The sequence below is a fragment of the Ictidomys tridecemlineatus genome, unplaced genomic scaffold (genome assembly GCF_052094955.1).
Source record: "Ictidomys tridecemlineatus isolate mIctTri1 unplaced genomic scaffold, mIctTri1.hap1 Scaffold_77, whole genome shotgun sequence".
Classification (NCBI taxonomy): domain Eukaryota; kingdom Metazoa; phylum Chordata; class Mammalia; order Rodentia; family Sciuridae; genus Ictidomys; species Ictidomys tridecemlineatus.
This window is the reverse complement of record NW_027525652.1, coordinates 877,112-1,165,469: the sequence shown is the minus strand read 5'-3', so window position 1 is coordinate 1,165,469 and position 288,358 is coordinate 877,112. Positions and strand designations below refer to the sequence as shown.

Below are 288,358 nucleotides of genomic sequence, written 5' to 3'. Positions count from 1 at the left end.
TACTTTCTGCAGAAAGAGAAGCTTCCAACTCCTCAGGCAGATCCAGGCTACCTGAAGTCCTTCAGGTACTGAATCCAGTAACTGAGAAGTCCAATTGTCAGAAGACTGGGTTCTGAGAACCTTGGCTGCCATGGCAACAGCGGAACACAGGAGAATCACAAATGTGGAAGGACAAATGGGTATAGAAAACCAAGACCCAGCTGGGCAGAGAGGTCCCCTGAGTCCACCTACAGTGACCATCCCCTTTGCTTTAGTCATTTTATCTGTCAGTGTGACCAAAGTATATGACAAGAACAACTTAGAGAAGGGAAAGTATTTGGGGTCCTTACATTTTCAGAAGTCATAGGTAACTGCCTCCCTTGCTCTGGGTCCTCACAGCAGCCTATCATGGGGGGAGGGCCCAGTGGGGGAAATGTATCAACAGATGGGGGTCAGAAAACTGAGACAGGAAAGGGCCACCGGAAGAACACCTCCAGGACCAACTCACTATGGCTCACCTCCTCCAAACATTGCTTACTATTATTATCCAGTCAGTTCATTCAAACTAGGGTGAATTTATTAGGTTTCAGCTCTCACAATCTACTCCTCTGACCTCTGAATATTCTGGCATTAACAGGAGCTTATGATGGACACCTCACATCCAAAATATAATATTCTGCCCCTGTCTCTAAATAGCTCCTATCCTTCTCACAGAGCAAGATGCAGGGCGTTTGTCTCTAAGAGTCTCATAGTGTCCACAGCTCTGGTACTTCCCAAAAGTTCAGGCCAAGTCCAAGTCTCCTCTGAGACCTCAGACCAACTCTGGGTTGTGATGCCTTGGAAAAGTCAAAGAGAAGTTTCCTATATCCTAAATACAGCTGCACACAATAATCATTCCCATTTCAAAATGAGGGACTAGGACACAGCAGAAGGACTGAGGCCAAAATAAGACCAAGACCCAGCTGGGCAGAGAGGTCCCCTGAGTCCACCTACAGTGACCAGGACACTTGATGGTGAGCTGTTACTTCCCAGAGCTTGGTTGCATTATTCATGGGTTGTCTTTTAGCCTGGAAGTCTCTGAAGCCACCAGCTTGGCTGTCTGGCATTTCATAATTCCTGGGGTCTCCACCACAGCTTCACTTTACTTTTACTTTTACTACATCAAAGTTTGGTCTCTCAGGGGCACCTACGGGGACTCTGCCCAGCAACACTTTATCTGGCTCCAGGTCTTCCTTTGAAATCTTGGTGAAGGGTTCATGACCCCTTAAGTATTTTTCAACAAAGAGACATGAGTTTAAGCACTCCTAAATAAATAAATAAATAACAATATCAACAACAACAAAAAAACAGTGTGTATGTGCGTACACACACTCACACACACATATACACACGCTTTATATAATAGTAGAACAAAGCCAATAAATAGCTATCTGACCTAAAAGAACCTCAGGTCATTGGGATCTGTCAGTTTCATAAGATGTTTCCCAAATATTTGCCTCTATTTCCATTCAGTAAGATAGTATTTACAGTGTGCCAGAACCATCTTCCATTTTTCACTATTGACTGGACTCAAATACCTACTTTCTCTTCTTGAAGTTTGTAGAAGTTCTCTCTTCTAGAGTTTTGATGGCGTGATGCAATGAATAGGCAGCGCTGGGGTTGGCAAGAAACAACTACTATTCAATAGATGCAGCCTGGCAAATGCCCCAGGCTGCCACAGCTATGAGTGACCATGGTCTCCCTGAGTATATGCAGGGTCTTGTGCTCATGTCCACATGCCCCCTTTCTGGGTGTTAGCTCCTTTTAGGCTCAAAGAAGCCTATGAGCTAAGTCTCATGGGTTGCCTGCTTCACAGAGGAACATGTAACATGCATAGTCAGGCAGGGCTCACATTCCCAAGTCATAACCCCAGGCACCTGGATTCAGAGGCAATCTGCCTTCAGAGTCCCCACCCCTAATCTCCACTCACCCTCATCTCCAGGGACCTGAGCCCCCACGTTCTTCTGGAAGACTGTGGGGGAGCTGACCCTGTCCACAGGCAAACCCATAGGCTGTTCCTTGGAAGAATCTCCCTTGTGGGGAACTTCATGCTCCATGGGACAAACAGGAGGAGTAGATGGTCCATAGGGGTGGCCCTGAACAATGGGGTCCACATTAGGAGCTGGGAGAAAGAAAGATTTAAAATAAGTTTTAAACTTCCTCCTTAGCATCATGACATCTGAAATCCTCTTCTCTGGCTTCTCATGAAAGCATTGAACCTTCCCTCCAGAACAGTGTGGCCTTGCAGGGAATTCACCAGTTTCTCCCCTTCTGTGCAGTTGGAGTGGGCTGTACATTGTACTGTCACCATAAATGGATCACTTTGACCAGCATATATACACTCGAGGAGGAAAGAAGGATTTCCAGCCTAGACCACTGAAGTTCAGAGTGATCCTGAGGCCAAGGGAGCTTCAAAAGGAGACAACCAAGGGAAGTGAGAGGAAATGGGAATTGGAAAGTGGGTAGAATCAATGAGACTTAACTTTCCTATGCTTATATAAGAATACACCACCAGGCCCCTGTCCCTGATGCTGCTCGTTCAGACACAGATGCCCTTCCTGGACATCTCTTCTCTGGACATGGCCTCAGTTACCTGAGGCACAAATTCCTTCTCCCGTGGTTGCTACCACTAAGCCACAAATCTAGCTTCCCAAATGCCATATTTTTGAAAAGTCAAAAAAAAAAAACCAAATGAAATTGATGTTAACATATTTTATTTAACTTAATATATCCAGATGATAATTTTAACATGCAATCAATATATGTTAGCGGTTACAGTTTTATGTTGTTTTTTTGCGTGCCAAATCTACAAATTCCAATGTCTATTTTTTGTTTAAAGTATACTTCAATTTGACCTACCCACATTTCAAGTGCTTAATAAGCCACATATGGCTAGCGACCACTGTATTAGTCCAGTTTTATAGTTTTCAGTGTACAGAAGATTATGGATATTTGATAACTAGGCCCTAAGGTGTGTATGTTTTTAAAAAATATTATGACAATATCACTTTTTTAAAGTTCATATTTCACTTATTTTGTTGAGGATATATACATATGTAGTTTTCCCATAGTATCTGTGGGGGATTAACTCCAGGAGTATCTGCAGATACCAAATTCCTTGGATGTTCATGTCTCCTACATAAAATGTCATATAGGCAAGACCATTCTAGATTTCTAGATCCTAGAGTAAATCATTGTTATATTGTATTCTTAAGTAATAATGATAAGAGAAATGTCTGTGCATGTTTACTATAGAGGCAAAAATTTTAAGGGTTTTTAAAATTCTCCGTTGTCTGAATATTTTTATGGGGAAGTAATGATATAGAAGGCCAACTGTATATTGTATATTGGTCTTGTATCTGGTAGTTTTGCTAAACTTATTACTTCTAATAACTTGTAGATTATCTATTCTAAACATGACAATGTATCTCTTTCTTTTTATTTAAATGTATTTCCAGTTTATAAGACATTAGACCAAAGATGCCCTTTCTCAGTGGAATGAGTAGTTATTAACTAAAGGATTCTGTGAAAAATGATCCAGAAATTTTTCTCAAAAACTCATGACATCTCTTGATATCTCTTGTTATCTCTGTTAACTCTGTATCTGTAATTGAAACTATGGATTTCATTTACTTTTCTATATGAAATACCTTTTCCCATGATTTTAACCTCATTTTAAAATTTGAAGGCAAAATTTCAATGCACATTTTTCAGGAATACTATTAATGGGAAATTAATAGGCTGACCTTTAGAACCACGGGCTCACAATCATTTACCAAGACACAGGCTTTTTTTAGTAGTTTGCAACTATTAAAAAGTGTTGAAGTGAACTAAGAAACCCCAAGTCTTTTTTTTAGATTCTTTATACTTAATGCTAAAAATTGCCACCTCATTTATTCAGAAAGGTGTTGTGCATAAGTCAGCCTTTCAGATAATTATGCTTTAGTCCTTGAACCAAAATTTTAAAAAAATGATTCTCTCATATTTTAAATGCATTGCATTTTTTAGAACCCCTGTGGACAGACCATATTAACCTTCCTTTGACCTTTTAGTGATGATTGGTGTCATTCTTATGAATTATAATAATTGCTCTGTGTTGTAAATCTGGTTTTCTCTCAGGGGAAATGGAATACTTAAACCTGTTTCATCTTTTTTGTTAAATAAATTAATACAGACTGCTGTTATTTTTAAAATCTAATTTCCAGACTGTTTCTTAAAATGTCTTTTTCTTCCTTGTTTTAGGACTGTTAAAGCCATACTTTCTAACTTCTGTCAGATGTCTGTTCTGTGGCTTCTATAAGATTTTTTGAGTCAAGAAACAATATGAAGGTGAAAACTAAATGAATGATAAAGATTATCTAGAAAAGTAGGAATGGCACAGTACTAATATATGACTTCCTTTTTTATTTTTATTTTTTTGATCTGAAAAGTGGAATTAAGGTAAAAGGTATGTAAATGAAGAAAAAAAATAGAGTATGGCAAGATAAAAACATAAGCTTTTATTCTAGAATGTTGTGACAGCTATTTTGGAGTCACAGCTATTTTGCAATCTCTTAATGTTGAGGCTGCTGGACACCCCATCATCTAAATAGTGACTTATCACTCTCTTTCCAAGATTGACAGCCACATTGTAGAATTCTTAGAACATGATTGATAGGCAAAAATATATGGGTACAATTCCATTTCCACCAATTGTTTGGATAAGTCATTTCACTTCTGTATTGTATATACCATGTTTATAAGTTCGTCAGGATAATATTTTCAAAGATTTGGAGACATTTGCCCCAGAACTTTTATCTTCTGGTCTTTACCACTTCCTAGTAGACATATCATTATGTGTGTATCCTCAAAGAAGAACAGGGGAGAAGCATGTCAACATATAGGAGATTCCTCATAATGCTAGGACTTCAAAACATGCTTGTCCTTAAAGGAATAGAAAGGAATTTTGATCAAGATAAGATATTTAAGAGAAGAAAAAAATTATATTATTCCCAATTTTTTTTCTTTGAAATTATAAAATGATGTTTTTGGCTAGAGGACAGGACAAGGCATGGAGGAAAATTATTGGGAGCCTCCAGTCATGAGGATAATTGAGAGGCTTCAGTGAGAGTGGCTGAAGGACATGGTAGGAACCAAAGTATCAGATAGGTTTGTAGGCATATGCATCCCAGAGAATGACCTCTTGGTGTTCCTAAGACAGCCTTAAAGCAAAAGGCTAAGACCCAACAGGGTTCTGCCACCCCAGCACGAGGCCTGTGTAGCCGAATGACTCTTACGTCTAAATGGTACTGTGATACCGAAGAGATCCACCAGAGGTGAAGTGACAGAAACAGGGGCATCTCCAGATAGGCTATGACGGAAAACAGACAGGGAGCTGCTCATCTAAGGAAATACTATGTACCAAGATTGTATATTGACTCCTTGAATGCTCATTAAAAACACATAAAACAGGCCTTGTGGTAGTTATTATCTCTGTTTTACCAAGAAGGAAATTACAGCTGAGAGAAATTAAATAATTTAGCAAATGTTACACAGCAATGGAGAAAATATTGAAATCCAAATCATCCTCGAGTCAGAGACAGTACTCTGAAACATCAGACAGCACGTGGGCTTTTGATTTTAAACCCACTATATAAGTATAAATTATTGCATCCTTTAGCTTCCTTGGTCTAGGTAGCAAAAATACTAATCTTGGCACAATCTAAGATACCAATGTTAAGTGTCTTTCTTGAAGGAAAATAAAACCCACTTATATAATACCTTTAGAATGCTATTAGGTAAAACTAAATAAGAGCCTTGGCTTTATGCATTCTTGATTATTAGTGCCTCTGCTAATTAATTTCTTCTCTGTCCAATCATAAGTGGAGTCTTTTAGTCCACTTAAACTGTAAACATCTAACAAAAAAAATCTTTCAAATACATATCACACTAAACACCTTCTTCTACTCTAAATGGGAGTACAGTGTTATTTATGATTGGAGATGGAAAGAATGTGTAAATTCAACAAAACCATGGTTTGAACAAGACAGAAAGTTTTAATCTTTTCCCATGAGAACCCAGAGGTGGCATGGTAGCTCTCTCTGCTTCCAAGGCACTCAGAGAGCCAGGCTGCCTGTCCTTCACTGCTCCAGGATTCCTGGGTCATGGCCTCACGTTCCAAACAATGTCTAAGAAACAGTAGGATGGGGGGAAATGGACAAAAGGACTTAGCAGTTTTCTCCTAAAGAAGGACCTCAGAAACCACCACCTGACATTTTTTTCCCATTGGTCAGAATTTGGCCACAGTGACATACCTCGTACCAAGCTAATCTGAGAAACGTAATGTATTTTGGAAGCCATTTATTTTATTAGAAAGTCTACTTCTCTGAAAAAAGAGAATGAAACAAATTTTGGAAGAAAGCTAACAGATCCTGTCATAACTCATATGTGCAATCACTTACTTGATAAAAAAATATATTAGAAAGAAAGAAAGAAACCTGGCTTCCTAAGTCTGCTTCCCAAATGAATTAGAGATTCATGATTGAAATCTTCAAAACAAAACCTGTAAGACCTGCTCAGTCCATAGCTGATCTCAGTGTCAATCTCAATCTTAGTGCCTAATCAATAGTATATCAGGGAACAAGATGTAAGGACTAGTCTAGTTGTTGAGGAATGAACATTATATTATGTATGTACACACACATATACATGAGTATATATGCACATAATACCTATTTACCCACCATAAAGTGCCACCTTCCATAGGTCTGAAAGCATTGAAGCCAACAGGTGATGAACTGAAACCGTGAGCCACAATCAATCTTTACTCCTTCAAACTTTTCTCAGGTGTTTTGTCGTAGCAACAGAAAGTTGCCTAATTCAGTTTTTTATTTCTTTGTTGGCTTTGTTTCTTTGTGGTTCTGGGGATCGAGTCCAGGGCCTCACTCATGGCATTCAAACACTCAACCACTAAGCAGCACACCTGGCTCCAAGAATGACATGTTTTGAGAGAGAAGACTTGAGTTCCAATGCCTTTTGCTACCTCTAAACAGCTGTGTGATTTGAGCCAACCATTGAATTTCTCACGTAGGCACTTGGAGATTTAAATTTTGTATTTTAAATACATATAGAAAATCTCCAATGGAATGATACTTAAGATTTTGTTTCTAGCTTTTAAGGTGTGTTTTCTGCATGTATATAGATAATTGAATACTTAGAAAAAAAAATTTGATCCCCCAATGCTCTTCCTGGCAAAAACCTAACTAGATAAAATAACAAAAAAAGCTGCATCACCATCAGAAATTAGGTTTAGCCCATTTAGAAATGAAGTAATAAACCTCATTTAGGAATGTCCATCTTCAGTAATAAATTTTTTTCATGCTTACTGCTCAAGAAAGAGATTGTCCAACTTCTAAGTTTGTTTTTGAATCCCCTACCTTAATTAAATCCCTCATGACAAAGCTCCATTAAAGTGCCCAGGCATGAAAGATATCTGGTTTGTTGCACTAGATAATTAAATTGTGTCAAGAGCAAGATTGGGTCAATAAAATAGTGGGGTGTATGTGTGTATTTGTGTGTGTGTGTATGTGTGTGTGTGTGTGTGTGTGTGTGTGTTATCTCTGACTCTAGAAAACTAACTTTAATTGTTGTCTTTCCAGAACAATTTGGAATTTTCAAAAAAAAATTCTTCATAGAAGATTAGAATTTAAAAAACAGGAGCTGGAATGTTACAATGTTAATTTTGGGTTGATATTTCTTATAAGATCAATAAGGAAGGGAGATAGGGAGGAAAAAATTTCAGAATATAAGAATTAGGGAGAATTGGTAGAAATTTAGGCAAAGAAAGAGAGAGGAAAATTGAAAGAAGATCCATCAGAGAAAATGAGAGAGAAGTCAAAGGAGGTTTCATTTAGTTAGAACTGAATTCATTAATGTTAACTAACACCATCTCAGGGCTTATCTCTGGACTATGGATAGCAGACAAAATGGCTCCCTTTATCATTGTCCTGTGAATTGTTAATTAGTGGTCATTCTCTGAGAAGTTTGTTTAAACCTCATCATTTACTATGGAGTCACCCCGTGGTTAGCTTTAACTTGTACAAATCCAATTACACATACAAATAAAAAGGAGAAAGAAGAAAAGAAACTACAGTGTTGGTAGTGGAGGTGATTACATCCACAATCCATCCCAAGAACAGTATCTTGGAGAAAATGTAAGGAGAGAGAGAGATGCATCTGCAATTTCCTTCTTTGTGATCATCTCACCACTGTACAGGTGAACATAATGTGCAAAGGAGGGAAATGTTATGCACTGTGACTCCTTTCACAGATGACATGCTACTGAAGAAAGGATAATCCATTTCAGTTCAGTAGGAAAAAAATAACTGTCTTGAGATTTTCAGAGCTAAATGTTGGTCATCATCATGGTAACATTCTATAGAAAGTTCAGGGAAATTTGTGTGGTCTACTGTGTCAGTCAGCTTTCCATTACTGCAACAATATATCTGAGATAATCCACTTATAAAGAGGAAAGGTTTATTTTGTTTTACATTTATGGAGGTTCCAGTCCATGTGTTGTTGGACCATTGGTTTTGGTCCCATAGCAGGTCAGTTCATCAAGGTAGGAGCCCATGGTAGATAAAGTTTTCACCTCCTAGCTGGAAACAAAAGAAAGAGACCATGGTCTCATAATGCCATTTGAGGACACACCCTCAGTAACATAAAGATCTCCCAGGAGTCCTCACTTCTGAAAGTTTCCACCATCTCCCAACAGTACCCCAATGGATTCAATAACACCAAGCCTTTAATGTGGGCCTTTGAGGGATATCCCAGGTCCAATCTTGAGCATATATGTACTTTAGATCCTAACTTCTGCTTAAGGTGGGATATCCTTGTTTTATTGAAATGAAAAGTTTATAGTCTTTTTAATTTTGAAACTTTATGAGTAAAGGTCCATCCTGGAATGATATACTATAATAATATAAGATGTGGATGTAATATGATATAATATAAAATTATATGATAATAATTGGAATGATTTGTATGAGTCAACTAATTCCACATCCGCTCATTGAGCAATATACTCTATAACTGCTTCACTAGTTAGCATGTACTCTCTTCATTGTGGTGATGCTTTGGGTACTTGAGTTTTATTGCCTTAAATTTTTATTTTTTATTGATGTTTTAAAAAATACATGACAATGGAATTAATTACAATTCTTATTACACACATGCAGCCCAATTTTTCATATCTCTGTACATAAATAATGTTGACACCAATTCATGTCTTCATACATGCACTTTGGATAATGATGTCCATCACATTCCACCATCCTTGCTCATCCCCTGCACCCTCCCTTTCCCTCCCACCCCTCTGCCCAACTAGAAATCATCTATTCCTCCCATGTTCCCCCACCCTCATCCCACTATGAGTCATCCTCCTTATATCAGAGAAAACATTAGGCATTTGGTTTTGGGGGATTGGCTAACTTCATTTAGCATTGTTTTCTCCATTGCCATCCATTTACCTGCAAATGCCATGATTTTATTCTCTTTTATTGCTGAGTAAAATTCCATTGTGTAAATATGCCACATTTTTTTAATATTTAAACCAATTAGGCCATTTGTGAATGGGTAAACAATAATGAACAACAAAGAATGAAGAATGAAGGCCATTGTTCACGGATCCCTTCTTTTATCAGGTTCTTTGGGCTTACCGAAGACCCTCTTGAAGTGTGGTAAAATCAATTAAAAAATGGTTCACATAAAACGTGAACAATGGAGGTTGACATGGTGCTACCATTTCCTGTTTCCTATGATTAAGGGAAATTATGTTTGTATATGAATTTATCCTCCAAAAGCTCATGTGTGAGACAAGGCAAGAAAGTCTGAAAATGAATTGACTGGGTTATGAAAGCCTGGACCAAGTCAGCACATTAATTCATTGACATTAACTAACATGGTGGTCACTGGAGACAAGGCAGGCATGGCTGGTAGAGGTGGGTCACTGGGGTCATGCCTGGAGAGTGGAGTGCTCTCTCTACTTCCTGATTGCCACGTCCTGATCTGCTTTCCACTCCATGCCCTTCTCCCATCATCTTCTGCCTCACCTCCAGCCCAGAGCAATGTCTATGAACGGAGGCCTCTGAAACCATGAGCATCAAATAAACCATTTTCTTCTCTAAAATTGTTTTTGTCCCATCTTTTGGTCAGAGTAGTGAGACGTTGACTATGACATTAACTTTTTTTTCCCTGTCCTCTAACTCTGGCAACCATTGATCTGACTGCTCACGTAGATTCACCTTTTTCAGAGTATCATGTAAATGGAATCATTAAGTATTTAGTGTGTTGAGTTCAGGTTTTTTCACTTAGCATAATGAATTTGAGAGTTTTTCATGATATTGATTGTGTCTTCTATTTTATTTTTTTTTACTGTCGAGTAATAGTCCATTGTATGGATGTACCATGTTTTATTTATCTATTCATCAAACTGATAGACATTTGGGTTGTTTCTAGTTGGAAACAATCAACAAAGAGTTTTGTACAAGTGTTTGGGTAAACAAAAGTTTTTATTGATCTTAGGTAAATTGCCAAGAGTAGAATATCGAGATCCTAAGGTAGGTAGGTAGGTATGTTCAAAGATACAAGAAGCTTCTGAACTACTTTCTGAGTGGAATTTTACATTCTCACTAGCCCATGGTCTCTTTTTAGTTTGCCTCCTTCTGTCCACAAACCTGGCAGAAATTTAATTCAACAACCATTTGTCGAAAGTGTTTCTGGTATTAACCTCTGTACTCCCCTTTCGGGGTTTCTCTTAGGAGCAGCAAAAAAAAAAAAAAAAAAAAAAACTTTGTTCTGAGCTTTAATATAAAGAACATAAAGTAGAGTTTGGGAAAAGAAAATAGTTTGTCTCTGGTCCTTCAGGTTTTAAAATGAAAATCAAGATAGTTTTACATGTTAAGCCATCTTGTGTGGGACATTTCATCTTTTCCACTTCCCTTATCCTTGAAGAGAAGCAGGAGTGACTGTGGTCAAGGTCAAGGGCCCGATGGCACCATGGTGCCAGGAAGTGTGGCTCTCAATTTGATGAAACAGAGTCCTAAAGAGACTATCATCCTGTGTCTTTTTTGCTTTACTCCTGAAGTTAGATTTTCTTTTGTTATCCTTTTCCTGCATTGATTTTCACTGTGTGGGTCCTTTACAATGCTCCAGTGTGGGGGTTTTCATCTTTGGAAAGTCTGCCAGGCTATTGTTGTAAGATAGGCGTCTGCAACATTCCCCTCCAGAGATATTCTTTTCCTTAGAATAAGAAAAAAATCAACCACGATATTATTAACAAAAGTGCTTCCCATTTATCAAGCCTCCTGCTAAAAACCTTACATGCATTTATTTAGCACTCACAGTAATCTCTTAAAACAAATATTTGGTTCACATTTTGCAGAAATATGAAGGGAGAATTAAGAGCTAATTTCTCCAGTGGTTGAGTTTACATTTGGCAAAATTAGAATTCACATGCACCTCTTTCTGATAACAAGGCATATTCTAATGATAACTTTAAAAAAAAGCCCTATTCTTTTTATCTCTATACTATTCTATTTTCCAAATCTGAAAGAAGCCAAAGAAGGTTTCTTTGGCTGGACACCTGAAATTACTCAGCCCATGAAAGCCCAAAATATTTCTGAGCTTGACAAAGAAGCTTCAAATGGTATATTAGTGAACTTCTTCTGTGTAAAATGTAACCACAAAATTTCATAAGATTTGGGACTAATAATCTGTGACCTAGGCACTTTGTTAATTATGAATGGGCTTCCTTCTCCGTCTGAGGATTGTCTACCTGGAGATCTGATCTAGGATGGTCTTTGCTAAGCAAACAGGTGACTTGACTTTGCTTCAAGCGTCTCTCCTTCCAGCAAGCTACCTTGGCCATGGCCTCATGATGATAGTAGAGGCACCAAGAGAATAAAGCCCCGGGCACAAGCCCATTTTAGAAGTCTGCTTATATCCTTCTGCTCACATCTATTGGCCCAAACAAGCCATATGGCAAGGATCCGTGGCAAGAGACACGACCAGACACCCCAGCCCCTAACCCACATTACCATAAAGGTGGTAGGCCATGGTCAAAATGTTCTGATACTTTCAAGAGGATAAATATATAGATCAATGTAATAGGATGGAAAGCCTAGAAACAAATCCACACATCTGTGCTCCACTGATTTTCAACAAGGGTGTCAGGGTCATTTGATGGGGGAAAAAATAGTCTCTGCAAAAATATAGCAGGGATAACTGCTTGTTTGCATGCAAAGAATACAGCTGGACTCCTATCTCACATCACCCATAAAATGCAAGTCAAAATGGTTCAGTCTTAAATGTAAGAGCTGCATTTCTGAAACACTTAGAAAAATACATCAAGATAAACCCTTATAATCTTGACAATGGATTCTTAGCTATGACACTAAAAGCATGAACAACAAAGGAAAAAAATAGATAGACTAGACTTCATAAATATTAAAAAATTTTGTGCATCAAAGTCCATTTTGATGTGTAAAGACAACCAATAAGAGAAAACACTTATAAATCATACATCAGATAAAGGTCTAGTATTCCAAATATATGAAGAATTCCTACAACTCAATATCTAAAAGCCAAAAAAAAAGATAATTAAAAACTGGTCAAAGGACTGAATCATTTTTCCAAAGAAGATATAAAAATGACTAATATCATATGAAATAATGTCAAACATTTAGGTCATTAGGGAAATGCAAATAAAAGCTACAATGAGAAACTATTTCATGCTCACTAAGATGACTATTTATAAAAGCTTGAAATAATAAATCTTGAGAGAGAACAAGAAGAAATTAAAATTTTGGTTCATTACCAATGAGAATATATAACTGTGTAGCCATTTTGGAAAACAATTTGGCAATTTCTCAAAAAGTTAAACACAGGCTTACCATATGACTCAGCAATTGATCCCTAGATAAGTTCCCCCAAAGAATTGAAAAAGTATGCAAATAAATACCTGTACATGCATCCAGTTCATTACTAACAAAAAGGAGAAAAATCAAATTCCTGCCAATAAATGAATATACAATGGAATATTATATACATATGTTTGTATATAAATTACATTTATAAAAATGTCTAAATAGGCAAATCAATAGAGTCAACAAGTTAGTGATTGCCAAAGACTGTGCAATATGTATGGTTTATTCTTTGGGTATGATGGAAATGTTTTTGAACTTGAGACAAATGATGGTTGCACAACACTGTGAATGGACTAAATGCTACTGAGTTGGGCACTTAAAATGGTCCAAACCAACAACTCTCCAGTGATGAAATCATGAATCACCAATGGTTTCCAAAGTCCTGGCACATTAAGAGAGGATATAAATACAGATGTGTCAATCTCCACTTTAGAGAAAAGCAAGCCTTTCTCTAATCTGAAATCTGGAGAAACATTATGTTGACAGTTTCCTAGGATAGCATTGTTAATCACCCCACCCCTAGTACAGCATTTCAAAAGATACTGAGTGATTTTGCATTAACTGTCTTTTCTTTTTCTCAAGATAATACTTTATGAGGACAGTATTGTGCTTGTGCTAGTCTCACCCAGAGAGAGCTAAGCTGGCATTCGTAAGGTAAGTGGATTTCATAAAGTTTTACAAACAGCAAGCAACAGAGTACACAGAACTGTAGACATTCAGCCTTTCCCTGTGCTGTGTTCTCTTGCCACACTCACTATTGTGCCTCTTCCCACCTTGATATGCATCTGTGCCCCTCCCCCCACACCACCACCACCTACAGGATACGCAGAGCATGGCCTCATCATTTCTGACTCGATAGCACAAAATCCATCCTCAGAGTACAAAAAAAAATGATTTTTAATGATTATTTTAAATTTATATATATTAATTTTATATATTCATGGTACAGCATGGCATTTTAGTATACATGTTAATTTGTAGTGATCAGATCAGAGTATTATCTCCTCCAACATGTATTGTTTCTTTGCATTAGGTACAGTCCAATTCCTCTGTCCCGGTTATTTTTATTTATTTATTTATTTATTTATTTCTTACATACATGACAATAGTGGAATGCATTACATTCATTATTATCCATTTACAGCACAATTTTTTTTGTAACTGTGTATATAAAGTATGTTCATGCCAAATTATGCCATTATACATGTACTCTCTCTTTTTTTTGCATTACAATTCTTAATACACATTTATACCACAATTTATCATATCTCTGTTTGTATATAAGGTATGTTGACACCAAATTCACATCTTCATACATACATGTATTGTGTATAATGATGACCATCACCTACCACCATCCTCACTATTCCCCTTCTCTCTCTCCCTTCCCCTCCCACCCCTCTTCCCTATCTAGAGGTAATCTTTCACCTATGCTCTTCCTCCCTACCCCACTTTGGGTTACCCCCTTATATCAGAGAAAACATTCAGCATTTGCTTTTTTGAGATTGGCTAACTTCACTTAGCATAATCTCCTCTAATGCCATCCATTTACCTGCAAATGCCATGATCTTGTTTTTTTTTAGTGCTGAGTAGAATTTCATTGTGTATAATGCCACATTTTGAAATGCATTGTTGTTCCACATACAAAATTTCTTAGCCACAGTTACCCTATGGTGCCACAGAACACTGGAAACCATTCCTCCCATGCAGCAGCACCCATGTACCCATAAACTGTCCTCTCCCCTTCCCTTTCTCAGCCTCCCTTTCCCAGAACTATTCTGTTCTCTGATTCTAGAAGATCAGCTTCTTTGGCTTCTGCATGTGATGAGAACATGCGGTGTGGTATTGGTCTTTCTAATGCCTGACTTGCTTAATGTCCTCGGGGCTCATCTGTATTCCTGCAACTGACAATATTCCATTCGCTTATGACTGATTTTGAATCCCTGAATTAGAACTACATGCTGCTTTCAGATTCTAGAACTTTCCATAAGCACTTCCTTCTTTTCCCCTTGCCATGACACATTCATGCCTGTTTAGCCTTCAGGTCAAATATTACTGTATGAGAAACCTCCCAGCACCCATAGGATGAGTCAGTCACTGCCTTCTGTGAATTCTTGTTCAACATATTGCCCTCTAATAACTTAACATTTTATTAGAACTGTAGATGATGAACTCAAAATGTCTAGAGCCAAGATCTTTCACGCCTTATTGCCTATCCCCGTCTCTGGAATAAGGAACATTCCAGAGGCTAATTGTATTCAATAAGTATTCAACGAATATTTGTTGAGTGAATACGTGCATGATTCAAGGTGCACTTTACAAAAAGTTTGCTTCTTTCACTCCCTGCTAGTTGCTTGTTACTGTTAGCCCAGTACTCATCCTTTCTAGAAGCAATCTATGTATGTCATAAGGTATGTGACCTCACATTCTCTCTGTGGGTGCTTTGCAGTGGTTAATAAGGAGTAGAAGGGAGTCTAAGCAAGGACTTTATTAGGATAACACAATTCCACCTGATTTCTTCCCCTGAGCCAGGGGAAGGAGTCACATTGTATCTACCTTGAGGTCTTTCAGGCTAGAAACCTGTAAAACAGCTGCAGTCCACAGCTTCCTCAGATAAACTGAACTGGCATTGACCCAAAGCAACTCAAACCCCAGGGGTTTAGGAAGAAACAATCTGGGATGGGAATGTAATATTCCAAATGGTTTTCAGTTAGTTCTGGTTTCCATTTATCTTTCTTTCTTGGCAGGGAGGGCAAGGGTGAGGGGAAAATGGGAGAGGTGGAGAGTGGAATTTGATTAAATTACCTGCCAGGACTTCAGAAACCTGCATGAAAGAAATTCACAACTCAACTAGGCATCTTTTTAAGAACCATTCCTTGAGGCTATGGATGGGGATGCTTGGGCTTTGGAAAGCATCAGGCCGTGCTGATAATCCACAGAGTCTCATTAGGTGAAGAAAAAACCTGTTGCAATCAAGAAGCAGATCAAAGACTTTCTGCAACCCACTCACTGCATTTTGGCATTATTTACATTCTCGTCACCCATGTCACTGAAGGACCCTGCCAAGGTTTTCTGTCCAGGAAGGATTGGATGCCACAGTTTTCATGAAGTATTTATTTCTCTCCTTCTTTTTACCATTGAACTTCTTATCTTGACTCTGAGAATTTGTTACCATCTCTCCTACAGCATTTCATATATTTATGAGCATATCAGGGACTACATCAGACTATTCTCTCTACTGAGAAAAATATATAGATATCATTTACACAAAGCATTTCATAATTACTTCATCCTGATTACAGCTTCAAAATAGGTCAGCCTATTTGTTTGATCTTCAGGAATATTGCAGTATTTAGTACCAACACGTACCTGACACATTATTCAACAGTGCAACTGTCACCCATTAATTCATGTATATGTATTGAGAAACTGTGCCAGGAGTGGTTCTGAAATTGCCATCCAGGTCTCAATTATTTGAAATCAATCTCATGTATTTTATAATGGTATACAAAGGTATTACACAGGACTACGCATTCAGCCATCTTTCTAGAGTATGAGATTTTAAAATTAAAGAATGGGCTGAATCAGCTTTTGAATCACTATATATATTTCAGTGCTAGAAACATAGTAGAAATTTTTTCTAAGATACTTAATCCTAACTTTCCCCAGTATTTTCACTTTTGTAACAAAGATGGCATCCTCTTATTCTAGTGATCAATCCAACTAACTGTGCTGATTCTTGGACCTGTCTTCAGAATCAACACCTCCAGGCCTCTGTAATGTGAAGTCTGCCACGTTTTTCTAAGAAACTATGGAAGAACCACATAGAATCTGAAAAAAGTTCTGTATTCACTGTTCTAAGGGGCCCTGTCATCTTTATAAAAAAATGTTAGTAAGATATATCATCTATTATCTGATATTTCCTTACCCTCCTTGCATGGTTTTTACCAGGTACCACAGATACTTCCTCTACCCAACTTGCCCACCAAATGTCAGTGCTATACTATAGCCCTTGAGGTGCCCAGGCTGTGTGTGATCTCTGCAGGTTCTGTTTGAGAGATCAGAGAGTACTGCCTCCTACTCATTTAGGGAAGTCACTCCGTTTCAGTTGATCACAGCCTGTACACCTGGAGCCCAGAACAAGTTTGGTATGATATCCACTATATTATTCTCAGAAATATCATTTCTATCTGATGATTACACTTTGCTATTTTGCCCATCCGTTTTCTAAACCTTGCCCACGCATGTCTGAACACATAAACAGACAAAGCTTCAGACTCAGATTTTGATCTGTTATGTTTTTTTCCTTATCATAAAAACAAATGCATGCTTGCTGTAGAAGAGAAGAAGCGAAGACAATAAAAATCACTTATAATCCCACCAGCTGAACGGAACATTCTGCCATTCATTGGAAATAAACTGTAAGAAATGGTATGGATCAAAATTTTTCTTGTGTTCATTGAGAGATCTGCTTTCAGAATGAGACCTCTTTGGGATGCTTTGAAGCAAAAGTTGAGTCTCCAGAATTGCTCTCAACAATAATGGAAGCAGAAAAAGAGCTCCTTAGAGGTAACACTGGGAAGAAAAGTTACAGGAGGTGGGGCTGAAACTATACTGGCACGGCAGAGAAGGAATGAGGCCAACTGAAAGGTTGGATGGGGATATTTAAATACAGGATGTGCATAGTAGGCCACAATTTTCATTAGCATGACCTTAGAGGAACCCAAAGACAACACAAAGGTAAAAGTACAATAGATTGACACTGATGTGTGTGTGTGTGTGTGTGTGTGTGTGTGTGTATGAGGTTGGTAAAGGTCAGGGAGTTAATATATATATATATATATATATATTTCATCAATATGTTGAAATGCATATATATACATTTGGAATATATATATATATATATATATATATATATATATATATATATATTCCAACTGTGTATGTCATGCTAGAACCTTTTGGGAGATATATGTATCTTCAGAGTCAGCACTTTTATGTAACTGATATATACATATATCAGTTATATCCAAGCCAGACAAAAAGAGTGTAAAATATACAAAATAAGAACATGAAACAAATCAGTTGAACCATTTGGTTAAGTGATAAAAATCAATGCAGATTGTTGAAGGATGGCAGAAGGGGTTGACGAGGAAGGTGGTGAGGAGGAGACACAGTAAAATCAGAAGAAAGAAATAGGTAATATGAATCTTGGGCCCAAGGACATGGGTAAAGAGACCTCTGTCACTGGAAAAACTTTCTGAAAAGGCTCAACCCTGGTGTCTTGAAAACTATCAGATTTCACACCCTGGCTTAACTCCCTGACCTGTACCAACCTTCACTCATTGAGATGATGACCTCAGTAATCTTTTTCTTAGTAAAAGTGTGTGATATATTTAAATATATCAATTGAATTTATTTATTCAACAAATTTTAGTGAGTGGGTCCTCAATAAATATTTCAAGTACTGGGGACAGGACTAAGTCAAGGCATGTATATTCTCATAGGATCAGTAGCCTGGAAACTGAGAGGGAAGCAATAAAACAGCTCCTTGATAAGAATTTGATAAAATTTAGGAATAATCCATGCATACACTATTTGAAAAATATTTATAATGATTAAGAGAGATTGACATGTGAACACATCTTACAGATTTTTCCTGTGATCTTAGTTTAAATTACATAACTGAGTAACTGATTTGACTCATGTTGGTTGAAAGGTAAGAATTTCACTTAGTTTGTATACATAATTGGAATATTTAAGAAAAGTTGTGTTTTCTAACTTATGCTGAAAATATTAGATATACTATACAAAATAAACTTCACTTAATATAAGCATATATTTAGTTAGAAAATTGAACATATTTTTTTATAAATGCATTTCAACATATTGATGAAATTTAATAACAGCATGGAATGAATAGTAATCAAAGACCCCTTTTAATGCCTTATTAAAATTTGCCAAATTTTATGAATGGAATAATAGATTTGTTCATTGTATTTAAATGTTCAAGAAAAAAGCTGATATTTAAATATATCTCTGTAATTTATGTATTCAACAAATTTTAGTGAGTGGGTCCTCAATAAATATTTCAAGTACTGGGGACAGGACAGTGACCTGACTATATTCTCATAGGATCACAGCTTTAAGTAAATGAAAGTTAAATCATGTAGCCCAGCAGAAAGCTCAATGGAAAAAAATTAAGGTGGGGTCTTTTTATATGAAGGTGTCAAAGACAAGCTTGCAGATTGGGTGTCATTTGAGGAGGAAACTCTAGTTAGAGAGAAAGATTTGGAAAAGCTTTTCCAGGAGAAGAACCCCACAGAGACACGGGTAACTATGCAAACACACTGACTACATCCTTAGACCACACCACCACCAGAAAGCCAGTGCCAGACTGGATCCCCATCCACTCCAGTAACTAGTCTGCTCCTGGCTCCCATATACACAGTTCCCTAAAGACCTCAGGCTTCAATACCTTCCAACTCCCTCTAGAGGCTTTTTCTGAAGAAACTAGCTCATCCTTTGTCCTTCAAAAAAGCAGTTCTACAATATCACCCTTTTATTATTCTTACCTTTGTAACCTGATCTTCCTGAGAAGGAAGAAGCTGCTTGCAAAAAGATCATGTCTTTAGTTGCTACACATAGAGGAATTTGGATAGAATTGAAAACTCAGGCACATTTGCAAGAGGGTAAGAGCTGATACTACTGAAGGGTGCTGTGGTATCACAGACTTGAGATTTGCTCTATTATAAGACAATTAGCAAGTCCATGTGTTGTTTTATTCAGAGAGCACGACCAATAATAGTTGGTATAAAATATGCATTAACTCTAGACTTTGAATATTAGTTTGTCAACGGCAATATTAAAGGTCACTTTGTTATTTAAAATAATGCTACACAGAGTTTTTCTCTTTTTAAAATAATGTGTTCTCGATGGACAAAAATTATATAGGTTCATAATGTTCCATGTGGTGTTTTAAAATATGTGTACATTGTGGAATGACTGACTCAAGATAATTAATATATATATATATATATATATATATATATATATATATATATATATATATTACCCTACATACTCATTTTTTTATATGATGAGTAAACTTAAAATATACTCTGAGTGATTTTCAAGAACACATCCCATTGTTATTAACTATAGTAATCATGCCATACAACAGACATCTTGAGCTTATTCCTTCTAAGTGGAATTTTGAATCCTTTGACCAATACCTCCCAACCCCTCCCCACCTCACAGCATCTGATGACCAACACTCTACTCTCTGCTTTTAATATTTCAATTTTTATAGATTCTATGTTTTAGTGAGACCATACAGTGATCACATAATGTTCTACAGCTCCTTCCATATTGTCACAAATGACATGATTTCATTCTTTACGGAGACTGAGTTAGCATTCCATTGTGAATTTGTGCCACATTTTCTGTATTGATGGACACCTGGGTTGATTCCGTAACTTGGCTATTGTTCACGATGCCTCCAGGAACCCAGAAGTACACATAGGTCTTTCACATTGGTTTCATATCTTCTGTATGTGCCCTGCTAATAGTGGAATTGCTGAACATTTGAGTTTTATTTTTAAACAAAGCCTTTCTTCTTGAATGTTGCTTAGGACACATTCCCTAACATTTTTCTTTCTCAGCTTTATTTTTTTGTTTAGTTTTTTCAGTGCTGGGGATTGAACCCAGGGCCTCACTCATGCTAGGTGAGCGCCCTGCCTCTGAACTACTTCCCCAGACCTCTTTCTCAACACTGATGTTGTCCGTCTTTCTGACAATTAGCAGCAACTGTCTTTCCCCCATGAAAGTGTTCAAGCAAAAGATGACAAGTTCATCTCCCACTTTAAGCAGTCATGCCAGGACAAATCTAAAACTTTTGTGCTACTGGTAAATGTAATTTCCTGAACAATAACAGCAAAGCTCCATCTTTTTAGTTCTGCACCCAGGGTAGTTTAACATCCTGAGCAGTATGATCAGTGACTTGGGCAGGCTCCATTTTTACGTTTTCCTCTCAATCTCCATAAACTCTCACCCAGGATAGATCTCGCTAAAATGGCCCAGACTCCATTTTTTTCCCTTTTAATTAGAGCTTCCACAGAGTGAAATAAACCGTTTTCCAAAGAGGATGACAGGAGAAGCAGAAAAGGAAGGAAGATGTGTTGCCGAATTGCTCTTACCAGCATTGACATTTTACCAAATAAACCATAAAATCCCCTAACAGCAGTGAGTTCAGAATGAACTTTTCACCATGTGTCACTCACAAGGATGGTTACAGCAGATGCCATCCCCATTGAGGGATATTATGGTTACATTCTATGTGGGTTAAATGTTGCTTTCTAAGACCAAGCTTAAAGGTACAGGAGAAAGTGGCTTCTCTGGAGGTAATTAGGTGACGTCTGATGATACACCATTGCCTATCAGTTGATTAGCAGATGCTTTCCAAATAACTGAAATCAGAAAATGTACTCTAGATGAAAAATATGTCAAAAAAATAACCTCGTGTCTTCACTTTGGCCAGTTTTCTCTTGTTGAATTCAATATAAAGTTTTGCCCATTGAGTTACCTGTGGTCATTTTTGGTTTAATGGATCAGAGTACCAAACTGTGACTCATTTGATCTAAATGTGTTTTATCATGCTAGAACATTTTGGGAGATGTGTATCTTCTGCAGAATCAGCATTTTTAGATATTATTTGTAATGTTAATTTAATATCACTATTTTAAATGGGAAGAGCGGTGAGATTCTACAAAGTAGAATATCTTATTCACCTAATTATATGATTTTTTCCCCTTTTCTCAATTGCAGTACGTGACTTTTTTTGAGTATACTGTTGCTGGACAGGGGCGGGGGTCTCTGGAGATATATACAGAGTGAAGGGCTCTGTCCGTCCACTCATGTGTTGGGATGGGCTTGCTGTACATGGATAAAGGGGAAAAGGGATCCTATTGGTTACCATATTTGCACAAAAGGTTGTAGATGTCACTAAGTTACGGATCTTGAGATGACATCATGCTGAATTACCCAGGTGGGCCCTGAATCAAACAAACAAGAAGACACAAAGAGAAGATATGGACACACAGAGGAGAAGATGGTGTGAGGATGGAGGTAGAGATTAAGTGATGTGGCCACAAGCCAAGGAAACCAAAGAACTTTAATGACTGGCATCAGTATCTGAAAGATACAAAAAGAAGCCTCTCCTAAAATCCAGAGGCTGTGTGATCTTGCAACCCCTTGATTTTAGATACCTGGTCTTTAGAACTGTGAGAGAATAACTTTCTGCTTTAATGAAGCCATGCAGCTTGTGGGAATTTGTTGTGGCAGACCTTGGAAATTTGTGTGTGTGTGTGTGTGTGTGTGTGTGTGTGTGTGTATCTTCCTAAGTAAAGAGATGTAAAAGACAGCTGTGGCCACAAAGCAGATGCAAAGAACTTAAAGGTCAAGCAGTTGAGTTCCTCCTCTAAATTGTGACCTCTGCCACCAAGGAACCCTGGGCTCAGATAGGGGAATCCTGGGACCCCTCCCCCCATATGAGTCCTGCAGCTTACCACCTGGTACATCATCAGCCAAATGGAGAAGAGACCATGCCATCTACCACTCCCTCATCCCCCAAACTCTACCTCAAAATAATAGGGGAACTCTGCCCTAATCTGACACTGTGACAAATAAAGTAGTATATTGTTATTTTCGTTTGGGTTTCCTGGAAACATAATGAGATTGAGTGTTGCAATGCAGAAGTTTTGCTGGAGAGAGTACTTGGGAAACGTATCTATAAGGAAGGGAGGAAGAGAAGAAAGGACACAGGAAAAATCTGATATCAATGTGGTTTCAAAAAAGCAAACACCATAGAATCCTGAAGCTGGGATGATCCTTCAGAGTTGTCCCAAATTGAAGAAGGAGGAGCACATCTTCTTTACACCAGAGAGTCATTGTCTTTGGGTTTCCCATGACTTTGATCAAGACAATTTCTTGTTGCTGCATTTAACTCCCAGGGATGGGTACTGCTGGAAGTTGGCAGCATGAGATGCCTGTAATGTCCCTACAGAGAAGATCTGTATGAGGAACTGCGGCATCCACTGAAACAGACAAAGGGAAATAACAGCTCAGGTGAGGAGTTTCAGCCTTAGAGTGGAGGAACAAGCAGAGCAACCAACACGGGGCACTGGGATTGAACAAGGCTAACTGGCAGACCGCTGGAGACTTAGCGATGAACAAATAACCAAGGCATATAAAGAACATCAAATACAGAACTAAAGGAAAACAAAAGACCCTTGCAGGACCTTAACCAGTTTACAAATTTAAAATCTCATAGATGAATAAGAAGAAAGCATGTGACTCAAAAAAACAACTGGAAGAAATGGCTCAAACATTAAGCAAATAGGAAAGAAAAAGAATACAAAGACAAATCTACTTAGGGAAGATAGCAAAGACTTGTAGGGTAGATCTGGGAGGCCTAAACAGAACACTAAATACCTTTGAAAAAAGACTCGGAGAAGGCAGTCACTGAACAAAAAAGAAAAGAAAGACATGACCAGTGAATGAAAAGGGCACATGAAGCCCTAAGCAGAATTAGTTTTAATTAAAAAATAAACCCATAAATCCAAGATATACTCTTATGATATTTTTGAATACCAAAAATGAATCTTCACACTTCTAGATGCAAAGCAAAAGATTCAGGAGGCAATTTAGAACAAAGTCCTTGAGATAAGAAAGATGATAAGGAAATGAAAACCTACAATTGTGTAAAGTCATATCCAAAAGAGATAGTAAGAGAATGGAAGGGAACTTTCAGTATGGGGTAAGCAGGGCTCCTGAAGCAGACTCACCAGGTCTCAAGATAGTCTGGAACTGAAAACACTAAGTCATGTCTTCCAAACATAGACATTATGGGGCAGTATTAAGGTAAGGAGATGGAAATAAACCTATTATTCTAAAGTTTCATAGTTTGCACAAGACAGACAGTAAACAATTGGGGATGCGATTGCCCAGGAGGAGTGAGTAGTTATTGTGTTTTTTTTTATATGGTACAAAGGTATATGGTAAGTGTGTTGAATATGGGAAGGTGATGAACCATGGAAAGGAAACAGAAAAAAGATTTCCAGGGAACCAGGAGAAGACAAAAATGGACATGAATACCAACTTGAACTAAGAGCCAAAGTAAGGACAAAACTGAAGGTGACGAATGAAAATAACCAACCCAATGTAAACCAAAATGGAAAGAGTAAGATGGGGTATATCAGTGGTTAAATTAAAGGTAAAGGATCTATTTTCTCCTATTACAAAAAAAAAAATAAAGACAGTGATTGTTGGAATGAGTTACATTCATGCACCTGCCCCCTCCACACACATGGCAGTTCATGAGGAATATACCATGATTTCTTCCATTTGCCTTTTGGGATTCATGTTATCCCTTTTTACACAACTAGCAATCTGCTCTGTGGGTCCAACCTGTAGGAATTCCATGGATGGGGCTCCCTTTCCTTCTAGTTTCCACCAGTGAGAGAGTGATCAGAAGTGGGGCAAGAATGGGATCCTTCCTTATGAGACCATCATGGACTGGCTATGTCTCTTGACAAAAATTCCTTTATTCTCCCATAATAACTGACTCCACTCAATTCTCTCCCCTTCCAAATTTCAGTCACCTCTCTGCCCCCCGCTGTCCCTTTGGCCACAGGAGTGTTAATCCTTTAGTCTCTCCTTGTGAATCCCTTACACTCACACTTCATAATGAGTTCGCCATCTGTTTCCCTAACTGGAATTATCCTTTTTTTTTTTGACTGTGCCATCTGTTTTCTGTTGGGACTTGGCTAATAATCTACTCCAGAAATGGCCCCTATTTCTTGTGGCACAAACAAGAACATATTCCATTTGGCTAGACATTAGGCTCGTTCTTAAGTCTCACAGACGGTAAATAGAGAAAAAGAAAGTCAATGCGATGGTCACAGCATGGAGGACTATGCATGGGAAACCAGAATTCTCTACAGAAGCACTAAAGCATTTAAGGTTCAATCCTTAATGTGAGTTCAAGGGTGATAGAGGATCAGCTCAAAGTAACTGCTCCACACCACCCAATCTCTTAGGTGACACTAAGAAAACTAGAACCCTGAGACCTAGGAAGAAAGACACGGACAAAACTAAGAACTGGGACATCATTCCTTTGAACCTCCAAGGTAAGAGCAGTCGCTATTCTCTCCTCCTAATATAAAGGAACTAACTCTTACAGGTCTAGAACTCTTTCAGTAAGAGCACCTGGGGTAGTTGCTTCACAAGATGATGCCCATTCTCTTAGGTCCCACATCTATGGTGATCAACTTGTCTGAATTTGCCTAGAATTCCCATGGTTTGAACACTGACAACCCATGATAGAGGAACTACCTCCATTGTTGACAAACTGGAACTATTAGTCGCCCTACCCATATCCAACACCTCTCAATGCTTCCAGATCCCTAAAGTCAGTTGGAGCCCTACATAGCCCTGATGTAGAGATGAAAGGCTTACTCCAGGAAAAGGTAGTTTAAAATTCAAGTGAGTGAGACATCCTCGCTAATGTGTATCCTCAGAAGGCTGGGGAATATGTGTGGGAGTGAATCCCAAAGGTGTCAAGATGATAGAGGAAATTTGAATTTGGATCTGGCAAAATTCCCTGACAGATGTTCTCACCCACATTTTGGAACTATGCTATCTGCGCATGAATAGTCTGTGAGGTTGCCCAACCAACCCTTGAACTAAATGAAGAATTGGAAATGCCACTGCATTCTTGGCGTAGAGAAGAAGGAATCTTGAGTCTTAGCAAAAATAGGTCATGCTGCAAAAATCTGCTATGTGCTACTTGCTCAGCCACAAGCCTCCTACCATACTCCTAGGATCGTTCTTGTCATTATACAAGTGTGGAAAATAATTTTTTAGGACACTTGGTGGGTTGTTAATATTGATTCCCTGGAATGGGATGGATTGAAAAAAAAGTATGATATGATCTTATTATGTTCATAAAAGTATGTATATACGTATGTTTACATACACAAAAGAAATGTTAATGTTATGGTTTAGATATAAGGTGTCCCCCAAAAGCTCTCATATAAGATAATGCAAGAAATTTTAGAGGTGAAATGATTGAGTATGAGAGCCTTAAACCAATCAGTGCATTAATCCACTGACAGGGATTAACTGGGTGGTAACTCTGGCAGGTAGGGTGTGCCTATAGGTGGTGGATCACTGGAGATGTGTCCCTGGGTTACATATTTTGTCTCTGGTGAGGGAAGTTGCTCTCTCTGTTTCCTGGTGGCCATGTTCTGAGTTGTTTTCCTCCTCCACACTCTTCCGCCATGATGTTCTGCCTCATCTCAGGCACAGAGCTATGGAGCTGGCCATCTATGGACTGTGACCTCTGAAAATATAGCTCCCCCAAAACTTGTCCTCTTCTAAAATTGTTCCTGACAGGTCTTTTGATCACATCCAGGAAGAAGCTGACTAAACAGTTATTTAATTTCCTTCTTCTAATTTGTATTATTTAAATATTTCAAGAGAACATGTTTACAATCTGGGAAAAAAAATGTTTCACTGTGTTAATTTTTTAACAGAATAGATAGAACTGAAGAAGAGTGGAAGAGCACAGCCAAACATCTGGAACATTATGAGGTGACTTCGAAGAAGATATGGGTTTTTTGTAAGTGAAAATTTAGGGATTTCCCAGGAGGATGTGCCAGGGAAATTCATAAAGATAATTCTCTAGGGAGAGTTGGAGGATGAGACAGCCTGGGAAGATGTTGGACTGACTCATCCAGATGCAAACTATTCAATTCTAGGGGAAGGGGGGTTGTTTGTACAATGATGCCTTGGTCAGCCTAGGAACTCGCCAAGGTTCTTTTACTATTTAGGGATTAAGGCAGGAGGACATGAGAGAAAAATATAGAATCCTATGAAAGAAGAACAATTATCTGGACCAAATAAGAAAAGAAAAGAAAAAAGAGGAGACCCTCAGAATAAGTCAACCATGTTATTCCTTCATGTGTTTGAGAAGAGAAGGGACAAATTTAAGAAGCCAGAAGAATGACCACAAACTCTGTTGGATCTCTGAAAATGAAACACTAGTCATTGTCCCAAGTTGAAGAATATCCGGGATGACCTTTCTGAGTCTAAAAGATTCAAAGACTGAGAGATGCTAAGTTTCGTGGGATTTGTAGCAGAAGCCACATTGGTCTGCCTGGAGACACAAACTCAAATGGATTATCATTACTAGTTCCAGTTCAAAAACTTATTGGGAAAGACAGTCCTGCTGGAGCAACTCTAAGGTTGAGGGCCAAATGCCAGTCAAAAGTTGTTTTCACAAACTTAAAATATTCTGAAGCAAAGACCAAAGCCTTCAGGCAAAAGTCAAGTAAGCTTCCTTGTTGGGAGCCGGCGACCGCACCCTGAAAATGGTGCTGGCCTCCTGCTTCTGATGACTTAGCGGTTAGAGTTGTTAGAAGTAAACAACTCCTTGTAAGGCTGTGGGGCTGGGCTCTGGCCTGCTTCTGCTGCGCTGTACCTATTAGACTTTTCCACGTGGTGCTAGTTCATTGGCGAGGCTGGGTACTTAAGCTAGGGCAGACAGACCGACCGCTCGTGCTCTTTCCTTGTTTGTTCCTGTTTTCTCATTATGATTCAAAGGTCCTGAGTAAACTGCTGAAAGAAGAATCCTGCATCGTGTTTCCTTTGCCGGCGAGGGGTCATGACACTTCCTGACAATGTGGGATCTTGCTGAGGATGCAATAAGTGAGGAAATCAGAAGAGCAAAATCAGTAAAAATGATGGATGCTTTAATTTCCTTACCACAAGAAGAAATGGGAATTTTGTCACACACACACACACATACACACACACAAAGTCACCATTCCATTCAATAGAGAAATGTTTGGAAGACTACTCAAAGGGAGACAGAAACTACAAGTTTACAATGAACACCTTGGGGCCTACAGGAGAGATGAGAGATGGTGACTCAGATTGGCAGCAAGACTGAATTTGCAAGACAGACATGTCTCTATTGTCACCTTCTAAAATGCTATGTAAAGGGGCCAGAATTACTTGATGGGAGATTCCCCAGAAACTAGGTTATGTTCTCAGGCTTTGGACTATGTACCACCAGCATAAGAATGGGACTGGCATCCTGGAGACAGAGATCTAAACATTTTTCATTCTTTTCTCTCACATTTTTCTCTGTCTTATACTCCTTTTCCAATAGGTTATTAAGGTTCTACTTAGAACTGTGTACCAAATTCTGGAAATAAAATTGGTGGTGCCTGCTGGAGGGCAAGGGTGATTCTTGTTTATTTTCCTAGTATTTTATGGTGGTTCAGATGCTGCGATGACTTATAAGTCCTACTGACCCTCACACATTTTAAACATGAAGGATGTATCAGAGTCTTTGATTTATTTTGCTGTTCATTACAGTCAGTCCTTTGTATCTGCAAATTCTGAATCTACAGATTTAACCAACCATAGATGGCAAATATCTTTTTTTTTAGTTCCAGAAAGTGGTGATATTGGGAAATGGTGGAACCTGTGTAAAGTGGGGCATAGTAGGAGAAACTTAGGTCATTGGAGGTGTACTCTTGAAGGGGATATTGGGATTTGTGACTCTCTCTCCTTCCTGGCATCCATGAGGTTAAAGTCCCTTTCTACCATATGCTCCTGCCATGATGTACTCTGCTGCCACAGGCCCAAAGCAACAAGGCCAGGTGCCCATGGATTGCAATCTCTGAGCCAAAATAAACCTTCCCTTCTTTTGAATTATCTCAGATATTTTTCATCATAGTGACAGGAAGATGACTAGCACATCATCATATCCACTTTACACCATTAGAACTACTGTGTATGTTGAAGTCTAAAATCTTATACTGGTAGTTCAAATTCTCCCTTTCCTTTTAGGAATACCTATATTCAGACCATGTAAAGGGAAAGGAGGCAAGAGCTGAATTGTTTAATTAAGACTTTCTAATTGGAAACTTTTTGTAAATGAAAATCTGAATCTCCTGGTTAATTTCACTTATAAAACTTTACCAATTAAAACCTAATAGAATAGAACTAAGGAAAAAAAATTAAAGCTTTGAAAAATTCCCTAACACAACAATGGAAAACTGTTAGGTAGGGTTTTATTTTTTCAGAAAGTTTACTGCTAGGAAAATCTCATAACTTGTTTAATCCCCTGCAGCTGGGAAAAGCAGTCTAAGGTAGATGGATGAGGTTGTGAGAATTTTTTTGCAAAGAGCAATGGAAAAGAATTCTATTTTGTTGTAAAACACAACCATCTATAGCTTAAGGAAGGTCCAAAGCTTTGATTACAGATACGGTGAAATGTTGATTAGGACTTTAGTTCCTGCCTGAAATTGTAAGGAAGAGTAGGTTTTATTTCTTTTACAAGAATCTAAAGAATAATAGAAGCATAGAAGCTTTCAAAAAATCATGTCTGATGGTAAAAGAAATAGTTAAGTAGGAGCAAGATGAATGAATTTATTACTAGATCTTTCCTGATTGCAAGCTAAGACAGAAACAGACATATAATGTTATTAAGTTAATCATATTTATAGAGCAGAAATCAGTTCCTGATGATACTTTGGACTTTTGGTCAACACAATTAGAATGCAAACTCACAGCAAGAAAGTTGCATTAAATGGCTTTTTAATTATTTAAAAGATAAAGCAGTTCTCTGAATATTTTATTTAAAAGATTTTTTTTTACTTAGCTTGCTTTTAAAAGAATGAGAATGTTTACCATGAACTCTGTGGTTTTTGTACGCCCATAATTCCCTGTCCATTTTTTTTTCCAAAAACATTCTTTTTCTTTCTCTGGGGACCCTACCTCCCACTTCTAGGGGATCTGGCAGTCACAGAAGACAGTTGTCAGGGTAATAAGCATAGTCTTATCTATGTCAATTAAAATAACTCACAAGATTGAACACCATGAAGAGTCCGAAACATGAACAAGAGTCCTCGGGCTTAGGATATGCTGGGTATAGTGAAGCCAGTTGCTCACTCAGGACACAGCTGCCTGCTCTGTCTATTTTGCCAGGTGGAAAAGAAATTTACAGAGGAAGAGAAAAATGACCCCAGTATACTGATGAGTAGAGGTGAGAAAGATGGTTTGAGGAACTGATTACTCAAGAGTGAGAAGAAAAGCAAAAGTGAAATACCACATTCTTTTAGCCTTTGGATCCAATCAGTTGGGAGGCCCCTCTCCTAGACCCTCGCTATTTATGTAACCCACCAAAACTCTTTATATGTTTTTTTAGTGTGAGTTAAGTTTCTATCTTTGAAGCCAAGGGTCCCGACTAAACACAAGTTAATTCTCTTGTAACATACATGACTCAGGTTTTATATAAGAAATAAAATTTACATATACATATATGTGAATATGAAGCACAGTTTTTTTCTTTTTCCCCCCAAAAAGAGGTCAGTTAGAAAAGATGGTGTGTTGTTTTCAAATCCTTACAAATTCTCTGACATTGCGTTTGTTTTTTCAATCACGTTCAATTGAACAACATATGATTTGGGAAAGACACATTAGCCTACAACAGCTTACTTTGGATCTTAATAATGGATACCTGACAAAATCTATTTAAAAAGAAAAGAGGCAAAGAAATTTAAACAGATCCAATAATTATTCCTGGTGGTATGAGATTTTTTTTAAAAAAATTTTTAAACAGCATTTAAATATTATTTTAAAAATCAAACAGTAGGTATGTTGCAAAGGTCACACATCATCAACCTCCCCAAAGATAAATGAAAAAAAAAAAGAAAGAAAAAACTGCACTTATGTTATAAAAATGGGAGCTAGTGGTTTGGGACAAAAACCTTGGTATCATCATTATTTGCAGCTCCCAAGAGGACTTTATCTCAAAACGGAAGCAGAGATGCTGTTTTCTGGGAAACTGTGTTTGATGACTCAAGGAAAGTGGTTTGATGATGGGGAAGACATTGACACAAGGGAAATGTTTGTATAGCATTCCTCATTTGTTGTGAAGGTGAAAGACCAATACTTCTAAAAACCAAAGGATTGCTTTACATAGCATGCACTTTCAAATATCATATTACCTAATTAGTTCACTAGTGGGCATACAGATTTTATTTTTTTTTACCATGATCATTAACAGTTTAATGGACCAACATTTTATTTTCTCTGATAGTCTCACTGGAAAACTAGACAACCAATCTCCTTCTACTCAAGCACACCGGCCCTATTTATTACATGTTTTGGGTATGTATTTGGGGGGAAGAAGGAGACTTCAAGGGATCAGAAACACAATGCCACCTTGACCATGAGTTTTGGTGAAAAGGTCATTAGATAATCCAAAATGTTTGGGCTTGAACAACACCTGAAATGGTTATTTGGGGGTGAGGTTTCTCTGGTTTCACATAAAGTAAATTGAAAGGTAACTCCTGAGCGGTCAGGCCAATAAAAATATTATAAAGAAAGCACTCTGCACATATTATGTGAAATTCTGCCCAAATTCCCCGCCACCCAATCTCCATTTGCCTGCGGGGAAAGCAAAAAGCTGGGGGCTCACCCCTCCCCATGCATTCAAGTGAATGAAGCCTGGCAGGTAAGTCCAAAGCCTATGATTCCTGTGTAATAAATGATGGGGAAAAAAGGAGGTGCCATAAAGAGTGGGAGGAGACGTTCCTGGTCAGATGCTGGAAATACCGTTCCACCACCAGCAAACAGTGTGTCTGTTTCCAGCTGACGGTTCACTTGACTGTTTTTGCAGCTGAATCCTATTTTCCCAGCTGTGTCTGCCACCACCACTACCATTGGCCACATCACCCTCAACACGGACCCATCAAATCCACTGGGTTTAAGAGCTTTCTCTGCACCCATCATTGTCCCACCCTCTCCAGGTTCTTCACATTGTTTATTAGGCACTATTCAGTGGCTCTTGTTGTGTTAAATTTTAGAATCACAATATTACAAAAGAAAAATATTCCTTCCAGAAAGAGAATACAGTAAAGAAGGGAATGCTCCCCATTGATGAGCTAACACTGAAGATGCATCTAGGTTATGTTTATTGAGAACTAATAACACAAACCCTAAAGGCAATTGTTTTATGTTCCATGAATGTATTGTTCTTATCCATGTTATCTAATGCAGTGTATCTGACATCATTTGACAGTGTTATGAAATGGGTACCAAAGAACACCAAAAATATCCAAACAATTCAATGGCAGAAGTTTTCTTTAAATACAAACCTTTGAGTATGATTGACAATGACCCCCCCCCCTTCCAGTACTCGAAGGAAAAACAAAAGTTTTAAATTAAATCTCACAGAACACAATGAATGGAAATTTTCGTCCTCTGGATTTTCATAGTCTGTTCTTTCTCAGGCTGTTGCCTTTGGAGGATGAGTATGTCATCTTAAGTTCCTCTTTCGCAAAACTGAGTTAAAAATTCAAGTGCTGTCATTTCTCCATACTTGAGAGGGATTGGATCCGGGACCTACCAAAGACACCAATTCAAGGATACCCAATTCTCTCTTATAAAATAGTGTAGTATTTGCATATAACTTTCACACATCTTCCCGCAGACTTAATCCATTTCTAGGTGACTTATAAAACGCCATTAATACCTCACACACTGCAAACGCAATGTAAACACTTGTTCAACTGCATTGTTTAGGGAACGAAGGCAAGAAAAAGTCTGTACAGGTTGAGTGCAGACAGATACTTCTGATCTAAGGTTGGTTGAATTTAAGGATGCCAAACACACAAAGCCATCCAACTGAGGTACCTCACAGCTTTGCTGGCTGCTGCCCTCCTTCTCCTGACCTTCAATCAGGGCTCTAACTTGGGTCTGGTATTGAGGAGCAGGGTCTGAAGTGGAGGAGATTAGCCCAATTCAACTATGGGTACAAGCACTCTCATTAGAGGGCAGGACGGATCATCCAATGAGGAAGGTCTCTGATGGTGGATTCCAGCAAACAAGACACCAGATCCAAGCAGGTTGGACAACAAAGCCAGGTGAGCCACTCAGCAGGTAGTGAGTAGAGAGGGTGGGCACTGTGAGTGAAGGTCATAGACTGAACAAGTTCACTAGGACTTAGGCTAGCCTGCTGTGACAGATCTTACAAAGCTCTAGGCAAATATTTAGATGCTACCTTTTCAAGTCTGTCTGCCTTAGCAAATGAAAATTCCTTTCATTGCCTTCCATTCATACATAGAGCCCTTGACCATTTCTTTCTTTCAAAGTTTCAACTCAAGCTTTTATTTTAATTAATTTCTGTGGTTTATGAAACCAGATTTGGACCAGCTTCCTAATGATTTTTGCAGTGCCTGTCATTTTTTTATAGATGCTTAACAGGGTCTACCTGTAGAAATATTATATTTTCCTCTCCACATTTATCCTACTTAGCTAACAATGGCAATAATATTTTTATATAATATATTGTTTCTTGGCATATTTTGCTTTTTTGGCTGATATTATCATAAATATATAACAGACCAAAAATTGTTTTTATTAATTAGTAATTTGAATTTTATGTATGTATTATAAGTCTTAATAGTTGAAGAAAAAAAGGAAATGCTCAATAAATATTTCTTAAATAAATAAAATGAAAGAAATGAAATAATCCGGCAATTAGGCACTTAGCCTTAAATTGGTTATGATTTGGGTGGGTGGTTGGTCAGAGCCTATTATTTGTCTCTTGATATGTTATAAATATTCAGAAAATGTTTTCAAAATATTAAGTTGTGAATAGAATGGTAGTTTTTGCAGAAATGGGAAGATCACTTCTTTATCTGTACTAAAAGATGCAACAACCACATATTTCTTCTCTTTACTACTTAGGAGTTCACCATTCAATCTACATACCAACCACAGTGACAATATTGGTGTGAGATTTTTGTAGGATGCCAAGTGACACAGACCCAAGGTTCCTGAAGTTCAAGGGGGAAATGGTTGTTCAGGCAACAGAAATGCAACTGGGTTTAACAAAGCGTTCTCATGTCGTGTGTTTCAAAATAGTGAGGAGATATTTGAATATTTTTATCACAAAGAAATGACAAATATTTAAGTCCACAGATATAATTTGATCAGGCCACCAAGTTCCTGCACATCAATCCTGCAAAGCATCTCATTTTATGCCAGAAATCTATACAGTTGTTATGCATTGACCATTAAAAGAAAAAAAAAAAAACCTTTTCTTCTGACACCCAAACTCTCATTTCTCCTATTTCTGTTCCCTTCACAAGATCGCTGCTTGCTCCTCTGGATTAAGATGAGATTCATGCCCAAAGAGCAATCTGTGGTAGACAGCGTTCCGCCCCTTCTCTGTGAACAGCAAACTGGAAAGAAACTAACCTGAGCTCACCCTGTGCATGCCAGGCTGCACATACCAGCTCTGTGCTTCCTTTATGGCAAGGTATGATGGAAGGCTGAGAAACTTTTCCAGGCCGTGTTCAGTCACTCAACCCTGCACACACAATTTGCTGCTGCATGACATGCACCTGGCTCTCCAGGCCAACCTCAGCATCTTAGTGAGATCCTGTCTCAAAGTAAAAAAGTAAAAGAAATGGGTGGGGTAAAGCATTTCTGGGTTCAATCCCAAGTAAATGCCCCCCCCAAAGAGATTCAGTTAAATTAAATATTCTTTTTTCAATCATTTTAGATTCTATTTTCAATTTTCAGCAATGATCCAAAACTTTGTTCTGTAGCATGACCATGATTTTTAAAAGATTGCTAATGGCAGGAGAGAGCCTTTTGGAAGGGTAGCTTTAAAGAGAGGCAAAATAGAAGCCATCCTGTGGGGGCGGGGAGGCTATAGATTATGAGGAAAAGCAGAAGAGTTGAATCTCCTTTCCTTCCTGGGTCAGTTAGCTATTGCCACATAACAAATCATCAGAACCCCAGTGACTTTGCTCCTACTCTGCGAGTCAGCTGTATGGACCTGCTGCTGATTTGTGCCAGGCTCAGTTTTAGGTCACCGGGAACAATGGTAAGGGGACCTCACTCACATGTCTGTAGTTGGTTGACTGTTCCAGGGCAGAAGGTTGATGGGGCCACGTGTCTCTCAACACCAAGCAAGTTCGCCTAGGCTTACAAACAAAGCGCATCAGGTTTCCAAGCACACAAAGTACTTGGAGGTCTATACTGCAATGGGTTCAGGGTGTGCCCCCCCAAAATATGCCACCTTGGCCTTTGAGAATGCAGCAGAAGCAGGAAAGTCACCCTCACCTTTCGGTCACCACTTCTCTCTCACAGTAAGCCACCAGACTCAACTTACATTGATGCAGATGCTAAATTCCTTATTCCAGAGACACCCTCCTTATATCTAAAAGAAAAGAACATCAACCTCAAAGACACCAAAAAGAGTCTGAACAGACAGACCTCGCTAAAATCTCCCAGTTTATTACCACCAGATCACACACCCTTGGTGCGATCCTATTTCATCAGCTTAGTCCCCTCCTCATCAAACCTAAGCATAAAAAATAGGCAGATTTTGCTGCTTTCTTGGGTCTTCATTTCTGAAGGCTCTTCTGTCATGTCAAACTTATCTGAAATGCATTTTTGTTCTTCTTTCTTGTTAATCTGTCTTCTGTGAGCGATAACTCAGCCATAGATCCAGTGAGGGGTGAGAACAGCAATCCTTTCCAGCCCTAGAGCTGAGACCTGGCACGCCATCATTTCTGCTGCATGCTTTTGGCAAAAGTGAGTCATAGGCCAGGCCAGACTGGAGGGTGGGTCTATAAATTCCATGTCCTCATGGGAGGAGCTATGAAGTCACATTACAAGGGACACGGACTTGGGGAGGAGGTGATGGATTGTTTCCCTGGCCGCAGTCAAGGCACTATACTGGGCCTTCATAAGACTTACCAAAGCTCTCACGTGAAATTTGAATGTTATTTGTGGCTGGTGTTGTTGTGTTGTAGTGGGCCCAAAAGTTGAATGAGCGGGTTCCTTTGGAGTCCCAAATGGCATGTGAAGCCAGTTGTGGCAAAGACCTCTGGAAAATCCTGCAAAAAAATCACAAAACGTGTCTGGTGACATCTTCTCTCCTTTCTGATTAAGCCTACTGCTCAAAGGTTAGGCGGTTAAGTATTTATTGGGCATCTCCCCAAATGTGTCTGCCACAGGGTGCCATGACAAACCACATGAACGTGGTTTCTGACTTCAGTGGACAGAAAACACAAAGTTAAGTGATTGTGTGTGTGCTAAATAAAACAAAGAGCCTGCTATTTATTCAGCACTAATGCTCAGCAATTGCCTTCTCAAATACAGGTGAGTTCTGCATTTTTCCACCTACACCCCCACATTCTCCCTCTGTGCCTTTTTCGTGGGCTCCAGTGTGTTCTTCAGGTGCAGGAGTCTCTTGTCTCATCTTCACAACTACCCCCCACCAATAGCTCCCACTCGCCCAGTCTTGCTTGCCCTGCGTGTGAGTCCACTGTGACACTGGGCACTGTATCCCCCAGTCTCTCTGACATCACAGGGGATCCTGCTACCTGGCCAGTCCCTGTTATATCATGTTTTTCACAGGAAGCTCTTGAATGAGTTCAAAATGTGCCGGTGAGACGGGCACAGTGGCACACGCCTGTATCCAGCGGCTCAGGAGGCCGAAGCAGGAGGATTGCGAGTTCAAAGCCAGCCTCAGCAAAGGCGCACGAAGCAACTCAGTGAGACCCTGTCTCTAAATAAAATGCAAAATGGGATTGGGGATGTGGCTCAGTGGTCGAGTTCCCCTGAGTTCAATCCCCAGTACCACTCTCCCCTCCCCCCAAAAATGTGCCACTGTGGTGTAAGACTTATTTTGAGCTGAAGATATCTGAAAATCAATAGCTGCAGGAAGGAACTTCTATGGAACCCCTTTATATTCCTAAACTAAGCTTCTGCAAAGAATTTTAATTGTCATATATCTCCTCTGCAGGCATCACTCCACTGGTGAAGACTGACTCTTATCACTGAAAACAAGATGAGTCAGTGCAGATCACAAATACCTAAAGAGACGTTTTAATAAAACTACCAGATCTGCCATGTATTAATCCTAAGGACAAGTCATTTGTTCTTCTGATGGGGCCCTCTGTCCTTCCCTTCCCATTATTTAGATGGCATATAAGCCGCCAACTGTGGACACCTACCTAAATTCCATTTGTGTGCATGCATAATTAAATTTGTTTCTTCAGATTTAGTTTTCTTTTTCTTTTCTGATGATCTGTCTGTTTAATTTGCAGACCCCCAAATAGGAATCTAAGAGGGTCTAGAACAAGTTTTTTTATTCCCTAATTGAAAACTGCTTTAAGGAAGAGTTTTTTCTTCTTACAGCCATATTTCCTAGACCTATCATGGGGTCTAGATGACAGTAAGGGCTTCATAAATATCACTGAATACCTGGATTACAATAGCAACTGGATGGGTCCTTTTAAAAAAAAAAAAGTTCTTAGCCTCTACAGAAGAAGGAAAGTGAGTGAAGGAAGAGTTATTTCTACTGATTTTCTCCAAATGCTTTAGAATACCACAGCTTCTAAGCGAACTACAGAGCTGCAGGCCAGATCTGGGCCAATGCCTCTTTTTTAAAAATATTTTTTTAGTTGTAGTTGGACATAATATCTTTATTTATCTTTATGTGATGCTGAGGATCAAACCCAGTGCCTCACACATGCGAGGCAGGTGCTCTATCCCTGAGCTACAGCCCCAGCCTGCCAATGCCTCTTTTTGTAAATAAAGTCTTATTGGAATACAGCAATGCCCTATTGTTCATGTATATTCCAGGGCTCCTTTTATGCTACAATAGCAAAATTTAGTTGCTTAAGAGGCCTTCTGCTTACCTTCCCTATCCATATATTCTCTTGAAGGAGATGTTTACAGATCCCTAATCTAAGCAGGGTCAGGAATCTTCATTCAGCCAACATTTCCTAAGTTACAATTCTCTTTCTTCCATGGTTCTGCACTGAGGATACTAGGAAAAGTGCGATTCCTTTGCTTCAGTAATCGAGGGGCACATGATAATATTTGAGGACCTAGCACACTTCCAGATTTTGAAAAGTCCCTTCATAACATTTGCAGACAGATTACACACTGGTAATTCCCCACCAGAGAGCTGGGACAAGGTGAAAAGTCAAGAGACACAAATCAAAGGATTTTTATGCTTGAAACTGTAGGGAGAAAACAATGAAAGACACGGCAGAGGTCATTCTAGGTTTTAGGGTTTATTTAAAGGGTACAAGGGGAAACAGCAAAATGAAAGGAAAGAAGATGAAGAAAAAATGATTCAGAGAAACCAGTTGTAGGAGAAGTGTGGAGGGGAAGGTCCTGAGGCGGGGGAAGAGCTCAGAAGCCTGTAACTGCAGGCAGGGCACCTGAGTGTGTTAGGCGGATGGTACAGACAGTCCGTTGTCCCCTTGGCTGGGGTCAGCTTTCTACTGTCTATGAAGACGCAGGTGTAGAGAAATATCTGTCTACCCCAGAGAAAAAAATAAGCTCGACGGTAATGATGGTGACCAATGCAGCCTCTGAGCAGGAGGCCCTGGGAGCTCAGGAAGAACGGGGGCATGTTCCTTCCAAAGAGCCCACAGATCACTTTGAGTGGACAGTGGGGGCCAGTTTGGTCACACCTTCTCATTTTCTAAGAGAATTCAGAAATCTCTCCCTTTTTTGTAATAGAGTTTCTTCTTAAAAGCTGGCTTGAGCTTTGAAAGAATCATAATTCAGGGAAAACAGGTCAAAACTCTGGGCCACACAGAAGGCATCAGAAGCGCCAGTTTGAAAATCTTAACTATGAAGATATTAGTGGATTGTATCTTGCAATCTTTTTTTTTTTTTTTTTTTTTTTTTGGTGCTGGGGATTGAATCCAGGCCCTCATGCTTGAGAGGTAAGCACTTACCAACTGAGCTAAACCCCTATATCTCCCCAGGCACAAAACTCAACTCAAAGTGGTTCAAGGACCTAGGAATTAAACCAGAGACTCTGTGTCTAATAGAAGAAAAAGTAGGCTCTAATCTTCATCATGTGGGATTAGGCACTTAATAAGACTCCTATAGTGCAAAATTAAAATCAAGAATCAATAAATGGTATGGAATCAAACTAAAAAGTTTCTTCTCAGAAAAAGAAACAATCTGTGAGGTGAACAGGGAGCCTACATCCTGGGAGCAAATCTTTACCCCTCACACATCAGATAGAACAATAATCTCTAGGGTATATAAAGAACTCAAAAAGCTAAGCATCAAAAAAACAAATAACCCAATCAAACAAATGGGCCAAAGACCTGAACAGACACTTCTCAGAAGAGGATTTACAATCAATCAACATATATGAAAAAAATGTTCATCATCTCTAGCAATCAAAGAAATGCAAATCAAAAGTACTCTAAGATTTCATCTAACTCCATTCAGAATGGCAGCTATTAGAAGACAAACAATAATAAGTGTTAGTAAGGATGTGGGGGAAAAGGTACACTCATACATTGCTGATGGGACTGCAAATTGGTGCAGCCAATATGGAAAGCAGTATGGAGATTCCTTGGAAAACTGGGAATGTAACCACCAATTGGTCCAGCTATTCCTCTCCTTGGTCTATACCCAAAGGACTTAAAAACAGCATATTACAGGAACACAGCCACATTAGTGTTTATAGCAGCACAATTTACAATAGCTAAACTGTGGAGCCAACCTAAATGTCCTTCAGGGATAAATGGATAAAAAAAATGTGGCATATGTACACAATGGAATTTTACTCATCAATAAAAGAGAATAAAATCATGTTATTTACAGGTAAATGAATGGTGTTGGAGAAGATAAGTGAAGTTAACCAATCCCCAAAAAACAAATGCCAAATATTTTCTCTGCTATAAGGAGGCTGACTCATAGTGGGGTAGGGAGGGTGAGCATGGGAGGAATAGATGAATTCTAGATAGGACAGAGGGGTGAGAGGGAAAGGGAAGAGGGAGGGGATTATCAAGGATGGTGGAATGTGATGGACATCATTATCCAAAGTACATGTATAAACACAGGAATTGGGTGTCAACATACTTTATATACAACCAGAGATATGAAAAAATTGTGCTGTATATGTGTAATAAGAATTATAATGCATCCTGCTATCATTTATTTTTAAAAAATCAATTAAAAAAATAAACTAGTAGAAAATATATTATTATGTAGAGCTCTCCTATACTGTTGGTGAGACCATATCCTGGGACAGCCACTGTGCAAAACAACATGAGAATACTCAGAGTATTAGAAATGGAGCTTCCATATCATCCAACAATCCCACTACTGGATGTGTATTCAAGAAAATAGAGTTAGTATGTTGAAGAGACTTCTGCATTTCCATGTTTATTGCAACACTGTTCAAATATCTAAGAAAAGAGCCCAATGTCAGTGTCCATCAATGAATGAATGCATAAAGAAAATGTGGTATATTCTGTATATACAATGGAATACTACTCAGTCACAAAAATGTTGAAATACTGTATTTGCAAAAACTGTGATGAACCTGGAGGGTATTGTGGTAAACAAAGCCAGGCATTATGCATTATTTTTGAATAAGCCAGGCACAGAAAGATGAATGCCACATGATCTCACTTACACGTGGAATAGAAAGCATTTGATTTCACAGAAGTTGAGAGTAGAATTGTGTCTAAGAGAGGCTGGGGAGGGGCGTAGGGATGGTGAGATAGAGGAGATTGATCAACAGGTGCAATATCACAGTTAACATAAATAGGTTCCCGTCTTCTATTGCTCTATAGGATAACTATAACTAACAACAATGTTTTATGTATTTAAAATAGGCAGAAGAGGATTTCCAATGTTCTTACCACAAAGAAATGATAAATGCTGAATGGTGACAGATAAGCTAATTACCATGATTTGATGATTATGTAATATATACATGGATCAAAAATCACAGTGTAAGGTGTAAAACCATTGTACCAATAAAAAATAGAAAAAGATATAATTACAATCTATAGAAGATATATTTCTTAGAATTGTTCTTAGCAATTCATAGTGTTCCACAGCAGTGGTCATTTCTTGGGGTTGGCAGTGTCTGGTGTTTGTGGACATAGAGGATGTGATTTATTTTAAGGTAAGGACTCTCTGGCTTGATTTTTCAAGGATGCAGGGACTGACAAAGTTATCCTTTTTGCTCTACTCTAAATTCTCCTCCATTCCAACAGGCCCCTCTTCTGAATCTTCTTTTTGGTCCCAGCTGGATATCAGCTAATCAAATTCAAAGACATTAGATGATAATGGCTTCACGCCTTCATTTTACAAGAGATAGCTAAATTTTAAATGAAGACTCTAGGGTAGAAATTTTGTCTTGCTTATCTATCCTCTCTTCCCAAGAACAAGAGCATTATTACATGACAAATCATGAAACAAAGGAATTGAAGAGATAACCAATGACACAGCACATTCTTAGATTCCAAGTAGCATCAATTAATTAATTTAATAACAATGTAGCTTTGCTGTAGCTCTGGGGTGATGAGGAATCCCTATTGCTACTCTTCATGATCTCCTGGCATTCTTAAGGAAATAAATCTAATTAATGAGAATTAATGTAAAATTTCAAGAGAAAAAGATTGTTTTCTTCTTATAGGAGGAGCATTAAATCCGATTACTGCAAAGATTCTGTTTTAAATGTTGGACACTCACACAGCTGAACTTGATTATGAAGAGAGAAATTGTTTGGTTCATTAGGCTTTAATTATAGAGATGAATTATTATGGATGAAAAGAGGGAGCCACAGAATTATGGAGATTGAATTCCAGTTCAATAAACAACTTCAAATATCTTTACTGGAGACACAAGCTGGTCATGTTCTTTTTTTTTCTTCCAATTTAATTTGATGCCTGTTGACAAATGATGTTAGAATATCCCTGGTAAAAAAAAATCTTAATATCTTCAGTGCGTGAGTGGCGATCATTTAAATGATACTTTTCTCCTTAATTATATTTTCTGATGGTGGTATGAAGATAGATGGGTTTTACTTTCACTTCAATTCATTTTGTATAATGACAAAATGTTACATTCTTGTTTTGCCACTACCCATGAAGCCAAATTGCTTTTATAATAGTTCAAGGGCCTTAGGATGCAAAGATAAACTGAAAACTCTTGAGCTTCATACCGAAGACCTTTCAGAATCAGACACAACTGAAATATCTCATGTTGTCATTCATTATTTTGTTGTAAAGGTACCAAACTTCTGCTGTCATGATTATGTTATTCACCAATTCATGTCTCTAATACATATTTGTATCTGAGGTTTGAGGCACATCTCTTCCTATTCCAAATTTTTCTATTTCAAATTCTGCTTGTTTGAGTCCTAATTTTCAAGTCCCAGGTAAAATTTTACTTTCCTCTACTTTTTCTTTTTCCTAAGCATAAGACTGGGTATCGACCCTACTCTCTGATTTTGTAAAATATCTATCAGCTAGAACACTATTCTTAGTAGTCTTTTATTTTGAAGTCATTCAGCCAGATTGGAATTTACAGATGCACAATGTCTTACATTTCTTATGACTTTAAAATAGTAGTTCTGAAATATGATGAAAAATAATGCCTGTGTGACAGTTGAAAATTACATATTCGGTAATACCAAAGAAATATAGTGAATATTTAAGTGTGATAGTAGTATGACGGTTATGTGGCTATGAGGGACACATAACCGTCATATAACTCATATTCTTTTACATAAACACAATTGTTATAAATGAAATAATTTAATGTCTAGGATTTGCTTTAAATTTGTCCAGGAGAGGGGAAATTGGGTTTGGATATAGATGAAATGGAGGGAAGGAAAAATATTGTTCCTTCTTTCCATCCTAAGTTCTATGTCCCTAGAACAACGGGCAGACTAACACAAAAAAGGCAAAGATATCCTAGTTTTATTGGCATGAGAGGAACTAAAGTGAATATAGTGAATATAGTCATCCTTTTCTCAACACCCTGGGATCTAGGACTTGTTCCAGAACCCTTTGAAGATACCACAGTCCATGGCTGTTCCTGCCCCTCATATAATAAGGTGCAGTATTTTTGTATAACTTTTGCATAGCCTCCTGTACACTTTAAATCATCTCGAGATTGCTTACAAAGCCTGATACAGTGTAAGTAGTAGGGAAATAGCTGTACTGTATTATTTAGGGAATAATGAGACAGAAAAAGTCGGTACATGTCCCATACAGGTACAAGTTTTTCCTTACTGTGTTCAAGCCCAGTTGGTGAACCCATTTGCAGAAACTCTAGACATGTGGACTGACTGAACTCTTATGCCACAGCTGATAAAGAATGGAGAGTTATGGAGAAAAAGAGCTCTCCAAACAGGATAGGGTCTGATGGTAATAAACTGCCCAGGCTTAATGCTCGTATTCTTCAATGTACTAGTATCTACAGTGGCAAGGATGTTTCTTTTCCCCAGGAACACACAGGGCACGTCTTAGATGAGGGTTCTTGGGGAAGGTCAAAAATTTCTTTTCTGCATCAGCCACTTTTTCAAAGTAGTCTAAGATTCCATATAGTGAGATTTTATGATCTGAACTTCTTTAGAAATAAGAGTAACTATGATCTCCAGGCCGACCCACATGGATCAGCAAGGTTAACTGAGACTGACCAACTATTATTGTTAGTTATTAAATTGAAATATTGAGCATTTGTTTCCCATGCTATTTTATCTACCCTTATGTTTGAAATTTTTCTCTTTGTAAAAAATGATTTTTAAATTGAAATAATAAAATAAAAGCTATTGGGGACAGCAGAAGGACATGGGGTGGGGGTCTTCTGCCACCAGAAAAAATCATCACTTGGACTTGGATAGATCACTTGGCCTTTTTGAAACTTCCGTGTCACTTTTTCAAGATTTTCTCCTGAATGCCTACCCTCAGCCACTTCCAGCTCTGGAGCCATATAAATATAGGTGTTTAGGGATCCAAAGTTGGCTTTTAGACAATGGAAGGATATATATATATATATATATATATATATATATATATAAACTCTCTGGAGTGATCACATTAACACAAAAGAAGTGTGGCCCCTCTTGGGAGGGTAATAAATCACAGCTGGAGATGGATTGATAGGAGCTTGTTTTGAGAGCAGAGATTTGACAAGAAAATGTCCCCTCTCTTAAGATTGGAATCTCAGCCTCAGAATCTCAGCCCTTCATTCAGGTCCATGGGTTTACAAAGTCACTCTGGACACTGGGTCAATTTGAAATGTTAAATGGTGGAGTATGAAGAGACCAAGCAAAACAGGTGAGACCGGTAAGAACTAATCCAACCAGAACAGGTTGTGTTTCATGGTAGGAGAGAGCCAGTTCTGTACTTTCCATAGATGATTCCATGCATTTTCACTCTGTGACCTGGGAGTGTTCTTTAGGTGCAAATGGACACTTTCCATTCTTTCTTCATAGATCTATGTCTCATTGCCATGTTCTCTGTGGATACAGAGATAACAGTCTACCAGCTTTGTGATTACCCAAACCCCTTAAAATAGTTGAACCAATATAATGAATCATTTTAAGCCTTGCCATGGTTAACTTGTTTCATCAAGAAAGACTTATTCACACAGATAAAATGTAGAAGAAACATCGGGGGACACAGCACTTGAATTTCCCTGAATGTTCCGAAGGGAGTTACTGGCATCTTACAAGCGTCAGACATCTGAAGGCAATGACATTCACTATACTTGTTATTGCAATGGCGTTTTATCAGTCACCAGCTTTGCTTACTGTAGGGTGTTCCTTTGACACGTCAAATATACTCTTAAGTGCTGCTGAAGCCTAGAATGCTAGCTATATGCACTAAGATTAATGGAACACAAAGCAAAATAAAATCCACTCTTCTCACTTTGACCTTGACAGCAGCTAATAGTCCAAAAGATAACTATTAATTGATGAAGCTCTTCCAATTGTGCCAGAGGTCTTTAAAAATTGTTGGTACTATACTCATCTCAATTGAAATGTATTTCCCTCATAACAGGTGAGGGGATATCAATAGACATTTGGAATTTCAAAAAGTGACCCCTGGCCTTTCTACTATCAATGGCTCCTCATTAGAATCACCTGGAGTTTGGCCAAACTCTGACATGTGAACTCAATTTACCTTGGATGAGGTCTCAGTTCTTTCATTCCAGAGCTGCTCAACACAAATGGAAGGATTCACCAGCCAGCAAGAAGTGGCTCTGTCTTCTCCTGGGTCTATACAATGGGGAGATGAGAAGGAAATATCACCAAGGTGAAGAAGTCACTTCATGGAGAAGCATAGAAGCCACCGGCTGGGCTTCCAATTCTTCCTCAGCATGTGAGAGCCTTCTCAACTCTTAATGCCTCTTTGAACAATGGCTATCACACAAGGTTGTGTTGGGAGTGTAAGTGACTCAAGTATTTAGAAACGCTATCAACTCAGTCACATTATATGTGACTGCTATTACCAACGCTATAATTGGGATCGTAAATGTCCCCCAAAGGTCCCCAAAGCAGTCCAGGGATTGGTCCCTGAAGTGGCACTATTGGGAGGTGACAGAACCCTGAAGAGGTGGTGCCTATAGAGAGGTCTTTAGGTCTTTAGGGGTGTGCCTCCAAAGGAGATTGGGGGACCTCAGCGCTCGTGAGCAGTTTTGTTGCCCCAAGTGCTTCCTCCATGAAGTGTTGCCTCCTCTCTACCCCAGAGCAATAGAACCATCCAATCAGGGACTAGAACCTCCCCAAAATGTAAGCCACAATAAACTTTTCTCCTTATAAATCGGTTGTCTCAGGCATTTTCATTATAGTGACAGAAAGCTGTCTAACACAATCAATGTGCAGCTCATCTCACCATGAACTGTATAGAGCCCAGCCTAAGACAATTTCTTCACTTAAATCTGCAAGGGGAGCATTTTGTTCCTGATATGCTGGTGACTTTCTGGGTTTAATGTCTTACCTCATGCTTCTCTGATCCTCACTGTGTATATTTTGAACCACTGTCTTCACCCTAAACTTTGGCTCCAACAAGTTTGAGAGTTCATTACTCTCCTCTCTCTTATTTTCATCTGTTTAAAGTTTTTTTCATACCAAAAAAAAACTTTAAAAAAATATTTTTACATGAAATAAAATAAAATAATGTAATAATCCTGGAACTGTCTCTCCTTTCTAATGCATGTATCATCTGGTTTTAGAATGTTTTTTCAATGATTTGGATCTCCTATTTATTGTTATTACAAGTCATTATTCAATAAATCTATTATGATACTTTATTGTAATGCTTCTTCACTTGGATTTGCCGTTTAATCATTCAGTATTTATTTACTTGAGAATAACATGTCTAGAGAATTTGTTGGCCTTAGTAATGATATTAATACACTATCTTTAGTGTACGTCCCAAGAATGCAGACTGATAAATCTAGACATGTGTATTTGTTATAGATCACCCTTCCTGTTTCAGATAGTGATGTCATATGCATTTTGGGGGGGGGGGCTGAGGGTCTCTATCCACAAGGCCCCCATTGTTTATTGTGCTGCTGTGTCAAAGAGTATTTTCAGACTCCCTTCTCTTTTTCTTGTGCTTCTGTAACATGTGGAGCAGTAATGAACATTTAGGGTTCAGAATAATAGCATGGACAACTGATAGGACCATATCATATTAACTCTAAAGCATCCCTTAGAGATTTTCTAGGCCAGTTCCTCATTTTGGTGATAATGGAAACTGAGGCTCAGAAAGTGACTGGACTTGTCCCAAGTCCCATCAGCTATCAAACCACTCAGACTATCTCTTCCTACTCACAGGCTCCCTTCATAGTGAGCAGCAGTGATCAAAGAGAGTGTGACAAAGATGGGCGTCAAGTACCATGGGGGTCAAGTGAGCATGGAAGAACAGATTTCAGAAAGTACAAATCGCAACTGGCCTGACTTGAGGCAATTTCTTAGCCAGTGGTTCTCACCACAGTGTGCACCACCAACCTGCTTGGAGAAGCTGTTAAATCACACATGGTTGGGACATGTACGCAGTTTCTAAGTCAGGGATTGGGGGAGCCTGAGAATTTGCATTCCTCACAATGGGACCATTCTTTGAAAACCAGAATAGGTCACATACAACAAAAATCTTGTCTCTTATTCCCTATAATTATCATTGTTGTTGTTGTTATTGTTGTTGTTGTTGTTATTATTATTATTATTATTATTATGGTACTAAGGATTGAAATCAGGGGTACTCGACCACTGAGGCACATCCTCAGCCCTATTTTGAATTTTATTTAGAGACAGGGTCTCTCTGAGTTGTTTAGCACCTCGCTTTATCTGAGGCTGGCTCTGAACTCACAATCCTCCTGCCTCAGCCTCCCAAGCCACTGGGATTACAGGCAGAGGCCCCCATGCCTGGCTCTCAATTATTATTATTGCTGTTGTTAGTAATTGTTATTATTCTGAAGACTAATGTCTTTCTCAATACTTCTCCTTGCCTACTAGAAACTTGGTGGTTCATATTGGCACCTACTCACTAGGGTTGTCTCCCTCTTGGTCCTCCTTTTCACTGTTACCCTTCTTCATCTCATTACTTATAAACAGAGTCCTGTTGGAATAGCCCAGAGGAGCCACCATGCCAGGGTGGTCACTTTGCATCCTCATGCACAGTTGATAATTAGGATCTCATAGGGGGTCGGTGGTGAAGAGGTGGGAGAGGTATAGGATTTCTAATTCTTGGTTATGAAGGGTCATAGGATGACTTCCTACTCTTGATAAAAGATTCTGTTGAAGAAATCCTCTAGTTGTGACTCAGTGTCAAAGGACATTCAAAGAGCAATGCGACCTAGAGACATAGCTTACTCAAGTTGTTAGGACACTGATGGAGAACCCAATACATAGTGAGCATCCCTAATCTAAAACTCCCCAATCCAAAATACTCCAAAATCTGAACTGTTTTGAGCATCAACTGATATGACCTTACAAGACTGAAATGTCACATCTGACCTCCTGTGACGAACCAGTCAAAATGCAGGTTTATTAAAAAGATTACCTTTGGATTATGTATATAAGGTATATAAATTTAGTGAATAGTGTTGGAGTTCTATCCCCAACTAAACTCATTGTATACATATAAAATTCCAGAATCTGGAAAAATCTGAAATCTGAAACACTTTTAATTCTAAGTACTTTGGGTAAGGGCTCTTCCACCTATGTTAAGACTTGTTTCCTTGGTGATAACTTCCAGTCCTCTTTTCCTTATAATAATGATCCATGTAGATATGTTTCCCCTACCTAAAAAAGACCAAGAAAGCCCAGACTGAACATAAGAGGCATGTTGCCATCTATGTTATGTATAAAGTAATGCATAAAGGACTTAATAATGTATTTCAATCTAAGCAAGCACTTTATGACATCTATTCATAGGAAATACAATGGAGATACTCCGAAGTTGTGAAAGGATCTTTCTTTGTCCCATTGCTAAAAAAATCATTGAAAAAAAACATTCAGAATCAAACAGATAGAAACAAATTCAATCTCCTGGGGAGAAAACATAACTGCATTCAAAGGCACTGATAAGAAAAATGTTTCAAAAACTATAACTACTTAAGGCTCATAATACCTGGGTAATCTGATTCCTCTACAGCTCCGTGACTTCTAAATGTTCCTTATTGATTAATGATGTGTGTGTGTGTGTGTGTGTCCCTCACTTATACAGTTTTGCCAACTCTGTTTTCATCTAATCCAGTGAATTTACCAAGGCTTCACAGTTGTAGAGTGCATAAGAAAACGAGGACACAGTAAGTTCTGTCCCACTGAGGGGGTCTGAAACAGAGGATACCCAGTGACAGACAGCCCGAGGGGTGACTCAACACAGCTCGGCTCCTTCCCCCTTTCTCCCTAGCCAATGCTACTACCTTGTGTCACATCATATCAGTCTGTCCTTTCCAGTCTCTAATTCTTTCCAGCTGGGAACCAATCAAATCGTTGACACCCCTTCATGTGTCTTACAGCACTATCTAGGGATTCATTATTTAAGAAGCCAGTTGACCTGTGTGTGAGCATGCGCGCACGCGCACACACACCCAGAGAATAAAGTTCCTCTTGTGCTATTGGTATGATGTCAGAGGCCGTTTCTCACTCCCTTCTACAAAGCTTTTCTTCTTCTGATTCAGCAATTAGTCGACTATTAATAAAAAGACATTAGGTTATGCTTATTTATTTTTAAAGAATGACATCATTCCCCGGCCTTAATGTCTAGCAATGGAGCAATTCACAGGTCTTTTCCATTTGTGACGTCATGGCAGCTTATTGAACTTGGCAATTACCTTGCTGTTTTCACAACAGTGTGACCAAGGTGCTGAAAGGGGGTTAGTTTCAAGGGGCTGAATAAACATGGTTGGCGATGTGTCCTCTTATTTTGTTAAGTGAGTTTGTAACCAGTGAAAAATACCTACAGACACCTCAGTTCAGAGTAAGGGTAGCCTCATTTTCTTCTAGACCAAAGCTATGACTCTCAGTCTCAAAGGTTAGAATACATTTACATCAATCGCCAAGCCATCAGAGTTGGTGGTCATCAGAGACCATCAGAAAACTAAAAATCTGCTAACTTAAAAATTATCTACAAACCTCCAGGGTCTAAGTTGAACTATTATAGCCACTGCCAGCTTCAACAACCTCCCAGATGCATCGAATTTTGAGAAGAAAAAGGACTTTGAGTTTCAAACGTAGACACAGGGGAATTGAACCCTAAAGTACTGAGGAAGCTTGATTAATTCTGCACAGTTAGCAAGTGGCAGACGGGTCTTATTTCCACTATGTGATAATGTCCCCCTCTTAAACAGGCTGCCTCTCTGGACTAATCCAGACACTCCTTTCACAAGGAGAACTTGTGATTTTTACCTGAATTAATCTGGCATTTTGTATTTACTTAAAAAAAAAGAATAACTGTCTCATTACTGGACCAAATAAGTCATAAGGATACTTTTCATGTTGAATAACTCTACACTGTAATCCAAGGGTCAATGGCAAAACCTCTGTGGGCAGCAAACCTATGGAAAGGAGAGCATGTCACCTCCCCCCTTCCTAAAAGATTCCACATCTTAAGGACACAGATTAGTCTTCACTAAAAGAATCATTTCCACCCCCTGGTTTTCATTACGGTTGAGTGCAGAGCAGTGGCTTTTCAATAAAGGATAGGATTATATCCGTCATTACGCAGGTAATCAGATCTATTGTGCTCCCTGATGAAACTGCCAAAGGTCTAACTAATTGAGTATAAGGACATGGCCTTTGACCAAAGCCAGTAAAGGGAGACTTCTTTCTTCACACTCCCGGCTTCTGCTTAAAATAAAAGGCCTTGCTGTGACAGATAAGGCCCAGATCCAGGAACCGTTCAGCACATATGAGTCCTCAGAACCAAATCTCAGATGTAAAATGTGGACAGAGCTGTATACCTAAGGCTTAATGTTCTAGGAGTACACTTAAAAGAGATGGTCATCCATCTCAGTAACCTACGTGTTTCAAAGATTTGCAGTTTGGACTACTTTTACATGTCTGGGAGACAGAATATCATTATGGACTGTTAGGCAATCCAAAAATATCACTGTTTCCATGTGAGGATACTTATTTATTTTTAGACTTAATAGTGAGTGCACCATCTACATGAATTGGACTCACAAAATGAATCGTATTACCCCCAAATCCAGATAGTCGGTTCGCATGAAACCAAGTTTCATCAGTTGGGTATGGTGCTTGGTACAGGACACAAATGCTACACAAACACACCAGCACCACCCCTCCAGGGCTGAGAGGTGTGACCTCTTCACTCTGAGCTCCTCAAGCAAGACAAGCTAACAAGAGAAATGCATAACAAATAGGTTTGTCTAAAGTTGCTCATGTTCCATGACACAGCAGACTTCAGAAATGAAGACCCATGGGCCTAGAGAAAACTGACGTCTTTATTTGTAGATTCAAGGAAGATGAACAGCTAGGTAGAAATGTGATTTGACAGAAAGAAATGAGTTCATGGTATTAGACTAGGGAACCCAGAAAGGCCCGTGAGTTCAGATTTGTCTTCTTGGCCTCTCTGTGTAGCATTTCTTCCTCCAGGTATAGGGCAGGGCTCCTCTGGAATGATACCCTGGGGGGCAGAAAGGAGAAAATGATTTTTCTAGGTTTTATGGATGGCATTGGGAGAGAGGGGTTCTAGTTTCCATGATCTGCCCTGGGAAAGAGGAATCCTGATTTCTATGATTCTCTTTGGAGGAAAAAGAGGAGCAAGACACAGGAGGACTGGAAAAAATCAGGACTTGCCTCTGAGATCTTCCAATCCTCTTCTGTTCAAAGTGCCCAGCATGCCAGGGTGTTATACTTTGGGGTACCATGTTCTGAGCCCCAGCACCAGAGACTTTAACACAAGATCCTGTTTCTATACCATATACAAGGCCAATGCCATCATGGATGGGTCTATTGTGGTCCCACTAGAATTTTATGACTCAAAGAAAAGACTGAGGACCTGGAGCCACAATGTCAGTGGGAACTCGCAGAGGAAACAGAATCTTGAGCCTCAACTAGGACCTACTGCATCTGAATCTATATTTTAACAAGATCCCTAGGTGATTCCTATGCAAGTTAAAGTTTGATAAATCCTGTTTTTTAGAAAAGTAGTTATCAAATTTGTACACATGTTGGAATAATGGAGGGTTTTAGAAATGATTCCTGCCTGACTGAGCCTGACACATTTTTTTCTGATCTAATTGGTAGGAGAATGCAACCTGGTACAACTTGGGCCTTCAGGGTTTCATGTGCACCAGAGTTTGCAAACCTCTGCTATAGAGAGCAGTCAGTGTCTTTTAACAGGTTTTTATTTGTTCATTTTAGTTATATATAATTTGAGATTTCTTTTGGATGTAATTATACAAAGTATGGAATAAAATTTACTCCAATTCAGTTCCCAGTATTTCTCTGTACCCTCTCCTCCTCCCTCCCTATTTCCTTTTCTCTACTTTACTGATCTTATTTCAATTACTATATAATTTACTTCTATGTATTTAAAGGTTTTTAATAAATTAGTGCATGCATACATACAGGTGAGATTCACTGTGCATATATGTACATAGGAAAGCCTTGTCAGATTCATTTCATCTTTCCTCCCTTTTTCTAATTCTCCTCCCTTTCCCTCAATCCCTTAACCTTATTCCACTAATGATTTTTTTTTCTGTATTCATGGAACCCATACCCCTCCCCCATACACACACACATTTTTCTTCCTCTTCTTTCTTTCTCTCTCTCTCTCTCTCTCTCTCTCTCTCTCTCTCTCTCTCTCTCTCTTTCTTTCTTTCTCTTCTCCCTTATTTTGGTCTAGCTTCTGCATAACAGAGGAAACATTTGACCCTTGACTTTCTGAGTCTGGCTATCTCACTTGGCATGATGTTCTTCAGTTCCATCCATTCATCAGCAGATACTATAATTTCATTCTTCTTTATGGCCGAGTAAAATTCCATTGGGTTCTTTATCCATTCATCTGTTGATGGGCACCTAAGCTAGTTCCATCGCTTAGCTATTGTGAATTGTGCTGCTATAAACATTGATATGGCTATGTCCCTATTGTATGCTGATTTTAAATCTTTTGGTTATAGAGCAAGGAGAGGGGGACTTAGTTATATTCTGGTTTCATTCCTAGTTTTTTTTTTTAAGAATCCTCATACATTTGACTAGAGTAGTTGTACTAATTTGCAGTGTTTTCCAAGCTTTGCTGATAAAAAAGCACCTTGAGGTATTTGTTGGTTGTTCAAATTCTCAGGATTCCTCCTGGACTTGCAATTTCAATATCTCCAGGAGCCAGGATTGAAAGGCTACAAATTGGCTAGTTCCTTATGTAATTCTTAACATCAGAAAACAAAATATTGCTTTAGAATACTTTGGATACAGAGAGCTCAAGAAATAAGAATCTCTCTCAAAAGTATGCATTTCTCAGTCCTTCTTCTCTGGGGCATCTTTAGATATGTCATCTTCATCCATGAGGAACCATTATAAATTTATTGTGCTTCGTTCACTAAGGAATTACTTTATTAGCAACTACTATATTTTAGGGCAGGATCTTTAAATTCATCATTTGTTCATTCAACAAATATTAACGAAAGATGATAATGATTAGATAATGTTGTCAAATTCCTAAGGACACAATGTTGAACAAAGGCGCCCTCCTTAATCCTATGACATTTTCATTCTAACCAGGGAATAGAGAGTGAAAAATTATAATAAACAGGATAATTTATAAGTGCTGTGAAGGAATAAACACCACTGAATAGTAGAAACTGGCTTAGGGTGAAGGTAATCTGCTTCAGATAAGGGTGTATTAGAGTTCTCCAGAGAGACTTTACCAATAGGATGCATATATAAATATATGAGAGGGGATTTATTAGGGGAACTGCCTCAAGCAATTATGGTGGCTAAGTTCCACAACACATCTTCTGCAGGCCAGAGACTCTGGGATGCCAGAAGTGTGGCTTGGTCCAAACCCAAAGACCTCACAACTGGAGGACCATTGTTCCAACTCTCAGTTTGAGGCCAAATTCTGAAAATCCATGGCTAGGGTTGGGAGAGTAGTGTAAGTCCTGGAATTCAATGTTTGAGGAGCCAGAAGTTCTGGTGTTGATGCCAACTTTCAAAAAAGAGACCAGCTTGCTATCTATATTGGTTCTCTACTGTCCCCAGTCCATTGGATGGAGCCCATGCATATTGAAGGTGGATCTCTCCTAATTAGTCCACTTAGACTCATGGAGTAATCACCGACACACCAAAAATAACACTAGGTCTTCCTTCTTTAATCCAGTTAAGCTAGCACCTAAAACTGCCATCACAAAAGGTTAATGAGGACATCTTGTGTGAGGTAAGGTTTAATCTGAGATTTACAAGATGAGAATTTCTGGGGGGGGGGTCAGAAAACAAGTGATTCAAAAAGAGGAAGTAGCCAGTACAAAAGGTATAGCTGGAATGACCTCAGTGTGTTCTGAGAACAGCAGGTCACATGGTGGTTCCACGGTGAGTAGAAGAAAGGTCCCAGATGAGGTTGTAGGAACAGAATCAGATCTTACAAGGGCTTGTTGGATTTGGAAAAGGGGTTAGGTTTTATTCCAAGAACAGTGGAAAGTCATTTGAAGATTTTAACAGGGAGGTGACATGGCGGGGTGGACATTTGGAGAGTGGACTCTGTTACAAAAAGCAGGAGCCAGAAGACCAATTGGGCATCTGTCATAATGAAGATGAAGAAGATGAAGACGAAGATAACTTGGGCTGGAAAAATAGACACAGAAAAGAAAAAAAAATGTTTCCACTGTCCAATGTATGATACACCGAAATATGTCTATGAGTTGGCTTTTATTTCCTTTGTTAAAAAAAAGAATTTGTTCCTGTAGTGTTTATTTGTCTTGTACAGGCCTGTTTTGTCTTTGCATAACTATCCAGAGTGAGTAAATTCTCAACACCTTGGGTGTGAGACCAAGGGAAGACTGTCCACTCATTCCTAATGACCCTTTCACTCTGGTTTAGGTAAAGATTGTCATTCATAAATCTCTCAAGTATTTGCTTTTCCTGATATTTCCCCCCACCCACCTCATTTTGGTTTCAAACCCACTTAATGCTTTTTGTGAATAGTGCAATGCTTTCCGTGTGAGTGGAAGGAGAATTCATACCGTTTTGAGCAGTTAAGTGCTTTTAAATATTTTAAAGTGCTGGGAAGATATTTAACTTTTTGGCAGGGAGATTTGGAGAACATGTTATTTCCAGCTGTGGAATAGATCCATGTTTGGAAGGAAGAAATTCGTAGCATCCAGAATATTACAGGCTACATCCAGGTGTTTTGAAGAGTCGAGGACTTTCCATTGTTTCTTCAAAATGCCACTCTTCTTCCTCCGTGAAAATGGATCCCCTGAATTGAGCCTCAGAAAGGGCTCTTGGAATCCTTCCAATCGTCTAGGAGGAAAAAGGGGCTTCTGAGAACATTAAAAGCAGGAAACCAGGAGCAAGAGAGTTTGGGCACTTGCAAAGGTGTTAAAGATGAACAAGACTTAGCTTTGTAAAGAAAGTGGTCTGGGGTAAGGTGGCAGAAAATTCCATTCTGGAAGAGCTAGAGGTAGAAAGAATGGGAATTAGGAGGGGGATTCCAGAAGTTATAAACCATCACATTTATGATGTTGGGTTAAGAAGAGGAGGGGGTAATAAAAGAAAAGAAACAAGACTAAGTCTTAATGGCTGAAGTAAAATAGTAGCTGTTGGGACCCCAATGAATAGTCAGCTCTCAGAAATTTACACTTAATACTATTCTGGAATATTGTACTCAATACTATTCTGGGAAGTTATACTCATGACTATTCTAGGATGCTGGTGTATATGCCTGCATTTTAAAGTTTTAAGGCCAGAAAGACAATTGGACAACATATTCCTTTAAGTTGCTTTCAGAGACAGGACCCTGGGATGATTGAACCTTGGACCATTTCAGACTGAAGATTGAATTTAATCTGCTGGTCTGTGATCCAATTAATAGCAAAGCAATTCAATGTAATTGACCCCCAAACAGTTGACTTGGTGACACAGGGATAGGACTTTGACAGCTTAGCAAGTGAGATCAGGAAAGGAAATTAATATGTGATTTGAGTTAATTTGGGCACCTGGTAGTTTAATAGACACTTTCATCCTTTGTTATTGGATTGAATCTGGCCCAATTGGGAGTTATTGAAAAATTTATTGCCGTAACCTGGCATCTGTGATGGGCCACTTCACAGCTCAAAGCTTCTTTCTGGATCACCTAGGGTAAATGATGCAACCAGGGCCCTGGCACACGTACACACACGCATTGAACTCACACAGAACCACCTTGTGTTTCTTCCTAGGAGGGTGGTGTAAAATGTGATAAATGGTAAGACATTTTGGAACCAAAAGCAAGACTCACCAATTCCCAGAAAGACCTGGGCTGGATATAGTACAAGCAACACACTTTTAATTAAAGAAAAAAAATGGTCTTACACATCTGGTTTCTTGCAGACTGGGGTCTTGCTTCTGATTTCATGTTTTCACGGCTGCTCTAGGAATGTGTGCTCTTTAATTCACTCTATTTTGAAAGATCTGCTTATTGTTTGGGATTTTAGACTGTGTCTCGCTAAGCCTCATCTTCCTCGATCTAAGCACATGTGATGAGTTGTGCTTATTGAGACATAATCTATGGGAAGACAGCAGGTTTAAATCTTTCATTCACTTGCTACTGCAGGATACGAGATTATAAAATTTCAAACAATATGGAAGGAGTTGAAGCAAAAGGCAAAAAACATTTTTCATTGAAACATGCATCGTCCGATTGCCTTCTAAAAAACTTTGTACCAATTTTTGCCCCCACAAACAATATGAGAAACTCCTTTCCTTTTCATAATTTTGGGTAGATTTTATATAATAGTTTAATGTATCTCTATCTAAACTTTGTGGCGGGGGGGCTCATTTGAGTATGGAGTTTTGGGTTTATTTGCTTTTTGTTGTTACCTAAATGGTAGTGCTCATTATTTTCCAAACCCGCTTTTCTCCTGAACTTGCTGAACAGCAAGCCCTCAGCTAGTTGGAGGTCTATATCCTTCTTCCTTCCCTGGCCCAGAAGTCTGCTCTAATTCTTAGATGGTGTCATCTCATCTTTCAAACCTTAGCTCCAATGAAACCTCTGGAAGAAATTCCCCCTGTAGATTTTTTTTAAGGAGAAATTCCAATTCACTCTAAAGAACTATCTGCTAGGGTTAGAATATGGTTTGTCCCCTCTGAAACTCACCTTTGAAAGTTGATTGCTGTTGTGGCATTGTTGGATCAGGTCATTAAGAGGGATAAGTCTCCTTCTCTTGGGATTTGACATCTTCTCACAGGACTGGATTAGTTATAATGTGAGTCTTCCCCCTGTGTTTTTTCTCTTTTAGGCACACAGATACACTTCCATTCTTCTATCATATTATGTCACAGTATGAAAGTCCTCTACAGATGTTTCTGCCATGCCCTTGAACTTCTCAGCCTCTGACACTGTGAACTTAATAAACTTCTTTCCTTCATAAATCAACCAGTTGCCAATATTTAGAGCAATGAAAAACATACTAAGACATGGTGTATCACATTTTCCCACTATTTTCCCTTAAAGAATTACCAGAAATCCCTCTGATCATTTTCTCTGTTTGTTTGTTTCATGCCTTTCTCCATCAGTACCTTTTCTTTGGAGACTTGTATGTCTTTTACAACATTGTTTTCCCAGTCTGGCACAGTGACCAACCGAATAATTATGAATTTTGTTGAATTGACGGATGAACAGCTCTTTCATCTTATTCTTGAAGGCTCTAAGTGGAGAGGAGAGAAGCAGGTGAAGAAGATGTCATTGACTCCTCTGACATTATAGCTTCAAACCCACCAGGTTTCTGATGGTATTAACATGAGGTTCCCTGTGAAATCATTAGGATTTGAGGAAATGAGTTTCTCTTCATATTCTCCTTTCCTGATGAAATTGAGGAGGATTCTGCCACATTTTGAGACTAATTATTTTTTCCTATTTAGTTCAATGCAACTCCCAAATTATAACTTGGGCCACAGATAACTAAGATAATTTCCTTTTTTATTTTATTTTATTTTATTTTGCAGGGAGTGGGGGTGTAGAGGAGGGAAAGGATTTATTCATTTGCCTTGTTTGTGAAATTTCCCTGTTTCTAAGAAAAATCAAGAGAATGCAATGTGATATGACAGATGTTTTTCTCATTGATGGCTTGATTTTTTTTCCTGGTCAAATACTCACTGTAGACCATTTAGACAGTCCTGAAGAATATAAAGAAGGAAATGTAATCCTTACATTACCTTTTATTGTCAAAATAAACATTTTGTCTTAAGCTCGATTCCTCCAAAAGCAGATGCTGAGAGGACTGGAATGTAAGTTGTTTATTTTGGAAATAATCCCAGGAATTGCATGCAGGAGAGTGGGGGAGTAAGAGGAGGAAGGAAAGGAAATCAATTCAGGGTGTGTTAAAGAGCAGGTCACCCTCGTGAGCAACTGGGCTTAATCCTGCTGGGGAGAGCACATAATGCCCACCTCTGAGCTGCCTCATGTGACGGACAAGAAGTTAGTGTATTCATTTCCCATTTCCAGTTCATGATTGGTGGAGGGCTGCTGCTAGGGACATTTACTCTCTCAGCCCCATTCCCATCCTTTGGGTCCTGCTCCCAGCACAGACTGAACAAGTTACCATGGTCACAGAGAAGCCCTCAGGCAGAGAGTTGTGAGAACTTACAGCAAGAAACCAGCATGCCCCAGAGCCCTGTGTGCTGCAGAGACTCAGACAGGGTGTGGACAGCATCTGCTAGACGATCATTAGAGGAAGTCTGGGACAGACCCAATCCGGTGTCAAGTTCTCCCCTGCCTACACACAGGCCATGCTCAACAAATACAGAAGCATAGACACAAGTTTAGGAAACTCAAATTCAAGATTGAGCACACAAACAAAAATCAACATTGGCAGGCATAGGAGCGAAAGGCGTCCAATGTGCTTTAAGCAATAGACTTGGTCTTTTGTATCCTTGTGATGGGAGAAGGTGCCCCCAGGTGGTTGGTCCAAGAAGAACGTGAAGTGGGGCACACCTAAATACAACCTGAATCTGGGAGCCTTTGCTAACTGTCACCTGAAACAGCGCTCTAGTCTGCAGAAGCGTGGGTAAGAACAATCCATGTCTATCACAGTAAGTTACAAAGTTTCTGGGTTATTTGTTATGCAGCACGATTTCAACTAATATCTGAGTGGTACATTCAAGAGAGCAGATTTAATAGAGCAATGAGAACAATAGTTTAAAAATACCCTTGTAATCCTCACATATGAGGAATGAATAGGATCGATTTCCTTCTCCTTTTTTAAAAAAGGAATTAATAACTCGGGCCAACAACTTGATCTGACATTGAACACCAAGAAAGATAGAAAAAAGATAAAATTGTGAAAAAAAAATTGAAATATCATGAGTAGAGCCAAGGAGGGGAGCAGGGAAATATGGAAAGCAGTGGTGGGGGAAAAAAATCCCAGAATGAAGAATTCAACAAATATTTGAGCAGAACAGAATTTAAAAGTGCCGTCATCTAGATACATCTTGGCAAAATTTTATTAAAATAAGAACTTGAAAGAGAAAGAGACAGAGGGAAAGAAAAGAATACACTAAGAAAGTAAAGTAATTTAACTTTAAAGTTCTCATCAACAACATGGGATCTGAACAATTAAGGGGAAAAGAAAGACCTTTGAAAAGTCAAGAACAAAGGAAAATCTCATCAGTTCACTAAAGGATATTCCCATAAACCAGTAGTGAACATCATAATTACGAGTGAAAGAACTAAATTATTCCTTCTCTAGTTTGTTAATTTTTTTAAATTTTCAATGTGCATCACACATATCTTTCCAATATAAGTTGATATAGATTGATGTAGACATTTTGAATGGTTGCAAATTATTTCATTCTATGCACCAATGTATTCTAACATGTTTACTCAGCTCCTTTTTAACTGATATTGATTATTTCTAACCGGTCATTTATAAGGTAGGTGTCATTATTGTAATTTCCTATATACTCTATCTCTTGATATTACTAATATTTTTTATTTTGATTAAAATAATTTAAAGATAAATCCTAGAAGGTTTAAAAATACTCTTTAAACAATACTACTGCAGCTAATAATAATCTCATGTTTATCCATTCAGCAAATCATGCCAACTCTGAGCCACATCTCACCATGCACTTGGCACACGTCACTGAATAAGACCCATTTACTGTCTCATGAATTCTATGTATTTGTTCTTTTGTGAATTATCCATTAAACTATTCAACTAGTTAATTTGTTTCTTTTGATTTTTAAAAACTAAGCATGCATTGGGATAGTAACATTTTGTCATATGCATTACAAAAATGTTTACCTTGTTGTTTATATTTTAATTCTTCATCGTTCTTTCTTTGCAACTCAGTGAACTTTTGATTTTATGTAAACACATCTTTCAATATTTACCTATGTTTTTCTACTCACTTATCACCAGAATATGAAAAGTCACATACATTTTTCTTCTAATATGTTTATAATTACTTATATTTTAACTTTTAAATTTACCAAATAATACTCAAAATAGATTCATCTACTGCCTGGACATGACATCAGAATCATACAGAAGATGAATCCTATTGGATACCTTATTTGGTACTGGAAGTGCATTAACATATTAAGGGGGGTGTGTTTTCTCCTTGCTTCAAATTCTCCCTGTGTTAAAGCATGGTGATATCCACAGAACTTCACAGAACCACTGACCAAATGCTTTTCTTGGGAGCAGAGTTATTGCCTTTGAAATAAAGATCTTAGCACAGCCCACATCATCCTTCACAACAGACCTCCGAGAACGGCTTGACTTCCCCTTCCTGGTCTGCACCCCCTCTGACTTTGGGCCCCTGAAAGTGAAATGTCCTTTCCGCTGAAGTCCTTAGAAAACATGGTTTTTCTCCTGCCTGATTTGACCTGCTTCTTCACCTTCACTTGGCTAACTCCTACTTTTCCTTCAGTTTATGCTTCAGTGTTGCCTGCTTGGTAGAAAGCAGGCAGTGGATTCCTTTAATATTGATTGGGCCACTACTCAAAAGTTAACCTTTGGTGAACATCTTCTCCACACCTTCTAAATAAGGCTGCTGAAACACCAGTCCTGAGCACAACCAACCAGGCATCCCATCAAATTACAGAAGCCAAAAACTGCGGGTTGAGCATCCTTCATCTTAACATCCAAACTCTGAAATGATCTAGAATCCCAAACTTTTCAAATGCCGTAAGTGGAAAATTTCATCTCTGACCACATCAGATAACAGGTCTTAGCCAAAACTCAGGTGCAAGGGGAAACTGAGGTTGTCTATATCAGGATGTACAATTAGATAAAGGAGTTGGAGGTGAGGAGAGAGTTCCAGGATTCCCTTGAATTGTTTCAACGCAATTCAAGTGTAAAGATCAACATATACGATGTTTGCCTCCTAAAAGTCATTATAATGGGTATTAGAAGAAGAGGGAGAAATCCAGGTACAGACAGCAGGTCTGAGTAGACCAAATGACATGCTTGGGGACTCTTGGTTCTAAAGATATGAAATGAGGAAGTCAAAGTTTTCAAACCCCTGCACGCTTCAACAAGAAAAATCTATATTTGTCTTCTGTTCTTCATTCATGATGTAAGTCAGGTAAATACCTCTTCTTTACTTCATTTTGGTTCTCTCTCTCTCTCTCTCTCTCTCTCTCTCTCTCTCTCTCTCTCTCTCTCTCTCTTTATTAATTTTAGTTACAAACAGCACCAGGAAACACCCTGACATAATCAAAAGCGTGGAAACAACTGGCTCCAATTCAGTCTCCAGTTGTACCCCCATCCCAATTTCCTCCCTTTACTCCTCCAGATCCCTCTTCAATTCAGTTACTTAGTTACTTACTTTATTTATTTATTATTTTTTAAATTAATATCCTGCAGATACACCTGAAGCTGGGACCCAGGTGCCACCACCACTCATGCACATGTGAAAGTTTGGTCAGATCCATTCCACTCTTCTTCCCTCTTCCTGCCCTCCCTTCCTCCTCCTCAATCCTCCTTGTCTACTCTACTGGTCTTTCCTCTATTTTGATAAAATTCCCTTTCCTTCCTTCCTTCCTTCCTTCCTTCCTTCCTTCCTTCCTTCCTTCCTTCCTTCCTTCCTTCTTTCCTTCCTTCCTTCCTTCCTTCCTTCCTTCCTTCCTTCCTTCCTTCCTTCCTATCCCCCTATCCTTATTTTGGATCAGTTTCGGCATATTGAAGAGAACATTTGGCCTTTGATTTGGGGGGATTGGCTTATTTCACTTTGCACAATATTCTCCAGTTTCATCCATTTACTGGCAAATGCCATAATTACATTTTTCTTTATGGCCAAGTCATATTCTATTGGGTATATATACACCACATTTTTTTTATCCATTCATCTGTTGAAGGGCACCTAGGTGGGCTCCATAGCTAAGCTTTTGTGAATTGTGTTGCTATTGTGAATTGGGCCACATCATGTGGCTGCATCACAGTAAGTGTGTTGATTTTAAATCTTTTATATATACTTTTATATATATATCTCCAAGAGTGGGATAGCTGGGTCATAGGGTGGTTCCATTCCTAGTTTTTTGAGGAATCTTCATACTGTTCTGCAGGATGGCCTTATTAATTTGCAGTTCCAACTACAATGTATGAGTGTTCCTTCCCCCCCCCAGACACATCCTCAACAACATTTATTATTATTATTTGTATTGTTAATATTTTCCATGCTGACTGGAGTGAGAGAAAATCTTAATGTAGTTTTGATTTACATAACCCTAATGGCTAGCCACGTTGAACATTTTTTTTTCATGTATTTGTGGACCATTTGTATTTCTTCTTTTGAGAAGTATCTGTTCAGTTCTTTTGCTCATTTATTGATGAAGTCTTTGGAGTTTCTTGGGTGTTAAGGTTTTTTTTTTTGAGTTTTTTTGCATATTCTGGATATTAATACCCAACCTGAGGAGAAGGTGGCAAAAATCTTCTCTCTTTCTGTAAGCTCTCTCTTCATGCTCTTATTTCCTTTGCTTTGTAGAAGTTTTTTAATCTGACATCATCCCACTTATTGTTTATTTTATTTCTTGCACCTTAGGTGTCTTGCTAAGGAAGCTGGCTCCTCTGCCGGCATGTTGGAATGTTGGGCATACATTTTCTTCTTCATGCAGTGAGTTATTCAGATTTGCAATAACTTGAACACTGTTTATTCTTTTTCAAGTATATGCCTTCAGCAGAACAAATATTTTTCCTATATATTCCTTGCCTTAATTGATAAGCATTAATAAACATAAATTTAAAAAATAAAACACAGATGCACTAAAAAACATCATATAAAATTATCTTCAGGCTATGTGCACAAGGTATATATGAAACATTAATAAATGTTATGCTTGGACTTGGGTACCATCCCCAGGATATCTTTTTCTGCCTATGCAAATGTTTCAAAATCTGAAATCCGAGACACTTCTTGTACTGAGTAGTAAGTGTCTTGAGGGGAAGTCCTGGTTTTTTTCATTAATGTGTCCTCAGCAATTTAGAAGACAAAGTGAATATGGACAAAATAGTAAACCAACAACTACCAGGGGAAAAGTTTGAGACAATATCTTTTCCTGGAGAGTGAACTACACAAAAGAAAATGTGCTCATTATTCAAAGCCTTGGTGCCTTGGAAAGAAGGCACTGGCTGTGAGAACTTGTTTCAACTTGGGACAGCAGCCAGTGCTAACTCTATGACCTTGGACTTACAAACTGTCTCAGATCTGGTTTCCTTCTCTGTGAATTGCCATAATGCCTACACTCGCCCAAATCTCAAGATTATATTTCTTGAGCTCTTAACTGTGTGCCACACATTACAATTATTTTATTAAATATATTACCTAGTTCACTCTGCATGCCCAAAGGAGATATTATTATTCTGCTCACTGAAAAAGTAAGAGAATCTAAGGTCACGGGGCCCATATGAGGGTCCCTTACAGTAACAAGAGCACTGAGAAGCTATTTAGTATAGTCTGAAGCTTGGAGAGGTTAGACCAGTGAACCAAGTTCACAGGCTTGAAAATGGGGATCCTAACCTAGGACAGCCCAGCTGCATGCACAAGGTCCTCTACACTGGTTTCTCGCTCTGGACAGAACCAGAGAGCTGCAAGTGGCCAGGCTTTGTAAACTGTAAGGCATCCAACAGCTGCTGGTGATGAGGAGCCCACTTGTTACAGGACAAAGAAGGGAGTGAGCAGCAGCATCTGGATCTACGTTTGCCTTCAGGGAGGAATGAATGCCTGGGATTTCAGATCTGATCCAAGTTCAATGTCTCTGGCCTGAGGTTGTTTTTGATTCAAGGCCACTGCGCCCTGGTTTCCATCAACACTGAAATAAATACCACTTTGCAATCTGCACCTTTTATTAATGGTGTGACTGACTTAATGAGGGCTCTGCTGACTCACATCAATCTTCTCTTTAGGAGAGGCCCATCAAGGAATCCTTGACAGCTGCCAGGCTGGATCTACTCTGTGTCAGCATTTGGCAAGTCCAGCCACCCTTGTAAGCAACTTCTCCTTCCAGAAGAGGGAATGGGAGAAACCCCAAGACTCGAGATCAGCACACACACAAAAAAAACATGCACACGAGTTTAAGGGCTATTTTATTGGGTTTCTCTGGACTCTGTTGTTATTTTTTAAGTTTCAGGCAGACACACGGTCATGAATAGATTCCTCTTAAAACTTGATCGTAAAATATTCTCCAAATGGGCAGAGAGAGGCACTAATCAAAACTGACAGGAAAGGTCTGCACAGAGAAACAGATTTCAATGAGACACCGAGGATTTTTTTTTCATTGCAAAGTTTTGCTTCCCAGGCTGACTCACAGAGGAAAAGAATATTTGCCCCTGATGACAAGATGTGATTTAGTGCATTCACATCACAGAATGGCCATCGCTTACAGATGGCAGCATGGTCTCCCCAGAGGTTGGAGCAGAATCTGTGGTTCTGTCTACACACAATTTCACGCTGGCTCTATTTTCCTGGGAAATTGATTTTTGTTTGTGAACAAAAGTCCTTGCCCAATCCACTCATTTTTAGGTCTGTTTTTTGTCACTGTTCACACAAAGTTCTTCAAAATCATTTCAGGCCAAACATAATTCTTTTCACAATAAACTACATTGCTGATTACACATAAGGTTGCTGGGTGCTCCCATCCCGCCTCTTGGGTGACCCGATCAGGTTGGAAACTTGTAGCTAAAAATGCCACCTTGGGGACTGGCATGCTCTCTCTTCCACTACTGTAGTCGTGATAGGACTGGAGGAGGAAAGGTAAAAAATGGGAAAGACATTTTATAAGCATCAGAGTAAAGGGGAAGGTGTTATTTAAATGTGAGACTACAAACTACACATACAGTAGTCTTTCTGAAAGAACGATCAAAGCTTGCCTTCGGAGAAAAATGCCTGTTTATTGAGAAACAGCTCTGCATATTTATAGAGACAGGGGTGGTTTGACAGTTGGCATGGGGTGCTTTCTGATTGGTGGATAAGGATCAGGAGAGCCAATAGGGCTACTCTGATTGGTGGGTAAGGATCATGTGAGCCAGCAGGGCTCACCATTGGATGGCTCTTCTTGGGGGATGGGGAAATTAGTCTTTTGGAGCAGGGGTGACTCCCAACAATTTCCCCCATCCATGATTTTGCTAAGGTTTACCCACAGTCCACCATATTTTGAAGATATTAAAAGGGAAAAATTCCAGAAATGCACAGTTGATAAAGTTTTAAATCCTATGTCCCTGTGAGTAGGGTGAAGAAACCGCAAGTCATTCTGTCCAATCCTACCTGGAATGCGAATAACCCCTGCGTTCTGTGTAGCCATGTTTTATATATATATATATGTAGATAGGTACAGACACACACACACACACACACACACACACACACACACACACACACGTCCATGAGAGATTGCATTGGCTGTGAGATCAGTCATGTGAAATTCACAACTGGACTTGCTGGAACCCCTGGCCTTGGGATTAAAAGTCAGCAAAGTCAAGGGAGATAGGATAGAAAACTGTCCCCAAAACCTGATTCTTTATTGCACCAGGCAATGGCCACTGCATCATGTGTGGCACTTGACTAGATACAGAGAAGAAAAGGCGCAGAGAGGAATGTACTTGGCCAAGAGAGTCAATGTCTGAAACATCACCCACCTCCATTTGGCTATCTGGCTTCTGAACTGGTAACCAACTGTATTAGTCAACTTCAGCCTGAGATAATCAACTTATGAGGAGGTCTATTTCCTCCTGGCTTTAGTGGCTTCGGCCTGGGATCACCAGGCCCTGCTGCTTTGGATCTGGGATGGTGCATCATGGTGGGAACAAAGACATTCCACTCATAGTTAGAAGCAAAAGAAAGAAAGGCAGAGAAGGACCTGGGTTCCCTTAATTCCCCTCCATGGGCACACCCCCAGTTACCTCAAGACTCCCACTAGTCCTCACCTCTTAAAATTATCATCTTTCAGCAGCACCTCACTGGAGACCAAGCCTTTACACATGGACCTTGGGCAAAACTTGAAGGATTTAAATATCCAAACATTATTTAAACATCCAAACAAAATACAACTCAGGGGAAAAGAATATTGCATTATCCAAGTAGAGGAGGAATTAAGGGAAATGATGAAAGTCAGATGAGTAGCATGTGTTGGCTGGCCCTTCTGACCAGTGTCCTATAAGAAAGAGAAGACTTTCCCCTAACAACCAGCCAAGCTGCAAAACAGATGGAAAGGAACACAGCTCTTTGCAGGTTAAATATTTTCCACCGGAAGTATATAATCTGAGTCGATTGAGTTTGGCAAGAGGGAGCCTTCCAGGGTTGCAAAAGATAAAGCCAATTTTTCTTAAACTTTAACCTGAAGCAGTTTTAACTAGTAACTGGAAGCCCTGGAGTCAGCAAGAGAGAAAACTCAACCCTAAGTCCGTTCAAACATCCTCCATTCAGGGTTCCTTACCAGATGACTTCCCAGGTTCGTGGGAATGGTCACATTTCTCAGGATTATGAGCAAAGCCTGTTGTTTCAAATGACTTTAAAGTTGGGAGAGTGGTTGGACAAAGCCGAGAGGCCAGTAAATAAAAGAGTTATTTGAACAACTCAATGGAAACAAGATATTGGGTTGTAGATATCTGCACATGAAGCCGATGGGAAGCAAATACATAGGAAACCTACTAAAATATTGAGAGAACTGTATTCAAAGGAATTACAAGCTTAGACTCAAAAGCCAATATAGGACCCAGGCCTTCAAACCTAGACCAGTAGGAAGGGAGATGATCAGTTGCACCACCTACCAAAAGAACAATCTCATATGTGACCACAAAGTACTATGAGCAAGGGATAGAGGCTAAGGATGCAATATTGGATGACCAAACAATCCACTGCACTGACTGGTAGCAGGGTCTCTGCTATTCTTCCTCTGGCTTGGCTTGTTACAGATCCAATTGTGGGAAGGGACGGCATTAGAAACACACGGTAACCACTGATGAGTAACTATTGTGTGCTTGTGATTTTTTTTTCTCCAAAAATAAGCTTCTGGTATTATTCTTATTGGCAGATAAAATTGTATTTTCACATACAAATGTAATGTTTTTAAGTATATGTCTGGCCATTGTGTTTTCCCTTCACTGATATATACATTCAATATAGGGGGGACAGAAAATGTGTGTTTTAGGCTAGAAATCAGTGGCCCATGAGGAGCCATCCCAGGCCTGATGGAGAATGTTATACAATACCTAGAAATCAAAGAGTTTGGGTAGGACTTAGTACTGCCTCCCTATGGGAAAAGAGTATGTCATGTCATTAGTGAAATAACCCAACAAGGATATTCATATGGCCACAAGGGCAGACTCACAGAGATAACAAGTTGACACCAATGTCTCTTCTGGCTCAGAAACAAATAGGTAGCTGAGCACAGGGCTATTCAGAATGAAGATCCCATTTTACACTGCCCCGCACATTGACCAGTTAATTGTATTCTGATGTAAGCCAATGTAGTGTATGCAACTTCCTGGGAGTTTCCTCAAGGGAAGAAGTCAGATTCTTGGAATTCTCTTCTTTGTGCTGGATGAAATTCAGATGCATTGGATGGTGCTGGGGCAGCCATTTTTTCCTGGGAATGGAAATAATAAAAGTGATCTGGGATCCTAATGGCTGTGGCCCTAAACTTTTATATCAGCTCCCAATGGCTTATGTCTAGACATGAAAGAAAGAAGTAAAACTGCAGTTTGTGAAAGATACTGGGTTTGTTTTTTTCTTGGTCCTTACAAACTTAATATAACTACCATACATGTATATAACCTAAAATTGTTTCAAGAGATAGTCTAATCAACTAGCAGATGAATCAAAATAAACAGGTCATGAAAAGAAATCCATGATACGAAAGAACTGATGGTAAGTGCCAAAACAATTTGCTAGGATTTGAATATGAGGAGTCCTTCAAAAGCTCCTGTGTTGGTTCAGGAATATTCACAGGTGAAATGGTTGGAGTGTGAGGGCTGTAACCTGACCAGTCCATCCTAGTTTAAATGGACTAACTGGGTGGTAACTGTAGGCAGGTGGGATGTGGCTGGAAGAGATGGGTCACTGGGGGTATCCATCTTTCCTGTGGCCCCTCCCACCCTCTCTCTGTGTTTCCTAGCAGCAGTACACAGAGCAGTGCTCTGTCAACACACCCTTCCACCACGATGTTCTACCTTCTGTTAGGCCCAGAGCAATGCCTTTGGTTGACCATGGGCTAAATCTCTGAAACTGTGAGTCCAAAATAAGTTTTTCTTCCTCTATGTTAGTCTTGTCAGGTATTTTGGTCATTGTGACATAGAGCTGAATGGCACAGTGTTCAAATAGAAAATAAAGTGTAAAAATTTCCAAAAATAATACAATAAGTCTGATTACTGACTGAAGTTCCATGTGATAGTAATTAAAAAAAACATCTTAACATTATATGAGATTCTATTTATGACTATGATGTTCGTACTCACTTATCAGTGCCAGGAACTGCACTATTTTGTTTTATTTTGGGTTTTGTGGGTAGATGTGTATGCTGAGATCAAACCCAGCATACACCTATGCTGGGCAAGTACTGAGCCACACACCCCCAGCCACAGGCAGTGTTCTGTTCTAAATGCTTCCTACAGATTATCTCATTTTATGTGCAGAATGACACTCTGATCATTTTATTGTACCCATTTTAGAAATGGGATTATTTAGTCATAGAAAGGTTTTTTTTTATTACTTCTATACTTTAGCTGTCAACCCAAACATGGCAGTTAGCAGTGCAAAATATGAAATCCAACAAGAGGGCTAATTCCATCATTTTACATAGAGAGCACTCAGAAATGCTATGCGCCGCCTACCACTGTCAATTAAGTTATTAAAGAAAAAAGAAACAAAAGATAAAAACCCTTCTAAATTACTGAAGGAAAAAATATTTAGGAGAAAGAATAACAGCCAAAGGATAACAACAAAAAAATTAAAAGTAAAGAGAAAATAAGAGAGCTTTTAAAATACAGTGGAAATAAGATAACACTCATTATATTAAAGGCAAATGCTTAAACTCCTCTATCAAAAATGTCCTATAAGCTGAAGAAAAATATAAAACATAACAATTAAATCAATTGATCACAAACTAAGAACCAGAAGCCATTCTGAATATCAGCACTAAAGTGACCAAAAGGTAATTATAAATCAATAGATTGATGATATAATTCACCAGATGGTAGCTTATCACTGCAACAAGTATTACTCTGCACCAAAAAGAAGTCCAAATCAATTGTAGGTGAAAAGATTTTAAAAGCAACTTTAAAAAAAGTCAGAAAAGTACCATCATCTAATTTAGAACTAGGATTGTAAAATATCTCCATATAATTTAGAACAGGGATTGTAGTAAAGAATAAGATACATGATACAATGAGACCACCTATAAACTATGTCACAAAACACCAAAAGCAAATCAAGAGAAAAGAAGTTGGGAAAAATTGCAATACTTACAGTTGGAAACACTATGGAATACAGGACATAGAAAGAGCTCAAAAAATGTTAGCTAATTTCTAAAATAAAGAAAGAAGAGAACATGATACTAAAATTTACAAAAGAAAAAAAATCATGGGACAAATAGCTATGTTTTAAAGTACGGTACTACTCTAAATCTAGAAGCAATTTTGATCCATAATCTTTTTTTTTTTTAAAGCACTTTCCTGTGTTGACAAGGACATGGGAAAACATTTATCTAGATACTGTTTCTTGGGACATAAATTGGTTTAAATTTAGAAAGTATTTTGACATTACGTCAAACATATGCCAAAACTTTAAGACTGTTTACCCATTTAATGCAACTAACAATTGATATAATTCAGTTAATTATTCAGCTAAGGATTTGGTTCTAAGGATGTACATTAACATAGAAAAACTCAGGGGAAAAAAATAACCCCAAAATTTAAAAGGAATAGTAAGTAGTCACTAATAACTATCATGGTATTGGAAAATGTTTTAAAATAATTAGAAAAATGTGTATCATAATTATATATATATTGCACATAGCATATGTTTAACCACTGAACGTCTTTAACCACTATTCCTAGTTGGACCATACCTCTGTGCTATACTTTGGATAGGCTCATGTGTGGAAGGTTTGTTCCACTGGGAGTTGATAGAACCTTAAATGAGTGGAGTAGTGGAAGGAAGTTAGATAACTGCCCTTCAAGGGGCTATTGGGGCCCTGGCCCCTGCACTTTATTCTCTTTGCTTTCCAGCCACCACAAGCTGAGCAGATTGCTCCTCCAGGCACGCACAGCCATGATGCACTGTCTTGCCACAGGCCCGGAAAAAAACAGGACCAACTGACCCACAGACCGAAACTCTGAAAAATGACCCAAAATAAACCATGCCTTTTGGAAAGTTCATTATCTCCATTATTTTTTTGTAGGAATAGAAGCTCACACATTGTATAAAAGGAAACGCACACACATAAAACCACTAATTTGTGAGGAATGTTTATATCAGAGTGGTGGTATTATGGACAATATATTGAAATTTATTTTCCTTTATTCTTTTCTGTTCATTTCCATTTTTCTGCATGTGCTCTAATTACAATCAGAATATTTATTGCCTTAAGATATTAAATCAATAAGGATTTAAAATGATTTTTAAAATTCCAACTCTTAAAATAAAAATGAAGGTCTTCGGTGTGTCCCCAAATTAATCAATTATTTTAATCACTGGAACCTGATCCCTCTATGACATTTCCTGTTGTAGCACTGATAAGCCACAAGGCATGGGAATTGTCCTCACACCCACCTCTGCCTGTTGCCCTCAGGACCCCCTAGGATGAATGCACATCCGATTGATTGATTGATTACCTTGCCCCCTTACTAAATTTTATCAAAAGAGGAAACTGAAGTCAGAGATGGGCAGTGACTGCTCAAGGTCAGAGCAAGGTCGACACCTAAGCATGGTCTACAGCCTGGTCTCTCAGAATCCATGCCATTTAAAATTTCAACAAATATCCTCAGAGAATGCCATGCATTCTCTCCTGCCCGCTTGCAGCTCTAACAACAAAGAGGTTTATAGCATGAAAACGCTGGTAGGATTGGGGGTACAAACTCTGGCTTGTAGCTGAACTTGCTAAGCGGCTGCTGCCGAGCCATAAAGCAACTTGGTCCTGGCTGCCCTCTTCTTTAGACTCAAATCTGTAAAGTCGAGTCATAAAGTATAACAGAAGCTTCCTTTGATTTAAGGCTGAGGAGGGGAGAGCCTTGAGTAAGGAACAGAGATCTGAGCTGTTTACTTAAATAAGCGAATGGAACTTCAACAGAACAGCTAATAAATAAATCCTCCACGAGGTCATGCCAGGCTCCCTGGGGCCTGAGGTGTTGGGTCTGAAATCCAGCCAAAGAGACCAACGCGTCCATTTGGCCTCCCAGAAGTCTCCAGTGGGTCTCCAGGGTCCCCACAAGGCCTGAGGTTTGAAATTCCTTCTGACAAGCCAGGCCTGGGGGAGCTTGATTTCACCCACTCTGGAAGGAGAGACGGCAGGGGGTAATCTGCCAACTGGGGAAGTTGGTGCTCCGTGGCACTGAGGTATGTCTAAGCTGCTTTTCTCAGACCACAGATCTATTCTCCCTCACTGCTGTTTCCTCCTTGAAATCCAGCAGAGGAATAAGAAGACCTCAGAGGCAGACCAAGTGACATTCAAATTTTAATTGAATTGGTTTCCATATTTACGTTCAGTGGGCAAGCTGACCTTGGAAAGACTCCTGGCCCCCCTCAGGGAGTTTTCTTCCTGAACCCTCCATCCTTGCTGACCCTTCTTTGTGGACTTATCTTTCTTCCTCCCTTATCACCCATATTCCAATATCCTTTTGAGAAGCCACCCTTCACTTAACAACTGGTCTGATTTGAGCTGACCCTTAAAAGTCCATGTGCTGGAAACTGCATGCCAAAATTCAAAGGTGAATGGTCTTTGAAGGCAGAAACTTGGAGAGGCAATTAGGATGAGAGTAGGCCATGAGGGTGGGGGGACCCTGTGATGGCAATAGTGGCTTTAAAAGAAGAGGAAGGGAGGAGGCCCAAGCTGGCCTGTTTGTGTTCTAGGTGCATGTGACGCCCTCAGCCATGCAGCAAGAAGGTGCTCTCTAGTCACAGGTGCCATGCTTTGGCACTGCCCAGCCTCCAGAACTATGAGCTAAAAAAAAAAATCTTTATTCTTAAAAATTATCCATTCTGTGATATTCAGTTATAGCAACAGTAAACAGCCTAAGACAACAACTGAGACCAAAGTAAAACTTGTATCTTTCACTTCCTTAAAAGATTTGTGTGAACCTACAGATCTCCACAGCTATTGTCATATAGCGTCTAATAGCATCTAGGTATGAACGCAATTTTCATTTCCCTGGATGCTTTTCCTTCCATGAGTATCCAGTAAAGAGTTCTCAAAAAAAAAAAAGAGAACTTCAGCAAGGTAAGTGGAGAGCTGGTCTCACCCATGAGCTGAGAGCCAAGGGAGGCCTAGATCTCTGACCACTTCCTGGAGAAAGTATGGCCCACCCACACTCCCAGAACAAGAGTGAGATGCTGTTTGTCTTTGGTTGCAGCAAGATAGGTGCACCTCAGTGCTTTCTTCCAGTTCCTGTGTCTTTTAAAGCAAGGTGGGGAGCTCTGATGTAGCAATTACTTATGACTCTCCATTGCAGTATATTTACTAAAACAGTCTTACTAATGGGCTGTTTACAGTCATTTCCCTTTCACAGATTGGCCCCAAAGTGAAATGAAAACAAACAAACAAAAAAATGATACCCAAGGGTTTATCAATTTTTCTTCCTTATAAACTGCTAGTGCCTCTCAGCAGGAGATGTTCACAATCCCGGAATTTATAACTGCTTCCAGCAGGATTTGACTGCCTACATTGACTCAGTTTATGGAAAAACCCCAGATCCCTCCGGCTGAGTCTGGTACCCCTTTGCTGAGGTTGACAAAGTCACTGTTGGGTCTGTGAAATCACTGGGGGGGCTGCAGCTCATGGGGCACTGGAGTCTTGCAGGGAAAAATGAGGACACAGTCTTCAACTAGCTTTATGGAAATTCTAAACAAGCAGAGGAGGGGCTTTGTTCCCTGCAGAGATTTCCTTAAGTTTCTTTTTTTTTTTTAATTTTTGAGGAAAGAAAACCTATCTTTTATTACATCTAGTACACAGGAAGTAGGAAACAGTCTGCCAGCAGAACCTGAAATCCAAAGCCAGAGTAAGAGAGTGAAGGGGCAGAGTCCAAGATCAGCTGGAGAGGAAAATGTTGGACAGAAAGCACAGATAAGACATCAAAAGGAAAGAAGGTCACACATAGCCAAATACCATCAGAATGGCATCTGAGAGGAACCACCCAGCTAAGCCATTACCTCTAGGTTTAGGAGTGAGTTTGTACAAAGGGCCATTTTATCCTTTACGTGTGCACTTTGTAAAACAATCAAGCCCATAGTTGTGATTAGCTTTAATGATGCTTGCTTTTTTTCAGTTTTTTTAATTATGCAAAAAGGAATATCCACTAAAATCTGGGTAAACAATAAAACAATCTCTGTTTCCATGCACCTTCAGTCTAGTGGTAGACATGGAAAAATTAGGTAAAGATGAAGCTTTGGCAATCAGAGAAATACAAATCAAAACTACTCTAAGATTTCATCTCACTCCATTCAGAATGGCAGCTATTAAGGATAAAAACAACAATTAATATTGGCTAGGATGTGGGGGGAAAGGCACACTCATACATTGCTGGTGGGACTGTAAATTGGTGCCGTCAATATGGAAAGCAGTATGGAGATTCCTTGGAAAACTGGGAATGGGACCACTACTTGACCCAGCCATCCCTCTTCTTGGTCTATATCCAAAGGACTTAAAAGAGCATATTACAGGGACACAGCCACATCAATGTTTATAGCAGCACAATTCACAATAGCTAAACTGTGGAACCAATCTAGATGACCTTCAGAAGGTGAATGGATAAATAAAATGTTGTAAATATACACAATGGAATATTACTGAGCATTAAAAGACAATAAAATCATGGCATTTGCAGGTAAATGGATGGAGTTAGAGAAGATAAATGCTAAGTTAGCCAATCCCCCTAAACCAAATGCCAAATGTTTTCTCTGATATAAGGAGACTGATTCATAGTGGGATTGGGAAGGGGAGTATGAGAATATTAGATGAACTCTAGATAGGACAGAGGGGTGGGAGAGGAAAGGAGGGAGCATGGGGTTAGAAATGAGGGTGGAATGAGATGGCCATCATTACCCTAAGTACATGAATGAAGACACAAATGGTGTGAATATACACTGTACACAACCAGAGATATGAAAAAAATGTGCTTTATATGTGTAATATGAATTGTAATGCATTCTCCTGTCATATATAACAAATTAGAATAAAAAAATTTAAGGAAAAAAAGATGAAGCTTTGGAGTTCACTTGGTAGAGATCATTCAATGCCCTGTAGTTCCCATTGGGAAATAACAACTGCTAAGGGAGGTAGGAAGCTATCAAAACGTATCAAATATATTAGTTTGAAACTTTCAAAGGATGATATATTAGTTAGGGCTTTTCAGAGAAACAGAACTGAAAGTATATATGTAATTATTAGAGGGGATTTATTACATTGACTGATGGGGTGAGTAGTTGACTAGTCCCACAATGGCCATCTGCAGGCTGGCTGAAGAGCTGGGGACACCAGTAGCTGCTCAGTCCAAGAAGCTGGAAACCTCAGAACCAGAGAGAGAGGCCCATGAAGCAGTTTCAGTCTAAGACTGAAGGCTTGAAAACCCCTGAAGAGAAACATGGGTGCAAGTCCATGTTCAAAAGCTAAAAATAAAAGTCTGATGTCTACAGGCAACAACACCAAAATATATACCTGATTCAAAAGAGTGGATGCTTCTGCTTCTTTGTTCTCTCTGCATCCCTGGCCTATTGAATGGGGCCACCCATCTTCAGGGTGAGTCTTCCCCACTCTGTTCTCCAACCCATATGCCAACTTCTCTGGAAACAAGGTCACAGACACATCCAGACATATGCTTTCCTAATTTCTAGGCATCCATCAATCCAGTCAAGTCGATGACCAAAATGAACCATCATGAATGGCAAGACATGGTCAAATACACATATAATGGTGATCAATTTTCAAAGGCTAGCCTGAGCTAAGGTGATGGCAATAGAGAAAATTCAAGATGTATTTTAGAAATAAGCATCAACGCAGCTCGCCAATGAATGATATATGAGCAGGCTTCTGCCATGATGAGGATTTTCACTTTTTCCAAGCAGTACCTTACTTCCTGCGTCCCCAGACTTAGGTGGAGCTGAGGGGGAGTTTAATGAGCTTCTGTCTCTCCAGTTTCACCATCAGATGGTGCACAACCTCTCTATCTCCCACCTATATCCTAGGCCTCGCCACTTATCAGTTGGGTATCCTGGGCAAGATATTTAGTCCCCATGAGCTTCAGGGTCCTCCTCCGTAAAATGTGAGAATGTAAATGACAGTCTGTCTATGGAGCTCCTGAAATACAGAAGGCACTCAAAAAATGCATGCCCATTGGTCCCTGCCTTCCCTCCTCAGCCCTGTCCTTATATCTTGAATTAGGTACATTCCTTATCTAAATATAACCTTATGTTTGTAGCCTTCTCTTATTCCTCATCCCATATAAATTTGCTCTTCTCCCTTCTTTGGATAAATGTTCTTCTTTCCTCCATACATCTAGCTAATTTCATTTTTTACACTTGTTCCCTGCAGTTTCCATACACATTTCTGACATTGTGTTTGCTTATGATCTGCATTGACAATGACCTCTCTGTACCCTGGTGGGAGAAGCAGTCAAGTTCTTGAACTGGGGGACAAGAGGTGGTATGTGTGGGTCACACACAAATGCACAAGCATTTCAAAGTTCAAAGCCGGGGCAGACAGGGACGATGCTGGTGCCGAAGCCAATTCAGAAGCTAAAATACAGAATCAGGAAAGCTGTTAGGTGAGAGGAGGCAGACACAACCTGCCAAAGATAAGGAATCTTGAAATAAAAGCAAAGCCTGTCGCAGACAGGAAACCACTCAATCCCTTCTCTGTCACTGTTGTGGCTGGGCTTGGTGACCACCTTCCTCCCCAGCCTTGCTAACTGTATTCCTGGGGTCCTGGGCTGCTGTCTGCAGCCACTGTAGCCATCAGAGAAGACCAGACAGCAGGTTGGATGCAGTCTGGCTTCCCATAGAGATATCCCACCTGCACTAGCATGCTCTGAGAGCTTTCACGTCCCATTTCTTCCCTACCTTTAAAAACATGTCTGAATTAAGCCAGAAGTTGAAACAACTTCATCTCCGAGAGTCCTTCCAATTCTCAAGTTTGGGGGTTATTACACTTGAAATGTATTTACTGAATAGGTAAGGGTCACATGCCAGCTGGGTGTGCAGTGGCCCAGGCCTGCAGTCCTGTGAATAGGGAATTGGAGGCAGGAGGACTGCAAATTGGCAACATAGAGAAATTATGTCTCAAAATAAAAATATTGTAGGGGCATGGAATGTAGATCAGTAGTTAAGTGTACCTGAGTTCAATCCCCAATACAGAAAGAGGTGGGGTGGGTGAAGGAGGAAGGAAGGAAGGAAGGAAGGAAGGAAGGAAGGAAGGAAGGAAGGAAGGAAGGAAGGAAAGTAATAGAAACCACATACATGGTAAGATACACCGAAACACCATAAACGACCAAAGACCTTCATTTCCCCTTGTTTAGGAAGTCACTGTGAGAAATTGGGTATGTGTGTATGTACATGTGTGTGGGTGTGAATTGTGAATGTTTCCAGAATTATTCTATCCATTTACAAGCTGGGCACCTTTTCTTTTCACTGGTTATTTTTTTAAATTTATATATTTATTTTAACTAGGTATATATGACAGCAGAATGCATTTTGATTCACTGTACATAATTGCAGCACAACTTTTCATTTCTCAGATTGTACACGATGCAGCATCACAACATATGTGCAGGCATACATGTACCTAGAGTAATAATGCCCTAATTTTATTATCTTTTAATGCTGAGTAATATTCCATTGTATATATGTACCACGGTTTCTTTATCCATTCATCTATTGAAGAGCATCTAAGTTGCTTCCACAGTTTAGCTATAGTGAATTGAGCTGCTATAAACATTGGTGTGGCTGTGTTGCTATATATGCTGATTTTAGGTCCTTTGGGTATAGACCAAAGAGTGGGATAGCTGGGTCAAATCGTGGTTCCATTCACTTACTTACTTTTAATCATAAAATCAAATTGCTATTTACTGAATGTTTGTGTCCCTCCAGAATTCATGTGTTAAAATTGTCACCCCAAGCTGATAGAATCAGGAGGCGGGCCTTTCAGGAGGTAATAAAGTCATGAGGGCAGAGTCCTCATGCATGGGAGTAGTGCCCTATGAAACAGGCCCCAGAGAGGATCCTCATCCCCTCTACCATGTGAGGTTACAGTGAGATCTATCTAGGGGGCACAGACTGTTACCAGACACCGAAGCTGCTGGTAACTTGATCTTGACTAACTAACTTCCAGAACTACAGAAATAAGTTTCTGTTATTTATGGGCTACCCATTTGATAGAATTTGTTATAGTAGCCCAAACAGATCAAGGCACCCAGCCTTACCCCACCCACTTTATAGAATTAATCTCTTCCTCTATTGTATCTTCATTATACTTAGATTGATTTCACTATGCTGATAATGTTTTTCTGCTTATGTCTATTTCACCTCTGATATATTTTTTATTTGTTTTAATTAGTTATACATGACAGTAGAATACACCTATATACTTTGATATATCATACATAGATGGGATATAATTTCTCATTTCCCTGAGTATACATTTTATAGAATCACTTTGGTCATACAGTCACATACATATATACAGTAATAATGTCTGTTTCATTCTACTATCTTTCTTATTCTCACACTCCCTTTCCTCCCCTCCTTTCATTTACCTCTACCTAATCTAAGGTAATGCTATTCTTGATATATATATACCATAATTTTTGTGTCTCTGTTTGTATATAAAGTATGTTGATACCCAATTCAAGTCTTCATACATGTACTTTGGATAATGATGTCCATCATATTCCACCATCCTTGCTAATGCCCTGCCCCCTCTCTTTCCTTCCCACCCCTCTGCCCTATCTAGAATTCATCTATTCCTCCCATGCTCTCCCTCCCTACTCAACTATGAGTCAACCTCCTTATATCAGAGAAAACATTCTGTATTTGTTTTTTGGGGGATTGGCTGACTTCACTTAGCATTATCTTCTTCAACACCATCCATTTTCCTGTAAATCACATCTAATATTTTGTAAATAAACAAAAAGTTAAAGGAGAAAATGTTAAAGGCAGCATCAGGAATTGATGATAAACAGGGAATAAAATTTCTCATTGATACATAAAGCTAAAGTCCATTCTTTGTAAAGATTAATGAACTAAATGAATCTTTGGCAGGTCTGATTAAAAGAATAAAAAGAAGTAAGCCATTCTGATAGCAAAAAAGGTGATACAATGATAGCTATAAGGAGTTTTATGAATCATGAAAATATTTGGTACCACTTTAGGCCAAAAAAATTAAAACACTAGATAAAATAAATGGTTTCCTAAGAAAATAGAAAACACTCAAGAAGAGGTATAAAGCTTGAATATACTAATAACCATATAACAAACTATAAAGATAATCAAAGATTTACCACTGAATTCTCTAGGATGAGTTTTATAGATAAATCCCAGCAAGCCTTCAAGAAACATAAAATTCTATGACATTTAACATATTCTGTAGCATAGCAAAAGTCAGGAAATGGGTCAACATAATTTTTATGGATAGTACATTACAAAGGAGACTAGTTTCACATGTACATATATAAAAGTCTTAAAAAATAAATTAGCATATTAAGTCCAACCATTTAATAACTGAAGAGCAAAATAAGTGACTAACTCACCACTGTATAATTCACCACGTTGGTTGATTATATGTGATCAGCTCAAAAAGATGCCAAAGAGTACATCTGATAAAATTCAGCACTCTGCCTCATTCAAAATTCTTCACTAACAGTATTTTATTAGAATGAAACATGCTTGTCATCTAAAAGGATATTTACCAAATCCTACAGGAAATAGCCCACTTAATGGTGTCATATTGGAAGCAGCGTTAACTATCAAAACAAGGTAAGGATCTCCATTACCACTGTCATTTCAAGGGAAGGCATCAAGTGACTAATTTTTATAATTATCTACAAAGAAAATCTAAAAAAATTGTTATAGGTCAATAAAATGCAAAAAAAATAGCATTTGGAAAAATATAGCAAAACCATTTATTTTCTTAGAAAAAGAAAAGTAAAATTATATTTTCATATAATAGTGATGAAGCAAATATTTACATTTTCTTACTACATAAAAAGTGTAGCTCTAAGTATTGTTTACAATTTAGCCCATTTTATCTTCACAACAACCCTGAATGTTATACACCATGACCGTCACCACTTCACAGAGGGCAGGAACTAAGCCTTAGAAGGTAAGGAAAGCGTTTTTCCAACATCATAGAACAATTAAGTAGCAGTACCAAGCTGTAAACCTGGGGAATATGGTTGCAGGCTCCATGCTCTGGAAATTAAATTCAAAGTGAAGATCTTCATTATACAATTTTCTGAAGTATACAACGAGAGTTTCTGTTAGATTAGCAAAAAAAAAAAAAAAAAAAAGATAAAATGGAGCAGAGATGGTCATTGAAGGATTCAGTCCTACCTATACTGTTACTTGAACTATAAATATAAATAAGTGAAGCCCTTTTAAGGCAATTTCTTGTATCTACCCCAGCTGAAAATAAACTAGAAATTTATACTAAATTAAGTTGGTCCTCCTTATGTTTGGGATTTCACATCTGCAGATTTAACCAACTATCAATCAAAGACATTCAGAAAATAAAGTGTCCATGCTTGAATATATAGACTTTTTTCCTGTCATTATTCCCTAAATAATACAGTCTAACAACTATTCGCATACATTTATATTATCTTCACTATTATAACTAATCTACAAGTGGTTTTAAGTATATGGGAGAATGTGTGTAGTTTATATGCAAATATTACATCATTTTCTCTATTGAGCATCTGTGGATTTAGTATTCCCATGAGTTTATAGAATTAAATTCCCAAAGATACTGAGGAACAACTGTACATTTTTTGTACATACTTAATTCATAATTGTTAGAAATAGAATAAGATGGATAATAAATGTCTATCCATAAAGTAATTTTGAAATAAGGTATGCTGTATCTTTACTGTAAATAGATGCAATCGTTAAAAAGAATATGGTATAGAAAAATCACCAAGCCATTTTTTCAGACAAACAAGTCAAATCATAGAACATTATGCACAGTTTGATTCCAAACTATTTTTTAAAAGCTTGACACATATATAGGTACTAAAGCACAGAGAAGGGGCTAGGAGAATGTGGTCCCATGTTGGCAGCAAGAACTTCTGGGAAAAAGGCTGGGGAGGGCAGAGGTGAAGGAAGACTTTTTAGGGTTTTTGAGTAAGTGACTTTATACTATTTGAATCTCATCCAAAAGACTATGTCTATAAATTTAAAGAAGAGTTATTAGAAGGAAAGCAATTGTAGGCAGAAAATAAAATATTACTTTCAATATCAGAACAGGGGAAAGGAAACATTCATTTGTCCAAAGAATGTATTTAAGCAAACATACAAGTAGTTGTGTCTTTTTTTTAAAGAGTAAGAGACTGGGGGTGGGGCTTGGACATGTCCATTCTCTGACCACTTCCACCAAATCCTTCATAAATTGTGAGGGGAGCAAATTCTACTGTACCTTATTGTCACACAGAAGAATGTAAGAAGCCTGGGAAAAGCAGACTTTTCCATATCCTTTAAGAATGCTGAGTGGTACATGCTTCCTCTTGGTAGCAAGATTAACAAGAATTGTTTAATGAGAGTTGCATTTGAGAAAGCAAATGAATGGAAAACCCTCTAGCCCATTTCTGGAGAAGTGACTCACATCTTTCTCAGAAGACAGTGGGATGCTTCAAGTGTACTTCTCTAAGGACGTGTTGGGGAAAGATCAGCATTCAAGGAGATGAATCCTTGTGAATACAGCATCATCCATACCTTTAAGAAGAGCTGGGGAAACACTCCCTCTACTCCCATACTTCAGTAACCCCAGTGTCATATCACCTTGGGAGACAATAATCAGTGCTCAGGACCACAATGGCAGTTAGAATGTAGAAGACCAAAAAAAAAAAAATGAGCACTATTGCCTGATGCTTAGTGGTATAAAGACTCTGGAAACATTTTTTCCTGATAGGAATCCTGGCTCCACAACTCCAAAGCTCTGTCAACTGTGTGATTTTTCTGATCCGTGGTTTCCTTGCCTTGAAAATGAGGATCAAACAATATATCCACTTTTTCCCAGGTTTGTTGCAATGAACCAAAGAATCTTATTAAGCACTCAGCATGGGATCCAGAGAACCGAGTGGGTTTTCCATATATATTATTCTATATTATTTATGGTGATATTATAACCACTTTAGGAACAAGGAGAATAAAGCACACCACAGTGAGCTTTTGGTCTCCAACCTTGTGGTTGGTTTTGCTCATTTGCAGAGCATAACCCTGTGTTCATGGGAAGCATGTTGTTATTGGGTATGTCCTGGGAGGCGCTTCTCAGCTACAGGACAGGCAAAAGCTGTATGGCCTAGCATGAAAAGCACTGGAGCAAGGCGATTGTAGATAAGCTCTCACTTAAGTGAGAGCTGCTGTTAGCATGAAATATGCTCCGAAACTGAAAGGCTTCATGTGACAAAAGAATGTAAAATATTCCAATAATCTTTATATTGATTATATGTTGAGAATTTAGTCTGTTAGATACATTGGATTCAATGTGTTATTAAAATGACTTTCGTCTGCTTCATTGCACTTTCTTTAGGCAGATACTAGAAAGTGTAAAATCGCATTTCCATCGGACCGCCCTGGGCTGTGATCTGTATGTCCTGTCCACGACATCTTTAACATTTTCAAACTCCTTCATGAACATTTCTTTAAGTTTCTGGAAAGACAGGTAAGAAGAAATTATTTTCTCTTTTACGAAAATGGACTGAGTGTTGAAGTGATTCACCCAAAGACTTTCTCTATGTAACATATCCCCACATGGAGGGAAAATATTAAGTAAAATAGAAGTCCTCATTAAAAAAAAATTAAAAAACAGTTTTCTACTATAAATTCTATCCCACTACTCATAGGAAAATACTGTTTATATAGTGGGTACACACCACATACACACATGCACACACACACACACACACACACACACACACACACACACAAGTTTTTCTTATTGATGTTATTAGTTCCCTCAGTGTTACCTGTGTAATCCGTATTAATACTGATTATTTTCCAAGGTTCTCTTATGGTGTGACATCTGCCTTCACCAGTTCATGAAGGAGGTGGAAACCCTTAGATTGACTCAATTATTGAGCCTAGTCCTGGGTTGTGTCAAAAATTGAAGGTTGTTTTAAGAAAAAAAAAAAAGGAAGAAGGATATATTTCTAGAAAGTAAGGTGGGTTTGATTTTAGCCATCTTTTCCCACAGTGGTCTTGTTTGTGAACATAAAGGCTACCCCTGGTTTGCAGCACAGCATAATCAAAGCATGAATGGTTCTCCTGCTATCAGGATTCTCCCAACTTCTTAACCATAGATTCTTCTCAGAAATGGTGTGTTGACTTCCCAAAGTCCAAAATCAATATAGCAAAGATAAGGAGAGTTGAAGTTGATCACATAGATTCTTTAACAGTAACTACAAAAAAAAAAAAAAAGAACTTGGCATTTGACAATTTTTTTTTTTCTATAAGGGGCTAGATAGCAAGTATTTTTGTCCTTGTGAGCCAAACAAGTTCCTGTGGTCATTACTTGTCTCAGCTGTTGCAACAAAAAGCAGCCATGGACAATACCTACATGAATGGACATGCTCATGTTCCAATAAAACTTTACAAAAACAGGCAAAGGGCCCATTTTAACCAATTCTGATATTTGCCAACTCTTAAATTAAGGTTTCCAGCTGAAATCACATCCCAGTGGCAAAGAGCCTACGAAATTTGCTCAAAAAAAGGAAATACATGTTAACAGAGGGTGCATTCTCTGTATACTCCACTAGCACAGGATTATTGGGGAAGAATCAACTCAAGATTGGGAGAAGATTCAGACATTTTTATGAAGCAATGCTAACAGTGTGATGGCGGCACTGTTGAGGTTCATCATTTTAGGGTTGCCTTGAGATGTTGGGTGGAGAAAGGGTAGAAAAGGTAGCCAGAGGTGGCCATCTGCTGTTGGTTTTTCCCCTGCACAATGGAAAAGACCTATAAATCTTTAAGAGTTTAAAGTGGTTGTTACAGAGGAATGATTAAACCATTGGGAAACTAGATGGCAGGTCAAGCCAGCATCAAGAGGCAGAAATGTTTGGGTAAAGAACAGCATTTCTTATTTTAAAAGAGGAAGAAGAAGTGAGTTGCTCCTGATCCTTTGCTTACAATTCATTTCTCTGAGTTCCTTGATTTTCCTTCCAAATAACCTTCCGCCTCATATCAACCCTGTTTATCTACATATTGGCCTTTCATTATTGAGAGAAAAGAACCATGCCAGGCATCTTCTTATGTTTGCCCTTGGCGCCCTCCAAAGAGAAGGTGTTCAATATTATTTTCACTTGAATTTCAGACCAGAGACAAGGAAGCATGCATGTCCTGAACACAATTTCAAAACCACAAGGCTGTTTTTTCCCCCCAAGGGTTGGACTTTAGGTTGAATTGAAAGCCATCTCAATTTAAGAGATCACCTAGAAAAATGCTGACCCACCACGTGAATGGATGAGCATGAAATATAGTAGGCAAGCAGATATCTTTTCTGAGAGTCTGCAATCAAAGGATAAATGGAGATGACTGATTCTCCTGAACAGAGCTGGCTTGTATTCAAGATAAATGGCCAGCAAGGTAAGGTTTGGTGATGAATGAACTGGGATTAGCATTGCAAGCATGATGGAGAAAGGCTTTCTATTCTTGACACTTAAAATCATTACTCTTGGTTAACATCTGCCACAATAAATCACTCTATCCCTGTGTTTTCTCAGAGAACATTGTTTGGATCTCAATTTTAGCATCGGTTTTAGTCTATCTTCTATTATCTAGAGATGTATAAGTTTCCACTAGACCAGGATTACCTTCAGAATGGGGATTGTTTCAACGGATTTTAGTATCATACTGAAAACTCCAAAATTTCTTCAGAGCATGATTTGGGGAGTGGCAGTCTAAGGCCAAAGAGTGTGAGGAAAGAGTCTGTTTTCTGGGTGTGTGTTGCAGACTCATTTTCACATAGATTTTATATTTATTTTTTTTTTAGTTTTAGGTGGTAGAGATTATGTAAAATCAGTAAATCTTTGATAAACCACTCTTAGCACCAATAGAGTCCTTAAAGTGTCTTGTACATCATTTTTTGAATTGGATATATTTATATTTTACTTGAATTCCTTTAAAATACAAAAATGATGGAGGACATATTTTTTATAACCTTTCTCTTGCGAAGAGTTGCTATGCTTCTTGGAAGACATATTTTGATGAATCGTATTGACTGTGTCTTTCTAAGAATGGTGGAATCTATGTATAAGAGTCTGTCTTTGGTGTTTCTGGGAGTGGGTATGTAGTAGTAACCCAGGGACTCAGACATAGCAGAGACACTCAGCATAACAGAGGCAAGAAGCACAAAGGGCCATGCTGTGGACTGAACAATGTCACCACCACCCCGATTCATTTTGAAGCTCTGCTCCCTACTGTGACTATATTTGGAGCCATATGGTATTATATGAGAGGTGAATAAGTTTACATGAATCCATATGGGTGGGGGCCCAATCTGATAAGATCAGTGCCCTTATGAGAAGAAAAAGCATGGATGAGCCAAAAAGAGAATTCCCGTGTTCCCTACAGCACACACACACACACACACACACACACACACACACACACACACATCCTGTGGTGACAGTTGAAAAATAGACACAAGAGCAGAAATATCTTAAGGTCATTTCAATTTATTTTCCCGTGGGATGTCCAATGTAATTTTTCTGCTGAAAACACAGTGACCTGAACCATAGAGATTTGTGCTCCCATGAGAAGGACTAAGTTGAAGCAGAGAAGTGACAACACAGCCAGGGATGACATTTTCCAGCTTCCTTGCACCTAGTTGGGCTCATGTGGCTAGTTCTTGCCAAGAGATCAGGGTTGAAGTAAGGTGTGCCCTTTTGGGAAGAAGGGGTTAAATATTGGATGCTCAGTCCTCTCACTCACAGGTTGCATTTTGGTAAAAAGAAGATGGTAAATATTTGTAGGCACCCCAGTCTCTACAGTCTCAACTGCAATTACAGGAGTCTTTCTTCGTTTTCATTTGTTTTTCATAAGAGGCACAATAGAAAATACACAAACAGAGGAGCCTAGCCGTGTCCCAATAAAACTTTACTTACAGACATTGAAATTTCATACAATTCTCACATGCTGCAAACAATACTATTGAAATGTTTTTCAGCCACTGAAAAAATGTGGAAACCATCATTAGCCTGGAAATCCTACAAAATCTGGCAGTGGGCTGATTCCGGCCCATGATCCTTCATTTGCAGGCTTGCTCTTGGTGATTTCTTCACACTACATCACATGACCTGGACACAGCTCACTGGGGGACACCGAGGTCCCACGCAACAGTGGACGGATAAGAAGAGAGGAAGAACAGCTAGGTGAGCTGCTTAGGACAAATGCCCAAGAAAGAAAATCTCAGAGCAAGCCAGAAATAAACCACTGTTTCATGAATCCAGAGATTTGGGAGAGTCACAGGAGTCGTTAATCAAGATGTGCTTACTCTAATAACAACCTTCCTCCATTTCTAGTCCCAATAAGAGTCAATCAATTCTACTTTGTTCCCTAAATGTTGCAGTCTTGAAAATGTCAATAAGGGGATAGCAGATATCTAGGCTATGTAATGGTTTGTGTGAGTTAATGTCTACATCAATGCATTCTTAAGATAATTGAGTCTTTGGAAATGAGAAAATCATACCAAAGCTTGCCCAGACTATGTCCAAAGGCTTTTCCCTTCTATTTTAAAGTAACCTCTGAGGAATCTACGCTAACACTTCATTTAGCCACACTATTTCCCCTATTTCCTTGACAACCTGCTGCATTTCTTGCAGTAGCTGATGGGAACTTATTCTACTTTTTCTCAATGTGTCAATCCTATTCCCATTTCTCCTTTCATAAACTGGCAGACTATATCATTTACCATGAATCCAGGTTTGTATATCCCGATTAGTTCCTCCCTTCCATAGGCAGTAGTTTCCTCATTTCCATAAAACCTCTTTGCCTAAATACCAGTTCTTCTCTTTCCTTCCTTTCTTTTTTCTTCTCCTAAAACCAGGGGTCCCCTCTCTGACAGACAAGTGAATTTTATCTTTTCTTCCTTTACCTTCCTTTCCCAATGCACTTTTAACTCCTCTACTTCTAGTTGATTCTTTCCTTCTGCCTTCAGTAACACTATAATCTTTCCTAGTCTTCCTTACAAGGTAGGAAATAAAAGTGTTTTTGAAATTCTCTGCTCAAATTATGACTTCTCTTTCTCTAACACATTGAGTCAGTGTTAGATAGGCAGCTTCCCTTTCTCATGCACATTGCCATTCTTTGCAATCAGTTATCATTTTTAAACCAGTGCAACAGTGGCTGAGGTCACCAATAACCTCTCTGCTGACAAATCAGTGGGCTTTCCTAAGTCTTTCTCCATCAAAACATCTGCAATCTTTGGCAATCTTATAACATCATGTGTCCCAAGTCTAAAATGGTCCAACTTATTGCATATAACCTTGGATCCTGGATGAAATAATTCAACAGCCATTAGTTCTGTGTATGCCTCAGTAGAAGAGTGGTAGTTTAGAAATGAATCTGAGTGTTAATTCAGGCAGTAACAAAAGTTTGCACAAATTGCTAGAGCTGTCTTCCAGTGTGCATATGTGTGCTCTTTTGAATTAAAGTGATCAAGACATGTAGTCACCTCTGACAAAGCCAAAGTCCTTCAGGAAGTAGAGGGAAACGAGTGAGAACAGAAAAAAAAATGTCAGAAATGTAAGGAAAAGAAGAAAGCACCGTATTAATATACCTCTATGGTAGCACTTACTAGAACCAGATTAAATCAAATAAAATCACGATATTTGACTTTTTTTTTTGACCCACAAAAATGGAAGTGTCATCTGTTGATCTATTATGTGAAGTGGCTTTTCCTTCTAACTGCCAATCTTGAAGATCTGGAACTTGTTTATGTTTTACCTCTAGAGCTTATATGAGTGGAATGAATGCATGTTGAGCTGATTCAGAATTCAGTTCAGAGTAATGACTATACATTGGGTAATCTGGATTCAAGTTGGCTGTGCCACAACAATATGTGTCAACTTACCTAATTCACCTTTGATTTGAGTCAGCATTCCTTGTCTGCAAAATGGGGATGGCCCCTGCACTGTCTCCTTCACAGTGTTCTTACAAGGATCAAATAGTATTGCACATATGACAGCATTTGGTCATCAACAAAAAGCTCTGAATCTTTATATAATTTATGAGCCAGTGTTCACACATTATAGATCCTATTCAGGTGAACTAACATTGACATGAGACAAAACTACCAGTGTAACCTGCTACCGTTTTCTATTTCACAAATAAATTAAAGAGGACTTAGAAGGGACCTACCTAAGGTCACATACCTATGATGTGTATATGCTCCTAGGAATTTCCTAGGCTATTAACCTATTAACTCCAAACACCACTTTTAAGGAAAGCATTTAAAAATTTGTATTGTTTTCATACTTAACTAAAAACTTTGGCCCCAAGAAGCATACTAGTAAGTTTTTTTTTAACATTGAAATATTCCATCATCTGCTCCTTAAAACTTAAAACTTAAAGCTTTGCTCCTGTTTTCCACCCACCAGTGCCTCCAGGTTGCAAGAGATCTCCTGGACCCCTCCTGCTACCTAGTCAAATGTTTTTGACTCAATTCCAAGGAATTCACCTCTGTTTTATTAAAATCATTTTATCATATTACAACCTTTCAAGAAAGACATGAACTCTCACAGGGAAATAAATAGAACCAATCTATTTTATATCTTCAAAGTCCTTAAATGATGAAGATATGAAATACCAATTTCTTTTTTTTCTTCCTGTTCATCATTGTGCAGAAGGATTATTGAGGCTAATTGAAGCCTGTTTCATTTTTTTTCCTGCTATTGATGTGGCTTTTAGCTGAAGTGGAATGAAACATATCGTATAGGAAGGGAGATTACTTTTACAAATTAAACCAATGTATCTTACTGAGTTCTATTTCCAGAAATGTGACCTAATTAAACTTCATAATTAAAAATGAGAGCAATAAAGACATGCTAGCCCATATGCTTTCTCATAATGCCTGCTGGATTTGAATTAAAGTTTGGGTCTTGACCATTAAAACATCACAAGGTACCCTGTGAGGAACTGTGATGGAAATCTCCCCATTGCATCAGCATTCTTGGGCCACTCAAGACAAGGTGTCAGCCCTGTGTGCTCTTAGTAAATAAAAGGCTCTTGAAGATTCTTACCGGTGCTATAAAAGAAGAAAACAGGATTCTCAATATGATTGCCTGCAAGATGGGAAAGAAGAAAGAGAAGGGAGAAGAGACTAAGGAGAGGAAGACAGGCAGGCTTGTAATCCTGGTTCATTTCAAAGAAGAAGAATGGGTGAGAAAACAGGGGAAAAGAGATTCAGGACATGGGTGCAGGCCAGCTGTACCCTTGCATGGAAGGGCTGGCTGGCAGAAGGAGCCACAGAAGAGTCGGAATATCATGGATGATCTGAGCAAAGGAGGGAGACGTTGTGCTATGAAATTCTTAGCAAAGAAATCAAACGTTTTTTACAACATCCAAAAAGATGATGAGATTTAGCAGGGCAGATTTGACTATATAAAGAACAGGAGTGAAATGTAAGTAATCGTAATAAAAATGTTGTTCAGATTTGCCAGTAAAGCAGAGCAGTGCTAAACTCTTAACTCTATTTTCTCCTGGAATTAGAAAATAGAGTTAAGATGATGAAATCCTGGGGATTATAATACAATAATTTTATTAAAAAATAGGGTGCCTTTAAGGCAACACATCTAAAACTATTAGTCTGCATCCCTCGTGGTCAGAGAAGAATTTAGAAAAAGGAACTTAGCAACTTATCTGTAATCCCAAATCAAACTGGAGGTCCATTGGTCACATCTCTGGATTTTATCTCCATCCAATCATCAGCCGGCAGCTGGAAGTTTGCTGGCAGCTGGATCATCAGCCGGCAGCTGGAAGTTTGCTGGGGCCCCTTTGGCTGTGGCTCTCAACATCTCCCCCTCTCTGTTTAAACAACAAGCATGTGGCTTAGGGACCGTGCCTGCCTTATATGCTGGAGCTAGTTAGGTAGCTTGGCCAATGGGTTCCAGCTGCCGGCTTACCTCCCCTTTCTGTTTTATAGGAACAGCATCATACAGCAGAGTTTTCAACTTTATCATAATGAAATTTTGAGCTGAATTAATCCTTGTTGTTTTTTGTCCTGTGCATTGAAGAACTTTATCAGTATGCAAAAATCTTTCCTACTGGATGCCTATAGCATTAGCCTAGTGTGGCAATCAAAAATGTTTCCAAATATGTCCCTTGACACAGGAAGAATGGGGTAGCAAAATCACTCCCAATTGAGAATCACTGTTCTAGAAGAAGAGAAAAATGCTTTCATTCAGTGGAAAAGGAAGATGCTGTGTTGAGCTTCTGTCAAGTCTCAATAGGAAATCACAATATGGACTCCCAAGGTGCTATAAAGAGCAAGACCAGACCACACCATTTATAATGTAATACTGTGGACCAATATGAAAGCCGATCCCCAGCACAGTATTTAGTCACAATAGAGATTAAACACCAGACCATGAAAGGTCCAGTGATTATTCAGTCAGAGTTGGCTATGATCTTTAAAAAAAGTTTGCATAAGCAGCAACCCATCAGATATTGGAAAGGGCATTTGAGATGAGAGTCTCTGCAGATCCAGAAGGTCTGTGCTTCATTAATGACTCACCCACACTTGTCCCTTCAACACTTCCTTCATTTGCACCAACATCTCTCCTTCATGCTTTGTGAGGAGTTCCCTAGGAATAGTTGATAGATTGATAAGGGAAACCCTGGAGTCATAATGGATTTATAGCCTTTGTGTTCCATAGGTTCATGAGATCTAATTACAGACTGTTTCCAGATTCTTGGATTGGCACTGAAGATAGTGAAGAGGATAATTCCTCTCACTGGGCTGAACTCTGGGTGGTCTGGCTGGTCATCATTTCTGTGTAGAGAGAAAGGTTATCTGTGGAATGGACCTAGCTGGACTCCTGGGCAGGAGAGAATAAAAGGAAACTTTTGGAACTAATGAAGGAATTTGTATATCCACATGCATGTGTGTATACAACATATACATAATAGACACATGATCAGTTAACTTTCCTGAATGATACCACTGAAGAAAAAGTTGGAAAATATATAGAAAATATACAGAATTTTCCTTTCCTGATTGCAAAAAAATTAAAAATAAAATTAACAAAATATGTTTGTATCAATATGAAAAGATTGTTAGACAAAGAAAATTTTATATGTATAATAAAATTACATATTTCTGTAAGTAAAGATTTAATGTAAGTATGTAAAAATATAGAAATATTTTTAAAATTAGAGATATAATACTTTCAATCAAATTGCTATTTCTCTTTTGACCCTGAAAATATTAGAACTTTCATATGAAAAATATTTTGTGTGTATGGTATTGCAGTTGGACTCAGGGCCTTATACATGCTAGGCAAGTGCTCTAACACAGCTGTAATCCCAGCCCATGAAAGAATGATTACATTAAATTAAAATGAAATTGAAAAATAAAAAAATAAGGGATAAGAGATATTATTTTCTCCAAAGTTTGGCATTGTCATAGAAAATATATATTCTTAATGGAAGAGAATATATTTATTCATAGCTTTAGAAAGAGTGAAAGTAGAATCCCAGTTTCTGGAAAATAACATGTTGTTTGATTATTGTTTGAAAAATTGGGAAAGAGACAGATCCCCACCTGACACTATATACTATTATGGATGGACTGGAGACTTGAATCAAATGCTTCATAATGCCCCAAGAGATGAATGAATATCTTCTTAGTCTTGAAATAAATATCAAAATCTATACAAGAAGATAATTATAAAGCCTGAAAATTTCAGAAAAGAGAAAATTCTCTGCATGATAAATTATAAACATAGAAGACTGGAAAAAATTAAATGCACACATAAATATATAATATATGAATAGATCCATACTTCATAAATCAATTAGAAAATAGTTGAACAAAAGGTAGAGGCACAGGAAAATCACTCACACGGAAGCTAAATCAAAACTGCTACACAATAGCACAAACAGAACAAAACAAAACAGTAGAGTAACCAAAGTCCACAACAACTTATTATCTATTTCAAAATAATTAGGAGTGAAGATTTTGAAGATTCCAACACAGAAAAATGGTAAATGTTTGAGAAGACAAATGCTAATTACCCTGATTTGACCAATATGCATTGTATTCATGTGTCAAGTTATCATATTCTAACCTCTGAATGAATAAAAATTCTGTCAATTGAAAAATTTTAAAAACAAAATAAAGCAAAACAAAATATCAGCCTTTGTTATAAACTGGAATCTCAGTATTATGCCCTTTATTTAATTCCTGCAAGGATATGCAGATATAATGTTTGCCAGAGACAATTTTTATATTAGTTGGTCATGAACGGATGAATTCCAAGGGTGGTAGAGGAAATGTTCTAATTTACTCCATTTAGTTGGCTTTCACTTAATAGAGAATTCTGAGAGTCCAGCAGACCACTGTGGAAGCCAAGGCCCAGCCCAGGCCCAGCCCAGGCCCAGCCCAGATCTGCCTACACCGACATGGAGTGGTAATATAGGCTTCACCTTTCTTCCGTCTGTTGATCTGCCATTTGCTTTATATATTTAGATTCTCTGATGTTGGGTGCATATATATTTATAACTGTTTTATATTTTTGGTGAATTTATCCTTTGTCATTATAATGATACAGATTTTTAGTTAAAGTATATTTTTGTTTGACTTATGTATAGATAACACTGCTGTCTTTGGTTCCTATTTGTGTGGAATGCCTTTTTCCATCTGTTCAATTATAAGCAAAATGGAACTAATGAAGGAATTGGTCTCTTGTAGCCTATGGTTGAGTTTTTTGTTTGTTTGTTTTGTTTTGTTTTTATTTTTTCCATATTTTTTACTGGTTCATTATGGTTGCATATAACGGTGGGATTTGTTGTTATATATTCATACATGCATACAATATAACAATATAATTTGGCCAATATCATTTTGCAGTATTTCCTCTTTCCCTCTCCTCCTCTCTCCTCCTGGTCTCTTTTCTCTACTCTGTCTACTCTGTGATCTGCCTTTGGTTTTCATGAGATACCCATCACCATCACCATGTTTCTTTACCTTTTTTCTTCTCTAGCTTACACATGTGAGAGAAAACATATGACCCTTGACCTTTGGAGTTTGGCTTATTTTACTTAAAATAATGATTTCAAGTTTCATTCATTTTTCCTAAAAATGACATAATTTCATTTTTCTTTATGGCAAAATAAAACTCCACTGTGTATGTATACTACATTCTCTTTATCCATCTACTTGTAGATGGACAACTAGGCTAGTTCCACAGTTTTGCTATTGTGAATTGTGCTTCTATAAACATGGAACTGCTTGTATAACTGTGTTATGATGACTTTAATTCTTTAGAATTAAAGAGTGGTATAGCTGATTCATATGATAGTTCCATTCCTAGTCTTTTGAGGAAGATCCATATTGATTTCCATAGTGGTTTTTAGTATTTTACAATCCCACCAACAATGTAAAAGTTCCTTTTTCTCCACATTCTTTCCAGAATTTATTGTTTGTATTCTTGATGACTGCTATTTTGACTGGTGTGAGATGAAAACTCAGTGTAATTTTGATTTGCATTTCCTTAATTGCTAATAATGTTGAACATTTGTTCATATATACATTGGCCATTTGTACTTCTTTTTTGAGAGTGTCTGTTTAATTCCTTTGTGTATTTATTAATTGGGTTATTGTAGGTTTTTGCCATTAAATTTTTGAGTTCTTTATATATTCTTGATATTAATCCTCTGTAGCTTTCATCACATTCTGTGGGTTCTCTCTTCATATTCTCAATTGTTTTCTTTATATGCAGTAGCTTTTTAATTTGATACCATCTCATTTATTAACTCTTTTTTTAGTATTTATTCTTTATTTTTAGATTGGCACATTTTTTTTTTATTTTTATGTGGTGCTGAGGATGGAACCCAGTGCTTCATGCATGCTAGGTGAACACTCTACTACTGAACTACCACCCTAGCCCCTAATTTATTAACACTTAAAATTATTTCTTAAACTTTAGATGTTCATTTGAGAACAACATCACCTGGACCTATATTCTGCAGTGTTGAACACACATTTTCTTCTAGGAGTTGGATAGTTTCTGGTCTTAATTCCTAAGTCTTTGATCCATTTTGAGTTGATTTCTGTACAGGGTGAGAGATTAGGGTCTAGTTTCATTCTTGTACATATGGGTAACCAGTTTTCCCCACAGTATTTGTTTAAAAGGCTATCTTGTCTCCAATTTATGTTTTTGGCACATTTATCAAGGGTTACATGATGATAGATATGTGGGTTTGTCTCTTTTATTCTGTACAATTGGTTTATGATTCTCTTTTTATGACAGTGCCATATAGTTATTGTTACTATAGCTCAATAGTTTAATTTGAAATCAGGTATTATGAAGACTCCAGCGTTGCTCATTTGTTTTCAAATATGTTCAATCACTCAGTTTCTCTTTATTAGAGATTTTAATTCATTTATATTCTAAAATACTATTGCTAGATAATGCTTACTATTGTATTTTCTGGTTAGTTTGTTGATTCTTTTTAAAAAAATTATAATAAATTTATTTATAGATCTAATTAATTTTATTCTGAACTCGTGAATTGGGGAAGTTTGTTGATTCTTTGTTCTTTTATTCCTCTCTTTCTGTATTATTTTGTAATTTGATGATTTCTATCATAGTGTGCTTTCAATTTTTAAATTTTTTTTGTGTTTCTAGTAAATATTCATACTCTGTGGGTACCATGAAGTTTATATAAAACACTTTACACTAATGATATTAATAATAGGACATGTTACTCTGATAACATCTGTGTTTTGATCACTTGCACAAACTTTGCACTTTTACTCCTCCAATTTGCTTTTGTAGCTTATATTTCTTGAAAATAATTTGGAACTTTAAAAAAATGTTTTTAAATTTTTATATTTGAGATGTAATTTCCATACCAACATTTCAGTAGAGTGTTGTGGGGTTGACTATATAATTACTATTACTAGTGAGTTTTATATTGTCATGTATTTTCATATTGCTGCTTATTGGTCATTCCCTTCAGCATGAAGGATTTCTTTTAGCTTTTCTTATAAGGTAGATTTGATGGTAAAAAAAAAAAAAATCCTTTACTTTTTGTTTATCTGAGAAAGTTTTGATGTCCTCTTGATTTTATTTTAAAACAGGATACATGTTCTTGGTTAGCAAGTTTGTTCTTTATTCCTTCCTTCCTTTCTTTCTCTCCCCCTTCCTCTTCCTCCTCCTCCTCCCCCTCCTCTCCTCCTTCTCCTCCTTCTTTCTTTCTCCTCCTTCCCCACATCCCCTCCTCTCAAATATCAAACTCAGGACCTTGTGTATGGTACTCTAATGCCCTACCACAGAGCCACACCCCCTCCTTTAAATTTTAAAAGATGCTATCCTATTTCCTTCTAGTCTCTGGATCCTGTTGACAATTTTGTTAATATTATTGTGCATGTTTTCTTATATGTAACAAGTCACTTTTCCCTTGCAGCTTTCAAAATTCTCTCTTTTCCTTTAATTAGATCTTTACTTTTATTTTTTTCTTTCATTATTTATTTGAATATGTTTCCAATTTCTTTCTCTCTTTTTATATGTTCATGGATAATGCATACAGTATACTGCTGATGGCATTCCATAAGCTCCTTTGGCTGTCTTTATTGTCTTTTTTTTTCTTTTTGTTTCTTTGATTGGATGATTTCCAGAGATTTATCTTCAAGTTCACTAATCCTTTTGTCTGCTTGAGTTTGTCTGTTGTTGTGCCCTTCTGTTAAATTTTTGAGCTCAGATATTATAGTCTTCAGTGTGATGATTTATGTATGGTACATTTTAATATTTTCTATCTCTTTTCTGAAGTTCTCAGACTGCATTTCTCTCCTTCTCTTGATGGGCAATGTTTTGAATGTTCTTTAGCTAAATTACATATCTACACTTTATTATGGTTGGGGCTATGGCATGGATTTGCAGACTCCTGAGGGACTAAGTGGTTAGGTTTTAGCCCCCAGTGTGGTGATGTAGGAGTTCATGGAATCATTAAGATGTGAGACACAGTGGAAGATCCTTAGGTCACTTTTCTTCATTTTCTTCAATGCCTGGAGTAAATTCTTTTGAGAGAAAGTTGTAAAATTTGGATTCTGACGTTTGGATTTTTTTCTGCTTTTTACATCACCATAAAATCACTGGACCTGCATTCTTATAATAGAGTTGTACGGTAAGGTGATGCAGCTGGAACTGGGAAAGACCCTTACCAGAGCCTGTACAATGCTGTCTGAATTTTCAGTGTCCCAAACAATAAGCAAATTAAACATCTTTTTCTTTATAAGTACCTGCCTCAAGCAGTTTGTCATAATAATGAAAAGCTGAGTAGATTACTTGATTTCTGGAAATTGATCTTGTTCCTTTATTTGGAACATATTTCCTGGTTTTTTTTTTTTTTCATTTTGACTATCTGTGCTAGCTTCTGAGCATCAGATAAAGAGATCTTTTCTCCAATTCTTAGTACACTGATATTCCCAATAAGCCTGACCAGATATTCTAGGTACCTCTAATAGACTATTTGTGTTTGACATCTTTTTTAAAATAAAATTCACCCAGACTCAGGTATGCTGCAAATGTAATGCAGAACAAACTAATATAGGCACTGTATCTTACCACATCAGAAGGAAGCTAGGAGTTGGAGTATTCTTTCTGAGTGTAAGGCATGACAATCATGGTGGGGTTAGTCAAGCCAGATTTAAAGTTAGGTTGTCAGTGTAGTTAAGTCGGGTCTAATATCGAGTGAAATCTAAAATGGAGACCATGCTTGAAATGACTCAGGGAAAACACAGGACAATTCATAGAATGTTAATGAAGTCCCAAAAAGGCCCTAGGCCAAAGTTCACCTCAAAGAAGTGTTAACCAATAGCCCCAACAGATTTGGAGATAGCCCATCCCAGAGAAGTGATAATCCCATTCCAAATGGTGATAATTAGGTCCACCTGTGTCCTAACCCTTCCCCCTTGCATTCCATCACCAAAACTATAAAAAGGGGAAACAACTGCACTTCCATGGATTTCACCTCTTGGGTCCCCTTCTTCCTCCGGGAGAAGTCTTTTCTGCTGTCCTTTAATAAACTTCTAATTTCTACTCTGACCTTGCTTTGGCGTGTGCTTTTCTGGTGTTATTCTTCTACCACCCTTTCACATGGTCATACCAGGACCCATCAACCACTGGGAGAGACAGGAACACTGTTAGTTCTCAGTATTGGGCTAAGACCACGGCATGAGATGATTTAGACACTTTGAAAGAGGTGTCTGTTTTTTTATTAAACTTAGTAAAGGAGAAGGAATTTCCTACTTTTGAAATCAGTCCATCTTTATAGTAGGAAGCAGCGATGCACTTACTGTACGTGATGTTGCCCACATACATTTATGTATAGGGATTCATTTTAAATCATTTAGGTGATGAAAGGCTTCACCTATTCCTGATAAAGAGTACTTAGTTTCAGATTCAATTGCCCTCTCAGGCAGTTAAGTCTTAGGGTCTTCTAGTTGCTTGTGCCTTCCAGCTGCCTGGTGGAATCTGCAAATGCATTCTCAGTAAGGGATTTCACTGCTGCAGAAAGAGAGGGCCCTTGAGAACTTCCATTTTCACTTAAGGTAAATAAGGAATAAATATTCTTTTCACCAATTTTTAAAGAATTGGATGGATTCCGGAGCTAGCCTGTATCATATTTAAATTTCATGCCACTGATGTTTTTGTGCATCACGGCATTATGGGTTTGATTCTAGGCATTCATTTCAAACACAATAGTAATCTCAACAGTGTTTACTATGTTGTAAGCATTGCATGAAGTGGACAAAGACTTGATTGAAAGATGATTGAAAATATTGTTCAAAAGAGAAAATTCCAAAGACTAAGTAAGCAGGTACATGAAATGTTCTCTTCTGAATCATTATGAGCAGAGATATGTGTTTGCAGTTAATCAAAACCCTGGTATGTATCATGCTGACTGATGCACATGTAAATCAGGGGAGTCCAGAAGCATAAGGCTAATAGGAGAATCAACAGGAGTGTGTGTGTGTGTGTGTGTGTGTGTGTGTGTGTGTGTGTGTTTCTCACTACCAGGGTAATTGGTTCCTGCAATTGTGTGGCCTGTAAGTTGACATGTAAATCAGTCTGGAAATTCAGACAGGATTTGATTTAGTCTTTTTTTTTAATTTTTTTTTTTAGTTGTAGATGAACAGAATACCTTTACTATATTTATTTTTATGTGGTGCTGAGGATCGAGCCCCGTGCCTCGCATGTGCTAGGCAAGTGCTCTACCATGGAGGGGAATTTTCTAAGCAGATGATATTTATGCAAAGACCTGAAAAGCGAGTAGGGATTAGCTATGTCAAGATGGGAGAGGATGCTTGAGTGTCATGAAAAGCATGTGGGAAGATCCTAGGTATGAGGAAGAATTGTGTGTCAAAGGACCTGCAGGATTTTCAGGTTGATTGCTGTGAGAACTGGGGGTTTCGTTGGAGGTTGGTTAGAGATTGGATTGGAGCTGAAGCAAGGCCCAGATGACTAAAGGCATAACAAATCATAGAAAAAAACTTGAACTTCATCTCCAGCCAACCTGTGGATGTGTTTAAAGCAGGTCTCTAAGTTTCTGACGATTTTTAAAGCAAGTCTTAGATTTTCATTTTAGGAAGAGTATGAGCTATGAACATTAGGAGGCTTTGGTGCCCAAATCTAGGGTTTGACTTCTTGACCCAGGAACAAGTTGACTTGGGAATGAAGTAGCCTGGCTGAGGCCACTGTTCAAGGAAGTCCTGTTCAAGGCACAACATGTGGCTTTGGTATCTGATGGAGAAGAGGGTTTGTAAGTGTTCAGACAAGAAGCAGCTAGGCAAATTGGGAGACAAAAGAGAACAGTGACCTGACTTGGGTATTGGACAAAGTGATGTTGTATAATGGGAAAATTAGAAAGATACTAAAGAATTAATCAAACTTTACTGGAGATTACATATGGAGGCAAGGGAAGTAAAAATGATACAAGTTTTTAATTTAGCCTACTGTGTGGATTTCGGAGACCTGGAAGCCTTGCTGGGAAGCAGATCTTGCACTTTGCTTTCAAGGGCAGAGGAAACATCCTCCAGTACGTTGGCAGAGCAAAGCAACTGACTTTCATTTTTAAACTTGTTTACCTCTATTCCGGGTCCTCCCTCCAATTTGTAGCAATACAGACTCTACTTTGAAACATGTGGCCAAGGAGTTATCATGCAATAAACTCAGAGGAAATAGAATATTAGAAGCCATGGATGTCTGTAGTTTTCAAACATGTGAAATACTTGATTTCAAGAAAAATAGCACATTATTTTGAAAGACATCTTCACTTATGTCATTTATATCACCAAGTTAGATAAAGTTTGAAAATCTCTTTCTTTACCTTGCAGTTCTGTTTCCAGATAGATGGTGGCAATAAATGCGAAGGAAGGTGAGTTTTTAGCATTTGTGGTGAGGGCATTTGAATAGCTATTTTCAAATCTGGAAAAGCAATGAATATTCTCCATTTATTCTTGCCATTCTTGGAAGATCCTTTAATTTATGTTTGTATATTATTCTAATGAGTTATTTCATTTTATTTTATTTTTTCACTTAGAGACAACAACTGTATATTCACAAGGACATGTGAAATATCCCTTCCTGGCATTCTGCTAAGGATTTCTTGTTTCATCTCATTCACTGAACTTCTACACTTTCAGGAAAGTTCTTTAGCTTGCTTGATTAGTTCTGTGAATGTCCATCATAATCCATTCTCCTCTTCTCTCTTTTTCTTCAGAAATCATCCATATACTTTTACAGTAGCTCAATGCTAATTTTCGAGTTTTTCACTGATTTGAGCACAAAAAGTAGAAAGAGAAGGAGAAGGGTATTTGCCAGCAGCTACCTGGGAAGGAGACAGACAAGAAATAGAAAGGATAACTGGTTGAAAAACTAAAGTTCATCAGCTGAGAACATTAGAGGCTCTGGTGTCCAAATTCAGGGTTTGACTTCTTGACCCAGCAACAAGTTGACCTGGGAACAAAATAGGCTGGCCCAGGCTGCTGTGGAAGTCCTGTTTAAGGCACAGCATGTGATCTTGCTACCTTATAGTCAAAGCTTTTTCAGCCTCACTGCATGTTACTCATCATGCTTCTCTTTATGAGGGTATTTTACTTCAAGGGAGGGGTGTCTTTCCAGAGAAGCAGCTCGCCTGCATTTTGCCACGTCACCATCATTTTGAATCATGTCTAAAATTTCTTGCATCCAGGTTGTACCTCAAAAACATCAGAAATATTCTCTGATTTTTAGGTAACTGGCTTTTCATCTGAAATAAATGTAGATTTTGGAGAAAGGCAATAACATGAGAATACTTTGAAATTAGATTAATGTTGCAAGGACAGAAAGGAAGCTTTCCTCCCTTCCCTGAGATAGGAGATGGTCACAGAATCCCCTGTGGTATAATCTAGAGCACTTATTCCAAACTTTTTATGAAAAATTTTAAACATACAGAAAATTTGGTAAAATAATATAAAAAAAACATACAAATACTTCAAGTTTTAAAAACATTTTGCTCTGTTGGCTTTGTCTATCTCCATCTATCATCTTTATAATCTGTCTCAAATCAATCAATCACTTACCTATCTAATCTAATCTAATCTATCATCCATCATCAGACAAACTGATCTGCTTCAGAGTAAGCCTCCGATAATGCTTCATGTCTAAGGACATAGCATGAATCTCTCAAAATGACATCCTTCTACCATGTTTCCTACATGTTTCTCATCACTCAAAAAAGAAAAATTAGAAGCTATTAAAGATAAACATAACACAGAGTTACCAGTATCTATGTTGGTGCTTTTAAAAAGTAAATGAGCACAGACTAGTGATGGACAACTGTAGTTCCAGTGACTAAGGAGGATAAGAAAAATGGATCATAAATTCTAAGACAATATTATATATAATATTGTCTTATATATGTTGTATTGAGCAACTTAGTGAGGCACTTAGCAACTCAGCAATACTTTGTCTCTAAATAAAATATTAAAAAAGGACTGAGGATGTGGCTTTATTGTTAAGCACTCCTGGGTTCAATCTTCAATACATTTTTTTATTGGTTGTTAAAAACATTACAAATCTCATGACATATCATCTTCCATACATTTGATTGAAGTGGATTATGAACTCCCATTTTTTACCCCAAATACAAGTTGCAGAATCACATCGGTTACACATCCACATTTTTACATAATACCACACTAATGACTGTTGTATTCCGCTACCTTTCCTATACCCTATTATCCCCCCTCCCCTTCCCTCTCATTTTCCCTCTCTACACCATCTGCTGTTGTTTAATTCTCTCCCTTGTTTTTTTTCCCCTTTCCTCTCACAAACTCTCATATGTAATTTTGTCTAACAATGAGGGTCTCCTTCCATTTCCATACAGTTTCCCTTCTCTCTCCCTTTCTCCCACCCCACTCGTCTCTGTTTAATGTTAATCTTTTTCTCATGCTCTTCTTCCCTTTTCTGATCTTAGTTGCTCTCTTTATATCAAAGAAGACATTTGGCATTTTTTTTTAAAAAATGGCTAGCTTCACTTAGCATTATCTTCTCTAATGCCATCCATTTCCCTGCAAAATCCATGATTTTGTCATTTTTTAGTGCTGTGTAATACTCCATTGTGTATAAATGCCACAGTTTTTTAATCCATTCATCTATTGAAGGGCATCTAGGTTGATTCCAAAGTCTAGCTATTGTGAATTGTGCTGCTATGATCATTGATGTGGCAGTATCCCTATAGTATGCTCTTTTTAGGTCCTCAGGGAATAGACTGAGAAGGGCGATAGCTTGGTCAAATGGTGGTTCCATTCCCAGCTTTCCTAGGAATCTTCATACTGCTTTTCATATTGGCCGCACCAATTTGCAGTCCCACCAGCAATGTACAAGTGTACCCTTTTCCCCACATCCTCGCCAGCACTTATTGTTACTTAACTTCATAATGGCTGCCAATCTTACTGGAGTGAGATGGTATCTTAGAGTGGTTTTGATTTGCATTTCTCTGACTGCTAGAGATGGTGAGCATTTTTTTATATACTTATTGATTGATTGTATGTCCTCCTCTGAGAAGTGTCTGTTCAGGTCCTTGTCCCATTTGTTGATAGGGTTGTTTGTTATCTTATTGTTTAATTTTTTGAGTTCTTTGTATATTCTGGATATTAGGGCTCTATCTGAAGTGTGAGGAGTAAAAATTTGTTCCCAGGATGTAGGTTCCCTGTTTACCTCTCTTATTGTTTCGCTTGCTTAGAAAAAACTTTTTAGTTTAAGTAAGTCCCATTTGTTTATTCTTGTATATAACTCTTGGGCTATGGGCATCCTATTAAGGAATTTGGAGCCCGACCCCACAATATGTAGATCGGAGTCAACTTTTTCTTCTATCAGGTGCAGAGTCTCTGATTTGATATCTAGCTCCTTGATCCATTTTGAATTAACTTTTGTGCATGGCGAGAGAAAGGGGTTCAGCTTCATTTTGTTGCATATGGATTTCCATTTTTCCCAGCACCATTTGTTGAAGATGCTATCTTTTCTTCATTGCATGCTTTTAGCACCTTTATCAAATATAAGAAAGTTATAATTTTGTGGATTGGTCTCTGTGTTCTCTATTCTGTACCATTGGTCCACCTGCCTGTTTTGGTACCAGTACAATGCTGTTTTTGTTACTATTGATCTGTAATATAGTTTGAAATTTGGTATGGCTATACCGCCTGATTCACACTTCCTGCTTAGAATTGCTTTTGTTATTCTGGGTCTTTTGTTTTTCCATATGAATTTCATGATAGCTTTATCTATTTCTACAAGAAATGCCGTTGGGATTTTGATTGGCATTGCGTTGAACCTGTAGAGAACTTTAGGTAATATTGCCATTTTGATGATGTTGATTCTGCCTATCCATGAACAGGGTACATTTTTCCATCTTCTAAGATCTTCTTCTATCTCTCTCTTTAGGGTTAAAGCAGATACAATTAAAAAAGCACTAGCAAATTTGAAAATTCAAGAAATAAAAAAATATATCAATTATATAGTATGTAATTGCAAATATAGGCATATATAATGATTTCTCGCTTTATGGAAATACACTCTGGAACATTTATCCTAAAAATCTTCTGCAATTTTCCAATTCTCTGAGTGCAATGACAGAATCTAGATGGTATAGACTAGTACATGGCTAAGATATTTGCTAGATCCATGGTTGTACATAAAGTCAACTGCTGACCAAAATACCATGATGCCACATGATTGATTTTATGAAGTAAAATCAATCAGGGTAAATCTCATAATAATATAGATGGTGGAACTACAGAAAACACCATCAACAAAACTCTTAAAACATGCTAGGATATTGGGAAAAGAGTGTGATAATAAAATGCTATTTTATCCCTTCACTCATAAAACATAACAACATATTTTGACATATTAAATGCAGAATATAAGTTATTAATAAATAATACTGAAATATATAAGAAAGAACAAAGCCCAAAAGTTTATATACAAACGATAGGGTGCACACCTGAAATATCTACTATTCTGGAGTCTAAGGCATGAAGTTCAAAATTTAAGGCCAACTGAAGTAATTGAGCAAACCCCATCTGGAAATAAAATTTAAAACAGAGCTGAGAATATGCTCAGCATTAAGACACTTTGGTTGAATTCCTAATATCATAAAAGAAAAAAATAGTTTTTTTTCAAAATTATATAATATAATAGACTTAAAATTATGAATTACAAAATATTAATAAAAAATGTATTCATCAAAATGATTACATTAAAAGCTGCAAAACTGACAAGGGAAAAAAACCCTAATTTCCTTACATATAATCAAATGCTTATAAGAAGAACAAATAAAACAGATTGCAAAAGAAAAACAAGAAATTATTGAAGAGTCACATTAAAAAGTATATATGTAAGTGTTCAATAATCATAAAAACTAAAAATCTTTAGAAATTAGATAACATTGAATAAAATCACATCATATAGATGAATTAAATAGTATTGATGAATATGTAGAATAAATGCATTCACAAAAAAGGAAAATAATAATTTAAGCTTTTATTATCCATTTGCAGAAAATATTTTGTAAATCATATGTATATGACACACCCACACAGTAATCAAAGACTAAAATTACAGCAACTGTACATGAGAATACAGCCACATTCTTCCAGAGTTGAAACCAAGGGGCATGGCTAAAGAGGAAGAAATAATTACTAAATTTTTTAAAATGTAAATTCTAGGAGCTAGAATATTTGTTGATATATTATATCCAGTTTGACAAATACAATAAAATACCATGTATATTTTATGCTGATGTCACATGAATGTTGCATTTCATATGCAAGTATGTTTACAAAAGAATATGCAGTATTTGAGAAAATAAAAATACAGAAAAGAACATAAAAGACTCAAATATTCAACATATTTACAAAGGATAAAACTATTATACAAATGATCACTTTTCTCAAGGTACCCTTTAATAAAAACTGGTCATAATTTTACCATTCTTTACTTTTTGTTAAAGAATAAATCAAAGCAACAACTTCTAAAATTTTCCTGGAAAGTTGACTGTATATAAAATTAGACAAGAACTCTCTCATATATAAGAGCAAATGTACTAGTGATCATTACCTGACAATAATGCATGTTAAAATATTACAACAGTGTAGTAATTTTAAGATAAAGAAATCACAATACAGAAAACTACTTAGGGCAATTTATATGTATGCAAATATCTTTTTACTGATAATTATTATAAGTGTATAAATCAAAACATATCAATAAAATATTTAATGTAAGTGAATGCTACAATCCAACCTCAAGGTAGATGTTAGAATAAAAGGCATAGATTACAAAAGCGACTTGTATGCAGAATGTGTGTGACACTGGAATTATAAAGAAGCATCCACCAAACATCAGATATAAAGAGAGATAATTTTAAATAATAAAATAAAAATAAATAAAAGCATAATATAAGCCTCCCTCCATTTATGGATACACCAAATAAATACATACTCCTGTTTTGAGTTCATCTAAAACCCATAAAGGATTTAGAGGCACACAAATTGGAAAATTGAAAATAAAAATATCGAGCAAGACATAAGTAGAGGGGCTGTGGATGTGGCTCAAGCAGTAGCGCGCTAGCCTGGCATGCGTGCAGCCCGGGTTCAATCCTCAGCACCACATACAAACAAAGATGTTGTGTCTGCCAAAAACTAAAAAAATAAATATTAAAAACTCTCTCTCCTCTCTCACTCTTTTAAAAAAAACCTCTCTCTCTCTTTCTCTCTCTCTTTAAAAAAAAGACATAAGTAGAATGCACTTGAAGATTTTTCTAATTTGAGCAATATGCAAAATTACTGAAACAAAATGCCCAAATCCAGGGTTAATATAAATAAAGGAAGATTGATTTGGGTTTGAAATATATTATTTAACTCTAAATTGCCTGTAGTTTAAATGCTAATTTATCTGTACACACAGAGGAAGAAATAAGATATACATGAGTATTTGCTCCAGGAAGGAAAAAAAAATAAGTGGTTTTCTATGGCCATGCAAGATCCAGTGGCTTTATTCCATTAGATCAGAGTGAAAGAGGTGTTAAATCTTAAGGGAACCCCTTAATCCCTTAGAGGAATTTACCAACATTTTCTAAAAATGCAAATAGCTGTTGCTGACAGTTGAACTTTTATCTAGACATTACCAAAATATTAAAAGAGGAATACAGATCACAACTGAAAGCCAAAGTGGCAGTTTAGCACTTCTTGAGCGCTCTCACCCAGCTCACTTTACTAATAACATCAGACCTAACCCATTCTTTCTGTAAGCAATTTCTCCCGATATTAGCTTTTTCCACTCAATGGACTACACCTGAAACCTCAAAGCATTGAAAGCACTGGTAACTGTGCAGGTGCAAATCTCCCTAGCACAAAAAGAAGTGTTTTCACATTGGTGTGCAAACATTGTAATGGGCTAAAATCTTGATTATTAGTGAAGAAAAATGGTTACAATCACAGATGCCTCTTTATTTCTAAAATAGGTGTATATCAATTTTTTTTTTCCAGTGAGCATAAGGCACCCTGGAATCTAAAAAGCTTGCATCAGAATTTTAGTTCACCATCCAACTATAAGATCTTCTGCATGAGCACAGCTGTTAGAATGGCTACTCTCAAAAAGTGGAAAAGTAAGTAGTACTCCAATTATATGAATATGGAAGAAAGAAACACTGTACTAGACTATAAAATTAGTGAAGACATTTTTAATAAAATGGAAGATGAGAGTTCTATAAGTTATTTCTTGAGAAACTAAGCTCTCTACATTTATACTGCTCTTGAACAAGAAAAGCCCCAAGTACTGGTCTGGACTTATGAGAGACATTAGATATTCCAGCTGTGGCATCCTCATATTACATAGTTCTGAAACACAGTTCCAGGAAAATACCAGAGTATGGAATGAGAATGCTCTCATACACATTTCACAAATGAGCATAAAGACATTCTGACAGGTTGTCTGCCTTTGGAGACACAAAGGAAGAATAGAAACACATGATTTTTCCAAGATCAAGTGATTCTTCTTTACTTTTCAATTATGTAAAATGCTTATAAACAACAAAAAAAAATTATTTTTCTACAATACTGGGGATTTGAAAGAGCAGCATGTTAATTCTGGGCTACATACCCAGCCATGTTTTAAAATTATGAGACAGGTTTTTCTAATTGTCTAATTAGTCTACCTAAGTTCCTGATGTTTACCTTGAAATTGCAATCTTAATGACTTAGCCCACTTGAGTCTCTGGAATTAATATGCATGTATAATTGCACCCAGAGAGATAAAAATACTTTAAAGTCTCATCCAGTTTTTGGTCTAACAATTGAAAATACCATGTTCATTTCAAATATAATATGGGTAAAATAACTGATAATACTGCAAAAATGTAACTGATAATACTGGAAAAGGGGGAAGTTGTCATTGAACAGAAAGCTAAAATTTTATCTATACAAGCAACTCACAATACAGAGGCATAAATTTAAAATCACACTCTGCAACTGTCTGAAGATAAAAAAAAATTTAAAAGTACCAGGTATGTAGCAAAGTGGTACAGTACCTCTGGCTAAATCCACAATACCACAATCTCCAAAAAGAAGGAGAATGAATTAAGGAGAAAAAAAAATGAGATACCTATATAGTGTCTCACCCTGCTCCTGGAGGAAAAAACATATGGATTTGTGATTATGATGATCTCCTCACTCCAGAATCCACAACACAATCTGAGAAGATTTGGAAATATTGCCACAAATGTTCTCACATAGAATTTAAGATAGGGGCTGAAGATATTCTATAGGATACTATAGGACTTCCACTGTCTACTGTTAATATATGATCCAGTTGACTGGCCAGTGGAAATTCATGGCTGACCTTTCTCAGAAAAAGACACAGAAATGCAGAAACCAAAGATTACACCAGGGATTCTAGCAAACCATTGCCAGTTCACACCATATTCAGTGAAGCCAGTTTCAACCTGACTCACCATCCAGTCTCAGGATTTCACTGCACACTCAACATTTACTCTATTTTTAAAAACCACATGTACTCTCTATAAATCACAAAGTACCTATACAAGAGAAAAAAAATCATGTTCACTGAACACAAGTGATGAAGCCTAGAAGTGGATACCCACTCTGCCAGACTTGACACCAGATGGTCAAAACTTGCTTCTCTTTACTGAATATGTGTAGATTGGGCAATGCTTATATAAGGGGTCCTGATTCGACACAACTTATGTCTTCATATGCTCAATCTGAACCTAGTAAGTTTTTTGAGAATCAGGAGATAACCTCAAATTCAGAAATAAATGATGTCACAATTGTAAGGTCTTGTCTGTATATTTATTTATGTATGTATGTATGTATGTATTTATTTATTTATTTTGAGGATCTGGGAATTGAAATCCAGATCCTCAGGCTGCATCGAATATATGGCAAGGTATCCTTGGAGAAGTAAAATCCAGCCAACCCAGAAAAGCATTTGCATTTAAACTTGCATATTAGGCCTTTTGAGTGTGTAGATTATATATGAAAATATATTATTTATGGATGGAAATAATACAGTGACAATCTTGTAAAATTTCAGTTAACTTCTCTTGTATGGAAACAGATTGAACATTAAAATTATATGAGGTGGAAAGATAATTATTTTTTTAGAATTCATATAAAAATAGTAAAATTGAATTTTATAGTATAACCCATAATTTCCACTATGTGAAAATTACCATTATGTATTCAAAGTATTACTAATAAAGTATATGTATTTTTGGAACAGCACCCTCAAAACTATGTCAAGACTCCAGAAAATCTCAGTTCACAGAACGATATTTGAGAGTTATGCTTATCCTGAGTTCAGGAAGATGAAGGACATAATCACTTCTTTTTATTCTACAGGTGAATGATACATTTATTTTTTTACCAAGATTTCTCCTGAGATATAAAAAACTAGAGATAAACTGCCCTGAGTCAGGGCAAGGAGATTTCACCAGAAAGTGTATGGTGTGTGTGTGTGTGTGTGTGTGTGTGTGTGTGTGTGTGTGTGTATGTTTGTAATATATATATATTTCCCCAGATCCAAAGATTTTAGTCTATTATTTAAATTGACTAATAGAATATTCTTATTTTTATTACATGGCCTTAGACCCAATGGCCTGTCTATAATATTTTCTTTTTCTTTCTAGGATGAAATCCCCTCAAGAAAGTGAGCTTGAAATGAAGATGAATTGTGTTGCTATCAAGATGTCATACACCTGTAATCCCAGGTAGGGGATTTGAAATTTTGCTTCTTTAAGAATACTACTAAAGCACAAGAAATAGAAACAAGAGTCACTAGGTGGGATGAATTCAAACTGAAAATATTCTTCTCAGCAAAAAAAAAAAAAAAAGGTGAGGCGAAAAGTGATAGCAGAGATAGCAGCAAATTTTTATCACATGCACATCAAGTAGAAACCTAATTTCCAGGATATATAAAGAATTTAAAAAACTTAATACTAAAAAAACAAATTTGCTAATCATTAAATGAAATGGACTAAGGAACTGAAGAGACACAATTTTTAGAAGATAAACAATCAATAAATCATTAAAAAAATGTTCAACATCTCTAGCAATTAAAGAATTGCAAATCAAAACTACTCCAAAATTTAATCTTACTCCAATCAGAATGGCAGTTATTAAAAATACAAGCAAAAATATATGTTGGTGAGGATGTGAGGAAAAAGCCCCATTGTAACAATGTTGGTAGGACCCTAAATTTGTGACACCAATCTGGAAAAGAATAAGGAGATTCCTAAGAAAACTTGGAAAGAAACCAAAATTTACCCAGCTACCCAACTCCTCAGTTTAGACCAACCAGAGCTAAAAACCGCATAATACAGAGGCATATCCACATCAATGTTCATAGCAAAACAATTCACAATAGGTAAACTACAGAACCAATCTATATGTTCTTCAATAGATGAATGGATAAAGAAAGTATGGTCTATTTACACAGTGGAATAATACTGAGCATTAATAGAGAATAAAATTATGGAATTGGAAAGTAAATGGATGGAGTTGGAGAATATCATGTTAAGGCAAGTAAGCCAATCCTCCTAAACCAAAGACCTAAGGTTTTCTCTGCTAAGTGGATGGTGATCCACAACCACAACGAGGGAAGTGGGAGGTAGCATGGAAGAAATGAAGAAAGTTTGAATAAGACAAAGGGGAGTGAGGTGATGGGAGATGGTATAGATGGCGGAATGAGATGAAAATCTTGTTGTACACAAAGTAGAGTTACATGGGTTTTGTAACTATACTTTCTGTACAACAAGAGAAATAAAAGTTTGTGCTCCATTTGTGTACTATGAAGTGAAATGTATTCTGCTCTATTAGCAAGTTAGAACAAATTAATAAAATTAATTGATTTTTAAAAATTCAGGAAAGAGACTTGCATTTCCCTAGATCTATATATAAACATACATGAGGAGATTATATATATCATGAACATATTTAGTGTATATAATTTATAAACAAATTTTTTCATATTTATATCAATTTTTTAAAGAAATGACAACAGAAGCATTACAATTCTTATTTCTTGTATAGAACACAATTTTTCATATCTCTGGTTGTATATAAAGTATGGTGATACAACTTTGTGTCTTTGTACATGTACTTTTGATTATGGTTTGTATCACCTTCCACCATTCTTGCAAATCCCGTATCCCTTTTCTTTTCCTCCCATCCCTCTTCTTTATTGAGAATCCATCTATTTCTCTCATGCTCCCCCTCCCTACCCCATTATGAGTCAGCCTCCTCATATTTGGCATTTTTCTTTGAATTGGCTAACATCACTTAGCATTATCTTCTCCAATGCTATCCATTTACCTGCAAATGCCAGACATGATTATATACCTAGAAGACTCAAATATCTCCACCAGAAAACTTCTAGATCTCATAAATAAATTTTGCAAAGTAGCAGGATATAAAATCATCATTCATAAATCAAAGGCATTTCTGTATATCAGTGAAAAATCTTCTGAGAAAGAAATGAAGAAAACTACCCCATTTACAATAACTTCAAAAAAAAGAGTCTTGGGAATCAAGTTAATGAAAGAGGTGAAGGGTCTATACAAGAAAAACTACAGAAACCTAAAGAAGAAAAATCAAAAAAGACCTTAAAAGATGGAAAGATCTACTTTGCTCATCAATAGGCACAATTAATATTATCAAAATGACAGTACTACCAAAGCACTATACATATTTACTGCAATTCTGATCAAAATCCTAATGGCATTCCTCATAGAAATAGAAAAAGCAACAATGAAATTTATCTGGAAAAATAAAAGAGATCAAGAATAGCTAAAGTAACCCTTAGCAGAAAGAGTGAAGCAGGTGGCATCAGTATACCAGACCTTAAACCATACTACAGAGCAGTGGTAACAAAAACAGCCTTGCATTTGAAAAAAAAATACTGCAGATGAATGGTACAGAATACAGGTCACAGAGACTAACCCACAAAATTATAATTATTATATATTAGACAAAGGTGTCAAAACATGCACTGGAGAAAAGATAGCCTCTTCAACAAACCACCATCTCTCACGATGCACAAAACTCAACTCCAAGTGTATCAAGAACCTAGGAATTAACCCAGATACTCTGTGTCTAATGGAATAAAATACAGGCTCTAATCTTCATCATGTGGGATTAGGCCCCAATTTCTTTAATAAGACACTGATAGAACAAGAATTAAGACAAATAATCAATAAATGGGATAGAATCATACTAAAAAGTTTACTCTCAGCAAAAGAAACAATCTGTGAGGTGAAGACAAAGCCTATATTTTAGGAGGAATATTTTACCCCTCACATATCAGACAGAGCACTAATCTCTAGGGTACATAAAGAACTCAAAAGACTAAGCAAATAATACTAATAGTAATGATGATGATGATGATGATGATGATGATGATGATGATGATGATGATAAACCAATCAAGAAATGGGCCAAGGATCTGAACAGAGTTTTTAGAAGAGAATATACAATTAATCAACATTTTTTTAAATATATATGATTGGTTATGGCCCTCCCTTTTCAGTACCAAGAACACTTCTGGTTCAGTTTCTAAGGAGGGGAAACACGAGCAAGTATTATTCTCAACTCTCCTTTATAAATTGTAAAATACAATTATCTATGTCATTTTCTAAACATAGCTGGACATCGGAAATATAGGTTTAGAGCAGAGAACATTTTTATTAGAAATGCAGTGTAAAAGAAAGAAAAAAAACATAATTATTTGTACCACATTGAACCACAAGAGAAATGGAACCTGGAATTAAGAAAAGAAAGATTCAAACTTTTATACTTTGGAATGTGGATTACATGGATGCCTAAAGTGAAAAGGTTATTACAAGCTTTTGAAAGAAAATTTATGTGAGTGGCAGATAACGGTTAACCAAATAAAATCTGCAGTGTATTCCAGGGGCTTTGTCAGCTGTGCACTACAGAATATACAGGTATTTATAGCCTCATGAAGAGCATTATTCATCTGTGCCCTCTATAATTATTCCCATAGTACAGATGAAAAAACATGGGTATCTGGATACTAAATGGCAATTCAGCAGCCCAAAGAAAACTACCCAGAGACAGAACTGTATGGAATTTCTTCAAAGACCATCAATGTATTGTCAGCTCCTGACACAGGGATGTCAGTCTGGGGAAATATTATTTTCTCTGCATTTTGAAGAGAGTGCATTGAGAATATATTTCAGGGACAACATAAATACTTTTTTCTCTTTCATATTAAGAAACTCTTCAGAAACAGAGCTCACAAGACAGATTTCTTAGAAGGGTAAATGACTCGAGATAAAAAAAAAAAAAAAAAAAAAAAAACCTCAGTGGCCCTGAGTGATTCAGTAAGGAAATAAATCTAAAAGGCTTATAAAAACTAAAAAGCAAAAAAGTAACTATTTCTAAAATTAAACATGTTCATTAGTTGCTATCTCCACAACATTTCATAAGGTAAACAACAAATTATGTATGAATATTTCTAGGATTGGCCAAATTTGTTCTATATGATTTTATATTAAATTCCAAAGTCTGCATAATAGAATTCATAATTCACTGCCAAAAATATTACAGAAAAAATTTTTTAAGGCGTGTATGTTTAGTAAATATCATTTAACAATTTTATTATCATATGATATTAAAGAAATTTATTTATTTTCCTGCAGCCATAGTGTAGAGAAATTTCTTATTTATTTTTCCTGTAGTAATTAACAAAGATAAGCCCTAGAATCCACTTTAAATAATCTACCCTTACAATTATACAAGAAACCTATAATAAATGATGAGTAAAAAAAAAGTCAATTTTAAAAAATAATTTAAAAGTTTTTATTTATTTGAAATCAATCTCTAGCTGCATTTTTGAATCCTTTTCTCATATTTTAAGCCAAAATTATATAAAAGACAGAAGTTTGAACTTCAAATTTATAAATCAGATGTTTCTTAACTATAAAAATTCAAAATCTTCAGAAATTTAAGAAACAAAAAATAAAAACCCATCATGAGAAAAATTAAGTAATATTGATGAACATTTAAAAAAATTAATAATCATTAACTCAAAAGGAGTTTAAATTAGTATCTATTTGTGGAAACTATTTTGCTATTGAATATACATGATACTCCCCATCACAGAGACTTACTGAAATTAGAGCATATGTGATCATGATAACATGTAAGTATGCAATGGTACTCATCCAAACACTTGAAGCCCAAGGGCATGGCTCAATACAATATACATCTTGGAAGATATAAATAATAATCTGTAGGAAAAATGGTCCCTTGGGATAGTCACATGTCATAATATATCCAGTTTAAAAAAGAGCATAAAACACTGTGTATAAATTTTACATAGGTGCCTTATGCAAGTGGTATTTCACATGTGTACATTTTTAGAAACAAAATATGTAGAACTTATGAGAAAATAAAACTCACAAAAAGCACATAAAAGACTGAATTATACATCCCATGTAAATAATAAAACTCATCATTACAAAGGTTATGATTTTCCCCCAAATTAACCGACAATATATCTCACCAAAACTTCTAGGTACAAATATGAATATATCACAGTGAAGTCTACTTTTATGTGTATTCTATAAAGCATTAATTCAAAAAACTATATATAAATATATGATAGAAGAAAATAGGAGAATAGGGAAAGGGGAACTACTGGATACTGAAGAGGAGCAAATTATATTTCATGTTTTATGGTTATGTCAAAATAAACCTTACTATTAAATACAAGAATAATGCAATAATAAAAAAATCATCAAGCTTTAAATAAAGTAAGAAACCAAAGCATAAATTTTTAAAATTTATCTACAAAGTTATATGTAACTTTAGCCAAAAACCTTTTCAATTATAAGAGCAAAAAAAAGAACTTATCATGGTCTACTATTCATATATGGTGTGAAATTATAATATTGCAATAATAAAAAAATTACAATATAAATAAGATCCCCATATGAATACATATGTATGTAAAAACAGTGTGCTTTATTGCAATAGCAAATACTAGATAAATCAAACCATAACAAAAATAATCTCAGCAACTTAGCTAGGGCCTTTCTCAAAATAAATGTAAACCTGCTAGGGCTGTTTACTGATGAAGAGTCCTTGCTTCCCCAATGCTGAAGTATAACACCAGAGTAGTGCACCAGGTACATTTAGAGTGGAAAGTAAAAGCTTTATTAAAGGACAGTAGAAAGAACTTCTTCCCAGAAGAAAAAGGGGACCAAAGAGGTAAAATCCATGAAAGGGATTTTTTTAAAACTACGGTCTTTTTAGCTTTTTTATACCTAAAGTCTTCCTTCAGCTATCCCACATTCCTGTCACATTTCTGTCCTTTGTTCTGTTATCTTGCAGTGTTGGAATGTAGGTGGGAAGACCCAAAGTGTGGAGGACAGGTGGGCTGAAGGAGTAATCTGGGCTGGAAAGGCTTTTGGATTAGCATCACCATGATAGCTGTGAGCTGCTTCATTAAAATTTCCTAGGGATGGGCTCAGGGCCTTGGGGACATTTTCAATTCCTGTTATCCTGGACTCCCTTCTCAATATGGTGTTCATTCTTGATTTTACTGGATATTAGACCGAATTTGCCTAACTGCACTAACTACCTATCTATAAATCTGGCTTCAATACCAAGGATATGGCTAAGTAGTACAGTATCTCTGAGTTCACCTAACTTTAACAAAATAATAATAATGAACAAATTAAAAATAAAAGAATCTCAAAATAAAAATTAGCTAGCTCAAAAGGAAATTAGGTACCTCAAACTGACAGTTCTTCTCCTGCAGGAAAATGGACCTTGGAGATTTGATTTTGATAATTATTCCACCTTTCAATCTCCAGCATCTGGTAAGACACTGGGATGCAGAAACACACCTGCTACATAGTATTTTATGCAGATTTTGAGAATTCCCTTTGAGTATAAGGAAGGCAGCAAAGAGTCTCTGCCACTGACATGTTCCCCATCTGGTTGGAGGAGTTAAGCCTGCAGACTCCAGAGACTGCCCAGAGTCCCAATCTGCTAGCTCCTGTTTTCAACACAGCCAGTCTTGTGGTTTCAATAGTCTTTCTTCACCAGCCTCCCTTGCTAGGCCAATGCACACTCACCATTTCCTGGTTCTCAGAAGTAGGGCTACTTGGGATCCTCAGTTTCTGCAAAGCAGAACAACATGTGACTCTGAAGAGTGAGACTACAGATGGCAATAATGGAGGACTCAGGAGATAAGAAGTGAAAAGCCCATCCTCCCTGATGACACACGATTGGACAATTCCCACAAAATGCTCTTGATTGGAAAAGGCTTCAGATCATGAACATTGAATCTGAGAGAAGTGAACAATTTTTTGAGTGACAGGGAATATTATCCAATCCAGGCATGAATAAAGGCTAGAATCTCAGGTCTTTGAGTGCTGTTTTTTTTTGATCTGAGAAATGTACCCCAGAGTCTCAGGCTGCTGTGATTTTAAGGCAAGGTTATTTCCCATAAGTGGGAACTAACCCAACCAACAGAAAATTTTCATTTAAACTTACATATAAAGTAATTTGAGTTTATGGGTTATATATGCTTGCATATTATTCAGGATTTAATATAAAATAATGACAATAATTATCAAATTTTATATATTTATTTTTTGATCTCTGTTTTTTTTAGGTGACAGGTTGAACTTTGAACTGAGAGGAAAACCCCTAAAGAAAAAGTGCCCAATAAAAACAACACAAAAGTAGATGGGATTGTGGCTGAGCAGCAGAGTGCTCACCTCCCATGTGTAAGATCCTGGGTTCGATCCTCAGTACTACATAAAAATAGATAAATAAAATAAAGGTATTGTGTCCAGCTACAGCTAAAAAGAACATAAAAAACATAAGGTAAAAGTGAAAACCAGCCTCTACCTCAGAGCAAAGACTGTCCAAAGAAGGGGGCATGACTCTTATCCTTGGAAAGACACACCCGAGCACTCCTAGGCTCATACCCACCCTGCTGAGTTGTTTATCTACAAATAACAGGAAAGATCTGCTGTGCCTGGTGTCCCTGACTCAGTCAGGCTAGGTGGGGATTCATAGCAACCCCCTAGCATCCACCAATCAGCATGAGACAGGGAAAATTCCTGGGATTCCAAATGACACTTCCAGTAGTAGTTTATGGTGGTTGATAACATTTTGGGAAACCATATAGTGCAGAATATACCCCCCTCATGGCCAAAGCCAATCTGTTCAAATGAATCCCCATCTTGTACTAACCAATCATCCTTACCCAACTTGTTCCCACCAGTGAATGTGCTAATCATATTATAGAGTTGTCTATGATTTTCCCAAGGTATGTGATGATTTGCTAAGAGATGCTATAATGTATGTGGGGTACCTGCCTTCCCCAAAGAGTTATAAAACTTCTGAAAACTCTGGGCTCAGGTCCTCTAAGCCACCAGTTGCTATGTGTGTGGAGGACTGACCTAGCTTGCAATAAAAACCTTTTTGGTTCTAACATTGATCTTGGTCTCTGGTGGTCTTTGGGGGTCCTTCATTTGAGCATAACAATCTCTCCTGAAATCCATGGGAAAAGAAATCAGCACTCCAGTTCTCTAGGACTGTAGGTTTATAGCACAAAACTCAGTCAGGCTAGGTGGGGATCAATAGCAACCCCCTAGCCTCCACCAATCAGCATGAGACAGGGAAAATTCCTGGGATTCCAAATGACACTTCCAGTAGTAGTTTATGGTGGTTGATAAAATTTTGGGAAACCATATAGTGCAGAATATCCTCCCCTCATGGCCTAAGCCAATCTGTTCAAATGAATCCCCATCTTGTACTAACCAATCATCCTTACCAAACTTGTTCCCACCAGTGAATTTGCTAATCATGTTTTAGAGTTTTTTATGATTTTCCCAAGGTGTGTGATGATTTTCTAAGAGATGCTATAATGTATGTGGGGTACCTACCTTCCCAAAAGAATTATAAAACTGCTGAAAACCCTCGGCTCAGGTCCTCTAAGCCACCAGTTGCTATGTGTGTGGAGGACTGACCTAGCTTGCAATAAAAACCTCTTTGGTCCTTACATTGATCTTGGTCTCTGGTGGTCTTTTGGGGGTCCTCCATTTGAGCATAACAATCTCTCCTGAAACCCATGAAAAAAGAATTCAGCACTCCAGTTCCCTATGACTGTAGGTTTATAGCACAAAATGTTACAAAAGGGGGGTGACTTGAGAACTTACACGAACAACAGGATTTTCACAAGCATAATACAAAGACATGTAGTAGGTTAATGGTCAAAATGGTTTAGCACTTAGGGAGCAAATTTAGATCACAACATCAGAATGTATGATGCACCACTAAAGTTTCAGAGTGAGTTGTTATTTGGTCAGGGAAAGCCAGAATTTATGAGTCATCACTAAAGATTCAGGGAGAGTTGTTATCTCATCAGGGAAAACCAGACATGGGTGAGTTCAAGGCACTGCTAGGGATTTCAAGCAAGTTTACAAATCACAGTAATTTATAATGAAGCAGAAATCAACTTTTCATGCCTTTATGATGAGATGACTCCAAGTCCTAAAAGGAAATTAGGCTGGATTTTTTACTTGCTATGGCCATAGCTTTTAAAATATGTGTTGCATACTTTAACAAGTATGATAATTAAATTGTTAATATTAATTACTACTAATTTTTTAAAAGAATGAATAAAATAGGAAATTAGATATTTGTTATTAAATGCATAAAAATTTTGATTAATATATTGATAATATAAACATGGAAAATATTGAAAATGATAAAAAGACATTTAATATAAGGGATTCAATATTATAAGTCCTTCATGTTCAGTGTGTCAGTGCTTCAATAATTTTTTTCATTTTTTTAGGTCACTTGAATTACACTTCTGCAAATGTTTGTTAGGTATACAAATTTAAGATTTTCTATTTTGTAAAGTAGAAAAATGGCAGATTTGAGCTCCTGTCAGGATTTTAAAACTTGTAAGCCATGTGGGGCATCTTAGCACTTTTTTTTTCATATTTGCACATAGTCCAATTCTAGAGAAGAATGAGTTGGAGACATAGTCTACTCTTCTGAGCAAAATAGAAATTGCCTTAGAATATTTCTAAAGCTTTTAACTTTTCTAACATTTCAGAATTTTTGGTGATTTAAAAAAAATATTTATTTTAAGAAATGAATTGTTTGAAATTAATTATTTATCTTTCCTGCATTATTTTTCACTTTCATCGATTTTTTTAGGAGAACTAACAGAACAGAATTCCAAAAGTTTTCCATGTAAATTTAAAAGTATGTTTCTAATAATCAAGATAGAAAGCAGAAGCAAAACATTATCTAGTTTGGTGGTTCTGCCTCAAAATAGATAGTTACTTATTTATTTCTGCTATTATTCACTAGGTTCCTAAGGTTGCAGAAATCACCAACCAACACAGAGAAAAGTCTTTTTAGTTTTTTTTCTCACAACCAATTCAAGCTAAAATATATTAGTATCACAGTAGTTTCATACCACAATGTGTTTCTAAATAATAAAATATGTATACATAAACATATAAATAAATATAAAATAAAATATAATATTAGATAGATTATTTTTTCCTGAATAATCATTTTGTACATATTTCCCTTTAGACACAGTTCTGGAACAAAGTGTCACAAATAAGACATAAATCCTACATTGCTACACAGAGTAATTAAAGAACATACTAAGAGCTTGGTATAAAACTTGCCATAGAGACATAAATAACTAGAGAACATTTTAGATAATTATACCTAAGTGCTAAGCAGCAAATTCATAGTCTTTAAGTATATGAAGAGACAAGTTATCATAGCAAATTTTATAACTCAGTTGCTGCTAATATAGAGAGATAGAGAGATTTATTAAGAGATGGTTTTATGCAGATTTTTGGTTTAAAAAGGGAAAGATCAGATAATGTAGGTGATTTAAACATGAGCAATAATATTTTTCTGCATTCAGTACCTTTTTTGCAGATATATGAATTATAATTAATTCTAATTATAATTAATTCTAACCAGTAAAATGCAGAAATAGTGTAAAGATTATTCACTAGGAGTAAAATTACTTAAAAAGAGAACCAAAACTTCCATTCCTGTCCAAATGTTTATTCCTGACAAAAAGACTGCTTTTTTGAACCATTTTGTAGATAAGATTTTTTGTAATAAATATTTTGGTGATGTTTTCACATATCATTTAATATATTTATGCTTCACATTTTCTCTTTTGTCCTATTTTACTACCTATATACTGAAAGTAAAAATTTCTAAATCCTAAACTTCCTTGATATTTGAGATATCTTTTAATTTTTAAGCTTACATCATTTCTATAATGAATACTGTGCTTTCAGTAAAAGAATGACTATTTGTATGCACCTGGGTCATTTACAGGAGTTTTACTCATCCCCAAAAATGGGGATGACTAAATAGCTCAGCTTGTAGAGTGCTTGCCTTCTAAGCATGAGGCCCTGTGGTCAATCCCCAGTACAGAGAGAGAGAGAGAGAGAGAGAGAGAGAGAGAGAGAGAGAGAGAGATTAAAATTGCATGTAATTTAAATTCAAGTTAGTCCCACTTTTATTTTTTCCTGCCACACCAGAAGAAAAGAGTTTCCTGAAATGTTTGGAATGTTTCTGTGAGTTATTTATTTATTTATTTTTATTTACTTATTTTTATGTGGTGCTGCGATTGAACCCAGGACCTTGCACATGCTAGGTGGGTGCTTTATCACTGAGCCACAACCCCAGATTGTCTGACCATAAATAAATAAATAAATAAAACAAACAAATTAATAAATACATAAACCCTCAATTGATGACCCATTACAGTTTTTAAAAATCCTTAATTGGGACACATAAACCTCATTTAGGAGAGATTCATTCTTTTTAATGTCACCTAATTTTATTCTGCTTTCTTCTCATGAGAAAATCTCAGAATGATAAATTAAAATCTTTTAAAAATGCTCTCCAGTTCTTGAAGAAAAACATCATAAATAATGCATACCTTTGAAATAAAACATGGGAAAATAATGATCAATAATGCTGAAAGTGGAGTTTTGAGATGAACCAAAATTTCTCAGTTTGCCAATTGAATCTGGGTGCTTGTCTCATAAATTTTGAACAAAAAAAAATCTATTTAAGCAAGAAGAAATAGAACATCCACCATGTGGTATGAGGAAAGGTACAAAAAAAAAAAACCTCATATTTGTGTACAATCTTAGAAGTTTACAGATAGTTTTGGGCAGAAAATGGAGCATAATGCATTTAGAATAGGCTTTGGAAAAGAAAAGAAATCCTGACTACCATCTGGGTTCACTTTCATTCTTTCTGTGAACCATCCTTTTTCTTCAAATTCAATCAGGAATATCCCCTAGGACAAAGGACTTTGTTGAAGGCTTCAACGCCTTTTACATTTGAAATACACCTTAATGGTGCTCATTAACATCTTTCAGTTAGCCATCAGGTGTGTTTGAGTGAGGCCCATTATCCACATTACATGGTCATTATACTATCTATTCTATTTTATACTTATTCCCTGTGAAAAGAGAACCCTCGATTTGCATATGTGGACAGAGAGCTAGAAAACTAGGGGTTTATTCTGAGACCTATGGAGAGCTAAACTGAAGTTCTGGATTTCAGATTTTTGTTTTGGATTTGAGATACTGCTTTTGCTACATTTAAAAATCCCAGGACTCATGAAGAGAATGAGTTAAAAGCCAGCATCATCAAATTTGTGAGGCCCTAAGAAATTCAAAGGGACCCTGTCTCTAAATAAAAATATTAAAAAAGGGGGTGGGAATGTGAATCAGTGGATGAACACCTCTGGGTTGAATTTCTGGTACCAAAAAAAAAAAACAACAGAACACACACACACACAAAATAATAATTAGAAATAAATAAATAAACAAACAAATAAACCCTCATGAGAACAAGCCCTAAAATTAACAGCTTCTCTCATGCATGAATACAATAAATGGATTTGGAGTTCTCTCTTGATAATTATCTCAGTCTTCACCATGCAATCTGGAGACATGCTGGACTCATAGCACATGGAATCCCACAAAGGGCTTTAGAAAGAAGCTGAAAACACCATACAATTATGGAACAAAATGCCCAGGTTTTCAACTGCTGATCTCAGCCTCACTAGACTAGTCAGAGGGAGGTGAAGGCTAAGCTACCACAGAGAGACCCTCTTGCCACAGACTCTGGAGAGAACCAGGAGGAGTCCCTAGCCATGACTGCCAGTTTCCACCATTGCCACTCCTGTCAGCTTTAAGCCACCTTCCTAAGCAGTCTCAATATAACAAGGCACACTTACCATTTCCTAGCTCTCAGGGTTCTCAGCATTCTCCCTGTGGTTTGTTTTCAGATTCTGCACAGCACAGACACCTGGGCTCTAGATCCAGGACAGAAGCCTACAAAAAAGATTGAAAAAATGGCGGGTTCCAGACACCAAGGGAACAGAAGATTGTGGAAGCCCTCCCCCTCATCCCTGGCTGCCTGAGGATTGGACAGTTCTCAACTAAGTGTCTGACTGGTCAAGGCTTCAGGCACTGCCTCCAACCTGAGCCAAGTGGGCACAGAATCAAAGTCTAAATGACAGGTTGCTCCAATGTCATTGTTAACCGACTACAGATCAGGGCTGAGAATATAGCTTAGTCAGTAGAGTGTTTGTTTTGCTGATATAAGGCCATGGATTCAATCCCCTGCACTACACGCACACACTCTATCCCCCCCCCCAAAAAAAAGATTAAGTAAAGGACTTTGGGGACTAGGGTTTTGGATCATTGGTAGAGAACTTTCCTAGCATGCATGAGGTACTGGGTTGAATATGAAGCACAGCATTAAAAAGCCACCCAAGAGGGGGATGTGGCTCAAGCAGTAGCACACTCTCTGGCATGTGGGCGGCCCAGGTTTGATCCTCAGCACCACATACAAACAAAGAAGTTGTGTCCGCCAAAAACTAAAAATAAATATTAAAAAAAAGCCAACGAACAAACTACTAATGATACTGTGTCCATCTACAACAAAAAGTATTCAAGAAAAAAAAAGACTGTGTATTGGACTTGTGCACCCTCACTGCAGAACTCATACACACTTTTTATAAATAATATATACATATATGTCTTCAGACAATGTATAAATTTCTCCTGGGATGTCTTTTCAAGTAACTTATATTACAGGTATGCTTCACAACCTGAAATCCTCTTCACTTCACTTCTTCTTCTTCTTCTTCTTCTTCTTCTTCTTCTTCTTCTTCTTCTTATTATTATTATTATTATTAGCCTGTTAATTGCATTAAATGCCTCTGTATGGGGTTCTTTTAAGGAAAAGTTTTCTTCCAATAATAGGACCTAGCCCAGAGAGAAATGTATTGACACTTATAATTGTTTATAAAGTTATAGCAATTTGTGAATAAATATGTATATATTTTTTATGAAAATGATATCACAATTACTTTAATATATATTTTTTAAAATTTTTCTATTCTTTGTCTCATAAAAACAACAGTTTGAACTTTACGCTCTTTAGCAATGTTCTTATATCCCTTCCCCCAAAAAAGTGACTCACAAATATAATTCAAATTATTGAGACTCATAAATTTTTGATCTTTTATTTTAACTAGTAAAGTCTAAAGATTTTCTTTTTATTTTCACCTTTAAATGAAGTACACTTTTATAGCTTTTTTGTTGTTTAATTGACCTTTAATATTATGCAATTTTTACCCTCATTCTGATCACTTTGGACTATTGATATTTTCATGGAGGGGAACTCAAAGTGGTCATGCACAAGGTAGGAATGGATATAGTATGATAAGATTGGTGATTGCTGAGTATGTAGATTTAGCTATACAAAATAAGTATTGGTGGATGATATGGGGATAGAGAGAAAAAGAGCAATGAAAAAAAGAAGAAAAACTTGAACAGTAGAGGGGTTCACATGCCACAAGTCTACAATGATAGCGTGAATATAGAGGGTAGTGTTCTTGGAAGCAGCAATAAAATTTGAGGGAAAGAAAATGGTAATTTTTTGCACAGTTCCCAAGTGAGAGAGCCAGGTGAATGGGTTCTGTGTTCAACTCTTCCCACCTAGGAGTGGAATTTATAGTTCATAAGGTATGTCTCAGTAAGTAGTAAAACATCATTTCTATGTACCTTTACACTTTTTTATGGCTACAAGTTGACTTTGACAATTCCAGTCACATTACATCTTTGCACTTATTAGCTATTAATTAATTAATTCATTCATTACATTATTTATTTGTTTTTTATTAATTCACCTTTTCTTTAGTTGTCATTGTTTTTACATTACTAGTGATGTAAAAAAGCTAAAATCTAAAAGCTGTGTCAAAACTCCTCTTTTTTCTAATATACACTTTAATAAAGTATTTCTCTCTCACTTTTATATTTTGGAGAGTAGACTAACTTCCCAAGCAGTAGTTAATAACCTAGATGAGTTTTCCAACTAGCTCACTATTACTTTTAAATTATTTACATCCTTGACATTAACAGTGTCACTGATTACTTTTTTAAATTTTTGCAAGATCTCTCTCTCTCTCTCTCTCTCTCTCTCTCTCTCTCTCATATGACAAATTGAAATCAGATATGCTTTTTTACTAAGAAATACTCTCAGCCTTTAATAAAATATTCTACAAAGAAAAAGGGTTTCACTGATTTTCTTAGAGCCTCACTAAGTTCTTGAGGCTGGCTGACTTTAATCTAATGTTATAGAAGTATGCATTATATATATATATATGAGAGGGAGAGGGTAGTGTTCATTTGACTCTTTCTCTTTGGGACTGTGCCACAGTTACCTTCTTCTTTCACTTCTACCTTATTTCTGCCTCCAAAGAAGCTACCCTTTCCCCTCATACTATCATTGATCCACCATTGGACTATTTAAATATGAACTCTTGAGCTGGTCATTCTTTCCCTCTTTTCTTCACAGCACTTTTTTCTCTACCTGTACCTATTCCACCATTACTTATTCATGAATACTCACTACTACATACTCAGTATCCACCAATGTCACATCCTGATCCATCTCTGTTCTGCTTTTTCCATGGATCATTTTGAGATACCCTCCACCCATATTTCAATAGTTCAGAGTAAGGTCAGTTAATGGTGTTATATATAAAGGTTTTTAAATGTCATTTACATAACAATAAGCCTATTAAAATTGGGATGTATTTTGTCTTAGGTTAAAAAAGAAAATTTACAGACTGCACTGTTATACTCAATTGTTTAAAATTCATTAATCTCAATAATTTGGAAGAAGTAATTATATAAAAAGGAGAATAAAGAAAAGAACATAATACATATAATTGACAATTGATGGAGTAGAAATTGCTGTTATTTCATCATGAAAACTGTATATATATATGAAATACTCCTCACCAAGCAGCTTAGACCTGTGGAAATTATTGTATGTGTGTACAATGACAGCGTACAAGTATGTGATAGCATAAGACTAGAGCTTTGTCAATACAGTAGAAATCTTTGGCCTAGGAGGAAAGAGGAGGTGATTCAGAAAAATAAAAATAATAAATTTTGAGAAAAAAAATGGTTTCTGGAGCCCAGAAAGATTTTTGGTTTAATTAGAGTACAAAATACCACATAAGTATTATACTGAAGTTACATCTGTTAAATACATCACATGTATAATGGATTTCAAGGAAAATATGTGAAACTTATCACAAACTAAATCAAAATTTACAAAAGCACATAAAATAGCATGTGTGTAAATAAAACTAATCATTATAAAGACAACTATTTTAACTCAATTTAATATATAATATTTTCCTATCAAAATTTTAGCATGTTTTTCTTTGAATACAAGAAAAAAGCTGGACCTGTTGGTGCACAATTGTAATCCCAGTACCTTGGGAGGTGTATTGTGAGCTCAAAGCCAGCATCAGCAAAAGTGAGGCCCTAAGTAACTCAGTGAGATACCGTGTCTAAATGTCATACAAAATATGTTTGGGGATGTGGCTCAATTCCTCTGAGTTTAATTCCAAGTACCAAATAAAAGAAAAAAAAAGAAAGGACCAAAAAACTTATCTTAGAAATAAAATATATGTAAAATACCCCAAAACCTTTAATAAAAAAAATAATATACTTATTGTTATGAGACACATTTAATGTATATTATAAAACTATATTGCAATAATACAGACCAATATATTATAATATAAATCAAATCTGAAATCATATGTAGATCAATAGTATTGTTAAGAGCAATAGAAAGGCATATGTAAAACTGACCATATGAAAAATAACATTAGAAGTGAATGAATGAATCTATCCAACATAAAGTTAGAATTGGGACACAGAGGCAAAGTTCACTGTTAGAGTGTGTGTGCAGAATGTACAAAATAGTCAGTTCCAAACTTAGCAACACTATAAAAAGCAAATATTAAGAGGGAATAATGTTGAAAATAAAGCAGAATATTAAATGAGACACTCTCCCTCCATCTATAGATAAATTTAAGGAAAAAACTACTGTGAGTATCTCTGGCAAAATCATGAATGAGTAGAGAGATTTAGATACACTGGATATTACTCCAGTCTTAAGAAATGTACCATATTTGGGACAAAATTCCCAATTACCATCATCACCTCTAGTGAACAGAAATGTGAGAGAGGGGTTGAGGATGTAGCTCAGTTTTTAGAGTGCTTGCCTTGTATGCACAAGGTCCTGGGTTCAATCTCTAGCACCACAAAAAAATTTTTTTAAGAAGAAGGAAATATGAAAGAAATGATACAAAAAATGGTGATATCTGAGATCCATAAAATTTTTTACAAGTGCTTCATCAGCTGTGACCAAGACACAAAAATACCCAAATATCAAAGCTGTCAATTTATCTCAAAAAAATCTGCCAGCATATTTTCCCAATTGCTGTTGCTGACAGATGAAGTTCACTCTAGCTTGTATTATAGGTGAAATAGGGAGGAATCCAGTAAACTACTCTTAGCTTGAGAGAGATTTTAGCACTTCCTGAATCCTGCCCCAACCCTGATACACTACTAATAAGGCCAGAACTACCAATTCCTCCTAGAAAAATTTTTTAGTTTTTTTTGTGGGTGTGTGAATGTGTGTATTGAATGTTTCACATTTAACATATTTTGTTTATGTTTCTATGTCCCTGATACACTAGTAATAATGCCAGAACTACCAATTGCTCCTAGAAAGATTTTTGTGTGTGTATGTGTGGATGTGTGTGTCGATGCGTGTACTGAATATCTCAACTTTAACATATTTTATTTACCTTACTATGTCCTGAAGTTTCAAACTCTAGAACAAAAGGTGATTGAGCTTATGTCAATCTCTGTAGATTTTAAACAAATGAATTTACATTCTTTTCCCAGCATTTTTATGAACTATGATACCAAACAGTTGTTCAGAAAGGAGCTTAATAAACAATGATCCCTGGGCTGGGGATGTGGCTCAAGCGGTAGCGTGCTCGCCTGGCAGGCATGCGGCCAGGGTTCAATCCTCAGCACCACATACAAACAACGATGTTGTGTCCACGGAGAAATGGAAAATAAATATTAAAAAATTCTCTCTCTCTCTCTCTCTCTCTCTCTCTCTCTCTCTCTCTCTTAAAAAAAAACAATGATCCCTGTTTATTCCAACAAATCTGTACAGAATAGTCCTACATTGGCTACTTCATATAAACTTTCCTCAGGGATAAAATGCATAAGTCAAAGAGATTTTCTGTAGCCTGGGCAGTGTTGTTGAAAAGGTCATTATAATAATCTGAAAGAGCTAGGTGTGGTGGCCAATATACTAGAGGCTGGAGAGGCAAGTCAGGAGGATTGTGATTTGAAAGACAGCCTTAACAACATAGAAAGGCTATAAGCAACTTATTGAGAGATTAGTGATATATCACCTGTCTCAAAAAAAAAAAAAAAAGGACTGGAAACATAACTCAGTGGTAAGCATCCACGGAGTTCAATTCATAGCACCAAACCACATCAAACTAAACAAATATCTGAAAGATAGTAGGGACTTCAGAGTATAGGTGTATATGCATAGATAAAAATTTTGGTTACAATATAAAGTTAATATAGATACTTTTGAAAAAAAATTTCATGGTTCTTTTTTTAAAGAGAAAGCAAGAGAGAGAGAGGGTGGAGAGAGAGAGAGAGAATTTTAATATTTATTTATTCATTTTAGTTTTCGGCAGACACAACATCTTTTTTTGTACATGGTGCTGAGGATAAAACACAGTGCCACACAAATACCAGGCACACTACCACTTGAGCCACATTCCCAGCCCCTATCATGGTTCTTAAGAGCTCAAAATAAAAATGCCATATAATCCACTAATAATAATTTTTTTGAAGCAGGGTATCATTGTGAATGTCTGTACTCTCAGTGGCTTGGGAGGATGAAACAGGAGGAACTTAAAAACAGCCTCAGAAACTTGGCAATGGCTTAAGTGACTCAATGATATCCTGTCTTATTAAAAAAATAGGGATGTAACACAGTGGTAAAGTGCCTAAATAAGTACAAATAAATAACAATAACAATTCTTGGTTTAAAAAATGCCCTATAACCCAGTAATTATAATTCTGGATAAATATCTAAAGAAATTGGAAAATTTTTGTTAAAGATATTACTTCACTTCCATTTTTATTGTAGGTTAATTCACAGTATCTAATAAAAGGAATCAAATGAAGTGCCTTTTAGATGCAAGGTATTGATGAAAAGGTTTCTTCCAGCTGCAGATCATCCATCTGCTTGCCTTAAAGGCTGCATACTTATAATTCAAACTGCTCCCTAAAAGGCAAGACTCAGATATGGATTCTTCTGAGTATTCCAAGAAATTTTGGTACCTCTGGACAAATTCTGTAAGACTTTTCCAAAACTAAGGAATAGGTAAATTTTGGAGTTTGAAATGTGGACAACATACAGTAAATTCCTCAAGGAGAAATCTTAATTTAGACACTGTGATAAGGTGTCTGGTCTGGGGAAGAAAGAGGAAGTAAAATCAGAGTTTGAGATAAAACTAGACTTTACTTCAGTGATTTATAGGTTATTGATTTAATCCAAACAAATATTGGAAAAGGGTTAAAGCTACTAATTAAAATTTATGTAAAACAGGTATTTAAAAAGTACCAGGAAAGAGCTGAAGGTGTGGCTCAGTTGTACAGTGTTTGCCTAGCATATACGAGGCAATGAGCTTAATTCTCAGCGCCCCATATAAATAAATTCAATATAAATAAATATTAAAAAAAAATACCAGGTAAGGATTTAAGGTCGTTGCTCAGTAGTAGAATTCTTGGCTAGTATGCATGAGGCACTCTGTTTGATACTGGACCCACATTAATAACAATAATAATAATAATAATAATAATAATAATAATAATAATAATAATAATAATAAAGATATTTTGTTTATCCACAACTAAGAAAAAATATTTTAAAAAAGTAAAACAGTGCTATGGCCTGTAACCTTCTAATTATCTGTGTTCTAATTAAGCCCTTGCAATTGAACTTTCTTGTTTTTTAAATTAAAGTCCAGTTCCACATTTATTTCCTGCGGCACCAGGACAAAGCAGTTTGCTTGAGTATTAGGAATGCTTCTAAATGTCACTTTAATAAAGTTGTTTTACATATTTAAAAACTCAGTTAAAAGCAAACTTGGTGGCAGAGGCCATAACCCCTGTGGCACAGAAGAATTATACATGGGTATCATGAGTTCAAAGCTACCATCAGAAAAAGCAAGGCACTAAGCAACTAAGTGAGACCCTCTCTCTAAATAAATACAAAAAAGGACTGGGGATGTATCTCAGTGCCCCTGAGTTAAATACCTGGTACAAAAAAAGAAGAAAAAAAGAAAAAATTCAATTGGGGACAAATATATTAAAGAAAGAAAGAAACAAACAAACAAACAAAAAACCACCTAAATTTTGGACAAATTAACTACACTATGGGCTGGGGATGTGGCTCAAGCGGTAGCGCGCTTTCCTGGCATGCGTGCTGCCCGGGTTCGATCCTCAGCACCACATACAAACAAAGATGTTGTGTCTGTCGAGAACTGAAAAATAAATATTAAAAAAAAAACTACACTATTGTGAGGATGGCTTTAGGCCTGGCCTAAAAAAACTCCATATTAAAAACTTCAGTTTGAAACATGTAGCCTCACCAGGCATGCCTAAAGAAGCCTGCAGTATTGCCCTCAGACATAAACAAATCACTTCCCCTCACCTTGATAAACAGAGTGAGGCCTCTGGCAGGTTGTCCTCACCTAATAAGAGGAAAGGGTGAGAAGACCAAGGTGCAGACCACCAGACCAGATGTTTCTGGCCCTAGAGTAAATGATGTCATGGAAAAATCTGGTGGTAACTAACAAGGATTGAAAAAAGGGTAAAAAAGCTGCAAAATTCAGTATAAACAGTAGAGCAAATGAACAGATGTTCAGCCAGCTCAATAAAAAATGCACTTGAGCTGGGGAGGCTGATGAGGACTTGGAATGACATCTCATCACTTCTCATCATTTGTATTATCCTCACCACTCTTAAACTCTACAGCCACACCTTAGTGAGAGGGGGAAAGGTAAAAGATTATGTGATGTTCTTCTCATGTGATGAAAACTTAATTTCAGTGGGGAGAAACCCAATGGGGAAAATAAAACCAAGAGGCAAGATCTCCCACACACCCAAAATATATACTTTCATGACTAAAAATTTTATCAAAATTACTTTAAAATATCATTTAACTTTTGTGCTCTCTGGTCTTATGAGAAAGAAAATTTTACTTTAAACTTCTAAGCAATGTCCTAAGGCATTAATATTTTCCCAGAGAGAAAAACAATATAATGTATTAGTATAATTTAAAAATTTCTAGTATTCATAATAAAAATTAAGAAGGACAGCTTAAATCAATTTAATAACTTAAACTACTATATCTAAAATATTATTATTTTTGAAAATATAAACTGACAAATAAATAAATGTATTTTTCAAGCTTCATCCTAAAATTCATTCTTTTTTTTTTTATTGTTGGTCGTTCAAAACATTACATCTTTCTTAATATATCATGTTTCACAATTTGATTCAGAATGGTTATGAACTTCCATTATTACCCCGTATACAGATTGCTGAATCACATCAGTTACATCAGTTACATTTCCATTGATTTACACATTGCCATTCTAGTGTCTGATGAATTCTGTTCTCTAACCTATCATCTACTATCCCCCCACCCCTCCCCTCCCCTCCCCTCTTCTCTCTCAACCACCTCTACTGTAAAACATTTATTCCACTTGTGTACTTCTTCCCTTACCCCTTACTTCCTCTTGTATGTAATTTTATATAACCCTGAGGATCACCTTCCCTTTCCCTGCAGTTTCCCTTCTCTCTCCCTTTCCCTCCCCCCTCTCATCCCTATTTAATGTTAATCTTCTTCTCCTGCTCTTCGTCCCTACTCTGTCCTTAGTTACTCCCCTTATATCAAAGAAGTCATTTGGCATTTATTTTTTAAGGATTGGCTAGCTTCACTTAGCATAATCTGCTCTAATGCCATCCATTTCCCTCCAAATTCTATGATTTTGTCATTTCTTAATGCAGAGTAATACTCCATTGTGTATAAATGCCACATTTTTTTTATCCATTCATCTATTGAAGGGCATCTAGGTTGGTTCCACAATCTTGCTATCGTGAATTGTGCTGCTATGAACATCAATGCAGCAGTGTCCCTGTAGCATGCTCTTTTTAAGTCTTTAGGGAATAGACCGAGAAGGGGAATAGCTGGGTCAAATGGTGGTTCCATTCCCAGCTTTCCAAGAAATCTCCATACTGCTTTCCAAATTGGCTGCACCATTTTGCAGTCCCACCAACAATGAACAAGTGTACCCTTTTCCCCGCATCCTCTCCAGCACTTGTTGTTGTTGGACTTCATGATGGCTGCCAATCTTACTGGAGTGAGATGGTATCTTAGGGTAGTTTTGATTTGCATTTCTCTGACCGCTAGCTATGGTGAGCATTTTTTCATGTACTTGTTGATTGATTGTATGTCCTCCTCTGAGAAGTGTCTGTTCAGGTCCTTGGCCCATTTGTTGATTGGGTTATTTGTTGTCTTATTGTCTAATTTTTTGAGTTCTTTGTATACTCTGGATATTAGCGCTCTATCTGAAGTGTGTGGAGTAAAGATTTGTTCCCAGAATGTAGGCTCCCTGTTTATCTCTCTTATTGTTTCTTTTGCTGAGAAAAAACTTTTTAGTTTGAGTAAGTCCCATTTGTTGATTCTAGCTGTTAACTCTTGCGCTATGGGTGTCCTATTGAGGAATTTGGAGCCCGACCCCACCTCAACATTGTAAAAGCAATCTATGATAAGCCACAGGCCAGCATCATTCTGAATGGAGAGAAATTGAAGGCATTCCCTCTAAGATCTGGAACAAGACAGGGATGCCCTCTCTCACCACTTCTGTTCAACATAGTTCTCGAAACACTGGCCAGAGCAATTAGACAGACGAAAGAAATTAAAGGCATAAAAATAGGAAAAGAAGAACTTAAATTATCACTATTTGCTGACGACATGATTATATACCTAACAGACCCAAAAGGGTCTACAAAGAAACTATTAGAGCTAATAAATGAATTCAGCAAAGTGTCAGGGTATAAAATCAACACGCATAAATCAAATGCATTCCTGTATATCAGCAACAAATCCTCTGATACGGAAATGAGGACAACTACTCCATTCACAACATCCCCCCAAAAAATAAAATACTTGGGAATCAACCTAACAAAAGAGGTGAAAGATTTATACAATGAAAACTACAGAACCCTAAAGGAAGATATAGAAGAAGACCTTAGAAGATGGAAAAATATACCCTGTTCATGGATAGGCAGAACCAACATCATCAAAATGGTGATACTACCAAAAGTTCTCTATAAGTTCAATGCAATGCCAATCAAAATCCCAACAGCATTTCTTGTAGAAATAGATAAAAGAATCATGAAATTCATATGGAATAATAAAAGACCCAGAATAGCAAAAACAATGCTAAGCAGGAAGTGTGAATCAGGCGGTATATCGATACCAGACCTCAAATTATACTACAGAGCAATAGTAACAAAAACAGCGTGGTACTGGTACCAGAACAGGCGGGTGGACCAATGGTACAGAATAGAGGACACAGTAACCAATTCACAAAACTACAACTATCTTATATTTGATAAAGGGGCTAAAAGCATGCAATGGAGGAAGGATAGCATATTCAACAAATGGTGCTGGGAAAATTGGAAATCCATTTGCATCAAAATGAAACTGAATCCCTTTCTCTCACCATGCACAAAAGTTAACTCAAAATGGATCAAGGAGCTTGATATTAAATCAGAGACACGGCGTCTGATAGAAGAAAAAGTTGGCTATGATCTAAAATTCATTCTTGACCTCTCAGGGATATCTATGTTCACCACAGCTACATTCCATGTTTGAGATCTATAAATACCTTGACCTCAGCAAGACAAAAAAATTGACAACTCAGTTCTGTGTCATAGGTTATGGAATAAACATACCAAACAACATTCTCTCAGGGCCAAAGAACAGGAGAGACTCTGCACTTTGAGAGATAAGCCATCTACAACTCAGAAGTGTACAAAAGTGGAAACTGTTTCTCACAGGATTCTGGGCACAGATCCATTTTAATTTTAGATATAATACTTTAACCAAAAGAGATTGGTATCACTGGAGAGAAGACTCTAGGTCATCAGATCATCAGTAACCCAGTAACTAGAGTCTAAACATTTTTAAAAAATTATTTTGCAGTTTTGTCTTTAGCCTAATGCAGAGTTGTGATTTCATTTTTCTTCTTTAGTATGGGCTACTCTGAGAATATCATCAAACATTAAAGGCATAGAAGTCTACACATATTTCCATATAATTCAATAAAGCCTGTCAAGAGATTAGAGTTCAAATTTAAATTACTAAAATTTAACCAGTACCTATAAGGCACAATATATTTTTCACATAACTTCTGTTCCACATGTGATTGAATCCTGGCATTCAGCCCATGTTTAGTGAATTAGATATCTATCACTGAATAAGAAGAAACCATATAAAATTATTGTCTCAAGTGTGGGCTTATCATCAATTAAGCCTGGGTTCATATGGGATCTATTTACTGCATTAGGTGATAGTTGGTAAGGTTACTAAACTTCAGAGGGAGATATGGTTGCAAAAAAAAGCACCCTTTTTCTCAGTATCAAATAAATTAAGGTGGGCTCATTCTCATTGAGGTGACAGTGTTATGAAAGTAAAAACAAAGTATTCAAAGTGTTTCCTGACTAATACACTTTCATAGTCACAGATTTACATAAGTCACTCATAAAAAATAAGAGCTTAGATCCAAAATTTGGGAAATATACTCTGCACTTTGGCTACAAGAGGAGTAAAAACACATTGTCAATTTTATGTGTACAGATAGGGCTAAAGAATTGCTCATATGTTGACACTCGGTATCATTCTGCTTTTTGTAATGGATGAGGTTTACATAGCTGTTCAGTGTGAAAAAAATATTTGAAAGGTCTCCTGAATATTAAGCAACTTTACTGGAATTCAGGATCAATTCTCTGTGACCCCAAAGCCACAACTCACATCCTCTAGACTACATGAATTATAAATCTTTCATTATTGTTTTAGAAGTTAGATAGTGGCACAAAAAAGCAGAATATTTTTTTGTATCAAGGACTGGACTCAGAACACTTTATCACAAATCACATCTTCAGCCCATTTGTTTTTAAAGACAAGCCAAGTTCTCACTAAGATGCTTAGGCCCCACTGAGTTGCTGAGTCTAGCCGTGAACTTAAAATCCTTTTTCTAATCCTCTTTAGTCACTGAAATTATAGACATGCATTACAATATTGGCTCTTGTTTCCTGGTTTATGAATAGGCAAAATTGAAATGATAAGCAGAGAAGCAGCTGTTAAAATCACCCCTTTATTGATTCTGGCTTCATTCCTAAGGTTTAAATATTGAAACCCATATTTGAATGTATTCTGAAGGTAACATTATCTATTATAGTCAACAGTCTGTTGATCTCCATTTTATCCAGAAAGTTTTTAACTGCTTAAACTTTGATTTAATTTGAAAATGTTACTCAATATGTTTGAACTTCTGGTTTTTCTTCTGGCATTATTAGGATACTAGGTTCAAACCATACAGCCTATGGAAAATTATGGTGTGGTTATAGCTAAAGAGAAGACTATATGATAAATAAAATTTTAAACTCACGAGGATGATGTATTTTTTTTATTTTTATGTAACCTTGGTGAATAAGATACAGAGTAAACAACCAAACATTAAATCTTACAAAGAAGGCTCTAACTCTAGTTAATAAAGAAAAATATCAAATACAAAAAGTTGTGTTGCAAAATCACATAGCACTTGGTTTGTTATCAGCAGCACAGGAATGGGTTTCTGCCATATAATAATATCAATATGACTTCAATACATATGATATCTTTAGATGCAGTCACACAGCAGTTGATCAATGATAAGTTGTAAGAATGATGAGCTTGTTTAGATACCATCTGGAGATGGCTTTTAGTGATCCTAGACAGGGGGATTGTGTTCTAGTCATATCACAATACAGCATATTTTTTGAGGCCTGAGGATGCAGAGTTCTTACCTCCTTGGTGAAGGTTCATTGTAGAAGACTTCAGGTGTGTAGATTTTTTAATGATGAAACCTGTAAGAGTGAATCATTGGAAAGGCCAAACATGGCTATAGCTACTCTGTTGTTGATTCTTCCAAAAGGTTACTGTTATTTTTATTATGATGATTATTATTAGTATTATTATCATTTATTTAAGTAATTAATATCTTGATTAAGTGTATACATTCATTGTCATAAACATTTTCTTCTGAGTATGTGTTCACTATGTAAAATATTGATCATGCACCTTTGTTTTCTGGCCTATGTATGAAAGGGCCTATGGAATGATGCAGGATTCTGAGGGCTGAATGCTCTGGGCTACCTGGGGGCTATTGTTACCTCTGCATAAGCATGACTACACCATCAACTCTTCCTCACATCTTTCAATTGCTAGAGACCAAAATTTTACATCCTGGGTCTCAACACCCACAGAGCAACTCGCATAGTCTTTATTATATTTGCAGGTGAGAGATATCTCAGTCCTGGTAGATTAATGGAGATTTTTAGGGGAATAGTGGCAACTATGGACATGAAGAAGCATACATCACTTTGTTGCCTCAGTCCAATTACAGTGAACTCCTGTGGAGAGCTGTTACATAGTGGGATTTGTTCCTTGTAAACAGAAATAAGGATTCTGTCTGCACTGTGTGCAAACATAAACCTTGGAAGTTGAACTATCAATGAACTGCTGAAGCCCAGGCCTCAGCCCCGGGCCAAAGAAAAAAGTGGCAGCAGTAGCATAGATGATTTGAAGAAGTAGTCAAATGAGTCATGTGCAGCTGCTCTGGTAATGGGATGAATGGTTTCTATAGATCTGACAGCAAAAACTGATGCAAGTGTATGAGAGACTACCAGAATGAGAAATTGCAAAATAATCAAGAAGTATAGGAATCCAAAGTATATCCAGTAGAGTAAGATCTCTGTATTTTTAAAATACCCATCAACCTTCTCCATTGTGATGATTGAGTCTGGGGAGAAGAAGAAGGATAAAGGCCTTCAAGTCAAGTCAATGGATGATGCATAAAATGAAACGACAGTAGCCAATGGCCCCAGTGAACAACTGGCATGGTCATCCCAGGTATCCAAGTTTACTCCATTTTAACTGTTAAGCAGAACTGGTGGACTTAAAAAATAATTTACCCAGGGGGCAAGAGAGCAAGATTATTATTTTTTGTCTGTAAGAATTAGAGATAAACAGCATTCTCTGTTGCACCTTAAAAATGGAGAGGTTAGCATTGCTCCTTACAGTAGAAGTTGTAAAATGCTCAATGCCATGAGGCATTTAAGGACAAAAAAAAGACCAAGTATGTTAGTACCTGGCCAGGCTTCCAGAGGGCTGTATTTTTAGCAAGTAACCAAGGTCTTAAACAATCATATTCAATCTATGTACTCAAGATCAAAAACATTTATTTGTGAACATGCTCTTACCTCAGTAAAATGTTGTTGATATGCCTTTTTTGTCTGACCTGCATTAAAAAAGTTCTATTTAATAATTTGGGTGGCTGAGGGATAGAAGCTAGAGTTTGGTTATGGGCTATTGCTGCCTTCAAAAGTAGCATGCCTACCATCCCAAAAGTTCCTCACATCTTCATTCAATTGCTTGAGCCCCAAACCTTGCTTTTTTGATATAAGCCCCTGCACAACAGCCACAGATGTGAAATCATTTTTAATTTGAGACTATCACAAATCCTCTGCTTTATTCAAGGGGTATTGTGTTGTTTTGTAGACATACTCCCAGATAAAATTCATATAGTGGATATTTAGTATATTATTTATTTTAGATTACACATATGGCCTTAATGTTATCTCACTCTCACTTTTTTAATGTAGTGTTTCATATTATCCATTTACAAAACTTTTGTGATACAGATACAGTCCTTTTGTTGCAGTTTCCATAGCATCCTGCATTTTCATCATGACTGAAATGAAATATGCCTGTTTTCAAATTTCTCCTGATAAGAAATTTAAAAAATATTGCTTGTTCTTGATTTTTCAATTCAATTTTCAGCAATTTCCCAAGTTTATTTTAATTCCTTGCTATAAGCTTTAGACATTTTTCTTAAACCTATTATCCTCATTGAATAAAAAGTTCATCAGATGTAAAAATTTTGTTTTTCTTTTTTTCATTCTTTCTTTTCTTTTTTTAAGGGAAGAGGAATGAATACTTAACCCAGGGTATTTCTACTAAACCCCTATATCATCAGGCTTTTTAAATTGTATTTTATTTTATTTTTAGTTTTCACACAAAGTCTTGCTTAGTTTCTTAGGGCCCTCTCATATTATTTAGGCTGAATTTGAAATTGTGATTCTTCTGCTTAAATCTCCCAAATTATTAAGATTGCTGACATGAGCCACATATGTGTGTAACCCCTCTCCCCTTTTTGAATAAATGTCACTACTTAAAAATGTCACTACTTAAAAATAATGATGAATCATGGCTTCTAAAGGAGGTAAGTTCTGCCTTTGTGTCAGGCATATTTGATCTTGATATGTACTTAAAAATTGTGGACACACAACACAGCATCTTTGTAAGATCCTGTTTCAAAATAAAGAAAAAGAAAAGAAAAAAATTGAGAATATAGCTCAGGATTATTAATTCTCTCAGTTTAACCACCAGCACTACACTCATATAAACACACTCACACACACACACACACACACACACACACACACACACACACACACACACTGTACTTGTGGGATTTTGAAAATATTTTTTGACACTGAACAGCTGTATAAACCTCATCTATTACAAAAGGCAGAATTAGTGACATAATATCAATAGTCCTTTAGCCTTATCTGTGTACAGAAATTTGGTAATGTGATTTTACTCCTACTCTAGCCAAATGCAGAATACATTCTACAAACTTTGGGTCAGGGCTCTTCTTTTTTTATGGCTTTTATAAAGTTGTGGCTATGAAAGAGTACTAGTCAATTATCAAGTTAAGAAATATTTTTTAATGTTTTTGCTTTTTCTTTTAGAACACTATCTCCTCAATGAGAACAAGCTCACCTTAATTTATTAAATTCTGAGATATCATGTGAAGAAGATTCAGGGTGTTTTTTTTTTTTTTTGGCAGCCAGATCACCCTCTGAAGTTCAGTAATCTTAACAGCTAAATATATGCAGCAAAAATATTGCAGATGAATGCAGTTCAATCCAAATGTGAACTAGTAAGTTTTAGAGTGACTTCTTATACATTTATAGACAACAATATACCCACTGGAGGAAAAATGTCAGGTTTTAATTATATGTGGTACCGTGAATATCTGGAAAACAGCAGATATCTTATATAAAGTAGTTTAATTTCTTTTATTTAAGTTCATATCCCCAGCCCTGATCCTTAGTCTTTTAACAATGAAAATGGACCAGCTTGCATTTTGGACTTGATTCTGGGCCCACTTGGCTTAGGTTGGAGGCAGTGCCTGAAGACTTGTCCAATAGTCTCTTAGGTGCCATTCTTTTAATCATTTTGTACGCTTTCTGTCATGGATCAGGAGCCCAAATTTCTGTGATTAGAAGAAGCTGAAAACAAATCACAGGGAGAACTCCGAAAACCTTGAAAGCAAGAAAATGATAAGTGTGCCTTGTTATATTGAGACTGGATAAGTAGGTTGTTTGAAGCTGGCAAGAGTGGCAATGGCGGAAAATGAAAATTGTGGCTAGGGACTTGTTGTGAGGGGGCAACAATTGTGATATATGCAGTACAGGAGAGAAAGAATTTCTATGCACTTCTGCCCCTTTCAATGCTTTATTCATTAAATTACTCAACATAATTTCACTGTATAGTTTCTTAATCAAGAAAACAACAATTCTTAATGCTAGGTACTGCAATAGACATAATCCATTTAGAGCTAACAATTATAAATTAATTCTAAGCCCTGCAAAGCACACGTGTTAATGACAGGCTAATTACAGACATTCCCTCTGCATGCTAAGTTCAAAAGTCTCAAGCATTAGGCTTTATGTCCAGCATATGCACACTCACTCAGACCAGGGTGATCAGGACAAAAACCAAGGCGGAGCTTTCTTGGTGTGGATCAGATGACTGGTTGAGACATGGCTCTTGATATAGCTAAGGTTTAAGATGTTCTTGAATCAAACAGTGCTTCAGTTTAGTGGGGATACCCTTTTCTTACCCTGTTCCACCAATACTTATGTGATGAACACAGAAAAGTACATTTTACAGCCATAGATTGTATCTTGATATCCATTAACCAGCTTTAAAAAAACAAAAACAACAACAACAACAACAACAAAAAAAAAAAACCTTGTTTTAGGTTACAGGGAGGATTAGTCAAGAGGATGTGGAAAGTTTTGTGGAAAAGTTCATAACAGTTAACCATAAAGGAACTGAAAGCAAATTTTACCTAGTGCTCCTGGGCTGGTAATGTCATTGTTATGTATAAAGAGCAGAATCCCAATGTAATACATTTAAGTGGATATATGGTTGTAAATACTCGCCATTTTAGCAGAATCTTTTATTTATTTTTTCTTGCAGAAGCAAAACCATCCTTGACAGTTGCCCATACTTGTCAATACTGGCTCTTCACTGGTATCCTCAGCAAATCAATGGGCACAAGTTTGAAGGAAAGGAAGGGGATTATATTAGAATTCCAGAGAAGTTATTGAATGTCTCAGATGCACAAATAATGGCTGGGAAAAATTCATGTAAATTAGTCCAGTTTACAGAGTATAGCAGTCAGCAGTGGTTTATAACTGGTAACAATCTTCCTGCTTCCTGGTGAATGCAGATAACTATTATGAAAATGAAATATAGTTTAGTATGTGAAATTCATTCTTAACATTGATTCGAAAATGTCATTGAATTTTCTATTTCTTTTGTTATTACAGGTATTGTCTTTGAGTGTGAAAGATCAGAGTTCACAACTCCTGACTAACAACAATGAAGTCCTCTACAGGATTTATGCTGCTGAGCCTAGAATTGTTCCTCAGAAATCTCTCTGTCTCCTTTGGAATCAGGCTACAGCAAGGTACTTATTAACAACTTTTGAAGATTAGAGTTTAGTCCTTCCACATACCAGCACCATTAAACCTATTTTTTTTGAACTTGATATAGAGGTGGCACTCAGTGACCTAACACCACAGAATAATCTCTACAATAAGACAGAGGAGCATAGGGAATGGTCTAGTATCGTTCAGATGGCAAGCTTAGCCAAGTGATTTTACTGTGTGTAGCACATTTATTTGTTTATTATTGATCCTTTTGTAGGTTGTGACATGAGTCCTGCTCAATTCAGATAACTTTTCTGAAGTCATCAGTTAGCTTGCTGGAAAGGAAGGAAATTCATTATTTGTCTTCCTTTCACCTGGGCTTGTGGTTCAGGAGCTGACACTCTATGTTTAGAGAGAACAGCAGGATTTATAATTCTAGTCCAAACATGTTGGATATATTTTAGGATTAAAGCCAGGTATAGGAATGGGAAGAAAAGCAATTATTTTTTTTCTCTTGACCTAAGGTCACAAGTTTCTGAGTAGTTACTATCACTCAGATCTCAATCAATGGTGCAGGGCCAGGCAATGCTGGCCAAGAAGGTCTAGGATTGTGTATATTATTGAGTTTTAGCCACAAAAGCTAAAATTATAACTAAATTTAATGTCTTTGTTGGGCAACCAACTGTCTGATGAAACAGCAAAATTTTGGTTAGTCTCTTTTTTTTCTGTGAAAAAAACATTTTGAAGTGAAATTCCTATGCCTGAAGGCATATCTCAAACCTAATGCAGATGGTCCCTGGCTTAAGATGTTTCAACTTAGTATTCTTCTATTTTAGAATAGAGCAGAAGTGATATACATTCAGTAGAATTCATACTCAAATTTTGAATTTTGCTCTTTTTCCTTATGGATGGTATGTGGCATGATACTGTCTCATGATGCTGAGCTGCAACACTAAGCCATGGCTCCTGGTCAACTGCATGATTATGAGGGTGCACTGTGTAGCTAAACTATGATATGCAGGAGGTTGTATAGGTTAAGTGCAGTTGTAGCTTGTAATACTGTAGACTTATGATGGGTTTATCAGGAGTTAACCCCATCATATGTCAAGGAGCATCATTACATAGTCTGAAGTCCTCAATGTATAATTAGAAATAAAGGTTTCAAGCCCAAATGAAAAGTCTCAAGCTCAGATCCACAGTTGAGGTTATGAAGTTATATGTCCTTAGAAAAGTCATAGACTCAAGATGCATTAAAAGGGAAGGGAGCATAAACCTGTAATCTCTGGGAATGCAAAATGAGTGAAAATTTATAGAGTGAAGCATTTGAAGGACATTGGAAAACATATATAATTGGCTCCATTTTTTTTAAAAAAAAAAAGATGAGGAAGGAATCTTAGAATAGCATACAAGTAAATTATGTGGTTCAAAATACAAGAACTTATGAAATCATATGGAAGGGCAAGAACTACATATATCATGGCTATGTTATCTCATAGGATTTTAGAGTGATAGAGAAGAGTGGGTCTGTCTTACATTTATAGGCAGGGACTGGTATTACTGTCGGAAGACCAGCTTCTTTGGTACTGAGAATGCTGTGGCAGGTGTAGTTGTATTTAAACTGTTTCTTAAGGTGTCTGGTGGAATTTGTTGGCTCACATCCTGGACAAGATGTTCCCTTTGGTGTTCCTTCTTCAAAACATGGTCTGCTTAGGTCTTGAGTAAAGAACACTTAAGTTCAGCAAGTAATTTTTTCTTCAAAAGACATTTCAACATCTTAAGTACTGACGAAAGAGGAATAGTGACTATTGTGTTTTGTTCCAGTTGGTTGTCTGACAGTCAGTTTTGCAAAGTGGTTGAGGACACTGCAGATTATGTGAAATGTGCCTGTTCACACATATCTCAGTATGCTGCCTACGCCCAAACCGACAACTTGTCTTCATACAACAAAGCCTTTTTCTCTTCCGGATTTATATGTATATCAGGTCAGTGATAGTGTTTTCAAGTCAATAATTTTAAATAATTGTGAGAATGAAGGTCTGTTTTTCCATAATTTTTCCCCAAAAAAACAATGTCAATTGATATTTAGAAAAAATATTTACTACACTTATTTCTGAGTTCAAATAGTATATATTCGGTTTACTTGTCTTTGTACATTATACAAATGAAATCATATAGTTAATTTTGGCTTTGACTTTTCCCATTCAATATTTTATCTGTGAAAACCATTCATGCTTTACATACGTGGGTTGGTCATTTAAAAAATATTTTCCACATTTTTATTGGTGTATCATAGTAGTACATATTGATGGAGATATTTGTTGTTACATATTTGTATGTGCACACAATTAAACAATATAACTTGACCAATATCACTCCCCAGCACTTTTCTCCTCCTTCCCTCCCTCTCTGCCACTCTATGGTTCTTTAATATATGCAAGATATGAATATCATTATTCATTTCCTGTTGTTTTTCTATTTGTTTTATTCATTAATTCACACAATAGATATTTATGGAGGGCCACTTATACTACAGAAAGAGTAAAAAGTATAGGACTTAGTCCCAACTCCTAAGGAATATATATAACACAGTATAAGAAGCTAGATAGTAAGAAAGGTTATAATTTGCTGGTTTAGAGGACAAGTTCTGTGAGATAGAATGTCAGGATTATTTGAGATAATCTAGTCAAAGAATTTTGTATTTGCAATAGTTAAAAAAAAAAAAAATAACCCTACCCTTTGGTTGATTTTTATTCTACAGCTTAACCATTTTAAATATGGCAAACACTGTATTAAAAAAATCATCTATCATTATTATCCTATGTACATATAAAATTACATAATTGGTGGGATTCTACATCATGTATAACCAGAAGAATGTGAAATTATATTTCATTATACATGATGTGCCAAAGGACATACTGTCATATATAACTAATTAAAACAAATAGAAATTATTTTAAAAATTATCTATCATTTTCCATATCCAAGCCTTAAATTGTGTTAGTACTTGTCAAACTAATCAATAGAATTATTCTCAACTACTATATTAATTATATGGTTGGAAGTTTGAGAATTCCTTACTGTATATTTCTGTCCCCCATCTTCAGCACTTCTGTGCCTTAATTCACTTTTTAAAAGCTCCACAACTCTTTCTGTGAACAATATGTTTATTCTACAGAGAACTAGGTATAGAGTAATGGTTTAAAATACAAAACCTGAAGCCACAGAATGTCTGGTTTCAAATACTTGATCTGCCATTAGTGAGTGTGAAACCTTGAGTAAATTACATAGTTTCCACATACCTCAATATCCTTCCGATGATGTATGATTATAAATGATATCTACTTAATAAGGTGGGAAATATATTGAATCAGACATTTCTGATATTCTACTTTGATGATGTTTTATCTGTAAATGTAATTGGCATTGAGTTTTTCTGGAGACAGAGTCAAGCAATTAATTACTGTTCTTAGTTCAGTTGCTAAAATATTTCTAATATAATTTGATTTTATATAGCTACAAATTTTCCTTAAAGTATCTTAATTATGAACCTAATTTAGATTCAATAGCAAAAGTTAATAATTTCTTATTCTTTTTAGGGGGTTACCCCAGCCCTATTTTGTGTTTTATTTAGAGAAGATAAGGTCTCACTGAGTTGCTTAGCACCTTGCTGTTGCTGAGGCTGACTTTGAACTCATGATCTTCCTGCCTCAGCCTCCTGAGCCACTGGGATTATAGGCATGCCCACACTCAGCTAGTAATTTCTTATTCTTAGTAATGTCTTTCATAAATTTTATAATTTCTTACTTAATAGATTCTTCTTTGTCCATTACAGTTACAAAATAGGTAAGAAATTCCATTTTACTTTAATGCCAATGAATTTATAAAGCGAAGAAATTTCATAGGCTGATGAAATGAAATTGAAAGGTACAATATTGGAATAAAAATCCTGTCATTTTACATTTCTCCATAGTTATAAAATTCAAGTGTTTTTATGACCCACAAAATTTTCTTGTTTTGTTTCAAATATTGATCATCAAAGCAAAGAGTTTTTAAAATGAAACAGAGAAAGTCATCCTGATTTTATGGAAACTAGCAGAACTATAACATTTTTCCTGGGAGAATTGTTAATAAATATTTCTTTTCTGTAGCTTACTCTAGAAAAAGGCAATATAGATTTGCTGATGTATTTGACAACCAACAAACACCAAAGCATCAGTATCTGCATTTATTACTTTCAAGTTGGAACTAATTTCAGTAATTTGAAATTCTTGGTTTTTCCCCCTTGTCCATGACACATTGTTCTGTAATTTGCATGATCTGTCAATAATGACACTTAAAGTCCTGTCTTTGTGCTTTAATTTTAGCTTCGAAAAGGGGTTTGTGGGAGGAGAAAGCCTATCCTCTGTTGGGCCTCAGGAACCAGAAAAGAGAATGTTATGTTTTATCTATGCTATAATTTGGGTCAGATCCTATTGAATATCCCTCTAAATTTGATAGTAATTAACTAATTATTTTTATGAAATATAGTAATATATAGTTATAAAGGTATTTAACCTTTCCTTGTTTTAATCACAGTAGATCAAAGTTAATATATTTTGTAGCTCTATGCAAAATCAGAACAACCAAAACAATCAATGTGTAAAGTAGGCACAGAGGCCAAAATGCTTAGCAATCCTCAGTTTAGAAAGATGAAAGAGGCATATACCAAGACTTAACCATTTAAACAATGCCAGAAATTTAAACAAGGGTCATTCCTTGAGGTGAGATGGATAGGAAGACAGAATGAGAAAATGAGTGCTGTGTTCCTTGAAATATAGCTTTATGGAACTTAGCCACAAAACAACATGGAAGAAATATAACTTAAAGCCAGCTTCCTATGATTATGCAATATGTTTTCATGTAATTATTCAGGAACTTCAGCATGGTTTGGGCACACATTACTATTTGGATGATAATGTCAAAAAATTTCCTTCATTGTGCCCTGCTTTGATAGTATATTATCAAAGACAGACTTTGGATTGTGTGTGTCCTGATTTTAACATAAGCCCCATCCATAGTCTTATATTCTCAAAGAGAACCTACAGTATTTCATATTTCATGTTTTAATATGAGTGAATATGTGAGGTGCTTTTGATATGCTTGCAGTAAGTCTCCCATGTTTACAGTGGTTTTAAGCAGAGGCAGAGCTGGGCCAGGCCTCATATGTATTTAACTTTTATTTTGTTCTCTTAAGGTAGAGAAATCCTTTAATGCAAATTAAAGCTTTCCTTTTTAATTGACTTAACTTTTACTTACCTTTTTATAGGCTACTAAATATATTATGCTATATATAAATGCCAACACAGTTTCAAGTTCACTGCAAATAACTGTTTATAAAATGCTAAATATAAGGCTTATAGGTTAAGTAAATTAACACAACCCAAAGTCCTTTGAAGCAACATATTTTTTTGTTCAATGCTTATAAAAACTGCAAGAATATTCAGATTGCACTTTTTGTTTTACAAACTAAGATTCTAAAAGTTTTTCCAAAAGAAAAAAATAACATTGCAAAATGTTACATATTTACTTCAAAATTGTTTTTAAAAATAAGATAAAATTTTCTATTAAGTTCTTACAGAAACTAAAGTAGATACTATAAATGTGATGAGTAATAAATCAAAACATCTTTATTCTATTAAATGGATAAAATATGCTTAGAATAGAAAAATAATATCCTTAAATAGAAAAAAAAATATGTTTAGAGCTGAAAAAAACTACAGTTGAAGAAGTCAGAAAACATATTTTTAATTCTGACATGGCATACAGATGTTTGGTTGTTACATTTGTATAGGATATTGTTTAGCATGACTTTGGCTGCAAATAATAGAAAACAACTAAAAGGTTAAAACAGATTTAAGGTTCCTGGTTTAATAACTTGATAGTGTCATTAGGAGCCCAGCCTCTTCTCATATTTCTGTTTTGCTTTCCCCAAAAACATTTTTCTCCCCTGAGCCTTGTCCCTACATGGTCTTGAGTTGGTTGCAGTAGTGTAAGCATCACACTAACAACGTCCAGGCGTACCAATGGAGAACACTGTTTTAAAGCAGTGAGATCTTCCCTGAAAGCCACCCACAATGTTTTCCTCTACATCTCTTTGACTGGAATTGTGTTGTGTCAACTTTCATAAGCCAGTCTTTTTATGGAGGAAAATACAGACAGATTTGTAGTGAAACAAGCTCTCAGAGAGCAGTGAGTATCTTTTTGAACATCGCCCAACCCAATCACTGACATACACTAGTTTTCATAGATATTTGTTAAATTAATAAATAAATATTCCTCTTAAATTTAATATTATAATTTTTAATACTTTTTTCTGAAATAGTACATATTCATATTCAAAATAGTTTAACACAGTACTCTCCCTTAGAGCTTTCTGTGATGGGTGAAAATGTTTTATACTGTCCAATACAGTAGCTCCTAGCTACAGGTTGTTGATGAGCCCTTGAAATATGTCTAACACAACTGAGAAGCTGAGTTTTTAAAATTTTTCATGAAAATTTAAATTTAAATAGTCATTTGTGACTAGTGGCTATTGTGTTGAACAGCACAGGTTTAACACCCTGATGATCTGGAGGTGGGTCTCCTTGACAACCTCATCCCTCTGGAATAAATCCTTTCCCTAATACACAGTTGTATGTATTCCATGGTGCTTCATACAATGTTCCTATTAGAAATCTTTTCAGGGTTGACTATTTCCTTTTCCAGACCTTAGCTTATTGGTAGCAGTAACAAAAGGCATTGTACTCATGGAAGAATTGCAGAAATATGGGAATAAGTAGATATGAGTAACAAAAAAGTAGAAAGCATGCCAGGTACTGCCAGCATTAAGTGGGGGAAAGAACAACTAACCTAAAAAGCTGATAACTTATTTAATAATAAAATAATGAGAATTGGGCTGTGTTTGGATTATTTGTAGAGAATGTCAAAATTCATAAATTGATAGATTAGTAGATGATAAATATTTTAACTAAAATCTGTGGCAAAATATACTAATATTTATCATGTGATGGAATAAACTTCTGTTAAATGAAAAGTGTACCCCTTTTGTAAATGATGCTCAAGAACAGAGATGTTTTCTGGATATGCCAGTTTATATGCAAATAATAATATATTTATATACATGAAAACATTAAAATATTATATAGATAAATAAAATATTAAGTCAGGTGTGATAATAGGAAAAGACTAAAGGTAGTCTCTTGAGCTTTTCTTACCTAAATCAAACATTATCTATCTTATCATTAAGGGTAATTTATAATTTACCCTTATTAAGTTTAATTTATCTTCCTTCTCAATTTTGAATCATGCAGCAAAGTCATTTGTGTCAAAGAACTAATTAAATGTTCTTTTCCAAATGAACCAGGATATACTGCCAGGAAAAAAAATAAAGGAAAATTAGTGAGTTGCTTGTTTTTCTATATAATTGTGAAGAGATCAATTTTTAAAACCTATAAAGAGTAAACCTTTAGAAGTACCTGGAGTTGTTATACTTTATTTTGTCTAAAAAGTTTTATCCATGTTTATAACATTTTATACATTGTGATTTGCCTAATTACCTTAATGAATTTTAACAGAAAAAATTCTATGTTTAAAAAAATTAACTTATAAGTTTAAAGTTTATATGCTAAATGTAGTTATTCAACTTCAGGTAAGAAAGTAAATATGTTATTTGCTTAAATTAGTATGCTAGTATATAGTGTTTTAGAAGCTTAAATTACTATATGGTTTTTAGAAACCTGGTATCTAAAGTATTTATTTTTTAAAACCTTATGTAGTTAATATCCTGCCCAATGACAGCTAAGTTTCCTTAGTCTAGAACACAGGCTGCTTAAGGTTTGTAACAATATTCTTCTCTCCTAAATAAATAATGTAGCAAATAATCATGACATATTACAGTTAAGGCTAATAGAATCTAGCCTGATTCCCTGCCCCTGACTTTGGAGCTTGGTCTACCACCAGGTGTCACGTTAGCATTTTAATTGAAGCTCAGGATACTTGGTTAAACATTACTGAGCTTGTCCTATTTAATCCACTAAATTTGTATCATGAAAAGGGAATATGATGAGGAGCCAAATTTTTAGATAAAAAGTCTTGACTAATACGGAAACTTCCTTCTTGTGGGGCTCTTTGTCTACCTGATTGAAATATTTTTACCTTATTGAAATATAAAAGTATATGGGAATATTTCCCCCAAAGGAAATCTGAGAGGCGTTTTTGAACATAAAATGTGTCACAAGACCCCATGTGGGCATTTTGCAGATGCCCAGTCCATTTGTACTAACATGTGATATACTCTGAAAGCTTGCTCATATAGCTTCAGAGAAGATAATGGAAGAAAACAAAATGTTAAATCAGAGATCTGTTTGCCAAGGAAGCATTGACATAATTAAGTGAAGTGCTGCATGCAAAGTATGTTGCAAAACACCATGGGAATGCCAATTGTTGCAATGCTTCAGTAATTCTTAGACAAAATAATCCTTTTGAGGACAAGGCTAGGGTAAAGGATTTAAGTGAAAAGCACATGGTTGCTATAGGCAGCACATTTAAATTTTAAAAGGCAGAAAATATTTTAAAGTATGTATGTATTCTGCTTTTAAAATCTAGCATTAAAAGAAAAATATGTGTCAACCTGCTGACAGTGGACATCATGAAGATAGACTCAGCCCCCTAAAACCTGACCCCTTGCCTCATTTGAATAGCTTCTCCTCAATAAAAGGGGTCAGCATGTGCTCTCTCTCTCTCTCTCTCTCTCTCTCTCTCTCTCTCTCTCTCTCTCTCTCTTCCTGTGGACCCTTAAGGTCAGATGAGCCATCACAGCGACCCTGATGAAAAAGAGGAAAAAATATGAGAATTGCAAAGATTGTGGATTAGTGCTGAAGTTCTAATCATCCTCTTGAAATAGTGTAAATAGGTGAATTCAAGTAGACTTAGAGATAATAAGAATAATTTTCTTCATACCACTTAGAAATTTAAATCTTTAAGTTAAAATTCATCCTGGGGATAGAACACATTTTCCCCCTGGTTTTGGAATGCAATAGTGTAAAGTTGACTTTAAAGTTCATAATTACCTTTGGTACAATTATTTACTGTTTCTAGTAGATTAAAAAAAAAAGGTGGAGGGTAATTGCCAAACCTGAGGTTTGGTAGTTTCCTTCACAATTTTATGCCTGAAAATCACCTCTCTAAACATCTCTATTTAGACAAGCCACCCATTCTTAGAAAAAAGATTAGAATTTGATTACTTTTTCTTAAACAGTAAAACTTGATGAATTTAAACATAGAAAACCAAATCCTTTTTAAAATTAATATGCTAAATTCATTATTTCATCAGGGATGCAAACATGTAGATATTTGAAAATTAAAGTCATTCTTTGGGCTTAATTGATATACACAAAGAATTTATACATTAGGTAAAATGTACCTTTTCCCAGGGGTGATGTGTTTTGCTATGAGCCATAGTAACAGATGATAGGCCTATGTGCTAAACTGTCCCAAAGATTTCCACTGTGATACTGTTTGCCTCTTCGTGGATTACAAAACCACACATGGCCTCTTTTGTTTACTCAGGTCTTTGCTTGGTGGTTCTTTCCCACATCTTCTGTGCCAGGTACTCCATGTTTGCAGCTAAACTTCTGACTCACATGGTGGCAGCCAGCTTAGGTACACAGGTAGGAGAGCTCTGGCATGTCTGATTTATATGAGGTGTATGTTTCTTCTGTAATCCTTGGAGTGACTAAATACAGTGAATCTCAACTGAATTGAAATAAGCTCATTTAGTTTTGCAGTAGAAGAGAATGAGGAAGGAGAGCAATATAAGGAAATGAGAAATTAAGGCCTAGAATCTATATTTTGTGAACTTCCCTCAAAGAGAAGTATCTTGATGTCACCTACAAGAAAATGACAAACATCTTATTGTCAACCAATATATTGATAACTTATATATGTTAATGTGAACATATGTTGTTTAATCTGGTGGAATAAAACATAACTCTGTTATAAATTCTTCACCTAGAGGGTGTTAAGATGATATGTACTGGGTTTAGGGGGTATAATTCAGCAGTAGACCATGCTTGCCATGTACATGGTTCTAGCTTTAATCCCCAGCACCATAAATGAATAAACAAGATGATATACACTTTAAAACATTGGCATAAATAAATATTGTTTCATTTGACCTAAGAGAATACAGTTTGAAAAAACAAACTCATTTGAAAAATTGTTCCATTTCTCAAATTATTCATTTTTGTGCAATTTAAAGCATCAGAATGAAAGCACAGTTGAAGACAGAGAAGGCAGATCAAAGGATGAAATTAAATTCCTTTTCTATCCTTGAGTTACAGTGTAGGAAGTATACGTACATGTATATAGCTATAATTCAGTGTGATGTGGGAACACAGCTATTTGCAAACTACTCTGTGAATATCATGGATAAGGACTTAATCCATTCTGTGAAGGTCAAGACATCCACACAGGAGATGATATTTGAATTAGACTCAAATGAGTAACCAACTCATTCACACAGTTTACTGATAAGGGGAAAGAAAGGCATAGACATTTATAAAGACAAAGGGAAATAAACATAATCATTTGTATGAATCTAGCAGGTAAGAATATGCTATGTAACTCTATTACTGAGAGAACTATTCAATAGTATATTTATTTATATATCAATACTATTTTATAAAATTAGGAACTCTCCTTGTCTGAATGGAGGACAGTTCTAGAAGACAGACAAGGCTATGCTTTTTGACTGGGTGCTGGTTATACACAAGGCATCCAGTTTGGGGAAATGTGTTGTACTATTTACTTACAATTTGCTTACTGGTTTTTAGAATGCTAAAGTGTACTTTATTGAACTCTGAACAGAGCCTGAAATTTGAAATGGAAAGTTATCTGGTACATTGGCATTCTGTTGCCTTTTTGGATCCAGGGACCTATTAATTTCATAACTTCATATTTCAGAGAACAATCAGGTGCTAGATTCCAAGTAGAGGGTCCCAGATTGTGTTTTTTAACATACCTGTGAACTACAGAAGATATCAGCTAGGGGGCTTGCATTGAATTTGACAAGGCTATTTATATTACCTCAGTAGCCTGTCTTAGCTCTCTGATCTTGCCTTTCTTCTTGGATGTAGGATCTTAGAAAATCCGCCTTCCATAATTAGAGTTTACTTGGCCTGTATTCACCACCCATTTTGGTGATGTTTTGGCAGCAGAATTTGTACAAGACTTAATTATAGCACTGCAGTATTATAGAAAATTCTTAGGTGTTCTAGCAGACAAATTTGCTCATGTCTAGGGATGTGAAAGACCAGAGTTTATGTGTTGAGGCATTGCCTTCCGATTCACATTGTACTTAGAACTGATTTTAGAGAAAATAATTAGTTGAATGCAGATTTTGAGCATATTTTTAGAATAGACAAAGCAATGTGACATGAAAAAAATCATATAATGTATGACTAGTGTTATGAAATAATTAAAAAATAATTTTCCTATTTTGTTTCTGGGAAACATTGGTATGTGATTGATAGAAAGTATTGTTTTCTTAGCATGCTTTACTTATCTCCTCTGATTTTTAAAAATACCCTCAAAGTCAAAAAGAATAATTATCTCCCTTAAAATATTTTTTATCTAAGGCTTTTAAAAAAATCTTAGACCCTCCAAAATACGAAATGAAATTGATTGCAGGAACTAGGCTCCACTCTTTCTAATGTTAAAGTTGTTCACAACTCCAGTTATAGTATCTTTCCAACAAGGATGTATAGTTTCAGCCTTAGAACTCTCATTTGGGACCCTCCATCAGAGTTATGTCAATATCCTTAGAGTTTAAATTTACTGTAGAGAAGTATTCAAAAATACAGACTTGGTCTGTCGTTCTTGGTAAAAATCTTATGATGTTGACTTCAAATGTCAGAGTTGCACCTATACTCTGTGGACAGGTCTGCCAAGATAATTTGGCTTCAAATATTTAATTGAATTGACTAGTGAATGTGAGGCCATCCTACTTGATACTTAGACCTTCATTTTTCTCAGCACCCTCTTGGAACAAAGAAGTTATGGGCAGGGGGGTGGGGGGCTTCAGATGTTCTCCCATTGTTTTTCTGTACCTGTTGCAGGTACAGTGGTGCTTCATTGCTTGGTCTGTGTCAGTGCTGTGGGGTGCCCAGCAGAGGCAGAGGCCTTACTTGTACAATTCTCTTTCCTCTCCACAGTGGCAGTGGCTGTAACATTCTTGGCTAGGTCAGATGCTTTTACACAGTTTCTAAAACATTCTTAAGTGAACTTGTCTATGTTTAACAAACAGCCATTTGGGGGATCCATAGCTGCCTTCATAAATTGTTTTCCACAGATGAAGCACAATGAAATAGAGCAACTTGAGTTTTTACCCAAGTACTACCTGTCTCAGAGAGAAGAAGTTTGAGAAATCACTCCACATTTTATCCCAGGAAAGGGTAACTTAAGCCCTATTTGGGGGTCACATTTATGGCCATCGGACCTGCCAATGAGTCAAACCAAGTGTTTTGACAGCCTGGTATCTGCCTGGTCTATTCCAGCTTGGTCCATGTGATGTAGCAAGTGACAGAGTGCAAAGTTTTGTGTCCAGCCCAGCTTTTACAACTGTGCCCTATGTCAAGCTCCTTTATGGCTCTCTGAGACTAAGTTTCCACACTGGGAAAGTGAAACACAGTAATGGCTTTGTAGCAGCCTTTAGTGATATTGGTAAACCTGTGCTGGTCACCAAGCAGCAAATGCAGATTCCAGTTCTACAGGCCCCAGGAGGTAGTTCAAATGCACATCTCCAGGTCCCGGGGCTGGGCTGGATCCATCATCCTTTCTGGCACCTAAATGTGGAATTTTTCATAGAATAGTAATTTAAATGGACTTTAATTAACCATTGGCTCATTTTATTTTGTAAGTGAGAATATTGAGGCCCACCATAATACTTCTCCAATCATATATGACTAGAGCTGATATCTATGGTTTATAAATTAATGCTATCAGAAATAACAGGTACAGGAAATGGATGTAGCTATGGACACATTAGAGGTTAGGGACAAGGGCTTCAACTCACTGGTGAGGCAAAGCGAGGCCTGAATCTCAATCCCAGTTCAGCTGCCTTTCCACTGTGACTTGGGACAATTCTATAACCTCTCCATGCTTCAGTTTCTCCTTCTGTCAAGTAGAGTTAAGGGGCTGGGGTTGTGGCTCAGTGGCACAGCACTTGCCTAGCATTTGTGAGGCCCTGAGTTTGATCTTCAGCATCACATATAAATAAATAAAAAATAAAGGTCCATCAACAACTAAAAACATATTTTTAAAATCAACAAATAAACTAGGGTTAAAATACATACATCGCAAAGGTATTGCAAAAATTTAAAATGAGATTTTGTATATGTGTTAGTTTGCTAATGTTGCCATAACCCACTCTCACAAGCCAGAGGAGGTTTAAACTTCTGACACGAATTTGCTCACAGCTCTGGAGGCTAAAAGTCCAAGATCCAGGAACTGGCAGAGTTGATTTCTTCTGAGGGCCATCTCCTCCCTGCATCATTACATGACTATCTTAATCTTCTTATTCTAAGGATACGGTTCATATTGGGTCAGGGTTCACTCTAATGTCCGCATTTAAAAAAAATCTTAATTACCTCCAAAGATAGTCATTTTTGTAAGTGCTGGGGTTGAGTACTTCAACCTATGAATGGGAGTGGGGCATGATTCAGATCCCAAGAATAAATAGCACTAAGGAAGCACAATACACATACATAATATCTGCAATTAACATATTCTGTCTTGTTCCAAAGAGGACAAAATTAGGAGGGAAAAAAACAACAATGATGAAAGCTAATATTCCCCCGAGAGACACTTGCAGACTTGATTATTTTTAGGGCCACACACTTGGCCCGAAGGCTCTGGGAAGCCTCTTCATCTGCACACCCAGTACATGGCCTGTAGGCTGTGTGTGTGGCTTTTGAGCCCTTAAAATGCGGCTCTTGTAAATTGAGATGTGCTGTTGTGACATTAGTAATAGTTTGATATTTTTTACATGTTGAATGGATAAATTTGTTGAAATAGCGTATAGGAGTAAACAAAATATATGATGAATATTAATTTCAACCTTTTAGATTTTTTTTCTCTTTTCATATGACTTCTAGAAAAAAAATTAAATGACATCCATAGCTCAGGGTTTATTTTTCTTGAACAGCACTGCCCTAGAAGGTGGCAAAGGTGGTATTAGTGAGCTATATTAGAATTCTTAAGCTTGGTTCATCATCACAGATACTTAAGGGAGGAGGGGTGGGGAGATTATCCTAAATACTGATTCCCCAAAAATCCTCCCTTAGAGATTCTATTTCAGTAGGTTTGAGAATCTGCATTTCTGAATATGTGCCAGGCATTGCTAAAATATGCATGTCTTATCTCCCTGAACGCCCACAACCAACCCATGTAAACAAATTAATTTTGCAGATGAAGAAAGAGGGGTTAGGGAAGATTAGGGTATCTGGCCCAAAGCCTGTCACCTAGTAAGTCATGGAACTGGGGCTGATTCCAGAGACCCCTGATTTCACAGCACTTAAGGGGCACCACTAAATTCTAATGACCCTTGAACCCCATAAAATCCAAATCTCCTAATCCAGAGTGCAGGCTCCTGAGCCTAGCTAGCTGCAGTACACATCACCCATAGGCAGAGCTATACTTTTGGTGCTCTGGGCTCTCAAATAGAGGGCCCCTGTCCAGTTCCTACAGGGACATCTCTGGAGAAGGTGTGGAGGTTGGGTCCACACTTGGAATGATCGAATCATATTCTCATGGGGAATCATAAGGAGAGGGGTAGGTGATGATCCTAAGTTCCAATTGTCCAGATGGAAAACTGTGGAAATGAAATTTGCCAAAAATTACGACTGGAACTGGGACTAATTTCCCAGGTATCACCATGGGAAAGAAAGTCCAATGCCTTTTCTCCGCTCCTGATAGTGTTTCATGAACTCCTGTTATCAGTAGCTTCCTATTCTGAAAACAAAACTTCCCATGAAAACCCAAAATACAGCCAGGACTGATGGTGCATGCCTTGAATTCCAGAGACTCCGGAGGCTGAGGCAGTAGGATCTCAAGTTCAAGGCCAACCTCTGCAACCTAGCGAGACCCAATAAATAAATGAATAAAAAGGGATAGGGATGTGGCACAGTGGTTAAGCACCCCTGGGTTCAATCCCAGTACCAAAAAAGAAAAAGAAAAGCCAATATATAAAGAGTGTTACTGGTGCAGGAGTGGGCCGGCTAGATACCTGCCCTCTGATCATCCTGGATCCCCAGGCAGGCATCCTCTAGAGCTCTGCTCTGTAATGCAGTTTGAAGGCCCTAACCACCCTCATTTTTCCACCCATAACATTTTGTGTGTTAGATGCAAGGAGCACCCAGCACGTGCCAGACACTTTCCTATACATGTCCAACAGGCATGAATTCCTTTAATTCCTACAACAGCCCACAGTGCAGTCACCATCTGCATTTGGCATCCATTGGCCAACTGGACAAAAAAAATCTTTGATCTAAACTTCACGTCTTATAGATAAAGAATTAATTCAAAGTGGATCACAGATGCAAATGTGAAATGTTGAACTATGAAGCTTGTAGGGAAGAAATAATAGGGTAAAATCTTCAAACCTTGGTCTAAGGCAAAGAGTTCTTAGACAGGACTCAAAAAGCTTGATCTATAAAAGGGAAAAATTGATAAATTGAATTTCATCAAAATTGAAAACCTCTGCTCAGCAAAAACCTTGTTAAGAAGATGAAAAGACAAGCTGCAGATTGGGGAGGGAGAGTGTCGGCAAACCACCTATGACGAGATTAAGATCTTGAACGTGGCAAATAGGAAAGTCCACCTGCCTGCTGAGGGGCAGGGCATTGCAAGGGGCAGGAGTCCGTGGATGGTTCCTGCAGGAATCTACACAAGAGAGGCTAGTGGCTTGGACTGGACCAAAGAGTCTAGTCCAGAGAGTGTTGGGTCAGGATGCCTTTAACTGTGGAGTCGCAGGATTTCCCATGGCTTGGATGTGGAATGGGGAACATGGTGAAGAATTAGGGATGATTCCAAGTGTTGGGCTTGAACAGCTGGGTCCAGGAGAGGCCATTCACTCGGCTGTGGGAGCATAGGCAGCCAGGGAGGGAAGGAGGGGACATACACGACTGTGAGCTGCTGGGGATGAACCCCCATTCACTGACCACCTTCTCTGCATGTCTCTTGGTCTGACCTCAGATGGCCTAAGCCTTGAACAGGGCTGAGCTCTGTGTTCTCACTGTATCCTTAAAAACTTGACACAGCAGCTTTCACAATGTCTGAGTATTACTTTTACCAAAAATCGCCAGTGCGGCTCCCATGTGAGTGAATGGGCTCAGAGGATGTGACCACTACCCTAGCCCCAACACCTTCACCTACACACCTGTCCTGCATGCTCAGCCCTGTCCTGTCCATCCACCATCCCACCTGTCTCCAACCTCTCCCACAAACAATGGCAGAGTCAATATTGCCCTCAAGAGAGCAATGCCAAGGAACAAGCACACAAGAAGACCCCCGAGCAAAGCAGAAGTCCTGCAGCCAGCCACTCAGGAATGGTGTGGGGAGGAGTCTGGGACCCCTTGCAGAATTCTGCGGCCATGGGGCCTCAAACCAGGCCACTTCTAGCAGGAAATCAGTGGGCAGAAAAGTCGAACCCATGTGACCTTCAGAAAACTCTTTGAATGTAGGCAACTTGGGAAGCAGAAGCTGGGAGAAAAGTGTAGGATAATGGGAACCCACTCCATGCCCATCCAACCCAGTGATGGGTGACAGGCCTGAGTTTCCTTTTGGGACACAGTTCCTGTAATCCTCTTCCTATAATCCTGCTCATGGCTCACACCCCTGCTTGCCCTGAGTCAGGCCCTGTGCTAAGCTTCTCACACATGTTAGCTTATTATACCCATTTCACAGAGGACAGAACTGAGGCTCAGAGCAATTAAATAGCTTGACCTCAGCTACTTGGTTTGGTAGAGCCCAAGAGTCAAATCCAGGCTTCTGTTAAGTAAATAGCTGTTCAGGACAGAGCAAGTCCTGCTCCCTGCTGGGACCTCCCGTCTGCCCTGTGGACTGAGTCCATCACCTACATCCTGACTCCTGAGCATGGGCACCTCTGACCTTCCCCTAGTTGGGACTGCACCCACTGCTTGGAACCTGGTGAGATTCTAGGATGTTAAGTGACTGACCCATGAACATGGCTGAGCCTGGTTTCAAACACAGGTGTCTCTAACTCTAAAACTTGCTGAGTGTGCCAACTTGAAGTTGCTTTCCTGTATCACTTGGCCCTAAGTGGTGGTGGGGGGCTGTGTGTTTTTACCCTGTCTCCCCAAGAGTGAGATGAGTTTCCACTTCCCTCACTTGCTCTTTCTTGTGAGCTGGGGACACCCTGGCTTCAACAGGGTGGGCATGGATGTCTCAATAATTTGGGCAGGACAGAGTGTATCTTATCAGTGCAATTGGGGTCTTCCCCCCGCCAGGGGAGGCAGCATGGTCTGGCAAGTAAACACCACAGCTTCTATGACCAGACCCCTGTCCTTATGCCAGTGGTCACCCACCAGCTATGGGACATGGTGCAATCTGCTCACTCTTGGATCGAAATTCCCTGGTCCATACAACAAAGCAATGAGCGTCCTTTCACACAGGATGGTGTGAAGAGGAATGAACTGGATTTTAAGGTGCCTGAACACTGCCTGGCCAGTGAATTTTCCTTGTTGTTATGTTCTTATCACCATCTGGTCTATTCTATTCAAACCCCTTTGCTGCATAATCCTTCCCTCATCCTCACATCAGGAGGCAGGACTTTCTGCATCTGCTTCTCTTCCCTGCCTTCCCGCTGCCCACCCCCAGCCCAGGGATGCTGGAGAGGAGCTGGGGGTCTCAGGCCTGTGGGCCAGGAGAGCAGAAACCCCGGGGAAGGCTGGTTCTTCATTCCCAACACGAGACAAAGGCCTGAGCTGGCTTTGTATCTAACCAAACTAATTAAGCTGCATGTTAGCTGGGGATAAAGCGTCTTACCGAATAATTAGACTTTTGCTGAGCCAGGATGATAAATTCATTCTTAATGCATTGATAATAAAAAGAGATTTTTCTTTTCTCCCCACCCCACCCCCTGCCGCCTTCTGTTATTTCCCAGAGGCTTGGGGGCTTTCTCTGTGTGGAACACCGCCATCTAGAGGGAATATGGGGAATCACACTCCAGGCAGAAGCAATTTTTTTTTTTTTTAAGGAACATCAGAACTTAACACAATCCACAAGAGGTTCAAAGCAGACACCCTGGGAAGCCAAATGTGTTTACAAAATGACTTCCAGTAGTTACTTATTACCCTGGAAATTGCATCCTTCTGAATGTGTGCTCTGATGCACGCCTCAGTTATTCCGAGACCCCTCTATCAGATGCAGCTTTGGATCCTGTGAATATCTTATCCTCATTGAAGCAGTTTTGAACATCTACTCTGTGCTAAGTACCATGCTAGCACTATAAGGCATACGGAGAGGAGCAAGGCATGACCCGTCCTTATGATGTTAAGATGCTAAAAAGTAAAAGATGACTTTAAAAATAACATAACTCAGAGTAACCTCGGTGCCTTATGAAGATGCAGATGGTTATCCAGAGAGGGAGCTTGGTGGGATCAGAGGAAGCAAGAAAGGAAGACGTTAACATGTCTACTCTATGGGTCTGGGTATTGTCTCACTTAATGTGCTCCTCACCCCATGAGATTAGATAATGTTCCACATATCCCCCCAAAAAAAAGTGCACAGAGGCTCAGAGAGGTTAAGTTTCTTGCCCAATGCTACCCAGATGAGAGATGAAGAAGCCAGAATTCCAACCCAGACTTGTCTTATTCAAAAGCTTTCTAAAATGCCAGGTTGCCCATTGAAGGAGAAGAAATGGATGAAGAAATCGGTTCTTGAATTATCTCAGTGGTGACAAGTATTTATCCCCAGGAAGTGAATTTGATTTTCTGAAATAATCAAAAAGTCTTTCTAAGCCAAGTCATCCAATGGATAATGGGATTTGAGGATGTATTTTTAAAGTGTGAATTTAAAGCACATTTTTCCCCTAACTCTTGATAAAGTGGCTAAAAAGTATTTCTTGAAGTCTGGCAAATAGCAATGGCAGGCAGAGGGGGTGTGGCTGGCGGAGATGACATTGACAGGACCATCCTATCAGGTGCCTCTGCCCTGTGTGCGTCTAGTTCCAAGGCAAGATCTTTTTTGCAAGTACTGATGGAGGCTCTGCAAACCCTTCATGTTTCCTCCCCAGATCTAAACAGGAGCAGCTCTTCTCTGTTTTAAAAATAAAGAAACGAGTTTGAAATGAGAGGGAACCCATGAGGCAGCTCAGTGAGGCTCAGTGAAGCCAACACACAGGGTGCAGAAGAAACCCAGCCTCCCTACCTCCCTCTACACCCCAGTAGGGGGCGTTGTAGAGCAAGGGAGTTTAACTCCCCATCCTAGGATCTCACGCTGGCACACACACCCCACGGTGGATAAGACAGTCTGTGTAGGAAGAGGTATTCACAGAAAGCTTCTCAAGAGGTGTTGCCAAAGTCCACCTGAGAGGAAAGGAACAGATGGTCACTGACTAGTGACCTCCATAACCCCAAATCTACTACCTGGGAAGACTTTTAATGATGTCACAAAGGCTGCAGATGTTGACCTTTTTTCCGATGTGCACCCAGTCTGGATGCTCATTTTCCATTCCAAGGTAGCAAGCCAGCTGGGGCGGAGCAGTCTGGATGCAGGTGGTGAGATATGGACCCTCTCTGTGCACAAGAGCCAGGTCTCCATGTAATTGTGATTGACCTCAGGCTGCAGCCCAGTTGCTCAATGGACATGCCATGTGAGCTGGGGGTGTAGGGTGGAAGTGGGGGTTTTCCTTACTACCAGAGACTGTACCATAGCAGTCATAGTAAGCCAAAGAGTAAGTCCCTGCAACTTTGCCCTTCAAATCCCAAGATGCTCCCTGTTGCCCATGCTGAGGCACAGAGAAGTTATCATGATGAAGGATGATAATGGTCCTGTGAACCAGTGCAGCATTCATACTGGATCCTTTCCCCATCTGTTCATCCATTGGATAATTCAGGGGGTGGAGTATAGGCAGAATCCCACAGAGGAGGGTGCAATTCATTCTGAGAAACTCCAGGAGTTCAGAAGGATCAGAGGATAGACCCGAGGGAGGTGGTGAGAGATGAGGTCCTACACAGACTGGGTGGTTTATAGACAATCCCTTCCCAAAGGCTCACCTCGGAATAACATCCACAGATACATTTGGAGGTGGGGCACAAACATTCAGTCCATGGTGTCTGCCTTGTAGGAATGGCGGAAGGCCTGAGCCAAGGCACCGACCAAGGGAAAGCACAGATGAGGGAGACGCTGATCTTGGATGAGACCCCTTGTTAGCAGGGCATTATGCTAGGTCACCCCACAGCTTCCTGAGTACTGCTCTTTGGGAGATGCCTCCTGTGGATTTTCTGTCCTTCATTTGGCTATCATCAGGGCCTCTCCCACTAGCTTGGATCCCCATAATCTGAATGTCCATTAATGATCCCTAATGAGTCCGAGGCTCAATATTCATTGATGAAAACATCATTGTACCCAAGAAGAAGTAAAGTGGCTGCCTTGTCAGATGACTGTTCTGTACTGGGGGGAGGGCCCTGAGGATATCCAATCCAGGGATGGTACACGTAGAAGACACAGCTGGTCTCTCCTGTCTCGAATCCAGATGGCACTTCTTTCCTAACAGAATCTTAGTTTTTCTGAGGTTTAGAAATGGAACCAACTAAAATGCTTCTTTCTCCAAACTCCCATTCAATGAGGTGCTTCCATGTCAGACAATTTTAGCCAATGAGGTGTAGAAGTCTGTTAGAAATTCTTGGAAAACGTTTTGTTTCTAGACACAAGTATTCTTCTCTTCTTTCTCCTTCTTTCTTTATTCTCATTCTTCAAAATGGAGGCAGGAGGCTGAGTGGGACAAGTGTGGTCATAAGCAACAAGGACAACAATGACACTGATGGCCCCTTAGTGAGCCCTCCTATCACCATAGATACACCAGAGGCAGACATCACAAGTCAATCCCAGCACTCTTTCCTAAGGAGCCTAGACATTACTGCAGACTCTCCTTCAACCCAGAACTCCAAGAAGTCACTACCGATTGATCAAGATTGGCCTTTGGATAAAATCCATTAGCCATATCTTGTTTTTTTGTTTTGTTTTGTTGTTGTTGTTAGAGCTTTATAGTTATACCCTAAAAAACTCATATATACATGGAAATTGATCTCATTTCATGATCCCCATTTCCCCCTTCCCTCCCTCCTCTCTCCCCTTCTTCTTCCGTTCAATCCTCTATTAATTTATATTTGATTGGTTCTTTATGTTTCCCTATCCTTCTCTCCCCTTTCCTTTATTTTACTCTAGCTTCCATATATGAGGGGAAAAACATTCAACCTTTGAGTTTCTGAGTTTATCTAATTTTACTTAACATGAATATTCTCTATTTCCATCCATTTACCAGCAAATGCCATAATTGTGTTCAGTTTTTATGAACTTCATTATGTGTGTATATACATATATATACATTAAATACATTATAGTTTTTATATATACATATATTTCAAAGTATATTAATTCATTCATCTATTGAGAGGCATCTAGGTTGATCCCATAATTGAGCTCCTGTGAATTGCGCTGCTATAAACATTGATGTAGCTGCATCACTGTGTTGTGCCAATTTTAGACCTTTTGGGAAAATGCCAAGGAGTGGGACAGTTGGGTTCATTAGCCAAACTTTGCCTTGGCCAAACTCAAACTTTGCCTTTACCCACATCTTGAATAAAAATGAGGCCTGGGGAATTAAAAAAAAAAAAAGCAATCCTGAAATAATGAATTAATGTTGTAAGCCAGAGTTGAAAATGGGCTCCTAACTCCTAGCTGCCTGATGCAGTGTGGGGGGTCTGAGTCTGGGAGACGGAGGGCCCCAGTTCTTATCTTGACTCTGCTGCTTCCTCTCTGTGTGACATTGAAAATGCCATTTCACCTCCCCGAGCTTTAGTTTCCTTAACTGTGAGATGGAGATAATGCCGCAGACCTTGCAGACTAATCCTATGGAAAAGGAATTAAATTGTAAGACATTCAGTAGATCTAAGTGAGTCTTTTTTTTCCCCTTCTCTTTCCCAATCTGGTGCAATTCCAGAGAGAAAATGGCCAAAGTTAGAGAAGCTTAACGAGAAAGCGAGGAAAGAGATTGGTCTGATTTGCCCAAAATGAATTATATTCATTCCCAACCTGCCATCCTCCTGTATGAATTTGTGACTTTGCCAAAAGAATGAAGAAGCTCACTCCCTGATCAACTTGGCAACAGGCTCCCTGCCTTTGGAGGTTTTAATGAAAATCTTGGTATGAAAAATTGTTAGTAGGAAAGAAACAGCTCACCTCTGTTGCTCTTGCTTTCATTCCAACCACCCCACCTCTAGGATGTAGTTGACCACAAAAGCAGTTAGTTAACCATACACTGAAGAAAAAAGAAAAACAGCCACCAAAAAATAGTTAAACTCTGTCTCATTTTCTGATATATTTTCAACTCTTATGCAGTTTCAACTTATTAGGTACAATTTTTTTAAAGTTCCTTAGCGAAACAGATCATCCAGCAAAACCTTAGGAATTAGAAGCATCTTTCTGCCCATAAACTAAATGGCACTAAGTATGTAACTTACATGTACCCCTCTTCAACGTTCTCATCTGCAGTAGGGAGAGATGACAGCAGCTTCCATTTATTAAGCACTGACTGTGTACAAGGCACTATACTCAACACATTTTATTATTCTTAATTCTATCAAGCCATCTTTACCTCCTGCCAACAATCTCATTAGTTAGTAATTATTATTACATATCTTTCGAACAAAGAGGTTAAATAACTTCAGCAAGACCATACAGCTGAGATTTGAACCGTCATTTTTTCCAAAGGCAAGTCTTCCCATTGAGTGTGATACAGTAACATGCCTAGCTGATCCTTAACTCCACGTTCGTTCTCTTTCCTCTTCCTCTTCTACAGCTCAGGTAGTAGATGCACAAATGTGTAAAAGTGGTTTCTAATGCGAATCCCACCAACTGCTCCCCAATAACCTTTGCTGGGTGTGTGCAGGCAAGCGCCCTCTGCAGGCCTGGGCCAGGAACTCCTGCAAGTTCAACCCTCAGCCAAAGCAGATCCTTGGCACCCCAAGAGATGCTCATGGAAGCTCAATGGGGCCTCATCTTGGGACCAATTTGTACACACAGACACGAGCTCAAAGAACAGGAACACAAAAGGAGAGCGAGAGAAAGGGAAACAAGATATGTCATCTGGACATAGAGTCAAAGAGATGATACCCAGAATTCCAGAAGGCCCTGGAAAGGGCCCCTGAGCAGCATCCCTTATGAAATAACTCACACCATAACTGCCAACCTAAGTTATTAAGGATTTTAACTCTTGTCCTATCCCCAGAGTTGTGTGGGATCAAAGCTCTTAGTTCATTACATAATGAGCAATAAATGTGATTCCTGTCCCATCCCCACTGGTCCCTTGAGCAGGACAAGTCCCTGCTATCCCTCTTGCTGATGTCCTTCAACCCTGGGTGCACAAATCCAACCAAGGCCACAGATGCTCCTCTGTGTCAGAAGGCACTATCCCCTCCAGCCTGCAAGTGCAGAGCCCTGTCAGAGACCTCTCAATTAGTTTCTCTTCTGGAAGACAAGTTCTGCTATCATCCCAGGGGGGAAATTGAAAAACCAACCCTGCAGGTTTCAATCTGAAAAGCATTAATGCTATGAAGTATTTCAATCCTAACCAAGGAAAGTGATAAAGCTGTGAGCACCCAGCAGATGCAGGATGGGGAATTGCCGTCTCCACGGGCCTTGATTACAGAGAATTGGTTCCTGTTCAAGAAGCAGCTGGCGACAGGGGTGAGAGGCAGATTTACAACCTGGAAAATGTGGTGGGGTGCCTGGGAAAGAAATAAGCATCATCAAACAGCAGTCAGAATTGGCAAAGAGTGAACTTCTCCATGCCCAGAATTGTGGTGGGTGCTCTGTTGTCAAAGAATCGTAGTAGTGGTAACAACTACAACAACATCAACAGCAATGAGCTTATATTGAGCCTGGTCCTTGCTGTTGGTGGGATCAGCACTAGAAATCACTTTTACACATTTGTGCATCTACTGCCTGAGCTTTAGAAGAGGAAGTCCAGCGTCTTCCATTTGACCGAGGGAGATGTCGGGGTTCAAGGAAATGAACAGAAATCTGCAGGGATGGAGCTGGGACTCGGGTCTACCCCAGCTCAAAGGGTGGCTTTTAATTAACTCAGCAAATAAAGTCTCCATCACACGTACTTGGGGACAGAGAAAGCAGTCAACTTTGAGGACTCTGCTTCCCGCAGCCCATCACAGAGCTGAGTGAGATGATAGAAGGAGCTGGCCACATGTGGGATCCCTTGAAAAATCCTAGAGAACCAGCTATTCCATTTCTTAAACTCCTACCTAGAGCCTCATGTCGGAGAGTGCTCAGCAATGCCCAGTCTGCTATGGACAGAATATTTTTGTTCCCCACAGAATTCACACGTGGAAGCCCCAATCCCCAATGGGGTGTGTCAAAAGATAAAATGACAACAAACTTAGCTATAGATCCAATTGGCTTTTATTCATTTTCATGAATCAGGGGAAGCCCTCACTCTACAAAAATAGAATAAGAGCTCACATAAATCAATGGCAGGATACTGCGTTTTGAAAGGAAACAGAGTAATAGTGGGAAGACGTCGGTTGGTCAACGTGAGGTTGCTTCATGTTGCTTTTCTGTAAGGGCTGATGTGACACTGACTCAGACTGGAATCTTCTGTTTGGGGGAAAAACTGGCCTGTTTGGGGATCTGTCTGCTTCCTTCAGTATTTAATGTGGCATTTAGCATGGGTGAGTCCTTTCTGGTATGTTGAGACCCAGGGCAGGTGCTCAGTTCAGTCTGACACTGACTCAGACTGGAATCTTCTGTTTGGGGGAAAAACTGGCCTGTTTGGGGATCTGTCTGCTTCCTTCAGTATTTAATGTGGCATTTAGCATGGGTGAGTCCTTTCTGGTATGTTGAGACCCAGGGCAGGTGCTCAGTTCAGAACAATGGCTCCCCTAACTTTGGTATTCGGAGGTGAGCCTTTGAGAGGTAATTAGGGCATAAGGGTGGTGCCCTCAGAAGTGGAATTAGTGCCTAGAAAGAGAAGACGTGGAATCTCCTCCTCTGCTCCCCACCATGTGAAGGCCCAAGAAGGCCATCTGCACACCCAGAAGAGGCCTCTCCAGACAAGGTCTGCCCAGCACCTTGATCCTGGACTTCCAGCCTCCACAACGGTGAGAACTAATCAAGGTTTGTTGGTGAAACTCTCTAGTTTGGGCTAAATTGTTAGAGGAGCCCAGACTATAAACAGAGTCCAAACCCATTATTTGACAGATGAGGAAACTGAGGTCCAGAAGAGAAAGTGAGTTGTCAGAGGCCATCAAGCGAATCAACCACAGGTGTTGGGTGGCAGTGCAGGCCTTCTGTCCTCTAGATATCACTCTTACTACTGCAACTCATTCTACCCTGTCCTGATCCACCATTTCCCACATTTCATTGTGAGAATTTCACCATTTCCAACAAAGAAAACAGAAACACCTCTCTAATCTGAATTCTCTGCTTTGATAGGGAATCACTTCTTTTCACACTTAAGGCTTTTTCACCCAGGAAAGAGCCACAAATTCTTCATTTCTCTGTGGACAGGCGAAGATGGTACATGCATTGCTGACACCATCTGCAGATGCCTGCGTCTGAACTAAGGGTCCATAAATACAAGAGTCCCAGCCTGAGAAAGAAAGAATACCGACCAGGCGTAGGTGTTCATCTCTGGGTCTCCTGTGCCCGTGGTGAGACCTGGGACAGTAAGCTTTCAACCCATATTTCCAAGGGAAGTGAACGTCAAATAGGCAGGCACTGCTGGCCTCTCTCTACACAGTTTCATCTCCTTGGTCGGAGTGCCATTTCTGGGCTTGTTATGGATTACCAGGAAAAGAGTTGAAAGTGAATTTGTGGTGTAATGGTTCTCTCTTTAAGCATCTTGCTATTGGAGTTCTGAGATTCTAGATCTCTTAGATAATGGAAACAAGAGTTGTGCATTGTGTTTTAAATTAAACTGTTAGAGTCACTTTGTTAAAATGTATATGTAACTTTTTTTTTTTTGCAATAAGGAATGCCTTTAGCATGTTCCCACTTCTAAGAGAATCTATGCAGATGTTCCACGCTTTGAGTTAATTGGAACTAAATCAATGAAGCCACAATCCAATGGGTTAATTATCTCCAGACTGGAGAATTAAAATTCACACCTATGGCAAACAAAGTTTACAGACTTAACTAACACAGTTTTCGAAACAAATATTCTAATAAATGCAGTGTCTTAAAAAATAAATATTCATGGCCTTAGAACTTTTTAAGTCTTTCAATAGGTCTCACACTCTTTTTTTTCCTGGTAGTGTATAGAATGAATGGAATCTTTAGGTTAGGAACTAAGTAGAGATTTAAGGAACTAAGTAAAGATTTAAGTTGAATTTTATGAAAATTGGTATGCAGATATACTTTAATCTCTGTCATTATATGTGAGCTGTTTGTCAGTTAATTGATTCAAGGGTGACTTGAATTCTTAAAATTGTGTCAATAACATCTTTAAAGTTTTTCATATTTCTGGCTCAAAAATAAATTGTGACCTCTGATTTCAACTTTTATTAATCTCTTTTTTAATGTGTGTGTGTGTGTGTGTGTGTGTGTTGCTAAGGATCCAACCCAGAGCCTTGCCCATGCTGGGCAAATATTCTACCACTTACCTAAATCCTCAGCCCTGAACTTTTTCTTTTTATGATACAAACTAATTTTGATAGCTTTGAGGCTTTTTTTATTCCTACACTTATTAGCTGATGTTTAAACATATTTGTATGAAATCTGTCACTATATCACACCCACACACACAAAGCTGAGAAGGTTTTCTCCAAAAATCATAAGGCATGTTTCCAATGGTTTGATTTAAGATAAAGGTCCCAGCATAGTTCAGGAAATATACTTTTGAAAGCCTTGGCAAAGCCACAGAGACAGGAAGGCTAAAACTAAGGTTCATTAGGGTCGAGAGTGAGACCCTTTGAGAGGCTGTGCCTTGCATCATGAGGTATCAGAGATGGTACAAAAAAAAGACAACAAAAAACAAAAAACCAAGAGTTCTCAAACATGGGCCTCGAATCTAGGCACCTGGGCAGATGCTCTGAATCACACTTGCCAATTTGCTACTGAGCTACTTCTCCCATGAACTGCACTGTGCAGCCTGTTCCAGGGGAAAATAGCAGCAAGGATGTTTTCCCATTTAATGATGGCTGATAATTGTCATAAGCAAAACCTCCAGGTCTCCCCGTATGTATGTATATGTCTGTGTCAATGTCTATATTAATTCATCAGCATCAAAATCGACCGACCAATAAAATAAGCTGCCGAGGTGGCACTGGGCCAGAGTGGACTTCAGTACTGGCACCCAGGATGAGCCCAAACAGCTCTCATTTCTTACTGTTTCCACTCCCAAACAGAGAGCATAACTCTCAGCATATAGACTCATGTTTACTCATCTACCATCATTTTTCTTCCAATTTGTCTGAGAACCAATCCCACCATCAAGGTAAGAGAGTTAAACATTAGGCAAAAAAAAAAAAAATAGTTCTGCAACTCAGAGTAAAGTGCTACATGACTCATGCAGGACATACTAAGAAAGCCACACACAAATACAAAACAATCCCAGCACCCTGGAGGGTGAAAGGTTGGAGCTTGAATGTTAGAGGGAATTCATTCAAAGAGAGTTGCCCTGGTAGGTATTAGGGTGTTAGCTAAACTGCTCCTTTCCACTTCAGAAGTGGATTCCAGGAGACCACTTGCAGTATAACATACCTCTGGTAATCTCCTGAGCCACCTACAATGGCAGGGACCTAAAGGGTCCCTGCTGAGAGGGTGACTTGCCCCTCTCTAAGCCCCTGTGCTAGGAATAGAAGCCAACATGGCGAGTGTCCCAAGGCCCCCCATGGGGAATACATGGCCCAGCTCCCCTGAGCCATGGACCCACAGGAGGGGACTGCAAAGACCTCACACAGGCACCCAGAAGGAAAGCCCCTTCTAGAAACATCTCCTCCGACTCCAAGTATTACATATTTATCCCATAAAAAAAGATCATGGCAGCACCCGTCAAGCAAAAATGTCCATGTTCTCTATCTTTTGCAAAAATCCGCTGACTTCCCAGAGGGACCAGGAATAATCCAGGCCAGGTAGAAAAATAAAGGACCAGAGCACGAAGCCACTTCCTATTCCAGGCTTCCAGGGGAGCTAGCGGGAAGCCTGACGTTCTGAAAAGTTTAAGAATTACAGGGGACTGGACATTTTATCACTGAAATCACACTATTTTGAGACTTCGCAGTAACCCAAGGACTTTTCATTTCCTGAAAGTGACAGGAAATTGAGATATCATCAATTTATCATGCCTGAGATATCATCTTCGAGTCGACAAAAAGGGTTGATAAAGTAAGTTTGCCAGACAGTCCAGAGAGGAGGGGGAAAAAATAAAGAAAGCTGCTTCACCATCACACCCTGTCAAGTTCCACTCTGTCACCCTCGAGGTAACTTTTGGTCCACAGCTCTTTCTCCGGCAGAGAGCAGGGATGACTGGGCAAGAGTGGGTGCTGACCCCAGTGCTGGCTGATGATAGTTTGATAGATGGGCCATCTTACAGGTCAGCACCAGATGATGTCCAGGAGGAGGGCGCACAAGAAGAAAGCAGAGATCAGGAGCCAGGGAGGGAGCTGGGAAGAGCAGGAGGTCAGGCGTGTGAGTGGATGCAGGGGGGCCAGGGGCTTGTTTTCATGATGTTCTCACGCTGAGGTTCCGAGGGCACTGGCTGCTCCAGCACAGGAGCTTCTGTAAGGAAGGACTCCTCAACTAGCAAAGACTAGAGAAAGGGGAGGAGGGCAGGGCCCAGGAGGAATGTGAATGAAGCAGCAGAAATCTCCTAGTGCTCAAAGCAAGCAAAGTAGTTAAACAAGGAACAGGACGAGGAAGACCAGCAGAGAGGCCTGTGTATGAAGCAAGGCCGGCTGTGCTGTAGCACCAATCCCCAGAAATCTCAGGGTCCTTAGCCATGGCCACAGTGGGCTGGCTGGGATTTCACCTGGGCTGTCCTCACTCTTGGACCGAGCATGAAGGAGCAGCTATGTTTTGGATCATGTTCCGTGACTACCAGCAGAGGGAAGAGAAAATGTCGAATCTTGTGCACTGGCTCCTAAAACTTCTTCCTGGAATTGTCGCATCTCACCTCCAATCACGTTTCTTGAGCCAAAGCAGTTTACTTGGGTGCACTCAAAGGCCTAGAGAGAGAGGAAGAAAAGCCAACCTAGAATGATGGATCTGAAAATGAGGGAGCCCTATTGCAATCCATCCCAGTGCCCAGGAAAGAGAAACAGGTCCTTCTGAAATTGGAACTGGAGAATGTTCCTGGACATAGTGAGGAAGACCTTGAAGATCTGAAAGCCCAGGGTTACAGATGGGAGCTAGCATCCCACAAGGGACCAGCCTGACCTGCCATTCAGGTGACCTGAGCTCAATGAACGGAATGGCCAGAGCCTGGTCCTAAAGCTGTGTTCCTCTCCATTCATCGTTTATTCATCCCCTATATAGGTACTTATTGAACTCATACTATGTTCCAGGCACCATGCTACTGCCTGAAGAGAGACCCATCACCAAGACACGTGATCTTTGACTTCTGAAACATCAGTCAGGAGACTCCTAACCCAAGGTCTCCTCTTGAAGTACAGAAATCAGGTACAGCATGACTGAGGGGGAAAGAGCCCTGGATTTGGAGACAGAAGACCTGATTCTTGCTCTAACTTAATGACATAACATGGGTCAAATTCATTCTCCTCTGTAGGTTTCATTTTCCCATCTTATGCCAGAAACTTGCCATTGCAAAGGATGGTGCCCCGGTCTACCAGCTTAACTAAAACAGAGCACTAAGGAAGAACAGAAAACCCCACAAGAGACCAGAAATCATGAATGATGTTCCTCTCTGTTGTTCCAGCCATGCACTGGAACAATGAGTTGCTGTTGCTCCACCCATCTGCAAACATCTCTCCTCCCCAAGTTTGTATCCAACAATGGCTGTTCCAGTGTGGACCCCTGGACATAGACATCCTCTTCAAGTCCAGTGCTAGCAAATTTCAGAGAGTATGTGTGTCCTGGACTGTCTCATATATCCACTGCTAGTGCCATCAGCTACCAGAGGTGGAGTCTTTTGTCTACTCAGTAAGGACTTTCAGAAAAGTAGATGCAGAATGGGTCTCTAAAATGTGGGGCTGAGGGGGAAGCAACGGGCATCATCTCTTCATGGAGCGACTGCAAAATGATGACAGTCCCATTCTGGTCGTCACAACCCTGCATTCAATGATACTTCGTTTCCGAATTCTGTGTTAGTCAGCTTTTCATCACTATAGAGAAATACCTGAGAAAATCAATTTATAAAGAGAAAATGTTTATTTTGGCTCACAGTTTGGAGCTTCCAGTTCATGATTGGTTGACACTGTTGAGCATGTTCTAAACAGTTGATAACTTTTCTGCCCTACTGTTGCTTTGGTCCTGTGGCCAGGCAGCACGTGATAGCAAGAGCATGTGACACCATCCAGGGAGCAATCAGAGCAGAGGAAGGGACCAAGATCCCACAATCCCTTTTGAGTACACACCCCCATTGACCTAAAGACCTCTCCTTAGGCCCCACCTTTTAAAGGTTCCACCACCTCCCCAAAGCACAGCACTGGGGACGAAGCCTTTGTTCCTTCAGGAGACATTCAAAATGAAAATTGTAGCAGACCCCAAACTACAACTTATTGTAAAAGTGACTTACTGCAGACCATATCAGTCTGTTCTCTAGAATAGCAGCTCCCATGACCCATCCCTTCACCCTTACCCCAATCCTTCCCCATCCAAGGGCCTGGACAAGGGGGTGTAGGCTGCAATCCCGGAGCATGTTCTAAATGGTTGATAACTTTTCCATCCTGTGTGGTCTCCTGAGTCCCCAGGCCCAAGCTGGGGTCAAACCCTCCCAATAAGTCTGTACCTTGGTGGTCCCACATCACCATTCTTCTCTGGCTGGGCCACCCCACAGCCCTCCAGCAGCAGACATGCCATGCTCAGCATCTGCTGTCCCTTGGGTCTGAGTCCTGCTGTGGGCACTTAGGACCTAAGGAGCCACTCATCTCTCCCTGCAGTTTAAGAAGGTTTGTGTTGCTGATGTTGGTAGTGAACCAGGATTCCATGCACACCCCAGGGAATGCTGACTGTCCTCACTCGGCTCCTTCCCATCGCCTGACTCACAGGAAGTTCAGGTCTCAGTGGAACTGACTGCTGGGCCTTGAAATTAGGCTCTGGAAAGGGAGCTGCAGGAAATGGCCCTTGGGCTGGGGAGGTAGCAGGATTTAGGAAAACCATGCTGTCAGCTATAGGGTGGAACCGCAAGGGAAGGCAAAGAACAGTGAGCGTGAGGACAGTTAGGGTCGACTGGGCCCGCCTTCCGTCATGTGTAAGTGACCCCATGAGGTCACGAGTCATTTTGAAACCATAAGTTTTTCCCTTGACCATGGCGTCTTTTGAGCCATGGATCAGGTGTGCCACGAATTCTGCAAGCTCGTGTCTTCTATCCCCGGCTGAACGCTCTCTGACAGCTGATTGATCTGTTAGGTGGGCACCAGGCCATGCCATATCAGCAGCATGACCCTGGAGCTTATTGATTCAGCCCGATGCCCAGTCAGAGCGGGCATGGGTTCAGGTTGGGGCCCTGGGGTCCCTGCAGAGCCTCTTTCTTCAGCCAGCACCTGCTCCAAGGTGGCCAGTTCCCCACAGTTGCACCAGCAGATTCAACCCAAATGTAGCTCAGTTGCTTTGGAGTTTTTACCACCTGGATACGGGTACTAAATCCATGCTACAAAATCCCCTCAGCTGTGCCATCTTAGGAGATTCTATCCAAGGGAGAGGGTATGGGTCAGCAAGTGGGTGGCCGGAACCATGTGCAGAGAGGGAAAATGGAGGGAAAGAGGAGATGGAAAGTGAGAATGGACGTGTCCTAAACTACTAACCCAGGATTTAGATCAGACAATGCTAGGTGCACCCTGGCCTCGGGGCACCCAGGCCTCCCTAGGCTGCGATCTAACAGAGTGTGGGTGGATACCTCAGTGGGCCAAACCACTGCCCTGGAACAAAGACCAATAGTAGAGAAGAAACCTGCATCTTGTTCAGGCTCAATGCATAGATGGGTTTGTTACAAAGTAGAGTCCTAGGGATGGGTCCACTTCTAAGTGTGAGGGACACAAGCAAGAGAATGAATGACCACCCACAGACCACAGGTCTAACTAGCCAAGAGGAGAAAGTGGAGCCATCCTCCCAATAAATAAAATATGTCCTCTTCTTTTGATTTAGAAATATATTGTCATAATTACCTATTATTTATCTATATTGATAGATGAAGCAAAATTATATATATGTGTATATACATATATATGAATATATACATTATATATATACAAATGTATGCATATCTCTCTTGCTTTATATATAGATAACATAAAATCTTGCTATGTTTACATACAAATATGTGGTGTATGTGTATATATATGGACAATTCATATATATTATATATAAACACATAACTTGCTTTATATACACATATATAAGTAATCTGGCTTTGGTTTTTATCTGACTGAAAATCAACGAAACATCCAAGATGACTAAGTTCAATGTTTACTGCACATATCTGGGCTTTCTGTTGACAACCCACTGCTGTTCCGATGAGTAATATAGTGAAAACATACATTATTTACAAGTATTACATATTTATCCCGTAAAATTTATGTTTTCCTGTCTTCATGAGAGCACAATCACTAATTGTGTGGTGATAGGCAATATTTTTTTGTATTATATGTGTTTTATTGAAAGCCCTGTCAGATTAGACAGCTTTGCTTGACTCATTGGGATTTTTTTTTAATTCATTGCCATTTGGACAAACAGCTCTGCCGAGACAAGTTGGGACTGGAATTGTCAACCGAGGTATTAAAGCAAGGCCTAGGTTCAAAACAAGACTATAAATTTTATATAAGGGTTCAAACGCTGCAACGGGGCTGTGTAGGGTAATCACGTCTCCGAAAATATTAAAAATGTGAATTTCATGGAAGATTCCTGTCTCATATCCTGCTTTTCATTAGTTTTTAGAGCAAAGTCGGTAACGAATCTGTACCACACTCCACAGATGCTCCACCTACATGTGTACACACACACACTTGAGGGCAAGATAAACTCTGAGTTTTTATTGCCAAAAAAGGCGCTTGGGCTGGGGAGGTCACAAGATTTGGGAGAAAGGTCATGCAACATGGCCTTGGCCTCCACCTGCAATGCTCCTGGTTTTGTGACTACCACCCTCCGTCCTAAGCTCTACCAGAGCCACCCATGTAACCAAAGAGCAAGTGGGCAGATCTGCTCTTTACACAGAATCCACCATTTTCATGGTGTCTGGAAGGAAGGATTTGACGAGGTAATTAATTTCTCTTTCCGCTGGCTGAAGGCCTCTGCAGCTCATCCCCTCCTCTCCCTCGGGGACCGGCAGCCCTGCAGCCCTCATGACCTGGAATTCTACACAGCTCAGTCTGGGGGGACGCAGGGCTCGAGATGGGTGGGAAAGGCCTTTTTCCTGAGAGTGACAGCATTAGCCACCAATGGTCAGTAAGGTTCCACGTTGTTCTGTATCAATGCTGAGCCGCGCATCCGGAGGGCAGAGTACAGAACAGTGTTTCTAGACATTTATTTTTTTGTGCACCATTATCCGTGGGGCCCTGTGAAGTCATGGGTTCCAACACAGGCGGCCTAGGAGCTGTGTGGCCCACCCCTGTAAGAAGTAAGGAGCAGCCCCGAGTCTCTCTGCTATCACCAAGGCCACAGAGGGCAGCATGCATGGGGAGGAGGGCGAGACAGAGCAGGACTAATGACCAGCCATGGGCGGCGTGTCCATCTGTCCTTCAGCAGGAGGGACTGGGGGACACCAGGAGGAACTAGCAAGCCAGAAGATACCTTTACTTCATTCTCATTAGCACAGGGACAGCGGTTCAGCCACAGAGGAGGATCTGCCAGCGGCTCACTGCTTATACCTTTGCTGGGGCTGCGGAAAGGGGAGGGAAAGGCAGGTGGGTTCCAGCCACTGTAGGAACCTCATGGCAGCTTCCTGGAGCTCCTCTTCTGGACTCAGCACGGGAGTCCGCTCCAGGCTCCTTCATGAAGGGCAAGACCTGGAGGCTTGCGATACACAAACACCTGGATTAGAGAAGGAGAACGCCTCCGTATGGCTGTGGTTGGGGACTGAGTGCTTTAATGGATCATCCAGTGCCTTTGGGGGGGTGGTAAGATCTGCCAAGCAATGTGCTGGGCTTGGAGCGTACTGGAAGGTGAACCACGTTGGCCCTCCGAGAGCTTGCTGGAGAGCAGGGGTCAACCACGGGAGGAAGAATAATGATGCAAATAAGGATGTAGAGAGGATGGAAGGAACCAGTGATGCATCAGGGGACAAAGTGTCCGTGGACATCCACAGAGGGCTGAGCCTTGACTCAGGTATCCCAGGAGAGCTCCCAGGGCCCCCGTGTGGTGCAAGGTGGCTCCTTCAGTCTGGTGATGGCTGGTGGGCAGGGCAGGGGGCAGGGCAGCACGTGACCTGAAATATCTGCTCCTGTCTCGCTGAGCACACATGTGAATGGCCAGTCCACCCAGTGGGCAGCTCTGCTTCCCATCCCCCATGTAGTTGAAAATTATCCCCAATCCTCTGCCTGTCGGCATGAACAAGCTTGATCAATGATTAAGATGTAACTTTCCAATGGACCATAGATTTAAGGGGCAGGGCCTATGGAAGGCCTGACCATGGCTCATCAGTGACTCTCCGGAGCCTTTTGTCTGGTGACTGCTTATGTGCTTGATGCCAGCCTTCCTGCCTAGGGTGGCAAAGCCAGCCCTGGCTCTGAGACAGCTGCTGGCAGAGTCAGCTGTGGGCCTTCCAGACACCAGCCCCTCATATGCTGAGTGTGTCCCAAGCTGACTTGATGGGACTGTCAGATCAAGGGGCTGTGGCTTTAGGATTATGAGCTTGAATATAAGACCCCACACGTGGACCAGGGAGGGACCTCTGTCCGACATCAGAGCTCAAAACCACTCTTCATTATCCTGCCAGGTGCACACTTGGGAGCCCCCATAGGAGGGCAGGGCTCACTTTCCTGCAGTGGGACCCAAGAGAGGTTTGGGCGCCCTGGACTGGGGAAGCACCCCCTAGCCCTGACCCTGGCCTGGCCAGCAGGGATTCTGCAAGCTGGGAAAGCTGGCAGACTATCTGAGAACCTCTTTGGGAATCCACAAACTACACTTAGGTAGCAGCCCAGAGGGACCCCAGGAGAAGGACAACAGAATCAGGAAGACGCCATCTCCAGTGGAGCATGCAGTACTCATTTCCTGTGGTGGCAATAATAAATCATCCCAAACCAGGTGGCCTGATGCAACACAGATGAATTCTTTTGCAATTCTGAGGCCAGAATTCTTCCACAGGCCCCACGGGGCTAAAACCAAGATGCGAGCAGCACCCTGCTCCCTGCAGAGGTTTCCCACCCTGGCCCAGGTTTCCGTGGCTGCCACGTTCCTTGGCTTGTGGCCACATCACTCCATGTGTTCTTCATTTTGCCTTCTTTCCTCTGAAGCCTAATCTCCCCCTGCCTTCCTCTGCCTCTCTTCCATAAGGATATGGCAGTAGAATGACACATTACTCTAGATTCCATTATAAAAAGACTGCAGCTTCCATCTCAGAAGCTCTTCCTTGCTCTGTCTTGCTCTCCAGTATCATTTGCTCTGAGGGGAGCAAGGTGCTCTATAGATAAATGTTCTGTGTAGAGAAGAGTTGAGGGTGCTAACAGCCAAGATCAACTTTCTCACCATGTGAGTGAACTAACCCCGAAGTGGATCTGTTAGACTCTCAATGACCACAGCCCCATTCCACATGTTCCCTACACCTTCCTTACAATCCCGAGTCAGAGACTTCTAGTCAAATGGCTGTCAGAAAGTTTGAGATAATGTGTGTTGTTTGATGCTTTTAAGTTTTGGGGGTGATATGTTAGGAAGCAGTAGATGATGAATTTATCAGTATATCAAAAGCAGAAAATGTCATGTAACTTTGTATAAAAAAGCCTTCCCCACTCTACTTATTGCTTTTCTCCTAAAAGAAAAAAAATCTGGCTATATATTAAGAGAGACTGGTATTGATCTGACCTTTTTCTATACAAAATGAGAGCTTTTGGTATGGATACATGTGTGGTTAACATCTTCCACAATCAGCTACTTTAGTCAAAGCAGACAAACTTCATTAGTTTTATGGTAATGAAACAACCATTACTAGAGGTCATTTCTAATGAATTATGAAATTGATAAAAAAAATTACAAGAGGGGATTACCTTAGATTTTCTCCCTTGCTCCCTGGAATTATAAGGTTAAGACCAAGAGAACATGCAGAGAAAAAGAATGAAGAATCTATGAAGTGTCAAAGAGAGGTACTGGAGGCCAGGCTCTATCACCTGCCTGTGAGACCTTGGAACTGTATCCAGCCTGTTAGGCCTTGGCATCTGCACCTGATTATGAAGTTCTACATTGCATGTGAATGAGAGGGTTAAATAAAAACAGGCCTCGTTAAAGTCCTTTGAACTTCCAAAGCTTTAGGACCATCACCCAGGTTGTCTTGGTCCATTCCTTCCCTTAGGGAACCTGGTAGGGCAAAGTGGGTGGAGCCCAGTGGTTCAGTTTGCGGAGAGAATGTATTTACTCAGGCATTCCTAAATGTCCCCTTTTCAAATTACTGTCATACTGTATGAACTCAGCGCATCTGAGTCCAAACCTCACTCTACTACCTAGGTATCTCCATCTAGCTGATTTGCCTGATCAGTTATTATTCTATTATTATTAATAATATAAGTGATTATTAAGAGCTGGGCCTTTCTCCTCTTTGATGATTCTTGGTTTAAACTCTTTCTGAATTAAAGATACAAAAATCCCATAGAATATATGAACCCGAATCAGGATAGGTAGCATTTTTCACTTCAGTAGCTCCTCTCATTTGACTCTATTGCAACCACTGAAAAGGACAATACTAATCACAGCTGCCATTGTAAGATGATCAAGGTAGAGGTGACTTTCTGACATAGAACTCACGCTTTGAGAAACCCTTTGCAAGTGAAAAGTGTTAAACAAAACATATGTGCTCAGTGTTAATTATTGAGATAACTTTAATGGTAGACTATAATTTTTCCATTCTTGTGCTTCTTCCCCTCCCTACTTTTAGTATACATTAGGAAGAAGGAAGCTCAGGAATCTGCAGGTTTCCAGAAAGAGCTGATTAAAATTATCAGGCTGGCCTAACTAGTCATCAAAAAAACCCACATAATTAGGATCTATTCATAAATAATTAATTGAGAAACAAATTTATTTATTTGTTTTCATTTCCCTTTGTTTTTGTCTTCCTAGAAATTTGTGTTTCTGTGTGTGTGTGTGTGTGTGTGTGTGTGTGTGTATGTGTGTGTGTTTGTTTTGGTGGAAATCAAACTCAGGGTCTCATCATTTTACTCAAATGCTGTATCACTGAGCTATACTCAGTGGCAAATCACCTTTTTTTTAAAAACAATCTTTGCAAGGGTATTTATTTTTAAAATGACTTTTTCAAATTTCAGCAAATTTTGTAATATGATCTGTATTATGAGCATATTTAGTTATAACTGTTAGATTCATTGATTGTTTAAGATGGTAAAATATTTTAATATGAAATATTTCGAAAACACAGAAAAGTCAAAGAATAAACAAACATTTGTGTTCACACCATCAAGATCCAACAAAGTTACTGCCTTTGTTTCAGATATGTCTATTATTTTCAGAAATTGGTTAGAATCATAATTATAACCAAAGCTTTTCTGATCCCAGTTCCCCATTCTCCCTTTTGCACACTTTGTCCTGAAATTTCTATGTTATAATTTTCATGTATGTCTTATTATTTGTTCTATGCACGTATGTATACAAATTGAATGAAGTTGAATTTCAGAACATCTTTGGTATATTATAGATAAAGGGATTTAAAGACTTGGGGAAATAGAAATCTGGAGTGAGTTTATCATGTAGACTGAAGAAAAAATATACACTTAAAAATTAAATTCTCACTCCCTGTAGAAGACCTTATCTCTGGGCACTAATTTTGGGGGCTTTCTATCCTCACAGTTTTTCAAACTTCAGCAAATTTGAGAAACCAAACAATTCTCAGTGTGCACTGTCAGGGTACCATTTACCTCAATGTGGTTGAAGTTAGCATTAGTCTTACAAGTGAGGGCCTTGGTCCCACAAACCACCCTACTTCAGATGCCAGTCACCAGGCCAGGATGTGACACATGCTTATAAGTCAGGGTTACCCACAATGCCCTTCTATGGCTTATAGAACTCAGGTAAACACTTTTCTTCTGTTTAATTGTTTATTATAAAGGGTCTCACAAATAACATAGATGTTCAGCTGGATGGAAGACTCAAAGGGCAAGATATGGGAGAAGAGCAGAGCTCCCATGCCTTCTCTCAGTGCACACCCTCAAGGCACCTTGAATATTCAGCAATCCAGAGGCTCCCCCAACTCAATAGTTGGGCATTTCTATGGAGGCTTCCTTATGTGAAATAATTGATTAAGTCATCAAGTGATGTTGATGAACTCAGCCTTCAGCCTTGTGCCCTCCCCTGGAGGATACAGACAGGTAAGAGAGAAACTGCCAATTCTGATCACCTGGTTACCTCCCCTGACAACTAGCCTCCCATATAGCTATCCAGGAGCCTTTGGCTCTTAGTCATCTCAATAGCATACAAAAAGAAAACACTTCGGTGATGCCAAGGATTTGAGGAGTTATGTGCCAGGAACAAGGGCCAAGACCAACTATTAGAACAAAAGATTCTTCTAGTGACTCTATCTATGAGGGTATTAGGAGCTCTGTCTCAGAAACTAGGGGCCAAGACTAATATATATTTCTTATTGTAGTTACCCACTTACCCACCCTTGGGTATGCCCAGAGAACACTCTTTTCAGCAGTACATTGAGAAATTTACTTGAAAGGAAAGAGCCAACATCTTCGAAAAGCTTAATATATTTCAGGGCAGTAATGATACTTAGAGATCATTCCTTCAAAATGGGCTCAGTGATTTCCCAATTTTCAGGGACACCTATAGGTGATTATCAGAATAGGCAGCATGACTATAGCACTAACCAAAATAGCTCTACCCACAGATATAACTACTAGCAGTTAATTAATTATGATATTCCTACATATTTGGACTATCATATTTTTTAAAAAAGCAAGAAACTTTTTTGTGAGCAGTCTTAACTTATCAATACAGTAGAGAATCACAACTTACTCAGTTCCAAGAATTGAGTCACTTCACAGACAAGAGATCCTCAATTAAAGGTAGGACAGATAGCCTCAAGAATATCCCCAACACACTACCACAATAAGGACATTTAAGTCTTATTCTTTGAATTCCAGTGAAAGTCATTATCTCTTGTAGCTGTGTATAGAATACGGCAAATAGATTCTTCACAGATGATTAGACTAATTTGGAGCTTAACACAACTTCCCATAGTTCCCATGGCAGGATGGTGTCAGTATGGTCCTGAGAGTGGGTGTGTGGTCCTGAGAAAGTAATAGCTCTATGTTATAAGGCAGAAGGAGTAAGAGTCACTCTTGCAGTAGACTGAGGGGGTTTGTAAACACACCTATGATTAGCTAAGAGGTCTGTGGATGCAAACACTACATTCAACAATGGGAAGCAAACTCACTTTAGCTCTTGGATCTATGGAGTAAGGGCAGTTAGGTATGAACTTCCAAGTGAAAGTTTCTATATTAGCCCCTCCATTTAATAATTACAAAATCAAAATAATATTTCAGAGATCAAATTTGAAAAATTAGAAATATGTCATCTCTCCATTTAACTATGTAACTATGCCACAAAAGATAGATCTTGGGGTGGGGATGTGGCTCAAGTGGTAGTGCACTTGCCTGGCATGTGTGCAGCCTGGGTTCAATCCTCATCGCCACATACAAAGGTGTTGTGTCTGCCAAAAACTAAAAAATAAATACTAAAAAATTATATCTCTCTCCCTCTTTTAAAAAAAGAGATATTACAGAATTATGCAGATTAACATAAATTTAATCACCTATAAGTGGGTGATGTTGCCTTGCACAGTTATTCAAGATATTGTCTCCTGCTAAAAGCCTGGTATGCCACTAGTAAATTTGTCAAATGCCTTTTCTCAAGACCACATAAAAACTTGCTTTATATGTCAGAGAAAGTTTTGGGGGTTCCCTCTATAAACTCAGGGATTTTGACAACTCTGGTTCTTTGTCATAACCAAATTCCAGGAATGTGGATCATCTAACCAGCCCACCACTGTGATGTTAGGCCACTGTTCTGGTAACATCATTGTAGTTGCATCTGGAGTTAAATGTGTAGGAATATCATTACACTACTACTGAACCCCTGTAAGTTGTCATTCACCATGATAAATATTATACCTTTCATTCAATGTACATTCTCCTTTTCTCTATTTTGTCCCTTTACTTGAAAAAAATTATCTCTGGCCTCACAGTTTGACTCATTTGCCTTGCTTTACAGGATCTGCTCCTTTTTTTCCCTTAAGTTTCTGGTCATTTCTTTTCTACGTCTTTTACTGGTTTGACTCACTCTCCAACACACACACACACACACACACACACACACACATACACACACACACACACACAGTATCTCTTTCTCAGTCATTATTCATATCATGTTCACATGGAAGATGCTTTAGTCTCAGGATTCAAGAACATTGCCGGTTAGAAATTTTTTGTAGAATGGGATTCAGTACAAGAAATTATAAGAGTAGATGCCTATAGGACTGCTGGAAGAAAATGTTAGTCTAGAAGATAGTCAGAGTAAAAATTAGAGCGCCCAGCAGGGAAGACAGCAGTGAGAACTCAAGACTGTAGCTGCCCCAGGGAGAAGTAAGTACTGAGCCTTCTGAACTCCATGAAAGGGCCTCCTGTTAGAACAATATATCCTGAAATCACCCAAGGAAAAAATCTGAAAAATTGGATTCCAGCTTTCTTTCCTATGAAACATGACAGAATGAGGTGATAGGCAGGAACACTGGTGAGTTAACAAAAGACAACCCAATTGTCCCTGTGGATCTAAACCCACTACCATAGTAACCTAAGCCTCTAACTTCAAAAAACGAATTATCCTGTCTTGGCCAAAATGTTATCCAATGTGAATCCAAACCAAAATATTACCTCCCAACTCTTCTTCTGTCAATAGGGCTGTGTTGCCCAGAATGTTTATCATACATTTATTTATTTGTTTGTTTGTTTAGGTATAGAAGCTAGAACTTAGAGGGCTTTTCCCCTGAGCTACATCCCTAGCCCTTTTTATTTATTTTTATTTTGAGACAGCATCTGGCTAAGTTGCTCAGGCTGTCCACAAATTTGTAATACTTCTGCATCGGCCTTCTGAGTCGCTGGGATTACAGGGGTGTACCACCACAGCTGTTGTCTTGGACTTTTAAATCTCTGAGTTAAACTTGATTTTTTCTTCTTCATAAACTGCAAGTCTCTGGGTATCCTACTTTGTTGTTTGGCTTCTTCCTTCTCAATAATACTGCCTCCATAACAGTTCAAGTTATGATTATCAATTTAACCCGAGTTAAACCAAAGTGAGTAGTTTACCACAGTGCACGGCACACCGTAAGCTCTCAGGAAGCATGACCACGGGAGGCAGATTCTAGACGTGCACGGTGAGGGGCTAGATACTTCAAAGCCCCTCCACCTGTCTGGTCAAGTTCTAGAGGCTGCTATGGCCCTTTCACTCAGGCACTGGGAAACACGCACACATACACCCTCTTCTACTGTCCCTCTTCGAGCATGTGGCCACGTCCTCTCTCGACACAAGTGGGGACTTCGCCAGTGCAGTGCTGAATGAAAGGCCCAGTCAGCACCACGGGCAGGCTGTGTATATGCCCCAGAAGACGAATTTGGCTACAGTCTCAGGAATACTTACTTCAGTATGAAAGTAAATAAAAGAAGCACGAGAGTCCTAAATGGGTTGTGGGGACAAGTAAGGCCCTCCAGCAGGAGACAGTGGCAGCTGCTGTTCTGGCTCCTGCCAGGGTCTGCCTGCTCCAGACTGTCAGGTCTCCTAGTCAAACGTGCTTTCCTCCAGCCAGACCCCCTTCCCACCTCTGTCTTCTAAGTAGTGAGGCAGCATTCTGCTTCAGGGTCTAGGGAGCTAGGCGACCTTGCGCAGATGGCCTAGGCTCTCTGTAAGACAGGGCTAGCAATACCCTCTCTCTCATGTGGCTACATAAATTCACCTGGACCATGTGCACACAGCAGCACCTGGCACTGTGACAGCCACTGCGTTTCGCTCAGGGTCGGGCAGCCCTCTCAGCAGGGCTCTGCTGAAGGGGTTCTAATCTGGCTTCAAATCCCCAGCTCCACACTGTGGATATATCATTATAGAAATCCTTTTCTAATCTAATCCTTGTCACTATAGTTTTAAAAATATAAATCTCTTCTTCAAAGGCTTTGGGTATAAAATGAGGCTTGAGAAGAATCTGCATGGAAAAGAGCAAGAATAGCCAAGTGAGGACGCTGGGCCTCCTAGATGGCTGTCTGGCCCCTCAGCTCAGAGGCTCATGGCCAGGATGTTTCTCTATGACAAGCCCTTCAACATGTCCCACTCTGCAACCCTCTCCTTAATGCTCACTTGGTGCCCCTCTGAGCCTAGAGCCGGCCTGGGGTCTGTAAGCTGTATAACTCCTATGTCCCTGATGCATGAACGGAGCCTGGCCATGCATGGCAAGCCCTGCCAGCTGGCTGCCTGGGATTTCATGGGACAACACAGGCAACACTCACTAGGGACACTTCTCATGTAGATCCAAGAGACAGAGGTCACTTGTCTTAAACATTCCCAAGAAATATATCAATAAATGTAGGTGGTTTTGCATGAGTTAAATGACAAGAGGAGGACTTCTTGATATAACATTAGAAAACAATTTGGTTCCACTCAGCCTGACCACAGAATACCTGCTAACTAACAAGCTCTTGTATACCTGTATCAAGAGGCAGAAATGAAAATGCACAATGCAAATCATACAAACCGTTCTGCAACATGTAACCATTGCTCCTCTGAGTGAAATAATGAATTATTTTAATATAGTATTGGGTTTAATTCATTCTTTTACCCTGAGGAAAAACTCTGAAAGAGTGACTATGAATTATGACCAGTTTGCTGCACAGCTTTCCAATTTAGAAACCAACAGTAGGGTATGGCTTTCTCTTCATTTTCAGAGTTAAGTTTTTTGATAGAATTTGAGTTAGTCACACTGTAAAAAATGGTACTTAGCTATGAGTCCCAATGAGACAGACATTACCTAGACCTTAGCCTATCTCAGGAGCACTGCCTAACCACTCATAGTGACAAAAACATTACCAAGTCCCAGTGGCTTTAGTCACTGATGCCACCACACTGAAATACTCAGGGCTAGTGGGAAGGGTCCCAGGCCATGTGTTTAGTTGATGACTCAGGACAGGAAGGAGTGGAAGGAGGAACTCCCAGTCACAAGGGAGGAAGGGCCGTGCTGCCCTGGGTGTGTGGCACACGCGGAGCCTGAGTAACATGCCTCTGCCTTCCCACGTGTATCTGATGTGAGGTGGGTGTGTGCTGAGCCGAGACTCAGTGCCCGCTCCTGCCACAGGCTCCTCCAGGTGCCACTGCACCCTGCACTTGCCACGATGCTATGGGGTATCCACTCTGATTGGGCTGAAGGCTGATTTTCTTCCCCAGATTACAAGATTGCAAGTGACAGGGGGGATTCCTAACAGACCCTGTCATCAGAGCCCATGTTCTTTTGTCTCTGTGGGACTGTGGCATCAGGTGAGGGCAGATGGCCTCGCTGCCAGCCTTCCTTGTATCCTTCCACACTGCCAGACGCAGCACACCCCCGGGGGCTTTCCCACCCATGCTGCTCACTGCTGCCTACGGGGCCAATGCAAAGTCCTCTCACAGACAACTATGTGTACCTGGCTCTTTCCTTCACAAAAAACAGCGGTGTATGCAAAGACAGTCCAGCCCAGAACTTACAGCCACCCGAACAATGTGTTCTTTCTTAATGAAGAGCCAGGGCTGCACACTTTTGTCTCCAGGAAAGGGGTGTGGTAAGAGCATGATGTCTGGAGGAACACATCTCATCCTTTCAACTAATTAAATCATTTTATGTAAATTGATGAAAAACTACGAGATTTTAAGAAACTTTGACATCATTTATCTATAAGAAGGGAACATCTCCCTGTCGGCCCACTGTCTGTGTCCCCTTTCTCCTGATTGTCTATGTGAGAAAGCTCAGGCTCCTCTTTTCTCTCTCGTGCCCCACAATCACTAAGGTACCTGTCTCCATTCTCTCCCTTCAGTGCTGCTCCCTGGAGCCCCCATGCCAGCCTGGATGCATGTGCTGCCTCAGTGAGTCCTCACTGCAGTAGTCTCTAGCCACCTCTACACCTTGCATGCCACAAGGCTCCCAAGGCATGTGTCCTACTGGATGCAGTGAGTTAGGCATGTAAAGAAAGTCAGAGGGTAGACTCTGGACCTGGAGTGTTGCTGGAGAGGAAGATGGGAGTCTCATGGCCTCAAGGCGTCTGGGCTACTTTCTTAGCTCACAATTATTTCTGTCTGTACAGGTCAAAAACAGCCTGCTTATAACTGCAAAGAAAGTAGCTCAGGCAAGCCCTGGGAAGGTCACTGTTAACGATCACTGGGATCAGTTTCATTCTTCCAAGGTGAGGTGGATAAGAGTGTGTCATTCCACACCTGTATGAAAGGTGCTCCAAACAACTGAGGTTCAAGTGTTCAAGAGGCAGACACAGACTGGCCATCCCCTGGGTCTCAGCATGTTGGGGGCTCCAGGGGCTGTATGGACTCCTCTGGCAGCCACCCACGGCACTCTGCTGTGCTAGCCATGTGCGGCCCCACGCACCTAGGCCACAGAACCCACCAGGGACACAGTACAGAATGTGCCGGGTTTGGAGGTGAAACTTATGGCCCAGAGCTTGGCTCTGGTGCTCTGCTGGCCCGTGACCCTGGGCAGGGGTCAGGAGCTCTCGTGCCTCCTTTTCTTCATCTGTATTATAGTGGCCATTCCTACTTCATTGATCATAGTGAAGACTGAACGAGACAATGTGTGAAAGGTCTGGCAGATGGGCATTCACAGATATGAATAATCACTTTACATGAGAAGACAGCATGCCAGTAGTTACTACTGAGGAGCCTGTTTTACCTGTTAGAACAGACCATGGCTTTTACACTGTGCTCAATAGAGTCACTTATCTGCCAACAAATGATTCCCAAGATGCTGCCTGCGTGGCACCTGCATGTGGAGAGGAAGAGAAATAAAGTAGAGCACTGGGGTGGGGCTGGGAGCCAGGCCAGGGAGGCTGGTCAGGGAGGCTCTCTGAAGAGATAACCTCGGAGACCTCAGACATGACAGGAGTGAGAGAAAAGGGCCTTCAGGTGGAGCAACCTGTGGGGGTCCAGGCTGGGTGGAGGCCAGGCTGTCCTCGCTGGACAGGCTTTGGCTGCACTGCTCCTCTGCACAGAGACTAGAAATCTAGACTCACTCCCTATTTGTTAGGGCACTTTGGGAAGTCCCTTCCGAATTTTTGCCAAAGGCAGGAGGAGAAGGTGACACCCCACCACCTCTTCATGCCACTATCAAGAGCACTAAGAGGAAAATAGACACTAGAAAGCTCAGAAATCATGAAGGGGCTCTGACTGGCAGACCCTGCTACTGGAGCATGCTGTGTGGGAACTGTGTTCTCCAAGCTGGACAAGGACACTATGACATCAGGGCAACTCCAGGAAGCAGCTGGTAGCACAGGGGGAGGAGCCACAGGCAGACAGTGCTGAGGAGGAGCTGCAGAGCACTGGCCCAACCTCTTAGTGTTCTTCTAAACCCACCCAGAGATGACAAAGGAGAGCAGCCAGCCACAGGGGAATGGTAACCACACGGAGGTGATCTCAGCAATGAGGTGCTACTTAGCTTTCCCCTCATTACCATAGCATCAGTCACTCCAACAATTACAAAGTACCATTGTGGCAATTACAAAAGACCCATTTAATCTAAAGATGATTTTAATGATGGTGAAATAACATCTATTATTAGTAAAGTTATCCCAAGGCAATTTCTTTTTCAATTATGCTACTGCAAATTTAAAACACATGTAAAGCATATCAGGAATTAGGAAATCAAGTGGGAATGCATAAAATATATATTTATATTTTTAAAACTTTGGTACAAATATCATGGAAGGGCATTTAAGATGGCTACTACTCAATGAAATGGTCTTAGGATAACTCATTAAAAATAAATAATGAGGCAGAGAATGGCATTACCATTTGTATTTCTTCTGGGGATAATTCATCTTCACCTTTGCCATCTCTCCAGGTTCCTAATTCAGGCTGTGCTTTGGTCAAAATCTTTTCTGTTAAAAAAACAAAACAAAATAACAACAACAAAGAAAAAGAAAATAGAAGGCCAAATAGTCATGTTAGCATAGTGTCACTGAGGATACAGATGTGTTACAAACAAGAGACTGAATGTTATTTTGCAGCTCTGTCTCTATTTATCCATTGGTCAATATGCAGCAATATTTAGGCCTTAAATTGTGTGGATGTGTGCATGTGTATGTGTGAGGGTGGGGAAGATAGGGACAGTTTCAATATTGCACTGAATTCAACAGTGGCTACAGACTAAATGGACATTCTTCAGAACCAGTTTTTTTTTAGTACATTTCATTTTACAACACACTCTCATGCTAACATCCTCCCTCCACTTTTAAAAGGTTATTCAACATATGAATGCTTTCACTGGGAAAATAAAAAATATATATGAAATTCTGTTCCCCAATCTCATTCCTTTTCTTGAGAGTCACTGCTTTGATGTAGCCTCCTTGACTTTATCTAAGCATATTCACATATAGATATGCAATTCCTTGTATATCTCCCACACCCAGAAATAATACAGTCTTGTGAGTGCAGTGGCTCATTCTTCACAGATATCAATGATAACATACTGTCCTCAAACTTGCTTTTCAGATTTATCAATCTACCTTGGAGATCATTTTGCATCAGTTCAAATAGCTTGACTTCATTCTTTAAACTGCTGCTTAATATTCCATTGTAAGGATACAAGGTTTTCTTTGGTTTTGTTTTGGTTGTTGTTTGTTTTTGCAGTACTGAAGATGGAATCCAGAGCATTTCACATGCTAGGCAAATGATCTACCACTCAGCTACACCCCTATCCCTTTTTATTTTGAGACAGGGTCTCACTAAATTTCCCAGGCTGGCCTCCTACTTGAGATCCTCCTACCTCAACCTCCTGAGTAGCTGTAGGCATAGGTGTCTGACCAGATACAGTTTAGGTCACTGTAACTCCACTGGTAAACCTTCAGTTAGGTCAGTGTTCACTAGTCTAATACTGTGTGCCCCTGTGGAGTGTTTCTGCAAGACGGGTGCCTTGCCACGGAACTGCTGAACAGGAGGGTGTACAGAGTTTAATCTAGAGAACTTTTTGATCATGGTTGGTCAAGTGACGGCTCCTTGATGAAGTTTATTGAGAAGGCAGGCTCCTAGAAACGCCTGCTCTCAGCACAATGCTGGAGAGATCTGCATGGGTTGTACCCAGGGCTTGAGGACAGCAGTGAAAGGGCAGGGGCTACTCCTCCAGGAGGACTGTAAAAAGGTCTCTGCCTCCAAATGTGCCTGTGTGAATCTCAGCAGTATCTCTGAGCTTGCCATCAATTCAAAAGACAATACCATTTCTTTTCCCTTTCTTCCTCAACCTCAGTAAATTTCCTGTAGTTGATCTCAGTCCTAAGAGATGAGCAGAAGTCCAGGGTCTTCTGACATGAAAAGGACTCATGACAGCAGCAGGCTGGAGATAGCAGACCAGGCATGAAAGATGTGGTTGTCACTGGAAAGAAATCTTCACAAAAATCCTCCACTTCCACCACAACAGTGCAGGAAAACTGTTTTCACCACAACTGTCATCACAGGAAAAATATATTTATAAGGCCTGGCTGAACGCATCCTTACAAACCAAGCTACCATTTCATTGAGATGACATCCTTTGGGCAGGGGAGTTGCACTTTCCATCCATCCTACTCCACCCCTAAGAGCTTGCTGTCTCCTGTCTGTTTTCATTACAGTGCCCATTTCAATTTTTTAAAACAAAAAAATAAACCTTGTTCATGTCTGAACCAAGCAGTCTAGGTCTTTATAGCACTTTTGATTCCATGGCCATCTGAAGCCTTGTCCTGAACCCTGTAGCTCACTGCATGCCGCACCCAAAGTGGTGTCGAGTTCAGATGCTTGGTCTAGTGTTCAAGGCCTTCTGTGCTTTAGCCCAGCCCACAGTTAACTCCCGTTACTTTTGGGTTCTCCTCATCCATTCTTTCTCTCGGATGCATCCAGGCCAATGGCTGCAAACTGCCTATTTCTCAGGAACCCCCCTCCCCCACCCCAGCTCTAAGCTCTCCCTGCTCACTCCAACACATACTGTGTACATCCAAAGGGCATCTTAGAAGGCCTGCAGGCCACTGTATTGATTCTTTCCCACTCTCCTGAGCTTTAGTGCCAAACCCCACCTCTAGCTGTGCTCACCTCAGGCAGCAAGGCCACCATTCCCCGTCCACCGTCTACCTATTGCTCCAACCCCAAGCCTGCAGGCTGTTCACCCCCGGTTGTTCTTATCCTTCACATCTCATGTTCCACTTACCAGATAAGCTCAGGCTCCGAAATGCAGCAAGTGCTTCTCTCACCCCTTTACCATGGCCTCCCCAAAGGCCCACACTACCTTGTGCCTGGGCTGTTGCAAGATTCCTGGCCCATCTGTCTGCCTCTGTGCTAACCCCTCACAGCAGTATCAGGGATTTTAGGAACTAACCCAGACCACATCATGCTCTAGCTTCAAACCCACCAGTGGCTTCTTACCGTGCTTCAACTCAAAGCCTAATTTTGCCACAAAAAACAGTCTTCTGCCCAGCACTGCTTCTCTGCACCCTTGGGGACATCTGATGCTACCTGCTCTTGCACTCTCCCATAGTCCTAGCAGGTGTGAGCTGGTTCTTTACTGGGACTGTCATTTGCATTTCCCTGATTACTAAGGATGCGGAGCACCTCTTCATGTGCTTACTGGCCATCTGAAATTTCTTTTAAGAAACTTAAGATCTTTCGCTGATTTTTAACTAGTTTGTTTTTGTAGTACTGAGTTGTAAAGAGTTCTTTCTATATTCTAGATACAAGCACCTTATCAGATATATAATTTGCAAACACTTCTTCCCATTCTGCGCGTTGTCTTCACTTTTTTGATGAGGTCCTTTGAAGCATGAAAGATTTTAGCCCCAGTGACTACCACTAATCTCCCCACATCCCTGAAAGGTGGGTACTATCATCCCCATTTTAAAAATGGGTGAACTGATATCTGAGTGCTGTCAGCGCTGGAGCTGGGCTCCAGACACCTTCAAAGGGAGCACTCTTCATATGCCCTCTGTCTCCAACATGCCAGACAGTGCTCTCCTGAAGGCCAAGAGAGCTGGGTTAGACAGGAGATGGCCTCGTGCCTACATGGACTTTAACCATGAAATGCAGCATTTTTTCACTCTAACCACTTATTTCCTACCCTGCAGACGCAACTGATTCCTCTCCATAGTAAGGAAGGCTCGTGGAATGTACCTGCAGGGGGCTTCTGTGAGGGTGACAACCATGCCTGTGAGCACGTGGGCCTGAGCCCCACACCCCAAGACAGACCACAACAGAGGAAGCAAAGGTGCCCAGCTTCTCCTGGCCCCAGCACCCCTGCCTGCGAGACACGTAGTGTGGATATCTCTGTGCTACGTGCACTAACAGGCGTCCTCTGCACTGGGTACACACAGAATGAAGATGTCCATGACAACAGGATATAAAGTCTAAGAAGTTATGGGGTACCTAGTATCCACAGCGACAGGCAGAACATAAACTCACTCTTGCACCTTGTCCTGCTGGCTTGACTAGCTACAAAAGCCACTGAGATTACACGCTCACCCTGGCAGGACTGGCAGGACGGTGCTGAGAGCACAGGGTTTTTCCTGGAGGGTAGCACTGCCTCCCTCGGCCCTTCAGCAGAGCCTAATCCCCGGGCAGTGTACAGCTCAAGCAGGCCCTTTCATCTGGACCCCAGCTCCCAGGTGACTGGATGGCTCTTTTCAGCCAACTGTGGACAGACAAAACCACGGCCACCTCCCGCCGGCCTTGGCTCGAGCAACCACACACGCAGCTGACAGGGGCTGGGCTGCAGCTTCTGTCCTTTGCACTCTGCCTAGTGCCGTGAGGAAGGAATGCAGGGCAAGGCTTGAACTTTAACTCATACCTGGATGCTCTTCAGTGGCAAGTGTTTCTTCAGAGTCTTTTGAAGGATTCTATGAAACTTTCTCAGAGGATGTGGATTCTCTTGTCTTTGTACTTGGCTCAGGTTCCAGCTTAGATCTAAAAATAAACAATTGTTTGCTGTAAAACCTATGCTACTCTTTTTGACAACAGAAGAGAGTCACTGCCTCATGGACCAACGGCTATCTGGACACACCTCCACAGGGCACCTGTAAAGAGGCATAGGCATTGTTGCCTCAGGCAGGGGCTGTGCACCCTCCGTGTCCCCAGCCACAGCATGGGAACAGCATCAGTAGGAGGCTGAAGTCTGAAATGCCCCGGATGGACACCACACTTAGTGAATGGGCAGTGAAGGCCCTACCTTCAACAAACCCAAAGCCAGATGTTCACTAATCCACTAGTTTTACACTAATTCAAAAGTCTTGCCGAATATGTGTGTGTGTGTACATATATATACAGTAGAAACATAATTTTGACCCATATTATATACCCACATATAAGTAGAACTTAGTTTAACTATAAAAGCACAAGTCTTTAATACCTTCGAGGTGGAACCATCTCTGCACTTCCTTCCTGAACTTCTTCCCACAAGGGGTCTCCTTTTCCACCCAGGGGGCGTAGCTACACCTCTCCCTGCTACCCAAGGACCCTGCCACTCCTCTGCACCTGCTTTCTTCCTCCGCAGCAGTGATGAGTCTGTCATGCCTTGTCTTTTATCTGTCGTCTGTGAGAGCAGCTCTTTGCCTTCATGAGTCACGTTTGCTGCTTAGCCCTGGATCCTGGCATTCAGTGCTTGCTGATGGTCTAGATAAGGGTTTCCGAAAGGCCTATGTGCCGAAGGCCTAGTCCCCAGCCCATAAGCACCTTTAAAGGTGAGTCCTAGTGGGAAGTACTCAGGTCACTGATATGCACTTGAAGGGGATATTGGGACCTTGGCCCCTTTCTGTTTGTCTTCACTTCCAGGCTGCCATGAAGTAAACAGACTGCCTTTGCCACCCCAGGCCCAATGCAAGAGGGCTAAGTGACCAATAGACATTTTCTTCTTTTAAGTTGGTTATCTTAATTATTTTGTCACAGTAATGGAAAACTGATAGTGTTCAGTAAGTACACGTTGAATAAATGGATGCTTTACAAATACCAGTAAATGGCTAATGAGAGAGAAAAACTCTGCTTCCTTTGCTGAGAAGAAGCTTTTTAGAATCCATCCCATTTATTGATTCTCGATTTTACTTCTTATGCTTTACTACAGTGACACAGCCATATCAAACAACAGGCCCCGTTATGAAACAACAGGCCTTGTAACAGCTTTATATGACACTGTGAAAATCCCAGGCATAGTGCTAGGAGGGTCTGTGATAAAGTCCATGTTGCCAGGCAGGCTGTAAGTAAGGGAACAATGGAAACATGTGAGGGTGACTTATTAATGCCAGCTAATGTTTACTGGGGGCTTATTATATAATGGCCATTTTTCTAATAAGCACTTACATGGATAAATCTATTCAAATCCAAAACAATCAAAAGAAGGCACTAGTAGTAATGACCTTTTTATAAAGAAGGAAACCGAGGCCTGAGGAAATTTGGACACTCATAAGGGTCATAAAACACACGGCTGGTTTGGGACAAAACCTTAGGGACCTAGCTCTGGAGTCCACACTATGTCAATTCAACGAGGAAAAGAACGTCTGTTTAACAAACATTGATGGAATGAGTATATATTTATAAAGAATAAATAAACTCCAACCCCATTTCACTCCATCAAAAAATTAATCTGACACACACAGTAGACCTAAACAAACCATCAAGTCAAAAAGACTCTAGAAGAAAGCATAAAAGAATATTTTAGTGACCTTTGGGCAGAGAAAGCAAAAATTTCAAAAATCTGGCTTTCTCAAAATCATGTTTCTATTCATCCAAGATATTATTAGGAAAATAGACAAACCACAGAACAGAAAAAAATTATTTGTAGCACGTATCTGACCAAGGAATTGTATATACAATAGATAAAGAACTCAGCAAAAGGACAGATAATTCAACAAGAAATGGGTAACATATTGCTAGACATAGGGCACGTCTGTTAATCCCAGTGACTCAGGAAGCTGAGGCAGGGGGGTTGCAAGTTTGAGGCCAGCCCCAGCAACTTAGTGAGATACTCAAAGTTTAAAAACAAACAAGACCGGGGATGTGGTTCAGTGGTATAGCACACGTGGGTTCAATTCCCACAACTACAAAACCAAAACAAAACAAAACAAAAGAACCAAGAAGAAGAAAAAGAAAAAAGGGGGAGGCGAGTGGGTAAGATACTTAAATAGATGCTTCAGGAAAAAATATACAAATGGTCGATAACACACGAAAAGGTGGGACAATGAGAAACCCCCAAGCATTCACTGGGACAGCTTAGGAAACAATCAGCCCCTGATCGTAGTGGGGACCTGAAATGTATGTAAGCACATACTGCTAGAAGGTATGTAAAACAGTGTTACTATTTTGAAAAACTTATGGCAATTTCTTACTAAGTTTAAGAAACATCTCCACATGGCAGAGCAACCCACACTTAGGTATTCATCCCAAAAAAACGAAAAGAGGTATCCACATGAAGGTCTGCAAATGCATGCTCACAACAGCCTTAGTCAAGAAATGGAAGCAACCTGAAGTTGCCCACGTGAGACCCGACAAGCCAGCTGTGGCACACGCCTGCGATGCAGCACCACTGGCAGCAAAGAGGGAGTTCCTGACAAGGGCAGCAGGGACAGACCTAAAAGATGCAGTACGCAAAGAGATCACACAAACAGCTCCAAGGACGAATCTATTTAAGAATAAACGTTCCACATTTGATTTTGTATATAAATATAATTATAAAATTTAACATCTGCTACTTAACAATTTACCTCAGATATTGCTAAAGATAATTTAGTAACCTGACACATTAGCCAATTTTGAAACTAGCTTAAAATAAGACATGTATCAACCAGAATTTTCAGGGTTTTTTTACAGTTACTAAATGACAAATGGCCTAACAGTTCCTAGCCTGTTTTCCCATCTATAAAATGGGGCTGTGAGGGTATCTTTCCTGTCGAATTCCTTGTTTATTTGCAAATGCTTCCTTAGCACAGCCAACAGCCACAGTACTAGCTATTACTGCTACTGTTCTGTGGTTGCACCTGCTGCCACTACTGTGGAAGGAGAAATGGTAGCGGTTTGATAAAGAAAATTTCTTCTGAAGTAATACACGTCCAGCACACATGGCCACCGGCAAGGTGCAGGCCATCAGAGGAAAAGAAGTGATGAAATCCATTCATGACTCAGAGCTGAGAAGCGGGTGCACTGAGTGATCTGCACAAGTGACTCAGCAGGGTCTTCCAGCGCTGGCGCACTCGCAGAAGATCCCTGGGCTGGCACACCAGTGGAAGGTCAGGAGGAGCCTTGACAGACTGGCAGGGGAGAGGTGTGGGCAGCCTTTTCTTTGGCCCCCGGTGCTCAGCAGATGACCTGCTGCCCTTGCAGACTGCCTTGGTCATCAGGTTCCTCCAGCAGTTCCACAGACCCCCACATCTGGAGGCTGGATCCTTAAGCCATCGGCAGAGAATGACAGATTTAGAAGAGGGCAAGGAGACAACAGAGGGCTTGGTCCTAGCCTACCATTTATCTGCTGCATGACCTTGCTTCAATCCTCTTGCTCTGAGTTTTCTTCATCTGTAAAACTGAGAAAATGCCACCCTCCTCAAAGGGATGTGGCGAAGATGAAATGAGAAGGGGCCTAGCGTGGAGCCTGGTCCGCAGCAGGCGCGTTCCTAGGGCGCCTCTTGAACTCTCAGCCTCCTTCCCTCTTGGTGAGGTGGCTCACTGAGGCTTTCTCACTCTCACCTCCTGATGGTGAGAGATCTGCTTTTTCCACTTTCACATTGGCCACTCAGAGTGGATACAAAGACTAACACAGATTCCAAAGGTGCCATGTAAAATATAAAGGCTTTATAAACTCTTACTACTACTATTTTAGAGCACAGAAATTATTGGAAGCTTCACAGGGTAGGTGTCACTTAGTTAAGATCTTGAAAAGGGTAAGACTTTGCCAGGCATAGGGGAGAAAGGATCTTCTAGGCATAGAGAATCTAGGTCGAGCTTCTGGGTCACAGGATGGCATTTAACTTTGGATAATTATATGGATCTTTATAATACAGACAGAATAACTTCATATTTGCATTAGCCACATATGAGAGTTCCAGTTGCTCCATGCCCTCCACTTCATATATCATTTTAAATTCATTCATTCTAATGTATGAAATGGTATTTTGTGGTTTTTAAAATTTTCACTATGAAACAACTATATGCAGCAAGGAGGTATAGTACAAAGAACCCTTTTTCCTGAACCATCAGGGAGTAGGTTGCCAAACTGATGCTTCTTTACTTCTGGCTATTTTTCCCCCAGCACTGGGAACCGAACCCATGGGTGTATTACCACTGTATTACCATTCCTTTCCCCCCCCCTTCTCTTTTTATTTAAAAGTTTTATTGGTTCTTTTTAGTTATACATAACAGTAGAATCCATTTTGATAAAATTATACAAGCATGGTCCCCATTTCTTCTTTTTCTTTCTTTTTTAAATTTTGAGACAGAGTCTTAAGTAGTCCAGGCTGGTCTTGAACTTGAGATCCTCCTGACTTAGCCTCCTGAGTCACTGGGATTATAGGTATGTACCACTGAATAACCTTTGACTATTGAATGTATTCTTTGATATAACCAGAGTATAGCCATCAAAATCAGATAAGGCATATCAATACATGACTTCCATCTTTTCCTTATATCCCGGTTCATTTTTGACCAACTCAATAATCTCCTTTTGTTCAAAGGATCCAGTTCAGAATCACATGTTGCATTTACCTGTCATTTCTCTTCAATCTCCTTCATTTGAACAGTTCCTTCAGTGTCTCTTGAGTCCATGATTTTGACACATAATAATATGCCAGTTATTCAGCAAGATGTCTCTGAATTTGAGTGTGACGTTTCCTGGTGACAGGAGTCAGGCTGGGCAGACATCACAAGTGCTGCTAAAACCTCATGGCAGCCCACCAGGTGGTGTGCTCTCACTATGCCCACTGATCAAGGTGGCAATTGCCGGGCATCTCACCACAAAAATTAATCTTTTCCCCTTTGTAATTAACAAGCATTGAGGGGAGGGTGCTTTCACATTATATATTTCAAACTTTTAATTAATTAATTATTCATATTCCAATGGACTCATGATGTCTTATTTCATGAAATATTTTGTACTCTGCTGTCATTTCTTTTGGCTCTGGTGGTCTCCAAGTGGGCCAGGAGAAACCCTTTTACACTTTAGACATGTCCCTATCACTAGAGTCCTTCCTTGCTTTCTGATACAATCAAAAGTTCCAGGCTCATTTTGTGCTCTCCCTGCCCCAGCCTAAGAACCAGTCATTTCTGCAAGAAGGGTGGTTTCTTGACACTGAAACTCAGAAACCAAGATCTGCTTATTGCTACTGGGGTGTCACTGCATCCAGGCCCTCCCAGGGAACAGAATTAAAAGACACATGCATGCATTTTCGTATGTATGCATACATACATGCCCACAACCATATTCATTTCCATGCTGCCTGTGGAAATAAGATACTATCAGTTCACACTAGTACCTTTCCTTCTGTCCCATGACTACAGGGACAGAAGGAAAGGTACTAGCCTCGTTCTGGCTTCTTCCCTTTCACTTCTATAGTGAGAAACCTGCCTATCCTCCTCTATTTCTTCCTTGATCAACCCCTTATAGGCACTCACCCCTCATCCTGCTGCCCGCCACTCCTCCTGGTGGGGATGCACCACTTCTCTTGTTGGGGCTCTGATTGCTGTGTTGACAATGCTGCTCAGCTTGACCTTCCACTGGGAAACCTCAGCTGCCCACACTGCACCCCTCTTATCCCACCTCACTTCATGGCTCCAGAACTGAACTGTTTTGGAAGAGGAAGAGCATAATTGACTTTTGGATGAAGGTTCTTTAACATCTGCCATCTCTGTATCCAGAGGATGGCAATGTACCAGTTTTCAATTTAAATGAATGAAAGCCTGCAGTGCAGTGGACTGAGACATAGGGGAGTGCCTTTTTCTTTTTTTTCTTTTTTAACTGATAAAAACAGATTCTAATTATACACAGAGTATCTACTGAGATCCTCAGGGAAATAACAAATTAACTAGTTGAAGGAAATTTGAAAACAGCCATTTTAAGAGTTCTTGGGAGGATCAGCATCTACCCCATTCTGACAGACACTGACCTGGCTAGGCCCACCCCTGCCCAGTAGGCTTCCAGGTCCCACCTTGAGGACCTTAGGATTCTCTTTAAAATTTGAAAAGAACAAAAAGAGATGTAAAAGAGGAGGTGTAGGGAGGGAGGGAGAGAGATTTTGGGGCTTTAAAATAAGAAAACATGGGAGAAATTCTTTGCAAACCTTAAATAAGGCCCATATAAATCTTAGAGAGAAATGGCTCTTTTTCCAGATTTAAGGACTGCTCTTATGCTGTTTTCCTGCCCCAAACAAAGGCTCTGGGTGGAAGAGTGTTTTCAGTCTGTCACAGGATTGTCTGCAGCACCCAACATGGCTTCCAGGCAAAGGGCAATGGCTCCTGCTGCCTGGACCAAGTTGTCCCTCACACAGCAAAGGCACAATGGGCACAGATAGGACCAGTCACACACTGCTCACAATGGCCTGTCATGGGACAAGCACAGAAAACAAGAGCAAGCACCTGCAGCCCTCTGACTTTGCCCTTCGATCATTTGTTTCACATCATTAAGCAGATTACACATCAGCTCAAGTATCATCTGCCTGCTGGATTAGTCACCTGTGGCATAACCTCAGAACCTGTCACATGCTGTAGAACACACACCTCGTCCACAATAGACAACAAAATACTGAATCAAAGAAATGGTTCTGAGGGACTCTGCTCTGAGCCAAGTCTACACAGACTTTCTGTAAAGAGTTACAGGGTGAATATTTTGGACTCTGTAGATTATATGTAGTGTCTGTCTCACAGCCTTTCTTATTATTTTACCTTTTAAAAATATAAAAAAAAAACCTTTCAGTTGGAGGGCTGTACAAACAAAGCCAAGGTCTAGATTGGCCCATAGGCTGTAGTTTGTTGATCTCTCTTCTAGGCAATGATTAAGGCTCTGTTACAGAGTAAACAGTGCAACATTTCTGTCATGGGTCTGCTGTCACAGGGCAGAGCTTCTTTTTGTTCTTTCTTCATCTTGATCACTGCCACTATCATCATCCCCAATTACTGGCAAAACTTATGAGCTCTTATGAAGTATAGGGCCCTGGGTTAGAGGTGATGGATACAAAGAGGTAAAAGATACAATCCTCTCCTTACCAGTCTTAGAATCCGGAAGGGGTGAGAGGGCTAAATTATAATATAAAGTGCCTTCTTCAATTACCAGGTAAGTACTGTGATATTATGTACTATAAAAGGAGGAGAAGAAATGAAATGCAGTAGAATGTTGATCTTTTATATCAATATTAGGAAGTAATTAATAATAACTCAAGATGTCCTGCCTAGCCATGGATCAACGCAGCCTTTTCTAAGGTGCACTGGCCAGCTGTCTGCACAGTTGTGGCTCCATGCAGGCAGGCCTGGGGTAGGAGGTTGCATAGACTCTGAGAACTCTGAACACTAAGTGCCTCTCTAACCTGTCTGACAATGGAAATAAATAAACCTACATAAGTTTTAGGTAAGATCAGATAAGTACACCTCACTGAAGTCACCAGGGTTTCTCCAGAGCTCTTGTCTTCCAGAATGCATAGTCCATGTGCTCAGCACCAGCTTGGGGCCACATGAGGGCCTTGCAGCAGCCTCAGAGCTCTGGCCTCCCAAGCTGCTGGTGTGCAACCTGCTCGGTGATGGGAGAAACCCTCACCTCCCACTAACGGATTTCAATCTTCTCAGCTCGCCCTTGAGACAGGAAAAGCAGCCCAAAGTTTCCACTTCTAAGAACATCAGTGTACTAGTGAAAGGTAAGTGTTTGGAGGATGGACCAGAAGAGCAGACATAAGACCCCAATAACAGTGATCACTCTCCCTCTGTCCAGCTTGGCAGGTGCCACTGCCACGCCAGAAGTGAAACGCCTCGAGGATGGATAAAGAACCTCTATCTAATAATGGCACTCACATTTAAAAAAATAGACTCATGGTCAGAAAAATGCAGAAAGGTTAACTGACACTGTTTATGGCTTAATGAACAAAAGTACTTTCATCCAGTTTGGTACGAGAGCCCTTTGGTATGGTAGATTAACATGACAGCACCGTTCTACGAAGATAATCTTAGCATGTAATATCTTTCTTCCTACACCATGAACAGATTACAGCAATCACGATGTTCCTTAACCAACATATGAGTGACAATAATGCCATAAAATATTTGCAGTCAGATTTCTCAAATAAATTTCATATGAACAACTTTTTTTTAACAATAACCACTGACAACAACAAAAAAAGAAACCTACCGATTCGACTTGACAACGCACCAGTTCCACTACTGGCTTCCCCCAAGGACAGGCATTATGCTGTATAATGAGCTGAGGTGGCACAGGGACAAAGAAGCCAGTGGCATCTTGAAGAGACAATGTGATGCACCTGACCGTGAACAGCACACAGGGCACTTATGAGGAGAGCCATAGCACTGCCTGAAGGATCTGGAAGAGACTTTACAGAGCAGGCAATTTTCACTGGGGCAGGAAGGATGAGCAGAACTTTGTTCACCAGATGAATTGGGTGGGGGTGGGGGAAACAGAACATAAGCATACATGAAAGGCATTCTTGGGTGGAGAAACCAGCAAGCGTTAAGGCCCAAGAGCCTCAAAGAGCAAGGTGTCTTTAGGGCAAAACTGTGGTAGGGCCTGGCCGAGCATGTGTCACTGGGGACTGCCTAAGAAACAAGGCTGGGGTGTAGTTGCTGTGGCTCTGAATGCCTGCTGTGTCCGGGCTCTGTGAGACACAGCAAGCAAGGGAGTGAGCCCACCTCATTCAGACAGAGCCCACTGCCCAAGGTGAGGAGCCAGGAGTAGAGGGCTGGACTACACTGTGGAGGGACGCACAGCTCCCCACTTCCCTCCAGGTCTATGCACAAAGTAACTGGTGCAGGGCAGCTAGCTGGCAGGAAACGGTGCTGCATTTCACTGTCTACAGTAGATTTCTTATCTGACTGATTTTAATGTGTATTTTAGTTGAAACCTCTGCCAAGGGCAGATGGAGGAGGAAGCAACAAAAGCCTCTTACTTTTCCTCCTATACCTGTTGGGTCTCCACCTGGCATTGTGCAGTGACATCTGCTGCTTCTCTTTGGTAGTAGTGTGAGTCTAGTGGCAGCCACCTTCTCACCTTCATGGTCCATCACATGCCATCGGAGTCTGAACTGCTTCCCAGGACCTGATTAGACAAACTGGTCTCTGCCTGGAACGTTCTGCTCACGGGTTCCCCAAACCTAGACTGCCTGCTTCTTGGAATTTTCAAAGCCAACATGGATCCACTACTTGAAAATCTGCCCAATCACTCAGGTTCAGACTGCAGTTCAGTGGGCAGCAAACTCAAATTTGCCGAGCCTCTGTTTCCTCATTTATAAAATGAGATACTAATATTTACTAATAAGATGGTTGCAAGACTTAAAGGAAATAAATTAACATACTGCCTGACATATGGCAGGTGCTTGATGGTAGATGATAAGTTAACATTTATTACTCCAAGTATTTTATGTATCCACTCATCTTCTTCCCACAACACTATAGTTATGAAGATAGATACTATTAATTCTTCCATGGCACAGGCAAGGAAACTAAGGCACAGAAAAATAAAGCAATTTGCTCCAAGTTACACAGCTGGCAAGTGCGGCCAGAACTCTAGCATAGGCTGTCTGGCCACTGGGGGCCCGGGCTCTGTGCTCACCCTCCACCAAGCCACTTCTCTCTTTGGACTTCCTGGTGGCCTCACTGATTCCCACCTGAGAGCAGTATCAGGGGTACCTGACATGATATAAGTAAACCTGTCCCAAAATATTATGTCCTGATTAAGTTGGTTAATTTTTCAAGTTTTTATAGCAGCCCAGTCTGCCTCTAAGTTCCCTGAAAACAAAGACTTTTTGCTTCTCTCAAATTACCCTCTTTGTACATTATATAATAGTAACTATCTGCTGACAGATAACTTGCCTGATCTACTTATTATCATCCCCAAATGCTTCTACCCATTGGCATTTACTGTTTCAAATCTGTTTAACAAGTGTGCAGAGAAAAGCTCACATGGAAGGCCTCAGACTGCCATCCTTAGAAGGGCCTGCTTGCAAGGCTAGCTCTTAGTGCATCTGAGAACCTGGACTTTCAGAGACTTCTTCATTCTTGAAATATGGCTAGGGCAATACCGTGAAGTTTTTGAGAATCCCATGACCAGAAATCCCTGGAGAACCTTTAGATCTCCTGTTGCTCATCATGACTGAACCGGCCAGTGCCGTTTTTGACTGAGTGGAATTCCTGACCATGGTGAAGAACAGAGATGCCAGTGAGTAGGAGCCAGCAGGGAACTGGGCCTGGAGTAATGGTGTGCAGGTGTGTGACAAACATCAGTGGTGGGCCCCTGTGCTTCTGTTATTGGCTTCAAATGACATGTGACTGACAAGGTGCAGCCAGCAGACCCTAAAATAAAAAGGCATGTTGTTGTGGGGAGAGGATTTGGTGCGATGCTCAGAATCAAGTTGCTATGCTCAAGGGAGAAACATATATGGGGTAGCAGCCCAGTTTGTGTTTATTCCTTCAGACCCTGAACCACCCCACGTGACAGAGCTCACTCCGGCACCGTGTCCCGATTGACATTTATGTATTTCAAAAAAAATAAATAAATAAAACCACCAATTTTTCAGGGAAGCTGCAAGAAATGCCATTAAAACTGGAGGGTGAGCCAAAGGCTTCACAATCCACCCAGGGAGACATTCATACCCTATGGCCATAGTTACCTACAAAGAGAAGATTTAGTACTGCTGCCTCCTGCTGGTATTGGAAAATATGAAACCATGTCCTCCTGTTCACATAGACTGAGATCCAGCTTTCCTGGTCTCACTGCAAAGGAAGCTAAAGCACAAAGCTATATTTCTAGGGCACAAATGTCAGAGGCAGATAGTCAAGAAGTCATTAGGCCAGCAAAGTTCCATGTTTGTGGTTTGTTTACCCTGCCCCCTACTTTTGGGATCTCTTCTGCCACACCCAAGTTTGTGAGCTCCTCAGAATTTCTAATTCCAGATATATATTCACAGATTTTTTCCTCTTCTCCTCTCATTGTGTCTTATTTGGGGTGATAGAAATGTCAAGGCATTGTGGTGAATGACAGTGGAAGATTTTTATGTGGTACATGTTCGCATATATATTAGACCCATTTTCCATTTTGCCATTTGAAATATCGAATCTCTGACACTAACCCATAACCTACTAGACTCTGACTCCTTATTGTAACATGGATAAAAATATTCCTAAAGGACTAGAAGTAGAGGCATTTGATAGGAGGCATGGTGTATACTTGGACTTGCCTTTTGCTTCATCAGAGATACATATTATAAAACCTCTCACACATTTTTCTCCTTTTATTTCTCCATGAATTTTCAAAAGTAACAAATATGTAACTTCCTGACTCCCTGTCTCTGTCGCCTGGGTCACAATATATATATTTATATACACATATATAATCCTATTGCCATCACAGGCATATTCTTGAGAGTACTCTGACTTTGGAAAATACAAATTTCATGAAGAGATCACTGCCCCCCAATACACTGAGGTAATTGAACATTTAAGCTGTGGTGAGCTTATACTTCAACAAGTTTATACATGAAACAATGTAGAGGAAAATGAATATTTGGGGAGCATATGTGAAGGACATATATCCACTTAGGAATTTCGATTGGCATACGTACAGTCTTAAGATTGACAGTCCACAGAAAAAACACAGGGTGGTTGGAGAAGCTCTTCTTAACTCTCCCACAAAAGGTATGTACATTGAACTCTCTGGTTAGGAAGAGCTCATATATAGGGACACAGAAACAGTATCAACTAAATGTAGTGTGTCTTGGATGAAAACCAAGGCATCTTTCTAACACTGTATATGTGTTTTATATATTTGTGTATACGCTATGTATTCTACATGTATGTGGACGTATACATGTATCAATGCATTCCTGAGTGTGTATGCACATGTGTGGGTTTATATAGACATACAAGTGTGCTTACCTAGGTATGGTTAAATAGTTGTTAAAGTTTGTCATAGGCCACATACTCTGGAAGCAGAGGCTGAGATTGTCTGTGTACAACATGCTCATTGGTGATCTGCACTCAGGAAGAGAAAAGAAGTTGTGTTTGGCAACAGAAGAAGTGAAACTTCAATGTAGCTTGACAGTGCCTACATAAGACAGTAGTGAGTTCTGAAACAAGTATCACTACTAAGTGTTATCTTACTCAGATGGAAATGTCTAGACCAAAGTGGCCAAGGCTTGATCTTCCTACTTCACTCTCCACTGGATGTGGCCTGCCCAGAAAGGCATGATGCTGGGGGAAAGGCTCTCTGCAACTGAGGTAGAGACTGATGGTAAAGGCTGCCATTTGCACTCCTTTGTATTAGGCCTCAAACCTCCTTAAATGAGAAATGCAGAAGCTGCCTCTGCATGGCTACAATACCTGAGGAAGCATTTCTGTCGAATGCCTTCTCAGGCCACACTACCAAGTGTCTGTGCCAGTCCAGAAGCAATTAACCTAAGAGGAGGATATCTGGGCTCAGATTAGTCTCAAGTGACTCCAGGAAAAGTAAATTCCTAGCTATAGCATGAGTAGGTATAATAAATTCAAAATGACTGCATTAAAAAATATATCTATCATCAAGAACTGCAGTATGTATTGCCTTTCCCTGAATGCATTGGCCTTTGAGTGATTTGGTCTCTGGGTAATATCAGAAGTACTGTGCTAACTCTAGGTATGACTTCAAAAGTAATTACTCTCTAGAAGCATTGTGCTACTGACTACTTCCAACTGCACTGATGGAGAGATCACACAGAGGAACTCCAAGAGTATGGGGTGATGGAGAAGGACCCATGTGAGCCCAACGGCCAGCCATCCTCACCAAGCTGCCAGGCATGTGAGTGATACCTAAACACCAGCTAAGTACCACCAGGTAAACCAGCTGATGCCCATTAGCCAAACCCTGCTCAACACTGACAAAATGGGGTGACATGATGACATAAATTCAATTGTTTAATGTCCCTACATTTTCAGGTCACTACAGATATGCAGGAACAGATGACTATAAATGTGGGCAGAAATAGAGCCAAAAACAGACATGCAAAGTTCTGGATCAGTAAAGATGTAAGGGTCTCAGTGCAAGAACATCCCAGTGAGGGTCAAGATGGGTATAAATTAATAAACAAGAAGTTGGTGGGTAGATTACAGGACACATATAGCACTTACCTGACTTCTGATGAGAAGGACACCACTGGCTTCCAGACTCTTAGAGATGTAATGAATGAGATGAACAGATGGCATTAGTACTGAGAGAAAATAAAACTGGCTTGGCAATGGAAATTTTTTTGGGAAAACTAGAGCAATAATCCCAAAATAAGTGAGAAACATGAATAACAGGGTCACCAAAATGAGTCCCTGAAAGACAGAGGGACAGGATTATGATAGTCACATCACCAGCATTTTAAGAGCTTCTGAAATGATTATGTGAGGCTGGGCTGCAGATTTGCGACTTACTCAGTTACAGTAGGCACATCAGTCCAAAGAAAATTAACAAGAGATGTGCTACTACAAAAGACAGTGTGTAAAACCCACCAGGGCCCTGGGTGCAGCAAAACTGGTATATGAGAATGTGGAGATCAGGGAGATCTTGGTAAAAGATGAAACCAGCCTCCTACTCATTCATTCCTTCATTCAACAAATACTTATTGGGCATGTAGTATGTGACAGGAACAATTCAAAGTAACTGAGTTTCTGAGAGTGAACGAGAATGGGAAGAGAAAATCAAATAAACTATGTCCACTTAAGAAAAGTTGGAACCAATGGACAACCAACTCTTCATTGTTTGTGGAGAACAGATTTGTTTCCATTTCCATTAAGATTAAAGGGTTTACCATTTTCTAATTATATAAACATATTGTAAAAGGAGTGATTGTAAAAAACCTGTCTGGTTCCACGCTTAGATTGCAATATGAAATATATCAGAAAAATTTAACATATTTTTATAAATATTCTGGACTTCATATGGGCCATACAGTATAGGAAATAAGTCCTCTATCTACTACTATAATGTAGGGTAAGTAACATAACCTTTCTGTGCTCCTATATCATTATCTCTGGCAGATAGTTATGCTCACCATCCTGTTGTGAGTGCTTTCTGGCTTCATTCATTTGATAAATGCTTATTGAATACTCTAGTGTGTGAAATATATTGGGCTTAGTCTCACAGAAACAGTGTCATTAAAAGATCTTTTTCACAAATGAGAAAATTTTGGTACATATGAGAGATAGGCATATAATCAGTTCACTATAATACATGTGCCATAATTCTGAATATGTACAATTTATGGTGGATTTGCGTTCTCTCTCTCTCTCTCTCTCTCTCTCTCTCTCTCTCTCTCTCTCTCTCTCCCTCTCTCTCTCTCTCTCTTACATCAGGGTTTCCTCCTCTTCTACTAAACATACATTAGATAGTCAAAAATATGCAAGTTATAACAAAAATTAAGTACACATTTAACAAAACTGTGTTGTTCTCTAGAAGCATGTAATAGACATTAAGTGAGAGGAAACCATACAAATGTAAAGAATGTGGCAAAGCATTTAATCATAGATGAAACCTTACTAAACACCAAAGAATTCATAGTGAAATGAGACCATACAAATATAAAGAATGTGGAAAAGATTTTAATGTTAGGGCAACCCATATAGTGTACTAGAGAACTCACAATGAAGAGAAACCATGCAAATGCAAAGAAAGTGGCAAGCATTTTAATCATATCTCAAACTTTATAACTCACCAGAGGATTCATACTGGAGAAAAACCAAACAAATATAAATATTGTGGCAAAATTTTTGACTCAGACACAATACCTTTCTCAACTCAGAGAATTCAAACTGAAGAGATGTGATACAAATGTAAAGAATGTGGCAAATCTTTTAACCAAATTTTATTCTTTGGTAAACACGAGAGAATTCATACTATACAGAAACCATACAAATGTAAAGAATGTAGCAAAGGTTTTAATCAAAGATCACATTTTATTCAACACCAGAGAATTCATACTGGAGAGAATCCTTACAAATATAAAGAATGTGACAAATATTTTAATGTTAGGCACACATTTCTATGGTTGCTCTCTCACACTGGAGAGCATCCATAGAAATGTAAGGAATGTGGCACAGAATTCACTGTTCAGAACAGCTTTGATGTGCACCAAGGAAATCAAACTAGAGAAAAAAGATACAAATGTAAACAATGTGGCAAAAGTTTAATGTTAGGCAAAGCCTATTGTTCACAATAGAATTCATATTAGAGATATACCATATAAATATAAAGAATGTGAGAAAGCTTTTAATGAAACATCATACCTTAATAAAATCAGAGAATTCATACTGGAGAAAAAGCATAAAAATGTAAAGAATGTGTCAAGGCTTTTATTTGAAGAGTAGGCCTTACTCAACACAGGGGAAATCACTCTGGAAAGGTAAAGAATGTGGGAAAAATTCTATGTGCAATTCAAGTATTATCAAGCATGAGAGTATTCATACTTGAGCAAATCTTTACAAATCTAAAGAATGTAAAAAATCATTTATTGTGATATCATGACTTATTAATTAGTAGAAAATTCATAATGGGAAAATAGTTCAAATTGCCAAAAAATGTGGCAAAGTTTTAATCAAAGCCAAATATTTTTAAAATGTCAAGAATATTACAGCAGTTATTAAGCCCTAAAAATGTAAAGAATATGACAAAGTTTTTAATGAAAGATCATATCTTACAAATCTCTATGGATTTAGAATTCAAGAATATGTCAGAACTGTCTTCATTTTTTTTTTAAATCATAATCTATCCAAACCTGATACTTATACTATCTGTAGCGAGAACACTGTAACATGCATAACTTACATGTTAGCAAACTGTTTAGTACTGAGAAAAATGATCACATATGTGAAATACAGCAACATCATTATAGTCCATATATTTCTCAATATGAGAAATATCAGAGAGAATTTCTGTATTTATAGGGTCTGTGGCCTTCTTTTGAACAGTTGCTTAAAATTTAATAAGGATTCTTAATTGATGTGACAGAAAATTTTTAAAAAGTACTCAAATATCAGCATAGCGCATATAGCTCAGCCCTGAGAAGATACTTGTGTGTAACAAATCTCAAGTTAAAGAACAAATTTAAAGAAAAATAGACTCGAGTCTTGAAAATTAGATAAAATATTTTTTTCTCTCTAGGTAATGTTATCAATGTTATAGGAGTCACTAATGAGAATTTTCAATCTCTATTTTTACATTGACGTGGTGGAGGAGATTGAACCCAGGGATATTCCATGCTAGGCAAATTCTCTGCCACTGTGTCATATCTTCAGCCATTTTTCCTATACTGCATGTGTTTTGATCCTATGCAACAGTGAATATTTCTCAATGTTTTTAACACAACCATGTATTCAATTTGATTTTGCTGAATTTTGTAGGTAATAAATAAAAAAGGATACTGTTTTGTTAATAGTTGGAGATTGCTCTTAATTCTTTAAGGTAGTATAACTAAACTTCCAATTTCAGTTTAATTATTTATCTTTTGTATCTACTAGGAAATGAAGACTGGGATAGAGAATATATATATTATGCCCAGATTTCTAAATTTTTAAATACTATTTCAAAATTTTATTCTGTAATTTGTGGCTGTTTTGTTGACACCCCTTCATGTAGGATACATTGCTTTTGTTTAAAATTGATTTGAATATGCACATTTTCCAATCAATGGTCCACTTTAGAACTAAGTATCATTGGAGCTTTAATTCTGCATGCATATGTGTGTTTATGTGTGAAAATGGATATGTTTGATTATGCCTCTCTTTAGAAGAAATGATTCACATAACTAAAAGAGAATTTTAAGGTTTCTTAATGAATTACCATATTCAATTAACACTGAATATTATTAGCATAATTGCAGCCATCTTTCTTTTACCCATCCCTAATTCATAAATACTGTCTTTATTCCCAAGAAATAGAATGTGGCCTGAGATAAAACCTACCAGCCTGAAAATGTGCTGGTCTCTCCCTGTTCTTTCAATGAGAGATTAGAGACAACTTGCCAGCCCCTGATATGGAGACATACTACTTTCTCTGTTCTCTTCTTGAGAAGATAAAACAGACATACCAGTTTCCCTATTCTTTTTCCATGAAACAGAAAAATTGCCAGCCTTGCTTGTTTCCTAAGAAATAAACTTGCCTTCCATAAGATCAAGGGATGCTTACTATATCAGTAAAGATTAAAACCACCCCTAGTGTGTGGTCATGTTTCTATCCTATAAAAGGTAACATGCAAGGGGGAGTTGGGTCTGATTTTCATCCTTGCTGGTACTGTTCCTCTATTTTTGCAGAGCAGCCTTGTCAGCTCCTGATAATAAACCTGCTTTTTATCCCACATGTGTGTGATTATATCTGCACATATTTTCTTTCCCAAAATATCCCCTTGAGGTACACTGAAGAATTTCTCTAAAATACATGCTTTCTGATTTAAAATCATGTTATTCTAATTGTGTAGTCTCTACATTCTTGGTACTCATGGAACATATGAATTCCTCACTCGTGGTTCATAACACATTGCTTTAATTATCTGTTCAGGGAACTTAATAATAATTTTAATGAAAGAAACAGGTATTCAGAAATTAGTTTGATTTCACAGGAAAATAAATTCAATGGATCAACAAACTTATGAAGAAAGGTTCAATATCTTTAGCAATTAGAGTAATGCCAATCAAAACTACCCTAAAATTTTATCCCACTCCATTCAGAATAGCAATCATCAAGAATATAGGCAACAATAAATGTTGGCAAGTATGTGGGGGGTAGGTACACTCATGAATTGATATGGGACTTTAAATTGTTAGAACAACTGTGGATAGCAGTATGCAGCTTCTGCAGAATACATGGAAAAAAATCACCTTTAAACCAAGTCATTTATTCCTTGATTTAAAGCCAAAGGACTAAAATCAGCATGCTACAGTGATGAAGTCACGTCAATGTTTATAGCAGTTCAATTCACTGTAGCTAAACTATGGAACCAAACTAGGTGTCCTTCAATAGATGAATGAATAAAGAAAATGTGGAATATATATTCAATGGAGTATTACTCAGCTTAAAAGAAGAATGAAGTCATAATATTTGCTGATATATGGGTGGACATGGAGAATATTACCTTCAGTGAAACAAGCTAATCCCATGAAATCAAAAGATAAATGTTTTCTCTAATATATGAATGCTAATTCCCAATAAGGTTGGGAGGCACTACAGAAGAATGTGTTTACTTCAGATGAGGTAGAGGAGAGTGGGGTAAGGTGAGAGGACATGGAGTAAGGAAGATTAGTATTATGTAACTGTATTATTATATGTATATAATATATAATTCCATATATATGATTATATATATAATGTCATATATATGAAATAATACAACATGTATAATAAGAAAAATAAAAATATAACCCATGTATGTATGATATTTCAATCTGCATAACGACATTCCACTGTCATGTATTACTAAATAAAACAAATAAGATATTTCTTTAGAAATATAAAAATAGTTTAAAATAGTTTGAAATGAGAATAACATAAATTTTAAAAGTTCACATTCTTATTTTCTTATCTATTGGAAAATCCTGTCATTTCAAATTGTTCCTTCAATTTATTGAGCATCTTATAATTTAGTCATCGTATTGAGCCTTCTTGTTTTGGTGAAATATGAATAGGCTTCAATAGTCAAGGTTTTTTTTAGTTTTATGAAATTAAAAAAAAAAACACAATTTAGTGTATGTAATAGGTGGTCTTTAACTGAGGAAAAAAATTGTTTTATACAATAAGCTAATTGCTCTACGTGGGGAAAAAGAACCAGGTTATCCTTTTTAAGTCTCTTCCATAAAGTTCTCTATGGAAGGCTCCTATCCCTTAAAGATACAGTCAGAAGGCACCAGTGGTAAAGGCAAAGTGGAAATGAGGGTAAGTATTTACTCCCCCTGAAGAACCTTTTCATTATACAGAAGTAGCCCTCTGGATAGAAGAATTGCCATCTTCTGGGAGAACAACTAAGAACCCACAAAGAGTGAAGTGCAGGTTATATTTTATCCTAAACTTATATCCCTTCAACAATGCTTCTTTGTGAAGAAACACTCTATATGAGCATCCATAAGGACTTGCTGATTGTGTGGGTACTATGTACTAGATGTTTTCTCTGAGCCTGTCTCTTCAGATGACTCAGACTGCTGGCTAGTCTGTTTTTCTGGTACTTAAAGGACCGATAATTAAACCTCATTGTCTTTGTAGTATTAAATAATAGCATGTTTCAAACAAAGGCATTTTACCCATAGCCTTCCCATTTTATTTTTGTAATATCTGCTATATTTAAGAAAAGAAAAATATTCAAACAAAATTTTAATCAAATTAGATAGCTTTAAAAAGGAAACAAAATATCTAGATCCATGTCCTAAAATTAAATTATTTTAAAGAGCTCCATTTCCAACTGGACAAATTTGGAATACTTGTGTGTCAATGAGAAAGAATTACTGCTTTGTTGGTTTTATTATAGACTGTTTGGGCCACACATGGGCCATGCAACAACAGTAGACCCTATTATCCCACTTACAATATACATTTCTGCCAAATGTGGTAAGTGTTGTGATTTAAATATCTTGGATGATGTTGGTATGGTGGCATATTAAGTGCTTTTGAATATTCTGAATTTAAAATATACTGCCAGGTTGTATTAATTAGATAATATATACAAGGTAATCATAAAAATAGAAAATTTTTGAGAAATATGTCTGTTTTGATTGCCAGAGACTCATGCAAATAAAAGTTTAACTTTACATGTTAACTTTTTTTCTGGACAGTTTAGACGTTTTGCTTACAAATAAAACTTAAGAGATTGGTAATCACATTACCCAACACTTAATGTTTGTAAGGCAATGTAGGAGGGCCTTTACTTGAATTCATTCCATGTAGTCTTTAAAACAATGCTATGAGGTAGGTATTCATCACCATCCTGATGTCCGTTTTACAAATGGGGAACTGAAGTTTTAATGCACAGAATAACTTATTCATGATGCCCCAGATAGAAAATTGCACAGTGTCAATCATGAACTCAGGACTTGTCAGTCTTAGGATTTGAGCTCTCTACTACTTCTGGTACATTCCTTTCTTAATTAATGTTAACAATGAAAACTGAAAGATGGTCTTCTATTGTAAAGTAGATGCAAATTCTCAATAATAATAACTTAGTGATTTGTACAAAAATCAAAACTCCTCCTCCAGGATCAAATTAGTGGAAATGAATAGTTGGGGCTAAACATATGCAAATACACTTACATAAATATAAACAAATGACCTTAAAAATAGTTTGGTTCAACTAAATTTAAGCAACACATTGTATTGTTCCTTTGTGTAGAGATAAATTAATAATAGACCACTCCAAACATGAAATTATAAAAAAATACTCATCTGTTAAGTCAAATGATGTTTAAATAGAAATTATATTTAAGTGCTAAATTTGAAAGCCTTACATCACATGCATTCAATTGTATTCATTAATAAACTATACCAATTGGTATATACAATTTCATGTGGCTATTCGTTAATATAGAAACTGCAATACAAATATATTGAAATCACAAAAGCCGAGCAAGGAAAGACACTGGGTGTTATAGGACATATTTATATTTCTGCAAAATAAAAATCAAGATCTTGACCAGTGTTACTTATTTAGAAGACATCCACTGTTCTTAGAAACCAAATTATTAATGATTTTATTATGGAAAAAAATGAAGGAGCTAAGAATAGGAAAATATTATTTCCCTCTTGAATAAACATTTGCAAATCACAAAGACTAGAGGCATGAGCTATGGGAATTTCCCTTCTGAAGGATGTGTCACTAGTTAATGAGATCAACAGTCATAATCAGAGAGTGATGGTTTATAGTATGGTTCCACTATTAACCATTCCTTCTCCTTATCTCTTTTCTATAATTAAAATAAAGATGCTCATGGCATTTGTAAATAGCAAAGATCTCAAACTGATGATGTGTGCTTAATATAAAATACCGACGATCCAAAATGGAAAGCTGAAACATAGATTGGATCCAATAAAATAACATTTTTTAAAAAAAGAAAGAAAACTGGTATTTACATTTAAGAAGTCAAGCAAAGTAAATCATGAAGATGTGTCTAAAAAGTAAGCACACTAAAAGAAACTCAAAGAGTCAAAGAACAGCTACACATGAGTTCAAGAAGCCGAACACAATTTTATGTTTCTATAAATAACTACGTATTATCTGAAAAAGGATACACTGAGTCATTTTCTGTGAATACAATACTAAATAGAATACTGAAAGTAATATGTGAAAGATTATTTTTTGTAATCAAATTGGTTGGTACAAACTCCAGGTTAATTTAAGTAGGTTTAATTTTAGCAGGAATACTCAGAGCCTATATGGTAGCTATTTCTTCTCAAATGTGTTTGACCTTGGAAAACTTCTTTTAGCAGAGAACTAATTGAGAATAGCATTAAAACAAACATCCTTGGGGAAACACTAAAAGGACAATGAATTTTGTAAATAGGACTCTGTATAAAAACAGAGCATCAGGAAAATGTCCATATAAACCCCAAGGAATGCGGAGGTCCTACGCTTATCCCTTCACAGTGACAGAGAGGGACAGGTAAGAGCCCTAGAACAGAGTGCCAGAGACACCACCAAGCCCTGGAACCTGCAGATCTCAGTGATCCAGGAGACAAAGCCTGGCGCACGGAGTCTGAAGCTCAGCCTGCAGTCACTACAGGCCTCCTGCCCTTGCCACAGAGGTGGCCTGGGAGCTCTGGTCTCCCCTGATGCCAGGCTCTGCTGCCCCAGGGCCTGTCCTCCTGCCCCAACGTGGGTGAGCTCCGACTGCCGAGGTGACTGGCTTGCCTGCTGCCTGACCCTAGACACTCTCATGCACCAGGTATAGTGATAATAGCTTTAAAAAGCATTTATCTACTTCCACCCTTAAATCTTTATGGGTTGGGGTTCGTACCCCCATTTTACAGAGAAGAAAAGCTGAGGCTCGGTCACCTGCCCAAGGTCATCCCGGGTAGGGGCTGGGATCCAGGTTTGACCTGGATGTCCTCGGTTCTCACAGAGCTTGCGGGCGGGGTGCGCTCCTCGGGGCTGTCTTCCTTGGAGGACAAGCCTCTGAGAAGAACCAGTCCCCTTCTCTGTCTTCGCCACGCTCCCCCCACTTCCACCTGGCAGCGGTTCCGGGAGACCCTAGTCACAGTCCCTCCTCTGGGGCCAAATCAAACTTCCCCTCGGTCCCCAAAGCAGGCACCGGCTGGCTGACACGAGGAGCCGCCTCCTCCCCGCCCGCAAGGCTGGGAGTGGGCGAGTGGAAGAAAGGAGGGCGCGGATACCCCCCCTTCCCCGGGCTCGGACTCGGGGGACCAGAGGCGGCAGGACGCTGCGGGGGAGTGGGCAGCGCGGGCGGGCCAGGGGTCGGCGGGACATGGGGACCGGGGGACCGGAGACGTGGCGCGGGAGCGCGGCTTGGGCGGGCAGGGGGCTCCGGCGCCGGGGGAGGATGCGAGGGCGGCGGGGCTCTGCCGCCGGCGCCAGGTCGGTGCGCGGAATGCCGGGAGCCGCGCCGGGGCGGGGGAAGGGGTCCGCGGGGCGGCGGGCGGGGCCCGGGGCCGGGCGCAACGGGCGGGAAGGTGCGGCGGCCTCAGGCGCGCCTGCCCGGGTCGGGGTCGGGTCCGGGGAGGCACCCTCCTACCTTTGCCGGGCGCCACGTAGACGGAGTAGAGCAGCGAGGACGGGAGCGAGAAGAAGAAGAGTGCGGCGAGCAGCGAGCGGCGTGGCAGCCACAGCAGCCCCCGGCGGGCGCACATGCTGCAGCCGGGAGGCCGCTCGAGGGCCGGGCCTGCTCCTGCCGCTCCCGTGCACCGCCGCCTGGGCCTCGGCCGCCGTCTCCTGAGCCTCCCGGGCCGCCTCGCGGATCCCAGCCAATGGCCGCCGTGGGCCGGGCCACATGAAGCGGGCGGGGCCGCGCAGCCCGGAGCAAGCGCAGCGACGAGGGCGGTGAGGGCGGTCGCACAGGGGCGGAGGGGCGGGACCAGCGCCGCCAGGCACCGTCGCAAAAGACCGGCGGGCTTGCCACCCGACCCCAGTCGCCCCCGCGGCCGCGCAGCGGCTTTAGGGAGCGTCACTAAATGACGACAGTCCCTCTCCCCGCGGGGCCACCGCCCAGGCTTGCAGGGAGCATCTCTCAAGAGCCAGCCAGTTTAGCCCACTGCAGCAGAAGAACTGGGATTGTAATGCTTGGGGGGCTTGGCTTTCATTCATTCGTTTATTTATTCATTCAATCAATCCATTATTTATTTTTTGGATGCCAGATGCAGTTGTTGGTGCTGAGAACAAAACAGATTAAATCTCTTGTCTTATTTGAACTTATATTCATGTGGAGGAGAATAAATGCAAGTCAATCAATAATTATCTGGTACTAATAACAGATATGAGCAAAATAAAACAGGAGGATGTGTTGGCAGCAGGCTACAGTAGACAAGGAAGGTCTAAGCAGCTGACATCAGCTGAGACCAAGGGTGAGAAAGAGCCAGCCACAAGTGAGGACAGAACAGTGCCACCAGGGGGAACAGCAGGGCAAAGGCCCTGAGGTGGAGAAAGCCCACTCTGGCCCCAGGTTGAACCCAAGGCCAGCAAGTGAAGTAGGACACCTGTAGACAGGTGCACATCCCACGGAACAGGGAACCAAAGAGGAAACTGACATTGCTATAAGGAGAAGCAAGTCACCCCCTTCCACGCAAAACTGGCCTGACTCTGAAGGCAGGCCCTTGACTACTGAGCCGTAAACTGCCTCAGTGGTCTCTCTGGATACTGAAGCTCATTCTGTAGGCAAATTGGTGCCCTATCCCATCAATTTAGCACGGGACCATATCTAAAACAGTACCTCAAGACCAGCCTTGATCCAGAGCACCTCAGAAGGCAGTGAGCAATAGCTAGAGACCCATGGGGAGTGACAGTAGCACCCCACCAGCTTCAAGAAGCTCCCAGATGAATCCAAGAGGCAAGTGTCCCCCATGTGGGCACATCTGAAACCAGAGCCCTGTCTTGGTGCCAAGGTCAATGCTTGGCACCAGAATCACGAGCCACCACACAGCTTTGTAGATTCAAACAGCAATTCTTTATTCCAGCTCTCACACCGCCTCCACACAGGTCCAGGGGCAAACGCGTTCTGCCGTCTCCAGCACAAACCACCTACTCCACGAGGCTCTCTCCAAATCCCATTTTAATCTCACGAGAACTCAATGGGAACAAGCAGCAGGAACACCCTAATCCCAGCAATAATCTTCAACTTCCAACTTCCCTAAAACCCATTATCTTAAACTGGCAACACCTTAAACTCAAGGAGCCGGTTACTTCCTCAAACCTGATCAGCTCTAAACCTGGATCCGCCTTGGTCCTTGAGCAAGGTCACCTTATTAAAGCATGCATGCAATGTCCCATCAAATGTCCTCTAAGCAGCATGGGGTACGCTTGGCAAGGAAATTTCGATGCGTCATTCCTACTTGGTAATGGCCCTCAGCATCTTGGAATATGTCAGAAGCCAGGAGTGGGGAACTTTTCAGGGATTCTGTGAGAACCAAAATTAATCCTACTCTATATTCCTAAAGCAATTTGAACTTTTTCCACTGTTAACTTGACCCTTTTAAGGGGAGGCTATAGAGCCAGACTGCCGGGGTTCTTTAACTCCCAGCTCTTCCATTCTTAGCTTGTGGCCTTAAGCAAGTTAGTTAAACTCTCTGTACCTTAATACAATGGGAATGTCATTAGTAATGACCATATGAGATTGTTGTGAGGATTTGACTGCTACATGCAATGCCTGACACATGGTAAATGCACATGGGTCTCGCCTTATCCAACAGCCCTGGGAAATGGGATGGGAGAGAAGAGGCTTTAAAAAGTGAAGCAGAGAATTTTGATTTGGATAGATGTGGGTTCAACTCTCGGCTTGGCCTAAACTTTACTGTGTGACCTTGAGCAAACCTCTTATCTCTCTGAGTTTCTGTTCATTTGTGAAATGTGACCCACCCCGTGCCACCTACCCCACAGGGATGTGATGTAGATTAGGTGAGGTAGTGTGGAAAGGCCCTGAACCAAACTCTCTAAACTAATCTGATTTCAAATACTTTTTCTTTAGCCAATATAATAAACCTTTTTAACACCCATGTCTAAGAAATATTTTTAGATGCACAGAAAAGTTTTAACTTTTAAGAACAATACAAGGGCTGGGGATGTGGCTCAAGCAGTAGCGCGCTCGCCTGGCATGCATTCGGCCCAGGTTCGATCCTCAGCACCACATACAAACAAAGATGTTGTGTCCGCCGAAAACTAAAAAATAAATATTAAAATTCTGTGTGTGTGTGTGTGTGTCTCTCTCTCTAAAAAAATAAAGAAAAAAAAAGAACAATACAACACATTTGTACACTCTCCACCTGAATTCAACAATTGTTATCCTTGCTGGCTGCGATGGCACATGCCTATAATCCCAGCAAGTCTGGAGGCTGAGACAGGAGGATCACAAATTTGAGGCCAACCTAGGCAATTTAGGAAGACACTGTCTCAAAATTTAAAAATAAATAAATAAAAAGAATAAAGCTTGGTGGTAGAGTGCCTGCCCCTGGGTTCAATTTCCAGTGGGGGAAGGGAGGCAGCAAGAACAAGTAAATTAGCAATCGTATCATATCCTTATAATTTCTGGTCTATTCTGGAGGCCTTGACAAGGAGGCCTTGCTACATCCAGACTAAATACTGATGACCAACCTCTGTTACATCTCTCCCTCTTTTTCTTCCTGTTTGGCAGTACTGGGGACTGATCCAGGAGCTGAACTGTATCCCTAGCTCTTTTTATCTTATTTTATTTTATTTTGAGCCAGGGTCTGACTGGCCTCAAACTTGCAATCCTCCTGCCTCTGAGTAGCTAGGATTACAGGTTACTTTTTTTTTAATGGGAGAAGAAGGAAGAAAAAAGATATCGGGGGTCCCTGTCTCAATTCCCCCCATCATGCTCCTTTTTCATCTCCAAGTTAAGTTTCCAGCTCACCTGGGTATTCGTTTTTCATTCATTCCTTCCCTGGACTGCTCAATCCCTCCGTCAAACAGACTTGAATTCTGCTTCCTGCTCGAGTGTTACCTCTCCCAAGACTTTCCTCCAAGGGAGCTTCCCTGTCCCCAGCCTCTCTGTCCATCCCTGGCCAGTCTGTTGCATTTTTCATCCCCTGGCATCGTATGGTCCATGCATGTATTCACTTGTTCGTTTTTCTGTCTCCCAGATCAGAAACTACATTCCCCAAGGGCAGGGATTTTGTTTCATTTTCTGCCATATTCTTGCATGTTACACAGTGTCCAGAGCCAGTAGGTGCTCAATAATTGTTGAACAAATGCTGGAAAGACACCAGATGTGCTTTGAGCGCATGCTGGGCCTGACAGGGGCAGAGATGACTAAGTGAAGGTTCCTGTAGTCCTGCTGTGGGATGACAGGGAGGTGAGCAAGCTGGGACAAGGAGGTGAAGGCAGGACTCATTGTAGCTGGCCTTAGGGAAGGCAACCTGAGAAATTCTAGATTGACTTTGAAGGGACATGAGACAGATTTGCTCAAGGGGCAGTGATGGAGGCACCTGGCTGGCTGCAGCAGCTGGTTCCTGCAAGAAACAGGAAAAGGTGAGGACTGAGACTGGAAGACCTTGACCCTGGAGCTCAGCAGGCCCCTGGAGCCAGCCATAACTGTTGATCAACCGGTCCTACCTCCTCCTGGCCCTCCTCTTTCATTCACACCAGTTGCTTCATCTCCTGGACCTTCATTTGCACAACTGTAAAATGGAGATCCTATAGTTCCTTGCCTTAGAGTTGCCAAGAGGATTCGGGAAAGAGTCCCTCCAGTTCCTGGCATGTAACAGTGCTCAATCCACGGGAGCCTTGCTGTTCTTACACTGTTTCCTGTGAGCTGTACAGAGCCCTTGGAGGTTCTGGAGCAGGAGAATGGCCTAAAGAAAGGGAGGCCCCTGAGTAGATCTCAGGAGAGCATAGTTGAGCCTCCTGTGCTTCTAACCGCCCAGCTGCAGGTTAGCCCAAGCCAAAACACAAAAAGAAGGATCCAGCCTAAAGGTAAAAATCATAAGTATCACCTTGCCCTGCTCACCCCTTCTGACTCTCCTACAGCAGGTCCCAGGCCCACGCCCTGAGGAAGCCATTGCATAATCCATAAACATGCAGGAGTAAGATAACATCACAGAGCAGAGACTATCAGTTCAAACTCCAGGAGCAGCAGCAGATAAAGAGCACAAGCATGCATATAACTGCAGCCATCAAGGGCTCCCAGTGCCAAGAACTCCTGAAGGCTGAGCAGTGGTTGACCCTGAGATTCACCCTGGTAGCCTAAAGCTGAGCTATGGCTAATCAGTCACTCTCAGGAGAAATGAGACTCAGAGCAGAAGGGACACTTATCACTTCCTGTAAGCAGCTATAAAAGTCAGTGGGTCCTATGCCATTCTTTTCTCTCTACCAAATAACCATCATGTTCTACAGAGCAGCTGAATTCTAGAATGAAAAGAAATCCTCCAACTGCCTTGGACTAGTGATGAACTCATAGCATGAACAAGAAAGAAAACATTGTTTTAAGCTTTAGATATCAGGGCTGTTTGTTACTGCAGCATAACCTGGCCTATCCTAACTGAATATAAATATACTCTTCTGCAAATTGCTTTCTCTTGACATCATTTCTGTAACATGTATCCATAATGATACATGAAAATTGAGTTTATTTATTTCTACTTCTATATAATATTTTATCATATAACTAGGTCACACTTTTTTAAAAATCATTTTTCTGATGAGGTCTATTTAAGTCATTTACAATTTTTTGCTTAGTTTTTTTTTAAAGAGAGAGAGAGAATTTTTTTAATATTTATTTTTTAGTTTTCGGCGGACACAACATCTTTGTTTGTATATGGTGCTGAGGACTGATCCCGGGCCACACGCATACCAGGCAAGCGCACTACCGCTTGATCCACATTCCCAGCCCTGTTCTTAGTTTTCTATAGCTCTGTAGCCAAGTTCTTTTGTAAAAGGCAGATAGTAAATGTTGTTGGTTTTAACAAGCTGTACAATCCCTGGCACAACTACTTAAATCTGCTATTGTAGCATAAAAGCCACCATAGACAGTAAATGAACAAATGTGCATGCCTGTTCTGATAAAATTTTATTTACAAAGACAAGTGGTGGGCCAGATTTGCCCAGAGGTGATTGTTTGCTGAGCCTCACTTTAGTGGATGAGCCTTTATTTCATGAAAGTATTTACAATAGGTTATTGTACTTAGTAAATATCGATTTTCTGTTTTGTCTTTAAAATTATTTTTATAAACTACCACCCTTCAGTTTATTTGATCTATTTCTCTTACCAGATTAAGCTTCTTCAAATATAATTTGTTTGTTTTGTTTTTGGTGCTGGGGATCGAACCCAAGGCCTTGTGCATGCAAGGCTAGCACTCTACCAACGGAGCTAGCCAGCCCCAAGCTTCTTCAAATATAATTTGCATCACATCATTCTTCTACCTCAAAACATTGGTGGCTCTTTATAGTCTGTAGAACTATTCCTAACCTTCATTTGGTCTTTAAGACCCTCCATGATCTGGCCACGCACTTTGTATCCTCTGCTTTTCTCCAACATGTAATAGAGCACAGCCATGGCCCATGTCTGCTCTCTTCCTCCAGCCCTCCTGAGGACTTCAAGATTTTATACTGAAGAATGTCCTTAAGTATCAGCCTGTGATTCTACACCACCAGGAGACCAGTCAGCATTTCGGGAGTCTCTCCATGGTTGGGGGCTCAGTCAGTATTTCAGGAGTTCCTACAGGGTTGGGGGCTCAGTCAGGGTTCCCGGAGCACATATGTGGCAGAGAGCTCAATCAGCCTCCCATAATTCCACACAGAAGGGGTTTCTGCTAACATTCCAAGTCCACACAGATGAGGAAGCTCTTCAGATGTTCCATCATGATAAGGAAAGCGGTTCTGTGGACATTCCATGATTTCCTACCCAGGCAGGCGGTCTGCAAATAGAACAAAACTCAAGGCACAAGAAGGGGCTCTGCAAACATCCCATGATTAACTGTTCTTCAAAATTCTATATACAAGACGAAGAAGTTGTTTTACGACCCCCAAATTCTATCCTCAGGAAGTACTCAGGAGTGTTTTCTGATTTCATAATGAGGAGGCTTTATTCTATTTCATAGTTCTACAGACAGAGACCAGCTGTGGAGACCTTTTGTCAAAGCAGATTCCACACTGGCGATCCTAAGACAGGAGAGAACTCCTCATAATGAAAAACTCTGCTAAGAGAAAGGTGTTCATTTGCTCGACTCTTTTAGATCTGGGATCCCATGGTATGAACCTGGGGGACTCTGTGTGCATTCAGGATGCGAGAGATAGGAGGCCATTCTCTAAATATGCCCCTCACCAGAGGAGGAGGCTAGCCAACAGGCCACGGCTGTACTCACAATCTGAAAGTCTGCAAATATCCTGTGGTTTTATCCGTATGTAGAAGGGGGTTCAGACCCCATTCCAAGATCTTACACAGATGAAGGGGTCCAGCAAGATTCCTTGATTCTGCCAAGGGGAGAAAGAATCTCTGCAATATCCACTTACTCTGTATAAAGGGTTTTGGAAGCAGTCCATGATTTTAAACCCAGGAAGGTGCTTGGGGAATCTTTGGCGTTTCTGTGGCTATCAGGATCTTGGTCAGTCTGGTCTGATGAACGTTGGTGGCTGGACCGTTTCACCATCAGACTCCATAAGTCAGAGCCTGACTGTGTGAACATTTCAAGGACACATAAAGATATGGGAGACCTGGAGACCAAGACTGACTCAAAAAAAAAAAAAAAAAACCAAAACACTGTAAAATTGAAACTAACCAATGTTTAATTAATATGTCTACAAAATGTAGTATCAATCAACTGCCTCTGGATTCAGATGATTGTATCTAATTGCACCTATTGACAACGTGAAGAGGCAATTTTCTTAGGCTTAATAGGATGTGGTAGGGACCTAAAAGTAATGCGAGGGGCCCAGGAAGATCCTGAAATGGCCCTAGAGGAGGAAGCTGCAGGCAAGTTTCCATGGGAAGTTCCCATTTTGAAGCCACCCATGGCCCTTCTACAACCCAGTCCCTGAGAGCTGACAACCCAAAGCCAAGCCCAGTTCATTCACCACCGAGTGACTCTCGGGAGATGGACCGAGCTCCAGATAGCACCCAGCTTCGAGGAAAGGCCATCCCTGTGGCCACAGTGGAAGCCGATTGGCCAAGGACAGTATGCTGTGGCAGGTGTCTGAAGGAATCAGATATTGTCACGGTCTCAGGAAGGAGCAACAGCTGTTTCAGCTTCTCTTTCCCTTTCCCCACAAGTGTCCCACGAGTCCCGGGGGGGGGGGGCTCTGAGCCAGCCAGAGCATTGAAATGGGGCCAGAGCGGGGAGTTATAGCCCAACTAAGCCCCAGGGTCACAAGCGGGAATGAAGGCTGTTGATCAAAGGCAGGGAAAGAGAATCGAGTCCAGGGTCTTAACATCCCAGAGCCCAGCCACCATCCATCAAACCCACATGACAGCGAATACAATTCTGGCCTTAGCTCGAGGTCTGTAGAGAAGAAAGCTTTTCCTCTACCCATCTGAGGCTCCTCACTGGACGCTTTAAACTAGACCAGTCAAAATGAACTAACAAGAAGCAGGAACACAAGCTCATTAACGTGGGCATCCATCACGTGTATGCAGGAGCTCCCAGTGCTGTTGACCTCAGGGGTGAGTGGAACTTGGGCTTCAGTGACAACATGTGCTAAACATAGAACAAAGGGCTTGGGGGCTACTGGGGGGGTGAGGGGAGGCAATTTACAGGAAAGTGACTGAATTTCCTCTATTGATGTAAATTTCCTCTAAAAAAGGAAAATGTGGTTCCTATTTTTAAGCTTTTCTGATGGTTCTCAGTGACCTTTAACTCAGAATATCCAAATGCCAAAGAAGCACATTTCAAGTGGCATATTCTGGTACCCCCCAGGCCCGAGGATGGGAAGAGGCGATCGCTGTTGCTTCTCAAGTTTTTAAACCATCCGCCCTTTTATGGAATATAAGAGCATCTTACAGATTCCTCTGGCATCATTAATGCAATTTTATTGTCTAGCCATGGTTATGCTAAATTGCCCAGGAGGGTCTTGAACTTACCTCCTGCCTGGACCTCCAAAGTAGCTGGGATTATAGGCACACACACCACCAAGCCCGCCACATTATACTTTTAAAAATTTTGTCTTCAAAAGCTCTGAGATGATTTAAGGAAGGCAAATCCAGAATATCTTTAAATTAACTGAGACAGAAAGAAATTTGTTTGTTTTTGTTTGTTCGTGGTGCTGGAGCTAAGCAAGTGCTATGCCCCTGAGCTGTACCCCACTCCAAGAAAGGAATTTCTTAAACCAGGCACAAAGAACATAAACTATGAGGGGAAGAATAGTACACTTGCCTACATCAGAGTTCAATATTCCAGCCAGGTGAGGTGGCACAAGTCTGTAACAGCTACTCAGGAGGCTGAGGCAGGAGAATCGCAAGTTCAAGGCCAGCCTGGGTAATTTAGGGAGACTCTGTCCCAAAATAAAAAATATAAAAAGAGCTGGGATGTAGTTCGGTGGTAAAGCACTCATAGATTCAATCTCCAGTACCTACCCCTTCCAAAAAGAGAGAGAGAGAGAGAGAGAGAGAGAGAGAGAGAGAGAGAGAGAGAGAGAGAGATGAAGAGAAAGCATCAGTCCAATCACAATAATAAAGGATTTCAAAAGGCATTTTGTTGAGACTAGGAAACCCAAAGGGCTCATCATCGTATAAAAAGTTGCTACCACTCAGAAGTATTCAGAGAAATGTGCTTAAAAACATAATGAGATACCAGCTCACATCTAGAGATTGACAGAAACTCTGCTTCTAGAAATGTGCTCCAAAGAAACTCTGGCCAAGTGAGCAGAGAAGAGCCATAGAGGGCTGCCCCCCCCTCCTCACCCCACCCCAACCCCACCCCCCCCTTCCCCGCACAGGGTTGAGCTCGGCAGTAAAAACTGCAGGCAGCTGAAATCCCATCCCTGGGGAATGGTGAATGAAATATGGGTTGGTCACTTGGTGGCACACCACACAGCAGTTACAATGAATGAATTAGAACTTCCTGTGTGTCGGTAATTGATATTTATAATGTTATGAGAAAAGAGGGGGCTCAAAACGAGACATGAGATGCACAGCGGGGTGACATTGGCTGGCCTGGCACACACCAACAATGGAACCATCAATATTAGAGGAAAAAATGGAAGAAGGCACAGCCCTAGCCTTGCCTGGCTTGCCTGCCTGCACCTCTTCCACACCTTGTTCACACAGCGATGCTGTGCACAAAGGAAAGCAGGGCCCGGGTTGGGAGGCAGTTCAGGGGTAGAGCTCATGCTTACCATGCCAGGGCTGCTGCAACCCCAGCAGGACACCAGAAACTAAAGTAAAAAGTATCAAAAAATTAGAACCTTCCTGCCCTGCTGGGGGGAAATGTAACAACATCATGGAGCTACTTTGGAAAATAAACTAGTGCTTGTCAAACAGTTAAAATCAGCTACCCTGACTGCCATTCTGCTCCTAGGTGTAGACCCAAGAGAAATGGAAACTCATGTCCACAGAAAAACCATACACGAGAGTTGAGAGTAGCATTGGATATCACAGCCAAAAAGTGGAAGCAAGTCAAATATCTATTGACTTCAGGCACCGTGGCCGAGGCCTGTGATCCCAGCGACTCAGGAGGCTGAGGCAGGAGGATTGAAAGTTCAAAGCCAGCCTCAGCAAAAAGCAAGGTGCTAAGCAACTCAGTGTGACCCTGTCTCTAAATAAAATACAAAATAGGGCTGGGGGTGTGGCTCAGTGGTCGGGGTGCCCCTGAGTTCAATCCCTAGTACCAAAAAACAAAACAAAAACATAAAACCAAATATCCATTGACTGATGAACAGATAAATGTGTTATGTCAGTGTAAAGGAATAATATTCAGCCAAAAAGAAAAAGAAAGAAAGAAAAAAAGAAGAAGAAAAAGAAAGAAAGAAAAGAAAAGAAAGAAAGAAAGAAAGAAAGGAAAGAAAGAAAGAAAGAAAGAAAGAAAGAAAGAAAGAAAGAAAGAAAGAAAGAAAGAAAGAAAGAAAGAAAGAAAGAAAGAAAGAAAGAACTGACACATGCTACTATGGGAATGATCTTGGAAGCTTTATGCTGGGTGAAAGAAGACACAGATTCTGTGAGTCCATTTAAGGCAATGTACAGAATCTGCAAATCTATAGATAGTAGTCGTCTAGGGATGGGGGATGCAGGGAGGTGGGGGGGCTGCTAACGGGTGTGGGGTTTCTTGGGGGGGTGATGCAAATATTCTAAACTTGATTGTTCTAAACTTGATGGTGGTTGCACAACTCTGTGAATTCACTAAAAAACATTGAATCCTATGTTTATTTATTTTTTAATTGTATATTTTAAATGGATTCATTGTATGCTATTTGTAACGTTTCTCAATAACATTTATATATATATATATATATGTGTGTGTGTGTGTGTGTGTGTGTGTGTGTGTGTGTGTGTATAGATAGAGAGAGAAAGAGAGAGATTGTGTGTGTTAAATCCAGTTTAAATAAATCAATTTCCACACTTATTTTTTAGTTGTTGATGGATCTTTATTTTATTTGCTTATTTATGTGTGGTGCTATGAACCGAACCCAGTGCCTCACACGTATAAGGCAAGTGCTCTATTGCTGAGCTTCAACTCCTGCCCCATCCCACACTTATTTTTTATTGAACTGATTCCCATCTCTACAAGTCTCTCATGACACACACACACACACACACACACACACACAGCTAACCACTATTGTTCATTTCTCTTTTTTTAATTTCTTTTTAGTTGTTGGTGGACACAATATCTTTATGTCATTTTTTTAATGTGGTGCTAAGTTTCGAACCCAATGCCTCACATGTGCTAAGTGAGCACTCTACCACTGAGCCACAGCCCCACCCCACTATTGTTCATTTCTTGTGGATTTTTCCAGAGTTTTCATGCATATAAAAGTAAATATAAGAGCTGGGGCTGGGGCTCAGCAGTAGAGCTCTCACCTAGAACGTGTGAGGCCCTGGGCTCCATCCTCAGCACCACATAAAAATAAATAAATAAAATAAAGGTATTGTGTCCAACTACAACTAAAAAATGAATATTTTTTAAAAAAGTAAATATAAATATAGATTCTCCTCTCTCACCCTTGTACACAAGAAGCATCATCTTGCTTTGCCCTTCCTATAATGCGCCAGTGCATTTACACTTTCCTGATTCCTCTTATAGCCATGTAGCATTCAATTTTATGGATAAACCGTAATTCGTTTAACTAGTCTTGGGATAGACATTTGGGTTGTTCCTAACTCTGTTCTGGTGCTGGGGATAGAACTGGTGGCCTAGTGCTCTACATCAGAGCTATACCCCCAGCCTCTAACCCACCCCCAGCCTCTAACCCACCCCCAGCCTCTAACCCACCCCAAGCCTCTACCCCACCTCTTTTTACCTTAACAATGTTACAAAGCATAGCTGTTCTATGCTTTGTGGCATATCCTGCAGGATAAATGACCAGAAATGGACTTTCTGAATCAACAGGTGCATCTCCGTAGTGGTGATTGACACTGCCAGATGGTGCCACACTGGCCCTACCATGCACGTCCCCAGCAGCAAAGTGCGTGGTGCCTGATTTCACCAGCCTCGCTGAGGGAGGCAGCATCTCTGTAGTTTAGTTTGCATTTCGTTTTCTGTGAGCATTCTTTCGACATGTTCAGGAGCCATGTGTATTTTTCTGCTCATTCTCTCTGTCGCTTCCCCACTGGATGCACACTTTTCTTTCTATTTCTGAAAAGAAGATGCTCTCTACTAGGAGAACTCAGCCTTTTGTAGTGAGCGAATGGTGCTTCTCCATCCCTGTACTTGGGTTTCTTGGCCTGCTTAGCTCCTCTTTTCTGTTCCCTAGACCTCCACCGACCCGCCCGCCCGCTGTCTTCATCCAGGCGGTGCTATAACCAATTACCATAAACTGGACGGCTTATAAACCACAGAGGTGTATTTTTCACAGTTCTGGAGACTGAGAAGTTCAAGATCAAGACACTGGCGGATTCAGTGTGTAGCCAGGCCTTGCCTTCTGGTTAGCTGGGGTCTTCTCACAGTGCTCTCAAGGGTGGAAGAGCGGGGAGGCAGCTGCCTGGGGCCCCTTATAAGGACACTGATCACAAATTCCATCCAGGTGGGCTCCATCCTCATGACCTACCACTTTGCAAGGTCCGGTCTCCTAATACCTGATATGATTGCCCTGCCTATGAAGAATTCGGTCCTATACGATTACCTGAAGGGCTGCTGTATCGGCGTCTGATTCCTGGGAGTGATATCATTCCCACTCCTTCTAGGCCATGAAAAGTTGGACTAAGTTGTTGGCTGTAACTTAAATCACTATAGTAATAAGAAACCTGAGGAAACACTTTTAAAAGTTCTGTGTGTAGATGCCGTACCGAGATCACGACACACCGGATCCAAAGTGCCCTGACTTGGAACCCAGGAGAGCAGGTCACCCTGGGAAGTCCCTCACATGTCCCTGACCCGCCACTGTCTTGTCTCTGGGTTTTCTCTGTTTCCCAAAGTGCTGGGAGGGGCTTCCTCTGAGGTCCCTTTCCCAGAAGGACTGCAACAATTATGAAATTTCATTAATCAGGTAAGATTAACCAGAGAGAAAAGACTAAAGATCTCCACACCAGGACACCTGCCTATCTGGACAGACGTCTCATCTATTCTTCTGAGAGACTTTACCTATAATGAAACAAACTTTGTTACCAGGTATCTCTCCCCTCTCCTCTGCCATCCCTGGTCACCAGCACCTCCAGATCCCCCAAAAACCTCCCTATTCAAAACTATTCATTAAGGTAGCTCAGAAAGTTACTTAAGCTGGCTGCTGGAGAGTCTCATGTTTTGTGCGAGTCCTGTCTCTGATTTTTTCCACATTCATGTTAATAAATGTGTGTATCTTTTCTCCTATTTAATCTGCCTAATGTCAATTCACTCCAGTAAAATTTCAGAGGGTGGACAGGAAATCTCCCTCCAGCCTCCAGTGTCTACCTATGGACTCTGGAGAATTCGGCCTTCAGGCAAGATCACCCCCTCCCAGAGGCTGCTCCTAGCCCTCTGATTCCTATTTGTCTCTCATGCAAAATACATTTGTTCTGTCCCAACAGCCTCAACGTCTGAACTCACTCCTTGAACTTTAAAGTCTAAGTCCAAAGTCTCATCTAAAGATTATCTAAATTAGATTTGGGAAGGACTGGATGACTCACAAGAGGCAGATTGCTCAGCGGAGACATTCCTGAGAAACTGGGAGGAAGAAGGGGTAACAGGTCCAAGAGCAGCTTCAACCCCCGAGGCCTGAGAATGGTCTTGGACTCAAGTCTCTGCCCCCAGGCTCTCTGGGTTGGCTGTGGCCTTCCAGACCCCCTAGGGTGGAGGTCCTGCCCCCACAGTCCTGCCCCCACAGCCCGACTCCCAGGACAGACTCCCAGAACAGCCCGACTCCAAGGCTTTGCTGCTACAGCTTCTGCACACTCTGGTGGTTAGAGTCGGAGCCTGGGGCTCTCCGGGGCTGGACTTGTGCTTTGGGGGCTCCAAAGCAGCCCTGCCCCAGAGCCCTGCTGGACGTTTCCCTTGGGGGATTCTCTGCTGTCCCTGCAGCTACTCTCTGCCTGAGCCCCAGAGATTTTGGCCATTCTTGGAAACCTAGGTGTGAAGCCAGATTTAAAGTTAGGCAGTCAGTGTGGTCAGGTAAACCGGGTCTAATATCCAGTAAGACCCAAAAGGGAGGCCAGGTTGAGAACAAATTCCCGGAACAGTGGAACAACTGGAATGTTAATGTACCCAAGGCCCAGAGCCCATCCCAAAGAAATGTTAATGAAGATTTCTTCTTTGGCCCACCTGTGCCCCACCCCTCGGGCCTTCCCACCTACATTCCATCACCAAAAGAACTATAAAAAGGGGAGACAACCGCAGGTCCACGGATTCCACCTCTTGGGTCTCCTTCTTGAGAAGTCTTTCCTGCTGTCCTTTAATAAACTTCTAATTTCTACTCTGACCTCGCCTCGGCATGCTTCTCTGTGTTATTCTTCAACATTGGGGTCAACAGCGGTAACAGGTGGACGCAGCCGTACCCCCCTCCCCAGATTTGGGGGCACAGCGTGTGCCATACCGGGACTCCCTGGGGCTGTAACTGGGTGGCTGAGGAGACAGAATGGAGGTGGGGAGCCTTGGGGCGACGCAGGCAGCCAAGGCCCCACAGCACCCACACCTCCTTTGAAATTGCTGGGGTCTGGCAATCCGGGCTTGTGATGGGAGGGGCAGGCCAGTGACCCCCTGCAATGCCTTCAGTCATTCTCCAGTTCTCTAGGACAACAGACCCACACTAGCCTTATCAGAATGTCCTCTGGTGACACCTTTATTCTCTCCTGAGCAGCATTTCATTTTTCCCCTGTATTCCAGGGCTCAGACCTTTTGATTAACACTTCTGTCTTCTCCCATTTACTGTAAGCACTTAGGAAAGAACTATCTACACCTACAACACTGCTTAAAAACATACTTCTTTCTTTCGTTCGTTTTTTTTTTTTTTGTGTGTGTGTGTGTGTGTGTGTGAGATACCAGAGATTGGACCCAGGGGTGCTCTACCACTGAGCTATATCCCTAGCCCTTTTTTTTTAAAGACAGAGTGAGAAAGGAGAGAGAGAGAGAGAGAGAGAGAGAGAGAGAGAGAGAGAGAGAGAGAGAAAGAGAGGGAATTTTTTTTAATATTTATTTTTTAGTTCTCGGTGGACACAACATCGTTGTTTGTATGTGGTGCTGAGGATCGAACCCGGGCCCCACGCATGCCAGGTGAGCTCGCTACCGCTTGAGCCATATCCCCAGCCCAAGCCCTTTCTACTTTTTATTTCAAGACAGGTTCTCAATAAGTTGCTGAGACTAGCCTCCGACTTGCAATCCTACTGCCTCAGCCTCCCAAATCACTGGGGTTATTTACTGCTCACAAGGTTCCATCTTCATGAAGCACCATGACATACAACTGAGTCAAATTTGGTGCCACTTTATAACAAGGGTTGCCTCTCCCCCAGTTCCCAAAAACATTCCTCATCAGAATGGCTTACTCTTAATAACCCCTCAGCATTCTGTTCCTGGCCTCAAAAGTGTTCTCTTTGATGGTCAGAAGGGCAAGCTCCCTCTTTCCTTTCTGGGATTTTACAAGAATCACCCTTAATATATATTTTTTTCACCCTTAATATTAATAGTCTGTTCATGGCAACGTAGGTTTTTCTTGGCGTGCACCTCAAAACTCCTCTAGTTCCAAAGTTTCTTCCACACTATGAATATTTGCAACAGCAGCTCCTCCCCCACTTGTGGGTGCCAACTTTCAGGCTTTGTCTTTTGGGGTGGCTCAGGTGGCTTATAAGCAACAGAAACTTATCTAGGTTTGTGCCAGGGACCAGGATCTCTGTGGAACTCCCAAGCTTGTAATTTAACATCTCCAGTATGCTTGAAAGGGTGGAAAAGTTTTTTTCACTAGTGAAGATTGGGCTCCCTGGACTTATTTAAGAAACAAGGCTGGAGTACAGCTCAGTGGTAGAGCATGAGCTTAGTATGCACAAGGCCCTGGTTTTGATTCCCAGCACTGCAAAATCAGAAGGAAAAGAAAGAGAGAAGGATTAAAGAGCTAGGCATGGTGGCTCACACCTGCAATCCCAGCATCTCAGGAGGCTGAGGCAGGAGGAACACAAGTTCCAGGCAGACTCAGCAACTCAGTGAGGCCCTAAGCAAATTAGCGAGACCCTGTCTCCAGGACCAGCTGGAAGAAAGAAAGAAAACAGCAGCAGCAATTATCAAAACAGCTGGTATTTATTAAGTTCTTATTCTGTGTCAGACACAACACCAAGTATGTCACTCATATTAACTTAGCTAATCCACTCAACAACCCTATTAATTAGTAACCTTTCCATCCCCATTTGCAGAAATAGGGACTGAAGCCAGGTATGGTGGTGCACACCAATAATCCTGGCAATTCTGGAGGCTGAGACAAAAGGATTGCAGGTTTGAGGCCAGCATCAGCAACTTAGTGAGGCCCTGTTTCAAAAAATAAGAACTGGGGATGTAGCTCACCTATAAAGTGTCCTTGGTTTCAATCCCCAGTACAAGAAGATGAAGAGGAGGAGGAGGAAGAGGAGGAAGAGGAGGGAAAGGGAAGGAGGGGAAGAGGAGGAGGAGGAAGAGGAATAGATTAAGGCACAGATTTACCCAATTCCTGTAGCTGGTAAATGGCAAAATGGGTACTGCAACCCAGCAGCCATAGCTACAAGAGGAAGGCTGAGTTGCAGCTCGGGTGGGCGTGCCTGAGTCAGGTGGAGACCCCAGTGAAATGTACAGGGGAGTCCAGAGAGCAGGCTGAGGACGGGCTTGAAGACATTCTCCCAGGACTCTGCACTGGGGAGTCAGGTGGGGCCCAGGAGGGGGACCCCAGTCTCCCCACCAAGCCTCCTTTGGGAAGAACCAGGACTTCCCTGCCAATCCTGCTCTCCAAGTCCTCCCCATCTTTATTCAGAATAAAAGCTGAAGGCCTCCCGTGGCCCACAAGCCCTTGCTCCTGTAGCTGGCACTGGCTTTGGGTCCCTTGGGTATCCAGAGAATATCTTGGCAAAGGAGAAGCAGGGAGACTCCAGTAACCTCCCTCAGAGCTCCTCCCCACTTGGTCTGTGCCCCCCCAAACACAAGCAGACACTGCTTTCAACAAGCAAAGCCTCGATTTCTTCTGTTTTCTGTCGTAGTTGGCTGTATGCAGCAGGTGCTGAGGCACAGTGGTTAAGACCCAGGGCTTTGGAGGCTGCCCTCTGAGTTGAAGTCCAGCCCCCCCACTTAATAATCCGGTGTTAGGTTGGTGCAGTGGCACACGCCTGTAATCCCAGCAGCTCAGGATGCTGAGACAGGAGGATGGGGAGTCCAGAGGCAGCCTGAATAACTCAGGGAGACCCTGTCTCTAAATAAAATACAAAAAGTGGCTGAGACTGTAGCTCAGTGGTTAAGTGCCCTTGGGTTCAATCCCTGGTACCCCCCCCTCAAAATAATAATCAGGTGTTAGGTAGTAGTTGAGATCTCAGTTTCCCCATCTGTAAATTGGAGGTGATATATTGTGCTGACCTGGCAGAGTTGTCCTCAAGATTAAATAAATTAGTCTGGGTAAAGGTGCCCAGGGGAAGGTAGGCGCTGCTAAATGTCATTAGGAAGGGCCTGCAGGGCCGTCTTCGCTGCTGGAGCTGCTGTCTCAGGAGCTTGGATCACATTAACCCAGGTGCCCAGAGGTACTTTGCAGGATTTTCAAGCCTCTGGGGCTGTGGAGGCCTCCTGTGCTGCCTTCTCCGTGTGTGTGTGTGTGTGTGTGTGTGTGTGTGTGTGTGTGTGTGTGTGTGTGTGTGTCTGTGTTTGCAATTCTCGCAATAGGTTCCCATAGAAGCTTGCCATGTTAACACCTCCCAAGGCTCCACGGGTCTCCTGGGCAGGTAGAGAGGATCACAGATGCAGCCAACCCCAGGAGGGAAGGCGGGTGGCCCAGAGCTCCTGCCCAATGCACAAGGGAGGTAAAGAAAAGTCCCAGAAGGGTTAGGCCAGGAGGTGCACATTAGGGTGAGAATCAGATGGGAATCCAGTCTTCCTCTCTCAGCAACTGGGGGCTTTCATTTCTTTTTTCTTTTTTCTTTCTTTCTTTCTTTCTTTTTTTTTTTAAATATTTTTTAGTTGTCAATAGACCTTTTTATCTTATTTACTTATTTATATACAGTGCTGAGAATCAAACCCACTGTCTCACATACACTAGGCAAGTGCTCTACCCCTGAGCCACAACCCCAGCCCCCTGTTTCCTTTACAAAGTGTAAATTATACAAGTAAGGAGTCTCCTCATCTGAAAAACATGCAGGTAAGTGAAAACAATGTGTCATGGCCACCCTGTGTCACTGGCCTGCACTCTGTACCCAGGCCCTGGCCCTGCTTTTCCACTTGACAAACCACCCTCCAGCATAGCGGCTCCCAGGGCAGCCATGGGTCTGTTTATGCATCCGGGTAGCCCCAGTGCTGAGGACAGCGGCCTCAGTGAAGGCAATAAATATGCATTCAATCCCTGTCCCCACCATGCCAAGGTAACTGCCATTATCAGTTGGCCTTTCTTTCCTTCCAGATCAGCATCATCCAATAGAAAGTTCTGCAACAACAGAAATGTCATCATTAGCCACTGCTGCACTTCAAGTTCGGCTGATGGCTTTCAGGAACTGCTCAGGGCAAGGCTACAATCTGTCAAAACCAGCCTTTAATGGGAACAGGCAAATCCTTCCCCTGGCCTCTTGCTGCTACTGTCCACCATAAAGGCTTTGCTTATTCCTCTGCTGTGCCATAGGGCAGTGGGCATCAGGCACTGTTCCCTGTGTGACTTTCACACTCATCTGCGCTTTTGTGAACAGATTTCATGCCTGTGGAAATCAGATTTGTTTCTCAGATCTATTGAGAGCAGTGCCAAGGAAGTCCTAAAACCTGCAGAAAAGGACACTTCAGAAATCCGGCCCCAAGGAACCACTGGGGTGGAGGGGGGGTGTACTCACCATCCTCTTCCTTTTAGCCCCCTGCACATTCCATACTGATGTGGTGTCTGATACCACACATCACACAGCACCTTGCAGTGTGTCTGTGTCAAAGGCAGCCTGAAACAAACAGAATCTACCCACCATCGCCTCTGAGGCTTAGAGAAACCATTATTAGCTTTCCAAGTCTTCTACCCCCAGTCGAGGCATTTGCCCTGACTCCAAAACCAGAAACAACAAGTGGCAGACTATTATCTAAAATTTCAAAAAAAAAAAAAACCTAACACTTGCCCCAAGTAAGTCACAATTTATTTCCTGGGATTAAAAATAAGGAAAATGGATTATCAGAAGTCTTCCTCTAACACCATTAGAATGCTTTTCAAAGAAAGTTATAAGAATCACTTAAGGCTCACAGAAAAAGTCAGATCTGTTTTTTGTTGTTTTTTTCCAGAACATTCCTTACCCTAGATATAAAGCGCCCATATCACATCCCAGAAAAGAGAGAGACTTGAAGAAACAGCCATGCCAGGATCTCTGGCTCCAAGTATCCCAGGAAAACATCAAAAAACTCTTGTACATAAATTCAACATATATCTTGGGAATAAATGCAAATATTCTCCCTCTGAACTACAGTACAAAAATTCACTCACCAGCCATAAAAACAACATTGTCTTCTATACACAAATATAATAATATGTAAAACAAATTTGGAACACATGGATGGGGAGAGCTACAGAATCTCTTGGGATCTGAGCTATTTAAAGTCATTTTTGTTTGGGTTATCCCTCTGCTGGGTATAGGAAGCTGGCTAAAATACATTCAACTCACAGCGCTCACCATTTCAACAGCTCCTGTGTCATGGAATGTGGTACTTTTTAAAAATAGGCGACCCTTGGTGTCATGGAAAAAAAGAGGGAAAATGGGGAGTTAGAGGGTAGGAGGAAGAGAAAAACAGGCTTCAGTAACAAGGTGGACTTGGAATACTCTGTGGTATAAAGTAAATCTCCAGCTTCAGAGGCCACCCCTGTTCCCCAATCTGCTGCCTCCCTTTACAAGTCAGTTTCCCAGCTGCTGTCCAGACAGAGGGCATACAGAGATCTCCGCAAGTCAACATTGCTCTTGGCCTTGAGATTACACTTCTCCAGGGGGCAGCTGCCCCTTCGGTTACTGTCGGAATTCTCCAGGGACCCCCCAGCCTTGCAGAGGGAAGCCTTGCTCCAGCTGGACTTCCTTTGTCCTCTGGAGTCTAGTCCAGACCCCCGTCTCTGGTTGCCTTGCTCTTCCTTCAGGGCTCCCTGCTCTTCATGGTCTGTCTCCTGGTGACAGAAGTAGTTAAAGTTGGAGACAATGACGGGCACAGGCAGGGCAATGGTGAGGACCCCAGCAATGGCACACAGAGAGCCCACAATCTTACCACCCACGGTGATGGGCCTCATGTCCCATAGCCCATGGTGGTCATAGTGACTACTGCCCACCAGAAGGCATCAGGGATGCTGGAGAAGTGGGACCCCTGGTTGTCTGCTTCTGCAAAGTAGATGGCACTGGAAAAGAGGATGACTCCAAGGAAAAGGAAGAAGATGAGCAGCCTCAGCTCCCTCATGGAGGCCTGCAAGGTCTTCCCCAGAATCTGCAGCCCCTTGGAGGGTCTCGAGAGCTTGAAGATGCGGAACACCCAGACCAGGCGGATCACCCTGTGGATGGCCAAGGACATGGCCTGCTGCCCGTTCTGGCCACCCCCTCCTCCACCTCCTGGCTGTTGTTCTGCCAGTTCAGTGCCCAGGGTGATGAAGTAGGGAAAGATGGCCACAATATCAATGATGTTCATGGTGTTCCTGGAGAACTCTGCCTTGCTGGGACAGGCAAAGAAGCACACAAGCAGCTCAAAAGTGAACCAGATGACACACGTGGTCTCTACAATGAAGAAAGGGTCTGCCAATGTCATAGGCAGGAGTGGAGCCACTGTCGGCCAGAGGGAGGTGCCATGGCCCCACTGCCATTTGTCCCTGAGGCGGGGGCAGAAGGCTGGTAAGGCACCGGGGGATGTCGAAGACGCTCATGTTCATCCCTGAACTCAGGCAGGGTCTCCAAGCAGAAGGTGATGATAGAAATGAGAATGACTAAGACGGAGATGATGGCGATGGCCCGTGCAGACCCAGAGCTTTCCGGGTATTCAAAGATCAGCCACACCTGACCTTGGAACTAGTTACGGGGCAGGAGTTTCTCCTCTTCTTTAATGAAGCCCTCGTCCTCCCGGAAGCACTCCATGGCCTCATCCCCCAGCTGGTAAAAGCAGATCTCATCTGCGAACACTTCCAGGGAGACATTGACCAGCCTCCACAGGCGCCCTCCAGACTGGTAGTGGTAGAGGATACCATCGAAGCTGGGCCGATTGCGGTCGAAGAAGTACTCATTTCTCAGAAGGTCAAAGTAGCGCAGACGCTTGGCTGGGTCCCCCAGGAGGGTATTGGGGAACTGAGCCAAGGTGCCCAGAGATGTTTATGAGAACTCGCTGGTGGTGAAGGGACCCCGGTCCCAGTACTGGTACCTGGTCCTCCACCATGCCCAAGCTGGGGTTGCCTTCTCCCTCCTCATCCTCTGGAGTTGGCCGTCTAGGCTGAGGCAGTTTCTGAGGCAGCGGAGGCAAAGGTCCCCCTCCTGGGTCCGTGCCCCTCTGTGTGCTGCACCCCCTTGGAGCCTGCTCCTCTTGCCCATCGCTAAGCCCAGCTGTCGGAGGATACTGAAGCTCTTCTCCCATGGTCTGACCACAGCCTGGTCTTGCCTCACCTTCTCCTCTGATGGTCATGGCACCTCCGTTCTCCAGGGGCACCAGGGTGATCTCCATGGCCCTGGAGCAGGGGGCATGCTGCACCCTAGCCAAGGGCTCTTGTGCCCCCCACTCAGGTTCTGCCTACACCTCTTGTCGGGCTCCTCTCCCGCAGTCCGCTGGTCTGGCTTTGGGGCGGGCTGGGGTTGCTGGCACGATCCTCTCCCTTGGTCCTGACGTCAAGAGCTGCTGCCCTGCTCTATGCTCCTCTCCCTCTCTCTCCCTTACTCTCTGTTCTGGCAGCCGGTTACCAGGCAGCCAAAAAGCCTCCTTCCAGCAGATGCAACCTTCAGCCGCCCCTCTGGCTGCGCTGCTGCTGCAAGGCCTCCACCCTTTGTGCCTCCCCCGCCTTCTTCTCCAGCTTCCCTTCCCGAGTATGTGGCAGCGGGTTTCTCCCAAGAGGACTCAGCTGGGGCCCTGGGCTAGAGAAAGGAGGGGGGCGAGAAGGTCCCCACACCTCGGAGGGTGGAAGAGAGGGAGGGAGCTGCGCGCGAGAGAAACAGGTTGTACTGAGACCATAGAAACTCCAGGAGCAACCAGATGAGAACAGCTCTGCTTTTCAGTTCACCTGGGAACCCGCTGAAAGCCGAATGGACCCGAGGGGAAATCAACTATCATGCTATGAAAGCACTAAGCTTTGCGCTGAGTCGAAGCAGGAGAAAGGAGACAACAGTTGCGTGTGTATGTGTGTGTGTGTGTGTGTGTGTGTGTGTGTGTGTGTGTGTGTGTATACATATTTCCCTTTGGAGGAATAATGATATTTTTTTGGGAAGAATTACAGACAGGAGGGGGCATGGCAGAGCTATGGACCTTGAAATATATATATGGAGACGCATCTGTCTTCCCATTTCTCTATAAACCCACAAAAAGATACTAGGCTGAACCTTGTAGCACCCCCTGCCCTTGACCTGGGAAAAGTCCTATCCCCAGCTCAGACAGCAGTGGTGAACCAGGACATATCCAAAGGCAGCCCCAGGCTGGCAGCCTCATCATGAGATTAGCTGTCTGGTCCCATAACCCTGCCACAACCCATCAGCCCTCTCAACCAAATCTTATTTACAAAAATCATAACAGGAGGGGAAGGAAGGACTTAAAAATATTGGTGAGGACTGATTCTGCCTGGTGAACCTTATAGTTAGCAACTGCATGGGGCATGGTGTAGGGAGATGGGGTGAAGGGTGGATGATTAGAGGGAATTACTTTGCTCTTACTATGTATCAGCCAACTCTTGGTGCTTTACAAATATTAACTCACGTATTCTTACAGCAATCTATTTTGCGAGTATTATTTTTGTTCCCATCTTATAAATGAAGAAACAGAAGTACAGAGAGATTGGCTAATTTGCCCAGCATCTCAAAAGTAGAAAGTGGCAAAGCTGGGGATTCAAACCAAGGGAAATCTTTCCAGGAATGTCTGGCTGTTCCAGACACAGCCTACAGATTCTTGACTTTAAATGACCATAGTCACTTGAATGAATATCTCATTAGATTGTCTATTTTTGTTCCTGTAATTGTTTGGGGATTTATAGCTGTGGATGTTACAGCCTCTGGTCTATGAATTTATCTACACAGGGGGATGATCAGAAACTTGGTTCTGGGTGTACAAATTTTTGTTGAAATAGCAGAGTGTAGATATACAAGCTTGTGCCAGAGTTGCTGTGAATCTGGTTCATGTAAATGTTTTTTGTTGTGTATAACTCTGCTGTCTTTGCAGATGTGCATAAATGAAGAAGGGGAATGAATGTGAAAATCAGTATGTGGAGACATCACTGGCTAACCACAGGGACTTGTATTCTCCTCTCCCAAACTGTTTCATCTCCACTGGGCTTTTATTCTTTGGGCGGGTGGGGGGGGAGTGCTGAGGATTGAACTCAGGTCCTTAAGCATTGGCGTTGTGCATGCTAGGCAAGTGCTCTACCTCTGAGCAAGCCCTGAGCCCCTTTTGTTTTCTGTGGCTCTTTAAAGTTGCCAGTCAGCATCAGGTCTGCCCCTGCTGAGCTTGTGGAGGATGAGGTCAGACACTCATGACCATGGTGTCCTGTTTACTAACTCAAGCATCTTGTAAATGCCATATTAATCCCCTTTGGATTCCCCAAGGGAAAGAGTCTCTGGAGTCCCTTGTCTTCTAGGCACCTTGGGAAAGACTGTTCTCTGAAGAATCAGAATACAACATAAAAAGTCCTGCACTTAAGTCAGGCCTCTTTTAATGTGGTATTTTCTTAAATTGGCTTCCTGTGCTTTTACTATCTCTCCCAAGTTTCTTGCAAAATTACCTTCAGATGTCATAATTGGCAGCCATGGAAATCTCCCTTAAAAAAGAACTTGTTTATCAGCTGCAGGAGTGCAGTTAGTTGTCAACTCCCATCTGTTAGCACCTTCTCACTCTGTCTCAGCTTTCCAGCAGAGGTCTTGCTCCCCCCCCCAACTCACCCCCAACCAACCCCCAGGCAGCCCTCTGCCAATGACTGTGCACAGAAGAGTTGCAAGGACCTGGCCACTTCTGCCCAATGCAAAATTCCCCTAACAGTAACCTTTGCTCTGGAGGTCCCCATTGAGTCGGCCAAGACTGAGATCTGTGTTGTATTCTGAGATTCACCCTTTCCAACCTGTCTTTGTCTTCTCTTTCCTTTCCCAAGTTTTGGATCAGCATCATTGTTTGAATGCTTTACCTAAGGAATTCTGCTTCCTATTACTTTTGTCTTTTATCATCTTCCAATAAACCTCTTGCATTCCATCTCTTATCTTCTCCCCAGAAGACACATCACATAACTGAAACCTGCCTTCTTTTCTACACATCTAGTCCTAGAAAAATATGTTCTTTCATAGTAGTGTTAAAAGGTGGACCATCACCTCAGGATCTTGTTAAAATGCAGAGTCTGCTCTGGTGTGCATTTTAGACTAATTTCAAATACACTTCCAGGTGATACTGTTGTTCCTATCTACAGATCTGACCATCAGCCTCTTCTCAGACAAGATCCAAACAAAGTTTCTAGCATTTTTTCCATTTCTAGATATGTTCCTAGAATGATATGCACCGAGGAGAAAAAATGGGAGTTCTCCTGTTAATTCATTGGGCTGGTCCTATCATATAATAGGAGGACTTTAAAGGAATACAGAACCAAAGAGAAAAAGAGTGATTTTAAGACAGGTATTGAAGGGAGAGAGTGCTGGGCTGGAGGAGAAGGAAAGGAAGAAGAGAAAGAGAATAAGGAATCCTAAATGTCAAGTTTATTATCCATTCCAAATGTATTTACAGAGTACCTGATATGTACAAGCCTTTGATGACCAAGATATATGTGATTCATTTCCCTAGATGGTACATCCGAGGGAAAGCAAAAGACACAGAGCATCTAATCTTAAATTAATTGTTTGATTACAGTTTTGATGATTGGCACCAACTAGAATATGGAGTACTATGAGAATAGTGGGGATCCTGACTCTACCTAGGGCTCAGGGAAGATTTCCTGAGGTTGTGATGGAAAAGACAAGCTATTTCAGGTGGAAGGAAGAGTGTGTCCTGAGACACCAGTAAAGGAAGAGACAGGGTTGTCTTGAGGAACAAAAGAAAGCTAATGTCGTTGACACAGAGGGCCAAGGAAGAGTTTTGTGAGATTGAGTCAGAGAGAAAGATGAATATAAAGTCGTGAAAAGCCTGCTCCATCACATTTCACCATGTCCCCAGCAAGATGGCATAATAGTTTCTTTCTTATATTCAGATTCTTTGCTTGTTTCTCTGTTAAATAAAACCATATGGTTTTATTTTAGCTTCCAGTTGCTCATTTTGTACCCTATTTCTTTCATTCCTATTAGAATATATCTTTGGTTTAATCTTTGTGGATATGTATGTATCTATCTTATCTATAACTGGTACCTTCCACACCATTAATCCATCTGTCTACCTGCTGACCTATTTATCTATCATCTATTTGTGTATCAATAGATAAATGGACAGTAGGCGACAGATACACAAAGACAGAGATCATAAAATCAGGAACTACTCTTTACTTATCTGATTTTCCTTCCAACACCAAACATGGTGCTGAATTAACATCATGCATTTCAATAAATATGTGCTGAATGCAATTGAACTAAGAGAAAGAAATTCACCTGTTGCAGCAAGGAGGAAGGGGAAACTGAGGGACAGGAATGAAGGGTAATTTCTGAAATCACTTAAATAATGAAGACTCATTTGAATGGCCAAATAGGCTAAGTGGTAAATTAAATTTTCTCTGGCCCTTTGTTCATATATATATATATATATATCACTGTATTATCTACTGTTGCATAAGCCACCTCAATTGTGTAGATAAAAACAGCTGTGTGGGTAAAACAATAATTTAGTATATTGGGTTGTGCAATTTAATTCCTAGTGTTTATAAGGCCTAAAGTTACTGTAGCTCTGTTTGTTATATCAGAATCAAACAAAAACATGAAGACCTGTTGGATTTTCACCCAGTTCAACCGGAAACCTTTCATTTCTAGACAGAATTTAAAGAGTCAAGGAGGAGGCAAAAATAATATTTGTTTTTAATTATGCCATTCATCTCTTACCTGTCAAACATGAATTTTGCCCCTCCTCCTTGAAGTGATTGACAGCCATGGGAGCCACATTGGTGCTGCCCTGGGATTCTGGAGAGAGTCCTGGTAATAACCTGCACTGAAATGCTACAAGCCAACTAACACTACGAACTACACAGTCTAAGTCTCAGGACTCAGCCTACTTCTCTTTTCACTTAAGAAGATGGACAAATGGGTGCTGTTGCAAGAACCACACCTGTAATATATATCCAGCCATCTCTGGGGGCTACCCCAACCAAACCCCAGGTACCATGGAGGGAGGTCAGATTTCATAAAGTAAGAGAAGCACACTCTACAATGAGCCCTCACTTTTCTAAGATCCTGGTAAACTAATTATTCCAAATAACCTGATCACACATCTACTCTGGGTCCCAGGATCCCCTTTCCATTAAAAAGGAAAACTAGTCAGACCACCATTGTATCTCCTTCCTCAAGGACCTGTCAACCCCAGACTGGGAAGATTTGTTTTCTCTAACCTCCCCAATAGCATCTTTCTAAGGGAAAATAGAGGTGTCATTAGCTGGGGGAGCAGGTTCAGGACTTCTCAGGCTGGACTAGGGAGAGCCAAAGAGAAGGCAGTGTCAAAATTAAAAAATTGAACCTCTTCTCAACTTAAAAAAAAGGAAAACTTGATTAATAGATCCTTGGTAGGCTGGGTCTCACTGCTGTTATGAAGCATGCAATTCTATGGTATATTACTATTAAATAGCACACTGCAAGGATATCTGATCAGCAATAATTGGTAATAGAGTATCAATCAGCAAAATAGTAAAGTTCTTTCATTGAATCCTCTATCCCAGATGCATTTACTTCTAAGATCTGTAGCAAAAAAAAAAGCAAACATTTTAACAAGGGGAGCAGATGTTCTTCCTTTCCCTCCACTTCCCTTCTCACTTGCCCCTCAGTCTAACACCTTGGGAAGGAAGCCCTGGAAATGACTTTCCTTTGCTGTTTGGTGGAAACCCAAAGGTGGAGTGGAGCAGAACAAGTGTATAAAAAATATACATGTGCTAGGGACTGGAGATCGTTTAATTACTGCAAGAAGTAGGAGCAGGTAGGCGGGAAGAGCCATCCAAGAGGGAGAGGGAAGAGGAGCAGAGAGATTATACTTCCATGGACCCAGATCCTGAGAGAGACCTCCCAGTCACCCCAGTTACAGAAACAGAGCCCTGTTACCCTAGGTACAGAAACAATATCCCATTAGGTAGTTCTGTGTTCTTAAAGGTTTCTATAGCAAAAGGAAAAGAACATCTTGCTCCAGTCATGACTCTTCTTGGCATGGTTGTTTTACAAAATGAAATCACAAAACAAAATGGAGTCACTTTTGCTTTTACTATCACAGTTCATGCAGGCCATATCTTTGCATCTATTTTTTCTCAATGACCCTCTGAAAATAAATCCTCTGTATTCTGATTTGGCAAAACGTTGGTTTAGTCATGGAACACAATTAAGGCTCACCTATGGCATCAATGTGGCTGGCTGGTTCTAGAGATGAAGGCTGAGATAGGATGGCTTTTAGGGCCTGGTTACTCTAAGTGTGGTCCATGGACTTGCCGTGTTGAGATCACCTAGAAACTTACTAGGAAAATAATTTCCCAAGCCCCTCCCCACGCACACTGAATTAGAGTATCTATGTGGCCCAGGAATCCATTTTAACAAGCTCTTGACATGATTCTGATACCCACCAAAGTTGGGAAACACTGTCCCATGTGAGATTCTGGTCCTTTTACTGGATTCTATGGTGCATAAGGAATCTGGAAGCTGGGAAATGAACTCTGGAAAATGGCTTGGGGCCTGGATTGACATAGGCCTGTACAGAGTCCCCACAGCTCATGATGACACTCAGCTTTGCTAGGCCCATTTCTTCATCTGTAATGAAGTATTACATGTCTAGCAAATCATAAGCACTCAATAAATAGAAGTTCATTTGTTAATTTTAGGTGGTCTATGTACTTAATAGCTGGAAAATGCATATATGGGCCCTAAATTATACACATTAGTTGTCTAGAGTGACCACAAAGGTAATTAATGGCCTTTCTTTTTGTTGATCTTCCAGGTTAGTGAAAATGAGACAAATGGATCCCTGGGTATTAGCCTCGGCAGATGCCTTGATGCTGGTATCAGGGCAAGAGATACCAGGGCCTGAACCTTCCTGGTGGTAGTAGTTTCCTATTGTTGCTATAACAAACTTCCAAACAAACCACATAAAATTACTATCTTGCAATTCTGGAGGTTAGCAGTCCAAAATGGCTGTGTGCTAGAATCAAACTGTTGGCAGGGATGGTTAGAAGGAAAAATGGAGGAAAATTCATTTTCTTTTTCCAGCTTCTAGAGGATTCAACACTCCTTGGCTCATCAAAGTGAACAATCATTTTCCTTCATCCAACCTCTGCTCCTTTGTCATGTCTCCTCCTCTGGCGCTTCTATTTCACTCTTCTATCTTTTAAGGACCCTTGTGGTGACATTGGCCCCATGCAGTATAGGTTCCAGGGACCGGACAAGGACATTTGGGGGAGATCATTATTGTGCTTACTGTATTGTTCTTAACCCTATGAAGCATTCAAGGAGATTCCCAGGATGGATTTTGGAGTACTTTAAAGGATCCAGGAATTTAACTAATCAAATCATCTTCTTTTGCAGTTAACAAACATTTGGAGATTTGCTCTGGAGATTCATCAGAAGCTAAGCAACCCGAGACCTTGGTTTTAAACCTAGATTTATGGAATCTAGCTCCATGGTGCCACCCAGATTTCCTCGAAAATAAAAGGTGACCCCAAAGGCTGAATCATCCCAAGGATTCTTCTCTAAAACTGTCTCTCTACTCCTTAAAGTCCCTGTGCATGGATGGAATATTTGCAAATCAAAAGCCTGGTCTCTCATTAGTCACTGCCACTTCTCATGAAGCAGGAGACAGCGAGATTTCTCACACACAGCAATCATTTCTTTCTCTGGTAAAGACAGTGATCTTGGGAAGAGCAATTATCTCAGCAGAATTACCAACCTTGCAGTGTGACCTTATCGACTGTTTGAAATTACATGGTGTGCATTTGCTGCTATTTTAACGTCTGCCTTCTTCTGTTTCCCCCTGCCCTAGCCCAGTGCTGAATCCCCCACACTCCCACCCTCTTTCTTTTTTTTTAATCTTGGGAAATAACTTTCTTATTTTTAGTGGTTTGATGCCACTTGTGAGAATATGATAATGAGGATCAGAGTAAGGATTGTCACACTGAGCTGGGGCTCAGCCATCACCCACTGGATTTTTCAACTGAGTGTTAGAGCTTTTGTCTCTGCAACAAAGACATGGATGATGAAAGCCCCCAAGGCTGCTGGCTTCATGAACTGCCTGGCTATTCTCAGCTCCCCAATATTGTTCAACTAGACTGAGTGATCTTGAAAGTCAATTATCAAATGGTATGGGCTCATATTCTAGAGCTCAAGAGTAAGACAAAATTGGAATGAGAGAGAGAGAGAGAGAGAGAGAGAGAGAGAGAGATATGAGAGCTTCTGAATGGCTGAACCCATGAAATTTAGAGTCTGCCCCCAGGAGAGTCTGGAAGCTCCGTGTCCCCTCCCCCAATCATCACACTGTTCATTACTTCATCTGTATCCTTTGTAATATCTTTTATAATAAGCCAGTGAATGTGACTAAGTATTTCCCCAAGCTCTGGGAACTCTGAGTCAGAAACACAGGTGAAACAAACTGGGGCTGGTGATTGGCATCTGGAGTAGGGGTGGAGTGACAAGTTTGGGGAACTGAGCCATCCACCTGTGGGATCTAATGTTGTCTCCCAGTAGACGGTGTCAGAATTGAATTCCGGTATTGCAGCCTTGATTGCTAGCTGGATGAGCAAAACCCCACCACACTCAGTGTCATATGCATGTTGTGAAAGATGAGACTGAGTTTGGTTCTTTTCCTTATATTTTCAGAATTATGTTATCATAGTAGTTAATGATAGATCGCAGACAGACATGAGCAATGGGAACATCAGGTTAATGGATGATTTTACAGATTGGGCTATTGGGAGCTGCCACATAAGGGTGAGCGCGGACCCTTACCTTTGAGCAATGGAGCAATGGAGGTGTGAGACTGGTTTCCTGCATGCAGAAACAGGTGAATCTCACCTCACTCTGAAGGGGAATAAAGCTCTGGGAGTAGGTGTCACACAATGAGACTGGGCTATACCCCCCACAAACCCAATCTCTTGCTTCATTTGGGTGGAACTTTCTTGAGTGTCTTTCCCCTCAATAAATAGGGCTTCAGGTGTGCTCGCTCTCTCTTTTGCCAGCTTCCCTTGACTCCCTTGTGGGAGCTGGGGCAGAGGAGCCATGGCTAAACCCCAAGAAAAAGGTACTTTCTGTCCCTGAGTGATTATTTCGTGCCAGTCCAATTCACCTGGAGTGACCCTGACTAATTTAGTCACATGTCACGGCACTGGGCCTACTGTGCTGAACTCCCCCACCCCACCCCCACACACACATGCTTTTTTTTGTAAAAAGCACTTTACCGGACACCACTCTGGACCCTAGCTGACTTAAGTCAATAGGATATGTTGCCTTCCTCAGCAAACAACCTGTTATCTGCAGGAGAAATGCAGACCAAACACTCTTCCAAGACAGTAAGAAGAACAGAGAGTACTCTAAAGGGAGACTTTTGTGACCTTTACACAGACCAGATTCCAGGACTCAAGGAGATGGGATAATTAGAAGCAAAGTCTCCAACCATAAAAATCTGTAAGGACAAGTTCCAATTAGAACAAGTCATCATGGGCCCAGCTGACTCAGAGTTGCCTTGAGTTTTCAGCAGATCTTTTTTTTTTTTTATTGATTGTTCAAAACATTACAGAGCTCAAGACATATCATCTTTCATACATTCGACTCAATTGGGTTTTGAACTCCCCAAATACATAATACAGACTCACTTCTGTTACATACTCACATTTTTACATAATGGCATATTAGTGACTGTTGTATTCTGCTACCTTTCCTATCCCCTACTATCCCCCCTCCCCTCCCCTCCCCTTCCATCTTCCCTCTCTACCTCCTCTGCTGTTGTTCAATTCTCTCCCCTTTTTTCCCCCCTTCAGCAGATCTTATAATATCAAAATCTCCCCTTCATGGGATGAGACCCTATGCAATGGGAACTTGAAGTTCTGACTCGATCCTGCTGTCAGTCAAAAATTACATGGTACTCCTGGGAGGGAGTCTCTGGAAACTTCCCTGAGACCCCCAATAAAACTGACCTATCAGAGAGTCACACTCTCCCTCTCTTTGAGAGGAAATGCTCTCTCCCTTTCACCCTTGAGTGTCCCTTTATCCCTTTTCCTTTCCCTTCAAATAAACTCCTGCCTACTATTATGTACAACTTGCTCAAAATTCCTCAGACAAGATTAAGAACTGATGGTTGGTGGTTGCAGACCCCGATGGTCAATTCAGCTTTGCAGGCACAGGCAGATCTTGCTGTATATTGGTTAACATTTCTTGAGCTGTTATCGTATGCCCGAACTTTTACATACACGGTGACATTTAATCCCCCCAAACAATACTGGATGATAGTTGCCATTATCAATCCTCATCTTTAGATATAGAAACTGACAGCTCATTAAGTTAAGGAGACTGTTGAAGATCTATTGAGCAGTAATGGCAGAGCTCTTCTAACTGCAGATTACTGTGCATTATTGGGACATCCCTTTGAAGAGCTGTAGGGGAGAGGACCTTTTCCTCTGGGTTTCCCTTCCTGTCCCTCCGTGGTCTTCCAATATGCCCTTGGTTTCCTCAAGTCCCTGACACAGTTGGAGAAAAACCAGGGCAAGGTGTGAAGGACAGCTCCAGGTCTCTGCTTTTTATCACACAACAACCTCTAAAAGGAGGGAGGTCCAGCATCTTGTCAAAATGAAGTGACTCAAAGAGGTGGAGATCTTTTATCTGGTTTTCTGTGACTTCTGATGTTGGGGCAGCCACATTGCTTCTCCAGGACAGAATTCTTCCCACCTGATGGCTTCTCTCTCGCACAGTCAGATCCATGCACATGGCTGAGATCAGAGGAAGTGAGGTGAGAAGGAAGCTATCAGGAATCATGGTGGGCATGGTGGCACGTGCCTGTAACCCCAGTGACTCTAGAGGTTGAGCAGGATTGCAAGTTGAAGGCCAACCTCAGCAATTTAATGAGACCCTCTTTCAAAGTAAAAAACAAAAGGGGTGAGTGGGGCCATTGCTCTGTGGTGAGTTGCACCTGAGTTCAATCCTAATACAAGAAAAAAAAAAGACTCTCATGAATTTGGTTTTCAATTTCAAAAGAAGGATCCTCCTAGAGGCTGTGATCATTGTTTTAGAGAAAAAACTCAGTGGCCAGGAGCTATAGATGGACCATGTTAGCTTTCCCCTCATGATGAACTTTATAAAGACTTATTGTTTTTCAGGACCTTCCTTTGGGGAAACTCTGGATCCTTGACCCCATCACCCTCTCATCATTGAACAGGAAGTAGGAGATGGGCTAGGATGGGAAGTTCAAATCTTTGAAGGAAAGAGACCTGTGTGCATGGCTATAAGTGTGAAACCTGACTTTGCAGAATGTAATGGTTGTGTGATCTTGGGTGAGTCACTTAACTTCTCTGTGCTTTAATTTTCTGTATCTGTAAAATGAGAGGAATTATGATGGCTTCTTAACCTGTGGGGTTTTTGGAAATATTAAATAAGTTAATATTTGTAAATTGCTTAGACCAGTGTCTGACATATAGCAGGCACTATGTATAAGTTTATTAATAATGACACTTTAGGGTGGAGGTACCTTCCATACCAGGAGAAGAACCCAACACATTCCTCCTTAGGAAGGCTATTATTAGAGCCAACCAAAGACACAAAAATTTCCTGTGAATTAGGGAACCATGGTAGCTAAGCAGTAAGTCAGAATGTAAATATATATACTCTAGGATAAGATAAGTCTGAGTTTAAATCACACTTCACCACTTACTGTCTGTGTTACCTTGAGCAAGTTATTTTACCTCTCTGAGCGTCACTTCTCTCATTTGTAAGAGGAGATGAGGATACCTCTTGTACAGGGTTATCCCCCAGATGGTGATATATGTATGAAAGTAACTATGACCCAGCCAGCCCTCAATCAGGGGGTGCTGTTGTCACCACTGTCCTCATCTTTTCTGCCTAGAAATAAGAAGAAAAACACAGTAAGAATTAAGAGTGTGAGTGTAAGCAAAGACTCCAGGTAGCACATCAACATTAAAGGGCTGGGGGTGAACTTGAAGGTTGAAAACTGCATTCAATATCATAATATAGATTAATAGTTAGAAAGAGAAAAAATCACTATTATTTTTAAAAAATATACCAAATAAAGTGATGTTCAACTTATCTCTCTGCAGAAAATGACTCCTTGGAAAATTGCCAGATAGGAAAGTCAAGGTGAGGGGACGGGCTGGGAAGAGTTTAATTTTCAAAAGGTGTCATATCTCTCTGAAGCAGGCACTTAAAAAGATCAAAAACTAAGGCATATGGTGGCTATGATTTTGTTTTAAATCTCAATAAATTTTTTAAGGCCAAAGTATTTAATGGATTAAAGAGGGACATTTTCTGATTCAATGTAGAATACATGAAAAAAAATGAATAGGATCAGTTTTATTTATTTATTTATTCATTCATTCATTCTAATTTGTTATACATGACAGAAGAATGCATTTAAGTTCATATTACACATATAGAGGACAATTTTTCACATCTCTGGTTGTACACAAATTAGAGTCACAGCCATACATGTACTTAAGGTAATGATGTCCATCTCACTCCACCATCTTTCCTACCCCTGTACCCCCTCCTTCCCTTCCCTTCCACTCCCTCCCTTTTGCCCAATCCAAAGTTCCTCCATTCCTCCCATGCTCTGCACCCCACCCCCCATCATGGATCAGCATTATGCATCAGAGAAAACATTCAGCCTTTGGTTTCTGGGGATTGGCTTGCTTCACTTAGCATAATATTCACTTAGCATAATATTAGCATAATATACCTGAAAATGCAATAATTTTATTCTCTTTTAATGCTGAGTAATATTCTATTGTGTATATATACCAGTTTCTTTATCTATTCATCTGTTGAAGGACATCTAGGTTGGCTCCTCAATTTAGCTATTGTGAATTGTGCTGCTATAAAAATTGACGTGGCTATGTTACTGTAGTATGCTGTTTTTAAGTCCTTTGGGTATAAACTGAGGAATGAGATAGTTGGGTGAAATGGTGGTTTCATTCCAAGTTTTCCAAGGAATCTCCATACTGCTTTCCAAATTGAAAACCTCAATAGATTTATATGTAAAAATATTAATTTCTGATCATTATATATATTTAAATATTGAGTGTTCATTTACAGAGGCAGAAAATGAACCCAGTCATTGGTAGGTAAAACTAGTCAAATTCAGCAGTGTTGACATGATCCCCCTAGAAGTTTTAAAATTTCATTACAGGTTGACTGCTCAGTGGTTTTCAGTACATTTCTCCCATTCGCTTTCCTTCCTTCTGAAGTTGATGCCAATCTTGAATAGGGTGGCAAACGGTGCTAATGCTAAGGTAGATGTAGCATTCATGAGGAACAGGCATGTAGACCCACATAAGCTTGGGCCTTAGACTGCTGTCTAAAGAGATCGTCATTTCTCCAGTGGTTCTTGGACAGGTTCCTTCTACCCTGGCAATCTGTTGATACATCTATGTCCTCAACCAATCCCTGGGAGGGCTATCCACGTCACCTCTGATATGGTGTCCCTTCCTCTCTCTGAATCCCCTGGTAGTCCCCCTACATTCCTTCTCCCCCTCTTCACTATTTGTTTCCAGTATGGGAATGGGACACGAGAACTTTTAATTGCCCTCTTTGTAGGATGACCAGCCTTTACAAATAAAAATAAAGAGGCTTAGCTACAATCCAATTCCACAGAAATAATAAGTACTTTTTTTGGCATTAGTATGTCCCAAATACTGCCTGTGACATGTTCATGCTTGAAATTATTCATTGTTTACCTCAAATTCAAACAAAAGAGTCATCCTGCATTGTCATCTAGCATCTCCACCTCCTGGACTATGACAAAGCCATGGGACACCAGGGAACTATTTCCAGCACTCCTCAGCGTAGGCACACCCTCCCAACACCCTCATCTAAATGCAAAATGATTTCCAATTATGATACCAGAAATGTAGGGAACAATTCGATTTACCACCACCCCCCCACACACACACAAATCACACATTCTGTAGGCTTTTGCATAGATGAGTGATAGAGTATAATTTTCTTAAGGAGTATTGATTCAAATAGGTATACAATAGGCCTATAGTGGACATATGACACGAGTGAACATTTTGTATAGGGTGACCTACAATATGTACCTAAAGAAAATGTTAAAACTTAATAAACCAGAGTATCATATTTGAGAGTGTAAAGTGTCTTGCAAATGACCAAAACTGAAGTGAAACGGGAGGGTGTCACCAACTGCTCCGCTGTTTATTCGTGCACGGGTGCTGAGAACATTGCCACTCCTCTGTGGAAGACAAAGAGGTCCTAAAGAAAAGGTCACACAGATGGACTGTGAGGCTAGACGTGGTTCATGTTCCTTGTTATCACCCTCACTATTGTGACAGAGGCCAGCCATGGTGGGACATCTCACAAGAGGGGAAAACAACCCAGGCAGACATTCAAGGGAGTGGAGGCCAGGAGGGTGGCTGGTCATGGACAGAATTCCTCACTGTGTTCACGAGTGGGGAAGGATAAGGAGGGTGAAAGCAGGTTGTGGGGTACACTTACTCATCTGCAGGTTTCATTACATACTGTGGACTCCAGGATCGACTGAGGGACTGGCTTAGTTTCAGAGCTGTGCCCCAGGGAGCGTTTGTCACCTTGGAGTATAAGATAGATTCTGGTGGGACAGGTGAAAACAGAGAGGCCCATGGAGAAGTCACCTGACAGTCAGGGTGAACACACCCCACACAGACGATGCAAGCTCAGCATGATGCACGCTCATGACCAGCGCCCTCTCACCTCACTGCCCCCCAGGCTCCTTCTGTTCCCCACGGTGAGACAGATGTTCTTAGTGGGGTCTTGCTGTTCTCTTGTGTCTCTGCCTTCACACCATGCCCACGCCCTGGGTCACACCATGCCCACGCCCTGGGACCTGGCACAACTCAGTCCACCTTTCCCAAAGGCTCGGTTGCCTCCTGAAGCTCATCAAGAACTCCTGCCACTAGGTCAACCCATCTGTGGGACTGTATTTTGATTTCATGGCCGGTGTGCTCAGTGAAGATCCTACCACTATTTATAAATTCAATACTTCAATTTCAGTGAGTGGACTATGAGGGATGCACTGATTACTTAGTGGATAGGGGCTATCCTCTAAGCAGGGAGAAGCACAAGGCCTGATTTCAAATCCCACTGGAGTGAACATGAGGGCAACATCCTGAGAGAAGAGGCTTGAAGCCACGGAGAGAATGAGCTGGACAAAAAAGAGTGCAACCATTGAGGAATTGTGCTAGAACCTCATTGTTTATTATTTGAATTTCCAACAATAAAGTTATACCTATAATTTATGCAAAATTTGCATTTAAGCTTCTTCTAATCTTAAATTGTACATTTCCTCCACATATTATGTTTAAGCAGAGAATACGAAGCAGAACCCCAGGGCCATTCTTCCCAGGAGAATCTCTCTTCCTGCACTTGCGGTCTCCCAGAGATGTTATTGTTTTTGGTCACTTGTGAGATAAAAATCAATGGGTTTGGCACAGTTAATCCATCTTTTACTTTCTTTTTCATTAGTCAGCATTAGAAAAATTACTTCTGATTGTGACAGCTTTCAGAATCGTACCTTGATCAAATTTATCCTAGCGACATCATCTTCAGAGTTATTAGTCCTTGGCGCTTCTGCAGAAACATGTTGATTGGGAAAGTGTTTCAAACAGGATTTAAAAGATTATGCTTCAGAGTATCCAGCCTGTGCTCAGGAGATGCAGAAGAGCTGTTATTTTAAATCAGGAAACATTGCAGGAAAATAAAATAAAGAAAGGGACTTCGTATAAATGTTTTTATGAAGGCATTTTGATCATTGAAATGAATTTTTGTGTCAGTTATAAGGTACACCATTTAGGTAAAACCTTCAGGATTAAATTTGATATCCAAAAAGGAAGTTAATAAAGGTTTTCAGAAATAACCATGACCTCAGGATCACTTTCACATTTCTTGAAAAGTTTTAGTAATTATATTTGAATGCTGGAGAATATTACATGGAAATGTCTAAGAAGGGTTTAAATGTGACTATCTCCATGTAATGGAGTTTACAAAATCTGCAAGATCTTCACCATATGTGTTCATTAATTAGACATGTGTTTTGAAGCTGTATGTTATCTCAACTCTATTGCTCTGCAAGTTCTCACCTCTCACTGGTGCAAGCTGAGGTAAATTTTGTGGGTTTTGCATCTTAGTAGATTTGGTAGGCTCCTGTAGCACCTATTGACAGGGCAGTGAGACTGGCAGGAGACGGCAGGAGAGAAGGAAGTGGCTCTACCATTTGGTGCTGAACAAAGCCATGTGGCTTATGAATTCACTCACATCAGTTTGGAAGGTAACAATGTAAAAAAAAATTACCTCCTGATGGAAAAACAACTTAGAATATAATAATATCCATGCAAAACATCTTGTGTTCTTTCATTCATTCTTTCAACAAATACTTATTAAATACCAGAGTCCCAAACTAGTGCCAGTGTAAACGAACCGGAAGGGGCATGAATACCACTGAGAGTAATGAACAGAAGGTAATAAAATTTAGGGTAAACAGCAGAAAGGTTATTTTTTAATGGAATGTGTGAATAATATTATAAACAAAGGAAACGTGAGTTGGGTTAAAGGAAAAGGCTTTCCATTTGAGGATAATTGCAAAATCTTGGAGATGGGAAGGATTCAGTTTTACATAAAATTAGTGTTCATTTAGAGTGAAGATTTTATATGCAGAAAAGCTGTTTTTATGCTATTTAAATGGCATTATACTCTTAAATTCCTCAGAGATTATCCACCCTGAAATTTGTTTTCTTGGCTAGGAAGGTAAAAAGGCACACAAGGCAATATAGCTTTGTATTTTTTTTCTCATGAAATTTCTATCAAAAAATAATATCTGTGCCAACCTTGTGCCTGTTTGGGGCAAGCTGAAGTTAGATGCTCATAATCTTTCATTAAGGTTCTCAGGGGATCCTACAGCAGAGGTATGAGAGAGAGAGATGTGGAATGAGGAAAGACAGGAGTAGAGAAGGAAAGAAAGAGAGGCAGGGAGAGAGAGAGGAGGGAAGAAAAAGAGAGAAAGAATCAACAGACTAATGAAAAGAAAGCAGATGTTTTGGTGCCGAGCACAAGGCCCACCCATAAAGCATACCTCAGAGTTGGTTCATAATTTCCTGCGAACTCAAAGTGAATTTCCCACCTACTTAATTCCCACACTACAAATAATGGTGTCACCTACCTGCCTACCTTCTCACCAACCTGCACCTTGCGCAACAGTGGTATAATTTGCTAACACTGATTTAACGCAGTTTGATTTAGTACGTGAGTAAATAAATTAAATACAAGATCAGGTTAATCTTGGATTGGTGTTTCATCTGTGAATATGCAATAGTATAAGTTAATAATATTTAAGTATGATGATAATTTCCAGGGAAATAATTTAACCCGTTTTCATAATTCTTACGATAAAATGAGATCTATTTAGGGAGATACATACAGTCATTCATTCACAGAGAGATTGATGTAGATTGAAATTGTATTTGCCCTGTTTAGTAGATGCTTAATTTTCAAACATCTCTATAAAAAGATGTAGTTGCTACAGTATTTGGCACTAACCTCAGAAGGTAAGAATTCATATGTGGGTGTGTATTTAAAATATAAATATCTACATTTGAAAGCTTAGTGAATGCTTGTATATTTGAAACACACAGTCCAAATGACTGCTAGAGTGTGTCTTTCCAGATTGTCTTGGTCAGCTTGAAGAAGGGAAGGTCAACTTTGGCTGGGGTGTCGAAGGTCTTGGAGGTTTGGGTCTGAGCTCGCTTGGATGGGTCACTGCTGGCCGAGGCAACATCGTGGTGGGGAGCGATCCCGCTGGGGAACTCCTGGTGGAGCAGAGCCACTCACCTAATGATGGCGGAGAAGCAAAGATAGCAAGGGGCCAGGGACAAGATGTAGCCTTCCAGGGCAGGCCTCCAGTGACCTCCATGTCAGCCCCAGCTCCAACATTCCCCACCTCCTGTGGCCGTTCAGGAGGGAACCCTTCCCCAGATTAATCAGTCTTCACAGTCAATCAATTTCCAAAAAGCCCCACTTCTGAACATCACCGCAGAGGGGACCAAGATTTCAACTCATGGGCAGTTTGGAGACGTTTTAGATCCAAAGCCCAACACAGAGTGTAAGTGCTTTGTTTTTAATTTAACCTGTTGCTATGTCAGCTATTTTACTTGTTTGACTACATGTTGTAATACTTCTTTTATTTGTAATTTCACTTTTTTTTTCTGAGAACCTATAATTTGGGCCTTTGGTTCCTATTTCCTGAAACTTTGTGTTTTTTATGTGTGTCCTCACTTTTGTAAATACTTGGCTGTCTGCTGCACGCTGTCTGCTGCAGACCTGTGTCTGGTCCCAAGCTCTCTGCACCAGGTGTGGGAGGCTGAAGCCACCACCACCACCCTGCTCCCCTCAGGCAGGGCCCAGCCTCTTGCAGACTCTTGCCCCAGGGTTTCGTAAAGAAGGTCACAGTTTCCTGTTTGCATTTTCTAGGCTTCCTTTGTCTAGCTACTACTGCTCTATTTCAGCAGAAGGCTGCTCTGTTCAAGGTCTGATCCCTTTAGAAATAAAAATACACTACAGAAGGCTGACCCAGCGCCCCCATCATTCTCCTCCTTATTAGGAACAACTGTCTGGTGTTTCCAGAGTTCAAAGAAAAATAGACACCCCGTAGACACACAGTGTCCCAGTGTCTGTCTCTCCAAAATGGAAGGGAAACCAAACCAAATCCAACCTGATCCGCTCTTCTCCATATTCTCATTCTCACTCTGGAATCCAGGGAGGTAGTCTAAAAAGAGGTTTGGTTTGGGGAAATTGAAGAATTTGACCTGGAAAGATGGGGTGCTCCCACAGCTTACAGAGGACATTTGCTGCAATATCACCCTGTCTAGGAACAGTCTACTCACAGTCTGAACAGTGTGTGCTTCCTACACTCTTGGGAGCTAACTAGAAAGCCTGGCAGCCACCAGGTCATCTGCATGGTTAGGGAACCTTCAGGAGCTTTGCTGAGTGGGTCTGCATAATGATGGTTAGCCCTGTGGTCATCAGAAGATGAAGAGGTGAAGAGAAGTGCGTGCAAGAGATGAGAAGAGGTCAGGGAGAGGGAGGAGGGGGAGCACAGGGAGGAGAAGGAGGGAGTTAGGGAGAGAGGAGGAGGAGAGGAAAGGAGGCAGGGAGGGAGGGCAATCATGCCCCTGGGGTCTCGTCCTGTGCTGGAATTTCCATTCACCTACTCCACTGCCTTTCACTACAATCCCAAGTAGTTATTATTATTCCACCCATTTTATAGATAAGGCACAGACTTTAAATACTTGGACTGAAGCAGTATTAATAAGTATTAGGGTCCATCAGCACCCACCTTAATACAAAACTTAGATTCCCAAAACCGTCCCTGCAACCTCCATGGTATTCTGGTTTCCGCAGGAAAACATGGAACCTTTCGCAGCCAGTGAGACAGGGAACACCACCTTCTCTACTCAGTGATGAAATAGTTATGCTTGGCATTGTGATTGTGCTCAGCTGCCCTAGGAACCGGATTGTGGGTAAACATAAGGGCAATTGAGGTTATTTTATTCAATTTAATTTCATACATCAGCAAACAATATTTTAAGTGAGACATGGTTTTGGCAAAAAATCTTAGATAAACTCAATGTGTGCTGGGATTTCAAATTCAATATGATGAGACATAAAACCAGACTGAACAATTGTATGAGAAAACCTCAGCTCATGCATTGCATTAGACTCAAATCTACTCAGTGCAAGGAATCAAAACTAGATTCCTGGTAGACTTATGTTCTCTCTGTGCCTCCAGTTAATTTGTTTGATAATTTAATAATGAACACCCTGGCTGATTTTTATGTTGATAAACATTAGGATACAGGGCATCATCGACATCCCTGGTGGACTCCTCCCGAGCCCACATTATCTTGGGAGTTTTCAACATCATGTTACCATTAATGATAACAAGGCCAAACAAGAAATTAAACATAAATATATACAAATTCTCAGGATATGGTTAAGAGTTAACAGGGTTTTGATCTATTCCAACTGAATTATTTTTCAGTATATTTTTAATTTGTATGTTTCAAAAAAAAAATGAGTTACACCAAAGAAGTCAGGAATCCTAAATGTACTCTAGTCAAAATTACCTTTGTATTTTTAAACTTGTTCTTGGTGATTTAGAAGACATGCCATTAATGAAAGCATTTTTTATGTTCTTCTGCATTAATTAAAAGGAAAATGGAGTGGTGTCTTTGGAGCCCCAAGTCCACTAGACATTTGGTGTAGAAGCGGGGAGGAGAGCAGTTGAGGCTAGGGACGGAACAGCCTGCGCCATAGGATGGGGCACCAGTGAGTGGAAGGTTCTGGGGAACTCCCGGAGTCAAGGTTATTCCTGGCCATGGGGTACGCCCCTTGCCTTCCACTCTGGCTTTCCTGAGCAGGCCAGCACCTCAGTGCTGCCCTTAGTGCTGAGGTGTGGGTACAGGAGCAATTGGGATCTTAATGGACAGAACATAAAATATAATGTCGCTCTGGAGCACATTTGGCACGTCTGTTTATAGGTAGCTCTCATCAGGTGGAGCAGTTTCTCCAGTCTTTGAGCTTACCTGAGAGCTCTGTTGGTGGTTGCACTGAGTGTTGACTATTATTAAATGATGGCTTCACCCTTGTTGAGATTACCATGGAATTGCTTCTTTAGTCATTAATATGTAATTTATACAAATAGAATTGCTGGTGTGAAACCATCCTAATTTCCCATTTCATCATGATTCACATCTGTAAAAAATAAAGTTGAATTTAATATAGATTTTACTACATGAGGTTTTTTTTATGTTTGTATTTCTTGGGTTGTATTATGCTCTCTGATTTTGGAACTGTTTATATTATCTTTCTAAAATTACTTGGGCAAATTTCTCTGTTTTTTCTCCCCCAGAAGGAGCTTATAAAAGATATAAATAGATATAATGTGTCCCTTAAAAATCTGATTGAACATATTTGTAAAACTATTGGACTTGGGTTATTTTGAGGAAAAATTCTCTTATTATCATTTTTTTGGCTGCTAACCTCTCTAAAAATTAATTTATAAAAATCATGATTTTTATGCAAACTTTTGTTCATTAATATTTACTATTTTACAAACTATCACGATTATTTTCATAACTGTGTTACTTGCTCCTGTGCCTGGATGCATCCCCCAGTGACTCTGTATTATGCTCACCAGCACTTTGTCTTTCACTAGTTGATCCTCACCCACATTTCTGTCTTGTTATATTTCTCATTTTGCTTTTGTTCTTATGTATCTCCACTTCATTAGTGATTGCCCTGGTCTGTATTCTCAGCGTGGTCTTCTAGAGCGGCATCTGCCACGTGAGTGGAGCTGCACATGAGCTAACATAATTATTGATTTATATCTTTTCTTTTTCAGTGTCATATTTTGAAGGTGATCAGTGTTGAGTCTGGCATGCATTTTCTACGATCATTCACAGAACAAGCACAGATACGCAATACACAGACACACATCCTGCTTTGAAGTCTATAAATTAGTTTGGAGATTATACTGAATTATTTTTTCACAGTACTACTAGGAATTTACTTCAGGGCCTTGCACATGCTAGGCAGGCATTCTACCTCCCTAGCCCTATATTGTGTATATTGTTTAATTTCAGCATTTATCGATAATTATAAACAAATAATAATAGATAATCTCTCTGGGGACATATTTATATCAAAAACATAGTCCTCTGGAATGCATATTTTATATTTTATCATTTATCCTTGAAACTTATTCCTAATCATTCTGCTTATTTGTAAGGTGAAGTGTGTGTTTCTTTTGTTTTATCTTTTTTTGCATCATATTCAATATCATGCAAACATCTTCATATTTGGTCTATTATTTCTATGGAAATAAATCCCCTAAATAATGCATTTCTGGACAAATTATTTATGCATTTTAAGTGTTGATATCCACTATGATATTCCTTTTAAAAGGAATAACTTGTTTTCCCATTGGCAGGTGTTGGAGAGCCTTCTTTACCTCCTAGTATGATGTGTTGATTAAAGAACACTAGACTACTACCTAGCTTCAAATCTCTCCCATGCCACTTTTTAGCTAGTGCCTGTGATCAAGTGTTCTAAGCTCTGTGTCTACGCTGTCTTATCTGCAAAGTGGGGATGACGAGGACACTCTGTCTCAAGGGTCCTATGGGGATCAAGGTGGTAATGTTGGTCAAGTGTATAGAAGAGTGTCTAGTGCTGTGAAACAGAATTGTATTTGCTACATAAACTTAAAGCCATAAATTCATAAACTGTGTCTTCTAATTTCTGACTCACAGTGTATTTCTTAAAAAAACAGGAGCTTGAGCCTTTTGCTATACTGATAACTGTTGATATTTCCTCTTAGTTTAGTCTAATCCTAGTTAACAGTTTCACTCATTATTACTGTTGAGACATCCTCCCGTTCCTAATATTTTAATCCTGTTTTGCTGCCAATAGAATCCAGTTTTATCCATTGTGGTTTATGTCTTTGAAGCAATGTTAGTTATTGGCACTATCTCACACTTGTATAAGTAATTGCAGGTGTATATATGTGAAAGACCCAGTAAATACATAACAATTTGACTTTAACAATCTGACCCATATTTAAATGCTCTGAGAACAGACTTGTTTCTGTCTGATTCATTCACTATAGAGGCTGGAATGTACCTATTTCACTCACTGAGATATCTCATGTACCTAGAAGAGTGTCTAATGTACAGATACTGAAATGATACCAGAGTGTGAATTTATATCTTGACTATCTTCCTTTTTATTCCAAAGGAATTCTTTCACTCCAATATAAAGAAAAAACATTGGCAATGTAGGTTATAAGTTCTAAAAGTGACTGTAGTTCCTTAATCATTTGCTTAGATGGGTTTTCTGAGTGTTCATAGTTTGCAAGCTAGCCTGCGGCTCTGAGCTGCCAACACTGGCTCCAGACCAGTGCATTTCTGGCCTGAGTATCCTTCCAACCCCCGTGGGCATCTTAGTCTCAGCTGCTGCTTTATTATGTCTCTCTTTCTGCTTATTGTTATTACCTTGGCTTCTGCATTTACCAGGAGAAGGATATAAGAACAGCAAAGCATGGACCCTGGGCAGCACGAAGAGATCAGAGGTGGCTTGGATGTGTGAGGATCGCTGAACACCAACCAAAAAACCAGCCTAAAAGCTGGCTGTGTGTTTTACCTCAAATGGATTTTTCAATAAAATGTTTGCCTTTCAGAGTTAAAAAGCCAAAGACCTCATCAAAAAACAAACAAACAAAAGTGGAGAGAATTATGGAAATCAAAATGCTTCACTTTTTTTTCCATGAAGAAATGTCTTTATTTTCATGAAAGGAATTTATACAAATTTTACAGAATATGATGGAGCATTCTTCAGGAAATGTGCATTTATAATAAAGGCCTTGTTCCCCACCTGCCTCACTCCTCCTCCAGTCGCCAAGCTTGTGCCTTCCCAGCTCTCCCTGCTTCTCCCATTGCTGTTTCTGAAGATTTACAGGATACGAGCATGCATCACTTTTCTATATCATAACTGTTGATAGTCCTATTGCTTCCCAGTTTTCAAATAGGAATAGTTTTTCAACATTTACATTATTTACTCCAAATTTCTCCCTTTTTTTTCCTTCTAGTTTTGGCCAGTTAGGCTACTTTGGGTTCTATTGGTTACCTTTCAAGTGATGCTTTTACATAACCCTCTGATTTATTGGTGGGCTGACAGTAGAAAGCATCTCTGCATTGCTCCATCCTTTTAACTTATCTTGTGGCTTTGCTTTGGCACATTTGAGATTGAGTATATTTAAACTCTGGGCTGTGGCCCTCACCTTTGCATCTTCACTTTGTGCTTTGGGACGATGGACAATGTTGCAGGCTGCTTCTGAGCAAAGACCTTGACATAGTGCCCCTGTTTTCCGCCATATTGAACCATTCCCTCCAATGCTGGGGCTTGGAACTTAGAAGAGTTTGGGTCGCTCTGTGAAGACAAGAAGATAGCAGCACCATGAAGGTAGCAGATGAAGGTCTCTTCAGGACAGGTTCGAGGCAGTGCTGTCTCTACAATAATTGATTTTTCTATAAAAATACTGAAATATCTCCTCTTATGCACAGTATTTCTACTTCTCTTTGATATTATTGGTTTATTTCCCATTATATTGAAAATCATCAATATAATAATAAATGTCTAGCTGGTTATTCTTCTTTTTCAAAAATAGAAAGTGCTGTAATCCTGGGACAAAATCAAAAATGTGGAGTTTGTAGACCTGGGCTGTAAACATGATTGGTGGATATGCTTAAAAATTAATCACGCTGTTACAAAAACTTAGTGGCAATTATTTAACAGAGCAAAGTACTTCATTGGTTATTTTTTTTCATTGCTTTTATTCTAATTAACTGCTAGTTTGGCATCTGCACATACCTTTAGGTGAGTGGAAAAGCCAGGTTAAGATACAACTGCTGCCTACGTTGACCAGATTCCTCACAGCAGAGCTGCGTTTGCTAAGCCACTGACACCTCTTTTTCTCACACTCTTTTCCTCCTTCTTTTCCTCCCCAAACTGCTCTCCCTTCTGAATCCTAAATATTGAGGAAGAAAACCACCCACCACACTTGCTGTTTCCTGTCAGAAATCCAAATGTCAGCCTTCTGCTTTCATTCTCTCCCATCCTGTTTCCCATCACTTCACTTTGGTCCCAAGACCGACCACATTGACATTTTCAGGACCTAAAAGCTGCCCACTCCTCCACATCCATTTCCCCTGCTATGACCTGGATAACTCTCCCCTGCTTTTCTGTCACAATTTACAACTTCCCTGAACCCAGGGTTTTCTTCTCAGAGCTGTTCTGGGGTCAGACTGTTGTTTCTCTTCCTAATATCTAGATCTGTTTTTCTTTCTCTTTTGGTTATAGCTTCTGACCTCAAAATGAAGCCCTGGTCCCCCAAGCCCTGCAGGCGGGGTGCAGTGGTGGCCCCTGCTGCTGTCTGGGTGTAGCTCTACCTACCTTTGCTCATATGACCTCCCCTGACCCCCAGCTTATAGCCAGGGGCTGTTTCACTGTCCTTAATCTATCAAGTCCATCCTCACCTAGAAGTCCCCACGCAGTCTGCCATCCTAGCAACTGCTCCTCCATGCCACCCACTCCTGGTCTGTCTATCTAGTAATGGTCTCATCATTTTGAAGGAGGCTGGATGAATGACGTCCCTCCTCCTTTTTTTGGCAAAGCATCCCTGACCATTTTAGTAGCATTAACTATATTAACATATAGTTATTAGGTTTCCCTTCCCCGTTGCGATTAGTTCTTGCATAGTGCTGATCAGAAGTGCTTATTATTCTTTGATGTTATGGTGTCAGAATTGCTTATTAATGTATTTGAAACATTCTGCTTAGAGACTGCGGTTGGATCACCAGCAGGTGAATCCAGACTTTGTTGCATACAAGCTTCATAATCTAAGGCAAGTTACTGACACCCTGTCTCAGTTTTCTTATCTGCAAAATATGATAATGATTGTATTGACCTCACTTGGTTATTGAGGGGGTTAAAAATAATGCATGCAACATATATAATCCAGGGCTGGCCTTATAGCAAGTAAGAAGGGGTTGCTAGCTCTTTTTCCTTCAGTGTTTGCTTACTTGTCTGGCCCAGTGCTTTGCACAGGAGTGTGTTCAGTGGCAGATCATGGGTGACAAAGAGCAATTGAGCACGAGGGTGGGCACTTTCTACTGAGGCTCTCAGACCACTTTCACATTTATTTATTATTAGCTGCATTCTTCTCTGAGCTGCTTGTTGGAAATTAACTGGATTTACAGCTAGGTGCCTTAAATATGATAAATTATAAAATAGCTGAATTATGCATGAATATAGACAAATTAAGCATACTCTCAAAATTAAATTTGTTGGTGGCTTCTAGAATCACAGATGTTTTCTGACTAACAGAGTTCAGCCTCTGAAGATGCCCTAAGAAGTCAAAGTGCTTATATTAATAATAACAGTGTTTTCTATACTCTGCTGTTAAGTGTTCATTAATAAATTCCATCTCATATTTTCTCTTTAACGGTTATTTATTGTTTCAATTTTTGGTAGTGTCACTATGCTCTGAGTCTTAGCATATGTGTGTCTGCTGGCCAGCACCTAGGTCTGGTTTCTATTTATGATGGAAGCAAATTATGAGTCCTTCTGATTATATGGAGGCATATAACAAGATTTTTAATGTCTTATTGTTATAAGTTCTGTCCTCACAATATAAATAAATGAAGATCCTTGCATTATCTATGGATGTCATGTGTGTTATGAACACACATATTTAAATCTTAGGCACCCTTATCAATTTCATAAATGATGGTATCTTATATTTCATGTCTTAAAATGACATGGTAAATATGGAAAATGTTTTATAAATATTCCTTATACATTACATGTTGCAATAATTTTTAATGTTCCCACCAATTTAGTAAGTAGAATTGTTAAGCATAAAAACTATGTGGTTTCTTAACCTCTGCTGTTGTTATTATTGAGATCAACTGCAAGGGCGTCCTACATGCACTTATCTTGTAACTGAGCATTGAATATCTGCAAATAGCCTCAGGACATATAATGATAATTAACTAAATCTCTAACCTTAAGGAAGACAGAAAGTAAAAATAAAGGGAAAAGTAGAATTCAAATTTGGTAGCACATAATTTGGCCGAGAGATTTTTGTTACAAACAATGACAAGGGACATACTAGTTTTCAGTCATGAGTTCAATATTACCACATGGTCTTATCACGTCTTTACATGATGAACTGATTAACTTTCTTAAACAGGAATGCTCTTTATTTTATGATTATTATTTCTAAAATTTCTTTTCTTAACCCTGTAGAATGTTTCTTCACTGACTGTAACCACTAAGGTAGAGATACAATGTTACAATTTATCCTTAAGAAGTTAAAATTGGGCCACACATTTCCTTTCCCATTTCTTTAATCATACTGTATGCTCCTGGTTTTCCAAAAATTGTTTTTATGTATGCTCTTTATTGAGACATAATATATGCATGTAGTTATGCTATGGAGGTCAATAATTTGATGCATGTATGCACTGTGATCAGATAACCACTCTCATCTCTTTGAAAATGAATCATGTATGTTGGGATCTTTCACACTTTTCTGGATGTTTTGAAATACATCAGCTGTTGTTGTAAACACTATAGTTGTTACCTCCTGTGCAGTGGGAACCCAGTACTGGTTCCTGCATGAGACCTTTAATTCTTTAAGGAGCTCCCCATCTGACCCTGCCCATGAGATGTGTCTCCCCAAGGACACCCACTTCCTTTGTCTCCTTGCTGACCCTTCAGGTCCCCTTTTCTTATTAATTGCTATCGCTGTCATTCTTCCCGCCTTCAGATTAAGTTTATTGCCTCTTCTGCCCAATTTAACTTCCCTGGACCGCTAGGGTAGGGCATTATCACCCTCCATTGCAGTTCCCTGAGAGGCGGTCTGTATTCCCTACTCACTGTAAACTGTGAGGACAGGGGTCTTCTACCTTCATCATTTTCATCTCTTGCATCGCATGTGGAATTTAGCATGCCTTCTGCAAATATTGAAATGGGATACTTATTTGGTAATCTGGTAATTATTCAGTGAGCGCCTACCATGCAGTCTTCAGTGCTAATATAGACCAGTGCCACTTAATATTTAGAAAGAGCTGCCACCATTGCCAGGTATGTAGGTACACAGCCGGAAGCAAAACCCTGCCCTCTGACAATGAACATGATGAATATACTGAGTCTGGTGTTCAAAAACTAAATGGTACTGGGTTCAAACTTACACTTAAACACTACGGTTACTGAGTGTCTGCTTAATCATGCCCTTGCATGCTTTCCCACAGTGTTTCTAGGGTACAGCTGCTGTATGGCAACACCAACATGACAGTCTCCACAGTACAGGGAGTTTTCAAAAAATGGCACAAGTATCAGTAAAGTAGAAATTTTAAAATGTAATTAGTATTTTGGTGAGATAGCATTGCTTAGTAATTAAGATGATCATAGATGGATATGATCATCAGCTGCATAGCTTTTTAATAAAATACAAACATCATTGTCTTTTGAACTCATCTTAAAATTTAAGCTGGTATCTCAGAAGCAATGTAAGATTGACAGATACAGAGACGGATGGGTATTATAAGGGCACAGGAATCTCATTATGGTCACTGAACACTGGCCAATGTGTATGGTTGGCCAAACACACATTGCTGTGGAATATTTAGAAACAGTTCCTCCCATACCCTCTTGTTGGAAATGAACTGCTACTACATGTGTATTTTTATTAAATAAGTGCCAACTAATTTGGCTTTGTTTTCTATTTACACCACTGCCCATGCCAGTTATAGGCTTTTAAACATAAGGAAAAGAGAATTTGAAAATGGTAAAATAAAAAAAATCTTTCTGTTAAATACAAAACAGAAAAATCTATAGACAGAGTCATTTGTATGCTTTCTTTGATGTTTATCTCAGCCGGCTTTGTTATCTTTTTGTCTTCCAAAGCAAAAAGTCATAGAGATAGTAGAGGAGTGGACATTAATTGCCAGCTATTATTATCTCTACATAATTACTTTTTACACTAATCTTTGTCACTATCACAATCTTCTGTCTGTCTTCCTTAAATGGTTACTCAGCTAACTCCAAGGCCTTTGGAAGACAATCAAGGGTTTCTCCCGGAACAGACAGAAACCTGAACTGTGGGCTGTCCTAACAGGGCTTCTCCAGCTGCAGGTGGGAGACGAGGGGCTGCGTGTGTGGAATGGATCACCTAGGGTGCACCCAGGAGAAACTGAGGAGGGGGAACCTAACGAAGTGCTGACCCTGCTGGCCCTTAGAGGAGGGCTCTCCTACTACAGGACCCCACAGACAGTGTGGAGCGACACTCAGGCAGGACCCGATATCGCAGACTCCCTGCTCCCTAAGGACAGGCAGAAGATTTGCAGGGAGAGTCTTCCAAGGGAGTTCCCAGTGGGGTCCGAGGAAGCAGAAGCACATGGCATTCTTGAGAAAGGAGTGCAGGATGGATAAAGGGCTGGGGCAGCAGGGCTGAGCACCCAAGGCAATCACACAGGGTTTCACTCAGTAGAGGAGAGATAACCTGAGGATTTCCTATTTGTTCCCTGGGATACCACAAGAAAGGACCTCCAACAGGTGGCTCACAAGGACAAGAAACTTACCATCTCATGGCTTTAAGGGAACAAGTCCAAACTCAAGACGATGGCCAGCTGTGCTCCATCCTGAACATGCAGGGGGATCTTTCTATGCTTCTTGGTGCTTCTGGTGTGAGAGCCATTCCCTGGTGTTCCTTGACCCGCATCGCCTCACCCCACCTCGGCCTCAGAGTCACACGCTGGCTTCTCTCCGAGTCTCCTGTCTACCTGTATTCTCCTCTTCTTGCAAAGACACGGGTCATGTTGAATTACTTTCTACCATTAGAGAGTGTGAAGTCATGGTCACATCTGCAAAGACCTATTGCCGCTCAAGGTCACACCACAGTCACATGGGCTTAGGTGTTTTCAGGGGACAGTATTCAACACACATTGATGTTGAACCAGTTACAGATTAAAATTCACTATCAGAGGTCAATAATGACAGAAAACGTCCCCATAGTGTGCTTTGAGAGTCCAACCACATCTGTTCAGATTTCATTCCAAAAAAAAAAAGGGAGTTTTTTCAAATTAAAGAGACACACTGATATTGATTGAATTCTTATTATTATGAAATATTCTTAGTAGATAGCATCAAGCATTCAAACAAGTAAGAAGAGTAGATAATATTTTGAGAATGTTTAATTATTGTAGTATGCTTTGGATCACATAGAAACGAGGAGTACAAGGAGTAGCAATAAGGGGCTGGGGACATAGCTCAGGTGGTAGGGTGCCTGCCTCTTATGTACAATCCCAGGGTTCAGTCCCCAGCACCACACGTACACACACAGGTGGAAATAAAATGAAGCCAAACAATCCATTTCTTCCATAGGTGATGCTATTTATAAATTTTCATGTAATTTTGGAATGATTGACAATCAGTGTCACTCTGTTACTGTTCTGCTATAGTATTTTTGTCAAACAATTTTAAAGTAAATTGCAGATATTTTGTCATTGAACATACCAATACCATCAAGTATTGCCCAAGAATAAGAATATCTTTTGTAATCATAATATATTTGTCATATCCAAAATGCATAGTGATAATTAAATACTATATAGTCTCCATTTAAATTTATACATTTCTCCACAAGTTATCCATATCTGCTAATTTTCAAATCAGTCAGTAGACATGAATTATCCTTGCCTGTGATGTGTTTTAATTTCCCCTTAATATGGAAGACACCCTTCTATATTTTCTTGTTCTTCCATGATAAAAGTTTTTTAATATTCCAAGTCAGATTATTATGGAATATTTTTCTAATTGTTTCCATGTGATTATTAGAATTAGATTTGGTAGTGCTTCTTCACATTACAGAGTATGTGAAAAGTAGTGCTGCTGTTGCTGATGCTAAGCTTGGTCCGTGGGTTAGTAACCACATTTCTCTATTTTAAAGGTGAATTGTTCCTTTTCACTTGTAAACAACACTGTGGTGATTCCTTGAGATGTTGTGGATACAGTGTATGGATGGCTTTGGCATCCAATGATATTCTTAGAGACCCAGTTATTAATTTGGGAGTGCTACAGTCTGAATATTTGTGTTGCTCCAAAATTCACATGTTGAGACTCATCTCAGAGTGATGGTGTTGGGAGGTAGTCAGGAGCCCTCATGAATAGGAGTAGCAGCCTTATAAAGCAGGTCCAGAAAGCTCACTAATCCCTTCAGCTGTGGGAGGGAACATAGGGAATCAGGCAATGACTCTAAATCTGCCATAAATGCAAGCCAAACACTTAAGTCTGGAAATGCATGGATTTGAGACTCCAACCTCCAAAATAAGGAGAGACACATTTCTATTATTTATAGGCTACCGAGTTGTGACCCTTGGTTGCAGCAGTCCTATTGAACTGACAGAGGCCTGACACGGTGACTTTCCATTTTAGTATTCATTTCTGTATTATTAACTGTCCTTCTTCTACAAAGAAGTTCTTCATTTTTCCTTTCTCTGTTGTTTCTTTGTTCTCTGCTGTGGTTTGGTCCAGAGTGTCCCCAAAGGCTCATATGCTGAAGGCCTGTTCCCCGGTGCAGCACTGTTCAGAGGTGGGGCTTTTGGTTGGGAAGTGATTAGATTATGAGCATTCTGACCTCATCAGTGGATTAATCCATTGCCAGATAAACAGTTTGTTGACATCAGTGGGTGACAGTCAGAACTTTAGGGTATGTGCCCCTCTGGAGGAAGTACATCACAGGGGCATGCCGTGAGAGGATCTCTCCTGTCCCTGGACACATCCCGTCTGCCTCTCTCTCTCTGCTTGGCGGCTCCCATGGACTGAGAGATGTTCCTCGGCCACAGTGGCATTTCTGTCCACAGTGATGGTTCAGCCCACTGAGGACTCGAACCTCTGGAACTCTGAGCCAGATGAATCTTTCCTCCTAGATATAGTTTTCAGGTGATTTGGTCACTGAGATGAAGAGCCGACTCACACTCTGTCGTATTACTATAGACTTATGGGACCTTACCTTGTATATGATTTTTAAACCCAGGAGTAGCTAATGACAACTCCCACGTGGAATGCAGTTCACCAGTGGGTTTTAGGGACTGGGAGCTAAAAAGTTTGCTTACGTTATTTTTTGATGATTGAAATGTAGCACTTTATGACACATGGGAATCAGGTGAAGTTGGAGGAGACAGAGGGGATGGTGGGATCTGAACTCAGTGAGCGGCTGGAAGGGGACGGAGATGATCTCACATCAGAACAGACGTAGCTTCTGCCTCAGAAGCAGGGCAGATGCTGCAGGTGCCGGGGAGAAGCGCCGTGTCCTCTCCTCTGCTGCCATCAGGTCTGCCTTGGCATCCCCCGGCCCAGTCACCCAGGAGCTCAAGCTCAAAGAGGTCTGGGGGGTAGTTCCCAGGCTCAGAGAAAGACTGTGCAGGAAACACAGGCTGTGCACTGGTACAGACGGAGACCGAGCTGCTTACCAAAGGACAGCGATTTCCACAGAGAAAACAACAGGTGTGGTGAGGTGGCAGTCCAGATCAGGCCACAGCACTAACTGATGACCAAATCCCACCTTCTAGTCCAACAGGAACCAAATGCAAGCAGCAGTGAAAATGTTCCATGTGTTATTTATTTATGTATTCTGTCACAAAAACATGCAACATTGAAATCACCACCGTGTTATCAAGAATTTATGGATGCACATACTTTAAAAATCTGAAAGGTTTCTATCCCAAGTAGTTGAATACTTTTTACTGAGTATCCATAACATGGCACAAGTGACTCACATGCCTTATCCACTCACTGAGACATTATTATCCCCAGTGTGTGGAAGACGCTGAGACAGATATTCAGCTCAAATTTCATTGCTAGTGAGCATCAGAGTTTGACAGAAGGCAGGCCGGCTGATCTCTGGCAAATACACTTTAGGTCCTTTCCCTTGGAAATTGCAACACCCCAGGTGATGGGAGCCACCCAGTGATGAAGCACGGATGTTGGATAAGTCAGAAGAGCAGCAGAGTGATCCACTTTGACTGGATTAGGGCTTCAATCCCAGCTCTGCACTCATTTAAACCTTTATTTAATTTCTATTCTTTCCTTACATAGAGATTGTTAAAAGTCATGTTGTATTACAGAAAGTCTTTCTCCTAGGGAGTTTAAAATGAACCTAGCTACCTAATATTAAACTTTTCAAAAATATGAAAGGGTCATAGAGAGAAATAAATTAAAGTCTGCATGTAGAAGACAGAGTCAACCCTGGTTGGTCTGACACCCTGCTATGTGGCTACTTCATGTTCTTCAGGAAAATTTTTAGTAATTATAAAATTGAATATGCAATTACCAGGTGTCACAGGCCCTTCTCAAAAGCAAATAATACCACAAATGTATCTACACACTAAGGGGCTTGTCATCTGCCATTGGAAGCGAGGAACCCAACAGGCCTGCTGTGTACCGAGGAATAAAGGGGCTGCTACTCCCACCACGTGGGGTCAGGAGCTGCCTCAGTGGAAGGGGCATGGCATGTTCCAGCTTGGTTTCTTCTCCTGCTTTGGTGAGACGCCAAGGAACATCATACACGCAGTCACTAGCCCGGCACCACCTGCTGTCTCGTCTGTGGAAGGCTTGCCGACTGTGGCGCTGGTTTTTATCCTACGCTTGGCCTAAGAACTGCAAAAGGTCAGGGGCCTTTTTGAAGGAGAACTCCTATTTCTGCATCAATAAACAAATCTATCTTGGTGGCAGGTCTTGGATGTAGTGGTCCCTGGAGATTCACATCTCTGTTTCCACTCATATTATTAAAGCAGTGGCTTTAAATGTTCTTTCTGATGCCTTCCATGGGTGGATTCAGGAGCTAGTGAAGGAGACAAAAAGAGGAGTGTCTGTCAGAATGTGTCTTAACTTCCTGCCAAGGGCTGCGCCAGTTTCCACTGTAACATAGATTATTTGTGCCTCCTGATAGAGAATTATTAATCTTGTGATTTCCATTGATATGAACTGGCAATAGTGCTTTTCTTTCCAGGAAACCTCTGTGGTGCCTGTCTTCAAAGTACACTAGTGTTTCTGGACCATTGGGAGGAGTGGTCACTTCCTCCAGGGCCTGGCGTCTGAGATGGCTTACTGACCAACAGAATATGGCAGGCATTGCCCTGGGCTGCTCCTGAGTTTAGTCTCTAAGATGACCGGCTGCTCCTGCCTCCTTTCCCATGGAAAGCTCACTGGAAGCTGGTGCCTTGGAAGGATCCCAAACCCAAGTGGTCCGTTATGGTGTGTGCAAGTCCAAAGTTACCACTGGAAGAGGGCATGGTACAGCCATCCTCATGTTTCAGCCTTCCCTGCCAAGGTGGAAAAACAGGAAAGAAGAAAACCTCTGATGAAAATGTACATGCATGTGTGTACACAGGGGTGATGCAGTATGCACAAACCCACATGAGCAATGCTATGTGCACACACACGTCTATATGCTGGGTGATGCTGTGCACACACCATATACACATGCTCAATACTGTGCATAAACACATATACATGTATACACATGGGCTATACTGTGCTCACACACCCACATGGGTAATGCCGTGTGCACACACACTCACAAACACACACATGTTTGATGCTAGGCTTAAGCTGGGCTGGGCTATACTGCAGAGGCATTTTGCCAACTATTATTCTACATGTTTCTGGGAATGCCTATTTTAGATAAGATTAACATTTAAGTCGATAGAATGAGTAAAGAAACTTACACTTTATACTGTGGGTGGGCCTCTTCCCCTCAGTTGATGCCCTTAATTGGAAACAAAATAAAAAAGAACAACACCTCCCGAGGAAGAAGGACATCGAGCAGCCAGCAGCCACCAGGTTGGGTCCCTTCTGCTGGTTGAAGCCCACCCTGCAGCTTTGGGCAGATCAGCGTCCACCATCACGTCTTGCTGACACACACTGTTGCTCCACTTCTTCAAGAACTGAAGCTAACAGATTGGAAATCATCCAAAGTGCACACGGCAGTGAAGAAACGTTTCTTGTGGACTCCTGACTAAATATCTCAATAGTCACACCTCCTCCTGCTCCTAGCCCCTAACCTAGCTGATAGGAAGCTGTATGGCAGGCGTGCCATCCCAAAACACAAGGCTTTATCTCGTCCCAGCTCCCAGCTTGTGACTGTAGTATTTCCCAGGGGGACAGGCCACCAGCATTTGTAGCCCACCAGTTCTGGGTGGCAGAAGTCCCACAGGTAGGAGTGGCATAGGGGTGAGGGGCTCCCTTGCACTGGCCAGTCCCACTCTGGGAGGAAACTTAGCAGGTCAGGAACACTCGGCTCTGCAGCACTTGCCCAGCTGGTTGGTGCCGTGGAGGCTCTAGAAGATATTGTCTCTGTCCAACACCTGGCTGGTGAAGCAGCAGTGCCCCACTCTCATCTCTGGAGCAGAAAAGAGCAATGGTGTCCAGGAGGAGTGGCAGGCCACAGAATGGCAGGTCCCTTTGTTTGAACTGACTGACAGCAGTCCCTCCTTCCCACTAAGAAACTGAGCCCTGTGCTCTGTGTCTAGGGCCTGTACGTGATAGAGATGAATTTAAAAATTAGGCTCAGTAAGAGTTTAACAACAAATAAAAATAAAACAATCATAACAATATGCTACGATAAAAATTATGTGAAAGTGAAGACTTCTCTTTTTAAAAACAATTAAAAGAGAACACCTTTGGTGAACAATAGACTTAACAAACTGAACCACAGTTTGGACCAGATACTAGCATATGTATTTTGTGTAAAAAAATGATTTTCATGATAGCATTGTGAAAATATCATTTTTTCATAAGGATCAGTTAGTTGTAAGTATTTCTGAATTGTTTCCAAATTCTTTTAAAGTTTCGAAAAGTTCTCTACAAAATTTTATAAGAAAAATATCAACACTTGTAGGAAGAAACAAGATATATACACTTGGACACCTCATTCCCTGTCTGCTGGCTCTGTTTCTCAACACATTTCTACTATGAACTGCCATGCCATTCAAACCAAGGATATTGAATAAATATAGACCTTAAAATGTAAAAGACGTAGTGTTTCACATATATATTTTTCTTGAAGGAGATTTTATCAACTTCAACTACCCTTGTAGTATTTACAGCAGTAAATATTAGTCATAATTTCATAAATCAATTCTGAAGTGACATTATTCACAAACAATAATCAGTAGTTTTTCATTGACAGATAATTTATCAGCATAAGATCTTTGTAATTTCTTTGTATATGACTTCATGCCTGTGGGGAAGTTCTCACATGAGTGAATTTGACTTCTAGGACTTATGGCTACATTTGAGATATTACCATGGGTCTCAACTGGAGGGTCCCTCAGGATTTTCCTTAACCCTCCCAAGGAGCAAGGGAAACACTGCCTTCAGACAAATTTCTACACATCCGGGAAACTGGGTTTGCCTTGCTTCTTAAATTTAAAAAAAAAGTTTCTATAAAAGTAATTCCCATTTTATTTTAAATTAAGAACACTATTGTATGTATTGACTTTAAGGAAAAAGGGATTCTGAATACTTGACAATTTTTTAAAATTTGAAAGAAATGTAATCTCTGGAACCCATGATTCACACAGATGCTGTTTCCAAAGCCAACTGCTTTTACCTTAGATGACTAACATTTTCAGTAGATCATGGGTATGTGCACAAAGTTTAGAACTACTCAAATTTTAAAAGTGAAATAGTTCAAGCAAAAATCACTGTAATCCAGTGGAAGTATTTACTGCATGTTGATACAAACCTGAGACAATTGTAAATCTTGTGAACATTCTTCCTGCCAGACGCTGGGGAGCAATCCTGCTTCTCTGCTATTCATTTCTATGTTCAGATTTTCCTTTGACAAAAAGTAGGAAAAGTGTTTAGTAAAAGTCTTCTGCAGAAAACCTATGGCTTTCATGGAATATGGTGCGTTTCAGAGTAATAGAAATGTCCTTCAACAAACCCCAGGCACTCCACATTTCTTAGGACACAATTCACATTGAATGATTAAAATTCCTTCTGTCCCTACACACCTCTGTGATGAACTATAAGGTGCCTTAAGCCTACATTTGGTAAGAGAAACACAACTTTGGAGTGTGATCTTGGCTGTATGCCACTTTCTCTTTTTTGATTTCTTTAAAATTCTCTACTTAGATAATGTGTCATTTTAATTTTGTTTTCCCCATTTCCTATTCATTGTCCCCATCAGTTTTTCTTTAACCTTAAAAAAAACCCTTTTCTTTTCATCTTTATATTGTTTTTATTTAAATTTTTTTTAGTTGTCAATAGACCTTTATTTTTTATTTGTTGATATTCCGTGCTTAGAGTCGCACCCAGTGCCTCACACATTCTAGGCAGGTGCTGCACTACTGAGCCCCAGCCCCAGCCCTCATCTTTATATTCTTATGTGTGATGTCTGCTGGTGATTGTCCTATAGGTTACTTCATTAAACCAAGTCTACACTTTTAATATCACCTAATTAACTATCCATTGCATTCCAATAATAAAAACATTCTATAATTTCTATTTGCATTATAATCAACACTCCCAGACTCTCATTATACCTGAAAGCACTAAGCAGCATTGATCCTCTTTAGTAAATACCCTTTTGAAACCAGGCTGTACTCCCCCAACTTATAAGCCCATTAGTCCTGTGAGGCCACACTCACTTCTCCATCATCCACTTTGGCGGCCTTCTTGGTTCCCAGCATGAGTGACATTAGCAGAAGCTCACTCTGTTCCCACTGTTTCCCAGCCAGGCGACTATTGATGCCAATCGTCCAGTAACCAGCAGCTCCAAGCCCAGCCTGACGGAGACCAGCTGCCTCACCTGCACGCGGCCAGGCAGGTGGGCGAGGGGCTGGCCTCACTGTGTGTGCCTTGCCAATAGCTGCTCAGAGATGCCAGCAAATGCAATCTGGGTAGGCACAGGAGCAAAACCCCCGGGGGCAGGTTCTGTCTGGTGGGGGTCAGCGAGCTGAAGGGAGGCAGGCTGACAGTTCTCCTCCTGTCAGTCCCTGAGGGAGTGTCCTGAGAGGCAGTCACTTGCATTTCATAGAGCAGATGATTTCTGAACAAGCTAGGAGGCTCTGTGACACTTAACGGGGGACTATTAATAATTGCCTATGACAAAGGTCTAGACTGGACTGTGCTGCGCGAACTGAGACACAGGGGAGCTGTGACAACCTGCTCTGAAGGAGTGCTCTCAGGCCCAGGCAGTCCCCTGTTGCTTTCCATTTGCTCTCATTATACCATTCTTCCCTGACCCCTTCGTCCTTGATGCTGCTTGTGTGACCGGGTAGTACGTGAGATGAACTGCCAAGGCGTGGGGCCTCGGGAGGGTGATGTCTGGAGGAATTCCTGGGCCTGACCACTGTTCATGATCACTGCTCCAGCCCATTGCCGGGAAAAGTGGGTCAGGATACCCTGTTGCTGTAACGAGCACCCTATCTCCAGAAGATGTGAGGGGCCCCAGGAAGATGGGGAGCCTCCCCATGGTGCCTCCTCATGAGTCTGCTCTCCATGGCACCTGGGACTCACCTGTGGGCACTTGGCTGCCTGCTGCCCTTCGTCTCCTCCCAGTCAGGAGGGCTCGGAGCTGAGTCATCATGTGGATCTGAGAGTCTCCTCCCTACTGGGAGTTCTGCTCTGAGTGGTCAGCACTGGGCAGGGCTTCTGCAGTGGGCACAGACCACGCACTCCCAGCCATTTGGTCTGCAGCTGTCCCGGTACTACAGATGTTCAGAAGAAAGATGGACTTAGTAGGAGGTCCTGATGGGTCTACCCACAAAACAGGTCCCCATCACAAAGGATCATGCTCCATTTTACTTTATTTTTATTTTTAAGATACATATTATTTTTAACTATGTTTTATTTTTGATTAACACGTCTTCATTGTCCATTTAATGGGGTTCGGTGTGGTACTTCAACAGTGTGCACTAGTGCAATCCAGCCTTCCTTCATCCTCGCCTACATGCACCCTCCTTTGCATGTTCAGGTCCACTGTTTCTAGCTTTCACGTATAACGGAGAACATGCTGCAGTTGTCTTTCTGATCTGTGCCTGGCTGATGGCACTTGTCATAGGGTCCTCAAGTTCTATTCATTTTACCACCATGCCAAGCTCTCATTCTTCTTGAGGGCTAAGCAAGAATTCCATTGTTTCTATATACCACCTTTTCTTTATTCATTCCTCCATTAATGAGCACTTAGCTTGATTCTGTGTCTTAGTGCCACAGTAAACATGGGCATGCAGGTATCTCTTAGTATGTTGGTTTCACTTCCTTTCGACAAATACTCAGGAGTGGGATAACTGGTAATATGGCAGATCTATTAGTTTTTTTGTGTAACTTCTGTACTTTTCTACATAGTGCTTATATTAATTTCATTCCCACCAATAGTGTATTAAAGTCCACTTTCCACCACATCCTTGCAAGCATTTTCCCCTGAACTGCCATTCTCACTAGGATGAATGATATCTCACTATGTTTTCTATTTGCATTTCCCTACGGGAAATAACATTGAATATTTTTTCACATATTTATTGGTCATTTGTATTTCTTCTTTTGAAATGCATCTATGTCGATAATTAGATTATTTTTTGTTGTTAATTTTTTTTAGTTTCTTACATGTGCTGGATATTAATCCTCTGTCAGATGGACAGTTAGCAAGTATTTTTGTCATTCTGTAGGCTGTATTTTCACTTTGATGATTGTTTCCTTAGCTGTGCAGAAGTTTTTGGTTTCATATGGATGTATAAGACACCTCAAATAACCACAGTAGCCTGGAACAGAAAGGAAAAAGACTCGAGGCATCACGACATCTGATTTTGAGAGCTACTACAGAGCCATGGTAACCAAAGCAGCATCGTATTGAACAGAGGCAGACACATAAACCAAAGGAGCAGAATACAGGACCCAGAATTCACCCACTCATCTACAGCCAACTGAATCAACCTAGACACCAAAAACAGGCCTTGGAGAAAAGATCTATTCAGTAAGTGGTGCTGGGAAAACTGGAATCCACATGCAGAAAATTGAAACTAGACATCTATCTCCCATGGTGTTCAGATATGAACTCAAAAATCGATCAAAATGTAAAGACCCAGATCTATGATACTACTAGGAGAAACTGGGTGAAGCACTTCAAAACATTGGCACGGGCAATCATTTTCATGATATGACTCCCCAAACACAGGAAGCAATAGCAAAAGTAAACAGATAGCTTTACATCACTCTCCTTTGTAAAAATTATTTGCAAGCACTCCTAGAGGCTGAGAACCTGAGTGTGACTCCAGTAGCCCTGTAACTGGAGATATCCATCATGAGGTCAGTGTTGTGAGGTTCACATATTGATTGCTTTGGACAGTAGCAGCATAAAATCATTAGAAAAGAAGAAAAAAAAAGGACCCACAGGATTAGACCAGATGAAAGCCGGACATTAACTAAGTGAAGAAATAGACTGACTCCATTAGCTGCCAGTACTTCTGCTGCTCTCTCCTGGAGCACACTGACTTCTTTAGGAGCAACTTAGAGAAGATGAAAGAATTTGCCTCTCTGTGTTTTGCTGGTGTGATGACTGGACAGTCTGGAATTGGATACTACATTTTGCGGTCCACCTGAAAGATGACCTCAAAAGACAGGAAACTCTTGAATAGAAATCCTGCTATTCAGTAGGACTCCAAGCATTCACCTCATTGTTCAGACAGTGGCCTGTTCCCTTAGACAAGTGTCTGCATGGGTTTGGGGAAGCAGCAGGTGCCGTGGCTGGTTGCTCAGCAGCCTCTAAGAAGAAAGAGTGGTATATCAGCAAACAAGGATGCAGGAAAGCACAGAGGTGGGTGGGTTTGTGAAACAGGAGCAAGTCCTGCAGCTCCCAACTTTCATGCTAGTCCTCATCAGAGCTCCTACCTTAGAGGAGACAATGGGCAGCCGTGTGTGAAGATGGTTTTTCCAGCTGACGTCACCCAGGGTCTGTCTGACCATGAGTGGTGTGAGGCCACAGACACACCACAGAGTTGGAGAGTGGGGATGTTGGCAGGAGTCTGGCACTCTCACCTTGGCTGTGGGTATGGCAACATGTTTGGAGACCCCTCCATAGTCTGGTGGTAGATGGATTGTACCTTGGAGGTAACGGTTTTCCATCCTTGTTGAAGTCAATTCATGCTCCAGGAGTAGGCTTGCCTGTCCTGCCCACAGTGTCTCTGTCAGCCACAGCATCCACGTCTTCCCAGAATGCATGGTGGACTGTCATGGTGTGTGACATGTTTACCTCCAAACCAGGAACCCATTTTATAGCTAAGAAGAGAAAGAGATCTGTAGGGCAAAGTTACTCCTACTTTCCATTAACAGGATATTGAATCTGGGAAAGAACAGAAGCCTATAAAAATGAAAAATGAAATAATAAGGTCTTAAAAACTAGAAAATGTGATAGAATAATGCAAAACTAAATGGAAGGATTGGAAGATAAAATTTCAGAACTTCTAGGGAATAAAACCAAAGCACTGAGATGAAAAACAAGGATGATCTACAGGAACATGCAGGAACAATGCTGAAAATTTGGCATAACACTAATTCAACTTCCAAAGAGAATAGAGAAAACGGAGGGAACAAAGCATCAAAAAATTCAAATAAATATTTAGTATTACTCAGGGACACATGTTAAGAAATTGCCTATTGATTTCTTATGGATGAATACAGTTCCATAGAAAGTTTGTAGAGGTGCAAAATATTTCAGGTTTGGGGGAGAGTGCTACAAACTTCTAAAGAAAGGTTGTACAAAGGTATTTTTATAATCATCATAGTTTAAACTCTGGATACTGATGACCACTGATCAGATCAAAGTCATGTTATCACACCATGTTGAGACACCACGTTTGTGAGCAGAGCAAGTGTGTGAGTAGGGGAAACCAAGAGACCCAAACACGAACCTCCAGAAAATAATGTGCTGACACATGCATGTTATTTAGAAATATGGAAGAAAATATCAAAATAGTTAGCCCTGATGAGCCATGACTCCTCAAAAAGACTGGGGGCAAAGCTGGTTATCTGAGTATAACCAAGGTCCTCAGATCTAGGTAATAAGGGGAAATGTTGAAGCAAACTGATTAGAATGGAGCAAGAGGACACTCCCAGGGCTCTGGGCTTGGGTTAGATGAATCTGGACTGTATCTTGTAAGCTATGGCTGGATTGGGACAAAGTTTACAGACCACAGATCCAAGCTGAGGGCCTCCAGGTTGGGATGAGGAAGCAGTTCTTCTGCATGTGCAACGGCCCCCGTGGGATTCATGGTCTGCTCCTGCACCAGCATTTCCTAAATCAAGGGCCTCCTGATGTTACTATGTGGGAGTAAGCTTACTGATCGCACTTTTTATTTTGTTGATATGTGGGACTTTATTTCATTTATTTTTATTGGTGCATTACAATTATGCATAGCAATGGGATTCTTCATGCCTTCTTCATTCATTCACATAACATAATCAGACCAATTTCCTTTCCCACCACCTTCTCCTTCCTTTCCCTCTTCTCTCCCCAATCTGCTTGCTCTGCTCTACTGATCCCCATTCCATGTTTATTATTTTAAGTAGTGCATTATAATTACATACAAGCAGGACTCCTGGTAACTGACAGATTCCATTCCTGCCCTCCTCCCTTCTTACCTTCTTCAACTCAATTGGTCTCCTTTCTGTTTTCCTGGGATCCCCATTGTTCTATTTTTTTTTCTTTTTTATCTCTCCAGTTTCCACGTAGGAGAGAAACCTTTACCCCTTGACTTTCTGGGCCTGGCTTATTTAATTCAGCTTGACATTTCAATGCTATCTCGTTTGTCACTTCAAAAGATTACAAAATACTTGAGGCAAGAGGCAAGACATATTTTATTTCTATTCTTTGTAACATGCAGGTATTTGGTTCTATATGTATTTTTAAGTGACCAACTAGTTCACGTGTGTTTTACCTTTGCTTTCTGTGACCAATTCTTTAATCTGTTTGCCATAAGCTTTTCTTTTATTTTTCTTTACCCTTTTTTCCTGAGGAATTTTTGTCTTTCCATGACTTCTCCCCTCTGGTGACCCTGGGCTTCTCCTAAAGCTGTTCTTTCTCTGCTTTCTCTCTTTTCCTTCATATGCTGCCTGGAAGACAACTTTCAAAGATAACATGCGATAGTCACACTTGGACATTTGAAGTTACCAAGATCAAGTGTGAGCAAGCCCTTCTGAGCAGACATGGGTAATAACCTTAAGAACAAGGGAAAGTCTTTATAAATGCTGCATTTAACAGTTAAGTAATTGAAAATGTAAACTTAATGAAATGGAGTTTGCATCATAGCTCATTTCCATATATCTTATTTAAAATAATGTTTTTAAACTTGAAAGAAAATTTATAGTCATTGAAGGTAATGATATTGTCATTGATATTCCAATAATTCTAATTAGTGATCTTTTGAAATTTTCATGTATTGACACTAGAGGAAATGGATAGAAAACAATGTAAAGTGCCGAACAACATTAGCAGTGAGTTAATTATGGGTTAATTATGGGTGGGATGCCTAAGCCTTCATCAGATTAAACACTTTGGCACACTGGGGACTTGGAACTTTCCCAGGGTGTGTGACGGTCAATACAACAGACAATACTGTTCCAAGAGACTGTTTCTCTTGCCTTTCAGTAGGACATGCTGTTTACTGGGCATGGTCACTGATCATTAATCATCAGCATCCGTCTGCATGAGTGGCTGGGTTCCCAGCACCCACCCACTGTGGTCTCCACAGCCCCTTGGTAAGAAGCCAATTCGATCTGTTGATTTCATCAGGTAAAGATTTTGTATTTTGGTTTTATATCTCTCATGAACACTTCATCTTTTTTTTCTATTAACCTAGTGAACTTAAATCTAGAAGTAATTTAGAAGGGCTGGGCATGGTGGCACATGACCCTTCCTAGTGACCTCGGAGGCTGAGGCAAGAGGAGGGCAAGTCCTACTCCATCCTCTGCAGTTTTGTGAGATCCTGTATCAAAAAGGAAAAACAAGAGCTGGGAATATAGCTCAGTAGTGAAGTACCCCTGGGGTTCAATCCTCAGCACCAAAGAAGAAAAAAGAAACATTTTAGAAGAGACAAAGAATTTGAGTTTGAGTCTAAATACTAAACTACATTTTACTTCTGATGTAAAGCTTAAAGTGCAGGATTTTTTTAAGAAAAGAAACTAAAGGTGTGTTTCACGTTACAATTCATTTTATTTGCTTTCTTGTTTTAGCAGTCTGATGTCATATTTTTCATTCATGAGATTACTCTTTTTTAAAATTTTTCCTTTCACTGACTTATTTTGTACTTTAAAATTTTGATGAGCTCCAGTTAATTCTCAATATCCCAAATATCACTTTCTAAATTATTTCAAGTATTATTTAAAAAAAATATTAAAAATGCATTTCTCCTTCAAATCTCTGAAGTTTGTCAGGGGACTAGAATCACCATGGGGACATTTAAACAATACCACTTTCTGAGCCCACAGATTGATTTAATTCATAAAGACAACCAAGCCGTCTTGAGAGATTCCGACGCACATTCAAGGCTGAGAGCCACTACAAATCCCTGGCTTTGCCATTATTTTCCAGGACTGTGTGGGGATCACTCTCAGGCCTCAGGACAGGGAGACTGGCTGGTTCTGGAAACCCCCCATCCAGGTGTGGCCTCTCGCTTCTCCTCCCTCCCTCCCTCCCTTTCCCAGCTTCCTCCCTCTCCCCTCCTCTTCTTCCTCTCACACTTACTGAGGAACTTAGTTCACATGCAACAGTTAGTTCATCTATCTACGGAGTCCACACTCAGAAATTTTCATTTCCTTCAAGAAATATGTGTCGCAGTCATCATCCACAGAAAGCTGTGAGTAAGTAATTCAAGAAGAGAAAAAAGAACACAAATAAGAAACTTAAAAATACCTCTTTGGGCCTGTTTGGCTTTATTTCTAACTTCCTTTGCAACAGTGGCCTTCCCTTTTCACTCTCCTGCTGACACCAGCTTGTGTGGCTCCAACATTAAGGAGGGATTTGCCATTTGTCCCTCTGGACACTACTGACCCGTGTCTCTGTAACAAGAGGCAGGAAAGATGTCTACTAACCTGAGATTCAGTGGTTTTATTTGGCTAACAATTACTTCTACTTTTCTCTTTTTATTAATTCTGTTAAAGTATAATTGTAATTTATAAGTCTGCATCTTCCTGGTCCTTACATACTTGGGAAAATAAAATATAAGCATACTATATATGTTTGCCAAGTGTAAGGAAAAAGGGAAACACCATTTTTACCCATAAGGGCTCACAAATTTGCTCCCATGTATCCCTTGATAAACAAAGAATGAGGAAAACATGATCTAAGAAAACCTGGGTTCATCTGAGTGGAGCAGGAAGAAGTCAAGGAAAAGTAAGGACAAGAGGGAAAACGGATATCTCCGGCTTCCATAGGTCTTCGTGGTCTTAGGGCAGATGGTGGCAGGTGTGTCAAGAGGTTTAAAGGCACAGTGGTTAAGAAGTCAACATGGGGATAGCAATAAGCCATGCCAGAGAGGTTGCTACAGGGCCTGGAGCCACGTCTTCCCAGCAGCATGACTGGGGGGACAGGCAGGGGTGAGGGGCTCGCAGATGCACAACCAAGGTCCAACCAACAACATAGGCATGAAAACTAGGCCCCTCAGCTGGGAGCAAGACAAGTGGGAACCACAAAGCAGGCTTAATTGGCTACTGATGTATGCATCATTAAGTCTGCTAATTATGTTACTTCAGTGTACAGGGCAATTTTATTACACTTTCCCTTTTCATATTATTATTTTTCTTAATATTTCTCTTTACACATTGGAACACACTTATGCTAGTCTTTTAATTTTGTGTTTTCTTTTCCATACGGAAAATTTTTAGAGACTAGGGAGCTAGTTGCATAGTTACTAGTTTATGTAAAATATACCATTATGAAAAAATTATGCTTCCCACAGAAAATGTTTTTTCTAAAGAAATAATTTTTTTCTGACTTTTTAAGTCAATTATGAAATACATCATCAGTATAGAAAGTATATGGAATGTGTACTGATGTTAAATTGCCAATGATTTAGAAACAAATAATTATGTAACGGCAAGATTATGCAACAAAATCCAGCTGCTAATTTTAACTACTAATTTTATTTTATTGACATTTCTTTGATTTATAATGTTGGGTGTATTGTTATGTAATTGTTGATCAATCCTCATTAAAATTATCCTGATTAAGTTTTTGGCCCCTTATTTGACTCACTTGTCTTTTTCTGAAAAATCCATGACTAGTTTTTATATTCTTTATAATAGTTGCTTATCACCTACTCCCTTGTATTTTCAGTTTCTTATTGATTTCATTGAATGAATAAATACTATTCATAATTTTAGTGTTTTTTAAATGAATTTTTATTGGTGCATTATAATTATGCATAATAGTGGGGGATTTATTGTGATATATTCATGTATACACATAATTTGGTCAATATAATCTGCATACATTACGAAACCACTTTATTCTTATTTTGACACTGTATTGACACTAAAATATCCATAAAAGTAATTTTGTTCTAAATTCTATATGGAAGGGCAAAAGTTTAATGATACTCAAAATGCATTTTAAAGATCCAGGTGTGTGTATATAGATAGATAGATAGATAGATAGATAGATAGATAGATAGATAGATAGATAGATAGATAGAGATAGAGATAGACTGTATATATCTATCCATATCTATCTATCTATCTATCTATGTCTATATATATATATATATATATATAGACTGTAGCCCACTGGGCAAGGATAGATAAATAGACCAATGGAACAGAGTAGAAAGTCCAGACACATAGGAATATATTGGCCCTTGCTATTCTACAGAACCTTATCCATTCATCTGTTGAAGGACACCTAGGTTGGTTCTATAGCTTGGCTATTGTGATTTGAGATGCTATAAACATTGATGTGGCTGTGTCACTGCAGTATGCTGATTTTAAGTCATTTTGGTATAGACTAAGGAGTGAGAAAACTAATGGATGAAACCGAAAAATATCATGCTAAGTGAAATAAGCCTGTCTCAAAAGCTGAAGGCCAAATGTTCCTTCTGATATGTGTATACTAACCCACACAAGAGAGAGTGGGGAGGTGAAGAACATAAGTCCATTGGAATAGACAAAGGGAAACACAGTACTGATACTCAATGTAATTCATCAAGATAGAAGTAGCCATTTTGTGTATATCATGATTTTGTGTGAATTTTAGCTTTTCCCCATAGTTCAAAGGATAACACAGGTTGCAAGTGAAAATAATAGACTATCTTAATATCTGCAGATATTTTCTGAAAATCTATAGTCCTAATATTTATGAACAGTTACTCATCCAGTGAGGCCACACTGGCCATATGTGAAGCAAGGTAGGTAAAAAAGAACTGACACGGATTTCCTGTGACACAGCATTAAGGACAAACAATTTTTTATCTCTTTTTGGAAGAGAAAAAATAACAAGAAATTTCTTTACAATAACTCGGAAATAATCGGAAGATGTCTAAATAGGGTCAGTTCCTGTGGTCTGCACTAGCTGTGCTCCATAAGGTGGAGTGCTTAATGAGCTAACCCTGAACCAGTACTTCTCAGGAAACACAGAGTGCTATCCCACAAGCGTCTGGCTGCGTCTTCAACAAGTCAGCCCAGAAGCTTGCTCCATGTGTGCTTCTGTTTAAAAATACCTCACTGAGGATGAATTATTGATTTACTAACACTGCACTCCTGGCCAACAGCCCTGCGCTCCTGACAGAATGAAGCTGATCTAACACCTGTTAAGGCCTCCACAGCCTCCGGGCTTAGGGCAAAAGACCACCCCTCAGCGCTCTGCTCAGGAGCTACTTTTAACCTTGCAACCACCATCAGGAAGCACAGAAAAGTGAAAATCTGGTGGAAAGTTTGCCCCAGGAAGGGGAAGGGCTTTTACTGCACAGCAGAGGGAAACGTGGAGGTGGGGCTGTGCTTGGGCGGCTTCAGCTCAGACCTGCATATCCACATCTGCTGCTCCCTGTCCTGCAGCTGTCCACACAATGATCTAGAAACTGCCATCAATGTCATTGATGGTCACAAATAAATTTTGGTGAGTGGGAAAATGCACAAATGCTGAATCTACAAATAATGAGGATCAACTCCATTTTCATAGGTTTAAAACACAAAATTTGTCTTTCTATATAAAACGTATTCTGAACCAACCAGCTATTTTCTAATAGCTGGCTTACATAGGGAGACAAAGTAAAGACATCATCAAGCTAATGCAATAGATATTGATAAAAGAAGGGGACAATGGATTCAGGAATAGAATTACACGTTCTAAAACACTCGTTTGTGGTGGGATCATTATCAACCATGAATTCCAGGGCATTAGTCAGACATGCACACTACCATGCTGCATGGGTGTTCTCCCCACATATTCTTTAATCGACAAGCAAGCATACTTTGACTTTTTAGCTACTTGTGCCTTAATCTTCAGTACTAATCTTATTGTAGAATTAGGGTCACACATTTCCCATTTGGAGAAAAAAAACTCACTTAAAAAATATGCAAACCCTCATCTTTAGGACACATTCCTGACTAAAGAGACCTGGCATGGGACTGCGCGTTGTAACACAGTGACATGTGAGAAGCATGACTCAGCTTTCATCCCAGGCAGGCTGGAGTGGCATCTGCACTCTTTTGCCATGACTTGGGGGCACAGAGGAGCCAACAAGGAACAGAGAGAGCCGAGAGGGGGTTCCCAGCAATGCTGAGGGCTCACCTTTTATGAGGAGGCATCGTGAGCCAATCTGAAGTGTTATAATTCTTCACAGAACCACATTCAAGTGATAAAAAGTAAAAGTTAATGATTTAATTATGGGATTCATCTTTTTGTACTCATCAACATGAATAATTAGTTGAGATCAGGCAGAATGTGTCTATGTTTTATTTTGTTTTTGCTTTACTTTGTTTATTAATTAAGAAATGAAAATCAAAGATCAAGGGTTAGAAAACTGTTCCTCAGTCTAGACTGCGGCTTTCTGGAGGATTTCCTCATTTTCATTATTGATTTATCGATTCAACAGGGATATACGGAGTGCCAACTGCTTGCGGGTATGTGTATGCTTCAAACAGATAATGTCGCTGCCATTATGAAGTTCCTATTCTGCTCTGAGGAAGGAAGATGATTCACTGATTTGCTGATGGAGTGGCAGTGAAAATGTGTTTACTTTCTAGTTTAATTGTTGTCTCCCATTTTCAGGAAACAAATCCACAAGCAGGACGACAGTGCTCACTGGGCGATATTGACAATTTCTTTCGAGCAGTCTTGGTAAGATTCGCCTATGACATGTGACAAATTATTCGTGGCCTCTTGTGATGATTTTTTAATTAACTGTGTTGTCACGCTAGAGAGGACCATGACATGTATTGAGGAATTGAAAACCTTGTCACCCTGTCGTAAGACCAGCTGGCTGCCTGCCGCCACAGAAATGAAAACTGAGATATTGCAGCTTGACTATTAAATGGCAGGGCAAGCCTCGGGGAGCAAAGAGTTTTTGTTTGTACAAGAAAATTGCTTGGTAGTGACAGAGATTCATTTCAGACTTCTCAGAAAGCTCTGTATGATTTCCCAAGAGATCTCTCCAGGGGTCACGGAAGAATGGGGAACACAAACCCTGGTCCTTCTGTTCTTGCTGGAAGGGAGGAAAATTAATAAGGGGAATTTGACTGCATCCATTGCACTCCTGAAAACAAGCACTTACACTCGGAAACCTTTGTTCTCAGACCCTCCTCTCCACCCACTGCATCTGCATGACTCCAGGGTGGGGTCAGGCTGGCGATGGCAGGGACTGGGCCAGGGAAGGCATCCTGTGTGTTTGGTTATCAAGGGAATCAGGAGCATTTCCAGTATCTACCTGAGTGCCTGGCACCAAGTAAATAGATAATTTCTGGTATAATTTAAAATTATTATTAATATAAGTTAATAAAAACTCATACAGTAATTTAATAGTTGTTTAAAGGAAATAAAACTGTGAATTAAAAAAATCTATTAAGGCAATTTATGTTTTACTCATGGAGGGATAATGTAATGTGGTTTCTATGGAAAGGAATTCAGAATCTTCTCCAATTAAGGAGGCAAATGTCTCCCCCAAAGAATCACATCTCTAAGAAGCTGTTCTTAGAATATTTGCTGCAGCATTTTTAAGTGTTAAAGTTTTAAATATTTGAATACTCAATAAAAAGCAATCCACAAATGAGCTGATACAATGGTATAGTGGAATACCATGTAGCTGTTAAAAATGATTAAGGGGTTCTATGCGGTACTCTCTTGTAGAATCTCCTAATATACAGACAATTGAACAAATAAGGCAAAAAGGTAAGAGTTTGCTGAGCCTTGTGAAAAGTAGCAGATGTGTCTTTGTGTATGTGTGCAAATGTGTATACAGTCACACACAATTACAGAGATTCCCTGGCAAACCTGGGAGGGGCCGCCGCTGGAGTGGCTGAAGGCAGGGGAAGGGTGGCAGGAGAGTGCTTTTTACAATTTGCACCATTGGAAGGCAATAAAGTCTGGAAAATAATGAAATTTGAATTTAAAATTATTATGAGTGAAAAATATAAATTTGTTCATGTAATGAATGACTTTTTCCTGTATTTTTGTATATATTTGGTCATTAAATATTTAGGAATCACTTTAGTATCCATATTTTCTGTTCCAAGAGACATTAAGGGACATTTCCAAATTTATATATCATTAATTTTGAAAACTAAAATTCAGAAAGGACATTGTTGGAAATAATGAAAGTAATTCAGTGAGTGAAATGTTCTGATAAATATATTTAAGCAGAATGAGCCATTAAATTAACATTTTGAATTGTTTAAGTAATGTTTGTTCCTATTTTAACAACTCATGATTCACAACCATTTTAAAAGGTCCATCTAAGTTTGTTTCAAAACTTCCCTTAAATTACTAGATACAACTAATAATTTGTGATCTTTTTATTTACCCTCTTGAGTCATACTTCCAAGTGCCACATGATCACATCAGTTAGACCATTTAAACTAAAACAACTTAAGTATTGGAAAATCGTATTGTTTCCTCAGGGACAATAAAATGCATATTTACTTGAAGCAGAAGATAATTTAGATTACACATGAATTTATGTATCGTGAAAACAGAGAAGAGCAAAAATAAAGCAATTTCTTATATAATAATTTCTGCTGTTAAATATAGAAACAATAAAAGAATAGAGAAATCTTAATTTTCCAGCCATCAAAGCAAAATGGATTGAGATGAGTGTCATCAACAGATGCCAAACAGTGTAAAGACTTTGCACAAGGCATTATTGAAGCAGGACATGAACCCCACCTCCACGCATGCCTTGCAGTAGGAAGAACTGGGGTCCACCCAGCTAAGCCAGCACAGCATGACCAGCATTTCCGTTGTGATGCAATGAAAAGAGCCATCTATCACCTCACATTGTGGATCAAGCATTGGTTGTGAGAAAACCACTCCTAAGTGAAATATTAGACAAACCCTGAACTTTGGAAGAAAGCAAATCAAACAGTAAGTCCTTGATTTTTTAAAAAAAATCTATGTGACTCTTCCAGAGTAAAATTCAGTAATTAGATTAGACCATGTGTCTCTCAATTATATCTTGAATTAAATAGGAACAGTTCCACTAATACAATGGGCAATAAATAGATAAAATTTCAACAGGGAGCGATTTGAGATGCTATTTTAAGATTATTGTTAACTTCCTCATATGTAGTAGTGATGTTGCCGTTATGTAAAGAAGATTTTTATGCCTAGAAAGTGAAAGCTGAAGTGTATGTACAGGTTAAGTATTATTCAGTCTGCAAATTACTACCAAATAATTATAATCAGTATTGGATTACACATACACATACACACTTGTATTCCTATGATTATTTATATATTTATATTTATACATGTGGAAATATGATAAATATAAACATAAACATAAAATATTTCTTCATATATATCACCACAGACCTTTCTGTGTGTGTACCTGTGTGCATAGTGTGTATGTGTGTGTGTCCATGCCCACATACACATACTGTAGATCCCGAAGGCTCATTTCTCTGTATCTCTTCATACACAAACTCCATGGCTTACTTTTCATGAATTAAAGAATCATCTGCATTTATAGAAAAGTGCAGATAAGATGGCCAGCCTGTTACTCGTGCTCTGGCCTTGCCAATTTTCTGTATATTAATCTGTGCCTGAGATGCTGCCTTCTAGAGACTGTATCACTAGGATTCCTTTGCCATGGTATTAAAAAAAGTTACTGTTTGTCATAACACACAGGGGGTCTTGATTATCATCAGGTCAGCACTTTTGTGAAACCTTAGTGTATCACAGGTGGCCACGTGTGTATATGCCTGGTGAGTGAGTCTCCATGAAGAAATAAAAAGCATAGATATTTTGCTTAACACTGACTCTGACATAACTATGCTTTCTGTAAACTGTATGGATTGGGATTCTGAAGTAAACTACTAGGTTCTCCTTAAGACACTGATCCGTCCACTGACCTGTGTGACCAGGCCTCTTGTTGGTCTGCAGCAGACCTGTGTGTGTGTGTGTGTGTGTGTGTGTGTGTAGTTTGTGTCCCCTGCTGTGTGTGTGTGTGTGCTGCCACACTCCATATTGTCCTCCACTGCACCCACGCTTAGGTGTACCACACCCTGGGATGTCGGAGGCCAGCGCTGACTCCAGCTTAGACACTCAAGCCTCTCTCTGAATGCTCATTGCGGATTGAAGACCGTCTAGCTCTACCTTTTAAAAAAATCTTCTTAATCTCTTTGGCCGTCCCTTGACATACCTCAGGACAGGCCACTTGCTCTCATGAATCTTTCCATCTAGCACCTGCGATTGGCCACCAGGATGCTGGGGAGAAAAGATCATTGTGCAGCTCTGAAGAGAGTCGTGGGCTCTGCCTGGGGTGCCACCGGCCCTTTGGTTTGGGCAAGGTATCCACAGGCTGCTGCCTGCTTCTTCTTTGCATCCACAAAGCCAGAAAGCTATGGCCCCCCTGGTAGGCTCACTGAGAGGAGGAAAGGACACCGCAGAGGCGGCATGTGGTAAATCACCACTGCAGTTGCTGAGGGTGTGTTGCTGTGGCCATTATCATCATTAGTCACGTTGCTTTCTGAATGAAATCCCAGGTGAACGTGGATTTATCGTAGAAGAAAGGTGGCCACTCCATTAAGACCCCAACTCACAGCAGATGTGAGCTGCTGAACCACTCTGTGGCGTCCGGCTGAATCTGGCCTTGCTAAAAGACGACACTTTCTTCTGTAAATATGAAATTATTTAAACCCACATCCTTTGAAAATTGAGACTACTTTACTAAATGCATTAAAAGACTGCTTATTAGTATTGAGATAATGTTAAGAGAAAACTATTTCAAGGAGTGTTTCCATAGACATCCTGCTGGCTGTATTTCAATGAACCTAGTGGATTAGTAATTGCATGCAGGGATATTTAGAAAAAATAATTAATGTTCATGAGCTTGTTTGAAACAATTGATGTTATAGAGATTTTACTATTTTCTTGAACAAAATAACACACACCCTTGAGTTCATTTGCTACATGAAGTGAAATCATTTAAGCAACTAATTAACAAAAAGGTCAGTGCACAATGAATAAATCAACTTCCATCACTGAAAGATGTTTCTCAATCCATCTGTTGAAATTAAACCTTTTGGGTCTTCAAAGCATTTTTCCAAGTGTTTCTTTCTAATCCAAGTAGAAATGTTATTAATTTTTAGAATGTGATGCCAAAAGATCACATGTCAATATTGAATAACACTCTAATTCTTCAGAGCTGAAATTTGTAAAGCTAATCATGCTTGGGAAAAATAAAATCAC

The 288,358-nt window shown here is 39.8% G+C and overlaps 2 long non-coding RNA genes and 1 pseudogene across 3 annotated transcripts; all 3 read right to left on the bottom strand.

The window, feature by feature from the left end:
- Nucleotides 1-34,959: 34,959 nt before the first annotated feature.
- LOC144374603 (uncharacterized) lies at nt 34,960-45,148 on the bottom strand. The gene is made up of 3 exons (XR_013433965.1): nt 45,053-45,148; nt 35,835-35,974; nt 34,960-35,292 (listed from the first exon to the last, which is right to left on the bottom strand). It is a non-coding gene; the product is annotated as an uncharacterized LOC144374603 (long non-coding RNA).
- A 5,677-nt stretch (nt 45,149-50,825) lies between these two features.
- Nucleotides 50,826-198,998, bottom strand: LOC120884259 (uncharacterized). Of its 2 annotated transcripts, XR_013433968.1 has the most exons (6): nt 198,578-198,998; nt 190,064-190,179; nt 186,052-186,140; nt 121,035-121,131; nt 56,693-57,242; nt 50,826-51,025 (listed from the first exon to the last, which is right to left on the bottom strand). It is a non-coding gene; the product is annotated as an uncharacterized LOC120884259 (long non-coding RNA). The 2 variants fall into 2 exon arrangements; XR_013433967.1 differs by lacking the exons at nt 50,826-51,025; nt 56,693-57,242; nt 121,035-121,131 and adding an exon at nt 165,609-168,860.
- Nucleotides 198,999-232,843: 33,845 nt separating this feature from the next.
- Nucleotides 232,844-235,388, bottom strand: LOC144374606 (potassium voltage-gated channel subfamily A member 5-like; annotated as a pseudogene).
- Nucleotides 235,389-288,358: the final 52,970 nt, after the last annotated feature.